The sequence below is a fragment of the Salvelinus namaycush genome, chromosome 3 (assembly GCF_016432855.1).
Source record: "Salvelinus namaycush isolate Seneca chromosome 3, SaNama_1.0, whole genome shotgun sequence".
Taxonomy (NCBI): domain Eukaryota; kingdom Metazoa; phylum Chordata; class Actinopteri; order Salmoniformes; family Salmonidae; genus Salvelinus; species Salvelinus namaycush.
Window position 1 is genome coordinate 78,559,026 of NC_052309.1, and position 242,947 is coordinate 78,801,972.

A 242,947-nucleotide genomic window follows, 5' to 3' on the forward strand; every position below is an offset into this window, starting at 1 on the left:
GAAACCTGACACCTAGTTAAACAATTTGCAAAGAAATAACATTTGTACATTTTAGATGGATATAACTGGAGTTAAGCGGATGGGTGAACATTTTAAATTAATTACATCCTTGAAGTAATTACAGAGTGTTCCGAGAGATTGGACGTAGGAGTGAGTGTGGGATGGAATGAGATTGTTTCTCCTGGCGCTGTTTGTCCAGGGTCACCAGGAGAGGATAAACTGCTGCCGTCCTTCTCTCCCCTCCCCTCTCCTCCCCTCCCCCTCTACCCTCTCCTCCCCTCCCCTCTCCCTCTCCCTCTCCCCTCCTCCTCTGGCAGAATCCTTTTTTTCCATTAACGAGTCCGACGAGCTCGACGTGAATGATATACTGCTTTCCCAGGAACAGGCCCAGATCCCCATCATTTGCGTGAAGAGAAGGCAGAGAAAAAGGGGCCGGAGGACGGGCTGTCTTCGGAGAATTTGTTGGCGATTGAATAAAACCCCCACTTCCTTCCATTCTGATAGAAAATAAAATCGATGACCTATGCGTAAGATTAAACTACCAACGGGACATTCAAAACTGTAATATCTTATGATTCACGGAGTCGTGGCTGAATGACGACATACGACATTATCAACATACTGGTTATATGCTGGCTGGTTATACGCTGTATCGGCAGGACAGAACAGCGGCGTCTGGTAAGACATGGGGCGGCGGACTATGTATTTTGTAAATAACAGCTGGTGCAGAATATCTAAGGAAGTCTCAAGGTTTTGCTCGCCTGAGGTAGAGTATCTCATGATAAGCTGTAGACCACACTATCTACCTAGAGAGTTTTCATCTGTATTTTTCGTAGCTGTCTACATACCACCACAGACTGATGCTGGCACTAAGACTGCAGTGAATGAGCTGTATTCCGCCATAAGCAAACAGGAAAATGCTCCCCCAGAGGCAGCGCTCCTAGTAGCCGGGGACATTAATGCAGGGAAACTTAAATCCGTTTTACCAAATTTCTATCAGCATGTTAAATGTGCAACCAGAGGAGAAAAGAATTCTGGACCAGCTCTACTCCACACACAGAAACGCATACAAAGCTCTCCCTCGCCCTCCACTTGGCAAATCTGACCATAATTCTATCCTCCTGATTCCTGCTTACAAGCAAAAATTAAAGCAGGAAGCACCAGTGACTTGATCAATAAAAAAGTGGTTAGATGAAGCAGATGCTAAGCTACAGGACTGTTTTGCTAGCACAGACTGAAATATGTTCCGGGATTCCTCCATTGGCATTAAGGAGTAGACCACATCCGTCATTGGCTTTATCAATAAGTGCATCTCCACAGTGACCTTACGTACATACCCCAACCAGAAGCCATGGATTACTGGCAACATCCACACTGAGCTAAAAGCTAGAGCTGCCGCTTTCAAGGAGCGGGACTCTAACCCGGAAGCTTATAAGAAATCCCGCTATGCCCTCCGACGAACCATCAAACAGGCAAAGCGTTGATACAGGACTAAGATCGAATCGTACTAAACCGGCTCTGACGCTCGTCGAATGTGGCAGAGCTTGCAAACCATTACAGACTACAAAGGGAAGCACAGCCGAGAGCTGCCCAGTGACCAGATGCCTACCAGATGAGCTAAACTACTTCTATGCTCGCTTCGAAGGCAAATAACACTGAAGCATGCATGAGAGCACCAGATGTTCCGGAAGACTGTGTGATCACGCTCTCCACAGCCGATATAAGTAAGACCTTTAAACAGGTCAACATTCACAAGGCCGCAGGGCCAGACGGATTACCAGGTCGTGTACTGCGAGCATGCGCTGACCAACTGGCAAGTGTCTTCACTGACATTTTCAACCTCTCCCTGTCCGAGTCTGTAATACAAACATGTTTTAAGCAGACAACTATAGTCCCTGTACCCAAGAACACTAAGGCAACCTGCCTAAATGACTACCGACCCGTAGCACTCACATCTGTAGCTATGAAGTGCTTTGAAAGGCTGGTCATGGCTCACATCAACACCATTATCCCAGAAACCCTAGACCCACTCCAATTTGCATACCGCCCACAGATGATATTGCACTCCAAACTGCCCTTTCCCACCTGGACAAAAGGAACACCTATGTGAGAATGCTATTCATTGACAACAGCTCAGCGTTCAACACCATAGTGCCCTCAAATCTCATCAATAAGTTAAAGACCCTGGGACTGAACACCTCCCTCTGCAACTGGATCCTGGACGTCCTGACGGGCCGCCCCCAGGTGGTAAGGGTAGGTAACAAAACATCCGCCACGCTGATTCTCAACACAGGGGCCCCTCAGGGGTGCGTGCTCAGTCCCCTCCTGTACTCCCTATTCACCCACGACTGCACGGCCAGGCACGACTCCAACACCATTATTACGTTTGCCGATGACACAACAGTGGTGCAGTTGAAGTTGGAAGTTTACATACACCTTAGCCAAATACATTTAAACTCAGTTTTTCACTATTCCAGATATTTAATCCTAGTAAGAATTCCCTGTTTTAGGTCAGTTAGGATCACCACTTTATTTTAAGAATGTGAAATGTCAGAATAATAGTAGAGAGAATTATTTACTTCAGCTTTTATTTATTTCTTCACATTCCCAGTAGGTCAGAAGTTTACATACACTCAATTAGTATTTGGTAGCATTGCCTTTAAATTGTTTAACTTAGGTCAAACGTTACGGGTAGCCTTCCACAAGCTTCCCACAATAAGTTGGGTAAATTTTGGCCCATTCCTCCTGACAGAGCTGGTGTAACTGAGTCAGGTTTGTAGGTCTCCTTGCTCGCACACGCTTTTTCAGTTCTGCCCACACATTTTCTATAGGATTGAGGTCAAGGCTTTGTGATGGCCACTCCAATACCTTGACTTTGTTGTCCTTAAGCCATTTTGCCACAGCTTTGGAAGTATGCTTGGGGTCATTGTACATTTGGAAGACCCATTTGCGACCAAGCTTTAACTTCCTGACTGATGTCTTGACATGTTGCTTCAATATATCCACGTAATTTTCCCTTCTCATGATGCCATCTATTTTGTGAAGTGCACCAGTCCCTCCTGCAGCAAAGCACCCCCACAACATGATGCTGCCACCCCCGTGCTTCACGGTTGGGATGGTGTTCTTTGGCTTGCAAGCCTCCCCCTTTTTCGTCCAAACATAACGATGGTCATTATGGCCAAACAGTTCTATTTTTGTTTCATCGGACCAGAGGACATTTCTCCAAAAAGTATGATCTTTGTCCCCATGTGCAGTTGCAAACCCTAGTCTCGCTTGTTTATGGCAGTTTTGGAGCAGTGGCTTCTTCCTTGCTGAGCGGCCTTTCAGGTTATGTTGATTAAGGACTTGTTTTACTGTGGATATAGATACTTTTGTACCTGATTCCTCCAGCATCTTCACAAGGTCCTTTGCTGTTGTTCTGGGATTGATTTGCACATTTCGCACCAAAGTACATTCATCTCTAGGAGACAGAACGCTTCTCCTTCCTTGAGCAGTATGACGGCTCCGTGGTCCTATGGTGTTTATACTTGCGTACTATTGTTTGTACAGATGAACGTGGTACATTCAGGTGTTTGGAAATTGCTCCCAAGGATGAACCAGACTTGTGGAGGTCTACAATTTTTTTTCTGAGGTCTTGGCTGATTTATTTTGATTTTCCCATGATGTCAAGCAAAGAGGCACAGAACTTTTTAGGTAGGCCCTGAAATACATCCACAGGTACACCTCCAATTGACTCAAATTATGTCAATTAGCCTATTAGCCTGTCAATTAGCCTAAAGCCATGACATACTTTTCTGGAATTTTACAAGCTGTTTCAAGGCACAGTCAACTTAGTGTATGTAAACTTCTGACCCACTAGAATTTTGATACAGTGAATTATAAGTGAAATAATCTGTCTGTAAACAATTGTTGGAAAAAGTACTTGTGTCATGCACAAAGCAGATGTCCTAACCGACTTGCCAAAACTATAGTTTGTTTACAAGAAATTTGTGGAGTGGTTGAAAAACTAGTTTTAATGACTCCAACCTAAGTGTATGTAAACCTCCGAACTCAACTGTAGGCCTGATCACCAAAAATGACGAGACAGCCTACAAGGAGGATTTACTCATAAGTAAGCATTTCACCATAAGGTCTACTACACCTGTTGTATTTGGGGCATGTGTCTAATGAAATTTGATTTGATTTAATGAGGGCAGAGGGTGTTTATTTGCCCTGTGCCCCAAGGCTCTCCTCTCCCCTGTCACATCACTGGTTGTCAAGTTAGCCTAGCTACTGCCAACACATCTCTCTCTCTCTCTCTCTCTCTCTCTCTCTCTCTCTCTCTCTCTCTCTCTCTCTCTCTCTCTCTCTCTCTCTCTCTCTCTCTCTCTCTCTCTCTCTCTCTCTCTCTCTCTCTCTCTCTCTCTCTCTCTCTCTCTCTCTCTCTCTCTCTCTCTCTCTCTCTCTCTCTCTCTCTCTCTCTCCCCCTTTTTTCTTCCCTTTTTTGTCTACATGATCGCCCATGGTATGGCACAGTATTTTACATGTTAGTGTAGTTTAGCGTGAGTTTCTTGGCTATTTCATTGAGCTTAATGGTATGGTGTTGCATTAATTAAAAGCTCACATTATGTGTAACATAAGCACTTATATGCTTGTAAAAATAGCTTCAGCGAGCTAGGTGTGTATTCTGAGTAGCACTACAGATACAGTAAGTTTGGGTGAAATGTCAGACGTGGAGGTTGCAGTGCACCAAGAGGTCATATTATAGGCGTTTGTGTGTGTACGTGTGTGTCTGCCTGTTTGTACGTGTGTGTCTGCCTGTTTGTGTGTGTACATGTGTGTCTACCTGTTTGTGTGTGTGTGTGTGTGTGTGTCTACCTGTTTGTGTGTGTACATGTGTGTCTACCTGTTTGTGTGTGTACGTGTGTGTCTACCTGTTTGTGTGTGTGTCTACCTGTTTGTGTGTGTCTACCAGTTTGTGTGTGTACGTGTGTGTCTACCTGTTTGTGTGTGTACGTGTGTGTCTACCTGTTTGTGTGTGTGTGTGTCTACCTGTTTGTGTGTCTGTGTCTACCTGTTTGTGTGTGTGTCTACCTGTTTGTGTGTGTACGTGTGTGTCTGCCTGTTTGTGTGTGTACGTGTGAGTCTACCTGTTTGTGTGTGTACGTGTGTGTCTACCTGTTTGTGTGTGTACGTGTGTGTCTGCCTGTTTGTGTGTGTACGTGTGTGTCAGCATGTTTGTGTGTGTACGTGTGTGTCTGCCTGTTTGTGTGTGTGTACGTGTGTGTCTGCATGTTTGTGTGTGTGTGTACGTACGCGTGTGTCTGCCTGTTTGTGTGTGTACGTGTGTGTATACCTGTTTGTGTGTGTATGTGTAACAGTATAACTTTAGTACGTCCCCTCGCCCCGACACGGGCGCGAACCAGGGACCCTCTGCACACATCAACAACTGACACCCACGAAGCGTCGTTACCCATCGCTCCACAAAAGCCGCGGCCCTTGCAGAGCAAGGGGAAACCCTACTTCAGGTCTCAGAGCAAGTGACGTAACCGATTGAAATGCTATTAGCGCGTACCCGCTAACTAGCTAGCCATTTCACATCCGTTACATATGTGTGTGTCTGCCTGTTTGTGTGTGTACGTGTGTGTCTGCCTGTTTGTGTGTGTATGTGTGTGTCTGCCTGTTTGTGTGTGTGTACGTGTGTGTCTGCCTGTTTGTGTGTGTGTACGTACGCGTGTGTCTGCCTGTTTGTGTGTGTACGTGTGTGTCAGCCTGTTTGTGTGTGTACGTGTGTGTCTGCCTGTTTGTGTGTGTACATGTGTCAGCCTGCTTGTGTGTGTACATGTGTCAGCCTGCTTGTGTGTGTACGTGTGTCAGCCTGCTTGTGTGTGTACGTGTGTGTCTACCTGTTTGTATGTGTACGTGTGTATCTGCCAGTTTGTGTGTGTACGTGTGTGTCAGCCTGTTTGTGTGTGTAAGTGTGTGTCTGCCTGTTTGTGTGTGTGCGTATGTGTCTGCCTGTTTGTGTGTGTCTACCTGTTTGTGTGTGTACGTGTGTCTGCCTGTTTGTGTGTACATGTGTGTCTGCCTGTTTGTGTGTGTACGTGTGTGTCTGCCTTTTTGTCCGTTTTGATATGTTTTGTACTTTGTGTGTTTCTCAATAGGGAATGTGTTTTTTGTTGTTGTTTTTTTACAGAATTTTTATTGGAATTTCACAATTTTCACCCATATTAAGAGATACAACAACAGAGACAAAGCAACAAAAAAAACAGCACTCACTTACACATACCTGCGCATATATATATATATATATATATATATATATATATATATATATATATATATATATATATATATATATATATATATATATATATATATATATACATATACATACACACACATACACACCCATACATACGTACACCATTTTCCTCTCCCCGCTCGGCGCTTCTCTCACCCCATCCCCATCATTGCGTCTCTCAATACATACATTTTAAACAAACTTACAAACAGAAATTAAACAAAAAAGCTCAGTTTAAACTAAGCAGTTAGGTTCCACACATGGGACGTACAGTGTAATTCTGAAATACATAGATCACCACCATTCTAAGAGAATCCTTGCAGCATAATAGCTGATACCTCAGGTTCTAGGTAATTTAGATAGGGTTCCCATACTTTGTAGAACTGATCTGTTTTAGAATGCAATGTACATGTCAGATATTCCAGAGGCACCCATTCAAATAGTATCTTATGCCAATCTTTAATAGAAGGAACCTTATCACTAATCCACAGTAAAATGATGTTTTTCCTTGCTGCAAAGGTAAGGATGTTGTAAAGCCTCCTCTTACCCACAGAAGTAACATGCCTACTAGGGAGACATAACAGTAAAGAAACTGGGTCCAATTCTAGATCAACCCCTAGGATCTTTTCAATTTCTTGCAGAACACCAGACCAGTATCTTTGTATTTTGGTACATGACCATAAACAATGTGTTAGGGTGCCTGTATCAGTTTTACATTTGAGACACTGAGGAGAAGAGGAAGAGGGGCTAAAAGCATGTCTGCGATTTGGGGATATATGCAATCTGTGTATTATTCTTAATTGGATTGCTCTAGTACGATTACATATAGATATTGTTTTTGCATATCTCCAAATGTCCTCTCACATCTCTTCGTCAATAGTAACAGACAATTCTTTCTCCCACACTTGTTTCACCCTCTGTGTGTCGACAGCAGAAAAGGACCTTAAAGCATCATAAAACAGACTTACAGACATTTTCCTTTGTGGGAAAAAAAGCATTCTTTCAATGACAGACATATCAGGGTTACCAATTAATGTGGTGCTCTTCACAATATAATGTCTTACTTGTAGGAAGCGGAAAAAGTCCTGCTTTGGGAGTCAATATTTCTCGACCATCTGCTCAAATGACAAGAAAATCTTATCAGCAAATAAGTCATTTAGTCTGTGTATGCCCTTATTAAGCCAAAAGTTAAAGCCAGCATCCAGCAATCCTGGACCAAAATCTGGGTTGTTAAGAATTGGGGTAAGAGCAGAGGTTAGTTTGGACCTTCCCAGGAAGTGTTGAACTGACCTCCATACTTTGAGTGTGTTAATTGTAATAGGATTATTGCAGTGATCTTCTACAGATCTTCCTGTAAGGGGTATTTTGAAAGAGAAGTCTCAATGTCTAACCAAATAGAGGAGTCATCGTTTGTGATCCAATCAGAAATATAACATAGGTGGGCACACCACTGATAGAACCTGATATTGGGCAGATCCAAGCCACCCATAGAACTTGGCAGCTGCAATATTGCCATCTTAAGTCTTGGCTTGCGTTTACTCCATATAAAGGAACTTAGCCATCCATTTACATCCTTTATTACCTTATTGGAGAGTAATACTGGGATCATTTGGATTGGGTAAAGTAGTCTAGGTAAAATGTTCATTTTCAAGAGGGATATTCTACCCAACCAAGAAATCGTGAGTGAGTTCCAGCACTCCACTCTTATTGTATCAAACAAGGGAACAAAATTGGCTTTGTACATTTTCTGGAATTTAGGAGTTACAAATATACCCAGATATGTAAAACCTGAGGGAGACCATTTAAAAGGGAAGGGGGGAGAAGTATTAGGTACAGAGTGAAGGTTACCAAGTGGCATAGCCTCTGATTTAGTTAAGTTAATCTTGTAGCCTGAGAATTCGCTGAATAATTCAATAATATTAATAAGAGATGCAGTTGAAGTCTCGGGACTAGAGATTAATTATTATTTTATGGTGAACATCACCAATGAGCAGCCCCTGTATAGCAGGCGTTACCCTGATGGCCTCGGCCAGTGGTTCCATAACAAGTGCAAATAGGAGAGGGGACAAAGAACAGCCCTGTCTGGTACGTCTGTATATAGAGAAGCTATTTGACCTTAGCCCATTAGTAAGGACAGCAGTCTGAGGATCATCATATAAAACTTTCACCCATTTTATAAAGTTGTCCCCTAGACCAAATTTATTTAGAGCAAAGAATAGGTAAGACCACCACACGATCAAATGCCTTCTCAGCATCTAAGGAGAGCACAAGACCATCCATAGCACTTTTTTGGTAGGCTTGAATTACATTAAGAAGCCGCCTGACATTGTTGCATGACTTACGGCCCTTAATGAAGCCAGTTTGGTCTCCTTTCACAATTAGTGGCAGTGAGTCCTCTAATCTTGTGGCTAGAATTTTAGAAAGCAATTTTCTATCCACATTCAGAAGGGAAATTGGTCTGTACGAGGAACATGACTCTGGACATTTTCCCTTTTTGAGAATAAGTGATATGTTGGCTTCTCTCAGCGTTTGAGGGAGCTGGTCATTTGAAAATGAGTGGTTAAACATATCACGCAATGGCTCAAGGATCAGGCCATGGAACTCTTTATAGAACTCACTACAAAACCCGTCTGGTCCTGGGGCCTTACCATTTTGCAGATTCTTAATTGCGAACATTATCTCTTCCTCGGTAAGAGGGGCATTAAGGAGAGACCTCTGTTGTTCGGAGATAGTAGGGAGCTCAATCTTAGAAAATAAGTTCTCCATTAATTTGGGTGCATCATTTGGCAGTTCTGAGGCATAAAGATTTGCATAAAATTTCTTAAATGAGTCATTTATCAATTTATTTTCATAAAAATGATTGCCATCAGAATCAGTAATAGTAGCAATTGACTGTGAGTCAGCTCTCTTTATAGCTAGGTACGCCAAGTACTTTCCTGGCTTATCGCCATGTTCATATAGCTTTTGCCTGACAAATCTCATTTTCTTTTCAGCGTCCTGTGTTAGGAGAGAGTCCAACGTTGATCTAAGAACTGATATTTCCTTTAATAGGGCAGGAGTGGGAGTTTTAATATAGTCCTTCTCTTTAGTTCCTAATTCACCCTCTAACGTTTTTTGCTTTTCACGCTTTTTCCACCTCTTAGTGGCTGTGTATGACATAATCAGACCCCTGGGGCGTACGCTTTACAGGTTTCCCAAAGGAGCGAGGGGTTATCTGTTGATTGAGAGTTAATAGAGAAAAATGCTTCAACTTCTTTCAGCTAGGGGGCAGAATTTTTATGTTTGGAAAAATAACGTTCCCAAGGTAAACAGACTATTTCTCAGGTCCAGATGCTAGAATATGCATATAATTGACAGATTAGGATAGAAAACACTTTAACGTTTCCAAAACTGTCAAAATATTGTCTGTGAGTATAACAGAACTGATTTTGCAGGCGAAAACCTGAGGAAATCCAACCCGGAAGTGCCTTTTATTTGGAAAAATCCCTGTTCCGTTGCCTGCCCCTCCTCCATTTAAAGGGGTATCAACCAGATTCCTTTTCCAGTGGCTTCCTCAGGCTGTGACCAGGCTTTAGACATAGTTTCAAGCTTTTATTTTGAAAAATGAGCGAGATTTTTCAAAACGCGTCAGGTGTCCTTTGATTAGTTCCTGCGCGCGAGAGCTGTAGCTCGACATTTTCTTTCTCTGTAGTATTGAATAGGTTACCGTCCGGTTGAAATATTATCAATTATGTATGTTAAAAACAACCTGAGGATTGATAATAAAAAACGTTTGACATGTTTCTACGAACATTACGGATACTTTTTGGAATTTTCGTCTGCCTTTCAGGACCGGAACGAGCCTGTGGTTTTCTGAACATAACGCGCAAACCAAATGGCGGTTTTTGGTTATAAAACTAATCTTTATCGAACAAAAATAACATTTATTGTGTAACTGGGAGTCTCGTGAGTGCAAACATCTGAAGATTATCAAAGGTAAGTGATTAATTTTATTGCTTTTCTGACTTTCGTGACCAAGCTAATTTGAGGCTAGCTGTTCTTACTGTTTTGTCTGGTGATTGATAAACTCACAAACGCTTGGATTGCTTTCGCTGTAAAGCATATTTTCAAAATCTGACACGATGGGTTGATTAACAACAAGCTAAGCTGTGTTTTGGTATATTTCACTTGTGATTTCATGATTATAAATATTTTTAGTATTTTCTTTGAATTTGGCGCTTTGCAATTCAGCGGTTGTTTACAAAAATGATCCCGCTAAAGGGATCCGTGCGGCAAGAAGTTAAATTCTGTAATAAAATATGATGTGAATGTATGGTCTTTAAGGATGGTTGTATTCAACCTCCAATGTCTTGACAGATTGAATGCCCCGTTGAGTTTTATGTCCAGGATCACCTCCGCATGATCAGATATGACTATGCTTCCTATCCCAGCGGATAAAACAGACTGCAAAGACGTCCTGGGCATAGAAAAGTAATCTATTCTAGTCTGACATCCATGAGGTGCAGAGAAAAAAGTGAACTCTCTGTTGGAGGGGTGAAAAGTTCTCCAAACATCAGCATACCCCAGATCATCACAAATAGCTTTAAGTGACTTAGCTCGAGGAGAGAGTGAAGCTATACCGCCGGGAAACTTATCAATAAACAATTAAAATCTCCTCCAACCACTGCAGTGTCTGAGTTTAATTCTGAAAAGTCTAGAAATACCTTAGTGAGGAAATCAGGGGGGTGGGCAGGGGGGAAGTAAATATTCATTATGGAAATGTTCTGCCCTTGTAAAGTACCATTAATTATAACAAAGTAACCAAATTTATCTTTCACACAATTCAAGACCTTAAGTGGTAAGTTCTTTTTCACAAGAATTGCTACACCATGTAAATGATGTGAGAAACACTTGACCAAACCCCCTTGTTGTAATTTCAGATGCTCCTTATCATCCAAATGAGTTTCTTGCAACAGGGCAATATCAATATTTTTTTTTTTCAAAAAAGACAGTACCTTCTTCCTTTTAATGGGGTTATGGCTCCCTCTAATGTTCCATATACATACACGCAGTCTGTTACCTGCCATTGCACTTTGACCATTCAATATCCAGACTGAATCCTACTGTAAAAGTGGGGTGGAACCTTTTTCCATGTGTTGAACTCTCTTCTATCTCACCGAGCATAAACAAACGATATGAAGCCTGAACTCGAACTATACTAAACCCAAAAATTAAACATGTAAAGATCCAAAAGGGGGTTTTCCCACTAGCTAACATGCAGGGGATTTCAACTTCCAATGTAGACTCTTAAGTCTGCATTGCCACTCAATAGCCTCATCCTTTATATATATGGAAATTAAAATCAATAGAAGAAGATTGAGGCTCTTCCACCTAAAACCAAGCCTGGGCACCAATATAGATTCACCCATATCTCAGCCTGAGCTATAGCGGCAGTTACTTTAGCAAGAAAAATAATAAAATATGAATATTACTGAACTGGAGCACGTGAGAACTCACACCACTGTTTCATGATCAGATTCAAATAAGATAATAAAGTTATCCAATGCTGCGGCGGCGCAGCTTAAAGTTATTTACCCGAGAGAGTCAATAAACACAGCAGCCTCTTCAGGTGTGTAGAGTTTCTTAGGTGATCCGTTGACCATAATCTTCAATGTGGCCGGGTACAGCAGTGCGTAGTCCATCTTCATTCTCTTGAGTCGAGCCTTCGCCTCATCAAACCCTTTGCGTCTTCGTACAACCGCTGTGGAATAATCATTGAAGAATAAGACCTTTGGACCTTTACATTGACTACCGTCAGAACCGATGTTTCTAGCCGCATCCATGACGCGCTGCTTGTCGGTGAAGTTGTGGAACTTTATAACCACTGGCCGTGGGCGCTGGTTGGGACCGGGTATCAGTGCTTGAGAGCGATGGGCTCTGTCCAGCTTCACACGACCAGCCTTAGTGTCCATTTGTAGGTAGTCAGGGATCCATTCCTCAAAAAAATGTACTGAACGTGTCCCTTCAGAATTTTCCGGGAGTCCCACAACACGAATATTGCATCTGCTTCCTCGATTATCCAAGTCGTCAATGTGCTCCGCCATTTCGTGTGCCTGTTTCGTGCGCCTGTTGCATTTATCTTAGTGTCCATAGATGTAGTTGAAGTTTCCACTGTAGCAATTCTTCCTTCTGCCTCATCAACACGTTTGACAACCCTCTGTAGTTCAGCTGAATGGCCTGCTATTGCTTCCAAGACCGTTCTTATCTTAACATCGATCACTTTAGTAATGTTATCCGTCATCTTTTGAATCACCAGGTCCATTGTGCCTGGATCCGCAATGGTGTTAGCTTCGCTAACGTTAGCTAGCTCCTCCTGCACATCTACAGGGATGGTGGTTTTGGTCGAGTTCTTAGTAGTTCTGTTGGGCATGTTGTCGGAGATGTTTGAGAAATAGCCGTCAAGACTCATTGTAGGATAACTTATTTAGCCAATTCTACCACTTTTTCAAGCTAGGAGATTAATGAAAAAATATAAATTTACGAATGCCACGGGAGCTCGCTGAAACACAGTGTTCTCTCTACGGCGCCATTTTGTCCCCCGGGAATGTGTTTTTTAGCGAATGCTTTTGGCTGTAACACAATAGGAATGTAATTTCTCCTAGCAACAAGGTGAAGGGAGAGCAAAAGCAAGTCATTGGGAAGAAGAACACATAATCTCTGGAAGGTCATTGTGATACCTTGACCAATCAAAGCATGACTCTGTCTCGTTCAGGTGGGAGGCAGCCAGTCCACCTGGACTTGCATCCCTATGTAAATCACATGAATGAACTTCCCCTGGTTTTCAGTGGTGACTGTGGTTGATCTGAAGACACTAATCAGATGGGAAGAGAGTGTCTGCTCTGCTGTGTGTCAACTAGCAATCTGCATAGAAAGAAAGTGCAACCAGGAAGCATTGGTTGACAATCCAATATGTGTCATCAAATGCTTGTCAAACAAACATAGTGTTATATATTTTTCATTAGATCAGACACTATTACAGAGGCTTTCTGTATATGAAGCTTATTGTGCTATTTGTTGTTTACTACACCAACTTGCTATGATAGTCACACAGCTGCATTTGATTTCCCTACATGCCTATCATTTGATGACACATATTGGATTGTCTGGTTGAGTGGACAGTAAGTGCGAGTCACAGACCATGTTAGGTATATTACAATTACATTTCCTTGAGGTTTGACTCTGTTTAGAGGGATCGTCAGCAAACAGACAGTAGAAATGCATTGGCAGGCAGTAATAAGGAATGAGTGCAGCTCTATTGTGAGGCTTAAGATGATCCATCTCAGTGTCCAGGCAGGCTGTGAGTGTACCTGTTTTCTACTGAAAATAGAGTTCACTTTATCAGTCCCATCCCAAATCAGCATATCAGACCGGTTTTGTCACTTTCATATACTTTCATAGTCAAATGACGTGTCCAGGAAGTGCTATTGCTGAAACAGGTGACTCAGGAGGTGTTCAGAACCACTCAAATCACGGTGCTGTGTTATTGGGTCTGATGGAGTTAAAATCGCTCCGTGTCTGTCCTTCTGTGATTGGACCACAATCTCTTGTGCATTGACTTCCTGGCAACCCCACTTAACTTCATGGGCCTTTTAACTGTACTAACTCATGCAATAAAATAAAATTGCACTTTGAAGGAAGAACTGAAATCTTCTCAGGTTGTCTGGTTATTTGCCCGCAGAGCACTTGATTCAAAACATTTATGGCCTAAATGGCTTGTTTTATATACTTCAGTGTGCACTCCATTCCCAATGAGAGGCACACAGACAGCGGTGAATGAATTACTGTACCCCCCTGGTCTATACAATAACCCAAAATATTACACTACAGTGTTGCTCTTTCCAAAAGCACTCCTCTCTGTTAGCTCAAAAGGATACCACTCTGTCGTCAGTCAGCTTCCTTCCGTTAGTGTTGTCATGGTTATTCCTCATTCAATGTCTCTACTGTGGGGGTCAATGATGTTTAATGAAGTTGAGCCTGGCTCTTTGCACGGTCCTCTAGTGCCCTGTATTCAGCTGCCGGGAGGCCCTAGAGAGCCCTGGGGAGAGGGCCTCATCACTCTCCTCCCCTCTCTCCCTCCCTTCTCCCTATCCCTCCATTACTCCCCTCTCTCTCCATTCCTCTCCTCTCTCTCCATTCCTCCTCTCTCTCTCCCTCCCTTCTCCCTATCCCTCCATTCCTCCCCTCTCTCTCCCTCCCTTCTCACTATCCCTCCATTCCTCCTCTCTCTCCCTTCTCCTTATCCCTCCATTCCTCCTCTCTCTCTCCCTCCCTTCTCCCTATACCTCCATTCCTCCTCTCTCTCACTCCCTTCTCCCTATCCCTCCATTCCTCCTCTCTCTCCCTCCCTTCTCCCTATCCCTCCATTTCTCCCCTCTCTCTCCCTCCCTTCTCCCTATCCCTCCATTCCTCCTCTCTCTCTCCCTTCTCCCTATCCCTCCATTCCTCCTCTTTCTCCCTCCCTTCTCCCTATCCCTCCATTCCTCCTCTCTCTCTCCAGAACCTCTCCAGTGATGTTTCATTTCTTGAGGTCAGGATCCTTGCAGGGGAAGTTAGTCATACGGCGAGCAGCGGCGATGTTTATTTGTTTGCTCCACGGCCGAGGGCCATGCTGTGCGTCATGTTCGCAATGGCAAACAGCAAAGTGCTTCAAATAATGAAGTCAGATACGTGAGCGGTGAATGAATCAGCCACACAGAGAGGGGGCTAGGGAAGGGGACAGAGGGACACAGATACATACAGAGGCAGAGACACACTGGAGTGAGGCGGAGACACACTGGAGTGAGGCAGAGGCACACTGGAGTGAGGCAGAGACACACTGGAGTGAGGCAGAGACACACTGGAGTGAGGCAGAGACACACTGGAGTGAGGCAGAGACTCACTGGAGTGAGGCAGAGACACACAGGTACACTGATGTTTCAAAACCAGACAGACAGATAGACCAGTGGGGAATGAGGGAGACAGACAGGCCAGTACACAGATGGCCAAACTGACAATGAGACAGACAGAGAGTCAGGGAGACAGACAGACAGACAGATACGAAGGTAGTCATTGATGCGTGCAAACAGACAAACAGCTCTAGGGGTTGGGGTTGGTGGATGAGGTGTTGTTGTAGGGGGAAACAGCATATGTGATGCAGGCTTGACAGGCCGTAATGAGGAGCAGTATTGGCCCAGGACCAGGTGCAGCTTCTCTGAGGGTTCCATGTCTGTCTGTGTGGCTTCACGCTTTGTCTGCTCTGCTCTGCTCAGAGCAGCACGCTCACACAGGCCCTCAACACACAGGCCCTCAGCACACAGGCCCTCAGCACACAGGCCCTCAGCACACAGGCCCTAGGCACACAGCAAAGGCAGACTGGGAGAGCACAGGCTCAGAGCGCAGGCTTAGAGCTGTCACATAGCAGCTCAGCACACAAAATACTTACTGTAAAGCATAGAGAAACTTCAGTAAACAACAGTAAGCACAGAGCGTAGCAAGTGAGGACATACTGTTGAGACTCACCTTGAGACTTTCCTTGAGACATTCCTTGAGACATACTTTGAGATATACCGTGAGACATTCCTTGAGACATACTGCACCTTGAGACGTTCCAAAGAGACATGCGGTTCTGAGACCTGCTTCTCTATGGTCCAGACATGGAGAATACAGACTGCAGGCTGACATCTGACAGACACTGACCAGAATACTGTAGAGCTAGTGTTTAGGGGATTGGAGTGGAAAACTGTTTGTACAGTGTCATGACAGGCCTGTGAGGGTCCGAATGGGTCAGATCAGTTTGGCAACGGATGACAGTAACCAGACCCTCTCTCACCCACAGAAGAGGGGAGGAGGGAGCTGGTGGGGGGTTAACAGCGCACACCCTGTCAGAAATTAAAGGAGAGGAGGTCCAGAACATCCCTCTCCAAATTCACTACAGAAATGTTCCTTTGTCTCCAGAGAGTTTCCCGCCGAGACTTTAACACGTTCAAAAGCGAATACTGGAACAATATTTCTGACATAAGAACGTGGGGAAGGGTCAGAGGTGATCTAAAAAATAATGTCATATGGGATTTTATTTTGTGATGTCATTTAAAAGTGTTATAAAGGAAATACTGTAACTTGAAAAGTATATAGACTACATGTACGAAGTCTCCATCCTCTACATTGTATATGAGATATGAACAATTATTAAAGTCTTTTTAAGAAATTAACTTCTCTAGGGTAGGGGGCAGCATTCGGAATTTTGGATGAAATGCATGCCCAAATTAAACTGCCTGCTTCTCGGGCCCAGAAGATATGATATGCATATAACTGGTAGATTTGGATAGAAAACTCTAAAGTTTCCAAAACTGTTAAAATAGTGTCTGTGAGTATAACAGAACTGATTTGGCAGGCGAAAACCTGAGAAAAATTCAAAAAATTGGTTTTGTAGTTTTCTATTCAATGCCATTACAGTATCCATTGACTTAGGACTCAAATTGCAGTTTATATGCCTTCCACTAGATGTCAACAGTCTTTAGAAATTGTTTCAGGCTTGTATTCTGAAAAATTAAGAAGTAAGAGCAGTCTCAATGAGTGTAACGGCAGATTTCCTCCTCTTCGTCTGAAGAGGAGGTATAGCAGGGATCGGACCAAGACACAGCGTAGTTAGTGTTCATCATGTTTAATAACGACAAAACCGTGAACACTACAAAATACAAAATAACAAATGTGGCAAAACCAGAGTGGATAAAAGGATTGGTAAAGAAATTAACATTTAGACTAGAAAGGCGTTGAGCTCTAGCTCATGTCCAAAGTGGTTTGACCCCTGAATACCAACACGAGGTGGAGAAGAAAACTCCCCTCTCAGACAATCACTGGTACGGCTCATTAGCTGTCGTAAGAAACTATCTACAAAAGCTAATTTAAGTGGGACCGTTCTACTACTCTTTAAACCATCCTATTCTACTACTCTTCTCAAATCACCGCATTCTACTACTCTTCTCAAATCACCTCATTCTACTGCTCTCATGACAAATGGGAACTGTCGACACGGCTGGCTAGCCTATCTTCCAAGGAGCATCTTCCAGAGTGAACAACAGTAGAAGATGGGGAAGGGGGACCCCTTTTGTACAACAGAGCCTTACATGCATGCCGCTGAAAGGCCCACACCCCCCCAAAGAAAGCCTGGTTCCAACAGAGATAAATGGCGAACAAAGACATTTACACGTAAATGCATTCATGATTTCTTACTCCAAATGGGCGGCGGTTCATGTGCAAAGTATATGATTACTGTGAGAATAGTTTCTAAAATGTGTCAATGATAAGTGTCTCTTTCTCACTCTCTCTCTCTCTTTCCCTCCATGTCGCTGTGTAAAAAGCCACCATATTGTGTCAGTCCGCTATGGACCTTTTCCTAATGTATATGTATTAAGTGTGCATGTTAACCTGTGTTATCATTTAGTTAGGTAGTAAATAAATAATTCAACCAATTTGTGTAGTACTGAATCATAAGTAAGGCTGGGTTTTTTGCAGATGCAAGGAGGTTACGACTGTTCAGAATGATGATATGAGAAGGTTATGATTAATAAGTTGACTGTTTATAGATGTGATAGGTAAAGACCTTTTTAGAGTTTAATTCAGGAAATGGTAACTCTTTAAAGAACCACTCTCGTGGTGCCCCAAATTCCTAAAGCGGGAATCGGGTAACAATTAAACACAGTTAGTTGATTAGATAAATAACAGTCATAAGATTAATGAAAGTAAAGTCACAACAGCAGTATATAAGTCTATTAGTACAGCTTTGTGCCAAAGAATAATAAGGACCTTGTGAGCTGAATAAAGACATACTCCCTCTATGGCAGGCAGAGGTGACTGGTCTGATGTAGCTCTTCACAGGACTAAGCTCAGATCATTCATAGCAGGCCTGCTGTGCACACAGGACAGACAAAACAGAGAGCACTGTGGCAGTAGAGTCACTCCTCTCCTCCTCAGCTGATACTAAGTGAGACTTTGTGTGTGTGTCAGGCAGGTATTTTTGAAGATTCATTGCAGTTTGTGTGTGTGTGTGTGTGTGTGTGTGTGTGTGTGTGTGTGTGTGTGTGTGTGTGTGTGTGTGTGTGTGTGTGTGTGTGTGTGTGTGTGTGTGTGTGTGTGTGTGTGTGTGTGTGTGTGTGTGTGTGTGTGAGGGAACGTACATGTTCATGCATGGGTGTGTGTGTGTGTGAGAGTTGCTGCAGGCAGGCTGCCTCTCTCCTGTATAGCAGACTGGCAGGCTGGGCCATCTCCCCAGCGCAACACGGACCATTGCTTCCTTCTGCAGAGAGAGCACCACCACCATTAGACCTCTCCCATCTCCCATCAGAGGACACAGGCAAACACTAACACAGTCTACCCTCATTAAACACAGTCACTTAGAATTTAGAGGACAGTGCTCCCTCCTCGTCTCCCTCCGCGCCTGTCTGCATGGCTTCTCTCCTTCTCACCCACCCATAGAATAAGCGCCACAGACAATTGCACCTATCAAAAATTTATTTATTAAAAATTGTTGTACTTTTTACCCCTTTTTCTCCCCAATTTCGTGGTTTCCAATTGGTAGTTACAGTCTTGTCCCATCGCTGCAACTCCCGTACGGACTCGGGAGAGGCGAAGGTTGAGAGCCATGCGTCCTCTGAAACACGATTCGGCCAACCGCACTGCTTCCTGACACACTGCTTCCTGACACACTGCTTCCTGACACACTGTCCGGAAGCCAGTCGCTCCAATGTGTCGGAGGAAACACCGTACACCTGGCGACCGTGTCAGCTTGCATGCGCCCGGCCGCCAGAAGGAGTAGCAGAAACGCGATTGGACATGGACATCCCAGCCGGGCCAAACCCTCCCCTAACCCGGACGACGCTGGGCCGATTGTGCGCCGCCTCATGGGTTTCCCTGTTGCGGCCGGCTGCGACACAGCCTGGAATCGAACCCGGATGTGTAGTGATGCAGTGCCTTAGACTGCTGCACCACTCGGGAGGCCCAGCTAAAATGTATTGAGTTTGAATCTAACAGCTTGCTGTGTGGTGGATATGCAGGTTTTATAACCCATGGACTCTGTGGCTGCTCAAATGAGCTCAGTTTATCTTCACACACTAGGACAAAAAGGAAAATGGAAATGAATAGCATCCAAATCTTCTCTGGGGCTGAGAGAGCATAATGGTGAAGCTAGTGGGGGTGATAGGGACAATGTTATTATAGCCGCCTGAATCTAGCAAAAACAAAAAAGTGCCAGAAAATGTTTGTCGTTAACTCTGTGTGGGATTACAGATGAACTCTATCTACGAGGGGGAGAGAGTCCACCCCTCCACCCTGTCGTAAATCCACAAGGACAAGCGATCAACCTCCACGGCAATTACACATGACCCACATGCATCGTGGTGATATGCAAATGAGCAGGGCTAAAGGCTAACGACTCAGAGGGAAGGGTTGCTGTGGAGCTGCTGATGTTCCTCACCACACCACTATCTCTCCACATTCTACAGTACTGTCTGGGATTCGACAAATTGAAGATGTTTGTTTTTCTAGTATTTTTGCTGTTTTTATTTTTGCTGTTTTTGCTGCTGTTGTGCAGTCTCTCTCTCTCTCGCTCTCCTTCTCTCTCTCTCCATTTTCAACCATATAAATCCCTCACTGAGACCAAAAAACCTGCAGCTAAAATCGATGCTCAAATCCCATCTTCAGGCCTTTTCTCTGTGGATATTGGACTGTGGATATTGCGGCTAACAAACACACACCACTATAGACTGGAATTGATTTTCCTGGACCCGACAGACATCAATTCTGGCCCTGGAGTTTTAGGAATTAGTGGATTTAGGGCAGTTAGTTACAACGTAGTTATATGTGGTAATATTGAGTGTATTGTAATTATGAGGATCAAGGCTGAAGATGAGCCGAGATATGACAAGATGAACGCAGTAGGTGCGTCGCTCTGACCATCGTCAGGACATTAGAATTCATGACGTGTGTATATGACGTGAGACTCCCTCAGGACCTCATAGGAAAAGGGCTGCCAGTGGCAACGGCAATGACAAGCTCATCCTGTTATATTCAGGCTCATAGACAGTCACTTACCTGTCAGCCCAGGACAGTGCAGGACAGGTGAAGATTTTACATTATGATGTGTGTGTACAGTATGTGTGTGTGTACAGTATGTGTGTGTATGACGTCTGTCGGTGTCTAGTCAGTGTGTCAGGTGTGTGAGACTCCCTCAGGAGCCCTTATAGGAAAAGGCTCTGGGCAGCAGAAGACTCATCTTCACATATTCAGTTTGAGACACTCACCTGTCAGCACAGGACAGGACAGGGGAGGTTTGATTACCGTGACCACGGGGGCCATGGTGCCCTCTTCACACCTCAGTCCCAGGGGCCGTGGCTAGAGAGAGATAGTGTTGGTCAGGTCACTGAGACGTGCTTGTCCTTCAGATCAGCCAGTGCTGTGACAGTGGATCACCCCACTGCTGACAGGGCCGACTCCCCCATGGTCAGACCAGAAAGTCATCCTCTTCACACATTAGACAACAGCACTGCTCCCCTCCCACAGGCACACAGCCCATTAACAATGCTCACCGGGGCTACGGCCTAATGCTCACTGGGGCTATGGCCTTGTCTATATTCACTCTGTGTGTGTGTGTGTGCGTGCGTGCGTGCGTGCGTGCGTGCGTGCGTGCGTGCGTGCGTGCGTGCGTGCGTGCGTGCGTGTATACACGTGTACGTACAGTATGTGCATGGTCTTCGCATTTTCAAAAGATCTGTAGTACCTATCTGTGTGTTCCATAACATATTCCTGCAGTCTTAAATAATGAGCTGTGTGAACTATTAAACACGTGAACTACCGTGTGTATTATTGATGATGTGGATGTGAGTAGTTTACATGCTGCTGTATGTCACTGACACGGATGTTGTGAAAGATGCCACAGGGATATACTGTATTTTCCTAACTGTGGAATAGACATAGCAGGCTGAATACATCTGGAGGCCATGCAGGATACTGTCAATATTTAGCAGGATACAGCAGGGAAGCTATACATTAGGAGATAGAGCAGCATAGCCAAGCTGGATACATGCACTAGGATTTGATGTACCAGTAATAATGCTTAAATGCATACTGTTAAGCAGTTGGAGAGTACCGTATTTGCACATTTAATTTGACTCTGGAACGTCTCTCCGTATTGAGATTCCAGTCAGGAAGTTAATCATTGATTCAAAATATTTTATGATGGCCATTGGCCACCACTTGTAGCTGATAAGGCCCTTTGAGTGATAAAATGGATTCCATTTTGTCTTTCATTATGTAGATAATGGCTGGTTCATCTGTGGTGTTGTTCCATTTCATTGTCAGTGATTGAATGGGACAGGAATTATTTCCTAGTTTTATGCACTGACATGAAGTTACATCACGGCAGAGAGTTCTCGATGTGTCTGTGCTTGTGTGTTAGGGGAAGCATTTAAATGGGTTTGCGTCGACACTTAAGTGAGAGAGTTGAAAGGACATCAACCCGTAGGACATCTTGGATATAAGATGGCAAAACCAAAAGAACAGCTTTAACTACTGCCTACTAGTAACCAATTTCCTCACCAGATATTCAAGTTCACTTTCCATATTCTAGATGCAGTATGCATAATCAAAACCCTGCATAATCAATTTGGTTATGCAGATCTCAGAAAGCAGTGCCTTTGAGACATGGTGGCCTCAAAGCGTATTAATTAACATCACCAACTATACAGGGCAGTATGAACTAAAAGAGCTGTGTGGTGGTGGTGCTTCAGAGGAGACAGGATAATGGAGACAGCTGCTCCAATCCCTGTCTTTCAGCAGTCAGCCACAGTAGAGTCATTCTCTCTGGTGTCACTGAGACACACCCTGATGATGTGACCACAAACACAGAGGACAGGGGAAGGGAGGGGAGGGAAGAAGAGACCAGTTCCTCTTAATGAAGAGATGAAAGCAGCTCATACATTAGAGACACAGTGTCATATCATCACTGGGACACTTTGGAACGCAAACCTTCAGTCACTCTGATCCCACTGAGGGGATATAAGTCTTAGAATAGCTTGCCTTCAAGAAATGAGAAGGTGTGTGCGTGGCTGTGTGTGTGTGTGTGGGGGGGGGGGGGGGGGCTCTGTATGTTTGTGTATATATTTATAAAAGGAAAGTATGCCCACACAGGTCTGCTGTATTGATATTGACTCAACACATCTTGGCAAGCGGTGAAGGTGCTGAGACCAATATCCAATAACCCCTCAGGCCTACAGCAGCCAGTTTAAAGCTAGAATCCTCTGTCACCCCGCCTCTGTTTGGGTAAAAAGCTAAGGGATGGGGCTGGAGAAATGTAACCACTCTCAAATTCATAGACAGAGCTATGGATGCAAGGACCATCCATGATATTATTAAAATGATAGTTTTACCAGAGCCATGTATTTAGTGTTATGACATTGAGGTTTCTGCATTATGATACATTTACATGACACTACAACATTCTATGGCAGCCATGTCAGCTCCCCATTAACATTACATGGGGAATATTTCATCAATGCTATGTAACTTCATATCTAGAATTACAACAATATTCACACCTCTAAAAGTTGTCTTAACTCTCTAAATCAGTGGTCACCAACCCTTTCTGAGTCAAGATCACTTTCGGAGTCAAAAAGCAAGCAGAGCTCTACCGCTCAGATGTAGTTTTAAATGTAAGCCTATGCAACATTATGCTAATGAAACGAGGTTTGTGCAGTAGGCCTAAAACATTATCACAGCATATTGGTTATGCTTGGCCTGCCAATTTTGTTCTTCTCAGACAATATTATATTTCAAAACTCGAGCTTTGAAAACAGAATAGATCAGTTGTTGTATCACTTGCGAGGCACAGCTGAGCATAAATGGAAATAAACTGCATCTGATGGTCAGTCTCAGCAGAGGGAGAGAGCTGCAGTCTGCCTCACAGTCCCTGCTCGCTCCTTTCCTCTGGTGAGACTGACAAGCGAAAGGGGAAACCATCTTCCACCTGACTTTTATTTCTGCCTCATGCACAAATTCATGTTGTTCTTATGACCAGAGAAAGTGAAATATTTATAAAATAGACGCGAGCTGCTAATAGTCAAAACGCAGGCCTATCGATACACTTGGCTACTCATTCATTGAGATGCAGCTATAACCATTCATTGAGATGCAGCTATAACCATTCTTTGAGATGCAGCTATAACCATTCATTGAGATGCAGCTATAACCATTCATTGCAGATGTAGCTATAACAATTCATTGCAGATGTAGCTATAACCATTCATTGCAGATGCAGCTATAACCATTCATTGCAGATGTAGCTATAACCATTCATTGCAGATGCAGCTATAACCATTCATTGCAGATGCAGCTATAACCATTCATTGAGATGCAGCTATAACCATTCATTGAGATGCAGCTATAACCATTCATTGAGATGCAGCTATAACCATTCATTGCAGATGTAGCTATAACCATTCATTGCAGATGTAGCTATAACCATTCATTGCAGATGCAGCTATAACCATTCATTGCAGATGTAGCTATAACCATTCATTGCAGATGCAGCTATAACCATTCATTGCAGATGCAGCTATAACCATTCATTGCAGATGTAGCTATAACCATTCATTTCAGATGCAGCTATAACCATTCATTGCAGATGCAGCTATAACCATTCATTGCAGATGTAGCTATAACCATTCATTGCAGATGTAGCTATAACGATTCATTGCAGATGCAGCTATAACCTTTCATTGCAGATGCAGCTATAACCATTCATTGCAGATGTAGCTATAACCATTCATTTCAGATGCAGCTATAACCATTCATTGCAGATGCAGCTATAACCATTCATTGCAGATGTAGCTATAACCATTCATTGCAGATGTAGCTATAACGATTCATTGCAGATGCAGCTATAACCTTTCATTGCAGATGCAGCTATAACCATTCATTGCAGATGCAGCTATAACCATTCATTGCAGATGCAGCTATAACCATTCATTGCAGCTGGTTGTAGCACAAGTGGAAGAAGGGAAAAGCGCATTTTCTCTTTTGTAAAAGTGTTGTATAAAAACAGTGTTGACAGTGCTGAATAACATTTTTAACATGAACTCACCATAAAAGCAGCAGCTTTTTGCTGTATTCTTTGACAGTCTCTCTCTGGTCATGGTTTTAAAAGTTAGGAAATCTCACTTAAGCTAGTATCAAACTTTGCTGTGGGATTGTGGAAGCTGTAGGCACGGTGATTTGAGTTATCCAATTGGCCAGCGCAGTAGGCACACTTGGATTAGCTCTCCAGGTCCGCCGGGTAAGCGGAGGTTGTCCATTCAGACAAATGAAATGGTTTAAAATGGGAACACATTGCCTACACGGCGCACAGGGCTTCTGAATCAAGTGCATCCACCGCCAACCGAATTTAGAAAAAAGTGGGCTTTTTAAATCAGTTTTTTATTTATTGAAAGTTTTATTCCCAACTTGTCTTGTGTTAGGTAGGGATAGCACAAGCCATGTTCGCTGCAGGTAGTGTACTGTACTGTAGTCTCCATACAGTAATGTAGTACTGGGATAATTAACAGAGCTGTATCTGTCTGTGGTGGCCCTGCCATCTGTCGACGCCTCCCTCCCACCAGCCACATGCAGGTGACCATATGTGAGAAGAGTTGTGACAGATCTCAATGCGCTTTTGTTTTTCAGCTCAATATGGCGTCTTTTCACACCAGGCTTCACAATGCATCGTGAAGGGGCCTATCTCTTTTCCCCATAGATCTCTCTCCTTCTCTCTGCTCATCCACTTGTTTAATCATCCTCTCTCCATTTGTTTTTCCCACCTTCACATAGCTACTGCCTTCCACAGAAAATCCCCTCATCAGGCTTTAAATGAAAGAGTGGTAGGGGGACAGTGTCCAACTGCTCCGTGTGTCATAGCTGAGAAGCGGTCCTCAGGGTACAGGATATGGAGTTCTGAGGACATGGAGGGTTTTCTCTGGAACCTCGGAGTCAGGCTGCTTTCTCCAATTACCATATTGGAGTGGACGCTGATCAGATGAGCGTATCAGAGGGCATGGCGTGAGCTCCTTTATCGCTCTCTCTCCTCTCTCTTACTGTTCACCTCCAATTCCATGTTGGACATTCACTGGATCGTTAAGGTCGTAAATATGGGCAAATATTGTCTTTCTCAGCCCCCTTGAAACCTAGAGAGCTAAAACCCTCCTCACACATAGCCACACACACACACCAATTTAATATCCTCAGAGTGTGAAACTGTTTCCCATTTTTCAAATTCTGTAATACTTGTCTTCACCTCTTCATTTAGTTTATTTTATTTGAACAAGGACTCTCCTCTGATGTACCAGGACTCTCCTCTGATGTACCAGCACTCTCCTCTGATGTACCAGGACTCTCCTCTGATGTACCAACTGAGTGCCCCGCCCTCCTTCATTGCCCAACCTTATCAAATTTCACCAATAATTAAACGTCAACTCCTATGTTCACTCGTCTGCCTGCTGTGACCAGATCAAAGCAGCAGGTAGAGGAGAATCAGCAGTTTGTGCACTGCAGGCCAGGCTGTAGAATGAGGACAGCTCGCCTAAACGGCTAATGCATTTCTCCACTTTTAATTTCAAAGGATTGAGCGCAAACACAGAAAAGGCTGTGGCAGCACAGTATGTGTGCCAGGGCAGTGGGTTGTGATATCTCAGGTTCTTTTGGAGCTGGCGCTTTCACCGATGTTGTTGTTGTCACAGTCAGTCACGACCATCTTTCCCAGGGGAGGTTTGCTCTGAAAAACGTTTTCTAAGGGCACTCATCAGACATACACTGAGTATACATAATATTAAGAACACCTGCTCTTTCCACGACATAGACTGACCAGGTGAATCCAGGTAAAAGCTATGATCCCTTAGGGCATGATCCCTTGATGTCACTTGTTAAATCAACTTCAATCAGTGTAGATGAAGGGGAGAGACAGGTTTTAAATAACATTTTTTAAGCCTTGAGACAACTGATACATGGATTGTGTGTGTGCCATTCAGGCTGCAAGAACAAATATTGAAGTGCCTTTGAACGGGGTATGATAGTAGGTGCCAGGCGTAGGGCTGTTGCGGTGACTGTATTCCCGCCACACTGGCAGTCATGAATCATGACCGCAGTAAAATTCCATGTGACCATTGAGCCACGGTAATCTCCTTTTATGTATGCTCTCTGGACATGCTTTGGTAGTACGCAACTTGCTAATGACCATCAGGTCCTAATGGCCTGGTACTCAGGGCTCTATTGTCCCTCTAATCACTCTGACATCACTGCAAATGCAATCAAAACACTTATCATCAAAACAGTATCATGCTTTTAAAACGCACCTCACTGTGATGATCCATTTGAAAACCATGGTCATTGTGGATGTTGTTTCAAAGCCTAACACAACAAAATGGACAGTGCTTTCTAAGGTGGTGACTCACGCAAAACAACCTTACACATATTAGAGCTGATGCATAGGCTTATGAGCCTGAATTCAAATGATTGTGCCGTTATACAATACATACTCTACCGCATATTACGCATGGCAGAAAAACATCAAACAAAACTGATTTAAGATGTCGTTGGTACATAATTGGTCTAGGCTGTACTCCAAAATTAAACACATTGGAGTAATGGCTTTTGAGTGTGGACTGCATTATTATGCATACTGGACTGGTTACCTTCTGCTACACTCCAAACTGTCTATCCAGGAGACTGGGAGAGAACATATAGGCCGAGGCTATTCTGTTGGTTCATTGATTGTGCAATGTTACAAATTCAACACTGGGTAGCTGCAGGAACAGGGCTGGAGAGCTCATGCATACAGAGGTTGTGCGGAATATCATCTGTCAAGCAGCGAGAACATGCTCCTCAAATACTGGTTGATGCATGGAGTGACATAAGTGGGCCATTCTAAATCTAAACTAATGTAGCATATTAGTAAAGATTAAATTGAGAATAGTCTGATGGGTGAAAATATGATGAGAGAACAGCTATGCAGCCTGAGGCAAGGAACAGAGCACAAGCTTTTTTTACCACTTTCTCACGTCATCAATAGCCTCTAGTCGCATCATGCAGACCATATATGTTTTGATTTCTATGACATTCTAAGGTTTGTATCACTCACGACTAACGTTGCCAAATAACTCTAAATCTAGCATATACGACCTGTTTCAAATGATAACTTTTATGCTGCGCAATTTCAATATCAGGAAGGTGTTCCTAATGTTTGGTGTACTCAGTGTATGTAGCTCAGTAGCTGACAACAGTTTCCACTTCAGACCTGTGAAGAGCCACTGGCCCAGTGCAGCCACTCTCAGACCTGTGAAGAGCCACTGGCCCAGTGCAGCCACTCTCAGACCTGTGAAGAGCCACTGGCCCAGTGCAGCCACTCTCAGACCTGTGCCACAGAGACCACAGGGTCAAATCCTGGTCATATGTCCATCGAAATACACTGGAGTATTCTTGTTGCATTTTTACCCTTGGTTTGACGTTCTTGCTCTTTAATGGATAAAGCTATTTTTGTCTCCCTTTAGTCTGCTTTCTACGGCTATGCAAGCTGAGGTCTTTATGATGGGAGCACCTCAGTAGAGCAGTGATTCAACTAGCTTTAATGGTACTTGAACTTCCCAAGCGTTATGGCTACATACTGTAACGAGACACAACTATTCCCTCTGAGCCTCATCTAATTAGTGGAAAGCACAGAATACAGGTCCAGTCACTGTCATTTAGCACGCAGTGACACATTTCATTTAGCACGCAGTGACACATTTCATTTAGCACGCAGTGACACATTTCATTTAGCACGCAGTGACACATTTCATTTAGCACGCAGTGACACATTTCATTTCACATGACATATTCATCTCCAGAGAAAGTTTTCGGTGCAGTTTGTAATGTTGCTACCTCACCTTCAGATCCGTGCGTGGGTATAGTTTTTTGAGGTTACATAGCTCTCTAAAACATACAGAATAACTTAACTTTCTAAACTTTAGAGCTGGAATACTGAATATAAACATTGTAGTCATGGCAACTGCTGTGCAGAAATGATTGCTATTTGTCTATCAGGTAATTAGTATTATTGTGGAACATATAGTGCCGTCAAACTCAACTCTAGACCTCGAAGCCAGTTCCCCTGCGTACTTCCATTCTTCCCCTCTAATCAGGGACTGATTTAGACCCAGAACACCAGGTTTGTGCAATTAATTATCAGGTAGAACAGATATCCACCAGGACCTCGTAGGGTAAGAGTTGAATAGCCCTGATTTAGGGCTTGATGGCTTGATTCACATTTGAGGCCATAATAATCTATTATGGGCAATGCAAATTAAATGGGTGGTTTATGTCATTAAACTCAAAATGTATCACTGACAATGTCATGCTGCCTCGTGGGAAGCATGTCATTCTGAAACTCATTATTTTCATAAGATTGGACCGTAAAGTGAGGTGGCTGATTTAGGCAGGTAGTATATGATGTTGCTTGTTGACATGCCCATGAAAACAATGTTATTTACTTCAAACCTCTGTAGAGCTTAACAGGCTCTCTGCTATCCCCTCACTTCAATCCTTTCTGTCCACCACAGATAATAGTCCACACAGTTTAGAAACAAATGGCTCAAATAACCACTCAGCATTCACAGGGAGCCATGCTGCCTCATCTGCATTCTAGGTATCTAATCTACTCTGTCCTTCACGTCTAATCCAGCATGTTGTCCGCTGTAGCTGAACCAACGACTCTCTTCAAATGATCAATTCAAGGCCTTTGCATAAAGTGTGCTACTTTCCATGGGGCCTAACAGCATGTTGTAGAGCAGGGAGGTTTTGAAAAAAAATGGCCAACCAAAGCTGGTTAATGAGGACCAGTGGAGTGCTGCAGTGGCTTACGGGCCCACAGCCACACGAGTGGGCTGGCTCTTTCATCTAGACGGCCCACATTACAGGAAGGCTCTGCAGTAGACCCTTATCTCCTGATGTGTAGCTGGAGCAGAGGAAAGGGCTAGAAGAGGGTCAAATAGAAGGAAGGAGAAAACCTGATGTGATGTGGATGTCCAAAGAGGGGTCAGGCCAGACAGCTTTCTGTTAATGAAAGAAGATAATGTTGATCGTCTGTTTTTTGTTTGACTTGGAGATATTGTATTTCTCAGAAGAGAGATATTTCAGAGGGTTTTGAGAGCGAGACTTCATGATTTGCATTATAGGAGGAAATGTTCAGAATGGTAATCACTTGCAGTGCAAGATTTGATTCCATAAAATAGTGACTCTATTTGATGACTTTAGGAACAGCTATATTATGTATCAGTGGAAGCACATTGCATATTCACCCACTGTGTCATCTATTACAGTTTTTTGGTCTGTTTGTAAATGTTTAAGTGCTTTAACTGTTGTACTCTCAGTTGAGGGTTTAGTTAGACTTGGAACTCTAGGGTACAGTATGTGCCAAATGATAAACCCGTATCTACATGTCTTCCTGAAACCTCTATGATGTAGTCGCGGCCAGTCAGTTGGAATTGCTCCACCCACTGCCAGAGATTGTATGTAAATGTTTATTTTTATGAGAGAATATGATGCCCTAATTGTAGTTGGAAAACATGAACGACTTGCTCAGGGAGGGAAATTACAATCAGACCCTATAGTAATAGCAGGCCCGGCACTAGGATGACATGCTTGAGGGGACTTTTTAAATCCATGGGAGGAACAACTATTGCTGTTTTAGAGCCTGATAGCACAAAGTAGATTGGTCCTACTTCTGTTCAAATGTTAACAAATTGATCTGAAATGGATCCATACACATCACTTTCTACACTGAACAAAAATATAAATGTAACATGTAAAGTGCTAGTTCAATGTTTCATGAGCTGAAATATAAGATCCCAGAAATGTTCCATATGCACAAAAAGATTATTTATCTTACAGATATTGTACAAATATGTTTACATCCTTGTTGGTGAGCATTTTCCCTTTGCCAAGATAATCAATCCACCTGACAGGTGTGGCATATCGAGAAGCTGATTAAACAGCATGAACATTACACAGGTGCACCTTGTGCTGGAGACAAGGCCACTCTAAAATGTGCAGTTTTGTCACGCAACATAATACCACAGATGTCTCAAGTTTTGAGGGATTGTGAAATTGGCATGCTGACTGCAGGAATGTCCACCAGAGCAGAGAATTTGGCAGTACGTCCAACCGGCCTCACAACCGCAGGCCACGTGTATGGCGTTGTGTGGGCCACCAGTTTGCTGATGTCAACGTTGTGAACAGAGTGCAACGGTGGGGTTATGGTATGGGCAGGCATAAGCTACTGACAATAAACCGATAGCATTTTATCAATGGAAATTTGAATGCACAAAAATTCCATGACGAGATCCCATTGTGAGACCTATTTTTTTATTATCTGTGACCAACAGTTGCATATCTGCATTCCCAGTCGTAAAATCAATAGATTAGGGCCTAATTAATTTATTTCATTTGACTGATTTCCTCAAATGAACTGTAACTAACTAAAATCAATGAAATAGTTGCATGTTGTGTTTATATTTTTGTTCAGTATATAATGAAACAAGAAAGAAATGTGCCACAGTACGACTTGTGTATCTGAAATGCAGCTGTAGCTGTAGTAGGCCTACACATCATTTTGCCTACCAGCACGCCCAGATCAGCTCTACAGAATGAGCACCACTAGGCTATCAAAGATTCTTACAGGCTTCATAGCTTCAACTTCAATCATTACAACTATAGGCTACATTTCTGTCAAATTTGTGACACTACGCAATAAGCGTAACCCAGCCACCACTTCTCCAGGTGAGCAATATTTTCTGTGTGGGAGTTACAGAAAAGCAAACTAAATCAAACTAAGTGCATATTCTATAGTCATAGCTGATGTGAAATGACCTACCTGGCAGTAGCCAATTTGAATCTACCGCGAATAAGAGTAAAAACCTATTCTGAGAGCAGCACACTATAGCAAGAGAACAGGGAGGGGGCAAAAAGTAGGCTATGAGTCGTTTTCATAGTCTTGACACCACTTTTACAGTAGCCTATCACACAACGACTGTGTACTGCAAATGAATGATAACAGAGTGAAAGTTGCCTACTTCTTTTAGTAGGCTACATACAGTGTTGGTCCCATTACCGCGACAAACAACATTTACAAAAATGTAGTCCTATCTGAAATGCAGCCATATACACAACAACTGTTGTGAAGAGAAGCCCTGTGAAGACTGGTATCCCAAGATGTGCTCATTAAAACAGCACACACTGTATCCATCTATTCAGGACCATGGACAGAAGGTTACTTCTATATAGTTAGATGCACTGCCCATTTCAGCACCACCGGAGTGGACAACCGGACAACAGGAGCACTGTACCAGGGCTCACCTCAGATCATAACCAATAGATTGGTAATTAAAAATATATTTCAACTTTATTTAACCAGGTAGGCCATTTGAGAACAAGTTCTCATTTACAACTGCGACCTTACCAAGATCAAGCAAAGCAGTGCGACAAAAAACAACAGAGTTACACATAGGATGAACAAAAGTACAGTCAATAACACAATAGAAAAATCTATATACAGTGTGTGCAAATGGAGTAAGGAGGTAAGGCAATAAATAGGCCATAGTAGCGAAGTAATTACAATTTAGCAAATTAACAATGAAGTGATAGATGTGCAAGTAGAAATACTGGTGTGCAAAAGAGCAAAAAAGTAAATAAAAACAATATGGGGATGAGGTAGGTAGTTGGGTGAGCTATTTAAGGATGGGCTATATACAGCTGCAGCGATCGGTAAGCTGCTCAGATAGCTGATGCTTAAAGTTAGTGAGGGAGATAAGTCTCCAACTTCAGCGATTTTTGAAATTCGTTCCAGTCATTGTCCCTATACCCATCAAATAACAGAAACCTGTATATCTATCAATAGCAATTGGACGCGCAAAAGCAAGCAGTGACATTAAGAATCACAAATACATCTCAAATATTAGTTAGAGTAAAAAGCAAAGACCTAAACTATACATTACATTAAAAAATTAATGAATAATTCATGGCCATAAAGGTCCATAAAGGTTGTAGCTTACCATTTGTAGCCTCCTCCATGCTGTGTTGAACCTCATGAGAAGTTTCTGATTCCATTCTCCTTCCTGGCGAAATGTACTTGTCAGGTCACTCTCAAATGCCAGCTGGACAAGCTCAGCTTTTCATTGATCTGATGTATCATGCAGTCTGTGTTCACTGAATACGTTCTTCAGGGTAGAGAAGGAATTTCTACACATTGCTGTAGAAACATGTTAATCCATGTTTCAGTGCCTAAAGCACAGTCGGCATTGCTGACAAAGACCCGCTGTATTTTTGAGGAATACTGAGTGGGGTCCATTTGTTGTTGCTGGCTGTGGTGGCGATTTCACTTTGCAACAATGTGCGAGACACAATAAACTCAGTTTCCACTGGTTCAGTTTAGGTTAGATCCAACAGGTTGTCAGGTGCTACTGGCTAGGGTAACGGAGGTGCTGGTACTTTTTGTGATGTTACCCTCGTGCTGCTGGTGCTAGGCCCTGGCTCTTCTCCATCTTGTTGGTCAGCAGGAAACGTGGGGGATGGGTGGGTATTACATTTCCTGCCAGGCTCCTCAACCTCGGTGGTCAGGCCAGCAGGCTACACGATGAGCTCGGTATACCTCTCTACATGGTGGTCCTCGGTCCTGTTGCTGTTGGCAGTGCCCAGCCATGTTCAGATATCCATGCTGATCAAAGCTTAGCCAGCTATAATTATTCAGCGTGCTGCTACCAACACTTAACAAAGCTAGTAGCTGCTAGCTAGTCTATTATTAACTGTCTGCAAAAGGGAACAACTTTTTTCACTCTCTGTGAGAAAAAAACGGTCAATTTGAACCCGCCCTGGGTGGCATCCAATGAGCTTCCTTATCAAGGTAATGAAGGTGGCACCTCATGACATTGCATGGCTAGGTGCCCAATCAGAATGCATTTGGGGGATTTTAAATTAGTGCCCCCTCCCTCCCCCTTCCTCAGATCTCGAGCACACACACCTGGCTTATAGCCTTTGTCCTGGTCTTTGCTACTGGTAGGCCCAGCGGCGCTACACTGGAAAAACCGGGCATTGTAATTCATACACCATTTGTTATGTTTATGGGGAAACAACACAAATTCTATCTGGGGGGGCCATGCCAGGCTTTGCCAAGCCGTAGAGCCAGTCCTCCTTCCATGTCAACGTGACCACATTAAGTCTGAATTCTATTACTTAGATTCTTTTTACATTATACAAAGGTCGTTATTGTAATAGCTCCTTATAGTGCTGCCCCTTTCACACTGAGTGTTATTTAAATGTCTGAGTTTCATGACTCATTCACAGTTGGTTCTCAGCACAACGTTTTCTATCATAGACTTCAGCTCTCTAAATACAATGCTTTTTGCTTCAATGACATACATACATCTTGCTGTTATTGTGTGTGTGCCGTGTTAACATCTTCAAGGGCACACATTCACAAGCAGGAGGTAATCCAAGACTTGCCAAAGTGGACGAGAGAAGTGAAACATAATGGAGAATGAACGGCTTTACATTTCAGATGATTGCTCCTCATCACATCTCTCTACATCGTGTGTTCTCTCTCGCAACACACACATAAACACCACTGGCATAAAGAATTCATGGGATGGTAAAAGTAATGAAGAGCTTGCTTTGATCACTGTGGTGTTTGAGCTCTTTGGTTGCCCTTTTTGTGTGCCTGTATGTGATGTTAGTGAGGCCCCTCTGGCCAGATCAAAAATACATCCACACTGGCGGTCTCCATCTCTGCCCACTAACACGGGAGCATGCGTGAGGATGATGAAGAGGCTGGGATTGTGGTGTTAACTCATGCATGCAGCACCATGCTCGGTTAAGCACATTTCTCATTCTGTTTGCCTGGCTTATAAATCACTTCTCTGTAATTAGTTTACTCAGAATTAATGTTTCAAAGCAGTAATTGGATGTGATTCAGACACAATAGGCTACACAGCGGCTCGTTGAATTGTTATTTTGTTCTCAGGAATTATGTTTATAAAGAGGCACCAAAGAGTGGTGTGGAACAATATGTCCCCTTAAGGAAGTCCACACTTTATAGGATATAAATGTTTTCATCTATCTTACTTTGCTGTTGTAAATGTCATGTTTTTGCCAAAGAACCTGTTAGACTGAAGCAGGTGTAAATGGAAGAGCAGCAACTCCAGGAGTCTGTTTGAGCCAACATATTATTACCATCCCACTGTATGGGCTTTTAGCAGATCCGTGAAAGGTCTGTAATAGATAATGTTACTCTAGAGGTTTGACTGGAAGGTCACGAGAGAGGAATGGCTAACAGCAACAGATTTGGCATATTTTTATTTACACCCTCACTTTCTTTCTCTCCTGAGAGATTGAAAACGCTGTGGGACGGTGTTGATCTAATGCAGGTAACCTCTAACAAGCCTCATTACTGCTGAGCCTGGGCCCACGATGTCTCTGACCTTTAGGAAGCTACCTACCCCCTCGAGGAACAGCGCCTCATTCGGGTGAAGAAAAGAGGGGAAAAAATAAGAATGAAAAATGTCCACAAAAGGCTCATGAATATTCCTCACACCACTCCCCCAACCTCACACCTCTCCTATCTCTGGGCAGGCAGATTGCAGGCAGATTGCATGAAGAGATACAGATACATCTGAGAGCATTATGCTGGTTTCCACTAGATTCCACAGCCACAAAGTCAAGATTGGAAATACCGAAAGGGGTTAGGGTTAGGCATAAGGTTAGCAGTGTGGTTCAGGTTTAAAATCAAATTTGAGGAACATACATTTTTGAAATAGGCGGGTTTATGACTTTGTGGCTGTGGAAGCTAGTGACGACCCAGGATGCTGTTTTCATCAGAACCACTTCACTCTCTCTCCGAGAAGATAATGACCAGCATTTACATGGTGGCAGCCGTCCAAAACTCCGGACCTCCTGACAGTGTTTTCACGGTGGGCTCGGAGGATGCATTAACCTCCATCCACCATGGATCTCATGAATATCACTTACCAGGATGTTGACCAGATGGTCACCTGAGTGTTGATGTGGAAAATATTTTGTTTTGCAAGAGAATTAGGTGCCTACACGTTGGCGCCATGGAGCGACTTTGAGTTGCAGCTTTTCCCCAAATGAGCAATTGGATGTTTGAATAGGTAGATTAGATGTTTCATGGGGCAAGGATTGGGCACAGTACATCAAGCTGGTAAGTGTAACCCTCTTAGATCAGTGTTAGTCTGTCTGTCTAATATCTTCTCAGGACTGATATAACAGCTGATAAGTCCATGTGGCAGTAGTGTGTTGTGTTTGGTCCAAACTGAAGAGTGCCACTCCTGATCTAGTCTATATGGATTGCCAAGGTGGTCCTCTACCTCCACTCAGGACCTGGACCAGACCCATGTTAGGAGAACATAATGCTCTATAATGGGATATGGGCTGGACCCAGTGAATGGAGCCTGCTAGTTGGTACAGTTAACTCATATTTGTAGTTAGTATTCAAATGGGCCTCCGTTTTGTTCAAGAGATGGCTTGAATCCTGACCCAAAAATGTGTCAAAAACGTATGGTCCTGCCAATTCCGGATGTGACGGTTATGGGCTTTCAAATAAAATGCAAATTGGAAATCTGTTCCAGTCAGTTCAATCTGGAAGAATAATTTGAGCTCATCTTTAATTCATGGGGTGCTAACAGTACTGCGGTAGGCCAATCATCTCTCTGCACCGTTCTAGGAGCCCATTACAAAAAAGGGTCAACGCTTCCTAGGAGAAACAGCTGGATACAAACCTACCACCAAGTCTCCTCCACTTCAGCCTCCTCTCTTGCCGCTACCCCAGATCTCCCACTGCAGAATCGTCTCACGACAAGACGCATGAAGATTTAATGATGGCCACTATCGCTGCTTCACAGCCCAGAGATAATGACGCAGCAAGTTCAGCAGGTTCATGAGACAGATGTTAAGTGGGATAAATGTTTGTGTCCAATAGGAACGAAGACGAATGGAAGACGGGGGTATTATGCTAATGCAAGCCTGGAGCCTTCAAGCTGGCAGGAGATTTGAAGAGGAAAAAGAGAACTTCCAACTGAGTTTGTTTTCTTTTGTTTCCTAATGATCACGCCAGGATCTTTCTATGGTGTCAGAGTTCAAATATTCTCCCTGGGCCAAGTTGTTGTGTGTTTTTGTATGGCTGTTTTGCACCATGAGAGATTTGAGAGGTTGGAGTAGGTTAGGAATCCTACAAAGCTCGAGTGACAGTGTAAAGCTCACTTCATGAAAGAAATAAAGCATGTATTAATGCGGAATTGGGAGGGTGGGTGTGGAATGTGTTACAATTGCACAACCCGAGTGCAAGCTGTTCACTGTAGAGATTTGAAGCGCTCCAACTATACAGTATGTCTGTCCCTGACGCTTGCCTCTGCCAAAGATAACTAGTCCTCTCCATCTCTCAGCTCCCCTTATCTTTTTGCTCAGATCCTTGCCAACATCATACTTGATATTTCCAGCACTCTCCATGATCATTTTCTGTTGTTTTTTAAAATATACTATTCCCCTTTTCTCTACCATTCCCTTTCTTTCTCTCCCCCTCTCTTCCCTTCTCTCTCCCTCTCTTCCCTTCTCTCTCCCTCTCTTCCCTTCTATCCCCTCTCCTTAAAGACAGACATAGCAACTGGAAGATATCAGTGTCACCTTGTCCATTTCAACTGTGAAGAGACACATACATTTTTATGCATTTTGTATTGTATATTGTATTGTATTCTATTATGTATTGTATTATCTACAGTGCATTCGGAAACAATTCAGACCCCTTGACTTTTTCCAAATGTTGTTACTTTACAGCCTTATTCTAAAATGTATTAAAATAAAATCTACACACAATACCCCATAATGACAAAGCGAAATTAGGTTTTTAGACATTTTTGCAAATTCATAAAAAATGTAAACATAAATACGCCTATTTACGTAAGTATTCAGACCCTTTACTATGATACTTGAAATTGAGCTCAGGTGCATTCTGTTTCCATTGATCATCCTTGAGATGTTTCTACAACTTGATTGGAGTCCACCTGTGGTAAATTCAATTGATTGGACATGATTTGGAAAGGCACACGCCTGTCAATAAGGTCCCACAGTTGACAGTGAATGTCAGAGCTAAAACCAAGCCATGAGGTCAAAGGAATTGTCTGTAGAGCTCCGAGACAGGATTGTGTCAAGGCACAGATCTGGGGAAGGGTACCAAACAATTTCTTCAGTATTGTAGGTCCCCCAGAACACAGTGGTCTCGATCATGCTTAAATGGAAGAAGTTTGGAACTACCAAGACTCTTCCTAGAGCTGGCTGCCCGGCCAAACTGAGCAATCTGTGGAGAAGGGCCTTGGTCAGGGAGGTGACCAAGAACCTAATGGTCACTCTGACAGAGCTCCAGAGTTCCTCTGTGTAGATGGGAGAACCTTCCAGAAAGACAACCATTCTCTGCAGCACTACACCAATCAGGCCTTTATGGTAGAGTGGCCAGACGTAAGCCATGCCTCAGTAAAAGGCACATGACAGCCTGCTTGGAGTTTGCCAAAAGGCCCGTACAGACTCTCAGACCATGAAAAATAAGATTCTCTAGCCTAATGAAACCAAGATTGAACTCTTTGGCCTGAATGCCAAGCGTCAAGTCTGGAGGAAACCTGGCACCATCCCTACGGTGAAGCATGGTGCTGGCAGCATCATGCTGTGGAGATGTTTTTCAGCATCAGGGACTGGGAGACTAGTCAGGATCGAGGGGAAGTTGAACGGAGCAAAGTACAGAGAGATCCTTGATGAAAACCTGCTGCAGAGCGCTCAGGCCCTCAGACTGGGACAAAGGTTTACCTTCTAACAGGACAACGACCCTAAGCACACAGCCAAGACAACGTAGGAGTGGCTTCGGGACAAGTCTCTGAATGTCCTTGAGTGGCCCAGCCTGAGCCCGTACTTGAACCAGATTGAACATCTCTGGAGAGATCTGAAAATAGCTGTCCCGCGACACTCCCCTTCCAACTTGACAGAGCTTGAGAGGATTTGCAGAGAAGAATGGGAGAAACTCCCCAAATACAGGTGTGCCTGTATCAAGAAGACTTGAGGCTGTAATCGCTGCCAAAGGTGCTTCAACAAGTACTAAATAAAGGGTCTGAATACTTATGTAAATGTGATATTTCAGTTTTTTATTTGTATTACATTTGCAACAATTTCTACAAACCTGTTTTTGCTTTGTTAGTATGGGGGTGTTTTGTGTAGATTGATGAGGAAATAAATGGAATCCATTTTAGAATAAGGCTGTAAAGTAACAACATTTGGAAAAAGTCAAGGGGTCTGAATACTTTTCGAATGCACTGTATGTGATACGTGGTTGGGATACGACTGTGATATGTGGTTGTCTTGCCTGGCTATCTTAAGCTGAATGCACTAGCTGTGGGTCGCTCTGGATGGGAGCAGCTGCTGAATAGCTACATTGTAATGTAAATATAGTGCCTTAAAGTATTCACATCCCTTGACTTTTCCACTATTTGTTTTGTTACAGCCTGAATTTATAATGGTTAATTTGAGATTGTTGGTCACTGGCTTACACACAATACTTCATAATGTCAAAGTGGAATTATATTTTTTAGAAATGTTTATAAATTAATCAAAAATGAAAATCTGAAATTGCTTGAGTCAATAAGTATTCAACCCCTTTCTTGTGGCAAGTCTAAATAAGTTTGGGAGTAACAATTTGTGACTCGTTTCAGGAAACTAGGTGTATGTCGCACGTCACTACTTCACAGGAAAGCCAAAATGCGTTTTTTGGCAGAAATGTGTTCTGGAACATGTGAACTTTCATCTGCTTTAATAACAAACTTGTATGTCATCTGTAAATACCAATACAATTCTTAAATTACGAGCCTAGTTGGTTTAGCCACAGAAAAAGTCAGCAACCTTCCCGCTAGCCTTGATTGGCTGAGATAATGAGTGGGATGGACATGCCGAGAGATGTGTTTGGATTGGTCTGCGTAGTCTATTTGAGCTGGTCAGTATGTGTGGGTAATCGTGTCTAACGCGGCTTTTAAAAATATATATAGAGTAGTAACTGCATAAGTATTGCTCTCTACTTTCTGGAGGACTGAGTTTTGAAATCATTGGAATTAGTGTATGATAGCTAAGGAGATAGAGAAAATCTTGCCGTTTGATTGCAAATTTGCAGACGGAGTGGAAAAGAGAACACACAGAAGGCTGTTGTAAAACCTGTCTCCAGATTACATCTTCAAACTAAGGGCAACCATGGCATCTGTGACCGAGAAGGAGAAGCGTCCATCCATGTATACTGGTAAGATAGTCTAGCTAGCTATATTTTCAGATATTACAAGTTTTTAATTTTGTCAGAAAGCTGTTTTCATTTCAAGTTAAAGTGTACTGTTAGCTAGCTAGCTAGCTAACGTTAGTTGGCTGGCTCGCTAACGTTACGTGTATGATCTGTGTAGTGTAGAGCCATTTGCTTTGCTAGGTATAGCCTAACGTTAACTAGCTAACATTAAACTCTGTTGGTTAGCTACCTGCAGATTCATGCAGGGTAGTAATGTCATGAGTTGGGATTATGGTTCATTGTTTAGCTAGCTAGCTACATGTCTTAACAAAATAATCAATTTCAATAGAATGTTCATGATGTCACTGCGACATGACAGCTGTTGATAGACGTAGCTTGTAAATTCGCTCTGGCTATCTACTCCGATTTCAGAGCACTCTCGTCTGAGTGTGCCAGAGTGCAGAATTAGTTACGAATTTACGAATGCTCAATACCCATTGAATATGGCCGGAGTCAGTAAACGATGGCAAAAAGCGTAATTAAATTGTTGCCAGCAGCACAGTTGCAGTCACCAACGCTCTGGATAACAGCCTAACCAGCTCTGCTAGGGTGAGTAAAATGGTCAGAGTGAGCTGTTCTCCGAATCGAGCCGGTCGGCCACATTTGCTTAGCAAGTCACATTATAAGTTGCATGGACTCTATGTGCAATAATAGTGCTTAACATAATTTTTTTATGACTACCTCATCTCTGTACCCCATACTTACAGTTATCTGTAAGGTCCCACAGTCGAGCAGTGAATTTCAAACACATATTCAACCACACAGACCAGAGAGCCAATGGGCTCTATTTTATGGGCTGGCGTTAAGGCAGCGCTAGTGTTAAACACACGTTAGTTTCCAATTTTGTCATGTAAAAACTGGTGCACTGGCATTTGCGTTATATCAGCTCGCTTGCGCCCAGATGGGAGGGGAACATATTTGGGGCGTGTTCTTAAAAACATGATGCAAAGTGCTAATTTCAAGCAGCGCTGATAGGGATATTTAAGACCAACAAAAAAATGGTTTTAGCAGTAACGTAGCTGATAGCAGAAACGTAGCCTATCCAGCTGTGATGTACAGTGCGTATATGCAAATGAAAGAATAGTAGCCTGATGTGCTTTTGGTGCCTGTATACTTTGTATTTAGAAACATAAAAAATAACTGTTATTTTCCCAATTCAGTTAAAAACATTTAAAACCAAGCATAGCCTCCCCTCATCTCAATTAAGGCTTTTTTTTAGGTCTGCCCAATGCAGTCGTGAAGTAGTCAAGACTGTTGATAAAGGGTTTGGCGCTTGAGACAGCTTGGAAATAAATCTTAATCGCCACAACTTTATTAACCTCTAATGAGTCTCCCTCCCGGATCGGGGATCCTCCTCATCAAAAAAGCTGACTAGCATAGCCTAGCCTAACGCGACAGGGAATATCATATAATATAATTTCATGAAATCACAAGTCCAATACAGCAAATGAAAGAAACATCTTGTGAATCCAGCCATCATTTCCGATTTTTTAAATGTTTTACAGCGAAAACACAATATGTATTTATATTAGCTCACCACAATAGCCAAACACACAACGTTTCCACCGCATAGGTAGCTTTCACAAAACGCACAAATAGAGATAAAATTAATCACTAACCTTGAACAACTTCATCAGATGACAGTCTTATAACATCATGTTATACAATACATTTATGTTTTGATCGAAAATGTGCATATTTGAGGTATAAATCGTAGTTTTACATTGCAGCCACCATCACAAATAGCACCAAGCAGCCAGAATAATTACAGAGAGCAATGTGAAATACATAAATACTCATCATAAAACATTTATGAAAAATACATGGTGTACAGCAAATGAAAGATAAACATCTTGTGAATCCAGCCAATATTTCCGATGTTTTAAGTGTTTTACAGCGAAAACACAATATATATTTTTATTAGCTCACCACAATAGCCAAACACACAACGCCATTTATTCACCGCCAACATAGCTTTCACAAAACCCAGAAATAGAGATAAGATGAATCACTAACCTTTGGACAACTTCATCAGATGACAGTCTTATAACATCATGTTATACAATACATTTATGTTTTGTTTGAAAATGTGCATATTTAGAGCTGCAAATCGTGGTTTTACATTGTGAATACGTAGCCACAATACACCAAAATGTCCGGAGATATTTTGGACAGTCACCTAATCTAACCAAAGAACTCATCATAAACTTTACTAAAAAATACATGTTGTACAGCAAATGAAAGATACACTGGTTGTCACGCCCTGGCCTTAGTATTCTTTGTTTTCTTTATTATTTTAGTTAGGTCAGGGTGTGACATGGGGAATGTTTGTGTTTTGTCATTTTGGGTGGTTATATGGTAAAGGGGGTGTTGGGTGTAGTGTATGAGTTTGTGTTGAGTGAATGTTTCTAGGTATGTCTATGGTTGAGTGAATGTGTCTAGGTATGTCTATGGTTGCCTGAGTGGTTCTCAATCAGAGACAGATGTCTTTCATTTGTCTCTGATTGGGAGCCATATTTAAGGCAGCCATGGGCATCATGCATTTGTGGGTAATTGTCTATGTGTAGTGTTTGTGTCAGCACTATTTATATGTATAGCTTCACGGTCGTCAGTTTGTTATTTTGTTCGTTTTTGTATAGTTGTTCGTTTCTTGTTTTTTCTCTCTTCTGAAATAAAAGAAGATGTATTTTAAACACGCTGCATTTTGGTCCTCACTCTCTTCGCAAGACGATCGTGACACTGGTTCTTAATGCAACCGCTGTGTTAGATTTTTTTAAATAACTTTAGTACAACATACAGCATGCAGTATTGTGAGACAGCGCCCTACAATTCTCCGCCTTGTTGGAGCCAACATAAAACACAAAAATACGAAATAACATCATAAATATTCTCTTACCTTTGTTGATCTTCCATCAGAATGTTGTGCAAGGAGTCCTAGTTCCAGAATAAATCGTTGTTTGGTTTTAGAATGTCCATTTCTTTTGTCGAATTAGCAACTTTGGCTAGCATTGTGGCACGAACATGCCCATCAACTCTTGGCGCCTGGAACGAAAAATTCCAAAATTCCCAATAAACGTTGAATAAACTGGTCAAACTCGGTTGAAAATCCTACTTTATGATGTTTTTCTCATATATATCCAATAAAATCAGAGCCGGAGCATTTCGTCGTGTATATGTAACGCATTTCAGAAGACAATGTGGAGTTCCCCTGTGCGCCGTTGAAAACTGACAAAAGAGCGGACCTGTCACTCCAAAAGCTCTCATTCGGCCTCACATCAAGCTAGACACCCCATTCAACTTTCTACTGCCTGTTGACATCTAGTGAAAGGCGTATGAAGTGCATACAGATCCATAAATATAAGCCAGTTGAATAGGCAGGCCCTGACACAGAGCCTCATTTTCAGAATTTTCACTTCCTGTATGGAAGTTTGCTGCCAAATGAGTTCTGTTTTACTCACAGATATAATTCAAACAGTTTTAGAAACTTCAGAGTGTTTTCTATCCAATAGTGATAATAATATGCATATTGTATGATCTAGAACAGAATACGAGGCAGTTTAATTTGGGCACGATTTTTTCCCAAAGTGGAAATGGTGCCCCCTATTAAGAAGAAGTTTTAAAATATCAAGTTTGAGAGGAGTAAAACAGTGAGCTGACATTTCCTTTTTATCTGTGCATTGCAGGCAGCCACACATTATTATAGCCATGCAGGTCCCGTTTTGGACATGCGTAAAACCCTCCATGATGTAGGCTTGGTGCCTATGCGCACCATGAAAGGAGAGATGAGAACCTCAGTCAATAGGGTGAACTTCTTATTTATAATGTATCTATAACCTGTAAAAGCAGCTTGTTTTCCGTTTCATACAGTATGTTCAAAACCCAAGCTGTCCTTTAGGCCTAATATAAAGAAGGCTGATTCAACAGCAATTCCTGTCTTTTTATCCTGGTGATTTTATAATATTATTAGATTTTACATGTATTTATTCTTGTTGTTGTTTTTGGTTACATTTTTATTACCACTAAACTTCTTAGAATGATTCACCTTCTTGGTATTATGGTGACAACGTCCGTGGCGCGCTTGCAATGCAACTTCTGTAGATGTGTGAATGCTATCTGGTCTCTGAAATGGTTCCCATTATGTTAGTAAAACACAGTTCTGTTTGGGAGCAGTATAACGGTGAGTGGACATTCTCCCTTTCAATTTATATAGGATATTTGTCCAGCTACTGTATGTGCGTAAAACCCTCCATAGTCTGCGTTGTTTTAATATTATATGACCACGTGGAGAAATGATGGTGCCTGTAAGTGTGACATAGCCTATTTAAAACAGGTTGTTTAAAACATTTTTATTTTAAGAATTTGATCAGAATTATTCATTCTCTTTTTAGGCCTTATCAACTATGGATGTAATCTTGCTTATTGACAATGTTTGGCATGTCCCTGCTCAGCCATAATGCAATTTACAGTAGGCCTAGCCCCTATATCAGTGTGAATGCTATTGAAGACATGCAATTACTTAGAACAATGTGGACTGCAAATGGTTTCAAGTTAAAGTGGCAATATGTAATTTTTTGGGCAACCCGACCAAATTCACATAGAAATGTGAGTTGTAGATCTATCATTCTACTTGAAAGCTATTTCTATGCCTCCCGTTGAATTTATTTTATTTTTTTGCATCTTTTACTTTCGGTTTTGTACACCAGCTTCAAACAGCTGAAACAACAATATTTTTGGTAATGGAAAATATATTTCACAGCGGTTCAAATGGTACAATAATTCCCTACACTATACTAGCTTATTTTGTCACATAAACTGAAATTAGGCGAACTATTAGAGTTTTAGCTACCAGGAAATGGCGGAGCGATTTCTGCATAGTGCAACTTTAACTATTTAGCAAAGATAGGTCTACATTTTGTTATTCCGTTTCTGTAAGCCATTTAACAAACTATAACGGACTATCATTGGAGTTGATTCCAAGGCAATACATAAGACTGTAAATACACAACATGAAGGAACCACATATTTCACCATGGAGCACGTTCTGATTGGCCAGTAAGGGGCCAAGCATCGACACACCCACAACTTGTTTATTTATCAAAGTCCTTTCGTGCCAAAGCCAGAAAGTGTGCCGATAATTGTAATAGTGAAAATAGCAAAAACAAATCTGACACACCCCTGAACCTATAGCACTACCTCCCAGTGCTTAGATTGACCATTGTGTTAGTTTTGTTAAAATAGAGCCCTTAAACAGTTACAGAGTTTAATGGTTGTGATAGGAGTAAACAACATTGTAGTTACTCCACAATACTAACCTAATTGACAGAGTGAAAAGAAAAAAGTGTACAAAACATGCATCCTTTTTGAAACAAGGCAGTAAAGTATAAATATATAAATACATGTTTTGTCCTGAATACAAAGTGTTATGTTTGTGGCAAATCCAATACAGCACATTACTGAGTACCACTATTCATATTTTCAAGCATAGTGGTGGCTGCATCATGTTATGAGTGTGCTTGTAATCGTTAAGGACTGTGGAGTTTTTCAGGATAATAAATGTACGTAATGGCTCCTGCTTTCCACCAGACAATGGGAGATGAATTCACCTTTCATCAGGACAATAACCTAAAACACAATGCCCAATTTACACTGAAGTTGCTTACCAAGAAGACACTGAATGTTCCTGTGTGGCCATGTTACAGTTTTGATTTAAATCTGCTTGAAAATCTATGGCCAGACTTGAAAATGGTTGTCTAGCAATGTTCAACAACCAATTTTACAGAGCTTGAAGAATTTTATTTTATTTTATACAGGGCAAATATTGTACAATCCAGGTGTGCAGAGCTCTTAGAGACTTACCCACTAAGGCTAACAGCTTGAATAGCTGCCAAAGGTTATTTCTAGCATGTATTGATTCAGGGGTGTGAATAATAATGTAAATTTAATATTTCTGTATTTCAATTTCAATAAATTTGCCAACATTTCTAAAAACATGTTTTTACTTTGCCATTATGGGCTATCATGTGTAACGTTAGATGGGTGAGAAAAACATGCTTAATTCATTTTGAATTCAGGATATAACACAACAAAATGTGGAATAAGTCAAAGGGTATGAAAACATTCTGAAGGCACTGTTAGTACACTACCGTTCAAAGTTTGGGGTCACTTAGAAATGTCCTTGTTTTTGAAAGAAAAGCAAAAAAGAAAGTCCATTAAAATAACATCAAATTGATCAGAAATACAGTGTAGACATTGTTAATGTTGTAAATGACTATTGTAGCTGGAAACGGCTGATTTTTAATGGAATATCTACATAGGTGTACAGAGGCCCATTATCAGCAACCATCACTCCTGTGTTCCAATGGCACGTTGTGTTAGCTAATCCATGTTTATAATTTTAAAAGGCTAATTGATCATTAAAAAAAACTTTTGCAATTATGTTAGCATAGCTGAAAACTGTTGTCCTGATTGAAGAAGCAATAAAACTAGCCTTCTTTAGACTAGTTGAGTATCTGGAGCATCAGCATTGGTAGGTTCTATTACAGGCTCAAAATGGCCAGAAGCAAAGAACTTTCTTCTGAAACTCATCAGTCTGTTCTTGTTCTGAGGAATGAAGGCTATTCTATGCGAGAAATTGCCAAGAAACTGAAGAACTCGTACAAAACTGTGTACTACTCCCTTCACAGAACAGCGCAAACTGGCTCTAACCAGAATAGAAAGAGGAGTGGGAGGCCCCGGTGCACAACTGAGCAATAGGACAAGTACATTAGAGTGTCTAGTTTGAGAAAAAGACGCCTCACAAGTCCTCAACTGACAGCTTCATTAAATAGTACCCACAAAAGACCAGTCTCAACGTCAACAGTGAAGTGGCGACTCCGGGATGCTGGCCTTCTAAAAAAAAAAAAAGTGGTTTTGAACTGTAGTGTATATTTATGTATGTTAAGTATTTGTTGTTTGTTGTGTTGCCTTGGCAGCAACTCATTGGGGGTTCTAATAAATACTAAATACTAAGCTGTGCATCAAGGTTCAGGTCAAACAAATTATATATATTTATGGAAAGCTGCTCTCTCTGCCTAACTGTGACCATTTTCCATCAACAGTTTTCAAAGCTCTATGTGACTGTTTGGTTTTCTGATAGTTGATGTACTGTCTGTTGATATTCCTGTGGTGTTAAGAGGATACTCACAGGTAGGTACGCTTGTTTATGGGTTAGTCAGCCTATTCCTGTGTCCTGTTGACAATGTACAGTATCTGCCTCTTTGTGGCTTAGTGTGATCATGAAGTGAAGACATACTCATGCACACACATGCACATATTTCCATTGTGTTTTTCAATATTGTTGTTTTGTATTTTTGTTTCATCACATCTAACTCATACCTTACTATAGGAACAGGTGGCCATGTTTGGAACACACATGTGCATCCAGTAATTGACTGTGCTACAGAGTTCTGCATAGAGCCCTCTGACTAATGGTCCAACGCTCTACACAAGTTAACGCTAATCACTTCTCTGATGAATTGTCCCCCGCTATAGCACTAATAGCATCATTAGAGCTGTTGTGGCGGTCTCAGCTCCTTGCCTTTCTATTCCCACAAGGAAGTTTTCTTTGGGTTTGCAGAGCAGGATCGGACAGGTTCACTTTCCACATCTAATTGGTTTTGATTCGGTGGGTAAAGCCAAATCTTCGCAACAGCTCAGTCTTAAAGAAAAGGTTCCCTCTTGCTAACGGCCCTGCTCACACCTGGCCTACAGCTGGGTTGGACAGCTGGTGTTCCTGTTACCAGGGCAACCTTATGAAAAGGTAGAGGGAATGAGAAAAGGAAAGTTTATGATAATGATGAGGAGCGTTTCGAGTGGCTCGTGTCACCATGTACCCTCGTAATCAAAAGATTAAGCAACAAAAGAATGGAGAATGTTTGTAATGAGAATTGCCATTTGACAAGTCTAAGCAAGTTGTTATTTCAGGCGTCAAATCCATTACTGCCAACGGACTGAGCCAGTGCTCAGATAATATGCTCAGTCCACCAGCCAGGTTTCAACCCTGTTACTTCACTGGCTGAAGGACAAAGCGCCTATAAAAAAAGAGACTTGCGATGACTGTTCACTATGATTGTTCTAGTCTATTTGTCACCAGATGTCTGGAGATTTCCAAACCTCAGGCGCCATTAACGCCACCTCAGTGTCACTGAAGCTCAGACAATAACTAACATTTAACATTACTCTTGACCACACTATCACTAACCACAAGAAAAATGTAGCATGTCTCGACGACTTGATATGAATTGTTATGTTATCTAGGCTGAGTGTGTAATGTCAGAGGTAGTGATACCTTCTTAGTAGTGACTCTTCCTTGACCTCCTTAAAGCTGGAATCTGCATTAGGAGACGCAGCATCACTGTTCGCTCCAACACGTGTTATTGTTTTTGTTTTGTTTATGAAATCAGAGAAGAGGGACATCCAGCATCATGGTATAAAAACATTGCAGTACATACTCTGCTGTTCTATCGCGAGTGCAATGATGTTCAGTGATGTGCAATGATCCGTTTCACCATTACTGATTCCAGCTTGTACTGGGTCTGCGGACATACACCCCTCATTACCATAGATAAGATTAATGTCAGCAATGATCAACATCTTAATCAATACCCTTCTGACCCCTGCGATTATATTAACGCCTGGCACTATTTATATATACGATTACCCCTCTGACCCCTGCGATTATATTAACGCCTGGCACTATTTATATATACGATTACCCCTCTGACCCCTGCGATTATATTAATGCCCTTGTACACATTTAACCTCTGGTTTAAGAGGGAAAACTGAAAAGCTACAGAGTTGTGATTTTTCTCATTGGCTTCATGATGGTCATATTAACCACCACAGTCGTTTATACAGTATTATAGTTTGAATAATGGATATTGAAGCAAGGGGAATACCCCTGCCAGGGATAACAAATGCATGGTTTGTTAACAGATGCAGTGTGGCCCTCTGGGAACTGTAGTTCCAGCCTCAATTCCACTTGAACTCAGCGTGATTGGTCACGGCTGAGTGTGTCAGGGAGAATACAAAGGTGTCTCTCTGAGATTCAGGTCACGTCAGCTCCTGCATCGCTTGACACAGTATGGTGGCCTTGCCAGGCATGTCACCACAGCTACAATCTGATGAATAGATCACTCCCTGGGCATCTCATCACAAGGGGGTGATAAATAGTGATCCATTCACTCTCTAATCCAGTAAAGTGATGATGATATACACAGACAATATACAGACGAAGAAGCATGCATGTACAAACAACATACAAGCTAGGCCTATACGCACCTACACACACAGCACACTAGCAGTTTGAGGAAGTTCAGTATAGTCCTGTACCATCCTTACCTACAGTAGGTAAAGTGATGCCTCAACCCAACTGTGTAATGATGGACTTGGAGCCAACCAATTAAAATTGGATTGGCAGGAAAATCCATTGTTGAAATGCTGTGGTTTTTGCTCTCTCCCCTCTCCCTTCTCCCCTCTCCCCTGTCCCTTTAACACCTTTTTTTCCATTTTTTATTTAACCTTTATTTAACTAGGCAAGTCCCTCTAAAACCTAGTGAAGCCCTGGGTATGCTGGACTGGTTTTGAAAGGCCGATGTCGGTGGAGTGCATAGACTGGAATGTGCTTAGACTTTTCAAACTGGGTAGAGGGCTACATGGTACTGGAAGGGGAAGTGGGTAGAGAGCTACAGGGTACTTGAAGGAGCAGGGGGAGTAGGTAGAGAGCTACAGGGTAATGGAAGAGGGAGTAGGTAGAGAGCTACAGGGTAATGGAAGGGGGAGTAGGTAGAGGGATACAGGCTACTGGAAGGGGGAGTAGGTAGAGGGCTACAGGGTAATGGAAGGGGGAGTAGGTAGAGGCCTACAGGGTACTGGAAGGGGGAGTAGGTAGAGGGCTACAGGGTAATGGAAGGGGGAGTAGGTAGAGGGATACAGGCTACTGGAAGGAGGAGTAGGTAGAGGGCTACAGGGTACTGGAAGGGGGAGTAGGTAGAGAGCTACAGGGTAATGGAAGGGGGAGTAGGTAGAGAGCTACAGGGTAATGGAAGGGGGAGTAGGTAGAGGGATACAGGCTACTGGAAGGGGGAGTAGGTAGAGGCCTACAGGGTACTGGAAGGGGGAGTAGGTAGAGAGCTACAGGGTAATGGAAGGGGGAGTAGGTAGAGAGCTACAGGGTACTGGAAGGGGGAGTAGGTAGAGGGATACAGGCTACTGGAAGGGGGAGTAGGTAGAGAGCTACAGGCTACTGGAAGGGGGAGTAGGTAGAGAGCTACAAGGTAATGGAAGGGGGAGTAGGTAGAGAGCTACAGGGTACTGGAAGGGGGAGTAGGTAGAGGGATACAGGCTACTGGAAGGGGGAGTAGGTAGAGGGCTACAGGGTACTGGAAGGGGGAGTAGGTAGAGGGCTACAGGGTACTGGAAGGGGGAGTAGGTAGAGGGCTACAGGGTACTGGAAGGGGGAGTAGGTAGAGAGCTACAGGGTACTGGAAGGGGGAGTAGGTAGAGGGCTACAGGGTACTGGAAGGGGGAGTAGGTAGAGGGCTACAGGGTACTGGAAGGGGGAGTAGGTAGAGAGCTACAGGCTACTGGAAGGGGGAGTAGGTAGAGGGCTACAGGGTACTGGAAGGGGGAGTAGGTAGAGGGATACAGGCTACTGGAAGGGGGAGTAGGTAGAGAGCTACAGGCTACTGGAAGGGGGAGTAGGTAGAGAGCTACAGGGTACTGGAAGGGGGAGTAGGTAGAGGGATACAGGCTACTGGTAGGGGGAGTAGGTAGAGGGCTACAGGGTACTGGAAGGGGGAGTAGGTAGAGGGCTACAGGGTAATGGAAGGGGGAGTAGGTAGAGAGCTACAGGCTACTGGAAGGGGGAGTAGGTAGAGAGCTACAGGCTACTGGAAGGGGGAGTAGGTAGAGAGCTACAGGGTACTGGAAGGGGGAGTAGGTAGAGAGCTACAAGGTAATGGAAGGGGGAGTAGGTAGAGAGCTACAGGGTACTGGAAGGGGGAGTAGGTAGAGGGATACAGGCTACTGGAAGGGGGAGTAGGTAGAGGGCTACAGGGTACTGGAAGGGGGAGTAGGTAGAGATCTACAGGGTACTGGAAGTGGGAGAAGGTAGAGAGCTACAGGGTACTGGAAGGGGGAGTAGGTAGAGGGATACAGGCTACTGGAAGGGGGAGTAGGTAGAGGGCTACAGGGTACTGGAAGGGGGAGTAGGTAGAGATCTACAGGGTACTGGAAGTGGGAGAAGGTAGAGAGCTACAGGGTACTGGAAGGGGGAGTAGGTAGAGGGCTACAGGGTACTGGAAGGGAGAGTAGGTAGAGAGCTACAGGGTACTGGAAGGGGGAGAAGGTAGAGAGCTACAGGGTACTGGAAGGGGGAGTAGGTAGAGGGCTACAGGGTGCTGGAAGGGGGAGAAGGTAGAGAGCTACAGGGTACTGGAAGGGGGAGTAGGTAGAGGGCTACAGGGTACTGGAAGGGGGGGTAGGTAGAGGGCTACAGGGTACTGGAAGGGGGAGTAGGTAGAGGGCTACAGGGTACTGGAAGGGGGAGTAGGTAGAGGGCTACAGGGTACTGGAAGGGGGGGTAGGTAGAGGGCTACAGGGTACTGGAAGGGGCAGGGGTGTAGGTAGAGGGCTACAGGGTACTGGAAGGGGGAGTAGGTAGAGGGCTATAGGGTACTGGAAGGGGGAATAGGTAGAGGGCTACAGGGTACTGGAAGGGGCAGGGGTGTAGGTAGAGGGCTACAGGGTACTGGAAGGGGGAGAAGGTAGAGGGCTACAGGGTACTGGAAGGGGGAGAAGGTAGAGGGCTACAGGGTACTGGAAGGGGGAGAAGGTAGAGGGCTACAGGGTACTGGAAGGGGGAGAAGGTAGAGGGCTACAGGGTACTGGAAGGGGGAGTAGGTAGAGGGCTACAGGGTACTGGAAGGGGGAGTAGGTAGAGGGCTACAGGGTACTGGAAGGGGGAGTAGGTAGAGGGCTACAGGGTACTGGAAGGGGGAGTAGGTAGAGGGCTACAGGGTACTGGAAGGGGGAGTAGGTAGAGAGCTACAGGGTACTGGAAGGGGGAGTAGGTAGAGGGCTACAGGGTACTGGAAGGGGGAGAAGGTAGAGGGCTACAGGGTACTGGAAGGGGGTGTAGGTAGAGGGCTACAGGGTACTGGAAGGGGGAGTAGGTAGAGGGCTACAGGGTACTGGAAGGGGGAGTAGGTAGAGGGCTACAGGGTACTGGAAGGGGGGGTAGGTAGAGGGCTACAGGGTACTGGAAGGGGGAGAAGGTAGAGATCTACAGGGTACTGGAAGGGGGAGTAGGTAGAGGGCTACAGGGTACTGGAAGGGGGAGAAGGTAGAGAGCTACAGGGTACTGGAAGGGGGAGTAGGTAGAGGGCTACAGGGTACTGGAAGGGGGAGTAGGTAGAGGGCTACAGGGTACTGGAAGGGGGAGAAGGTTGAGATCTACAGGGTACTGGAAGGGGGAGTAGGTAGAGGGCTACAGGGTACTGGAAGGGGGAGTAGGTAGAGGGCTACAGGGTACTGGAAGGGGGGGTAGGTAGAGGGCTACAGGGTACTGGAAGGGGCAGGGGTGTAGGTAGAGGGCTACAGGGTACTGGAAGGGGGAGTAGGTAGAGGGCTACAGGGTACTGGAAGGGGGAGTAGGTAGAGGGCTACAGGGTACTGGAAGGGGGGGTAGGTAGAGGGCTACAGGGTACTGGAAGGGGGAGAAGGTAGAGATCTACAGGGTACTGGAAGGGGGAGTAGGTAGAGGGCTACAGGGTACTGGAAGGGGGAGAAGGTAGAGAGCTACAGGGTACTGGAAGGGGGAGTAGGTAGAGGGCTACAGGGTACTGGAAGTGGGAGAAGGTAGAGAGCTACAGGGTACTGGAAGTGGGAGAAGGTAGAGAGCTACAGGGTACTGGAAGGGGGAGAAGGTAGAGAGCTACAGGGTACTGGAAGGGGGAGTAGGTAGAGGGCTACAGGGTACTGGAAGGGGGGGTAGGTAGAGGGCTACAGGGTACTGGAAGGGGGAGAAGGTAGAGGGCTACAGGGTACTGGAAGGGGGAGTAGGTAGAGGGCTACAGGGTACTGGAAGGGGGAGTAGGTAGAGAGCTACAAGGTAATGGAAGGGGGAGTAGGTAGAGAGCTACAGGGTACTGGAAGGGGGAGTAGGTAGAGGGATACAGGCTACTGGAAGGGGGAGTAGGTAGAGGGCTACAGGGTACTGGAAGGGGGAGTAGGTAGAGATCTACAGGGTACTGGAAGTGGGAGAAGGTAGAGAGCTACAGGGTACTGGAAGGGGGAGTAGGTAGAGGGATACAGGCTACTGGAAGGGGGAGTAGGTAGAGGGCTACAGGGTACTGGAAGGGGGAGTAGGTAGAGATCTACAGGGTACTGGAAGTGGGAGAAGGTAGAGAGCTACAGGGTACTGGAAGGGGGAGTAGGTAGAGGGCTACAGGGTACTGGAAGGGAGAGTAGGTAGAGAGCTACAGGGTACTGGAAGGGGGAGAAGGTAGAGAGCTACAGGGTACTGGAAGGGGGAGTAGGTAGAGGGCTACAGGGTGCTGGAAGGGGGAGAAGGTAGAGAGCTACAGGGTACTGGAAGGGGGAGTAGGTAGAGGGCTACAGGGTACTGGAAGGGGGGGTAGGTAGAGGGCTACAGGGTACTGGAAGGGGGAGTAGGTAGAGGGCTACAGGGTACTGGAAGGGGGAGTAGGTAGAGGGCTACAGGGTACTGGAAGGGGGGGTAGGTAGAGGGCTACAGGGTACTGGAAGGGGCAGGGGTGTAGGTAGAGGGCTACAGGGTACTGGAAGGGGGAGTAGGTAGAGGGCTATAGGGTACTGGAAGGGGGAATAGGTAGAGGGCTACAGGGTACTGGAAGGGGCAGGGGTGTAGGTAGAGGGCTACAGGGTACTGGAAGGGGGAGAAGGTAGAGGGCTACAGGGTACTGGAAGGGGGAGAAGGTAGAGGGCTACAGGGTACTGGAAGGGGGAGAAGGTAGAGGGCTACAGGGTACTGGAAGGGGGAGAAGGTAGAGGGCTACAGGGTACTGGAAGGGGGAGTAGGTAGAGGGCTACAGGGTACTGGAAGGGGGAGTAGGTAGAGGGCTACAGGGTACTGGAAGGGGGAGTAGGTAGAGGGCTACAGGGTACTGGAAGGGGGAGTAGGTAGAGGGCTACAGGGTACTGGAAGGGGGAGTAGGTAGAGAGCTACAGGGTACTGGAAGGGGGAGTAGGTAGAGGGCTACAGGGTACTGGAAGGGGGAGAAGGTAGAGGGCTACAGGGTACTGGAAGGGGGTGTAGGTAGAGGGCTACAGGGTACTGGAAGGGGGAGTAGGTAGAGGGCTACAGGGTACTGGAAGGGGGAGTAGGTAGAGGGCTACAGGGTACTGGAAGGGGGGGTAGGTAGAGGGCTACAGGGTACTGGAAGGGGGAGAAGGTAGAGATCTACAGGGTACTGGAAGGGGGAGTAGGTAGAGGGCTACAGGGTACTGGAAGGGGGAGAAGGTAGAGAGCTACAGGGTACTGGAAGGGGGAGTAGGTAGAGGGCTACAGGGTACTGGAAGGGGGAGTAGGTAGAGGGCTACAGGGTACTGGAAGGGGGAGAAGGTTGAGATCTACAGGGTACTGGAAGGGGGAGTAGGTAGAGGGCTACAGGGTACTGGAAGGGGGAGTAGGTAGAGGGCTACAGGGTACTGGAAGGGGGGGTAGGTAGAGGGCTACAGGGTACTGGAAGGGGCAGGGGTGTAGGTAGAGGGCTACAGGGTACTGGAAGGGGGAGTAGGTAGAGGGCTACAGGGTACTGGAAGGGGGAGTAGGTAGAGGGCTACAGGGTACTGGAAGGGGGGGTAGGTAGAGGGCTACAGGGTACTGGAAGGGGGAGAAGGTAGAGATCTACAGGGTACTGGAAGGGGGAGTAGGTAGAGGGCTACAGGGTACTGGAAGGGGGAGAAGGTAGAGAGCTACAGGGTACTGGAAGGGGGAGTAGGTAGAGGGCTACAGGGTACTGGAAGTGGGAGAAGGTAGAGAGCTACAGGGTACTGGAAGTGGGAGAAGGTAGAGAGCTACAGGGTACTGGAAGGGGGAGAAGGTAGAGAGCTACAGGGTACTGGAAGGGGGAGTAGGTAGAGGGCTACAGGGTACTGGAAGGGGGGGTAGGTAGAGGGCTACAGGGTACTGGAAGGGGGAGAAGGTAGAGGGCTACAGGGTACTGGAAGGGGGAGTAGGTAGAGGGCTACAGGGTACTGGAAGGGGGAGTAGGTAGAGGGCTACAGGGTACTGGAAGGGGGAGTAGGTAGAGAGCTACAGGGTACTGGAAGGGGGAGAAGGTAGAGAGCTACAGGGTACTGGAAGGGGGAGTAGGTAGAGGGCTACAGGGTACTGGAAGGGGGGGTAGGTAGAGGGCTACAGGGTACTGGAAGGGGCAGGGGTGTAGGTAGAGGGCTACAGGCTACTGGAAGGGGGAGTAGGTAGAGGCCTACAGGGTACTGGAAGGGGGAGTAGGTAGAGAGCTACATGGTAATGGAAGGGGGAGTAGGTAGAGAGCTACAGGGTACTGGAAGGGGGAGTAGGTAGAGGGATACAGGCTACTGGAAGGGGGAGTAGGTAGAGAGCTACAGGGTACTGGAAGGGGGAGTAGGTAGAGGGCTACAGGGTACTGGAAGGGGGAGTAGGTAGAGGGCTACAGGGTACTGGAAGGGGGAGAAGGTTGAGATCTACAGGGTACTGGAAGGGGGAGTAGGTAGAGGGCTACAGGGTACTGGAAGGGGGAGTAGGTAGAGGGCTACAGGGTACTGGAAGGGGGGGTAGGTAGAGGGCTACAGGGTACTGGAAGGGGCAGGGGTGTAGGTAGAGGGCTACAGGGTACTGGAAGGGGGAGTAGGTAGAGGGCTACAGGGTACTGGAAGGGGGAGTAGGTAGAGGGCTACAGGGTACTGGAAGGGGGGGTAGGTAGAGGGCTACAGGGTACTGGAAGGGGGAGAAGGTAGAGATCTACAGGGTACTGGAAGGGGGAGTAGGTAGAGGGCTACAGGGTACTGGAAGGGGGAGAAGGTAGAGAGCTACAGGGTACTGGAAGGGGGAGTAGGTAGAGGGCTACAGGGTACTGGAAGTGGGAGAAGGTAGAGAGCTACAGGGTACTGGAAGTGGGAGAAGGTAGAGAGCTACAGGGTACTGGAAGGGGGAGAAGGTAGAGAGCTACAGGGTACTGGAAGGGGGAGTAGGTAGAGGGCTACAGGGTACTGGAAGGGGGGGTAGGTAGAGGGCTACAGGGTACTGGAAGGGGGAGAAGGTAGAGGGCTACAGGGTACTGGAAGGGGGAGTAGGTAGAGGGCTACAGGGTACTGGAAGGGGGAGTAGGTAGAGGGCTACAGGGTACTGGAAGGGGGAGTAGGTAGAGAGCTACAGGGTACTGGAAGGGGGAGAAGGTAGAGAGCTACAGGGTACTGGAAGGGGGAGTAGGTAGAGGGCTACAGGGTACTGGAAGGGGGGGTAGGTAGAGGGCTACAGGGTACTGGAAGGGGCAGGGGTGTAGGTAGAGGGCTACAGGCTACTGGAAGGGGGAGTAGGTAGAGGCCTACAGGGTACTGGAAGGGGGAGTAGGTAGAGAGCTACATGGTAATGGAAGGGGGAGTAGGTAGAGAGCTACAGGGTACTGGAAGGGGGAGTAGGTAGAGGGATACAGGCTACTGGAAGGGGGAGTAGGTAGAGAGCTACAGGCTACTGGAAGGGGGAGTAGGTAGAGAGCTACAAGGTAATGGAAGGGGGAGTAGGTAGAGAGCTACAGGGTACTGGAAGGGGGAGTAGGTAGAGGGATACAGGCTACTGGAAGGGGGAGTAGGTAGAGGGCTACAGGGTACTGGAAGGGGGAGTAGGTAGAGGGCTAAAGGGTACTGGAAGGGGGAGTAGGTAGAGAGCTACAGGGTACTGGAAGGGGGAGTAGGTAGAGGGCTACAGGGTACTGGAAGGGGGAGTAGGTAGAGGGCTACAGGGTACTGGAAGGGGGAGTAGGTAGAGAGCTACAGGCTACTGGAAGGGGGAGTAGGTAGAGGGCTACAGGGTACTGGAAGGGGGAGTAGGTAGAGGGATACAGGCTACTGGAAGGGGGAGTAGGTAGAGAGCTACAGGCTACTGGAAGGGGGAGTAGGTAGAGAGCTACAGGGTACTGGAAGGGGGAGTAGGTAGAGGGATACAGGCTACTGGTAGGGGGAGTAGGTAGAGGGCTACAGGGTACTGGAAGGGGGAGTAGGTAGAGGGCTACAGGGTAATGGAAGGGGGAGTAGGTAGAGAGCTACAGGCTACTGGAAGGGGGAGTAGGTAGAGAGCTACAGGCTACTGGAAGGGGGAGTAGGTAGAGAGCTACAGGGTACTGGAAGGGGGAGTAGGTAGAGAGCTACAAGGTAATGGAAGGGGGAGTAGGTAGAGAGCTACAGGGTACTGGAAGGGGGAGTAGGTAGAGGGATACAGGCTACTGGAAGGGGGAGTAGGTAGAGGGCTACAGGGTACTGGAAGGGGGAGTAGGTAGAGATCTACAGGGTACTGGAAGTGGGAGAAGGTAGAGAGCTACAGGGTACTGGAAGGGGGAGTAGGTAGAGGGCTACAGGGTACTGGAAGGGGGAGTAGGTAGAGAGCTACAGGGTACTGGAAGGGGGAGAAGGTAGAGAGCTACAGGGTACTGGAAGGGGGAGTAGGTAGAGGGCTACAGGGTACTGGAAGGGGGGGGGTAGGTAGAGGGCTACAGGGTACTGGAAGGGGGAGTAGGTAGAGGGCTACAGGGTACTGGAAGGGGGAGTAGGTAGAGGGCTACAGGGTACTGGAAGGGGGAGTAGGTAGAGAGCTACAGGGTACTGGAAGGGGGAGAAGGTAGAGAGCTACAGGGTACTGGAAGGGGGAGTAGGTAGAGGGCTACAGGGTACTGGAAGGGGGGGTAGGTAGAGGGCTACAGGGTACTGGAAGGGGGAGTAGGTAGAGGGCTACAGGGTACTGGAAGGGGGAGTAGGTAGAGGGCTACAGGGTACTGGAAGGGGGGGTAGGTAGAGGGCTACAGGGTACTGGAAGGGGCAGGGGTGTAGGTAGAGGGCTACAGGGTACTGGAAGGGGGAGAAGGTAGAGGGCTACAGGGTACTGGAAGGGGGAGAAGGTAGAGGGCTACAGGGTACTGGAAGGGGGAGAAGGTAGAGGGCTACAGGGTACTGGAAGGGGGAGAAGGTAGAGGGCTACAGGGTACTGGAAGGGGGAGTAGGTAGAGGGCTACAGGGTACTGGAAGGGGGAGTAGGTAGAGGGCTACAGGGTACTGGAAGGGGGAGTAGGTAGAGGGCTACAGGGTACTGGAAGGGGGAGTAGGTAGAGGGCTACAGGGTACTGGAAGGGGGTGTAGGTAGAGGGCTACAGGGTACTGGAAGGGGGAGTAGGTAGAGAGCTACAGGGTACTGGAAGGGGGAGTAGGTAGAGGGCTACAGGGTACTGGAAGGGGGAGAAGGTAGAGGGCTACAGGGTACTGGAAGGGGGTGTAGGTAGAGGGCTACAGGGTACTGGAAGGGGGAGTAGGTAGAGGGCTACAGGGTACTGGAAGGGGGAGTAGGTAGAGGGCTACAGGGTACTGGAAGGGGGGGTAGGTAGAGGGCTACAGGGTACTGGAAGGGGGAGAAGGTAGAGATCTACAGGGTACTGGAAGGGGGAGTAGGTAGAGGGCTACAGGGTACTGGAAGGGGGAGAAGGTAGAGAGCTACAGGGTACTGGAAGGGGGAGTAGGTAGAGGGCTACAGGGTACTGGAAGGGGGAGTAGGTAGAGGGCTACAGGGTACTGGAAGGGGGAGAAGGTAGAGATCTACAGGGTACTGGAAGGGGGAGAAGGTAGAGATCTACAGGGTACTGGAAGGGGGAGTAGGTAGAGGGCTACAGGGTACTGGAAGGGGGAGAAGGTAGAGATCTACAGGGTACTGGAAGGGGGAGTAGGTAGAGGGCTACAGGGTACTGGAAGGGGGAGTAGGTAGAGGGCTACAGGGTACTGGAAGGAGGGGTTGGTAGAGGGCTACAGGGTACTGGAAGGGGCAGGGGTGTAGGTAGAGGGCTACAGGGTACTGGAAGGGGGAGTAGGTAGAGGGCTACAGGGTACTGGAAGGGGGAGTAGGTAGAGGGCTACAGGGTACTGGAAGGGGGGGTAGGTAGAGGGCTACAGGGTACTGGAAGGGGGAGAAGGTAGAGATCTACAGGGTACTGGAAGGGGGAGTAGGTAGAGGGCTACAGGGTACTGGAAGGGGGAGAAGGTAGAGAGCTACAGGGTACTGGAAGGGGGAGTAGGTAGAGGGCTACAGGGTACTGGAAGGGGGAGTAGGTAGAGGGCTACAGGGTACTGGAAGTGGGAGAAGGTAGAGAGCTACAGGGTACTGGAAGTGGGAGAAGGTAGAGAGCTACAGGGTACTGGAAGGGGGAGAAGGTAGAGAGCTACAGGGTACTGGAAGGGGGAGTAGGTAGAGGGCTACAGGGTACTGGAAGGGGGGGTAGGTAGAGGGCTACAGGGTACTGGAAGGGGGAGAAGGTAGAGGGCTACAGGGTACTGGAAGGGGGAGTAGGTTGAGGGCTACAGGGTACTGGAAGGGGGAGTAGGTAGAGGGCTACAGGGTACTGGAAGGGGGAGTAGGTAGAGAGCTACAGGGTACTGGAAGGGGGAGAAGGTAGAGAGCTACAGGGTACTGGAAGGGGGAGTAGGTAGAGGGCTACAGGGTACTGGAAGGGGGGGTAGGTAGAGGGCTACAGGGTACTGGAAGGGGCAGGGGTGTAGGTAGAGGGCTACAGGGTACTGGAAGGGGGAGTAGGTAGAGGGCTACAGGGTACTGGAAGGGGGAGAAGGTAGAGGGCTACAGGGTACTGGAAGGGGGAGTATGTAGAGGGCTACAGGGTACTGGAAGGGGGTGTAGGTAGAGGGCTACAGTGTACTGGAAGGGGGAGAAGGTAGAGGGCTACAGGGTACTGGAAGGGGGTGTAGGTAGAGGGCTACAGGGTACTGGAAGGGGGAGTAGGTAGAGGGCTACAGGGTACTGGAAGGGGGAGTAGGTAGAGGGCTACAGGGTACTGGAAGGGGGTGTAGGTAGAGGGCTAAAGGGTACTGGAAGGGGGAGTAGGTAGAGAGCTACAGGGTACTGGAAGGGGGAGTAGGTAGAGGGCTACAGGGTACTGGAAGGGGGAGAAGGTAGAGGGCTACAGGGTACTGGAAGGGGGTATAGGTAGAGGGCTACAGGGTACTGGAAGGGGGAGTAGGTAGAGGGCTACAGGGTACTGGAAGGGGGAGTAGGTAGAGGGTTACAGGGTACTGGAAGGGGGGGTAGGTAGAGGGCTACAGGGTACTGGAAGGGGGAGTAGGTAGATGCCTACAGGGTACTGGAAGGGGGAGTAGGTAGAGGGCTACAGGGTACTGGAAGGGGGAGTAGGTAGAGGGCTACAGGGTACTGGAAGGGGGAGTAGGTAGAGGGCTACAGGCTACTGGAAGGGGGAGTAGGTAGAGGCCTACAGGGTACTGGAAGGGGGAGTAGGTAGAGGGCTACAGGCTACTGGAAGGGGGAGTAGGTAGAGGCCTACAGGGTACTGGAAGGGGGAGTAGGTAGAGGGCTACAGGGTACTGGAAGGGGGAGTAGGTAGAGGGCTACAGGGTACTGGAAGGGGGAGTAGGTAGAGAGCTACAGGGTACTGGAAGGGGGAGTAGGTAGAGGGCTACAGGGTACTGGAAGGGGGGGTAGGTAGAGGGCTACAGGGTACTGGAAGGGGGAGAAGGTAGAGGGCTACAGGGTACTGGAAGGGGGAGTAGGTAGAGGGCTACAGGGTACTGGAAGGGGGAGTAGGTAGAGGGCTACAGGGTACTGGAAGGGGGGGTAGGTAGAGGGCTACAGGGTACTGGAAGGGGCAGGGGTGTAGGTAGAGGGCTACAGGGTACTGGAAGGGGGAGTAGGTAGAGGGCTACAGGGTACTGGAAGGGGGAGTAGGTAGAGGGCTACAGGGTACTGGAAGGGGGGTAGGTAGAGGGCTACAGGGTACTGGAAGGGGCAGGGGTGTAGGTAGAGGGCTACAGGGTACTGGAAGGGGGAGTAGGTAGAGGGCTACAGGGTACTGGAAGGGGGAGTAGGTAGAGAGCTACAGGGTACTGGAAGGGGGAGAAGGTAGAGGGCTACAGGGTACTGGAAGGGGGAGTAGGTAGAGGGCTACAGGGTACTGGAAGGGGGAGTAGGTAGAGGGCTACAGGGTACTGGAAGGGGGTGTAGGTAGAGGGCTACAGGGTACTGGAAGGGGGAGTAGGTAGAGAGCTACAGGGTACTGGAAGGGGGGGTAGGTAGAGGGCTACAGGGTACTGGAAGGGGGTGTAGGTAGAGGGCTACAGGGTACTGGAAGGGGGAGTAGGTAGAGAGCTACAGGGTACTGGAAGGGGGAGTAGGTAGAGGGCTACAGGGTACTGGAAGGGGGTGTAGGTAGAGGGCTACAGGGTACTGGAAGGGGGAGTAGGTAGAGAGCTACAGGGTACTGGAAGGGGGGGTAGGTAGAGGGCTACAGGGTACTGGAAGGGGGAGTAGGTAGAGGGCTACAGGGTACTGGAAGGGGGAGTAGGTAGAGGGCTACAGGGTACTGGAAGGGGGTGTAGGTAGAGGGCTACAGGGTACTGGAAGGGGGAGTAGGTAGAGAGCTACAGGGTACTGGAAGGGGGAGTAGGTAGAGGGCTACAGGGTACTGGAAGGGGGAGAAGGTAGAGGGCTACAGGGTACTGGAAGGGGGAGTAGGTAGAGGGCTACAGGGTACTGGAAGGGGGAGTAGGTAGAGGGCTACAGGGTACTGGAAGGGGGAGTAGGTAGAGGGCTACAGGGTACTGGAAGGGGGTGTAGGTAGAGGGCTACAGGGTACTGGAAGGGGGAGTAGGTAGAGGGCTACAGGGTACTGGAAGGGGAGTAGGTAGAGGGCTACAGGGTACTGGAAGGGGGGGTAGGTAGAGGGCTACAGGGTACTGGAAGGGGGAGAAGGTAGAGATCTACAGGGTACTGGAAGGGGGAGAAGGTAGAGGGCTACAGGGTACTGGAAGGGGGAGAAGGTAGAGGGCTACAGGGTACTGGAAGGGGGAGTAGGTAGAGGGCTACAGGGTACTGGAAGGGGGAGTAGGTAGAGGGCTACAAGGTACTGGAAGGGGGAGTAGGTAGAGGGCTACAGGGTACTGGAAGGGGGGGTAGGTAGAGGGCTACAGGGTACTGGAAGGGGCAGGGGTGTAGGTAGAGGGCTACAGGGTACTGGAAGGGGGAGTAGGTAGAGGGCTACAGGGTACTGGAAGGGGGAGTAGGTAGAGGGCTACAGGGTACTGGAAGGGGGAGTAGGTAGAGGGCTACAGGGTACTGGAAGGGGGGTAGGTAGAGGGCTACAGGGTACTGGAAGGGGCAGGGGTGTAGGTAGAAGGCTACAGGGTACTGGAAGTGGGAGAAGGTAGAGGGCTACAGGGTACTGGAAGTGGGATTAGGTAGAGATCTACAGGGTACTGGAAGGGACAGGGGTGTAGGTAGAGGGCTACAGGGTACTGGAAGTGGGAGAAGGTAGAGGGCTACAGGGTACTGGAAGAGGCAGGGGAAGTGGGTAGAGGGGTACAGGGCACTGGAAGGGGAAGCAGGTAGTGGGCTACAGGGTACTGGAAGAGGGAGAGGGAGCAGGTAGAGGGTGACTGAGGTTGGTTGGGATGCAGCCAAACCATGGCAGTGAGTTATTATTTATTTAACCAGCACTGAGGTTGTTGTGGAAGATCTGGTAGCTCCAAAAGAGGTCCTTCAACTGAGAAGGAGCACCTTTCTAGCCACCCATTATACCTACTACACCCCTCATACGTACATACAGTTCATACATACACTACCGTTCTAAGGTTTGGGATCACTTAGAATTTTTTTTTTTTTTTTGTCCATTAGGCCAGCATCCCAGAGTCGTGTCTTCACTGTTGACGTTGAGACTGGTGTTTTGCGGGTACTATTTAATGAAGCTGCCATTTGAGGACTTGTGCGGCATCTGTTTCTCAAACTAGACACTCTAATGTACTTGTCCTCTTGCTCAGTTGTGCACCGGGGCCTCCCATTCATCTTTCTATTCTGGTTAGAGCCAGTTAGCGCTGTTCTGTGAAGAGAGGTTTACACAGCGCTGTACGAGATCTTCAGTTTCTTCGCAATTCCTCGCATGGAATAGCCTTCATTTCTCAGAACAAGAATAGACTGACGAGTTTCAGAAGAAAGTTCTTTGTTTCTGGCCATTTTGAGCCTGCAATCGAACCCACAAATGCGGATGCTCCAGATGCTCAACTAGTCTAAAGAAGGCAAGTTTTATTGCTTCTTTAATCAGAACAACAGTTTTCAGCTATGCTAACGTAATTGCAAAAGGGTTTTCTATTGATCAATTAGCCTTTTAAAATGATAAACTTGGATTAGCTAACACAACATGCCATTGGATCACAGGAGTGATGGTTGCTGATAATGGGCCTCTGTACTCCTATGTAGATATTCCATAAAAATCCATCAGCCGTTTCCAGCTACAATAGACATTTACAACATTAACAATGTCTACACTATATTTCTGATCGATTTGATGTTATTTTGATGGACAAAAAAATGTGCTTTTCTTTCAAAAACAAGGACATTTCTAAGTGACCCCAAACTTTTGAACGGTAGTGTATATACAGACACACACACACACACACACACCACATGCACTCTGAAATCAGTGGAGTGTTGTCTCTGTCCATTCCGCTCCTCTGTTGGGTGGACTATCTCTCTGCCAGGGGACCGGGATGATTCTCTAGATTAGAGTACTGTGACAGAGAGGGTTGTAGTGACCACTATCCACAACACCCTGAGGCCTAGCTAATGCACTGTCAGCAGGGTTGGGACGTAACTGATTACATGTAATCTGATTGAAAAATAACTGTAACTGTAATCAGTTACAACACCAGAAAAAAATACATTGATACCTTTCTGACATTCAATGCAGCGTTAAAAAAAGGAGCACATTTAAGTTTGTTCCAGCTGAGCGAGTCTGACCACAAGTCAGAGACTACTATAATAACACACCAAATGTGTTTGATGGATCCTTTTTGACTTCTTCTAATGCCTCTTAAGGGGAAAGTCATCCACAAGTAATGGAAAGTAATCAGATTATGTTACTGAGTTTGGGTAATCCAAAAGGTATTTTACTGATTACTGGACTGTTAACTAGTAACTGTAACAGATGACATTAAGAAAGTAACCTACCCAACCCTGACTGTCAGGACTGGCCCAACAGGTGAAATCCTCTCACAGGCAGGTGGGAAACACACTCCTCAAACCTGTAGAGATTCATCTTAAACAAACAGTTACAACATGACCACTCTATTCACAGAGAGCAGATTACTACGTTGGCCATGGGCTCCTGTTTGGTTTCTGTCTGCAACCGTTTCACCATGAAAGACTGAGTCCAGAGAGGGAACAATATGCTAGCTTTTATCAGAGGGAGACAGCAGTCCCCCACACAGGGACAGCTCTCTTCTCTCAGTATCAGGGCTGTGTGATGCAGGCAGCCATCCACACTCTCCTCTCCTTTAGCCTGTTGCCGTGTTCTTCAGCTGCAGTATCCTGAGCAGCAGGCACAGCAGCACAGAGCTACTGTCTACCATACCCCTCTACCTGCTCTGTCTATTTCCCTCCCTGATGAATTCACCTCCTTACTCCCCACGCAGCCCTGATGACGGACTCAGGATGACAGAGACAGGAATTGAAAAGGGGAATTAAGGGACTCAGGAGAGAGCATGGGGTTGATGTTGTCATACCCCCTATCACTCTAAATTATAGCACCCCTGAGCATGTATATCACAGCACCAGTGTACATACAGTACTCCTGTTTGTGAGACGGGTTTACGACCTCTTTCTAGTTCATTTCAGTGCACCTTAATCAGAGAGATGGCATCTCTGCATTGATAGGATCCCAATCAGACAATATGTGCAGTCATGTACCTGTTTGTGGGTGGAGACATGACAGGCACTGATGATGAAAGCACCATACAACAGGAATGACTTTTTCTTCACACAAACCTTGAGATACAAAGGCATTGAGCTGTGTTAAATGTTGGCCATTGCTTTGCCAAATGTATAGTAGTCACCGATAGTCCTGGATGCCTTCCTATTGGTCCTATTGATTCCTCAATAAATTGCACTGAACAAAAATATAAACGCAACATGTAACAATTTCAAATATTTTACTGAGTTACAGTTCATATACGGAAATCAGACAAATGAAATAAATGAATTAGGCCCGAATCTATAGATTTCACATAACTGGGAATATATATATGCATCTGTTGGATATGCATCAGATATGCATCTGTTGGTAACAGAAAGCTTAAAAGAAAATTAGGGTCGTGGATCAGAAAACCCGTCAGTATCTGGTGTGACCACCATTTGCCTCATGCAGCGCGACACATCTGCTTCACATAGAGTTGATCAGGCTGTTGATTGTGGAATGTTGTCCCACTCCTCTTCAATGGCTGTGTGAAGTTGCTGGATATTGGGGAGATATGTATAGCACTGTCTTACACGTCGATCCATAGCATCCCAAACATGCTCAATGGGTGACATGTCTGGTGAGTATGCAGGCCATGGAAGAACTGGTACATTTTCAGCTTCCAGGAATTGTGTACAGACATGGGGCCGTCCATTATCATGCTGAAACATGGTGGTGATGGTGGCTGATGACTGACACGACAATGGGCCTCAGGATCTCATCACAGTATCTCTGTGCATTCAAATTGCCATCGATAAAATGCCATTGTGTTCATAGCTTATGCCTGCCCATGTCAAAACCCCACTACCACCATAGGGCACCCTGCTCACAACATTGACAGCAGCAAACCGCTCGACCACACAACTTTATGGAGCTGTTGCCCCATACAGTTGAAACCGAGATTCATCTGTGAAGAGCACACTTCACAGATGAACATTTGCCAACTGAAGTCGGTTACGACGCCAAACTGCAGTCAGGTCAAGACCCTGGTGAGGACGACGTGCAGGCAGATGAGCTTCCCTGACAGTTTGTGCAGAAATGATTTGGTTGTGCAAACCCGTAGTTTCCTCAGCTGTCCAGGTGACTGGTCTCAGATGATCCCACAGGTGAAAACCGGATGTGGAGGTCCTGGGCTGGAGTGGTTACACGTGGTCTGCGGTTGTGAGGCTGGTCAGACGTACTGCCAAATTCTCTAAAATTACTTTGGAGGTGGTTTATTGTAGAGACATTAACATTACATTATCTGTTAACAGCTCTGGTGGACATTCCTGCAGTCAGCATGCCAATTGCACGCTCCCTCAAAACTTGAGACATCTGTGGCATTGTGTTGTGTCACAAAACTGCACATTTTAGAGTGGCCTTTTATTGTACCTAGCACAAGGTGCACCTGTGTAATGATCATGCTGTTTAATCAGCGTATTGATATGCCACACCTGTCAGGTGGATGGATTATCTTGGCAGGAGAAATGCTCACTAACAGGGATGTACAAATTTGTGAACAAAATTTGAAATAAATTATATTTTCGTGTGTATGGAGCATTTCTGGGGTACTTTAATTTAGCTCATGAAACATGTGACCAACACTTTACATGTTGTGTTTATATTTTTGTTCAGTGTATTTTGAATAACTGTAGCTGAACTCTCAGGGAGACCCTTCATCACCGTCACACCCTGTACAGTATGCATGACCAAAGATACTGGTAACTAACCCAAGATCATTGGCGTCGTTTCCAATGGGAGCAAATGAAACATAGTGTGCAGAACAAGCACGGAGGTGGGCAGAGCCAAGCACGAGCTAGCAAGATCCTACTGGTGTGTTCTAACATATATTTGCATATTTCCATTAGGGAACGCCTACTCTGTGAAGTGTGCGTGTGAAGTAACTCAAGTCGTCCTTGCGCTCCTTCTAAACAATGCAATGTTTAGAAACGTTTTTAAAGGGTCAAGTCTAGAAAACTTAGTGTGCTCTGTTCATAACAGATTGTAGTTTTGGGAAACAGAAAACTGTATTGAGATCGAATGTTTCATCAATGAGAAAATTAGCGGAATGTCGGCCAAGTTTCATCTAGCTCCATCTTGTCCCACTTCCCACCACTGGACTTATTTGGTGGTGAGAAGAAGTTGTAAACGGATGCTTCAGATTTATACATCACATCCTGTGAAGTATCTGCTCCTACTTCTTTCTGTGGTATGGCAGTCTTTCCCTGGTGTACTGGAGGACCAGGAGTCATTTATCTCATCCTCTAGAGCCAGATTAGCTATAACACCAGCATGGATCAAGCTTCATAAGAGGCTTCGTCTTCCACTGCAGACAATCTAAACGGGCTAAAGCCTGTTTCACATGCTGTCTCTCTACAAACCAACAGTAGCTGTTGGTCTTTGCACTATAACTAAGGCGCTGTAATGGCATCGATCTATCTGAAAGATCAATATCTTGCACAGTAAGAAATAAGAAGTGAATATATATTTATATATAAATAACACAGTGACCTGACGAAGATCCTTGCAGGATGGAAACGTAGTTTGTTTATAAATAAAGGTATGTGGTGGGGCTTATGAGTGCCAGCTCTATTTCTATTGGCCCTGCACCCCGCTAAGGAATGTTTGATCACACTTGACTATATAATTAACATAGCAACAACATGAAGTGTGTCTACACCAGACCAGATCACAGTAGACAAACAAACACCTGAATGATCCTGAGGCATCCCATCCATTTGGAGAGGTTGAGTGTGGTCGATACCAGATTGCACAGCTATTACTGTCCTCGCTCTCTGGTGTTGGTGATGATGATGGCTGTCGTACAACATCTAATCAGAGACTACACACTACAGAGCAGCAGGGTTATGATTGGGATACAACAAACAGACCCAATCCCCCTATCTCCTCTCATTTCATCAAGCCAACTGATGATTATTCCATGCCATGACAACAACTAATAGCCATAATGACTGCAGTGAGCTCTAAGAACTCACCCACAAAGGGAACGTTCAATCTATTACCACCCTACAGCTCAGCAGCAGCAGCCCTCCCTTTCATTTAGAGAGGAGGCGGTGTTTGAAGCCAGGGGAGGCCCTGCTACACCTACTTATTTTTATTTTTATTTCACCTTTATTTAACCAGGTAGGCTAGTTGAGAACAAGTTCTCATTTGCAACTGCGACCTGGCCAAGATAAAGCATAGCAGTGTGAACAGACAACAACACAGAGTTACACATGGAGTAAACAATAAACAAGTCAATAACATGGTAGAAAAAAAAGAGAATCTATATACAATGTGTGCAAAAGGCATGAGGAGGTAGGCAATAAATCGAATAATTACAATTTAGCAGATTAACACTGGAGTGATAAATCATCAGATGATCATGTGCAAGTAGAGATACTGGTGTGCAAAAGAGCAGAAAAGTAAATAAATAAAAGCAGTATGGGGGTGAGGTAGGTAAATTGGGTGGGCTATATACCGATGGACTATGTACAGCTGCAGCGATCGGTTAGCTGCTCGGATAGCAGATAGATGTTTAAAGTTGTTGAGGGAGATAAAAGTCTCCAACTTCAGAGATTTTTGCAATTCGTTCCAGTCGCAGGCAGCAGAGAACTGGAAGGAAAGGCGTCCAAATGAGGTTTTGACTTTAGGGATGATCAGTGAGATACACCTGCTGGAGCGCGTGCTACGGGTGGGTGTAGCCATCGTGACCAGTGAACTGAGATAAGGCGGCACTTTACCTAGCATAGCCTTGTAGATGACCTGGAGCCAGTGGGTCTGACGACGAACATGTAGCGAGGGCCAGCCGACTAGGGCATACAGGTCGCAGTGGTGGGTCGTATAAGGTGCTTTAGTAACAAAACGGATGGCACTGTGATAAACTGCATCCAGTTTGCTGAGTAGAGTATTGGAAGCTATTTTGTAGATGACATCGCCGAAGTCGAGGATCGGTAGGATAGTCAGTTTTACTAGGGTAAGTTTGGCGGCGTGAGTGAAGGAGGCTTTGTTGCGAAATAGAAAGCCGACTCTAGATTTGATTTTGGATTGGAGATGTTTGATATGAGTCTGGAAGGAGAGTTTGCAGTCTAGCCAGACACCTAGGTACTTATAGATGTCCACATATTCTAGGTCGGAACCGTCCAGGGTGGTGATGCTAGTCAGGCGTGCGGGTGCAGGCAGCGAACGGTTGAAAAGCATGCATTTGGTTTTACTAGCGTTTAAGAGCAGTTGGAGGCCACGGAAGGAGTGTTGTATGGCATTGAAGCTCGTTTGGAGGTTAGATAGCACAATGTCCAAGGAAGGGCCAGAAGTATACAGAATGGTGTCGTCTGCGTAGAGGTGGATCAGGGAATCGCCCGCAGCAAGAGCAACATCATTGATATATACAGAGAAAAGAGTCGGCCCGAGAATTGAACCCTGAGGTACCCCCATAGAGACTGCCAGAGGACCGGACAGCATGCCCTCCGATTTGACACACTGAGCTCTGTCTGCAAAGTAGTTGGTGAACCAGGCAAGGCAGTCATTAGAAAAACCGAGGCTACTGAGTCTGCCGATAAGAATATGGTGATTGACAGAGTCGAAAGCCTTGGCCAGGTCGATGAAGACGGCTGCACAGTACTGTCTTTTATCGATGGCGGTTATGATATCGTTTAGTACCTTGAGCGTGGCTGAGGTGCACCCGTGACCGGCTCGGAAACCGGATTGCACAGCGGAAAAGGTACGGTGGGATTCGAGATGGTCAGTGATCTGTTTGTTGACTTGGCTTTCGAAGACCTTAGATAGGCAGGGCAGGATGGATATAGGTCTGTAACAGTTTGGGTCCAGGGTGTCTCCCCCTTTGAAGAGGGGGATGACCGCGGCAGCTTTCCAATCCTTGGGGATCTCAGATGATACGAAGGAGAGGTTGAACAGGCTGGTAATAGGGGGTGCGACAATGGCGGCGGACAGTTTCAGAAATAGGGGGTCCAGATTGTCAAGCCCAGCTGATTTGTATGGGTCCAGGTTTTGCAGCTCTTTCAGAACATCTGCTATCTGGATTTGGGTAAAGGAGAAGCTGGGGAGGCTTGGGCAAGTAGCAGCGGGGGGGGCGGGGCTGTTGGCCAAGGTTGGAGTCGCCAGGAGGAAGGCATGGCCAGCCGTTGAGAAATGCTTGTTGAAGTTTTCGATTATCACGGATTTATCGGTGGTGACCGTGTTACCTAGCCTCAGTGCAGTGGGCAGCTGGGAGGAGGTGCTCTTGTTCTCCATGGACTTTACAGTATCCCAGAACTTTTTGGAGTTAGAGCTACAGGATGCAAATTTCTGCTTGAAAAAGCTGGCCTTTGCTTTCCTGACTGACTGCGTGTATTGGTTCCTGACTTCCCTGAACAGTTGCATATCGCGGGGGCTCTTCGATGCTATTGCAGTTCGCCACAGGATGTTTTTGTGCTGGTCGAGGGCAGTCAGGTCTGGAGTGAACCAAGGGCTATATCTGTTCTTAGTTCTGCATTTTTTGAACGGAGCATGCTTGTCTAATATGGTGAGGAAGTAACTTTTAAAGAATGACCAGCCATCCTCAACTGACGGGATGAGGTCAATATCCTTCCAGGGTACCCGGGCCAGGTCGATTAGAAAGGCCTGCTCGCAGAAGTGTTTTAGGGAGCGTTTGACAGTGATGAGGGGTGGTCGTCTGACCGCGGACCCGTAGCGGATACAGGCAATGAGGCAGTGATCGCTGAGATCTTGATTGAAGACAGCAGAGGTGTATTTGGAGGGCAAGTTGGTCAGGATAATGTCTATTAGGGTGCCCATGTTTACGGATTTAGGGTTGTACCTGGTGGGTTCCTTGATGATTTGTGTGAGATTGAGGGCATCTAGCTTAGATTGTAGGACTGCCGGGGTGTTAAGCATATCCCAGTTTAGGTCACCTAACAGAACAAACTCTGAAGCTAGATGGGGAGCGATCAGTTCACAGATGGTGTCCAGGGCACAGCTGGGAGCTGAGGGGGGTCGGTAGCAGGCGGCAACAGTGAGAGACTTATTTCTGGAGAGATTAATTTTTAAAATTAGAAGTTCGAACTGTTTGGGCATAGACCTGGAAAGTATGACAGAACTTTGCAGGCTATCTCTGCAGTAGATTGCAACCCCTCCCCCTTTGGCAGTTCTATCTTGACGGAAAGTGTTATAGTTGGGTATGGAAATCTCAGAATTTTTGGTGGCCTTCCTAAGCCAGGATTCAGACACGGCAAGGACATCAGGGTTGGCAGAGTGTGCTAAAGCGGTGAGTAAGACAAACTTAGGGAGGAGGCTTCTGATGTTGACATGCATGAGGCCAAGGCTTTTTCGATCACAGAAGTCAACAAATGAGGGTGCCTGGGGACATGCAAGGCCTGGGTTTACCTCCACATCACCCGAGGAACAGAGGAGTAGTAGGATGAGGGTGCGGCTAAAGGCTATCAAAACTGGTCGCCTAGAGCGTTGGGGACAAGGAATAAAAGGAGCAGATTTATGGGCGTGGTAGAATAGATTCTGGGCATAATGTGCAGACAGGGGTATGGTGGGGCACGGGTACAGCGGAGGCAAGCCCAGGCACTGGGTGATGATAAGAGAGGTTGTATCTCTGGACATGCTGGTCTCAATGGGTGAGGTCACCGCATGTGTGGGAGGTGGGACAAAGGAGGTATCAGAGGTACGGAGAGTGGAACTACGGGGTCCATTGCAGACCAAAACAATGATAACTAGCCTGAACAACAGTATACAAGGGATATTGATATTTGAGAGAGACATACAGTAAGGCATAAAGTGATTGCAGGTCTTGATTGGGAGAGCTAGCTAAAACAACAGGTGAGATAACAGCAGCTAGTCAGCTAACACAGCAACAGCAGGTAAAAATGGCGACGACTAGGCAGAGAGGGTCGGATTAACTACACACAGAGCCTGAGTTAAAACACAGACCCGACAAATAAAACACAAATAAACAGAATGGAGTACCGTGAATTAATGGACAGTCCGGCAGGCATCAGCTATGTAGCCAAGTGATCATAGTGTCCAGGGGGCAGCCGTAGATGGAGCAGGGAAGCCGCCACTACGCTAGCACGCGGCGTTTAAAGTTAGTAGCCCGGGGGGTGGTTTGCTCAGACGGAGGGGGTCTGCTCAGACGGAGGCCGGTTGAGGGCACAGCGGATGGGGTATTCGTCTGCAGACCAGACGTGGTCGTGTCGACAGAGAATCCAAGCCGGATGGCGATGGCGAAAGAGGTATTGTAGAATTGTGTTTGCTAACTGGTGCTAGCTTCGTGGCAGTGGTGCTAGCTGCAAGCTAGCTGTGAGGATCAGAAGTAGTGGCTCAGGGATTACGGCAGGAATCCGGCGTTGTTGTGGAGAGACAGTCTGATGCTGGTAAATTGGAGAGTAATATCCAGGCTAATAACAGGGCTGGTGTCTGTGCAGAAGGTAAAAGCTGCTAGCAGCGGCTAAAAATGACTAAATAGCTTGTAGCTGATTAGCTGGTTAGCTACTGGGGGTTCTTGAATGTGTTCCAAAGTTAAAAAATAATAGCGATTCCGTATCACATTGGGTGAGGTAGGTTACCGGAAGGTATAATCGAGATAAAAATCGAAAAGAGATAGAGAAAAATTTTTAAAATATATACAAGAAATACAAAAAATACAAACGTACACGAGAGGATGAAACAAAACACGTCTACACTGCTACGCCATCTTGGATTTGTGTGGAAAAGCCAGACAAGTGTGACTACGCTCGATTAAAAAACTCCTAAAATACTGAAAAGCCATTGATCGCCTGTTATTGGTGTCATCTTAATGCATGCTGTGGATTTGATGGATGGCAGCGCTGCACAAAATACACTGTCTTCTCATCCTGCTCATCTTTCATCTGCTCCCCATGTCACTGCTTCCCTCCCTCAGAAGGGGTAAAGCGTTAGCGACCCTCAAGCCATCTTTTTGTGATTCAAATCATTTAGCAACATGTAGAAAATGCTTGTATGAGGGAATCTGTGATGTGTGTGTTGATTTTCTGTCTGCCTCGCCGTCCTGAGAGAAGAGATGCATTTAATCTATGGATATCATAATAGCGTTTATACCTTTTCCGCACATCATTTTTTCATGATTATTGTAGTATTGTCCAGTCTTTGAATCCTGGACAGTGTTTGTTGATGAAGGACAGGGGGTATTACACAGTAGATGCACACATCATTGTGGACAGAAGAATGCGTGTAATTGAATCAGGTGGTTCAGTGATATATCTCTGATTAATGGAGGCTGGTTATTATCTCTGTTTTGGAGGCTGGTTATTTGGATATTTATGTTGAACCTTTGAGCTGTTCTCCTCTATACTGACGCTAGCTGGGCTACCCTGAATAACACTCCTTATCTAATTATGCTGCTGCTGGATGGATTCAGACTGTCTAAAGGACTGGCTCTGCAGTCCTTTAGGCTGCATGGCGGTGCATTAGAAGAAACGGGTGCATGTTCATGATATGTGTGTGTTCCTATGGGTTAGATATGCATTATACATTATTTTACATCTTCTATGTGTTTACAGTTTTCCTTTTACATGATTGTCATTTGTGGTTTTGAAAGTGAGTGTGTGTGTGTGTGTGTGTGTGTGTGTGTGTGTGTGTGTGTGTGTGTGTGTGTGTGTGTGTGTGTGTGTGTGTGTGTGTGTGTGTGTGTGTGTGTGTGTGTGTTTGTGCGCGTGATCCTCTATGTGAAGGGTTTCTCTAGGCGTGTGTGTGTGTGCGCGCGTGTGTGTGCGTTTGTGTGTGCGTGTGTGTGTGTGCGTGGTCCTCTATGTGAAGTGTTTCTCTAGCCGTGTGTGTGGGCTGGATGTGTGTGTGCGTGGTCCTCTATGTGAAGGGTTTCTCTAGGCGTGTGTGTGGGCTGGGTGTGTATATGACCCCTCAGTGTAGAAGCTTTTTTATCACGTCTCCTGTGATCATATCACATGGAGCTGTCAGAAAGCATTGCGTTACAGCACGTACAAGTCACACAACTGCAAGTCGGCCGTGGTGTGCCAAGCCAACGCAAGGAATTATAATGCTGCACATTAGACATTTTCTCTTTCTCTGTTGCTGTTTGTGTTTCCATAGCAGCTACACAATTCACTTAGCCCCAGTGAGTCATACAAGATAAGCACAGATACCTGTTGTTATTCAGCTTGATAATGACGTAGTCATAGGGGCCACACAGAGGGCAGATTCTACTGTACTTATAGGGTTTATCCCAAATGGCACCCTATTCTCTATAAAGTGCACTACTTTTGACCAGGGCCCATAGAAAATATGGTGCCATTTGAGACACAGTCTCTGCTGTTTTTCTGAGCTGGGCTCCTATTCAACTCTCTCCTTTCTGTTAGCTGAGAACAGCTAGGAGCGACTCAAGTTAAAAAGGTGAAAAATAGTCCTCTCACATGGAGGGAGAAAAACCTTGACTTTGCCATTAGCAGAGGAAGACTGGTGGATGCTCTGTCAAAAGCATTTCGGAGAATTCTTCCTCATCTTAAATGCAAATGAAGCAATTTTACAAACCGAGATATTCAAATATTAATGTGTCTGAGAATATAGTTTCATTAGGGATTTTATGTGTTCCAACAAGAGATATGTGTAACCATAAACTGTTCCTCCTAAATAATCAATATCGTTATTGTATATATTATCTACATATATTATTATATATATTTTTCAAAAGTTAAGAGGTACTAAGTGACTGCATTGTTATGATGACGTTATAACAGCTACAGGCCAACTGGACAGTGCTGAGTGGACTGTAGCTGGAGCTGTCTGAGGTGCCCAGTCAAATCACTGACTGGGTCAGACATGCAGGTGCAGCACTTTCTGTTGACCTATTATGATGATACTTCCTCTTTTGTACTACACTCATGTCTCACTGTCTCATGCATTGTTTATTTGCTGGACTTTATTCGGAATTGTGCTTCCAGTACTATTTCCCCTGCAGTTCTCTAACACTCCAACACTCTCCATGCTTATCAGAAGGGATGTAGTATCTACACTACTGCTCATTTCGTTGTATTGCACACAGTACATGTGTGTGGCGTCTTTGTGAATAAAAACGTCCACTATATGAACGTGTGCGGATGTAAATGGGATGTAAATGTTAGGGGAAGGATAGTGGTCCCCCATGCGATTTCACTGGAGAGCACAGCTGAGCCAAAGCTGTTAGGAGACATGACAAGTCAAAGTTGTCATGAGAGTGAGTTGGAGACGACAAGCCATATGTACAGTGTTGGCTGCAAACCAAGCGTGAAGCTCTGCTAGCTAAGACGACCACAGAGCTTTGAATGTTGTACTTAGGTGTTACTCTTGTTTGTCTTGTCATCTTTAATTCAATCACATCCTTCCCTCCATCTGCCTAATGTCTTGCTATTTTCTTGATTTTGTCTACCCCCAATGTTGACATAATTCAAGATAATTTATGTTTCACAAACAGGCCGGAAATTAAACTAAAAACCCAGTCCTTTTCCCACATTCTGTAGGGCTGTTTTGTGTTTATTTGACACAGGGAGACAGAGAATACAGAGAGAGAGAGAGAGAGAGAGAGAGGACTAGGTTGAAAGAGGGTAAAGCAGCCAAAGCAATAATTCAGTATGATGCTGTTTGTCTCAGTCTCCCTCTCTGAGTGCACACACACTCTCCTGCTCTCCCATTCTGCTCCTGTTGTGTAAGTCGTGGCAGCAGCCGACAAACAGAGGGGGAGGAGAGAGAGAGGGAGAGAGAGAGAGAGAGAGAGAGAGACAGAGACAGAGAGAGAGAGACAGAGACAGAGAGAGAGAGAGAGCGTGCTGGCATTCTCAGACAGACACTCATCGCTCGCTCTCTCACTGGCTGGGTGGACAGAGCTGTGGCGCAGGAGGAGAGGAGCACAGAGAGGACACGCTGCCCGATGAGAGAGAGCGGACCAGAGGAACAGCCTGTCTGCACAGGAGGAAGAGAATACAGAAAATAACAGGGCAATATCCAAAGGAGGGGAAGTGAGAGTGAGTGAGAGAGAGAGAGAGAGAGAGAGAGAGAGAGAGAGAGAGAGAGAGAGAGAGAGAGAGAGAGAGAGAGAGAGAGAGAGAGAGAGCACACACATCTACTTCATGGGAGGAGGAGGAGCCCGGTTGGGGGTGGAGCTGAGAAGGATTGACGGACATCGACACAAGAGGGGGAGGAGCGTGAGGGCAAGTTGATGAATTTGATTTGGAGAGAGAAGTATTTTTAGAAAAGGAAGAAAACAAGAGGAGCGTTACGATTGGAAATGCCACAGTTCTGAGGGAGAGAAACAGAGTGAAAGAAAACTGGAGCGAGAGAACGAGGGAGAGAGAGATACCAGGATCTGAGCGTGACTAAACAGATTTTCCATCGACTCTGGTTAGGTCTCCCACAGGGAAACGCAGTGTGTGTGCATGTGCTCCTCTCTCAGTGTGAATGAGTGTTTGCGTGCGTCTGGGACTAAGAAGCGTGTCTGCTCCTCGCACAAGACGGGCTGGCCGTACATCATCACCCGCAGAACACAACACCCGCTCCTCCAGTCAAGAGAGGAGGAGAAGAGAAAGGAGAACGGAGAGGGGAATAGGGAGGGAGTGAAAGAGTGACAGATGGGAAGAGGGGAAGGCTGGAAATGAAGAAGATAAAAGTGAGCTCACAAAAAAAGCCGGAGAAGAAATTAGCGAGGTAGACTCACAAAGGCTATTAGTGATGCGCGGCTGCTCGCTTTAGCAGTGTCATGTAAACAAGTCCAGCCTCTGGCCGTGGTGGTATTGGAGGGTGAGCAGGTTGAACGAGGCTGAGCATCACTGATCGAAGTGGAGCGACGGCAAAGTCCCAACAGACAGCAGCCTCGGTCGGCAGAGAGAGGAGCGCCGACAGAGCAGAGCAGAGGGAACCGGCAGGACGAGCCTTTCTCTGACAGACGGCACCAGATAGAACCACAACAGACTCACTGCTCTCTTCTTTTACCTTCCGTTCTTTCATTTTGTCTGTGCTTCTCAGCTCATCTTGCCTCTCTCTCCTCTAGCACTCACTCCACCCCCTCTCTTCTCCCTCCCTATCCTTTTCCCTCTCCCTCCCTCTCGCTCTCTAACTCTCTCTCTCTCTCTCTCTCTCTGTCTCTTCCTCTCTCGCTCTGTGTTACACTAACTGGTGCGGATGCTGGAGTCGCTCATGTAGAAGCTGCATCACTTGGTGCATATTTGCATGGCTGAATGTATTTCTTACTGCTGAGTTGGATGAGTGGAGTACTTTCAGGTCAAGGGAACCAGATGGACTGAGAGGGAGAAGCCCAACAAGTAGCTAAAGAGTAAAACAGGACACCAACAACAACAAACAGAAGACACTGTGACAGAGAGAGAGAGTTAGTATGTGTGTGTGTGAGTGAGGTTGTGTGTGAGGAGCTTGTACAGATTGTGTGTAACAGCAGAGTCAGATAAGCACAAATCCAGGTGTGGGTTACATCGGTGGGGATATCGGTGCCCTGGAGCTCCATGTGGGGCCCAGCCCCTGAGGCCTGGCTGGGAGATGAAGCCTTTCTCTCGGCACTAGGAGCGGTGTGGGCAGCCATGGCTCTGGAGGGGCGATGTCTCCAGCGGGGATCCCCAGCCGTGGTGAGGAGAGGCCGCCGGCGCCTCCCTGCAAGGCCAGGCCTGTCCTCAATCACCTCCACCCTGCTGGCTGGGACACGTCTGCACGGCCTCAGGCATGTGTGTGTGTCCGGTGGCTCCATAGGCCGTCGGGCCTTCTGGCTGCTGGCCCTGTGCACCTCATTGGGCCTGCTCCTGTCCTGGTCCTCCAACCGCCTGCTCCACTGGCTCTCCTTCCCCACCTACACACGGATCCACACAGAGTGGACCAAGGAGATGGCCTTCCCCACAGTCACAATCTGCAACAACAACCCAATCCGCCTCTACAAGCTCACCAAAAGTGACCTGTACTTTGCTGGCCACTGGCTGGGCCTACTGCTGGCCAACCGGACGGTGAGACCCATGGTGCTGGATTTGCTGCAGGAGGACAGCCAGGCCTGGTTCAGCAAACTGTCTGACTTCAGGCTGTTCCTGCCCCCCAGAAACTTTGAGGGCAGCAACCTGGAGTTTATGGACCGGCTGAGCCACCAGCTGGAGGAAATGCTTCTCTCCTGCAAGTACCGAGGAGAACCGTGCGGTCCCCAGAACTTCACCTCTGTAAGTCTCAGCGTAGCTCCCTCTTAAATCACTTCTTCATTGACAGTTTAGCTCTGTGTGGTGGTTGAACCTCCCAGACTGTTCATCTGATTTCACCTGTTGTCTCTCCTCTTTTCATGGAGTTTCATCTCTTTCCTTGAAGTTCACAGTAGTTAACAGCAGGGTTTGGAACCCCAAAAAATGTCCAATCGTTTTGTTCTGAACAGAACCATTATTAGTTTTGTTTTGTTCCACTGTTCCGACCTGCAAAAGTTCTGATCAGTTTGGAAACAAAAAAAAGTACCAGTTTATATCGTTCCTCTCTGTTCCTTTTTAAATGTCTGAAGTAAGTGTTTTTTATTACACTAGCTCAGCATTACATTTCTTTACCAATCAGTGAGGATACGGTAGCTTGCAATGGAGCGGGCGAGCTATATTTGTTTTAGCCTAGGCAGCCAATGGTAGAGTTCTCATTGGGGCTGAACATTTTAGCCCAGTCCGACCCAAGCCCGATGAGCTGAAGCCCGAGCCCAGGCCTAGTCCGAAAGCCCATAAATGTAATGAGCCCGAAACCGAAACGATGCCTGATTTCTAGAAAACGGACGCACCTTTCCCTAGACCATATTGCTCTTTTGTTCAAGTTAACGAGTAGACTATTCATTTACACTGGTTTTTACAACAACGTGGCAGAGATGGAAGCGAGCAGAGTGAGGAGAGAGTGAAAAGCACTTGCCGTGTCTAAGAGAAGTGATGAGAGGGGAAAACCCAACTTGAATATAATCAACAACTGTTGTATGTGGATCTCAGGGTTTATACAGTAAGACATCCATACTGTTGTATGTGGATCTCAGGGTTTATACAGTAAGACATCCATACTGTTGTATGTGGATCTCAGGGTTTATACAGTAAGACATCCATATATATATATACATATATATAAGATATATATATATACATATATATAAGATATATATATAAGATATAAATATATATCTTAAGAAATTAGACAAATGCTTCTTCTGTTGCCTGTTTTGAAGTGTGTTTGGTTCCTTGAGCTAACTGTTTTCGTTAGAACAGAATATCTGTGATTTCTTATCATTTATTCAGAATTGTTTACACTGTTCCAAACGGTCAGAAAACAAATATTTGAATAATAGCCTAGGTTTACACACACGGGTCACACAGCGCTCAATCCTCTCCTCCTTCTTGATCTCTTTCTTCTTTTTGTTGTTGTTATTATTATCATAATTAGAAAAGTAACTAAGCTAATATCATCAATAGTAGGCTTAGTTTTAAAATGAATAACAAAGGCAGCCTTGAATAATTAAACAAATAAACCGCAACATGTTAGCAACTGTCGGAATGCAACTGTGTTTAATCTTTGTAGGCAAAAACATTCATTTCTTCCTTAGAACAGACTCGAGGATTTCTTATTTGTTAGGTGTTGTTTACACTGTTCCAGTGTAAACAACACCTCATTTCAATATTCAAGACTCCATGTCTGACACCTGTTTGGCAGAGGCACACAGCGCTCGGCTTACCCACCTTCTTCGGTTTCTTCTTAGGATTATTATTATTATGCAGTAATATAGTAGCCCATATAAGTACGAGTCAGTCAGTCATGACTTTAAATACAATCAAGCTTTTTATTTCGAAAACAAAATAACACATGAAATGTTCTGCCTAATTAGGCCATGGCCTAAGCATTAAGGAAACAGAACAGAATACAGCAAAATAACACATCAATTAAACAACATTGGAGCCATGGAGTCTTGAATATTAAAATAATAAATAAATGTTCTGGATATTATTAGCTGTACGCCAGCCTATGTCCTAACGGGTGCATGCATGTGTCACCTGAACAGAGCATGGCAGGGAAGGCACATTTAGCAAATAGGGAATATTTTTGCGTTCTCAACAAATTAGGTAACATAACTTTTCAGTCACAGAAACAACAAGTAAGAAACTAGTGAATTACTGTAGTTAGATTGCAGCTTCAGCACCTCGGACAGCGCAATACACATGGCAGCCTGTGGCTGCTCCTGCAGCTGACAGGGAGGAGAGAGAGACAAGGGTTCAGGCTGAAATTGAGATCTCTAGTGCATGGGCGCTATCAGCTGACTACGATATAGTTGTTTACATGTGCCATGGACAGACAAGTGTAGGGTGCGAGATGCGACTGAAATTTTGTAGGTGGGGGGAGAGAGAGAGGGTGGAGGAAGTGGCTTGGCTTGAAGCACTGGGCACAGTTATGACATTATCTGAATTAGGCCCACAGAATTATACCTACGGAGGAGCGGCTTCTATGGAGGAACTTTGAATGTCTTTGAACTTCCGAGAGTTGTCTTAATGTTGAACCAGAGCTAGCTAGCTAACTAACAAGCTTGTGTGTATAGAGCCACACCAGAATAAAAAAAAAACACTTCTTAGCTTTTTGTAGTTATTTAATCCAATGTGAAACGTGATAACTATAGTATCCGTAACTAGCATTGAAAAAGTGAATCCATTCTTCTCTAATTAAATATCTCTCCCTAATTTCTGAACGCTTGTAGCGTCAGTAGGGTACAGCAGCCTAAGCTTTGAAGGGGGAAGGGCATGTTGCCTACACACATACACTGGGAAAGATTTTCAGCTGGCAGGCAGACACTGGAATATACGTTTCTGAGTGACAGAGTGAGGGCTTTGCATAGGCGCCTTTCTGCCCGGAACATAAAACAATGTTATTTTTTTATTTTTTTTATTTCACCTTTATTTAACCAGGTAGGCTAGTTGAGAACAAGTTCTCATTTACAACTGCGACCTGGCCAAGATAAAGCAAAGCAGTGTGTCACGTTCTGACCTTAGTTCCTTTGTTTTGTCTTTTGTTTTAGTATGGTCAACGACGTGAGTTGGGTGGGTTGTCTATGTTAGTTTTTCTATGATTTTCTATTTCTGTGTTTGGCCTGATATGGTTCTCAATCAGAGGCAGCTGTCAATCGTTGTCCCTGATTGGGAACCATATTTAGGTAGCCTGTTTTCTGTTGGGTTTTGTGGGTGGTTATTTTCAGTCTTTGTGTGTCTGCACCAGATAGAACTGTTTCGGTTGTTTCTTTGTTGTTTTGTTATTCAGTGTTCAGTTTTGATTATTATTAAATATCATGAACACTTACCACGCTGCACCTTGGTTCTCACCTTCTTCCACCGACGACAGCCGTTATACAGTGCGACACATACAACAACACAGAGTTACACATGGAATAAACAAACATACAGTCAATAATACAATAGAAAAAGTCTATATACAGTGTGTGAAAATTAGGTAGGATAAGGGAGGTAAGGCAATGAATAGGCCATAGTGGCTAAATAATTACAATATAGCAATTAAACACTGAAGTGATAAATGTGCAGAAGATGAGTGTGCAAGTAGAGATACTGGGGTGCAAAGGAGCAAAATAAATCAAATAAATAACAATATGGGGATGAGGTAGTTGGATGGGCTATTTACAGATGGGCTATGTACAGGTGCAGTTATCTGTGAGCTGCTCTGACAGCTGGTGCTTAAAGATAGTGAGGGAGATATGAGTCTCCAGCTTCAGTGATTTTTGCAGTTCATTCCAGTCATTGGCAGCAGAGAACTGAAAGGAACGGCGGCCAAAAGAGAAATTGGCTTTGGGGGTGACCAGTGAAATTTACCTGCTGGACCGCGTGCTACGGGTGGGTGCTGCTATAGTGACCAGTGAGCCGAGATAAGGTGGTGTTTTACTTATCAAAGACTTATTGATGAACAGGAGCCAGTGGGTTTGACGACGAATATGAAGCGAGGGCCAGCCAACGAGAGCATCAGGTCGCAGTGGTGGGTAGTATATGGGGCTTTGGTGACAAAACGGATGGCACTGTGATAGACTGCATCCAATTTGCTGAGTAGAGTGTTGGAGGCTATTTTGTAAATGACATCGCCGAAGTCAAGGATCGGTAGGATAGTCAGTTTTACGAGGGTATGTTTGGCAGCATGAGTGAAGGATGCTTTGTTGCAAAATAGGAAGCCGATTCTAGATTTAATTTTGGATTGGAGATGCTTAATGTGATGTAATGTAATTAATGTAATTAACCGGTTCCCATGCTTTTAAAATAACTGTAACGCTTGTCGTGGTTGGAAGAAGAGGAGGACCAATGCGCAGCGTGGTAAGTGTCCATATTGTTTTAATACGAATAAATGAACACTGAACAAAAACAATTAAACGACAAACGAACACTCCTGTACGGTGAAACAAAACACAGAACAGAAAATATAATCACCCACCACACACAATGACAAACAGGCTACCTAAATATGGCTGACAACGACTGACACCTGCCTCTGATTGAGAACCATACTAGGCCCAACACATAGAAATCTACCAACAGAACAAAACATAGAAAAAACAACATAGAATGCCCACCCCAACTCACGCCCTGACCAAACTAAAATAAAGACATAACAAAGGAACTAAGGTCAGAACGTGACAATAACGCTTCTGTTCCGGAACAGTATAGATCACTTCTTTCCCGGTTCTGATTCTGTTCCTCAATTTTTTTTAAATTAAAATATTATAATAATCTGGTTTTAGGTTCAGGGAGCTTTTCGGTTCTATTCCCTGAACCGGTTCCAACTCCTGGTTCACAGTCACACCCTTTTACCTGTTTTTTGTCCTTAAACGCTGTCATGGAACTCTAGAACCAAGGTAGGCTATTATTATTATATTTATCTACATATTTTTTCATCCCTATGTTTTGAGCTGTTGGATTTATCCATCTTGACTAGTACTTAGTATTTGCTTTGTATAGTATTTACTAACTGTTGAGGAAAAACTCATTCCAATGATCAGGCAGAGCTCATTTTCTGGTTTATAAGAGTTTTATTCAAGCAATTGCCAGGAAGTTCCTTCTCAGGATAAAAGCCAGAGTGTAACTTGATTATTTTCAAATCACAGTTGTTACACACTTTATCTACACAAAGAGCTGTTTACCCCTCCTAGAGGGAGGTAAGCTTACAAAAGAGATAAGGGTTAATTATCTCTACTCCCTTGAAGCATTAAAACAAATAAAAGCAGGTTCTAACCAGTTCTCACAGACTATGTGTCAAAGACAGGGGAGTGATAAGATCTTTAGAACCGACAAAGACAGAACAAGAATCAGACTAGTTAGGCATTTAGGGCCCCAGTGTAACGGTGTTCCTCCTCCTCTTCATACGAAGAGGAGGAGTAGTGATTCGACCAAGGCGCAGCGTTGTGATATGACATGATATTTATTTAAACAAGACGAAAACAAACTATACTTGACTAACTAACAAAACAATAAACGATGTAGACTGACCTGAACGTAAGAACTTACATGTAACACGAACGCACGAACCGGGAAAACAGACTACACAAAAACCGAACGAACAAACATACCGAAAACAGTCCCGTGTGGCGCAACATACACAGACACGGAAGACAATCACCCACAAACTAACAGTGTAAAACAGCCTACCTATATATGATTCTCAATCAGAGGAAATGAATAACACCTGTCCCTGATTGAGAACCATATAAGGCTAATTAACCAACACACTCCCACATAGAACAAACAACAGACTGCCCATCCCAACTCACGCCCTGACCAACTAAACACATACAAAACAAGAGAAAACAGGTCAGGAACGTGACATAACCCCCCCCTTAAGGTGCGAACTCCGGGCGCACCAGCACAAAGTCTAGGGGAGGGTCTGGGTGGGCATCTGACCACGGTGGTGGCTCAGGCTCTGGGCGAGGTCCCCACCCCACCATAGTCAATCCCAGCTTCCGTATTCCCCTCTGAATGACCACCCTCCTATTCCACCCACTTAATTTAAAGGGTACCGTTGAGATAAGGGGCAGCACCGGGATAAGGTAGCTCAGGACAGAGAGATAGCTCAGGACAGAGAGGTAGGTCAGGATAGAGGGGCAACTCCGGACTGAAGGGCAGCTCCGGACAGAGAGACAGCTCTGGACTGAGGGGCAGTTCAGGATTAATGGCAGCTCTGGGCTGAGGGTTAGCTCATGGCTGGCTGACGGCTCTGGACGCTCATGGCTGGCTGACGGCTCTGGACGCTCATGGCTGGCTGACGGCTTTGGACGCTCATGGCTGGCTGACGGCTCTGGACGCTCATGGCTGGCTGGCGGCTCTGGCAGATCCTGTCTGGTTGGCGGCTCTGGCAGATCCTGTCTGGTTGGCGGCTCTGGCAGATCCTGTCTGGTTGGCGGCTCTGGCAGATCCTGTCTGGTTGGCGGCTCTGGCAGATCCTGACTGGTTGGCGGCTCTGGCAGATCCTGACTGACGAATGGCTCTAGCGGCTCCTGACTGACTAACGGCTCTGACGGCTCGGGACAGACGGGCGGCTCTAATGGCTCGGGACAGACGGATGGCTCAGACGGCGCTGGGGAGACGGATGGCTCAGACGGCGCTGGGGAGACGGATGGCTCAGACGGCGCTGGGGAGACGGATGGCTCAGACGGCGCTGCGGAGACGGATGGCTCAGATGGCGCTGCGGAGACGGATGGCTCTGGCTGATCCTGTCTGGCGGAAGGCTTTGGCTGCTCCTGTCTGGCGGAAGGCTCTAGCGGCTCCTGTCTGGCGGAAGGCTCTAGCGGCTCCTGTCTGGCGGAAGGCTCTGTAGGCTCATGGCAGACGGGCGGCTTTGCAGGCTCATGGCAGACGGGCGGCTTTGAAGGCTCAATACAGACGGGCAGTTCATGCGGCGCTTGGCAGACGGACAGTTCAGGCGCCGTTGGGCAGACGGCAGACTCTGGCCGGCTGAGACGCACTGTAGGCCTGGTACGTGGTGCCGGAACTGGAGGCACCAGACTAAGGACACGCACCTTCAGGCTAGTGCGGGGAGCAGGGACAGGGCACACTGGATTCTCAAAACGCACTATGGACATGGTGCGTGGTACCGGCACTGGTGGTACCGGGCTAAGGGCACGCACCTCAGGGCGAGTGCGGGGAGAAGGAACAGTGCGTACAGGGCTCTGGAGACGCACAGGTGGCTTAGTGCGTGGTGCCGGAACTGGAGGCACTGGGCTGGAGACACGCACCATAGGGAGAGTGCGTGGAGTAGGCACTGGTGGTACTGGGCTGGGGCGGGGAGGTGGCGCCGGAAATACCGGACCGTGCAGGCGTACTGGCTCCCTTGAGCATTGAGCCTGCCCAACCTTACCTGGTTGAATGCTCCCCGTTGCCCGACCAGTGCGGGGAGGTGGAATAACCCGCACCGGGCTATGTAGGCGAACCGGGGACACCATGCCTAAGGCAGGTGCCATGTAAGCCGGCCCGAGGAGACGTACTGGAGGCCAGATATGTTGAGCCGGCTTCATGGCACTTGGCTCAATGCTCACTCTAGCCCTACCAGTGCGGGGAGGTGGAATAACCCGCACCGGGCTATGAACCCGTACAGGAGACACCGTGTGCTCTACTGCGTAACACGGTGTCTGCCCGTACTCCCGCTCTCCACGGTTAGCCTGGGAAGTGGGCGCAGGTCTCCTACCTGCCCTCGGCCCACTACCTCTTAGCCCCCCCCCAAGAAATTTTTGGGTAGTACTCACGGGCTTTTCGGGCTTCCGTGCTAGACGCGTCCCCTCATAACGCCGGTTCCTCTCTCCGGTTTCCTCCGCTCTCCGAGCTGCCTCCAGCTGTTCCCATGGGAGGCGATCCTTACCAGCCAGAATCTCCTCCCATGTGTAGCAACCCTTTCCGTCCAAAATATCCTCCCATGTCCATTCCTCCTTCTTGCGCTGTCCCTTACTCCCGTTACACCGCTGCTTGATCTTTTGTTGGTGGGTGATTCTGTAACGGTGTTCCTCCTCCTCTTCATACGAAGAGGAGGAGTAGTGATTCGACCAAGGCGCAGCGTTGTGATATGACATGATATTTATTTAAACAAGACGAAAACAAACTATACTTGACTAACTAACAAAACAATAAACGATGTAGACTGACCTGAACGTAAGAACTTACATGTAACACGAAGAACGCACGAACCGGGAAAACAGACTACACAAAAACCGAATGAACAAACATACCGAAAACAGTCCCGTGTGGCGCAACATACACAGACACGGAAGACAATCACCCACAAACTAACAGTGTAAAACAGCCTACCTATATATGATTCTCAATCAGAGGAAATGAATAACACCTGTCCCTGATTGAGAACCATATAAGGCTAATTAACCAACACACTCCCACATAGAACAAACAACACAGACTGCCCATCCCAACTCACGCCCTGACCAACTAAACACATACAAAACAAGAGAAAACAGGTCAGGAACGTGACACCCAGAGATAAGGGCCAATAACAAATCCCTCCTTTGTGGGGTGTATGAAGAGGTTATTGGACAGCAGGGACAATTCCCAGTGAAAAACACTATTCAGCTCAAGCATTTTCATAGAATTTAGACTGCAACAAAACCATTTTGCCCCCACATAACTGTTACCCAGTATTCGCTTTGTACAATATTTACTTATCCTGAGCAAAAATATAAATGCAACATGCAACAATTTCAACGATTTTACTGAGTTACTCAGCATGTCAATTGCACACTCCCTCAAAACTTGAGACATATGTGGCATTGTGTTGTGTGACAAAACTGCACATCTTAGAGTGGCCTTTTATTGTCCCTGGCACAAGGTGCACCTGTGTAATGATCATGCTGTTTAGTCAGCTTCTTGATATGATACACCTGTCAGGAGAAATGATCACTAACAGGGATGTCAACAAATTTATGCACAGCATTTGAGAGATTTTTTATATTTTTTACATATGGAACATTTCTAGGATATTTTATTTCCACTCATGAAACATGGGACCAACACTTTACATGTTGCGTTTATATTTTTGTTCAGTATAGTATTTGCTCTGTTAATTGTAGTTTCTTCCATGCTCATTAGGGCCTGTTCATGGTTCTGTTGATTAGATTTGGGCATTACTTGTTGAACCATGTGGTGGCCTTGGCCTGGGAGCCATTTCATATCACAGGGAACAGTCTCTATTGCCAGCCCCATGAGAACTGTACTGCCTGATCTCTCTCTCTCTCTCTCTCTCTCTCTCTCTCTCTCTCTGTTTGTGCTTCTCATGGTGCTGTGACAGTGACAGATGTTTTCTCTGAGGTGACACAAATGCTCAAACACTCTTTGAAATGTTATTTTTGCATTTCATTTTTCTCTTCTTATCTCCCTCCATTGGCCCTAGAGCCTGTAAAACTCACTGGAGAACAGAAAGGGAGTGTCAAATGAAGGTGATGCGTGCAGTACTGTGTTTGTGAAGACAGAGTGTATGTGTCCATGTGTTTATGTGGGACTACTGCTACAGTCCTCACTGATGTGTCAATCATTATAGCACAAGTTGTAGGCTCTCAGCCACTCTCACTTCACTTTACATGTTGAGCAGCAGTGCATTAAAACCAACTAACAGAGCAATATTAACCTCCACCCCTTCAATAAATACAGTTGAACGAGTGCAAAGCAGTGGTCTCACTCTTCATACTCCTTCATGGCCCCATTGAGATGGTCAGCCTTGTGTCCATGGCTGCATAGAGATGGATGACTTTCATTAAGTTTAAACACAGCGTCCGATTAGCGCTAGCGCTGTAATGATCCTGCTGTCAGTCCTCTGTATCGGCGGCCTCCCTGTCCGGAACAGGACGAGGAGCAGAGCAGCACGCCGTCAAACAATGTGGTACTTAATCAGAAACATGCCCTCAGGCCAAGACCCTGTAAAAATGTTTCAAACCAATCTCAGTCATCTGGAGTGAGGTGCTCATCCTGATTGCAACACAGACATAAATTTATTTAGGATTCTCACCACGGTGGCTCCTGAAGTTCTGTGGCTGAGTAATCTATACAGGGTATAGACAGGGTGGCGTACAGGATGCGGACAGGGTGCAGACAGGGTGCCCACAGGGTATAGACAGCATATACAGACAGGGTGCAGACAGGGTATAGACAGCATATACAGACAGGGTATAGACAGGGTATAGACAGCATATACAGACAGGGTATAGACAGGGTGCAGACAGGGTATAGACAGCATATACAGACAGGGTATAGACAGGGTATAGACAGGGTGCAGACAGGGTGCAGACAGGGTATAGACAGCATATACAGACAGGGTATAGACAGGGTGCAGACAGGGTATAGACAGCATATACAGACAGGGTATATACAGGGTATAGACAGCATATACAGGGTGCAGACAGGGTATAGACAGCATATACAGACAGGGTATAGACAGGGTGCAGACAGGGTATAGACAGGGTGCAGACAGGGTGTAGACAGGGCAGACTGTCACGCCCTGGCCTTAGTTATCTTTGTTTTCTGTAATATTTTGGTTAGGTCAGGGTGTGACAGGGGGGATGTTTGTGTATAGTTGTCTCGTCTGGGGTGGTTGTATGGTATAGGGGGTTTTGGTAGAGTGTATGGGTTTGTGTTGAGTGTAGGTGTCTAGGTAAGTCTATGGTTGCCTGAATGGTTCTCAATCAGAGACAGCTGTCATTCATTGTCTCTGATTGGGAGCCATATTTAAGGCAGCCATAGGCAGTAGGCTTTTGTGGGTAATTGTCTATGTTTAACGTTTGTAGCTTGTGTATGCACTTACGTTTGTAGCTTCACGGTCGTTTGTTGTTTTGTTTTGTAAAAGTGTTCGTTTTTCGTGTTTCATCTTCAAAAATAAAATAAGATGTATTTCTCTCACGCTGCGCCTTGGTCCACTCTTCCTCAAAGTTACGACGATCGTGACACAGACAGGGTATAGACAGAGTATAGACAGCATATACAGACAGGGTATAGACAGAGTATAGACAGCATATACAGACAGGGTGTAGACAGGGTGTTTTTTATTAATTAATTTTATTTAACCTTTATTTAACTAGGCAAGTCAGTTACCCCGGTCAACCCTAACCCGGACAACGCTGGACCAATTGTGCGCCGCCATATGGGACTCCCAATCACGGCCGGTTGTGATACAGCCTGGAATTGAACCAGGGTCTGTAGTGACGCCTCTAGCACTGAGATGCAGTGCCTTAGACCGCAACGCCACTCGGGAGCACTGCTGTAGAGAGGGTGTAGACATGGTATATAGACAGGGTATAGACAGGGTGTAGACATGGTATATAGACAGGGTATAGACAGGGTGTAGACATGGTATATAGACAGGGTATAGACAGGGTGTAAACATGGTATATAGACAGGGTATAGGCAGGGTGTAGACATGGTATATAGACAGGTATATAGACAGGGTATAGACAGGGTGTAGACATGGTATATAGACAGGGTATATAGACAGGGTATAGACAGGGTGTAGACATGGTATATAGACAGGGTATATAGACAGGGTATATAGACAGGGTGTAGACATGGTATATAGACAAGGTATAGACAGGGTGTAGACATGGTATATAGACAGGGTATAGACAGGGTGTAAACATGGTATATAGACAGGGTATAGACAGGGTGTAGACATGGTATATAGACAGGGTATATAGACAGGGTGTAGACATGGTATATAGACAGGGTATAGACAGGGTGTAGACATGGTATATAGACAAGGTACAGACAGGGTGTAGACATGGTATATAGACAGGGTATAGACAGGGTGTAGACATGGTATATAGACAGGGTATATAGACAGGGTATAGACAGGGTGTAGACATGGTATATAGACAAGGTATAGACAGGGTATAGACAGGGTATAGACAGGGTGTAGACATGGTATATAGACAGGGTATAGACAGGGTGTAGACATGGTATATAGACAAGGTACAGACAGGGTGTAGACATGGTATATAGACAGGGTATAGACAGGGTGTAGACATGGTATATAGACAGGGTATATAGACAGGGTATAGACAGGGTGTAGACATGGTATATAGACAAGGTATAGACAGGGTATAGACAGGGTGTAGACATGGTATATAGACAGGGTATAGACAGGGTGTAGACATGGTATATAGACAGGGTGTAGACATGGTATATAGACAGGGTATAGACAGGGTGTAGACACGGAATATAGACAGGGTATAGACAGGGTATATAGACAGGGTATATAGACAGGGTGTATATACAGGGTATAGACATGGTATATAGACAGGGAATAGATGACTTCAAGCCAGTTCTCTCAGGATGTAAGTGGCTGTGTTTGATTTTGAGTGCAATGTGTGCAATGTCCGTTACAGTCAGACTGTGTGAAGATGTCCGTTACAGTCACACTGTGTGAAGATGTCCGTTACAGTCAGACTGTGTGAAGATGTCCGTTACAGTGAGACTGTGTGAAGATGTCCGTTACAGTGAGACTGTGTGAAGATGTCCGTTACAGTCACACTGTGTGAAGATGTCCGTTACAGTGAGACTGTGTGAAGATGTCCGTTACAGTCAGACTGTGTGAAGATGTCCGTTACAGTCAGACTGTGTGAAGATGTCCGTTACAGTGAGACTGTGTGAAGATGTCCGTTACAGTCAGACTGTGTGAAGATGTCCGTTACAGTCAGACTGTGTGAAGATGTCCGTTACAGTCAGACTGTGTGAAGATGTCCGTTACAGTCAGACTGTGTGAAGATGTCCGTTACATTGAGACTGTGTGAAGATGTCCGTTACAGTGAGACTGTGTGAAGATGTCCGTTACAGTCAGACTGTGTGAAGATGTCCGTTACAGTCAGACTGTGTGAAGATGTCCGTTACATTGAGACTGTGTGAAGATGTCCGTTACAGTCAGACTGTGTGAAGATGTCCGTTACAGTCACACTGTGTGAAGATGTCCGTTACAGTCACACTGTGTGAAGATGTCCGTTACAGTCAGACTGTGTGAAGATGTCCGTTACAGTGAGACTGTGTGAAGATGTCCGTTACAGTGAGACTGTGTGAAGATGTCCGTTACAGTCACACTGTGTGAAGATGTCCGTTACAGTGAGACTGTGTGAAGATGTCCGTTACAGTCAGACTGTGTGAAGATGTCCGTTACAGTCAGACTGTGTGAAGATGTCCGTTACAGTGAGACTGTGTGAAGATGTCCGTTACAGTCAGACTGTGTGAAGATGTCCGTTACAGTCAGACTGTGTGAAGATGTCCGTTACAGTCAGACTGTGTGAAGATGTCCGTTACAGTCAGACTGTGTGAAGATGTCCGTTACATTGAGACTGTGTGAAGATGTCCGTTACAGTGAGACTGTGTGAAGATGTCCGTTACAGTCAGACTGTGTGAAGATGTCCGTTACAGTCAGACTGTGTGAAGATGTCCGTTACATTGAGACTGTGTGAAGATGTCCGTTACAGTCAGACTGTGTGAAGATGTCCGTTACAGTGAGACTGTGTGAAGATGTCCGTTACAGTCAGACTGTGTGAAGATGTCCGTTACAGTCAGACTGTGTGAAGATGTCCGTTACAGTCAGACTGTGTGAAGATGTCCGTTACATTGAGACTGTGTGAAGATGTCCGTTACAGTCAGACTGTGTGAAGATGTCCGTTACAGTCAGACTGTGTGAAGATGTCCGTTACAGTGAGACTGTGTGAAGATGTCCGTTACAGTCAGACTGTGTGAAGATGTCCGTTACAGTCAGACTGTGTGAAGATGTCCGTTACAGTCAGACTGTGTGAAGATGTCCGTTACAGTGAGACTGTGTGAAGATGTCCGTTACAGTCAGACTGTGTGAAGATGTCCGTTACAGTCAGACTGTGTGAAGATGTCCGTTACAGTGAGACTGTGTGAAGATGTCCGTTACAGTCAGACTGTGTGAAGATGTCCGTTACAGTCAGACTGGTTTTTCATTGAGCCGTGGTTGAGCCGTGGTTGAGTTGTATTGTGATGGTGGTGTGGGTGTCGTTCTTTGTATGCACAGTATGTAGCATTGAGCCGTGGTTGAGTTGTATTGTAATTGTGGCGGGTGTGTTTCTCAGCTGGCTGTGTGTTTAAAACCTTTTCTCAATAGGGGGGGCGCTGTTTTCACTTTGTAAAAAATCGTTCCCAAATTAAACTGCCTCGTACTCAATTCTTGCTCGTACAACATGCATATTATTATTACTATTGGATAGAAAACACTCTCTAGTTTCTAAAACCGTTTGAATTATATCTGTGAGTAAAACAGAACTCATTTTGCAGCAAACTTCCTGTCAGGAAGTGAGAAATCTGAAATCGGGGGCTCTGTTCCAGGGTCAGCCTATTAATTTGCATGGAATCTATGGGTCTACATGCACTGCATACGCCTTCCACTAGATGTCAGTAGGCAGTGAGAGTTGGAATGGGGTGTATAGCTCAATCTGAGGCCGAACAAGACCTCTTGGAACGGTGGGTCTAGTCTTTTCACCATTCAGCTTGGCGCGAGAGGGAGCTCAGGATTGCGTTCTGAAAAGCTTTCGTTATAGGCGTTAGATATATCCGGCTCTGATTTTATTTGATATATGTGTTAAAAACATCATCAACTAGTTATATTAAACCGACTTATATCAGTTTATATCAGTTTATTCCGATTTTCGGTATTTTCTTTGTTATGCGTTATGGTGAGTTGGACACTTCTGTGCCGCATGGCTAGCATTGGCTAGCGTTCTACAGATGAAGAGGGCATTCTACAACCAAACAACAATTATTCTGGACAAAGGACCCCTTGTACAAGATTCTGATGGAAGATCATCAAAAGTAGGAACCATTTATGATGTTATTTCGTATTTCTGTCGAAAATGTGTCGTCGTATTTTGGGCGCTGATTTTGGACGCTGTCTCGCTATAACGTAAGCTGTATGTTGTACTTAGGTTATTTAAAAAAATCTAACACAGCGGTTGCATTAAGAACTAGTGTATCTTTCATTTGCTGTCCAACCTGTATTTTTTTGTAAAGTTATTATTAGTTATTTGATTAGATTAGGTGCCTCTCCAAGATTTCTCCGGACAATATTTCTGCATTTTCACTACGTATTCACATTGTAAAACCACGAATTGTGCCGCTAAATATGCACATTTTCGAACAAACCATATATGTATTGTGTAATATGATGTTATAGGACTGTCATCTGATGAAGTTTGAGAAGGTTAGTGAAAAAATTAATATCTTTTGCTGGTTTATTCGCTATCGCTAACGTGCCTTGAATGAATGCGGTTGTGTGGTAGGCTATTGTAGTAAGCTAATATAATGCTATATTGTGTTTTCGCTGTAAAACACTTAAAAAATCTGAAATATTGGCTGGATTCACAAGATGTTTGTCTTTCATTTGCTGTACACCGTGTATTTTTCATAAATGTTTTATGATGAGTATTTAGGTATTTCACGTTGGTTTCTGTAGTTATTCTAGCTGCTTTGGTGAGACTTGTGATGGTGGCTGCAATGTAAAACTATGATTTATACCTGAAATATGCACATTTTTCGAACAAAACATATGCTATACAATAAATCTGTTATAAGACTGTCATCTGATGAAGTTGTTTCTTGGTTAGTGACTATTTATATCTTTATTTGGTCGAATTTGTGATAGCTACCTATGCAGTAAAAAAATTGTGAAAATATGCGGTTGGGTCTTTTGCTATCGTGGTTAGCTAATAGAAATACATATTGTGTTTTCGCTGTAAAACATTTTTAAAATCGGAAATGATGGCTGGATTCACAAGATGTGTATCTTTCATCTGGTGTCTTGGACTTGTGATTTCATGATATTTAGATGCTAGTATTTACTTGTGGCGCTATGCTAGGCTATGCTAGTCAGCTTTTTTACTGATTAGGGTGCTCCCGGATCCGGGATGAGTACCAAGTAGAAGTTAAGCCTACTGTACAGTAGTGATTGATCTCAGTCTACTGAGCCAGTGGGATTCCAGTGAGGCCTTCCTCTCGCCTCTCCATCCACTGTTATAACACAGGAGGAAGTCTGATGTGATGTCTGTAACTGGCCCCCTCAGTGTCAGTGTGCACATCTCATTAGACCATCAGTGCATCACAGAAGAAGGCTTCCCTCAGGCCAAATCATTACCACTGCATTTAGAATACTGCCACTGGAAGAGTGACATGAAGTGTCAATGATAATGAGATGTGTGTGTGTGTGTGTGTGTGTGTGTGTGTGTGTGTGTGTGTGTGTGTGTGTGGTTGCCTGGTTATGAAAGGCTTAACAGTGCAGAGAATCCTTTGAACTGCACAGCAGAGAGAGTGAGAACACACATATAGAGAGAGAGAGAGAGAGAGAGAGAGGGAGAGATAGAACACATAGAGAGAGAGAGAGAGAGAGGGAGAGAGAGAGAGATGGTAGCAATATGGTAGTGAATTTAAATGAGGGGGACCATAATTCTGCCCAAACTCCTGTGGTAGACTCCCTTGTGCCAAATCTATCACAGTGAACAGGAAGTAGGGGACAGCTCCCTGATCAATAAATCCATTATATGTTTGCTATAGTTTATGGAGGTCCATTTCCCTCTCCCCCTCAGCCTTACGTCACAGATAGAAATCTACACTGAACCAAACTATTCCCCACTTCATTGTCAAGGATTACTGAGCAAAAAACGCTAAAGCGGCCCGCTCAGTGATTTTTCAATGGCAGAAAAATCACTGAGCGGGCCGCTTTAGCGTTTTTTTGTGCCGCCTATGTCCAAACAGTGGCTAAAAAAGTGAATGTCAAGCCCTGCACATTGACTGATACTGTATGTGTGGAAGGAAGCTCATTGTCATTCACTCCCAGGGCTCTATTTTCGTCTGGCATTAAGTCAGCGCAATTGTCAAACGCACACTCGCAATATCTGACGTGGGAGCCTCTAAAGTTCAGCCACGCCCATTGCCACGCCACCCTGCCACGCCCACCCACCTAAGCCCCTTTTTGATCAAGAAGAAACGCTGGTGATCACAGACCCATAACCCAATAAACTCACAGATGGCCTTAGCTTCCCCCAAATGATGATGTGTATCATACCTGATCAAAGCTGTGCAGATGTAGTAGATAATCCATTCTCTACTGTATATCACATATACAGATCTATACCCTACCTAACCAAGCCCCTGTGTGAAACAGATGTGGCACCTCAGATGATACATTCAAACAATGCTCAGAGATGGAGATTACTAGTCAATCAAGCACTCTCGACAGGACATGTAACACTTCTGCCTTGCCTAACCACTATAATCTATCAGTTATATCCCTGGAGAAATCTTAGAACGACGTTAACTTATTAACAGCGTTGCTGCTAGGTGTGCTGCTGCACTGTGTGTGTGTGTGTGTGTGTGTGTGTGTGTGTGTGTGTGTGTGTGTGTGTGTGTGTGTGTGTGTGTGTGTGTGTGTGTGTGTGTGTGTGTGTGTGTGTGTGTGTGTGTGTGTGTGTGTGTGGCAAAGGCCTATATGATTGAGTTAGTTATCGGTGTAGACGTGAATCGATTTTTCCTCATTGCAAGCCATTTTTCCATAATATTTCTTACTGGTGTAATGTTAGGCTTTGTGGATAATACATTTTATAGAGACAGGGTAAACTCACAGTGCCTCAGAGTGATCTATGTTCTAGATGGAGAAATGAAAGCACACATTCACTGAGTGGATTGCCATGAAGTCACAAAGTTACCTCAGTCACAAATAATCTGCTTTTTCTCTTCCAGTACCTTGAATAAGCTCTTGCTTTGCACTGCACCCTAAGTCTAACCTCAAACAATATCATGTTTTCAAACTTTTTTGTGTGCAAATGTCAGCTTGGTGTTTCACATCTCTTATGTAGCCTACTGTTGCCACTGTTTCTTTGTATAGCAGAAAGCTTCCTCCACCTGTTGTTTCCCAGACCAAGTCAATCACCTCCCTGTTTGGACATGAAGGCAGTGTAAGGTGATTGACATGGCCCTGTTTGAACATGAAGGCAGTATGAGGTGATTGACTTGGCCCTGTTTGAACATGAAGGCAGTGTGAGGTGATTGACATGGCCCTGTTTGGACATGAAGAATGTGTGAGATGATTGACATGACCCTGTTTGAACATGAAGGCAGTGTGAGGTGATTGACATGGCCCTGTTTGAACATGAAGGCGGTGTGAGGTGATTGACATGACGCTGTTTGAACATGAAGGCAGTGTGAGGTGATTGACATGGCCCTGTTTGAACATGAAGGCGGTGTGAGGTGATTGACATGGCACTGTTTGAACATGAAGGCTGTGTGAGGTGATTGACATTGTCCTGTTTGGACATGAAGGCAGTCTGAGGTGATTGACTTGGCAGTGTGAGGTGATTGACTTGGCAGTGTGAGGTGATTGACATGGCCCTGTTTGGACATGAAGTCAGTGTGAGGTGATTGACATGACCCTGTTTGGACATGAAGGCAGTGTGAGGTGATTGACTTGGCCCTGTTTGGACAAAGCTAGTCCAGTTACCATGGGGCCTGTGAGAGCAAGCGATGGTTTTAAAAACACCTGGTTAAGAAAGCCAAGCTCTCCTTGACCTTTCAGTGGGGCGCTGTACAACACACCATAAACTATTGATCTTGCCTAGAGTAAACAATGCTGCCAGTCAGGGGGAGCTGTAGCTCCAGCAGCCCCCGTCCACAGCAATCTCATTAACACAGCAAGCCCTCTGTCCGCCATGCCCAGCACCCAATCCAATTTTCATCTGGAAAATAGAGACACAGAAGTGCTCTGAGATCACCAGGTCCAGCTGCCTGCCGTCTAGCTAATAGTAAAATCTATACCATTGACATGTGTTACGGCCGGCGTGATGCTCAGGCTGCTGGTCATTTATATGCCAGTAGGAGTGATGCTCAGGCTGCTGGTCATTTATATGCCAGTAGGAGTGATACTCAGGCTGCTGGTCATGTATATGCTAGTAGGAGTGATACTCAGGCTGCTGGTCATGTATATGCTAGTAGGAGTGATACTCAGGCTGCTGGTCATGTATATGCTAGTAGGAGTGATGCTCAGGCTGCTGGTCATTTATATGCTAGTAGGAGTGATACTCAGGCTGCTGGTCATTTATATGCTAGTAGGAGTTATACTCAGGCTGCTGGTAATTTATATGCTAGTAGGAGTGATACTCATGCTGCTGGTAATTTATATGCTAGTAGGAGTGATACTCAGGCTGCTGGTCATTTATATGCTAGTAGGAGTGATGCTCAGGCTGCTGGTCATTTATATGCTAGTAGGAGTTATACTCAGGCTGCTGGTCATTTACAGTTGAAGTCATTAACTTCTTCAGGCTGCAAGCCCGACGTCGGTACACTTATGACAACAGCCAGCTCAAGTGCAGGGCGCGAAATTCAAAATATATATATTTTTTTTAATATTTAACTTTCACACATTAACAAGTCCAATACAGCATATGAAAGGTACACGCTTGTGAATCAAGCCAACATGTCCGATTTTTAAAATGTTTTACAGGGAAGACACAATATGTAAATCTATTAGCTAACCACGTTAGCAAAAGACACCACTTTTTTTACTCCATCAGTTTTTTACTCCATCAGTAGCTATCACAAATTCGACCAAATAAAGATATAAATAGCCACTAACCAAGAAACAACTTCATCAGATGACAGTCTGATAACATATTTATTGTATAGCATATGTTTTGTTAGAAAAATTTGCATATTTCAGGTATAAATCATAGTTTACATTGCAGCTACAGTCAGAAATTGCACCGAAAGCAGACAGAAAAATTACAGACACCAACGCCAAATAACTAAATACTCATCATAAAACATTTCTGAAAAATACATAGTGTACAGCAATTGAAAGACAGGCATCTTGTGATTCCAGACAATATTTCCGATTTATCAAGTGTTTTACAGCGAAAACACAATATAGCGTTATATTAGCTTAGCACAATAGCAAACATAACAACAGCATTGATTCAAGGCAAAAATAGCGATAACGTAGAAACCACCAAAATATATAAATTTTTTCACTAACCTTCTCAGAATTCTTCAGATGACAGTCCTGTGTCACGACTTCCGCCGAAGTCGGCCCTTCTCCTTGTTCGGGTGGTGTTCGGCGGTCGACGTCACCGGCTTTCTAGTCACCATCGATCCATTTTTCAGTTTCGTTTTGTTTTGTCTGTATTATACACACCTGGTTTCAATTCCCCCATCATGTTCCCTATTTAACCCTCTGGCTTTCATTTCTGTTTTGTCCGTGATTGTTTGTGCGTTAGGTGTTGTAGTTGATACGTGTATGTATCTGTTTATTTCCATTTGTGGAATTGTGCATTAATTTTGAGTAAAACACTGTGGTTTCGCTCAACACCTGTGTCCTGCGTTTGACTCCGAATATTCTCCGCACACAACCCTGACAGAATCACGGACCAAACTTCAAATGGAGTCAGCAGGCGCAGCCAGCCCTTCTCTCCCAGTAGAGGAGCAGGTTCAACAGCACGCGACCATGTTGCATAGTTTAGGGACAGCCATGGATCGCGTGCTGCAAACTATGGACAGATGGGAGAGAGGAGGTCTCCCGGTAAATCATAACCCAGCAACAACACCCGCACTTCAACCTACACCACCATCCATCCCTCCACCGGTCGGAACCAGTGGAATTCGGCTCTCGCTCCCAGGAGCGTATGACGGAACAGCAGCCGGGTGTCAGGGTTTCCTCCTACAGCTGGAGCTATACCTGGCATCTGTTCATCCGTCCCCTTCGGGACACGAGAAGGTGGGCGCTCTCATCTCCTGTCTGACTGGTAAAGCCCTGGAGTGGGCCAACGCCATCTGGGGAAGAGAGGGATCTACCCTGGATAACTATGATGACTTCTCTCGCCGCTTCCGGGCAGTCTTTGACCATCCACCTGAAGGGAGAGCGGCGGGAGAGCGATTGTTCCATCTAAGGCAGGGGATGAGGAGCGCTCAAGATTTCGCCTTGGACTTCCGTACTCTGGCCGCTGGTGCGGGATGGAATGAGCGGGCCCTGATCGACCACTACAGGTGTAGTCTACGTGAGGACGTTCGTAGGGAGCTAGCCTGCAGGGACACCACTCTCAACCTGGACCAGCTGGTGGATTTATCTATCCGGCTGGATAACCTGTTGGCCTAGATCGGGGTCCGCCCATTCCATTACCCAGCTCCTTGGATCCAACCCCTATGGAGTTGGGAGGGGCTGCTAGGAGGGAGACCGGAGGGGGAACCACTCCATGTACCAACTGTGGACGCAGAGGGCACACTGCTGTCCGGTGCTGGGGTGTTTCTCCTGGGAGTCGAGGTAGCAGGCGGAGCACTGGTGGGTCGTCTCAGGTGAGTAGGCACATAACTCACCCAGAGCCTTCTGTTGCACTCATGTGGTTATCTATAGAATTTCCTGGGTTTTCCCCACATTCCCAGCATAAGGCGCTAGTAGATTCAGGCGCAGCTGGGAACTTTATTGACCGCTCTTTGGCTCATAGCTTAGGGATCCCTATTATTCCGGTTGATGTTCCCTTCCCTGTACATGCCTTAGATAGTCGTCCTTTGGGGTCGGGGCTGGTTGGGGAGGTCACAGCGCCCATCGCTATGAGAACGCGGGGGGATCACGAGGAGAGAATTAGTCTCTTCCTGATCGACTCTCCTGCGTTTCCTGTTGTGTTGGGTCTTCCCTGGTTGGCCTCTCATGATCCGATTATTTCGTGGCAACAGAGGGCTCTTAAGGGATGGTCCTGTCAGTGTTCAGGGAGGTGTGTAGGTGTTCTCCGCACACAACCCTGACATCCTGTAACATCATATTACACAATGCATATAGAGTTTGTTCGAAAATGTGCATATTTAGTGGCACAAATCGTGCTTATACAATGAAAATAGTGTCCAAATACTCAAGCAATCTGTCCAGCGCCATCTTGGAAAGGCACCTATTCTTATCGAAAACTATTCATAAACTTGACTAAAAAAATACAGGTTGGACATCAATTGAAAGACAAATTAGTTCTTAATGCAATCGCTGAATTACATTTTTAAAATTAACGTTACTGCGCAATGCAGGGTGCGATAAAGCAAGGCTACACTGCAAGTAATGGCGTCTTATGCATTTTACTTTTTCCAACAGAATAATGAATTATCAGCATAAATAGTTCTTACTTTTTGATGAACTCCCATCAGAATCTTGGGAAAGGTGTCCTTTGTCCAAAAGAATCGTTGCTAGGTTGGAGAACGTCGTCTTCAACGTTGCAATTAGCAGTAAACAATAGCCATGTGGGCCAGAGATACCCAACTTCCTACAACGTCACGAAAATAAATACCCGAAAATCGCAATATACTGACATAAACTGATATAATTCGGTTTAAAATAACAACATTACGATGTCTTTAACACCTATATCGAATAAAAACAGAGCCGGATATATCTAGGAGCTAAAACAGGAGCTTCTAACATGACATGCCAAGACCCTCCCTGCGTCAGAGCGAAGAGTGGAAAGATGGGACACTTCGATTCCAAGCAATTTATAACCTTTGGGAACTACGTAGAAACTCCATTTCAAGTCTCCCTATTCGCTGACACCCAGGGGAAGGCGTATGCAGTGCATCTCAACCAATAGAGGACAGGCAAATTAATACACAGGTCTCAGAACAGCCAGCAAAATTCTGCATTCTGACATACACATAGGAAAATTGCTCTAAGTCCAGTTCTGTTTCACCCACAGATATAATTCAAACGGTTTTAGAAACTAGAGAGTGTTTTCTATCCAATAGTAATAATAATATGCATATTGTACGAGCAAGAATTGAGTACGAGGCCTTTTTGAAATGGGCACCTTTTATCTGGCTACTCAATACTGCCCCTTGAGCCCAAACAGGTTAAAACTCGTTTTTCAACCACTCCACAAATTTCTTGTCAACAAGCTATAATTTTGGCAAGTCGGTTAGGACATCTACTTTGTGCATGACACAAGTAATTTTTCCAACAATTGTTTACAGACTGATTATTTCACTTATAATTCACTGTATCACAATTCCAGTGAGTCAGAAGTTTACATACACTAAGTTGACTGTGCCTTTAAATAGCTTGGAAAATTCCAGAAAATCATGTCATGGCTTTAGAAGCTTCTGATAGGCTAATTGACATAATTTGAGTCAATTGGAGGTATATCTGTGGATGTATTTCAAGGCCTACCTTCAAACTCAGTGCCTCTTTGCTTGACATCATGGGAATATCAAAAGAAATCAGCCAAGACCTAAATTGTAGACCTCCACAAGTCTGGTTCATCCTTGGGAGCAATTTCCAATCGCCTGAAGTTACCACGTTCATCTGTACAAACAATAATACGCAAGTATAAACACCATGGGACCACGCAGCCGTCATACCGCTCAGGAAGGAGATGCGTTCTGTCTTCTAGAGATGAACGTACTTTGGTGCGAAATGTGCAAATCAATCCCAGAACAACATTAAAGGACCTTGTGAAGATGCTGGAGGAAACAGGTACAAAAGTATCTATATCCACAGTAAAACGAGTCCTATATCGACATAACCTGAAAGGCCGCTCAGCAAGGAAGAAGCCACTGCTCCAAAACCGCCACAAAAAAAGTCAGACTACTTTTTGCAACTGCACATGGGGACAAAGATCGTACTTTTTGGAGAAATGTCCTCTGGTCTGATGAAACAAAAATAGAACTGTTTGGCCATAATAACCATCGTTATGTTTGGAGGAAAAAGGGGGAGGCTTGCAAGCCGAAGAACACCATCCCAACCGTGAAGCACGGGGGTGGCAGCATCATGTTGTTGGGGTGCTTTGCTGCATGAGGGACTGGTGCACTTCACAAAATAGATGGAATCATGAACAAGTAAAATTATGTGGATATATTGAAGCAACATCTCAAGACATCAGTCAGGAAGTTAAAGCTTGGTCGCAAATGGGTCTTCCAAATGTACAATGACCCCAAGCATACTTCCAAAGTTGTGGCAAAATGGCTTAAGGACAACAAAGTCAAGGTATTGGAGTGGCCATCACAAAGCCCTGACCTCAATCCTATAGAAAATGTGTGGGCAGAACTGAAAAAGCGTGTGCGAGCAAGGAGGCCTAGAAACCTGACTCAGTTACACCAGCTCTATCAGGAGGAATGGGCCAAAATTCACCCAGCTTATTGTGGGAAGCTTGTAGAAGGCTACACAAAACATTTGATCCAAGTTAAACAATTTAAAGGCAATGCTACCAAATACTAATTGAGTGTATGTAAACTTCTGACCCACAGGGAATGTGATGAAAGAAATAAAAGCTGAAATAAATCATTCTCTCCACTATTATTCTGACATTTTACATTCTTAAAATAACGTGGCGATCCTAACTGACCTAAGACAGGGAATTTTTACTAGAATTAAATGTCAGGAATTGTGAAAAACTGAGTTTAAATGTATTTGGCTAAGGTGTATGTAGACTTCCGACTTCAACTGTATATGCTAGTAGGAGTGCAGACTGCTATAGTAAACCAGCCCTACCACCACAGGCTGTCTGTCTGACAACACCCCCAGCCCTTTGATAACTATCACCTTAATCTCCTCATATGGAAAACGATTTGAATTCAAATGGAAAAATTAAACATTGTTGGTATTCATAAGGTCATGTCTATGCAAAGCCCCCAGTACTCCTAAACGGTTAGTGTTTGGAATGGAAGACTAATGGACAGTGTTCTCCTCTATGAATATCATTCGCTGTCTTCATTCGCTGTCTTCATCTCAGCTACACCCAGCCGGAGTCATGCTTGACCTGCTTCACATGTTCATGCACACTATCTGAACAGTGACGCGCTCCAGCGTTGAGTCCAGGTTGAGCTTTCGAGAAAGAGAGATCGAGGTTACTGTTAAGTGAAAAACATGGAGAAGATCCAAGGTCTCTTCTCTCCCACACCGCCTCCCCCGTCCCCAGCCTACACCTCCCCTGCATAAATAAAGCAGCCACACACACACACACACTCGTAAAAACACAACACACACACTCTCAGAGGCTTTATTAACATCCATACCAACAAGCAGCACAAACACCCACTCATACTCACCCAGCATCCATCCACGGCATCCATCTAGCCATATGAGAGACGTGTGGCCAGTGACGACCACAGCCAGCCAGCCAACCACAGCCAGAGCAGAGGGCAGTCCACACACCCAGAGACAGAGACATAATGAGGCCTTACAGCTGTCACACCTACTGTATGAATCACCATACTCTCTGTCCTCAGGTAGACAATTATTCCCCAGTCTAGAACCTATAGCCCTCAGGTCCCAACGGGACGTTAAAGGGGATTCATTTAAGAAATGTGCCTGTGTCCACATCTGCCCAAGCACTGGTTTAGAACATTTCAGATCAGCATAGTATCTGTCTAGAACATTATTCCTCAACTCTCTTGTCATCGTCTACACCCTAGCATTCAGGATCTGTCAGCTGTATAAAGCATGTGTAACGGTTCTCCTCTTCCTCTTCATCCGAAGAGGAGGAGCATGGATTGAACCAAGACGCAGCGTGATACTTAGACATGATATTTATTTAGACACGACAAAACAACGAAGACAAAAAAACGAACTATACTTGAATTAACTAACAAAATAACAAAACGAATGTAGACAAACCTGGACGTAAGAACTTACATGTAACACGAAGAACGCACGAACAGGGAAATGACTACATAAAAACCGAACGAACAAAATGAACAAACAAACCGAAACAGTCCCGTATGGTGCAACATAGACAGACACTAACACAGGAGACAACCACCCACGACAAACAAAGTGAAAACACCTACCTTAATATGATTCTCAATCAGAGGAGATGAAAACCACCTGCCTCTAATTGAGAACCATATCAGGTACCCAAAACCAACATAGAAACAGAAAACATAGACTGCCCACCCAAACTCACGTCCTGACCAACTAACACATACAAAAACTAACAGAAAACAGGTCAGGAATGTGACAGCATGTGTTTAGTATGGTAGGGTAGTAGTGTGTGTTGGCCATTTACGGTCCTGAGAGATTGGCCTGCCGGCTGTGAACGTAGTGGAAGATTAGGTCAGATAGCAGGGCTGCTCAGCATCAGAATATGTTACAGCCTGCTGCCTGAGCCTTGAGATGAAACACAAACGCATTAATCCCATGGATATTATCTCACCTTGCTGCATCTTCCATAACTCACCGCTCTGTAACATGAATCCCTGACATGCATAACATCTCCCCCAGACGGGATCAAATACTACTAGATCATTATGGTGCTGTTGTCAGCCACCACAGCCCAAAACGCAGTCAAATGAACCCAGCGTTTCTTTATTTCACATTTCTGCTTGTGATACGCATGTTTTGTTATCTCAGGAATATGCTTACTGGCAGCATTTTGTGATTTCCCGAGTTATCTGTCTAAAGCAACTTAAAGCAGCTTGAAGCTGCTTTATGCACCAGAAGGTCTCTGTTCCAAACCATGGAGTTGGAGCTCCCTTTGCCACAGCAGAGAGGCAGTGACTTGAAAGGCATAGCAGGTGTTTCTACCCAGCTCATTATTTGGCGACGGTACTGTGAGGGAGAATGAACACAACCTGACAGAGGGTGGATGCACTCCTGACAACTTTCTACCTGAATCTTTCCATTGATTCCATATCTGACACACGCACACACACGCGCGTGCGCACACGCAGCGGCTTTACAGCTTCCTGTCTCAGGTAAAAAGGAAGTCCAAGGACCTTTCCTCTGACCTTTCTGGACTTATTGGTAAGCCCAGGTATCTGGACTGGATGATCCCCTCCATAATCCATATTTTATTACCTTTCCATGTATCCATCTATCAATATGAGGAAATGCAGCAAGGCAACATATTTAGATACATAGAAGGCCGTGGTTGATGTATACATGTCCATCTCCCTTCTATTAACCCATAGTGTACAGTCTGGGGTTGGACATGTGCATCAAGCCTGTAGAGGACTGTTGTCTCTGTTTTATTACCCTACCTTATACACAGCTGATCCTTTAATACACTGCCAATAAAAGGAGAAGGGAGAGAGAGAGAGTGAGAGAAAGAGAGTGAGAGCAAGAGAGAGAGAGCTAGAGAGGGAGCGAGAGAGAGCGAGTGCAAGGGTGCGAGAGTGAGAGCGAGAGAGCAAGCGCGAGAGAGCGAGAGAGAGCGAGCGAGAGTGAGAGAGTGAGAGAGCGAGAGAGAGAGAGAGGATATAAAGAAAGAGGGGGGAGAAGGGCATTATGAAGGAAATGGAAAGACATAGTGTATAGAGGGAAGTGGGTGGGAGAAATAGAATAAAAACAAAGAACAGACAGGACTCAGGAGGATCAAGCTGAACAATATGAAAGAGAAATTCCTCACTGAGATTTGGAGTGCCCGTCAATAATTGAACATGCAGAATGTCTCAGTGTTGTGTTCTTCCCATGGATATCTTCATGAATTATGGAAATACAGGAGCATTTTCACAGCAAGACTCCTCCTGTCTTAGTTTTTCCGCTAAATCTAGTGAATAGTATACAGTACATCACCAATTAAAATCCATAGACAAAAGAGGTCATGTTTGAAGTTGACCCTCACAGTGCATTACTTATGAGCTCAACTGTAATGTTGGAAATAATGAGGATGATTATTCAAAGTTTCTACGCCAAAACATGCATATTCCTTTTGGAAAATTTTTACTTTACAATTGTAATTCCCCTTCGATGTCAAGTGCAAGTTAACATTTTCTCTCTGTGAGCAAATTTGTCCCCATCAGTGACTTCAACCTGGGATTAGGGTTCTATTATTTGGCAAGAGCCACCACAGAGTAACTTTAGCATACCCCAAAACAATGGGGTTAAATAGTGATAATAATAATAATAGGCTGGAGGATGTCTTTAAATAGCTCCCACTTAAAGCACTGTCTGAAGTGCATGATTAAATCTACCCAAAGTAGCTTCAGATCCAGACAGGGTGCTCAGCTGGTGGCTGGGATTTGATTTAGACAGGTTGAGGTAGAATAGGCCCTGCAGCCGGACCCAGGATCAGACCATGGGAGGAGCAGAGAGGAACACAATCCAACGTTAGTATAGTAAACTAAAACTAAAATAAAAGCAAACATTTGAAAAACTATTTAGTGAACTGAAAAAAAAATAAACTAAAACTAAACTGACTGCAAAACAAACTAAAACAAACTAAAACAAAATAAAACACTTATAAAGGATGTTTAGTTATAGTTGTTTTCTTCTAAATCCAATTTGGGTTTTCAAGCTTTTTTTGAAGGGGTTTTTATGAATTTATGAATTTGGTGGGTAAATGCTGCCTGTATATGCCGATGTTTCAAATAGGTCTAGCTTGTGGATCACTATCACTAACTAACCGGGAAGAAATCCGAGGGCGAGCACGGAGCGTGGCTGGGCCAAGCTAGAGCAGCATGTGAAGTTGCTGGAGCCATTCACAATCCACACAGACCTTCAAACTGATGTGCCTTCTCAACCTTGGGGCAGTCAACTACTGTTGCAAAACAGTTGGCACAGGTCCACCTGAAGTCACTGTGTGAGCACTTCCCATGCATACTGAATCCTCTTGCAGCCAACTTTGATCTAACCCCTGCAGCAGCTTGCCTGATGGACCAAAGTGTGTCTCTGGCACTTCGCTCAACAGAGATGGCACTGATGAGGGAAGCAGTCTTTTTTACGTCAGCAAATCAGAGAGTACAGCTATGGAGCAGCAGGACCCCAGCATGAGGCCAGTACGTTGAATCCAGCAAGCATCTTGACCACAGTTCTTCAGAAATATATGTTGCTTCCTCGCATCAAAGATTGTGTCTCTGTCCAGCCGGAGGGTCAACCAGGCAGGGCATTAAGTGCCCCGTGTGAGCTGCGGAAATACCTGAAAGAGGTAAAGGGGGACATGTTTATAGAGTCACCTTTCCAGTATTGGCAGGCAAGGATGGTTGTTTATCCAAAGCTGTGCCCTGTGGCACTGAATCTGGTTTCTGCACCTGCATCCCAAGCGTTCGTGGAGAGAATATTCAGCCTGTCATCAGGCTTGAGAAACCGAGCGACCACCCCTCTGGAGCCTTGAAGATAAACCAGAACATCTTGTTTGGTTGAACAGAAACACACACAGACAAGCTGGCAGGTTGTGAACTGATAGATTTGTGAAGAAGTGTTGTGTTGTTTATGCTGTTTTTATCAACCCTACTTGAAGGGTTAGTCAGTGATACATGTTTCATATTACATTTCATATCAGGTCAAATGTGCCATAAATGTATTTGTTGTTTTTTCCTCTTCTGTCAGATAAATGTAAAAGTACTTGATTATTCTTACATCTACTACTAAAGTTTAAAAAGCATTGGATTGGTTTAAACACGGGGAAGAGAGTTTCCTTCCACCATATTTCTTACATTCCTTAAAATCCAAGTCACATTAGGATAGTTTTATAATTTAAACTTAACCCAACCTATGTCCTGGCAATGGCCAGTTGTATGGAGTTATCTAGTGGCGGAAACCCTGTGTTAGCATGGGCAGCGCCATTGAGGACGTCTGCCGTTTTGATTTAGTCAACTGTGCGGGACTTTCTACTTCATTGGCTGATCCCTCCTGATGACCCGGTTAGAATGACTGATGACCCGTTTGGAGGGTGCCATCAGGAGGGATCAGCCGATGAATTTTAATATGAAGAAAATATACTATTTCAAGCTGGAGATGGCCTCAATGGCGTTGCCCATGCTCTCACAGACGCCATCATGACACAGATACAGAGATGTTATGTCTATCTGAGTCTATGGTCCTGGTCCATCACCGTATGTATTACTGCCCCCCAGTAGCAAGAAGTGACATCCCCAAAAAACAAACTATAGGCCTACAACCGTAGAGGAAGAGAGAGGCCCAACTCAGCAGAAAATCTGTCTCCCTCCAGAGAGGGAGGGAGTTTCGTTGTTTCGCCCACCAAGCAAGGTGTTTTTGCATGAAGGTCAATTGAGAGAGTGTTGAATTTGGTTTAAAAAAATTATGAATGGCTTATTTGCTACGTTTTATTTAATCAAATATACATTTCATAATGCTTAAGTTGTTACGAGTGGACTGATGGAAACGTGACATCCCGGCAACTTTGAGAAAAAAGCAATTTATATTAGAGTTGTCTCGAAATGGCTATGCATATTCATGACATGAGGCTAGTAGCATAGCATTTCTCCCCATTGAATACATGCGGTTGACGTCCACAACCCTCATCGAAAATGTAAAAAAGGATTCCAATAATGAGATGTATCCACCAATCTAAAGAAAGGATATAGGCGGGAGCTAGACAGCCCGCCGTGCCGCTTTGTGGACAACGACTCCCGTTGTTGGAGCAGAGAGACGCGTATCTTGTCAGCATACCCATAATTTTGCTAAAAAACATTAATGTCTCCTAGCCTCCCACGCATAGGCTACTTTGTCCCTAATACTAAATCTCAAACTAAATAATATAAAAATGAAATATAAATATTTTTATCAAACTGAAACTAAATAAAACCTAGTAAATCAAGCCTGAAAAAAAACTGAAACTAAACAGAATTTCAAATAAAAATCTAAAACCTAATAGAAAAAAATATATATAAAATCACAAATCCATAATTATAATGATGGGGCGATGAGTCGGAAGCAGGTGCAGGTGAAACGTTTTAATAAAACAAAACCAAGAACACAACACTAACATAAGACAGTACGCCGAGACACAAGAACAATACCAACTGGTGAGTGAACCTGGGAGAGTGACATATAAAGGGGAGGAAATGATGAAGATAATGGAGTCCAGGTGTGAATCATAGTGATTCACAGGTGCGCGCAATGATGAGTACCAGGTGTGCGTAATGATGAATCCCAGGACCGGTGGTTAGTATTCTGGCGACGTCGTACGCCGGAGGGGAGGAGCACGAGCAGACGTGACAATAATAGCCTTAGCACAGTCTATTTGATTAACTTAAGACTGATCAGGGATCAGCCGAGTTTCAAATCAATGGGACTTCAGCTCCTTAAATATGGGGATATGGGGGATGCATATTCATGTAGGCTTTTTGTTTGTCAAGGCAGCTTTATCATCGACTGCTTTGACTAGGTGTGGCTGTGTGTGCGTGTGTGTGTGCGTGTGCGTGTGTGTGGTTGTGCCTTTACATCACTGTCGGTGTGTGTATGGTTGTGTTTATTAAAACTGCTAGTCGCAGCACGGTCTCCAAAGCTAATTGATGCATCCCTCAGTGTAGTAATTACACATTTCTAAATGTTTGGGAATAGAGAGTTACATAGGCACGGTCCAGCAAGGGGAAAACCTCACAGCGGGGGGAGGGAGACAGAGGGGGGGAACAGCGGAACAGACATGGGTCCTCAGACACTAGTCTCAACAATGGCCCATGTCCCCTAGCATGGCGGGCACAGGTGGCACCGCCCTATTACCCAACCCCCCGCGGACCATCATCCATGAACGACAAGACTATAAACCTATTAGTACTGCTACTGCTGCGCTCTGCAGTATTTACTGTGTGTGTGTGTGTGTATCATCTCCATGTCAGCCATCTCCATGTTCATCTTCTCTAGATGTTCTTTTCAGACCAGAATATACAACAGCTCTCACTCATTAGAAAAACAACCGAGATTGATGATAATAAAAACTCTAAAGAGTAAACATACTAGTGGAGTCTCTATGTTCCTTTGTATGAGAATAATACTGGTTACTGTTAATATAGTGGGAGAAAGAAAGAGAGAAAAAAAAAAAGAGAGAGAGAAAGAGGCCAGCAGGAAAATAGGGCAAGAGATAAATTCACAAAGATAGAAGTGCAGAGATAGAGAGGTTTATACTGAATCCATACTAGACTAGGCAGAATGGAAGAGTACTGGGACTCTGTTATAACACACACATTCATATACACTGTACATACATGCAATGCCGACACAAGCACAAGCATCTTCAATCTGGCCCAGCTATGAATGATTCATAGACATAGCAGAGGGAGGGTGTTATTGGCATTCATGTCTTCGGTCCTCCCTGTTGTCAGTTGGTAATCATGCTCTCCTCCACCTGTACCACTGACTAGCAGCCCCATAAGTCAGCATTAAGACTGGAATGGAACACTGCCAGGGCTAAAACACTCCTTTCCTAACTCAGGCTCCCCGCCCAGTACCAGACTATGTCTATGTCTCAAATGGCACTCTATTCCCTTTTTAGTACACTGCTTTTTAACCAGGGTCCATAAGGCTCTGCTCAAAAGTAGTGCACTATATAGGGAATACGGGGTCATTTGGGATGCAGGCTACATCTCTGCTCCAGCCTGTTTCACTCCTGGCCAGATGGGTCTATTTCATGGGTTCAGACGCTGGGTAATCACTGTAAAATCAAATCAGAACTATCCTAGTGGTGCTTCCCTTCCTCGTTCTGTAATGGTGTGTTTGGTGTCTTGGTTGGATCCAGTGGCTGACTCCTCTCACCCAGGGAAGCTCACTTGCTGAAATGTTCCATTTTGAATAACTATCTTAGGCCCCTGTTTTGAACGGGCAGGGGTGGAGAGCCAGGGGAAGGGTGGAGAGCCAGGGGAAGGGTGGAGAGCCAGGGGAGGGGTGGAGAGCCAGGGGAGGGGTGGAGAGCCAGGGGAGTGGTGGAGAGCCAGGGGAGGGTACGGGGCCTCTGGAGCACTGCCTGATGGAGATGATGGGGATGGTTACTGCCTGGGTGAGCAGGGGAAATTGAGAGAGAGAGAGAGAGAGAGAGAGAACATCTAATCAACAGTAGCTAGAGGGGAAAGAGTTCTGTTTTTCGAAACCTAGTAGCCAAATGAAAGCTTCCCATCCTTTATGTCCACCCTCTTACCCTGTAGAACCTTGAGATTGCCTGTGGGGGTCCAAGTATCTGTCCCTCAGTCATACCGGCCTGTCTGTGGCTCCTAGTGCTCCTGTTCCTGTCTGAGTGACTGCACTTCTCCTCCCCACAGCCATCCTCTTCCTGGTGGCTTATCAATCTGTGTTGAAAACTAAATGACTGAAGGGAATCACCACGTTAACTGACGACAAAGAAGGATGATTCATCATAAACTACAAGGGAAAGAGGTTCTGAAGTTGGACTAAAGCAGAGGTCATTTAAATACACTTTCTCTCTCTCTCTAACTCTCTCTTTTTCTTTCTACATTGCTCTTCATCCTCCCTCTCTCCTGCCACCTATCTCCACGCCTGCCTCTCCAGCTTTGCAATCTCTACCTCTCGGTTGGCCACCTGTGTACATGCTAACCCTGAGGTGATAAAACACTGGTGGACAGACAGCAGAGAGAGAGGCTGGCTTTCACGGCTCACAACCACCGGGGGGAGGGAGACGGCTTCTTCTGACAGTACTGACAGTCCCTCATCTGTATCACATTAAAACCTGCAGCGGCTTTTAATGCAGATTACACCTCTGTCACTAGCCAAGGGGATAATAGTACACTGTATCGTGATCATAAGAGTGATTTCACTAAAAGCCACACATGTTGGAATCTTCGTTTGAACAGATTTTTTAAAGAACATTTTCAGAGTTTATCATGGTTTTATAACATAAGGGAGAGAGGGTGATGCAGAGAGGAGCTTTGGGGGATTTTTCTGTACATTTAATACGTTTTCCTTTGCTTTCCTTTCCTTCACTGTTGGAGCAGTATAGCGAGACAGACTGGCTGATATTGTTTATTTAAGGCTGCCAATCTCATCTATGGCTATTTGGTTGGAGCGATGTAGCTTCAGCTTTAAACTGTTATTCATTATTTGAACCCTTCCATCTGAGATGGTGAAGATTCCTCATGTAAGGAAAATATGATCTTATGTTTACTTTCCACTGGGCTGTAGAGAGATATACAGTATGGCTAGCTGGGGCAACACAGAGAGGAACACAGTAATGAAAGCTAGATGCCACCATGATAAAAGACAGGAGAATAACATAGAAATGACAAGGAAAGATGGTGGTTTGGATGCTGTTATTGACTGTCTTCTCTTCACTGTGTTTTGAAAATGATTTGACTCTTGATTTATGATCGTGTTTACCACCGTAGTTAGAATTCTATTCTTAACCTTTACTTAATACCCATCCCGGATCCGGTATCCTCCTCATCAAAAAAGCTGACTAGCATAGCCTAACGGGACAGGGATATCATATAATATAATTTTCATGAAATCACAAGTCCAATACAGCAAATGAAAGAAACATCTTGTGAATCCAGCCATCATTTCCGATTTTTAAAATGTTTTACAGCGAAAACACAATATGTATTTCTATTAGCTAACCACAATAACCAAAGACTCAACCGCATATTTTCACCATGTTTCTACCGCATAGGTAGCTATCACAAAACCGACCAAATAGAGATATAATTAGTCACTAACCAAGAAACAACTTCATCAGATGACAGTCTTATAACATGTTATACAATACATTTATGTTTTGTTCGAAAATGTGCATATTTGAGGTATAAATCATAGTTTTACATTGCAGCTACCATCAAAAATATCACCAAAGCAGCCAGAATAATTACAGAGAGCAACGTGAAATACCTAAATACTCATCATAAAACATTTATGAAAAATACATGGTGTACAGCAAATGAAAGATAAACATCTTGTGAATCCAGCCAATATTTCCGATTTTTTAAGTGTTTTACAGCGAAAACACAATATAGCATTATATTAGCTTACCACAATAGACAAAACACACAAACGTATTTATTCACCGCATAGATAGCATTCGCAAAAACCAGCAAAAGATATAAAATGAATCACTAACCTTGAACAACTTCATCAGATGACAGTCTTATAACATCAGGTTATACAATACACTTATGTTTTGTTAGAAAATGTGCATATTTAGAGCTGCAAACCGTGGTTATACATTGTGAAAATGTAGCAACATTTCCCCAGAATGTCAGGAGCTATTTTGGACACTCACCTAATCTGACCAAAGAACTCTGTCACGGTTTTCTTCCATAGGTGAAGGAGAGGACCAAAATGCAGCGCGGCTAGTGTTCAACATGTTTAATTAGACGAATAAACGGTAACACTAATACAAATAACAAAATAACAAATGTGAAAACCGAGACAGTCCTATCTGGTGCAGACAAAACACAGAGACAGGAAACAATCATCCACAAAATCCCAACACAAAACAAGCCTCCTATATATGATTCTCAATCAGGGACAACGATTGACAGCTGCCTCTGATTGAGAACCATATTAGGCTGGACACAGAAACAGACAAACTAGACACACAACATAGAATTCCCACCCAGCTCACATCCTGACCAACACTAAACAAGCAAAACACATAAGAACTCTGGTCAGGACGTTACAAACTCATCATAAACTTTACTAAAAAATACATGTTGTACAGCAAATGAAAGATACACTGGTTCTTAATGCAACCGCCGTGTTAGATTTTTAAAAATAACTTTACCATAACAAACAGCTTGCGTTATTGCGAGACAGCGCCCGCCAAAACGGCGGAGAATAGAAATAACATTTTCCACAGAAATACGAAATAACATCATAAATTGTTCTTACTTTTGCTGAGCTTCCATCAGAATCTTGTACAAGGAGTCCTTGGTCCAGAATAAATCGTTGTTTGGTTTTAGAATGTCCTTTTCTCCTGTCGAATTCGCGCCACAATGCTAGCCAATGTTGATGACGTTCCCATTTTCTCTCGACGCAAAGAACGGAATGCTCCAAAAGTCCCAATAAACGTTGAATAATCTGATAAAACTCGGTTGAAAAAACATACTTTACGATGTTATTATCACATGTATCAAATAAAATCAGAGCCGGAGATATTAGCCGTGTATACCGAACGCTTATCAGAAGACAGTATGGAGGTGCTTCGCGCGCCTTGATAGAGAAAGGAAATTCCTGACCTGCTACTCCAAAAGCTCTTGTTCGACCTCAGATCAAGCTAGACACCCCATTCCACCTTCCACTGCCTGTTGACATCTAGTGGAAGGCGTATGAAGTGCATGTATATCAATAAATATAAGCCAGTTGAATAGGCAGGCCCTGGAACAGAGCCTCGTTTTCAGATTTTTCACTTCCTGTATGGAAGTTTGCTGCCGAATGAGTTCTGTTTTACTCACAGATATAATTCAAACAGTTTTAGAAACTTGAGAGTGTTTTCTATCCAATAGTAATAATAATATGCATATTGTATGATCTAGAATAGAGTACGAGGCCGTTTAAATTGGGCACGATTTTTTCCAAAGTGAAAATAGCGCCCCCCTATTGACAATAAGTTTTAAAGAAGAAAACTCATCTAACATTAAGTTATAAAACCTGAACTTGTCATTTATTGTGTGGTGCTGCATGATGAACATTGGGTGATGAGAGACAATCCAATCAGTGCAGGGTGCAGCAGCCTGATTCTAACTGAGACACTGGAACTCCCATCTCAACTATTTAAAGGTGCTTCAACATTTAACTGATTGATTGGATGAAGAGTTTAGAAGACAATTGCAGAAGTCTACACTAATTAAATTGAAATTAATCACAAATGACATTTTAGATTTAAAAATAAGAAAAACTAACCTGATTGTAAAAAATGTCTTCATTATTGACTTATTTTTGATCTGAATGTATAGTTTGTAGAAATGTGTTTTGACTCTTGGCCTTTCAATATTGGATAGCAGATGCAATTAAAACAAATAGAGACATTTTACTAGTTCAAATTAAGTCTAATCAACTAGTGCTGACTGACACTTGTACATTAGTTAGAGTGCTTTGTTTATTTCCATGTTTTTCTCAAAGCACAAAATGTTTCATTGTGCAGTGGCTGAAGAAATGTATTAAGTCTATTTTCAAGTGAGGCTAGTGTAATTTCACATTTTTTTCAGGTTGGTATTTTATAATTAGTAGGAAATGTATATTATTTTACACCTACATTAGGCAGACGTGGAAGAGCTAGTGTAACTTGTTGAAAGTTTGCCAGCAGGTCACAAAACATCCATAAGAATTTATCCTCTCTCTGTGAACAAAAGTAAATGACTCTATTTAAGGTGTAAATTATCAACTGTCACTCTGTCAGCCATTTTGAAACTTCAAAGCTGCCACCTGTGAAAAGCATTAGTAGACACCTGCTGTAACCAGGGAGACCACAGCAGCATGCAGTGCGCTCTACAGTCCTTTAAAGCTTTTCCCCGCTCTCACTTCCTACCTCTCCCCACCCCCAGCCCCCCGCTCGCTCTCTCTCTCTCTCGCTCTCGCTCTCTCTCTCTCGCTCTCTCTCTCTCTCTCTCTCTGTCTCTCTCTGTCTCTCTCTCTCTCGCTCTCTCGCTCTCTCGCTCTCTCGCTCTCTCGCTCTCTCTCTCTCTCTCTCTCTCGCTCTCTCTCTCTCTCTCACACACACACACACACACACACACACACACACACACACACACACACACACACACACACACACACACACACACACACACACACACACACACACACACACACACACAGAAGGACTTAGTATCACAGACAGTCAGTATGTTTTCTCCCCAGTGCGTTGTGTTTGATCACACACTCAGGGTGTGTAAGAGGGAATGACAGGCGCCCCCTTTGGTGTGCCATTTTTTTGAAGTCATGTCCAAACGCTGAGGCATCCCTCCTCCATGTTCCTCCTTCATTCAAACAAAGTCAGAGAATTATTTTAGATTCAGGCCATTTTAATTCATTTTAATATACAGAATTTCTAGGGCTCTGGTCAAAAGGAGTGCACTATATAGAGAATAGGGTGCCATTCTGGACTCATACATTGAGTGAACTTATCAGGGAGTGTGGAAGGGAGTAATTGGGTTAACAGTATTTAGCTAAGTCACTGGTCTGATTGACTTGGTGATAAGAACATGCAGGGAGGGACACAATCTGTCCCCTCAGACATTATTAATTAATTGATCAATCATATTAAAGAGTTGAATCAGATTTCCATAACTGCCAATCACCCACCTCTGCATATGTAAGAATAAAAGAGTGTAACCATTAGCCTAGCTGCCAGGTGGCATGTTATGGATTTATTTTGGATGATGAGTGGATGAGGAGTGTTGCATGTTACACAAATGAACTCATGTAAATTCATGTGAATGAATCAGTTGGACGGTTTTATTAACTGCCAAACAAGGAGTTTGCGATTGGTTTCATGGTTTTTAAACTAAATGTGCCGTGAAGAGGAAAATGGACATGAAATAGGTTTATAGGTTGTGTAAACAGTTTATAGACTGGAGTTTTCAACATGATGTCTGCCTGCATGCTGATTCACTCAGAAAATAACTCAATTAGTGTTGTGAGTTCAAGGTGGTAAAATATTCAAGCATAAAAAATAAATGTCCAGTTAACCCTCTTGGTGTGTTATGTATACCCAGCTCTCCCTCTGTCTCGCCCTTCTTCATCCTCTCCCTTCATCCTCTCCCTCCATCCTCTCCCTCCATCCTCTCCCTTCATCCTCTCCCTTCATTCTCTCCCTTCATCCTCTCCCTTCATCCTCTCCCTCCATCCTCTCCCTCCATCCTCTCCCTTCATCCTCTCCCGCCATCCTCTCCCTCCATCCTCTCCCTTCATCCTCTCCCGCCATCCTCTCCCTTCATCCTCTCCCTTCATCCTCTCCCTCCATCCTCTCCCTCCATCCTCTCCCTTCATCCTCTCCCTTCATCCTCTCCCTCCATCCTCTCCCTCCATCCTCTCCCTTCATCCTCTCCCTCCATCCTCTCCCTTCATCCTCTCCCTTCATCCTCTCCCTTCATCCTCTCCCTCCATCCTCTCCCTCCATCCTCTCCCTCCATCCTCTCCCTCCATCCTCTCCACGTGTTATTTTCCATATGAACATGCAGTTCAACTCATAGGACGTAGCTGACTCTATATCCCCCATGACTTCCTTGTTGAGTGGGTGGGCTGCTAACTCTCTTTACCTTCTTTTATCTGACTTACTCTCTCCTCGTTCTGTCATCCCTCTATTCCTGATCTAGCCTCTTCCTGATCTAACTTCAACATATGCTAGGTGGTTGTGACAACCTTGTAAAAGCTTGATAAAGCTAAACGTCTGGTCTGTTGGTAGGGCTACACAGTCAGCTCAATGAGAATCAAAGCCTCCCAGCTTAGTACCTTCAGCTGCTGCATGGTGTGTCACCCTAGGAGGTAGGATTTATGCTGCACACCCACACCCCACCCCACCCCTCCACACACCCCACCCCTCCACACACACACACCCCTCCACACACACAATTAGGTAGGTTGTTAGGATGGGCTTTAATACAGCGGGGGAGATGATGGCTGTTTAAGAGCTAATAAATCAGATAGATCAATCTCATTAGAGATTAATTAGCTTCTTAATCGCCGAGCACAGCACTTCTTCACCAGCAGGCTCTTGTAGGCTTTTATGAGCATCATCTATTTTCTGCTGCACAATATCCTTCACTGCTTTTCATAATGGGCCTGTCAACCCACTGGAGACCATTGCTGGAAACATAGAAAGGGATTGATTTGGCATTTGGGGGCCGTCATATTTGTAAGGTTAATACCCCAGCGGTTTGCTGGAAACTTTTAACATGCTTTAGAAAGTCATTTGGAAAAAGTGTGATGCCTTTCAGCCTCTTCTGCCCTCTGTTTTTCATTGTACCAAGAGACATGTTTTAAGTCTAAGTGCACATTGCTGTCTTTACTCTCTTAAACTTGTTATTTATTCTTTATTAAGAATAAATACGCTTTTAACATGTCCCCTTAGGATTGCCTTAAATGTAATATTTTGAACCAACTTACCAAGAAGCGGAACTTTCAAAGTTGTCCAAGTGTGCCGGTCTGGTGAAGTGTAACATATCATCAGTGAAGCAGACCTACTCCTTTATAAGCCCTCTGTCCTGGTTAACTGGTCTCACAGGTGTGTGAGAGGTGGATATTAGCCCTTGGCCTCTCTAAGTAGCCTACATGAAGTGGGGAGATTACTCTCCAGGATCAGGTGGAACTCTCCCCTCCCTCTGCCGCTGTGCCAGTGTGGCTTTTCCGTCCAACGATCCCCCGCCCGCCCCCCTGCTGCTGTGAAGAGAGACTAGAGCCTGCCATGTGAGAGACCTGCCTATCGATGGGAAGAATTGAATTTCTGTGCCCTTTAAAAAGGATAAAAGCATGTCAGGTCCAGAAACGCAGTAACAACTCACCTTCCCAAGGTCAATGTCCTCAGAACGTGGTCTGAATTCATATGTCAATCTCCACTCACACACAAACACATACAAATTAATTTGTACTTTAAAATTATATTAGTTCTGCTTCGGAGTCAGCTGCATCAAAGTCAGTTGACATTTTTCTCTTATTGGGTAATTGCTTATTAATAGATTCAAATCTCTGCCGGGCAAGCCGGGCCAATTGACATGTTCACTACGATTACAAAGAGAAGCTCAGAAAGAGAACGAGGAGAAGAGAGAGAGAGAGAAAAAGGAGATCAAGGTAAGAGTAATTAAAAGAGAGAAGATGGAGATAGAGCCATAGCGAGGTAAAGTGTAATTCTGAGAAATGGAGAGAGGGAGACAGACAGATAGAGAGATATATATATAGAGAGAGAGCCTTGTATGCAGGTCACGTCCTCCCTGTATATCTTGGCCAGTGGTAGCATGGTTCTGGGCCCAAGGCACTGGATGAGACTTAAATTGCTCCCGAGTATTACAGTTCAGAACTCTCGCAGCAAGCTGGAGCAAAATCCCCTGAAGTTATTTCCCCTGAGGCAAAATATATCCCCCATCCTCCTGGGAGACATGAATCAATGGGAGCTTATGCCCACTTTAAATGTTCTTTACTCTCTCTCTCTCTCTCTCTCTCTCTCTCTCTCTCTCTCTCTCTCTCTCTCTCTCTCTCTCTCTCTCTCTCTACTCTACTCTACTCTACTCTACTCTACTCTTACTAAGCCATATGACTCAGACAGACAATTCATTTCAACCACTTCAGTAAGACTTATGCTTTTCCATTTCCTTATATCTCATAGTTTTCTATGTTCTTGGATTGTCTGTGCGGTTTGGGATCAGCTGTAGTATCCCATTAGTCTCTGAGTAATATTTATACATTCTTGTGGTAGACAGTCCTCAGCTCTCGGCAGCCCAGCATCTTGAGATGTCAGTTGGCTCTACCAGCCAGTCCATAGTCCATCACAGTAATGTGTCTGCGTCAGCAGCCCCACTGTGACAGGGTCTCTTGCGGGTTCACACAGGGCTGGCTACTTAACTCAAACACAGTGACTCAGACCCACACCCCCCTCTCCCTGTCTGTGGCATTACATAACACACCTCAGAGACGGGCCCTTACCTACACATCCCAAAGAGGAAAGAAGGGAGAGATTGAAGGAAGGAGGAAGAGAGAACGTCCTTATAGCGTAGATATTAAAATGCTAAGATTCAGATACGCCTACACCAACACCCATGCCATACCCTCCCAGATGGAAGGAAGGGAAACTCTAAAGGGTTGGATGTGTGTTAGCAGCAAGACAGACCCCCTCCCAGCAGTTTATACACAAACACCTCCACACACAGTAGCTTACCCCTACCTCATCACTCAGTCCCCCAGCCTCCAACCATCCACGCCATCACTCAGTCCCTCAGCCTCCCACCAGTCCCCCAGCAGTCCCCCAGGCCCCTCACCAGTCCCCCAGCAGCCCCCCAGCAGTCCCCCAGCCCCCTACCAGTCCCAGCAGTTCCCCAACCCCACAGCAGTCCCCCAGCCCCCTACCAGTCCCAGCAGTCCCCCAGCCCCCCACCAGTCCCCCTGTGTGAAGATTGAATTACCTGATGGGAATAGAAGCCTCTGTCAATAAGAGCAGCCTGTGATGAGTTTATTACTGGTGCAGCCATATTGGTGATTTATCAGAGTGTAACACCGCTGCCAGGTATGGATGCAGACCAGCAGAGCAGTGCTTTATAGGACTTTCATTATGTCCCCGCTGGCTGTATTTCTACATACACTACGAGGTGGCTTTCCTCATGTGACATTGTAATCAGATGCATTTGTCTTGATGCAGTTTTCACCCCAACCTGCCCCCATACCTGCATTGTCTAATATTCTGCCAGTGACTGGTGTGTGTGTGTGTGTGTGTGTGTGTGTGTGTGTGTGTGTGTGTGTGTGTGTGTGTGTGTGTGTGTGTGTGTGTGTGTGTGTGTGTGTGTGTGTGTGTGTGTGTGTGTGTGTGTGTGTGTGTGTGTGTGTGTGTGTGTGTGTTAAGATTAGACAACTTCACTTAATCTCCATGGTAATATGCCCTCTATATATATATACAACAGCCTCTGCTGAATCACATTTGACAGTTATTACATTTGGATGTGGCTCATAAAAACAGAGCGATATTGCTGTGGTTATCACTTTATAGCTCAATGAGAAAGCTACATGCCCAGGGAGGAACACAGAAAGGCATCCTATTAGAACAATGAGTCTGGGTACTGGACTGGACTGGAGTGGTGAGCCCATGAAGCTGCTGGTCTGTGCCTGGTAATTATCTCTGCTGGGGCAGCTGGGAAACTCACTCAGGTGTTTACATGAAACAGTAATTGCTTAAAAGTATAATAACGGGATGCAGACGATTTCCTGAGTGTAATGCAAATTGATGTGTGTGTGTGTGTGTGTGTGTGTGTGTGTGTGTGTGTGTGTGTGTGTGTGTGTGTGTGTGTGTGTGTGTGTGTGTGTGTGTGTGTGTGTGTGTGTGTGCATGCTTACGCGCCTACATCCATGTGCCTGAGTGTGCTATTATAGACCTGACATTTTTTGGGGGGTATGAAGCTCACACTGTTTGCTGCTTGTACTCTCTGTGGGCCCTGTGGGGGTCATTGGCTATGACCTGACAGGTAGGGTGAAGTTGGATGCCAACCCAACTCAAGGTCACTGTTCATTACCTGTCCTACACAGAGACACAGAGAGCACCCAGGGGCAAAGAGCATCCACCCATCTGAAACTACAGCCTTATTGTCCTGACTGCTCCCAATAACATGTAGTTGTGTTACTGCTTTGTCATCCACTGAGGAGGTCCGGAAGCATACAACTAAGTCACTGTGTTTCTATGTCTGGGTAATAGCATGCACAGCCTGGGGCTCGCCAGCTAACACAAACACATATTCTGCCCCAGGTCTGTGCGAAGTTGATGGTGTTTTGAGACAACACACTTGCTACATCAAATATTGGATTTATCAAATGTGGGCTTGTGGGGACCAGTAGAGTACATTACATTACATTTTAGTCATTTAGCAGACGCTCTTATCCAGAGCGACTTACAGTAGAGTGCATACATTTTATTACATTTTTACATACTGAGACAAGGATATCCCTACCGGCCAAACCCTCCCTAACCCGGACGACGCTATGCCAATTGTGCGTCGCCCCACGGACCTCCCGGTTGCGGCCGGCTGTGACAGAGCCTGGGCGTGAGCCCAGAGACTCTGGTGGCACAGCTAGCACTGCGATGCAGTGCCCTAGACCACTGCGCCACCCGGGAGTAGGAGAGGAAAAACTCTCCCTGAGTGTGAATTCATCTATTTAGAAGTGTTTGTTGTTCTGTGCCGTAGTTTGTCACTCCCAGTCAGCCATTGGCTGAGCTCGCCTCACACCTCCTTGGTGGGGCGCCCCCGGTTGATGGACCCCCTGTGGGGCCTCTGTGATTGGTGGAGGTGGTGAGAGACTGTCGGGTGTCTGAGGATAACGCCTGCCCAGGGCCAGGACCCTCAGGATACAGGGAGAGCAGGTCCAGGGGGCCAGAATCAGAACACATCAGAGAGAAGAATGTTGACTGACTCTGTGCCATCATGTTTCTCTTTCTCAATCTCTCCTTCCCTACCCCTCCGTTCTCTCTCTCTCTCTCTCTCTCTCTCTCTCTCTCTCTCTCTCTCTCTCTCTCTCTCTCTCTCTCTCTCTCTCTCTCTATCTCTTTCTCTCTCTTTCCCTCTGTTTCTCATCCTCCATCTCTCACTCCATCTCTTTCTCTTTCTCTGTTTCTCACCCTCCATCTCTCTCTCTCCCTCTCCATCTCTTTCTCTCTCTCTGTTTCTCACCCTCCATCTCTCTCTCCATCTCCCTCTCGTTCTCTCTCTCTCTGTTTCTCACAACCCCCCTCTCTCTATCTCCCTCTTTTTGTAAGCATTTCACTGTAAGGTCTACCTACACCTGTTGTATTTGGCGCATGTGACAAATAAACTTTGATTTCCCTCTCTCTCTCTCCCTCTGTTTCTCACCATCCATCTCTCTCGCTCTCTCTCCCTCCATCTCTTTCTCTGTTTCTCACCCTCCATCTCTCTCTCCCTCTCCGTCTCTTTCTCTCTCTCTCTCTCTGTCTCTCACCCCCCTATCTCCGTCTTTCTCTCTCTCTTTCTGTTTCTCACCCTCCATCTCTCTCTCCATCTCTTTCTCTCTCTCTCTGTTTCTCACCGCCCCTCTCTATCTCCCTCTTTCTCTCGCTCTCTCTCTTTGTTTCTCACCCTCAATCTCTCCCTCTCTATCTCACTCTCTCCCTCTCTATCTTTTTCATGTAGTTGTTCATATTCTTAGTGTGACCTCTCAGTAGAATGGTTTGTGCTCTCTGGTTATGATTATTCAAGTGGATCCAATGAGCAGGTGTTTACTGAAATTATCATTCTCCTGTAAGAAAATAGGCAGAATATTGTCCCTGCACTGTTTACCAGTGTATGTGTGATGAAGGACACAGATGTGGTGTCATTTCTAATATACAGTAATAATATATAAATATACTGTATATATATGTGTATTATTTTTTTATCCCCTTTATCTCCCCAGTTTGGATCTTGTCTCATCGTTGCAACTCCCCAACAGCTCAGGAGGCGAAGGTGGAGTCATGCGTCCTCTGAAACATGACCCACCAAACCGCGCTTCTTAACACTCGCCCGCTTAACCTGGAAGCCAGCCGCACCAATGTGCGCCGCCCTATGGGCCTCCCGATCACGGCCGGTTGTGATACAGCCCGGGATCGAACCCGGTTCTGTAGTGACACCTCTAGCACTGTGATGCAGTGCCTTAGACCGCTGCACCACTCAGGAGGCCTTATTATTCAATATTTCTATCACTGATAGTGCTCGCTTATCAATCAAGTTTATTTTATATAGCCCTTCGTACATCAGCTAATATCTCGAAGTGCTGTACAGAAACCCAGCCTAAAACCCCAAACAGCAAGCAATGCAGGTGTAGAAGCACGGTGGCTAGGAAAAACTCCCTAGAAAGGCCAAAACCTAGGAAGAAACCTAGAGAGGAACCAGGCTATGAGGGGTGGCCAGTCCTCTTCTGGCTGTGCCGGGTGGAGATTATAACAGAACTATGCCAAGATGTTCAAAAATGTTCATAAGTGACAAGCATGGTCAAATAATAATCATGAATAATTTTCAGTTGGCTTTTCATAGCCGATCATTAAGAGTTGAAAAACAACAGGTCTGGGACAGGTGGCGGTTCCATAACCGCAGGCAGAACAGTTGAAACTGGAATAGCAGCAAGGCCAGGCGGACTGGGGACAGCAAGGAGTCATCATGCCCGGTAGTCCTGACGTATGGTCCTAGGGCTCAGGTCCTCCGAGAGAAAGAAAGAGAGAAGGAGAAAATTAGAGAGAGCCAAGATTTTCAAAATGTTCATAAATGACAAGCATGGTCAAATAATAATCAGGAATAAATGTCAGTTGGCTTTTCATAGCCGATCATTAAGAGTTGAAAACAGCAGGTCTGGGACAGGTAGGGGTTCCGTAACCGCAGGCAGAACAGTTGAAACTGGAATAGCAGCAAGGCCAGGCGGACTGGGGACAGCAAGGAGTCATCATGCCCGGTAGTCCTGACGTATGGTCCTAGGGCTCAGGTTCTCAGAGAGAGAGAAAGAAAGAGAGAACGAGAGAATTAGAGAGAGCATACTTAAATTCACACAGGACACTGGATAAGACAGGAGAAGTACTCCAGGTATAACCAACTGACCCTAGCCCCCCGACACATAAACTACTGCAGCATAAATACTGGAGGCTGAGACAGGAGCGGTCAGGAGACACTGTGGCCCCATCCGAAGATACCCCCGGACAGGGCCAAACAGGAAGGATATAACCCCACCCACTTTGCCAAAGCACAGCCCCCGCACCACTAGAGGGATATCTTCAACCACCAACTTACAATCCTGAGACAAGGCCGAGTATAGCCCACAAAGATCTCCACCACAGCACAAACCAAGGGGGGGCGCCAACCCAGACAGGAAGATCACGTCAGTAATTCAACCCACTCAAGTGACGCACCCCTCCTAAGGACGGCATGAAAGAGCACCAGTAAGCCAGTGACTCAGCCCCTGTAATAGGGTTAGAGGCAGAGAATCCCAGTGGAGAGAGGGGAACCGGCCAGGCAGAGACAGCAAGGGCGGTTCGTTGCTCCAGAGCCTTTCCGTTCACCTTCACACTCCTGGGCCAGACTACACTCAATCATATGACCTACTGAAGAGATAAGTCTTCAGTAAAGACTTAAAGGTTGAGACCGAGTCTGCGTCTCTCACATGGGTAGGCAGACTGTTCCATAAAAATGGAGATCTATAGGAGAAAACCCTGCCTCCCGCTGTTTGCTTAGAAATTCTAGGGACAATTAGGAGGCCTGCGTCTTGTGACCGTAGCGTACGTATAGGTATGTACAGCAGGACCAACTCGGAAAGATAGGTAGGAGCAAGCCCATGTAACGCTTTATAGGTTAACAGTAAAACCTTGAAATCAGCCCTTGCCTTAACAGGAAGCCAGTGTAGGGAAGCTAGCACTGGAGTAATATGATCAAATTTCTTGGTTCTAGTCAGGATTCTAGCAGCCGTATTTAGCACTAACTGAAGTTTATTTAGTGCTTTATCCGGGTAGCCGGAAAGTAGAGCATTGCAGTAGTCTAACCTAGAAGTAACAAATGCATGGATTAATTTTTCTGCATCATTTTTGGACAGAAAATTTCTGATTTTTGCAATGTTACGTAGATGGAAAAAAGCTGTCCTTGAAACAGTCTTGATATGTTCGTCAAAAGAGAGATCAGGGTCAAGAGTAACGCCGAGGTCCTTCACAGTTTTATTTGAGACGACTTTACAACCATCAAGATGAATTGTCAGATTTAACAGAAGATCTCTTTGTTTCTTGGGACCTAGAACAAGCATCTCTGTTTTGTCCGAGTTTAAAAGTAGAAAGTTTTCAGCCATCCACTTCCTTATGTCTGAAACACAGGCTTCTAGCGAGGGCAATTTTGGGGCTTCACCATGTTTCATTGAAATGTACAGCTGTGTGTCATCCGCATAGCAGTGAAAGTTAACATTATGTTTTCGAATAACATCCCCAAGAGGTAAAATATATAGTGAAAACAATAGTGGTCCTAAAACGGAACCTTGAGGAACACCGAAATGTACAGTTGATTTGTCAGAGGACAAACCATTCACAGAGACAAACTGATATCTTTCCGACAGGTAAGATCGAAACCAGGCCAGGAGCTTATCTCCTGTTTATGTGTGTGTAGGCATACACACATACCGGTAAACACACACACAAAGACACACACACACACACTTCCTTTTGTCTTCTGAAATGCATTTTCCGGCACATTTCATCATGAGTAGCATTGTCTGAGGGAGAAAGACTGATTTTGTTGCTGCTATTTTGACTTCAGACAGAACATGTTGTCAAACTGAACGAGGAGGGAAGGAAGGTTGAGGGAGATAGAGGGGGCATGCCATGCATGAGAGATGAAGATTGCTTTAATTGAAGGAGCTGTGGATCATCAGAACCTGAGTTGCCTTGACACTGCTTGTCATCCCATCCACAGCTTTTGATGTCAAGAAAACATCCAAATAGAAAACAGAACTCCTGTCTAGACGCTGACGTCCAGGCTCTGGCTTATCCAAACGGATGCATGATTTTGTGTTTGTGTTTGCATGATTTGAGTGTGTGTGCATGATTGTGTGTTTGTGTGTGCATTATTGTGTGTTTGTGTGTGCATTATTTGAGTGTGTGTACATGATTGTGTGTTTGTGTGTGCATGATTTGAGTGTGTGTGTGCATGATTGTGATTTTGTGTGTGTATGATTGTGTGTTTGTGTGTGCATGAATTGAGTGTGTCCATGATTGTGTGTTTGTGTGTGCATGATTTGAGTGTGTGTGCATGATTGTGTGTTTGTGTGTGCATGATTTGAGTGTGTGTGTGCATGGGTGTGTTCGAGGGAATCCTGTCATCCTCCCACTGTTATTACAATCTAGATAACACACACCCCCCTCTTTTAATCCCAACTCGACCCCTCGTTTGTCAGAGCAATGACAGAGCACAGAGGTCATACAGTACATGTCATTCAGGAGGTCATACAAAACAAGGACGTCATTTCCCAGCAGCTACAATGACACACATTTGCGTGTGTCTGTGTGCTTAGTCTGTGTCCGTGTCGTCATGGGCATTATGTAGCCTACTTGTGCACAATCAATAAAACACACATGCATCTGTGGATGTATTCTCATTGTTCACCACTCGTACACCCCACTATATCAGTATGCATATGTCAGGTTCTGTGTGTGTTTGTGTCTGTGTCAGAGAGATAGAGCGAGCGGGTGGAGGGGGACCTAGAGACAGAGGAAATATGGCTGTGTATTAACAGGCCTGTCTGTCCATGTCATTTGGCTGATCTGTTTCCTCCAAACACCCCTGTATCTTTCTCTCCATGTCACCAGCAGCTGATTTCTCTCTTTCCTCATTCGGCCGCACGGTTTTGAAGGAAGACATTTCTCTGGGGTTACTGAACGCCAACTGATAAGAGAAACAAAAAGCACATCTGCAGTTTTCTGCTCTCTAGTCTCCCAGTGTCTCGACCCAGGCTCTCAGATGGGAGGAAGACCGTCTGGGACAAGTGACATGCTCAGAGAGGGCCAATGACCTTTGAAACCCAGTGTCACACATCCAGCACATAATGCTCAGTGAAACAGAGAGGCCTGGAGGGGACATGGTATGGAAACAGGCACACTTAACCCCTTCCAGGCTGACACCACTGTGAAACAGGGGGGGACAGGCTGACACCGCCCTGAGACAGGGGAAGACAGACTGACACCGCCCTGAGACAGGGGAGACAGACTGACACCGCCCTGAGACAGGGGAGGACAGGCTGACAACGCCCTGAGACAGGTGAGGACAGGCTGACACCGCCCTGAGACAGGTGAGGACAGGCTGATACCACCCTGAGACAGGGGAAGACAGGCTGATACCACCCTGAGACAGGTGAGGACAGGCTGATACCACCCTGAGACAGGTGAGGACAGGCTGATACCACCCTGAAAAAGGGGAGGACAGGCTGATACCACCCTGAGACAGGGGAGGACAGGCTGATACCACCCTGAGACAGGTGAGGACAGGCTGATCAGAGGAGATGTGAAGGTAATACTCAGACCTTAGATTTACTGGTCATTTTTCAGAAAGTGTATCTGAATGTGTGTGTGTGTGCATGAAAATATGACTCTTAGAAAGTTTGTATTGACTGTGTGTGTGTGTGTGTGTGTGTGTGTGTGTGTGTGTGTGTGTGTGTGTGTGTGTGTGTGTGTGTGTGTGTGTGTAAGTGTGTAAGTGTGTGAATGTGTGAATGTGTGAATGTGTGTATTTGCACTGTGTATCAGCCTGTCTGGCAGTGTCCCAGTAGGTACCCGGAGACTCAGTAAACCTGTTTACTTTCTCTTCTCTGTGTGTTTGCTCAGCATTGTGTTTGACAGCAGAGGTCAGAGGATACAGCGCTTGGACTGGACACAGGCTTTCAAACTGCAAAGACAACAGAGAGAGAATTAGAGAGAGTCCCAATGGCCCTCTATTCTTTGTTTATGGAAGAGAGAGCAGGGACACAGAGGGAGAAAGAGAGGGAGCAGTTTTATTTTTATAGGAGAGAGAGAGGATTTGTGTGCTTTGTGATTTGGCAGAATGTTGACTTGAAAACGTATTTTGTATGCTTCAAAGTTCCCATTTGGCCTCCATTTAAGAGCAGAGTTGTGTTTGTGTCGGCAGAACAGAAGTGACACCAAAGGGAGAGGAAGTTGATAAACCGAGGCATCCTCGCTCTCGCTCTGACCAATCAGCAGTCTGAGAGCAGAACAGCCAGACCAATCTGCCTCTTCAAAGGGACTTTAGGTCCTTGAAAAGTGCTATATAACTACCATTTATTATTATTATTATTATTCTCTCTTTAACGATGCTCTTTGGCTCGTCGTTTTGTTGTTGTTGTTTCCCCCCTCTCTCTTTTTTATTGTCTGTTTGTGCAGAGCCTTCCCAGCCTGACTGTAAAGCCATTATCGCTCCTTTTATCAATATCAGGCTTTTATGTTGAATCCAGAGTAGAGACCGGCCCAGTCCCCAGAGAGGGAGGAGCTGCTGACTGTTGACTAGCTGCCAGGGGCCCAGACAGACACACAGGCCAAAACCTTATCATCCTCACCTTGCTGGGAGGGATTATGCAAATAACAAGGGATCTGTAGTTTGGAGTAAAGCTCTGTATTTCCCATAGGCTTCTCTTGACTGACTCTAGCAGTGTGAAATGCAGGGTAGATTACCATGAGATGAGGATCATCAACCTGTACAAGCATGTCATGTTGGTGAATGTTAGAGCTAATTGGACTACCTCATTGACACAGTGAATATGGTGAAACCATGAAACCCCAATCCCCCCACATTGGCCTTGTTATGGCATTCAATCAAGTGCCAGGAGACTGATTTATGCCCAGTCTGGCAATAATGTTAAGCAATGAATGCAAATGATGTTAGCCATGATTTTTTACAATTTATGCATTGAAAATGGTCTTGTTTGTTGGGTTTTAGAATGAAACCAATGAGCTCTACATTTCCCTCAGTTTTATATGTAGTAAATATCATATAAGAAAATATATATATATATATGTCATATAAGAGGTGCTCTGTCTGTCTCTCCAAGCGTGTGCGTATTGTTCATAGTGAAGCTCAGTGAGGGGCACATTGTTGTATTTCGGTGGGGCAAAGCTTTTATGTCCTGTTGGTAACATCCCATGCCTCAGAAATGTAATTATGTCTTGTATATGGTTCTGGACAAAGCTCTTAAAACCCACTGCAGCAACAGCATTCTCCCCGTGTCCTCTCTGATCCTTGACTAAACTTTTTAAAGTGTGCTTAAAAAGTTTAAGGCAAAGCGTTCCCTCGCCTTCCTAACCATTTCCATTATTTTCGCCATCTCTTTAAAATGTTCCTCTTTAATCTCCTCTAAGAGGGAGAGACAATCCCTCCAAATCAAGACTTTGTGAATTTCACACGGCCTCATCCGTGTCAGGAGATTCTCCTCAGCTCCTCCTCTCCCACTTCTGCTCTTCCCAACCTTCAACCCATGGCAGGATCCTGGCTAAATATAGCCACTCTGTCTCTTTCCACTCTTCTCAACCTTCAACCCATGGCAGGCTCCTGGCTAAATATAGCCACTCTGTCTCTTTCCACTCTTCCCAACCTTCAACCCATGGCAGGCTCCTGGCTAAATATAGCCACTCTGTCTCTTTCCACTCTTCTCAACCTTCAACTCATGGCAGGCTCCTGGCTAAATATAGCCACTCTGTCTCTTTCCACTCTTCTCAACCTTCAACCCATGGCAGGATCCTGGCTAAATATAGCCACTCTGTCTCTTTCCACTCTTCCCAACCTTCAACTCATGGCAGGCTCCTGGCTAAATATAGCCACTCTGTCTCTTTCCACTCTTCTCAACCTTCAACCCATGGCAGGCTCCTGGCTAAATATAGCCACTCTGTCTCTTTCCACTCTTCCCAACCTTCAACCCATGGCAGGCTCCTGGCTAAATATAGCCACTCTGTCTCTTTCCACTCTTCCCAACCTTCAACCCATGGCAGGCTCCTGGCTAAATATAGCCACTCTGTCTCTTTCCACTCTTCCCAACCTTAAACCCATTTAATCTTCTCATCCCAGCATATGAATGATAATTCCTTCGGAAGAGTTGTTCTCTCCCCTGGTTTTCTGGCTCTGTTTCTCCCACCATTTCAACATAGAAATCACTAGGTTCATTAACCACAGCTACACCATGGAGTCATAATAATGGAAGGCTTAGTTTGCTAATTACTACATTTACTGAAACCAACGTTTCAAATGTGTGATTTTTAAATCTCTTCTTCATACCTAGTTTTTTTTAACCTATTGTCCTTGCCATTCTGTTTGGTTGCCAGGCAACACATAGCTGGCTTGTGTTACCTTTTAGCACACACTAAGCCTATGTCTTACTAACATATATACGGTATATATACTCAGCAAAAAAAGAAACGTCCCTTTTTCAGGACCCTGTCTTTCAAAGATAATTCGTAAAAATCCAAATAACTTCACAGATCTTCATTGTAAAGGGTTTTAACACTGTTTCCCATGCTTGTTCAATGAACCATAAACAATTAATGAACATGCACCTGTGGAACGATCGTTAAGACACTAACAGCTGACAGACGGTAGGCAATTAAGGTCACAATTATGAAAACATAGGACACTAAAGAGGCCTTTCTACTGACTCTGAAAAACACCAAAAGAAAGATGCCCAGGGTCCCTGCTCACCTGCGTGAACGTGCCTTAGGCATGCTGCGAGGAGGCATGAGGACTGTAGATGTGGCCAGGGCAATAAATTGCAATGTCCATACTGTGAGACGCCTAAGACAGCGCTACAGGGAGACAGGACGGACAGCTGATCATCCTCGCAGTGGCAGACCACGTGTAACAACACCTGCACAGGATCGGTACATCCGAACATCATACCTGCGGAACAGGTACAGGATGGCAACAACAACTGCCCGTTACTCCAGGAACGCACAATCCCTCCATCAGTGCTCAGACTATCCGCAATAGGCTGAGAGAGGCTGGACTAAGGGCTTGTAGGCCTGTTGTAAGGCAGGTCCTCACCAGACATCACCTGCAACAACGTCGCCTATGGGCACAAACCCACCGTCGCTGGACCAGACAGGACTGGCAAAAAGTGCTCTTCACTGACGAGTCGCGGTTTTGTATCACCAGGGGTGATGGTCGGATTCACGTTTATCGTCGAAGGAATGAGCGTTACACCGAGGCCTGTACTCTGGAGCAGGATCGATTTGGAGGTGGAGGGTTCGTCATGGTCTGGGGAGGTGTGTCACAGCATCATCGGACTGAGCTTGTTATCATTGCAGGCAATCTCAATGCTGTGTGTTACAGGGAAGACATCCTCCTCCCTCATGTGGTACCCTTCCTGCAGGCTCATCCTGACATGACCCTCCAGCATGACAATGCCACCAGCCATACTGCTCGTTCTGTGCGTGATTTCCTGCAAGACAGGAATGTCAATGTTCTGCCATGGCCAGCGAAGAGCCCGGATCTCAATCCCATTGAGCACGTCTGGGACCTGTTGGATCGGAGGGTGAGGGCTATGGCCATTCCCTGCAGAAATGTCCGGGAACTTGCAAGTGCCTTGGTGGAAGAGGGGGGTAACATCTCACAGCAAGAACTGGCAAATCTGTTGCAGTCCATGAGGAGGAGATGCATGGCAGTACTTAATGCAGCTGGTGGCCACACCAGATAGTGATTGTTACTTTTGATTTTGACCCCCCCTTTGTTCAGGGACACATTATTCCATTTCTGTTAGTCACATGTCTGTGGAACTTGTTCAGTTTATGTCTCAGTTGTTGAATCTTGTTATGTTCATACAAATATTTACACATGTTAAGTTTGCTGAAAATAAACGCAGTTGTCAGTGAGAGGACATTTCTTTTTTCTTTTTCTGTCCCACCCATGCAGTCAATTCAACACAATATGTTCTATACTGCCTGACACTTACACCACCACTTGTAGAGTGTGTATGTGTGTCTGTGTGTTTGTCTGTGTTTGGGTGTCTGTGATTTGTTTCAGTGTTGCTGTCTAGCAGTAAGTGCTGGTGTTTGGCAGCAACACTTTAGTCATTGTGAGCTGTGTAAGGTGCCGTTGGATGTTTAAAGTGGATTGGGATGGATGCCACGTCTGGTAATGGCACCTGTTTGAGAGTGTGTGTTGGTGTGTCGCCTTAATAAAGCAATAAACCACAGTGTATTCTAAGTATGTTTTTTCTCTCCATTAAGGCTTAAAGGCTCATTGCAGCCATTTTTATCTCAATATCAAATAATTTCTGGGTAACTAAGTAAGTACCTTACTGTGATAGTTTATTTAAAAGAGGTGAAATCAGAGGTGATTTTGTAGATTTGAAATTTTGCAGTAGGCATTACTTAACTCAAATTCAAAGGAGCACTTAAAGAGATTTAATGGGTTCTTAAGTACTTACAAATTCGTAACATATTCTACAAATTGGATGACATTGTACACAATTGTGCACAATTTTCAGGGACCCGTTTTGGTTTGTGAGAGCTACTTTCAAAACTACTGGCTGAGATGATACAAAACCTCTGTAGCATCACTTCAACAGTCAAATCCTCTGCTCTCATGATGGCGCCGACTCGAGATGGTCGCCTCGCTTCACATCCTTAGGAAACTATGCAGTATTTTGTTTTTTTATGTATTATTTCTTACATTGTTAGCCCAGAAAATCTTAAGTGTTATTACATACAGCCGGGAAGAACTATTGGATATAAGAGTGACGTCAACTTACCAACATTACGACCAGGAATACGACTTTCCCGAAGCGGATCCTTTTTCGGACCTCCACCCAAGACATTGGATCTAATCCCAGAGGCCGAACCAAAACAATGTCGTCGCCGCAGGAGAGGCAGACGGAGCGGCCTCCTGGTCAGACAGAATGCGACCACACCATTCACTGCTTCCGAGCATATTACTTGCTAATATCCAGTCTCTAGACAACAAGGTGAACAAAATTTGGGCATGATTTGCCTTCCAGAGAGACATCAGAGATTGTAACATTCTCTGTTTCACGGAAACATGGCTCACTCAGGATACGTTGTTAGAGTCGGTACAGCCACCGGGTTTCTTCATGCGTCGCGCCGACAGAAACAAACATCTCCCTGGTAAAAAGAAGGGCGGGGGTGTATGCCTCATGATTAACGACTCATGGTGTAATCATAACAACATACAGGAACTCAAGTCCTTTTGTTCACCTGACCTAGAATTCCTTACAATCAAATGCCGACCGCATTATCTCCCGAGAGAATTCTCTTCGATTATAGTCACAGCTGTGTATATCCCCCCAAGCAGATACCTCGACGGCCGTGAAAGAACTTCACTGGACTCTATGTAAACTGGAAACCATATATCCTGATGCTGCATTTATGTAGCTGGGGATTTTAACAAAGCTAATTTGAGAACAAGGCTAACTAAATTCTACCAGCACATTGATTGTTGTACCTGCTCGAGCAAAACATTGGACCACTGCTACTCTATCTTCCGTGATGCATACAAGGCCCTCCCCCGCCCTCCCTTTGGCAAATCTGACCATGACTCAATCTTGTTGCTCCCCTCCTATAGGCAGAAACTAAAACAAGACGTGCCCGTGCTTAGGTCTATCCAACGCTGGTCTGACCAATGGGATTCCACGCATCAAGATTGCTTCAATCACGTGGACTGGGATATGTTCCGGGTAGCCTCAGACAATAACATCGACGTATATGCTGACTCGGTGAGTGAGTTTATTAGGAAGTGCATTGGAGATGTGCCCACTGTGACTATTAAAACCTTCCCTAACCAGAAACCGTGGCTTGATGGCAGCATTTGCGCAAAACTGAAAGCGCGAACCAGTGCATTTAATCATGGCAAGGCGACTGGAAACATGACCGAATACAAACAGTGTAGCTACAACAGTGTAGCTACAAGCAATAGAGACAAAGTATAGAGACAAAGTAGAGTCAAAATTCAACGGCTCAAACACGAGATGTATGTGGCAAGGTCTACAGACAATCACGGACTACAAAAAGAAAACCAGCCCCGTCGCAGACATCGATGTCTTGCTCCCAGACAAATTAAACAACTTCTTTGCACGCTTTGAGGACATTACAGTGCCACCGACATGGCCTGCTACCAAAGACATTTAAACATTAAAACATTTAAACATGTTAACCCTCGCAAGGCTGCCGACCCAGACGACATCCCTAGCTGCGTCCTCAGAGCATGCGCAGACCAGCTGGCTGGTGTGTTTACAGACATATTCAATCAATCCCTATCCCAGTCTGCTGTCCCCACATGCTTCAAGATGGCCACCATTGTTCCTGTTCCCAAGAAAGCTAAGGTAACTGAACTAAATGACTACTGCCCCGTAGCACTCACTTCTGTCATCATGAAGTGCTTTGAGAGACTAGTCAAGGATCATATCACCTCCACCCTACCTGATACCCTAGACCCACTCCAGTTTGCTTACTGCCCCAATAGGTCCACAGACGATGCAATCACCATCACACTGCACACTGCCCTATCACATTTCGACAAGAGGAATGCCTATGTAAGAATGCTATTCATTGACTACAGCTCAGCATTCAACACCATAGTACCCTCCAAACTCATCATTAAGCTTGAGACCCTGGGTCTCGACCCCGCCCTGTGCAACTGGGTCCTGGAATTTCTGACGGGCCGCCCCCAGGTGGTGAAGGTAGGAAACAACATCTCCACCCCGCTGATCCTCAACATTGGGGCCCCACAAGGGTGCATTCTCAGCCCTCTCCTGTACTCCCTGTTCACCCATGACTGCGTAGCCATGTACACCTCCAACTCAATCATCAAGTTTGCAGACGACACTACAGTGGTAGGCTTGATTACCAACAATGACGAGACGGCCTACAGGGAGGAGGTGAGGGCCCTCGGAGTGTGGTGTCAGGAAAATAACCACTCACTCAGCGTCAACAAAACAAAGGAGATGATCGTGGACTTCAGGAAACAGTAGACGGAGCACCCCCTATCCACATCGACGGAACAGTAGTGGAGAAGGTGGAAAGTTTTAAGTTCCTCTGCACACACATCCCAAACAAACTGAAATGGTCCACCCACACAGACAACGTGATGAAGAAGGCGCAAAAGCACCTCTTTAACCTCAGGAGGCAGAAGAAATTTGTCTTGTCACCTAAAGCCTCACAAACTTCTACAGATGCACAATCGAGAGCATCCTGTCGGGCTGTATCACCGCCTGGTACGGCATCTGCACCGCCCTCAACCGCAAGGCTCTCCAGAGGGTGGTGCGGTCTGCATAACGCATCACCGGGGGCAAACTACCTGCCCTCCAGGACACCCTCAGCACCCGATGTCACAGGAAGGCCAAAAAGATCATCAAGGACAACAACCACCCGAGCCACTGCCTGTTCACCATGCTATCATCCAGAAGGCGAGGTCAGTACAGGTGCATCAAAGCTGGGACCGAGAGACTGAAAAACAGCTTCTATCTCAAGGCCGTCAGACTGTTAAACAGCCATCACTAACATAGAGAGGCTGCTGCCAACATACAGACTCAAATCACTGGCCACTTTAATACATAGACTTAATAATAGTATAACTAGTCACTTTAAATAATGCCACTTTAATAATGTTTACATATCCTACATTACTCATCTCATATGTATATACTGTATTTTATACCATCTATTGCATCTTGCCTATGCCACACGGCCATCGCGCATCCATATATTTATATGTACATATTATTCCATCCCCTTATATTGTGTGTATAAGGTAGTCATTGTGAATTTGTTAGATTACTTGTTAGATATTACTGCACTGTCGGAACTAGAAGCACAAGCATTTCGCTACACTCGCATTAACATCTGCTAACCATGTGTATGTGACAAATAAAATGTGATTTGATTTGATTTAGCATCACTTTAACGGTCAAAACCTCTGTAGCATCACTTTAACAGTTAAAACCTCTGTAGAATCACTTTGACACAGTATTGCGGCTGTTGTTAAACATAAAAGTCTAATCATCGTCCAGCCACTTCTGTAGTAATAAAAAAAATGTCTACAAATCCAGTTGTTAAAACCCATCTACATACATAACTCCAGCACATTTCACTGACACCTTACAGTTCAGGGGTGTTATCTTGGAATGAGGGTTCTCAAGCTGAAGTAATGACCACCACATTCCTCCTGGCCTGAGGGCTCAAGAGACAGGTGGTAAGAGGAGATGTCAAGTCAGCAGTATTTCCCCTTGTTTTTCCCTGCAGAGAGAGTAAGTAGAGGTGCTAAAGTCTGAGAAGACAGAGGACAATGAGTAACCTGTTTGGGCAGTGTTCCCTGAGGTTACAACTGGGCAGCACTGTCAGGACGATTACCTTCCTCCCTTCTGTTCATTAAAGCTGCAGTGGGTACAAGCATAAAACATTCCCCTTCTGAAATGTCACTGGGTATTTTAATTTAATGTGTGACAAGTGACATCATTACTTCGCAGTCCTTGTGCTTCACCTCTGCCGATGCCTACACTTCCTCCTCCGACTGGAACACGACAACATACCTAGTTCCTCAGCTACTGCTATGTTTGGCTGGGGATGGCTGCAAATTGCTTCTCTCCTCTATGGCAGTGTACACCCCTCTCTTCTGACAGCAGCTCTGATTCTGATTCTCCTCTGATTCTCTCTCTCTCTCTCTCTCTCTCTCTCTCTCTCTGTGTGTGTGTGTGCTGCCGGATGTGGACTGTGAATAGGGTACTGTTGGCCACGGCAATTTGTAGTGGCACTCTAGGCCCCTCCTTTGAAGAGGGATCTGAGGGTGCTGGCTGCTGGGTGTCAGATGCTAATCCAGCCAGGCTAATAGCTCTCTCCAGGGTTAGCTGGTGCCTGCTGCTGGTGCTGTTTGTAACTGGTCTCAGCCTCACCATCTTTCCTTCAAGCTGGCTCCTCATCACTGCTTGGCTGGCTCAACCACACATATAAAGTATCAGTGGTCATCTAAATGAACGTGTTTTCATGCATAAAATAAGGTATTCACTGAAAAGAAGGAAGTGACTGATTGAATACAGCAGCCTTGACCTAAAACGGAGCTTTCTTCATGAAACAATGTTGCTTCCACACAGACATACAGCATTGGGATAAGTGATTGTTGAACTCCTGATTGTTGACCTCCTGAGGTGTTAATTTGCACATTGGCTGTAGGCGTCCACAATAATGTGACTGAAAAGCAAGTTAACCACATCTAATTCTGCCTATTTAGACAGTGCTATGTTACCCCAGGGACTGTCCATATTAGAACTCTTCTGTGGGAGAATGTGAAAGCAGGGCTTTCATTGGAGCACACATGGCTGTAATGTTGACTGGGCCTGGGCTGACGCAGTGGAATGGATGTCCTGATTAATTAGCAAGCTAAAAGCGAAGGCACCCACTTCCTCATTATGACCTGAGAGACATGAGACCTCCGCCCCAGGTGTCACGCCCTGATCTGTTTCACCTGTCTTTGTGCTTGTCTCCACCCCCCTCCAGGTGTCGCCCATCTTCCCCATTATCCCCTGTGTATTTTACCTGTGTTCTCTGTTTGTCTGTTGCCAGTTCGTTTTGTTTCGTCAAGCCTATCAGTGTTTTTCCCTCTGTTCCTGTCTCTTGATTGTTACTTTCCAAGTGTTGACCGTTCTGCCTGCCCTGACCCTGAGCCTGCCTGCCGTCCTGTACCTTTGCCCCACCTAGCTCGTTAGGGCTAGGCTATCTCCAGCCGAAAGCGTACGCAAACTTAACACCCAAAGTTGTCTGCATTGCGGTATTGCCGGTCACACATTTATTCAAATTAGTTTTTTCCCTGCCAAGAAGTTTCCTTTCCTTTGAAAGTTTCTTAATTCCTTTGTTGTTGTTGTAATTAATTTCCCCCATCATTTTAAAAACCTTGCCTGTCATGAAGCATGATGGTCATCGTAATCATATAAGCCAGATAGGCCTATCACGTAAACTCAGCAAAAAATGAAACATCCTCTCACTGTCAACTGTTTATTTGTCAACTGCAAACTTAACATAAATATTTGTATGAATATAACAAGATTCAACAACTGAGACATAAACTGAACAAGTTCTACAGACATGTGACTAACATAGATTTTATAATGTGTCCCTGAACAAAGAGGAGGTCAAAATCAAAAGTAACAGTCAGTATCTGGTGTGGCCACCAGCTGCATTAAGTACTGCAGTGCACCTCCTCCTCATGGACTGCACCAGATTTGCCAGTTCTTGCTGTGAGATGTTACCTCACTCTTCCACCAAGGCACCTACCTGCAAGTTCCCGGACATTTCTGGGGGGAATGGCCCTAGCCCTCACCCTCCGATCCAACAGGTCCCAGACGTGCTCAATGGAATTGAGATCGGGGCTCTTCGCTGGAAATCACGCACAGAACGAGCAGTATGGCTGGTGGCATTGTCATGCTGGAGGGTCATGTCAGGATGAGCCTGCAGGAAGGGTACCACATGAGTGAGGAGGATGTCTTCCCTGTAACGCGCAGCGTTGAGATAGCCTGCAATGACAACAAGCTCAGTCCGATGATGCAGTGACACACCACCCCAGACCATGACGAACCCTCCACCTCCAAATCGATCCCGCTCCAGAGTACAGGCCTCGGTGTAACGCTCATTCCTTCGACAATAAACGCGAATCCGACCATCACCCCTGGTGAGATAAATCCGCGACTCGTCAGTGAAGAGCACTTTTTGCCAGTCCTGTCTGGTCCAGCGACGGTGGGTTTGTGCCCATAGGCGACGTTGTTGCAGGTGATGTCTGGTGAGGACCTACCTTACAACAGGCCTACAAGCCCTCAGTCCAGCCTCTCTCATCCCAGTCATCAGTAAGACAACATTGGGGTAGGTGCATGTCTGGCATCAATTTGTGCGCAATGATGAATTTCAGAAAATTGATGCCACATTTCCAACAACTCAGTTCGTCAAATTTCTGCCCTACTAGAGCTGCCCCGGTCAACTGGAAATGCTGATATTGTGAAGTGTAAATGTCTATGAGCAACAACGGCTCAGCCTTGAAGTGGTAGACCATACAAGCTCACAGAATGGGACCACCGAGTGCTGAAGTGCATATCGCATAAAAATCGCCTTTCCTCGGTTGCAACACTCACTACCGTGTTCCAAACTGCCTCTGGAAGCAACGTCAGCACAAGAACGCTACCTGCCTGGATGCATAGTGACAACTGTAAAGTTTGATGGAGGAGGAATAATGGTCTGGGGCTGTTTTTCATGGTTCGGGCTAGGCCCCTTAGTTCCAGTTCCAGTTCAAGGGAAATCTTAATGATACAGTGACATTATAGACGATTCTGTGCTTCAACTTTGTGGCTACAGTTTGGGGAAACCCTTTCCTGTTTCTGCAGGACAATGCCCCCGTGCACAAAGCGAGGTCCATACAGAAATGGTTTGTCGAGATAGGTGTGGAAGAACTTGACTGACTTAAAACTTCTTATGGCTGCAATCCCGGTAACGGGATGATATGACAACAGCCAGTAAAAGTGCAGGGTGCCAAATTCAAAACAACAGAAATCTCATAATTAAAATTCCTCAGACATAAATGTGTCTTATACCATTTTAAAGGTAATCTTGTTGTTAATCCCACCAAAGTGTTCGATTTCAAATATGCTTTTCAGCGAAAGCACTACAAACGATTATGTTAGGTCACACCAAACCACAATAAGCACAGCCATTTTTCCAGCGAAAGATAGCAGTCACAAAAAGCAGAAGAATAGCTCAAATGAATCACTAACCTTGGATGGTCTTCATCATCAGACACTCATAGGACTTCATGTTACACAATACATGCATGTTTTGTTTGATAAAGTTCATATTTATATTTTAAAAAATCTGAGTTTACATTGTCGCGTTACATTCACTAGTTCCAAAAACATCCAGTGATAGTGCATAGCCACATCGTTTCAACAGAAATACTCATCATAAATGTAGATGATAATACAAGTTATACTGTAACGCTCGTCTTCCTCCTCGTCTGAGGAGGAGCAAGGATCGGACCAAAGCGCAGCGTGGTTTGAATACATATTTTAATTATAGCAACGAAGACGAAAAAACACTTGACAAAAATACAAAACAATAAACGACGTGAACAAACGAACGAAAACAGTACCGTGTGGCGAACAAACACAGACACGGCAACAATCACCCACAAACAAACAGTGAAAACAGCCTACCTTAATATGGTTCCCATTCAGAGACAATGACAAACACCTGCCTCTGATTGAGAACCATATTAGGCCAAACGAACAAACCTAAACATAGAAACAAATAACATAGACTGCCCACCCCAACTCACGCCCTGACCATACTAAATAAAGACAAAACAAGGGAAATAAGGTCAGGAACGTGACATATACACATGGAATTATAGATATACCTCTCCTTAATGCAACCGCTGTGTCAGATTTTTTTTTTTTAAATACGGAAAAAGCAAACCATGCAATAATCTGAGACGGAGCTCAGAACAAGAGTCAAATTAGCCGCCACGTTGGAGTCAACAGAAACCAGAAATTACATGATAAATATTCCCTTACCTTTGATGATATTCATCACAATGCACTCCCAGGAATCCCAGGTCCACAATAAATGCTTGATTTGTTCGATAATGTCCGTTATTTATGTCCAATTAGCTACTTTGGTTAGCGCGTTTGGAAAACAATTCCAAAGTCACAAAGCACATTCACTAAAACGTGACGAAATGTCCAAAAGTTCCGTAACAGTCAGTAGAAACATGTCAAACGATGTATTGAATCAATCTTTAGAATGTTGTTAACATACATCTTGAATAACGTTCCAACCGGAGAATTACATTGACTTCAGTTGAGCGATGGAACGGAGCTGCCTCTCACGTGAACGCGCGTGGTCAAAGCGTGGTCACCTCATGGCAGTGATTACTCATTCCTGTCTCCTTCGGCCCCCCTTCACAACAGAGTCATCAGACAAAGTTCTATTGACTGTTGACATCTAGTGGAAGCCGTAGGAAGTGAAAACTCATCCATATCTCGCTGTAATTTCAATGGGAGCTTGGTTGAAAAACTACCAGCCTCAGAAAAAATCCAAATAGGAAGTGGAACTTCTCAGGTTTTTGCCTGCCATATGAGTTCTGTTATACTCACAGACATCATTCAAACAGTTTTAGAAACTTCAGAGTGTTTTCTATCCAATACTAATAATAATATGCATATATTAGCAACTATGACTGAGGAGCAGGCCGTTTACTCTGGGCACCTCTGTGCACCTTTCATCCAAGCTACTCAATACTGCCCCTGCAGCCATAAGAAGTTAAACAAAGCCCTGACCTCAACCCCATCAAACACCTTTGGGATTAATTGGAATACTGCTCTTGTGGCTGAATGGAAGCAAGTCCCCACAGCAATGAAAACCTTCCCTGGAGAGTGGAGGCTGTTATAGCAGTAAAGGGGGGAAAACACCCATTATTTTGAAATTAGATGTTCGACAGGTAGGTTTCCACATACTTTTGGTCATGTAGTACATTTATTAAAATTTATTTTACCTTTATTTAACTAGGCAAGTCAGTTAAGAACAAATTCTTATTTTCAATGACGGCCTAGGAACAGTGGGTTAACTGCCTTGTTCAGAACGACAGATTTGTACCTTGTCAGCTCGGGGATTCGGACTTGCAACCTTTCTGTTACTAGCCCAACGCTCTAGGCTACCCTGCCGCCCCGATATCTCAACAGGTTTCAATATATGTGTCATGACAGTGTTATGACCATATTGTGACATGTATGGCAAGATGTCAGCTATTATGACATATTATGACATGGTTATGACTGTGTCATAATGTGTTATGACACTGGGTGTCAAGTAAAGTGTTACCACCCCGTTCACATATGTGCGTTAATGACCTCCCTTCATTCTCAGGCATTCTATCTCCCCTCTCTCACCCTCCCTCCCTCTTTCATATTATTTCCTTCCACTGGAATATTAGAGGATGAGAAAGAACACTATGCTCTTCACTGCAGTGTAGTGTGGCATATGATCCCGTAATTATTCATTACTCAAATAACACGCCTCGGGCATTGGCAAATTTGCACAAAACCTTGTCTCTCTGTCGTCTCTCTCGAGGTGGGACTGAACCATGATGAGAACAACACAGAGATAAAGCCAGTGTGGTGGGTCATTGACTCACGATAAGCTGGGCTACAGAGGGTTAGACAGGCATTTGGGGTGTGTTCTGAGCTTCACTGTGGAGATCTAGCATTTTTGTAGTGTCTTTGCTCTGGCCTCTATACTGTGGCTCCTCCGTTATGGGGCTGATGTCTATAGCCAGGGAACAGAGATGCACCATGGAGAATTGATCTGCGTCGGACAGGAGATGAAAGCAGAAAGGTAAGAGACACGTACAGAAGGAGCACAAGAGAAAGAATTCTAATTGAACAGATAAAGAGAGGACGAGAGGGAGGGAGAGAGAAGGAAAGCAAGCGGCAGAGCGAGCTGGTTGGAGTGTTTCTATTCGCAATAGCAATGATTGTAGTGAGAGGTAAAGAGAGAGAGCGAGGCAGAGAGAGGAAAAGAGGGAGCAATAGAGGCTTTGATATTGAACATGTGTGTCTCCAGTACAGAGAATGAGCGGGGGACCCTAGAAAACCATTAAAAACGAAATATTTAAATATTTAACTTATTCTCTTTTTCTGTCACTCTGAACCACCATATCTCCTTTTCTCTATTTTCTGCCCTGTCACCTGTGGATGAGAGGATCGATGAGAGGGGAAGGAGTTTGGTGATCACTACACACCTTTAGTTTGTACAGTCACACCGCAGGGCTGCTGGGGCAATAAACACACACACACTTTGCAGCTCGGGATTTTAACAAAGCAAATTTGAGGAAAACGCTACTGAAGTTCTCTCAACACATTGACTGTAGTATTCACGCTGGGAAAACACCTGACCAATGTATTTCTCTCTTCCAGGATGCCTACAAGGCCCTCCCCCGCCCTCCCTTCCGCAAATCAGATCATGACTCCATTTTGCTCCTCCCTTCCTATAGGCACAAACTCAAACAGGAAGTACCCATGCTAAGGTCTATTCAACACTGGTCTGACCAATCAGAATCCATGCTTCAAGATTGTTTTGATCATGCGGACTGGGATATGTTCTGGGTAGCCTCGGATAATAACATTGACGTATACACGGACACGGTGACTGAGTTCATCAGGACATGTATAGGGTATGTTGTTCCCACTGTGACTATTAAAACCTGCCCAAACCAGAAACCGTGGATAGATAGCAGCATCCGTGCTAAACTGAAAGCGCGAACCATCGCGTTTAACCATGGCAAGGTGGCTGGGAATATGGTTGAATAGTTGTTTCCTCCGTAAGGCAATCAAACAGGCAAAACATCAGTACAGAGACAAAGTGAATGGCTCAGATATGAGACGTATGTGGCAGGGTCTACAGACAATCACGGATTACAAAGGGAATACCAGCGGACGCCGACGCCTTGCTACCAGAAGAGCTAAACACCTTCTTCGCCCGCTTTGAGGATAACACAGTGCCATCGACGCGGCCCGCTCCCATGGACGGTGGGCTCTCCTTTTCCGTGGCCGACCTGAGTAAGACCTTTAAGCGTGTTAACCCTCGCATGACTGCCGGCCCAGACGGCATCCCTAGCCGCGTCCTCAGAGCATGCGCAGACCAGCCGGCTGGAGTGTTTGCGGACATATTCAATCTCTCCCTATCCCAGTCGGCTGTCCCCACATGCTTCAAGATGTCCACCATTGTTCCTGTACCCAAGAAAGCAAAGGTAACTGAACTAAATGACTATCTCCCCGTAGCACTCACTTCTGTCATCATGAAAGTGCTTTGAGAGGCTAGTTAAGGATCATATCACTCTACCTTACCTCAAGGGACTGATTGGTGTCACAGTTTTGCCCCAGCTAACACACCTGACTCAAATAATCACCTAATCATGATCTTCAGTTTAGAATGCAATCTGATTAATCAGATGTGTTTGCTAGGGATGGAGAAAAAGTGTGACACCAAGCCCCCGAGGACTAGAGTTGACCCACTTCAATTTGCTTCTTGCCCCAATTCCTCCACAGACGATGCAATTGCCATCGCACTGCACACTGCCCTGTCCCACCTGGACAAGAGGAATACCTATGTAAGAATGCTGTTCATTGACTAGAGCTCAGCCTTCAACACCATAGTACCCTCCAAGCTCCTCATCAAGCTTGGGGCCCTGGGTCCTGGACTTCCTGACGGCCGTCCCCAGGTGGTGAAAGTAGGAAACAACACCTCCACTTCACTGATCCACAACACAGGGGCTCCACAAGGGTGCGTACTCAGCCCCCTTCTATACTCCCTGATCACTCCCTGCCACACGCCTCCAACTCAATCATCAAGTTTGCAGACGACACAACCATAGTAGGCCTGATTACCAACAATGACGAGACAGCCTACAGGGAGGAGGTGAGGGACCTTACGGAATGGTGCCAGGAAAATAACCTCTCCCTCAACATCAACAAAACAAAGGAGCTGATCTTGGACTTCAGGAAAAGCTTCAAGTTCCTCGGTGTACACATCACTGACAATCGGAAATGGTCCACCCACACAGACAGTGTGGTGAAGAAGGCTTGGCCACTAAGACCCTCACAAACTTTTACAGATGCACAATTGAGAGCATCCTGACGGGCTATATCACCGCATGGTACGGCAACTGCACCGCCCTCAACCGCAGGGCTCTCCAGAGGGTGGGTGAGCACACAGTCCAGTGAGCACACAGCAGATAGACTCCACAGCCTTTATATTTAAGCCACAGACAGATTACTGGGATTAAGGTGGTTCTCTGTTGTAATTGAATGGGTCACCCCATGGCTTTGTGTTTGAAATCAAATCTATTAGAACGGGGCTGAATAGCCACAACACTTTTTCACTCTTAAGAGCAATCATTTTCTGTGTGTACTTTCTCTCCAATTGTCTATTACCCCTCTCATTCACTCTTTCTCTTTCTTGCTATATCTCTCCTCTCTCTTTCGCTCATTGTCACACACAAACTCACTCTTTCTATCTCTCGCTCTCTTCACTCCCTATCTCTTTCTCCTCCCTCACTATCTTCCACTCTCCTTTCTCTCTCTCCTCTTTTTCTTCTAAATATAGTTCCACTCCTCAATCTCCCTGCCAGGGCCCTTCTTAATTACCTCTCAATAAAAGCATTAGAATGACATGTCTGTCAGTGATCAGTCTCAGGAGCTCTGTGTGTATCAGCAGGGAGGGTGACAGATCATTACTGACACGTCACTCTCAGTCCCACATAGACAAGATACACCTGTATCAGACCTATCCACAATCAATCCTAGACTTTGAGCAGAGAGTTTTTGTCCTAAAGAGAAAGTTATGATAAGTCATGACCTGTGGATGGAGTTCAGTAAAGGCCAAGCTCAGAGAGAGGGAAAGGGAGAGCGGGGGAGAAGGAGAGGGAGAGGGCGAGAGGGAAAGAGAGGGAGAGCTGGGGAGAGGGAAAATGGGGGAGAGGATGAGAAGGTAGACAGGGGCCCACTGGGGGCAAGAGACAATCGACAGCGGCTCCAAGCAGGTAGGTATCAAAGCAGAATGTTAGTCAGTGAGGGGATTGAACCGACTGATTCTGACACACCTGTCCCAGTTCTCTGTCTGCCCCTGGGTTAAGGCTAGCTGTCTCTGACTGAAACACAGATCTCTGCTTACCGTGGAGAGCTCCGCTGGTCAAGCTGCTAACAAGTACCCTTGAATAGCACAGTGTGTCATGACAAGTCAGTAGTTGCTAGCTAACCTGACATGTGATACAATGACTGCTAATGATATGTCATATCAATGACATGAGAGTGCAGATGGCTCCATAATAAAGAAGTATCAATGAGTTCCTAGGAGCTCTCCACTGTACCAAATACAGTAATAAGAGATAGGACATCATCCTTTTGAGGGGATTTTGATCATTTTTCAACATGTTCAGTTCATAAAGGGCTCGAGACTTGTTCTCTCTTTTTATCCCCCTTGTTTTTAGTGCATTAGTAGAGGAGTTTAGAGTGGGTATGAAAAAGCATGTGGCATCGGTCCCTGAATGGGAGGCCATTTCAATGATTTAATGGCGCCTTTTAGTATTAATTTCACTGTGTTGAGGAAAAACTTGTTCCAAGGATCAGGCAGAGCTCAGAACAATTTTTTCCTTAACAACTGTGAGCCGCAGCTCCTATCTGTGCTGCACACGGCTGCCATTTTAAAGTTGGCAGCCAATCAGACACAGTAAAGGAAGGTCACAGATCTACCACCTCATACCTCGCACCTACCCACATCTCCTCCAAGAGAGATAAGCACTTAACTCCATCTCTCTTCCTCTTCCCTGCTGCCCCTCCCACTTGTCTTCCTCTCTGCCTGTTCTTACCCGCTTAGAAGAAAACTGAGGAGAGCAGGTGTTAGGAGCCATGCTAGCCACTTAGGTCGTTGAGCCCAGCGCTGCCTCTGTGCTGGCTATGGAGAGAGTGGCTCATTCTGATCCCCCTGCCCTCCTGGGGTTCTGTTCTGTGAGTGAACAGAGGGAGACAGTGACAGACAAAGACAGAGAGATTAGTGATGCAGGAAAGTGCAGTGTCTCTGTGCTGCAGTGCTCTGTTTACTGAGTGTCCTCCATACTGATGGTGACAAAGGGCACAGTGATGTCTCTTCACAGAGAGCACCTCTCTCACACTCACACACACATACGGACACAAACACTGACTTCCCATGATGGAATAATCACAGACATGTAGAGACAGACACCACTTGACGACCAACAGATGCTGCCGATATATAGAGAATAGTGAGGGAAACATAGGCCTACTATAGTAGATTCAAGCATTCATGGTCATCTAAGAAACAAGACATTAGAAAGTGATTTGACCTTTGATCTAATAGGAGGCTGAAGTACAGTACATTACATTGAGATAACATTGAATATATTGAATGTATGGTAATATGCTGTTCCACATTAGCAATTCTAACTATCCTCTCCACTCTGTGTCATTGAGCGTGTCTGGTACACAATGATCCCACTCATCCCAGTGTCCTGCAATCAGTAGAGGAGATGGCTTGATTTCTCCCTCCTCACCGTCCCGTCTGACACTCTAATGGAGTGCTAGTTGAGTCATCAAGGCTGACCTGGCATCATCAATCACCGGGCGGGGAGGTTTTCATCCCTACCAGAGTTAAATGTCAATAGTGACGTGGGGCTGAAGGTGAACACTCGAAACGTGATGGAGCAAAACCACCAGCCCATTGACATTCACCACAGGGGGAGGTCCTTATCAAAATGACACTGAACAAAAATATAAATACAACATGTAAAGTGTTGGTCCCATGTTTCATGAGCTGAAATAAAAGATCCCAGAAATGTTCCATATGAACAAAAAGCCTATTTCTCTCAAATATTGTGCACTAATTTGTTTACATCCCTTCTCATTTGCCAAGATAATCCCTTCAACTGACAGGTGTGGCATATAAAGAAGCTGATTAAACAGCTTGATCTTTACACAGGTGCACCTTGTGCTGGGGACAATAAAAGGCCACTCTAAAATGTGCAGTCTTGTCACAAAACACAATACCTCATATGTCTCAAGTTTTGAGGGAGCGTGCAATTAACATACTGACTGCAGGAATGTTCACCAGAGCTGTTAAGAGACAATTTAATGTTCATTTCTATACCATAAGCCGCCTCTAACGTAATTTTAGAGAATTTGGCAGTACGTCCAACCGGTCTCACAACCGCAGACCACATGTAACCATGACAGCCCAGGACCTCCACGTCCGACATCTTCACCTGCAGATTGTCTAAGACCAGCCACCCGGACAGCTGACTAAACTGTGGGTTTGCACAGCTGGATTTCTGCACAAACTGTCAGAAAATGTCTCAGGGAAGTTAATCTACGTCGTAAACGACTTTAGTGGACAAACACTCACCTTCGATGGCCACTGGCACGCTGGAGAAATGTGCTCTTCATGGATGAATCTCGGTTTCAACTGTACCGGGCAGTTGGCAGCGTGTATGACATTGTGTGGGCGAGCGGTTTGCTGATGTAAACGTTGTGAACTAAGTTCCCCATGGCGGCGGTGGGGTTATGGTATGGGCAGGCATAAGCTACAGACAACGAACACAATTGTATTTTATCGCTGGCAATTTGAATGCACAAAATTCCGTGATGAGATTCTGAGGCCCATTGTCGTGCCATTCATCCGCCACCATCAACTCATGTTTCAGCATGATAATACACAGCCCCATGTCGCAAGGATCTGTACACAATTCCTGGAAACTGAAAATGTCCCAGTTCTCCATGGGTGGCATACTCACTAGACATGTCACCCATTGAGCAGGTTTGGGATGCCCTGGGTTGATGTGTACAGCAGTAAATTCCAGTTCCCGCCAATATCCAGCAACTTTGCACAGCCATTGAAGAGGAGTGGGACAACATTCCACAATCAACAGCCTGATCAACTCTATGTGAAGGAGATGTGTCACGCTGCATGAGGCAACTGGTGGTCACACCAGATACTGACTGATTTTCTGATCTACGCCCCTCCCTTTTTTTAAGGTATCGGTGTCCAACAGATGCATATCTGTATTCCCAGTCATGTGAAATCCATAGATTAGGGCCTAATTTATTTATTTAAATTGACTGATTTTCTTACATGAACTGTACCTCAGTAAAATCTTCGAAATTGTTGTATGTTGCGTTTATATTTTTGTTTTATATATAAATCTTTTCTACTCCATCCACATAGAAATACAACACAACACTACATGACAAAAAGTATGTGAACACCTGCTTGTCAAACATCTCATTCCAAAATCATGTGCATTCATATGGAGTTGATCCCCCCTTTGCTGCTATAACAGCCTCCACTCTTCTGGTAAGGCTTTTCACTAGAATTTGGAACATTGCTGCAGGGACTTGCTTCCATTCAGCCACAAGAGCATTAGTGAGGTTGTGCACTGATGTTGGCCAATTAAGACTGGCTTGCAGTTGGCGTTCCAATTCATCCCAAATATCAGAACTCAGAATAAGACCCAGATGCAGATAGCTTGAGTCACAACCAGGGTGCAGGCAAAAGACAGGTCAAAGGCAGGCAGAGGTCCGTAATCCAGGGCAGAGTTAATAAGGTACAGAACAACAGGCTCGGGGTCAGGACAGGCAGAGGTTTGTAAACGGGTCAGAGTCAGGCAGGTACATAACGGAGATACTAGGAAACAGAACTTGAGAAAGCAGGGAGATGGGAAAACACACTGGTAAGACCTGACAAGACAAGACGAACTATCAACAAACAAACAGAGAACACAGGTATAAATACACTGGGGATAATGAGGAAGATGGGCGACACCTGGAGGGAGGTGGAGACAAGCACAAAGACAGGTGAAACAGATCAGGGTGTGAAACCAAAGTTGTTTGATAGGGTTGGGGTCAGGGTTTGAAAAACAGCCCCAGACTATTATTCCTCCTCCACCAAACTTTACAGTTGGCACTATGCGTTCGGGCAGGTAACTTTCTCATGGCCTCCGCCAAACCCAGATTTGTCTGTTAGACTGCCAGATGATGAAGCATGATTCATCACTCCAGAAAACACATTTCCACTGCTCCAGAGTCCAATGGTGGCGAGCTTTACACCACTCCAGCCGATGCTTGGCATTACTTATGGGGATCTTAGATTTATGTGCAGCTGCTCGGCCATGGAAACCCATTTAATGAAGCTCCCAACGAACAGTTATTGTGCTGACGTTACTTCCAGAGGCAGTTTGGAACTCGGTAGTGAGTGTTGCAACCGAGGAAAGACGATTTTTACGCGCTACGCGCTTCAGCACTCGGCAGTCCCCTTCTGTGAGCTTGTGTGGCCTACCACTTCACGGCTGAGCTGTTGTTGTCCTAGAAATTTCCACTTCACAATAACAATACTTACAGTTGACCGGGGCAGCTCTAGCAGGGCAGAAATCTGACAAAACTGACTTGTTGGACAGGTGGCATCCTATGACGGTGCCACCTTGAAAGTCACTGAACTCTTCAGTAAGGACATTCTACTGCCATTGTTTGTCTATGTTTATTGCATGGCTGTGTGTTCGATTTTATACACCTGTCAGCAACGAGTGTGGCTGAACTAGATGAAACCATTCACTTGAAGGGGTGTCAACATACTTTTGTATATATAGTGTATAACAGTGTATGTGAACAAGCGGAATTCATCAGACACACTGGGCTACAAAACCCACATTCACAACTCCTCACAGCTCCCACCTACCTCTGCTTTAGTTTTACACCTCCCCTGTATTTTCCCTTGAATAAATCCAATTTCGTGACTGAAATGTTTCATAGAGCTCTGGTTTCTATGAAACCAGTGCTGCTGTTCTTCACAGCATTTGATTTAACCTCAGATGAATCTCTCACCCTCCCTCTCCAATTCCCTCCCTCTCCTCTCTTTCTCCCCCTCCTCTCTTCTTCACTCCCTCACTCTTATCACACATTTTCTTTGTCTAGACTCACTTGTTCTGTCTATCCATCCTCCCCTCTCACTCCATTTCTCTCTGCCTCATGGGTTGTGGTTGTGTGAGCCACAGTCTGTAATAGTGGAACTAGAGTCTGTAATCAGAGAGATGTCTGTCTGTCTGTCTGTCTGTCTGTCTGTCTGTCTGTCTGTCTGTCTGTCTGTCTGTCTGTCTGTCTGTCTGTCTGTCTGTCTGTCTGTCTGTCTGTCTGTCTGTCTGTCTGTCTGTCTGTCTGTCTGTCTGTCTGTCTGTCTGTCTGTCTGTCTGTCTGTCTGTCTGTCTGTCTGTCTGTCTGTCTGTCTGTCTGTCTGTCTGTCTGTCTGTCTGTCTGTCTGTGTGTGTGTGTGTGTGTGTGTGTGTGTGTGTGTGTGTGTGTGTGTGTGTGTGTGTGTGTGTGTGTGTGTGTGTGTGTGTGTGTGTTGGGTAATGATTACCTAGGTGGGGTGTTACAGAGGGGGCTGATCTGAGCCTTCATATAGGAACATCAGAGGCCTGCTGCTGATCACTAAATCTCCCCAGTTGGGTGGTGGTTGAGAGAGTGTGTGGGCAGAGAGCAGAGAGCTCTCACAGGAAAAGCCCTCATACAGAGGACGCCTTGTGCGGTTGGACAGATCGGCGTGATCAAAAAAGCACAGCCCTGCAGTGTAGGTGATATCTCTCTCTTATCTGATTCTCTAATCCTGACTGCTTATTCATGTTATTTTTCATTTTCACAGTACTGGTATTTATATTCCCCCGCAGACCAGTCTTTAACTACATGTATACCCAGCAGCCCCTCTCGGAGTCCCACACTGATATCACTAACATATCCTTTGAACAGGATCTCTCTCCCCCCCCCCCCCCCCTCCCTCCACTCATGTTCTCTATAGTTTCCAGACACACATCACACATGGCTACCTACGGTAGATTCATCACCCGGTGGAGTGGATGAATGCAGTGTGTATTGTGAAGGACAGACGGGATGCTGACTGTTGGAATCAACCCAGCACAATGCAGTCTGGTATTGGGTAAACCTACCAAACAACTGAAGGCTGAGTAAAGTGGACATACAGTATCAGTGCTGAGCTGGCTGGCCCGCTACAAAAACTGTGGAAATGCTACAGACTAGTATTCCAGTGAAGGAGATGCTACAGGTTAGAGTTGTTAGTGTTCCAGTGAAGGAGATGCTACAGGTTAGAGTTGTTAGTGTTCCAGTGAAGGAGATGCTACAGGTTAGAGTTGTTAGTGTTACAGTGAAGGAGATGCTACAGGTTAGAGTTGTTAGTGTTCCAGTGAAGGAGATGCTACAGGTTAGAGTTGTTAGTGTTACAGTGAAGGAGATGCTACAGGTTAGAGTTGTTAGTGTTCCAGTGAAGGAATAGGTCAGAGTTGTTAGTGTTCCAGTGAAGGAGATGCTACAGGTTAGAGTTGTTAGTGTTCCAGTGAAGGAGATGCTACAGGTTAGAGTTGTTAGTGTTCCAGTGAAGGAGATGCTACAGGTTAGAGTTGTTAGTGTTCCAGTGAAGGAGATGCTACAGGTTAGAGTTGTTAGTGTTCCAGTGAAGGAGATGCTACAGGTCAGAGTTGTTAGTGTTCCAGTGAAGGAGATGCTACAGGTTAGAGTTGTTAGTATTCCAGTGAAGGAGATGCTACAGGTTAGAGTTGTTAGTGTTCCAGTGAAGGAGATGCTACAGGTTAGAGTTGTTAGTGTTCCAGTGAAGGAGATGCTACAGGTTAGAGTTGTTAGTATTCCAGTGAAGGAGATGCTACAGGTTAGAGTTGTTAGTATTCCAGTGAAGGAGATGCTACAGGTTAGAGTTGTTAGTATTCCAGTGAAGGAGATGCTACAGGTTAGAGTTGTTAGTATTCCAGTGAAGGAGATGCTACAGGTTAGAGTTGTTAGTGTTCCAGTGAAGGAGATGCTACAGGTTAGAGTTGTTAGTATTCCAGTGAAGGAGATGCTACAGGTTAGAGTTGTTAGTATTCCAGTGAAGGAGATGCTACAGGTTAGAGTTGTTAGTATTCCAGTGAAGGAGATGCTACAGGTTAAAGTTGTTAGTGTTCCAGTGAAGGAGATGCTACAGGTTAGAGTTGTTAGTGTTACAGTGAAGGAGATGCTACAGGTTAGAGGTGTTAGTGTTCCAGTGAAGGAGATGCTACAGGTTAGAGTTGTTAATGTTCCAGTGAAGGAGATGCTACAGGTTAGAGTTGTTAGTGTTCCAGTGAAGGAGATGCTACAGGTTAGAGTTGTTAGTATTATAGTGAAGGAGATGCTACAGGTTAGAGTTGTTAGTGTTCCAGTGAAGGAGATGCTACAGGTTAGAGTTGTTAGTGTTCCAGTGAAGGAATACGTTCGAGTTGGTTGCCTCATCCAGACACCCGTGAAGGACAGGTAGCGGTTGCCTTTGATTAGCTAGTCTGTGTTAGCTCTGCTGCAACAATAATAGAAGCATTTGGTATGAACACACACATACACCATGAGGAGAGATCAGATGCTAATTAAGAGTCAATTAGCCTGCAGCTTGGTGGGTGATTGACCTCTTTAACGTGGGGATAGGGACCGCTCCCCCAGCTCATTTATTTACAGTCCCACTGACTCTCCTTCCTCTGTTTACCACACACTCAGTCTCTGACTGGATCCCTCTGTCAGAAACTGTACTCCCTCATGCAGACCACACACACACACACTGCCACGGACCACTGGGGATGAAAAACAAAAACATGTCTTTGTGCCCACTTACCGTCATCATGGTTTGACTTTGAACACACTACTGATAAGTACAAGACAATGTTCTCTCCAACCAGGTCTGAAGAAAGCAATATATACACTCATCCAACCTTTGGACTTTGCACTTCATGTGCCATTTAAATAGAAGGGTCCATCCTCCCCAAGTTGTGTGTAGCCTTACGAAAAGTGTACTTGAAAGCAGCCACACTGTTTGTATTGTTTCTAATAAACCATTGCAGGTCTGTGTTACAGAGGGTAGTGTGTACGGCCCAGTACATCACTGGTGCCAAGCTTTCTGCCATTCAGGACCTTTATACCAGGCGGTGTCAACGGAAGGCCCTAAAAATTGCAGAAGACTCCAGCCACTATAGACTATTCATAGACTATACTATACTATATATACCGCACAACAAGCGGTACCGGAGCTCCAAGTCTAGGTCCAAAAGGCTTCTTACTAGATTCTACACCCAAGCCATAAGACTCCTGAACAGCTAATCAAATGCTTTTTTTAAATATTTTTTTTTACTTCAGTTTATTTTAGTAAATGCTTTCTTAACACTTATTTTTCTTAAAACTGCATTGTTGGTTAAGGGCTTGTAAGTTTGCATTTCACTGTAAGGTCTACACCTGTTGTATTCGGCGCATGTGATTTGAGGTGGAGATTGTTCTGCTCTGGGGGAAAAATCAATGATGGTTCTCTACCTCCTGGCTCAAAATTCCCTGTGTGGACCTGTGTTGTTCTAGTTGGGTCGATGTGGTAGTTTGAATATAGAACACACTCTCTTTATTTAACCTTTATTCTCTCTCTTTCTCTCTGTCTCTCTCCTCGCTTAGTCTTTTCTCTCTTTCTCTATTTCGCTCTCTCCTCTCTCCCTGTATGTCATCGATGCCCACTGCTGTCCAGGAAGTGGAGGCATTTGGCATTAGGCCAAAATGCCTTTATAAGTCAGATCAGTCCTGTTCCTGCAGTAGGTTACCTTGCCTAGGAGTCTCACCTGCCCCAGACAGTGAACCAGTGGAGGCTCCTCAGAGGAGGAAGGGGAGGACCATCCTCCTCAGCGAAGTTCCTAAAAATAGTGAAACATTAAAAAAGTTTTCATTTTTAGATGAAACTATACTATACTGAACAAGCTGTCGTACACGTCAATCGAAAACATCCCAAACATGCTCAATGGGTGACATGTCTGGTGAGTATGCAGGCCAAGAAAGAACTGGGACATTGACATCTTCCAGGAATTGTGTAGAGAATTGTGCGACATGGGACTGTGCATTATCATGCTGAAACATGAGGTGATGGCGGCGGATGAATGGCACAACAATGGGCCTCAGGATCTCGTCACGGTATCTCTGTGCATTCAAATTGCCAGCGATAAAATGCAATTGTGTTCGTTGTCTTAGCTTATGTCTGCCCATACCATAACCCCACCGCCACCATGGGGAACTTAGTTCACAACGTTGACATCAGCAAACCGCTTGCGGTTGTGAGGCCGGTTAAACATACTGACAAATTCTCTAAAACAACATTGGAGTGGTAGAGAAATGAACATAAAATTATCTGGCAACAGCTCTGGTGGACATTCCTGCGGTCAGTATGTCAATTGCACGCTCCCTCAAACCATGAGGGAAATCTTTTATTTCAATCCATGAAACATGGGGCCAACACTTTACATTTTGCGTTTATATTTTTATTCAGTGTAAATATATTCCTATCTCGCCTCCCGGGTGGCGCAGTGGTCTAGGGCACTGCATCGCAGTGCTAGCTGCGCCACCAGAGTCTCTGGGTTTGCGCCCAGGCTCTGTCGCAGCCGGCCGCGACCGGGAGGTCCGTGGGGCGACCGACAATTGGCATAGCGTCGTCCGGGTTAGGGAGGGTTTGGCCGGTAGGGATATCCTTGTCTCATCGCGCTCCAGCGACTCCTGTGGCGGGCCGGGCGCAGTGCGCGCTAACCAAGGGGGCCAGGTACACGGTGTTTCCTCCGACACATTGGTGCGGCTGGCTTCCGGGTTGGAGGCGCGCTGTGTTAAAGAAGCAATGCGGCTTGGTTGGGTTGTGCTTCAGAGGACGCATGGCTTTCGACCTTCGTCTCTCCCGAGCCCGTACGGGAGTTGTAGCGATGAGACAAGATAGTAATTACTAGCGATTGGATACCACGAAAATTGGGGAGAAAATGGGATTTAAAAAAAAGAAAAAAAGAAAAAAAGAATATATTCCCATCTCACCAAATAGTTGATGAAAAGACACTGTTTTGCAATGAAGGTCTACAGTAACCTCAACAGAACTCTGTAGAGTAGCACCATGATGTAGCCAGAGGTCAGCTAGTTTCCTTCCTGCTCTAGGTACATTGACTTCAATACAAAACCTAGGAGGCTTGTGGAGGACGTCCTCCAAACTATCAGAGCTCTTGCAGCATTAACTGACATGTTTACCACACAATCAAAGGATCACAGAATTAATTTAGTGCTGAAAGCATAAGCTACAGCTAGCTAGCACTGCAGTGCATAAAATATGGTGAGTAGTTGACTCAAAGAGAGAGAAAGACAATAGTTGAACAGTTTTGAACAAATTAATTTCTTCAAAAATGGAGAAGTGAGAGAGCTAGCTATATATTTTGTTGGATTTTTTTTTCACTTACTTAGCTAGCGAATGCAGCTAGCTAGTTTATACTACTCAAACACCCGGCTCAAAGAGAGACGGTGCTATGTTAGCTAGCTGGCTATGGCTATCCAACACTGGAACTCTTCCAAGTGAAGGTAAGCTGTTGGTTTGATTAATTTATTGCCACCAGGGCCTGCCGGTGTAACTGTTAAACTGCTTGCTGCTAACTGTACAATGTACTCCATGATTGTAGCGGGTTTACTAACCCGTTAGTTCTAGTAGCTATGTTGACTATGACGTTAATATGGTGACAACGATGTAAGTTGTGTGTAGCGGATAGGGGTTATGATATGAAGGTTTGGCTTGGAAAGATGTTTTTGCCTGGTCACAGACAGCTGATGTGTTGTGCACTGCAAAGTCCACAAGCGAAGGGAGAAGGTGACAGGAGAGCGCGTAGGAGAACACTGTCCAATTTACGGTAGCTATTACAGTGAAAGAATACCAAGCTATTGTTTGAGGAGAGTGTACAATTATGAAAAAATGTATTAATATTAACTCAAAAATGTATTAATATATCAATTAGGCACATTTGGGCAGTCTTGATACAACATTTTGAAAATATATGCAATGGTTCATTTTATCAATCTAAAACTTTGCACATACACTGCTGCTATCTAGTGACCAAAATCTAAATTCCGCCTGGGCTGGAAAAATACATTATGGCCTTTCTCTTGTATTTCAAAGATGATGGTACATGATATTCTCCTACATTAATTTCACATTTCCACAAACTTCTTGGCGCACAGATCCCGATTACGGGATCATTTTCCTAAACAACCGCTGAATTGCAGAGCGCCAAATTCAAAAATAATACTAAAAATATTTATAATCATGCAATCATAAGTGAAATATACCAAAACAGATTCTGAAAATATGCTTTACAGCGAAAGCAATCCAAGCGTTTGTGAGTGTATCAATCAATGCTAGAACAGCTAGCCTTAAATTAGCTTGGTCACGAAAGTCAGAAAAGCAATAAAATTAATCGCTTACCTTTGATAATCTTCGGATGTTTGTACTCACGAGACTCCCAGTTACACAATAAATGTTATTTTTGTTCGATAAATATTACTTTTATAACAAAAAAACGTCATTTGGGTTGCGCGTTATGTTCAGAAAACCACAGCCTCGTTCCGTTCCTGAAAGGCAGACGAAAATTCCAAAAGTATCCGTAATGTTCGTAGAAACATGTCAAACGTTTTTTATAATCAACCCTCAGGTTGTTTTTAACATACATAATCGATAACATTTCAACCGGACGGTAACCTATTCAATAAAAGAGAGAAAGAAAATGTCGAGCTACAGCTCTCGCGCGCAGGAACTAATCAAAGGACACCTGACTCGTTTTGAAAAATCTAGCTCATTTTTCAAAATAAAAGCCTGAAACTATGGCTAAAGCCTGTTCACAGCCTGAGGAAGCCATTGGAAAATGAATCTGGTCGATACCCCTTTAAATGGAAGAGGGGCAGGCAATGAAACAGGGATAAAAAAAATAAAAAATTCACTTCCGGGTTGGATTTCCTCAGTTTTTCGCCTGCAGAATCAGTTTTGTTATACTCACAGACAATATTTTGACAGTTTTGGGGAAACTTTGGAGTGTTTTCTATCCTAATCTGTAAATTATATGCATATTCTACGATCTGGGCCTGAGAAATAGTCTGTTTACCTTGGGAACGTTATTTAAAAAATAAAAACAATTCTGGCCCCTAGCGTCAAAGTGTTTCCTTTCAAAGGGTATCAAGAATATGCATATCCTTGCTTCAATGCCTGAGCTACAAGCAGTTAGATTTGGGTATGTCATTTTAGGCGAAAAAAAAATACAAAACAGTCTGATCCTTATTAACAGTTGGATGGAGAATTTTATTTTTATTATTTTTTATTTTTTTATTTCACCTTTATTTAACCAGGTAGGCCAGTTGAGAACAAGTTCTCATTTACAACTGTGACCTGGCCAAGATAAAGCAAAGTAGTGTGACACAAACAACAACACAGAGTTACACATGGAATAAACAAACGTACAGTCAATAACACAATAGAAAAGTCTATATACAGTGTGTGCAAATTAAGTAAGTTTAGGGAGGTTAGGCAATAAATAGGCCATAGTGGCGAAATAATTACAATTTAGCAATTAAACACTGGAGTGATAGATGTGCAGAAGATGAATGTGCAAGTAGAGATACTGGGGTGCAAAAGAGCAACAAAAAAATAATAATAACAATATGGGGATGAGGTAGTTGGGTGGGCTATTTACAGATGGGCTATGTGCAGGTGCAATGATCTGTAAGCTGCTCTGACAGCTGATGCTTAAATTTAGTGAGGGCGATATGAGTCTCCAGCTTCAGTGATTTTTGCAATTCTTTCTAGTCATTGGTAGCAGAGTACTGGAAGGAAAGGCGGCCAAATGAGAAATTGGCTTTGGGGGTGACCAGTGAAATATACCTGCTGGAGCGTGTGCTATGGGTGGGTGCTGCCATGGTGACCAGTGAGCTGAGATAAGGCGGGGCTTTACCTAGCAAAGACTTATAGATGACATAATCCCAGTGGGTTTGGCGACGAATATGTGGTGGGTAGTATATGGGGCTTTGGTGACAAAACGGATGGCACTGTGATAGACTGCATCCAATTTGCTGAGTAGAGTGTTGGAGGCTATTTTGTAAATGACATCACTGAAGTCAAGGATTGGTAGGATAGTCAGTTTTATGAGGGTATGTTTGGCAGCATGAGTGAAGGATGCTTTGTTGCGAAATAGGAAGCCGATTCTAGATTTCATTTTGGATTGGAGATGCTTAATGGGAGTCTGGAAGGAGGGTTTACAGTCTAACCTAGGTATTTGTAGTTGTCCACATATTCTAAGTCAGAACCGTCCAGAGTAGTGATGCTAGATGGGCGGGCGGGTGCGGGCAGCGATCGGTTGAAGAGCATGCATTTAGTTTTACTTGCATTTTGAGGCCACAGAATGAGAGTTGTATGGCATTGAAGCTCGTCTGGAGGTTAGTTAACACAGTGTCCAAAGAAAGGCCAGAAGTATACATAATGGTGTTGTCTGCGCAGAGGTGGATCAGAGAATCACCAGCAGCAAGAGCGACATCATTGATGTATACAGAGAAAAGAGTCGGCCCGAGAATTGAACCCTGTGGCACCCCCATAGAGACTGCCAGAGGTGCGGACAATAGGCCCTCCGATTTGACACGCTGAACTCTGAGAAGTAGTTGGTGAACCAGGCGAGGCAGACATTTGAGAAACCAAGGCTGTTGAGTCTGCCGATAAGAATGCGGTGATTGACAGAGTCGAAAGCCTTGGTCGATGAATGGAGCTGCACAGTATTGTCTTTTATTGATGGTGGTTATGATATTGTTTAGGACCTTGAGTGTGGCTGGGGTGCACCCATGACCATCTTGGAAACCAGATTGTAAAGTGGAGAAGGTACGGTGGGATTCGAAATGGTCGGTGATCTGTTTGTTAACTTGGCTTTCGAAGACCTTAGAAAGGCAGGGTAGGATAGATATAGGTCTGTAACAGTTTGGGTCTAGAGTGTCTCCCCCTTTGAAGAGGGGGATGACCGCGGCAGATTTCCAATCTTTGGGGATCTCAGACGATACGAAAGAGAGGTTGAACAGGCTAGTAATACGGGTTGCAACATTTGCAGCGGATAATTTTAGAAAGAGAGGGTCCAGATTGTCTAGCCCAGGTGATTCGTAGGGGTCAAGATTTTGCAGCTCTTTCAAATCATCAGCTATCTGGATTTTGGTGAAGGAGAGATGGGGGAGGTTTGGGCAAGTTGCTGTGGGGGTGCAGAGCTGTTTACCGGGGTAGAAAGCATGGCCAGCCGTAGAAAAATTCTTATTGAAATTATCGTGGATTTATCAGTGGTGACATTGTTTCCTAGCCTCAGTGCAGTGGGCAGCTGGGAGGAGATGCTCTTATTCTCAATGGACTTTACAGTATCCCAGAACTTTTTGGAGTTTGTGCTACAGGATGCAAATTTCTGTTTGAAAAAGCTAGCCTTTGCTTTCCTAACTGCCTGAGTATATTGGTTCCTAACTTTCCTGAAAAGTTGCATATCGCTGGGGCTACTCGATGCTAATGCAGTACACCACAGGATGTTTGGATCCATTTTCAGATAAGGCTGCAAAGCAAGGGTCATTATAATGAGTGCATCTCAGGACAGGCTGTTATGCAGGCTCCCTCAACCAACCACAGCTGGATAGACTATACATTTTCTTTTGTTGAAAATGTTCAGTTTTACAGTTTGTTTTCAAGATGCAAGCCACAATCATATTGTATGGTCAGTCTCCACCTGGAGTTGATTAGAGGAAAGATGGAGGTTCTTTATGAAAGCATGACTCACCTGGTTTTCCTCCTTTAACTAAACTCAATGAACTGACAGTGTGGAGCTCTTTGCCTTATTATGTGAGGTCTGAAGTTAGAGCAAAAAGGCTTTTCTGCCTTTTACCACCCATGTAACAGAGCCAGTGAAAAGCCTGCTAATATGCTTTTAAAGTTATATTCATATGACTATGTATCTATGGGTGTTGCTGGTCTTCTCTGTAGGGAATTGCAGCAGATGGTGTGAGAGAGTGGCTGATATAGAGTGGACTGTCTGAATCTCAGGGCCCGGCCTGTGTGTTGATTAAGACCAAGCCAGTGGTTATGGCATTGTCCTCATTCAGTCCAGTTAAGTGTCGATTTAGAGGAGAAGGGGGAAAGCTAAGCAAATGTTAGCTCTCGTTTTCCTGCTCTTCAGACGATCTTTGTTATTTCAGCATCTTGTCTGTTCTTTTCTCTTCTCCCCTCTCTCTCTCCATCTTTATCTTGTTCTGTCTTTGCTGGCTGTGGTCAGTGTGGTTCCTCTGAATTTGTTCATCCTCTTTCCTCTCTCAATGTGTTTTTCTTTTTTGTGTCTTTAGATTTCCGCTTTGATTTAAGCTCTAGATGCTCAGCACATAATCACCTGGTTGGTGTGTGTGCTCCTTTGCTTTGTGTTTTAATCTTTGCCCTCAGCTGTAGCTGCTTCACTCACAGATGGCATGAAAGACGTAGATAGCAACGAGAGCCCTTTTGATGAGGAGGACTGACACACACACACACACACACACACACACACACACACACACACACACACACACACACACACACACACACACACACACACACACACACACACACACACACACACACACACACACACACACACACACACATCAAAGGTATACTCAGCGTTTTGACGTTGCCACAAGCAGCACCACCTACTGTATATTGTGATGAGCGTGATACAAGACTTCGCTCTCACACAGTCACACAGAGTATCTGCGCATGTTGACGGGTTCGCTGCACACTGCTTCAACACGGTAGCTATGGAACTAAAACAGCTTCAACGCTCTTAGTTGTTGCGGAAATTGACCCACTACTGCTGTTTACTGTGTGCAGAGAGATAAATAAACCAAGCATGTTATGTTATAAGATGTTAGCTAAACATCATTAACAGACTCCAGCAGCATCTATACAGTATTAGCCTAGTCTTTTGATATGGTCAGGACATGAAACACAGCTGATATTGAGGCACTACCAAGTGCTGCTGTGTTCCTTAGCATTAGGATGATATTGAGGCACTACCAAGTGCTGCTGTGTTCCCTAGCATTAGAATGAGAGTGAGGCACTATCAAGTGCAGCTGTGTTCCCTAGCATTAGGATGAGAGTGAGACACTATCAAGTGCTTCTGTGTTCCCTAGCATTAGGATGAGAGTGAGACACTATCAAGTGCTGCTGTGTTCCTTAGCATTAGGATGAGAGTGAGACACTATCAAGTGCTTCTGTGTTCCTTAGCATTAGGATGAGAGTGAGACACTATCAAGTGCTGCTGTGTTCCTTAGCATTAGGATGAGAGTGAGACACTATCAAGTGCTGCTGTGTTCCTTAGCATTAGGATGAGAGTGAGACACTATCAAGTGCTGCTGTGTTCCTTAGCATTAGGATGAGAGTGAGACACTATCAAGTGCTGCTGTGTTCCTTAGCATTAGGATGATATTGAGGCACTATCATGTGCTACTGTGTTCCCTAGCATTAGAATGAGAGTGAGACACTATCAAGTGCAGCTGTGTTCCCTAGCATTAGAATGAGAGTGAGACACTATCAAGTGCTGCTGTGTTCCCTAGCATTAGGATGAGAGTGAGACACTATCAAGTGCAGCTGTGTTCCCTAGCATTAGAATGAGAGTGAGACACTATCAAGTGCTGCTGCTGTGTTCCCTAGCATTAGGATGAGAGTGAGACACTATCAAGTGCTGCTGTGTTCCCTAGCATTAGGATGAGAGTGAGACACTATCAAGTGCTGCTGTGTTCCCTAGCATTAGGATGAGAGTGAGACACTATCAAGTGCTGCTGTGTTCCTTAGCATTAGGATGAGAGTGAGACACTATCAAGTGCTGCTGTGTTCCCTAGCATTAGGATGAGAGTGAGACACTATCAAGTGCAGCTGTGTTCCTTAGCATTAGGATGAGAGTGAGACACTATCAAGTGCTTCTGTGTTCCTTAGCATTAGGATGAGAGTGAGACACTATCAAGTGCTGCTGTGTTCCTTAGCATTAGGATGATATTGAGGCACTATCATGTGCTACTGTGTTCCCTAGCATTAGAATGAGAGTGAGGCACTACCCAGGCATGCTCTGCTACTTTGTTCCCTAGCATTAGGACGAGAGTGAGACACTATCAAGTAGAGGTCGACCGATTAAAAAATTGTAGAGTGGATTTATGGAAATATGTTGACAAACGTTACCTTATCCTAGTGAGATTTACACGGGTATCAAAACGTTGAGGCGGTTTAAGCCTGCACGAAACACAGACCTTATTTGAAGTAGATCAAGACATTCTCTATGGAAGACATGAACGGTAAAATAACGAAGGAACCCCTTTCAAATTCAGCCGCAAGTTATTACAGGAATTATAACGCGTCGACTATTTCTCTCTAAACCATATACCTTTGTCTAATCCGGAAACTATCACCTCGAAAACAAAACGTTTATTCCGTTCCGTATTTTATCTAACGGGTGGCATCCATGAGTCTAAATATTCCTGTTACATTGCACAACCTTCAATGTTGTCATAATTACGTAAAGTTCTGGCAAATTAGTTCGCAAAGAGCCAGGCGGCCCAAACTGTTGCATATACCCAGACTCTGCGTGCAATGAACGCAAGAGAAATGACACAATTTCACCTGGTTAATATTGCCTGCTAACCTGGATTTCTTTTAGCTAAATATGCAGGTTTAAAAATATATACTTGTGTATTGATTTTAAGAAATGCATTGATGTTTATGGTTAAGTACACATTGGAGCAATGACAGTCATTGATTGATAGTTTTTTTATAAGATAAGTTTAATGCTAGCTAGCAACTTACCTTAGCTTACTGCATTCGCTAACAGGCAGGCTCCCCACGTGGAGTGCATTGTAATCAATGCAAGATTGGATCCCCCGAGCTGACAAGGTTAAAAATCTGTCGTTCTGCCTCGTTTCCTAGGCCGTCATTGAAAATAAGAATGTGTTCTTAACTGACTTGCCTAGTTAAATAAAGATTAATAAAGGTGAATTTAAAAAATAAAAAAAATCGGCAAATCGGCGCCCAAAAATACCGATTTCCGATTGTTATGAAAACTTGAAATCGGCCCCGATTAATCGGCCATTCCGATTAATCGGTCGACCTCTACTGTCAAGTGCTGCTGTGTTCCTAAGCATTAGGATGAGAGTGAGGCACTACCCAGGCATGCTCTGCTACTCTGTTCCCTAGCATTAGGATGAGAGTGAGGCACTACCCAGGCAGGCTCTGCTACTCTGTTCCCTAGCATTAGGATGAGAGTAAGGCACTACCCAGGCATGCTCTGCTACTCTGTTCCCTAGCATTAGGATGAGAGTGAGGCACTACCCAGGCAGGCTCTGCTCCTCTGTTCCCTAGCATTAGGATGAGAGTGAGGCACTACCCAGGCAGGCTCTGCTACTCTGTTCCCTAGCATTAGGATGAGAGTGAGGCACTACCCAGGCATGCTCTGCTACTCTGTTCCCTAGCATTAGGATGAGAGTGAGGCACTACCCAGGCATGCTCTGCTACTCTGTTCCCTAGCATTAGGATGAGAGTGAGACACTACCCAGGCAGGCTCTGCTACTCTGTTCCCTAGCATTAGGATGAGAGTGAGGCACTACCCAGGCATGCTCTGCTACTCTGTTCCCTAGCATTAGGATGAGAGTGAGGCACTACCCAGGCATGCTCTGCTACTCTGTTCCCTAGCATTAGGATGAGAGTGAGGCACTACCCAGGCAGGCTCTGCCACTCTGTTCCCTAGCATTAGGATGAGAGTGAGGCACTACCCAGGCATGCTCTGCCACTCTGTTCCCTAGCATTAGGATGAGAGTGAGGCACTACCCAGGCATGCTCTGCTACTCTGTTCCCTAGCATTAGGATGAGAGTGAGGCACTACCCAGGCAGGCTCTGCTACTCTGTTCCCTAGCATTAGGATGAGAGTGAGGCACTACCCAGGCATGCTCTGCTACTCTGTTCCCTAGCATTAGGATGAGAGTGAGACACTACCCAGGCAGGCTCTGCTACTCTGTTCCCTAGCATTAGGATGAGAGTGAGGCACTACCCAGGCAGGCTCTGCCACTCTGTTCCCTAGCATTAGGATGAGAGTGAGGCACTACCCAGGCAGGCTCTGCCACTCTGTTCCCTAGCATTAGAATGAGAGTGAGGCACTTCCCAGGCATGCTCTGCCACTCTAATCCATTGCAATAGGATGCTAGTTTGCCAAGGCCGTTTTCAGGGATAGGAAAGTTGTTGAAATATGAATGAGGGAATGTACTTAGATCTTTTTCGCCCCAAATCAGTTTCTCTTCCCTGTTAATATTTCACACTCTAATAAATCAAGGCCCAGTCAAATACACACATGATACACACACATCTAGTGCAAACCCTAAAGAAACCACACACAGATATACTCACACACAAGCAAACACACTCGTCCCTGCACACACACACACACATACAGTACTTGCACACTCACACACCCTCATACAGTACATTCCTACACAGAAGGCCACAACCTCCCGCCATGTCTTTCTGCTTGGAGTATCATTAATCATCCTCTATTTTAATAAAGAATTATCATTCATTAAACTCTCAGCATTTGCCTCTCCCACATACACTGGGGCCAGAAACACAATCCCAGCCCAGTTAGTCTCTCTCTTTCTTTCCACATTCATCCCTCCTCACTCTGTTGAAATGCATCACATTAAGCGCCCAGGGCAGCCCCGATATTTCTTTATGAAATAACGTTGGGAGGTTTTATTACTATGCTTCACTGCTTAATGACTTGCCTTGGGTTGGAACATAATGTTCATTTTTTGTTTGTTTAGTTTGTTCACTTAGCCTACAACAAAGTATAACTTTGTTTATTACTTCATAAAGCTGTTTCCATGTAATTACAGTCGCTCCATTGTATACATTACCTAAATAGTTTTCTGCTTTGTTTTGGTTGTAGGCTACAGTATGTTGTTTGTTATTATGGTTCCATTAGAATTTAGAAAGTGATTGTGTGTGAGTGTGACTGACAGTGGTGATTGATTACGGCCTTTGAGATGAGTTCATTATTTTCAGTCATACCAATTTCTTGTTATTTCCCCCGGAGAGAGGAATCATCACAGTCATTTACTCCTCACTCCTTCTGACTTGTTGAAACACAGCCATGGTTAAGACTCAACAGAACCCTTGGCCGTGACACTGCTAAGCATATGGCTGTTTCTCCTGTGAAATACAGGTAGCCATAGATTTCTACCCTCACTTAGTCACACTCATTAGGCTAAATCACGGTGAAGAATTAGCCTGTACAGTACCTTATTGTGTGCTGCCCACTAAACAGATTGACTATTAGAGAAATTACAGAAAGAGAGGATGATGGGGATGGAGGGCATAGTGGAGGGAGGGATGGAATTGAGGAACAGATGGATATGTTTGTATCTATTACTCTCCCTCTGTGTCCAATCAGATCCCGTTATTGAGAACTTCATGATGACTGCTTATGATATAGAGGAATAACCCATGTCAGCTGGTGCAGAGAGGAGAACGAGAAGATTGGGGCCCGTGTGTAACGGTCGTCTTTTGTTGAGAGAGTGGACCAAGACGCAGCGGGTGCTGAATACATAATGATTTATTTAAAGACGAAGACGAACACGAAAAACACTTGGAAAATTACAAAACAACAAAACGACGTAGACAGACCTGAACATGTGAACTTACATAAACACGAAGAACGCACGAACAGGAACAGACTACATACACGAACGAAAACAAAACAGTCCCGTGTGGTGCGACATACACAGACACGGAAGACAATCACCCACAAACAAACAGTGAGAACAGCCTACCTTAATATGGTTCTCAATCAGAGGAAACGTCAAACACCTGCCTCTAATTGAGAACCGTATCAGGCAACACATTAAACCCAACATAGAAACACAATACATAGAATGCCCACCCCAACTCACGCCCTGACCAACTAAACACATACAAAAACAAGAAAACAGGTCAGGAACGTGACACCGTGCCACTGAAGTGTGTGTGTGTGTGTGTGTGTGAGTGTGTGTGTGTGTGTGTGTGTGTGTGTGTGTGTGTGTGTGTGTGTGTGTGTGTGTGTGTGTGTGTGTGTGTGTGTGTGTGTGTGTGTGTGTGTGTGTGTGTGTGTGTGTGTGTGTGTGAGAGAGAGAGTACACACTGGGATTGCAAATATTCACAGTTTGTGAACCTGTGCAGATGTCCTTGAGTTAGCCTTCGGGGAAACTGTGCAGTGTTTGTGTGGAGGTCGTAATGGCTGTTTGCCTCTCCTGCTTTGCATATTTAATTGGGTAAAGTGAACAAGGTGATCTGGCACAGCCTTTGAGAACACATTCCCTCATATTCTGTGTCTGATTCTTGTTTTCTTCAGTAGCGGCTGGCATCGCCTCACCAGCATGTGGTAGCCACTTCTGTCTGGTTTGTAAAGGCCACACTGACTGGTGATGGAAGGCCTGACATTCTGGCAGTTCTCTCTCTGTAGAGTGAACCACCCTGGAGAACAGCCTCCCTGTTGCTGACATTTGCTGGATCTAATAAGAGGGAATTGAAATTGACCCCAACAACAATACACAGGTGCTTAAACCAGCATACAGAATGCCATTTAAGAACAAATGTTACATTACAATGACCGCCTATGGGGGAAGAGTGGGTCAACTGCCTTGTTCAGGGGCAGAACGACATATTTTTACCTTGTCAGCTTGGGGATTCGATCCAGCTACCTTTCAGTTACTGTCCCAACACTCTAACCACTAGGCTACCTGTCGACTGCTGTTGTGCTGTTTTGTAACGTCAGTGTAGCTGGTCCTGAATGGGACTGCAGTGAGCAGGTGTGGAGTCAGGACACCAGCTGATCCAGATGTTGCTGCTTCACATTTCTAGTGCTCTAACATTAGTCCCAGACATCTTTTTGCATATTGTTGTTCTGGCCTCTGTAATTCTGATTTGCGTGGCAGCTATAAGTTCAGCCAACGGCCTCAAAACCAATTCCACAGCAGCCTCTGGATCCCCGTTAGGGGAGGGAGGGAGATCAGAACACAACTCGAGTGAGATAAAAATAGCATACTATGACTTTGGGAGTACAGTTTATGGCCAGATGAAACTAGTCTTGGGCCCTGGGAGAGAACATTTAGTCGTTTTTACACATTTTGTCATGCGGCAGAGATATATTTTATTTTTGCAGCTTTAAAGCTAAAATCCTGCAATTCTACACATTTTGCCGTGAGACACAGAGACAACCTTGCTGTTTTAAAGCTTAAATTACAGGGCATTTAAGTTGTTGTTTTTTATGTTTGAGAATGGATACTGTTGATACCAATATCCCTGTGAGCCTCCCAGGCCCATGTTGCCCGGGGTTAAGAACGTACATTGTAGATGAATGATATTACGTTGTATTGTATAACACCCTCTAAACTTATTCCACAGACCCTTTGACCAAAATCAGTTTAATCTGTTGTTGTTAGTAATATTCATAATAAAAATGTAATGTAAAAAATATATATGTATATATATATATCCAGTTGAAGTCGGAAGTTTACATACACTTAGGTTGGAGTCATTAAAACTTGTTTTTCAACCACTCCACAAATTTCTTGTTAACAAACTATAGTTTTGGCAAGTCGGTTAGGACATCTACTTTGTGCAGGACACAAGTAATTTTTCCAACAATTGTTTACAGACAGATTATTTCACTTATAATTCACTTTATCACAATTTCAGTGGGTCAGAAGTTTACATAACTAAGTTGACTGTGCCTTGAAACAGCTTGGAAAATTCCAGAAAATTATGCCATGGCTTTAGAAGCTTCTGGTAGGCTAATTGACATAATTGGAGTAAATTGGAGGTGTACCTATGGATGTATTTCAGGGCCTACCTTCGAACTCAGTGCCTCTTTGCTTGACATCATGGGAAAATCAAAAGAAATCAGCCAAGACCTCAGAAAAAACATTGTAGACCCCCACAAGTCTGGTTTATCCTTGGGAGCAATTTCCAAACACCTGAAGGTACTACGTTCATCTGTACAAACAATAGTACGCAAGTATAAACACCATGGGACCACGCAGCCGTCATACCGCTCAGGAAGGAGACGCGTTCTGTCTCCTAGAGATTAACGTACTTTGGTGCGAAAAGTGCAGATCAATCCCAGAACAACAGCAAAGGACATTGTGAAGATTTTGGAGGAAACAGGTACAAAAGTATCTATATCCACAGTAAAATAAGTCCTATATCGACATAACCTGAAAGGCCGCTCAGCAAGGAAGATGCCACTGCTCCAAAACCGTCATATAAAAGCCAGACTACGGTTTGCAACTGCACATGGGGACAAAGATTGTACTTTTTGGAGAAACGTCCTCTGGTCTGATGAAACAAAAATAGAACGGTTTGGCCATAATGAACATCGTTATGTTTGGAGGAAAAAGGGGGAGGCTTGCAAGCTGAAGAACACCATCCCAACCATGAAGCACGTGGGTTGCAGCATCATGTTGTGTGGGTGCTTTGCTGCAGGAGGGACTGGTGCACTTCACAAAATAGATGGCATCATGAGGAGGAAAATTATGTGTATATATTGAAGCAACATCTCAGACGTCAGTCAGGAAGTTAAAGCTTGGATGCAAATGGGTCTTCCAAATGGACAATGACCCCAAGCATACTTCCAAAGTTGTGGCAAAATGGCTTAAGCACACCAAAGTCAAGGTATTGGAGTGGCCATCACAAAGCCCTGACCTCAATCCTATAAAACATTTGTAGGCAGAACTGAAAAATCGTGTGCGAGCAAAGAGGCCTAGAAACCTGACTCAGTTACACCAGCTCTGTCAGGAGGAATGGGCCAAAATTCACCCAACTTATTGTGGGAAGCTTGTGGAATAGCCTAAACGTTTGGCCCAAGTTAAACAATTTAAAGGCAATGCTACCAAATACCTATTGAGTGTATGTAAACTTCTGACCCACTGGGAATGTAATGAAAGAAATAAAAGGACCCCCTGCAGTTCCTTACCCCACTTGACCCCTGCCTCCTACCCTATATAGTGCACTACATTAGAACCAATCCTGGGCTCTGGTGAAAAGTAGTGCACTATATAGGGAATAGGGTGCTGTTTGGGACGCAGTCCAGAGAGTGCGCTATAGGATCTAAATGCTCCAAAGGCTCCTGCCGCTCCTCCATTTGTCACTCTTAACAAGATCAATCTTCATCCAGTCATTGGGTGCCTTTGGAGGCGTTTGAGGGGTCACTGCCAACCCACAAACACACACACACACACACACACACACACACACACACACACACACACACACACACACACACACACACACACACACACACACACACACACACACACACACACACACACACACACAGGCAGAGCTGATAATCTGTTGATAGGATGATTTTGGGTCATTTAAAGCCATTACTGCCGGTCCATTACTTTCAGACTCCTCCACTCCCCAGCTGACTCCTGTTGGCCTAGCTGGCCCTACCGTAGCAGAGCCACAAACTCACACACGCTTGGCGCTAAGTTAATCACATTTAACATCAGTCCTTCCACCGAGCGCCCACTCCCTCTGTCCCTGTGTGTGTTTGTGTGTATGTGTGACTATGGAGGCTCCTGAGGGGAGAACGGCTCATAATAATGTCTGGAACGGAGCTAACAGAATGGCATCAAACCGCGTGTTTGATGTATTTGATACCATTCCACCGATTCCGCTCCAGCCACTACCACGAGCCCTTCCTCCCCAATTAAGGTGCCACCAACCACCTGTGGTGTGTGAGTACGATCTGGCTGAGGGAGATGTCTTTTAATCTATTTCTGCATTTGTTCCCAGTTATTCCTCACTCAGCCCTTTCTGTTCACCTATTTATTCACTTGATCCAATCAAATTTTTCTGAATTCAGTGAAAGCGGACATTACCCATCGTATTCAGCTCCCAGCCCAGTATCCATTGGGAGACATTTGGGTTTTATCATCAGGCCTCCTCCATGATGGATTGCACTAATCTGGCAGAAAAAGGCACTGTTTTGTCATATTGGAGATGTGGGATCAGCTATTCGTATTTTCTGCAGATGGATCCCCAATTACGCTGTGGCTGTCTGTGTCCTCTGTCATTCTGTTGCTATACTGACATATTGTCTCTACGGGACAGGCTGACACGTTGCTATATTCTTTTCTCTCACCGTTAGATGGTAATGGACATTCAGCACTATTTGGAATGACAGTAGGTGACATAGCCACCACACACTCTACACACACTCTTAGCAGTATAGAGGATAGAGCACCTAACCACAGAGACTGTTAGCAGTATAGAGGATAGAGCACCTAACCACAGATACTCTTAGCAGTATAGAGGATAGAGCGCCTAACCACAGAGACTGTTAGCAGTATAGAGGATAAAGCACCTAACCACAGAGACTGTTAGCAGTATAGAGGATAGAGCACCTAACTACAGAGACTATTAGCAGTAGAGAGGATAAAGCACCTAACCACAGAGACTGTTAGCAGTATAGAGGATAAAGCACCTAACCACAGAGACTGTTAGCAGTATAGAGGATAAAGCAACAAACCACAGAGACTGTTAGCAGTATAGAAGATAGAGCACCTAACTACAGAGACTATTAGCAGTATAGAGAATAGAGCACCTAACCACAGAGACTGTTAGCAGTATAGAAGATAGAGCACCTAACTACAGAGACTATTAGCAGTATAGAGAATAGAGCACCTAACTACAGAGACTGTTAGCAGTATAGAGGATAGAACACCTAACCACAGAGACTGTTAGCAGTATAGAGGACAGAGAGACACTGTTAGCAGTATAGAAGATAGAGCACCTAACTACAGAGACTATTAGCAGTATAGAGAATAGAGCACCTAACTACAGAGACTATTAGCAGTATAGAGGATAGAGCACCTAACTACAGAGACTGTTAGCAGTATAGAGAATAGAGCACCTAACTACAGAGACTATTAGCAGTATAGAGAATAGAGCACCTAACTACAGAGACTGTTAGCAGTATAGAGGATAAAGCAACAAACCACAGAGACTGTTAGCAGTATAGAGGATAGAGCACCTAACTAGAGACTGTTAGCAGTATAGATGATAGAGCACCTAACCACAGAGACTGTTAGTATTATAGAGGATAGAGCACCTAACTACAGAGACTGTTAGCAATATAGAGGATAGAGCACCTAACTACAGAGACTATTAGCAGTATAGAGGATAGAGCACCTAACTACAGAGACTGTTAGCAGTATAGAGGATAGAGCACCTAACCACAGAGACTGTTAGCAGTATAGAAGATAGAGCACCGAACTACAGAGACTGTTAGCAGTAGAGAGGATAAAGCACCTAACCACAGAGACGCTTAGCAGTAAAGAGGATAGAGCACCTAACCACAGAGACTATTAGCAGTATAGAGGATAGAGAGAGACTGTTAGCAGTATAGAGGATAGAGCACCTAACCACAGAGACTGTTAGCAGTAGAGAGGATAGAGAGAGACTATTAGCAGTAGAGAGGATAAAGCACCTAACCACAGAGACTGTTAGCAGTATAGAGGATAAAGCACCTAACCACAGAGACTGTTAGCAGTATAGAGGATAGAGAGAGACTGTTAGCAGTATAGAGGATAGAGCACCTAACCACAGAGACTGTTAGCAGTATAGAGGATAGAGCACCTAACTACAGAGACTATTAGCAGTAGAGAGGATAAAGCACCTAACTACAGAGACTCTTAGCAGTAAAGAGGATAGAGCACCTAACTACAGAGACTGTTAGCAGTATAGAGGATAGAGCACCTAACCACAGAGACTGTTAGCAGTATAGAAGATAGAGCATCTAACCACAGAGACTGTTAGTATTATAGAGGATAGAGCACCTAACTACAGAGACTGTTAGCAGTATAGAGGATAGAACACCTAACCACAGAGACTGTTAGCAGTATAGAGGATAGAGAGAGACTGTTAGCAGTATAGAAGATAGAGCACCTAACTACAGAGACTATTAGCAGTATAGAGAATAGAGCACCTAACTACAGAGACTGTTAGCAGTATAGAGAATAGAGCACCTAACTACAGAGACTGTTAGCAGTATAGAGGATAGAGCACCTAACTACAGAGACTGTTAGCAGTATAGAGGATAGAGCACCTAACTACAGAGACTGTTAGCAGTATAGAGGATAGAGCACCTAACCACAGAGACTGTTAGCAGTATAGAGGATAGAGAGAGACTGTTAGCAGTATAGAGGATAGAGCACCTAACTACAGAGACTATTAGCAGTATAGAGAATAGAGCACCTATCCACAGAGACTGTTAGCAGTATAGAGGATAGAGCACCTAACCACAGAGACTATTAGCAGTATAGAGGATAGAGAGAGACTGTTAGCAGTATAGAGGATAGAGCACCTAACCACAGAGACTGTTAGCAGTATAGAGGATAGAGCACCTAACTACAGAGACTATTAGCAGTATAGAGGATAGAGCACCTAACCACAGAGACTGTTAGCAGTATAGAGGATAGAGCACCTAACTACAGAGACTATTAGCAGTAGAGAGGATAAAGCACCTAACCACAGAGACGCTTAGCAGTAAAGAGGATAGAGCACCTAACCACAGAGACTGTTAGCAGTATAGAGGATAGAGCACCTAACCACAGAGACTGTTAGCAGTATAGAGGATAGAGCACCTAACCACAGAGACTGTTAGCAGTATAGAGGATAGAGCACCTAACCACAGAGACTGTTAGCAGTATAGAGGATAGAGCACCTAACCACAGAGACTGTTAGCAGTATAGAGGATAGAGCACCTAACCACAGAGACTGGGGGCTTGAATTCATATGTGTCCTGTCCTTTGAACTGCCAGATGGATATGAAATGTCTCTCTCTATCTGTCCTGGATAAGGACGTTTCAGACTTCTTCAGATAAATAATGCAGATAAATAAGTTATTAAATGATTATATTTTTACAGAGCTGTAAAACCAACACCATCATCCACTAAAGGATCCACTTAATTATAACTATTCCTGTTCCAATCAAATGTTTGTACACCGTAGGTTCCCGCTGTTGCTATGTGGGTAGCAGCGAACTGAAGTGTGAACATCCACTGAGCTGAGGAAGGAAAGAACATGTTGATTGACTGGGAGGCTTGGAGATGCCAGGCTGAGGCTGTACAACCCAGAGGGAGTTTGGCAGTGGTATCCATGGTTCTATAAAAACGATCATGTGGATTTGGAGAAAATCTCTTCCTCAGGGTGTGTGCTCAGGGAGTTGATATGTGCTGCTAGGTATATCTCTTCTACTGTCTATATGTATTAAAGCTGAGATACATAGGCCCTGCCCTGATACACCCTGCCATAAAAAGACAGAAACATACAGAGACTTTGATGGACGGCTGAATCACATTAACTTAATGAAATGTGCTGTGTAAAAGACTGGACAATACCTACAGGTATAAGTCAAGAGCATAGAAGTGAAGAACACAGACATGCATTATCATGGAGACAATATGTTGTAAATATGTGCAACATTGTACTATGCATGCATACAGTAGATTTCAATGGCTACATGAACAGAAGAGCTGGATATAGCATCTAGCCACATATACTGTATGTTATCATAGCCGTAGGTAGCAGGACTGCTGAGGGTGCTGCAGCACCCCCTGACAAAGCTGAATACAAAATTATAATTCATTAACAAAAGTAGAGTACTGGGCCTTTACTAGTTCTGTAATAGCGGACCGATATAGCCGTCTGCAGCGAGGAAAATACATGTTTTCATGCTCAGCCCCACCCCCAATCATATTTTTCTGTGTTTATGTATGTAGTGGTCATTCATGAGTTGTGATGATCTGGTAGTACTAGGAAGACACTTCAACACAGTATGAGATGGAGCTTGGATGTTCAGAATCCCACTTTGAATCTTTTCAATCGCCCAGAAAATCTTGTGTCAGTGACGACGATAGAGTCATTAGCATGTCAATCCACATCTATAGGAAACAGGCTCAGCTATGGAGGAGGACTTTACCACCAGTTTATGTTTATTTATACATAATTGATTAATTACAGCAGGGATGGGAAACTTTGATGGGGGTGGCGGCCACCAACAATCTGAACTCATCATGAGGGGTCCACATTGCTAGATGATTTTAGCAGCCCCCCTCTTGAAAGTGGAGAGAATTTTTTTTTTAATGATTTCGTGCAGTTCTACACATTTTACCATGGGGGATAGAGTACATTTTCCAGTTTTAAAGCAAGTTTGCTGCAATTCTACACATTTTCTCATGGGGCAGAGAGGAGAATTTGATGTTTTACAGCTAATTTCCTGTATTTCTACAAATTTTGCCATAGGGTGAAGAGAAATGTTTGCCGTTTTTAATATGATATCTGAGTGAGACTGACTAATAAAATCAATGGAGGCCCCCTGGGCTCTAGTTCGACCTTGATTACTACAAGTTTAGATAGCTGGCCGCTCTACCAATCTACATCTTTTAGCTGCGATTAGCGAAGTTGCACCTTGTGTATTCTACTATTCTAACTTCCAAAAGTAAGTGTAACGATCGTCGTAATCCTCCTCCTCGGACGAGGAGGAGAGGCGAGAAGGATCAGACCAATATGCAGAGTGGTTAGTGTTCATATTTAATGAAAATAGACAGAACACTTAACATACAAAACAACAAACGTGACAAACCGCAAACAGTCCCGTGTGGTACATACACAGACACGCGATACAACCACCCACAAAAACCACGTGAATCACCGGCTGCCTAAGTATGATTCTCAATCAGGGACAACGATTGACAGCTGTCTCTGATTGAGAATCATACCCGGCCGAACACAAACAACCCAACAAGAAAATAACACCTCGACAACCCACCCCAACTCACGCCCTGACCAACTAAATAAACACAAGAAAAAACAGGTCAGGAACGTGACATAACCCCCCCCTTAAGGTGCGAACTCCGGGCGCACCAGCATAAAGTCTAGGGGAGGGTCTGGGTGGGCGTCTGTCCACGGTGGCGGCTCTGGCGCTGGTCGTGGTCCCCACCCCACCATAGTCAAACCCCGCTTCCTTGGCCTCCTCCCAATGGCCACCCTCCATGTCAATCCCACTCTACCAAAGGGCAGCACCGGACTGAGGGGCAGCACCGGACTGAGGGGCAGCACCGGACTGAGGGGCAGCACCGGAATGAGGGGCCACACCGGAATGAGGGGCCACACCGGAATGAGGGGCGGATCCTGGCTGGCTGGCTCTGGCGGATCCTGGCTGGCTGGCTCTGGCGGATCCTGGCTGGCTGGCTCTGGCGGATCCTGGCTGGCTGGCTCCGGCAGCTCCTGGCTGGCTGGCTCCGGCAGCTCCTGGCTGGACGGCTCCGGCAGCTCCTGGCTGGACGGCTCCGGCAGCTCCTGGCTGGCCAGCTCCGGCAGCTCCTGGCTGGCCGGCTCCGGCAGCTCCTGGCTGGACGGCTCCGGCTGGTCCTGGCTGGACGGCTCCGGCTGGTCCTGGCTGGACGGCTCCGGCTGGTCCTGGCTGGACGGCTCCGGCTGGTCCTGGCTGGCCGGCTCCGGCAGCTCCTGGCTGGACGGCTCCGGCTGGTCCTGGCTGGACGGCTCCGGCTGGTCCTGGCTGGACGGCTCATAACAGACGGACAGCTCTGACGGCTCGGGACAGACGAACAGCTCTAACGGTGCTGTGCAGGCAGACAGTTCATACAGCGCTGGGCAGGCAGACAGCTCAGACACTGGCTACGCTGGAGAGGAGGAAGGCTCTGACAGCGCTGGACAGGTGGGAGCAGCTGGAGAGAGAACCCGGAGAGACAGCCTGGTGCGGGGGGCTGCCACCGGTGGACTGGTACATGGAGGTGGCACCGGGTATACTGGACCGTGAAGGAGGACACGCGCTCTTGAGCACCGAGCCTGCCCAACCTTACCAGGTTGAATGGTCCCCGTAGCCCTGCCAGTGCGGCGAGGTGGAATAGCCCGCACTGGGCTATGCTGGCGAACCGGGGGCACCATTCGTAAGGCTGGTGCCATGTATGCCGGCCCGAGGAGACGCACTGGAGGCCAGATGCGTTGGGCCGGCTTCATGACATCCGGCTCGATGCCCAACCTAGCCCTACCAGTGCGGCGAGGTGGAATAGCCCGCACTGGACTAAGCACGCGTACTGGGGACACTGCGCTTCACCGCATAACACGGTGTCTGACCAGTACGACGCCCTCTCACTCCACGGTAAGCACGGGGAGTTGGCTCAGGTATCCTACCCGGCTTTGCCACACTCCTCGTGTGCCCCCCCCCAAGAAATTTTTGGGTCTGACTCTCGGGCTCCCAACCGCGTCGCCGCGCTGCCTCCTCATACCAGCGCCTCTCTGCCTTCGCTGCCTCCAGCTCCGCCTTGGGACGGCGATATTCCCCTGGCTGAGCCCAGGGTCCTTTGCCGTCCAGGATCTCCTCCCAAGTCCAGGAGTCCTGGGTTTTTTCCCACTGCTGTCGCCTCCCTTCTCCACTCCGCTTGGTCCTAGATTGGTGGGTGGTTCTGTAACGATCGTCGTAATCCTCCTCCTCGGACGAGGAGGAGAGGCGAGAAGGATCAGACCAATATGCAGAGTGGTTAGTGTTCATATTTAATGAAAATAGACAGAACACTTAACATACAAAACAACAAACGTGACAAACCGCAAACAGTCCCGTGTGGTACATACACAGACACGCGATACAACCACCCACAAAAACCAAGTGAATCACCGGCTGCCTAAGTATGATTCTCAATCAGGGACAACGATTGACAGCTGTCTCTGATTGAGAATCATACCCGGCCGAACACAAACAACCCAACAAGAAAATAACACCTCGACAACCCACCCCAACTCACGCCCTGACCAACTAAATAAACACAAGAAAAAGGAAAAAACAGGTCAGGAACGTGACAGTAAGTTGAGACCCCAACTGAGTTTCAAAAAAATATATACACTACCGTTCAAAAGTTTGGGGTCACTTAGAAATGTCCTTGTTTTTGGAAGAAATGCATGTTTTTTTGTCCATTAAAATAACATCAAATTGATCAGAAATACAGCGTAGACATTGTTCATGTTGTAAATTACTATTGTAGCTGGAAACGGCTTACATAGTCGTACAGAGGCCCATTATCAGCAACCATCACTCCTGTGTTCCAATGGCACGTTGTGTTAGCTAATCCAAGTTCATCATTTTAAAAGGCTAATTGATCATTAGAAAACCCTTTTGCAATTATGTTAGCACAGCTTAAAACTGTTGTGCTGATTAAAGAAGCAATAAAACTGGCCTTCTTTAGACTAGTTGAGTATCTGGAGCATCAGCATTTGTGGGTTTGATTACAGGCTCAAAATGACCAGAAACAAAGAACTTTCTTCTGAAACTCGTCAGTCTATTCTTGTTCTGAGAAATTAAGTCTATTCCATGCGAGAAATTGCCAAGAAACTGAAGATCTCGTACAGCGCCTGGTACTACTCCCTTCACAGAACAACTGGCTCTAACCAGAACAGAAAGAGGAATGGGAGGCCCCCACAACTGAGCAAGAGGACAAGTACATTAGAGTGTCTAGTTTGAGAAACAGACGCCTCACAAGTCCTCAACTGGCAGCTTCATTAAATAGTACCCGCAAAACACCAGTCTCAACGTCAACAGTGAAGAGGTGACTCCGAGATGCTGGCCTTCTAGGCAGAGTTCCTCTGTCCAGTGTCTGTATTCTTTTGCCCATCTTAATTTAATTTTTTTATTGGCCAGTCCGAGATATGTATTTTTCTTTGCAACTCTGCCTAGAAGGCCAGCTGGGATCAGAGTCTTTCAAAAACAAGGACATTTCTAAGTGACCCCAAACCTTTGAACGGTAGTGTATATATATATTTTTTTATTTGGATGAAATTGATCCGAGGGCATATGGTCCGCGGGCCGCCAGTTGCCCATCCCTGAATTACAGCTATAATAGCTAGGCATTAAATGTGTGATCCGTCTCACTCCAGGGAATACTCCCTCCCTCCCTCCCTCCCAGTGTTTAGATCACTCTTTAATTCTCATTTGCCTCCTCATTTTGATTATTTACTATGTGAGGGCTTTGGCTGCGGCACAAAGCCTCTGAGTGAAGTCATTGGAGTATAGTAGCTTAAATTGACTCTGTTTTCTCTTTTCCCAGTAGATGAGTCCCCTTGTTTTTTGTCCCGTACTCATTACCAACATGCCTCTGCGCTGCAGATTATACTCTGGCAGATTAATGCTGGCAATAAACAAAGCAAAACTCAAGCGCAAAGGGCATACCAGCAGACGACCTTTTAACAATGTAACTCCCAAAGTTGTTAGCTATCTGCGTGATCAACAGTTATTTCATTTCTTAGGTGTTATTTCATGGCCCGGTGCGCACGCTGCCTAGTAGATATAAAATGTAGTTATTGCGACCATTCTGTCAGGTCTGTATTTCTCTGTGTTATTATCTTAGGGCTACACTCTTGTAACCAGGCCAACAATCAAATCATTCCTGGTGCTGAGTGGTCAATAGTTTGTTATTAATCCTAGCATGAATCACTGACTCACAACAGACAGATCTTCACAGCTGAATACACCAAGTGATCAGGCTTTATACAGTTGAAGTCGGAAGTTTACATACACTTAGGTTGGAGTCATTAAATCTAATTTTTCAACCACTCCACACATTTCTTGTTAACAAACTATAGTTTTGGCAATTTGGTTAGGACATCTACTTTGTGCAAGACACAAGTAATTTTTCCAACAATTGTTTACAGACATATTATTTCACTTATAATTCAATGTATCACAATTCCAGTGGGTCAGCAGTTTACATACACTAAGTTCACTGTGTCTTTAAACAGCTTGGAAAATTCCAGAAGATGATGGCATGGCTTTAGAAGCTTCTGATAGGCTAATTGACATAATTTGAGTCAATTGGAGGTGTACCTGTGGATGTATTTCAAGGCCTACCTTCGAACTCAGTGCCTCTTTGCTTGACATCATCGGAAAATCAAAAGAAATCAGCCAAGACCTCAGAAAAACAAATGTAGACCTACAAGTCTGGTTCGTCCTTGGGAGCAATTTCCAAACGCCTGGTACCACGTTCATCTGTACAAGCAATAGTACGCAAATATAAACACCATTGGACCACACAGCCATCATACTGCTCAGGAAGGAGATGCATTCTGTCTCCTAGAGATTAATGTACTTTGGTGTAAAGGTGCAAATCAATCCCAGAACAACATAAAAAGACCTTATGAAGAAGCTGGAGGAAACGGGTACAAAAGTATCTGTAGCCACAGTTAAACGAGTCCTATATTGACATAACCGGAAAGGCCGCTCAGCAAGGAAGAAGCCACTGCTCCAAAACCGCCATATAAAAGCCAGACTACGGTTTGCAAAGATCGTAGTTTTTTGGAGAAATGTCCTCTGGTCTGATGAAACAAAAATAGAACTGCTTGGCCATAATGAACATCGTTATGTTTGGAGGAACTTATTGTGGGACGCTTGTGGAAGGCTACCTGAGAAGTTTGACCAAAGTTAAACAATTTAAAGGCAATGCTACCAAATACTAATTGAGTGTATGTAAACTTCTGACCCACTGGGAATGCGATGAAAGAAATAAAAGCTGAAATAAATCATTCTCTCTACTATTATTCTGACATTTCACATTTGTAAAAAAGAAAATGGTGATCCTAACTGACCTAAAACAGGAAATGTTTATAGGATTAAATGTCAGGAATTGTGAAAAAATGAGTTTAAATGTATTTGGCTAAGGTGTATGTAAACTTCCGACTTCAAATGTATAAAGCTGTGGCCGTTTAATTATGGCTGTCTCTATGATGGTCTCTCATTTAATTCACAAACATTGCTCCTTTTGTTCGGCATTTCACACCCAGTTCAAGCTACTTGTGAAAAGGCACAGGGCCTTGCTCCCGGCAATGGATTAAACGGGGCATTTGTTGCAGGAAACCTTGCTCTTTAAACTCAGTAGGGAGGGCTCTGTCTGTCTGTCTGGAGCCCTTCAGTAGAGAACACTGACAGGGTTGGACCAAAGCATAGGGGAATGTCAATATCAGTGTAGCAGGAGAGAGTACAGACCAGGCCTGACCAGGTCCATACAGTACATACACTGTCCATGTCAACCATCATACCTGACATTCATGGTCATTATACATTTACATGTATATTTATTTTACTAGACATCATAGTCCAGATCACATCTATGTTCACTCTTTCATCCAGACAGGCTAGAGAGGTTAGATGGAGGACTGTCTGGTCAGGTGTGTGGGGGACCTAACTGGGAAAGATGGGGCCTTTATGGGGGGGAGGAGGTGGGCAAGCACATGACCACAATCCCAGAAAGGCAACTGACACAGCAAATGGTAGTAGCCTTTAAGTTAATAGGCTGCTAGTTAATGGAATTAATTATTTGCTAGTTAATCAAGAGAATGGTATGTTAGTTCATTTTGTTAATTGGCTGTGAGACATGTACCTCTTTATCTTCCCCTTGGAACATGAAATATTCAGTGGTAACAGAATGGGCTGACACACATCATTACTGTGTCTCAGGAAGCTCCTCCATGTAGCCTAACCTATGGCTATACTCAGCCAAAATAAGCACTGTGTTTAGGTTGAAAGGTCACAGGAACCAGGGGTACGGCTGGGAGTTATAGCACCACTCAGATGATTTATTTTCAGAACTTCTCCAAACTCCTTCAAGGTCAATGCTGCTCCCCCATGGAGAGATAGAGGGACTGATTGATAATGGTCCTTATCACCATGGTGATGTAGCCTACACAACTCTAAACAGCTTTATCAGAGCTCAGACATCACCTCCGACAGCGTACACACAGCTGATGGACTGTGTGAGTGAGACTTGCCTGTTCCTACCTGTCCGGTTCTTCCTGTCTGTGATAAGGACCTGCCACATATCCTCCACCCCTCACCCATTACTCACCTCCCATTAGCCCTGCAAAGACCATGACAGGTGAGGCGGGCCCCGGAGGAGCCGCCTTGGAGCCAGAGTTATAAAAAATAATGAGTGTGAATGTGTGACCAGATGTGATTGATGAGCCTGGGGCAGCAGGCAGTGGATTTGGTCGTTCCCCTCACATGCCCACTCCCCTCCACTCAGAGCAACAGCAGGAACAGAAATGTACCTGAGATAGACAGACTGCAACCGAGGGATGGCTAGACGCCACATTCTACATTCTGGGGGTAAAAGAGAGAGAGAGGGAATGCAATTAAATCAGTATTCAGTGAGAACATGACCTGAAGGCAACTTCCTCTTTTATTTGACGTCTCTCAGACATGCAGGCTGCTCTTTGTGACCCCACTGAGTACCGCCTTCAGGGGAGGAAAGAGAACTAACACTTTAGCAGGCAGTGTACCACTGTAGAAATGATCTAAACTAAAAGACACATCTCTATGTGCTGCACTGTACAGATAACAAAACACATTGTAAAGTATGTAAGTAGGATAAAGTTGTGTCAGGGCTGTGGGGTAGGCTGGACTGGGCTGTTCTGTTCTGGGCTGAGTCGGGCTGTTCTGGGCTGTGAGGAGCCATTGGTGCTGAGTTCTGGTCATGCTGCCAAGCTCCAGTTTAAGATGATGTATCACTCCTGGCTGCTCATTTACCTTTATATTTCAGCAGAGTCAGGAGGAGGACTGCTCCCCACCACATCCACATGCTCTTCTATTTGGCTAGCATTACCCATGACCTACAGCAATATACTTTCAGGTAAAATACAACAAATATATAGACTAATACAGTTGCAGGGAGGACATGGAAGAAATAATGCACGCTCTAGTATGCCCTTCATGCTGTTCAAAAACAAGTATTCAACAATGCCATGGTATAAAGCAAGTTTGTTTCATAGGGGATTCAAATAGGTAAGATAAAAGAGTTTGTGGCTGCAGTCCATCTACAGGCAGCATGTTAATGGATGAGCTCATTCAGCAGAGGTGAGGGCAGTGCTCTGCATGGCCTCCCCCGTGTAAAGTCAATTAAGCCTGGGGATGGAACGCTGCTCTCAGGTTATGGGTCACCAGGGATCTGGCACCAATCACAGCCTGGATTTAATTCCCATCCGGCCGGGATCATTTCCACTCAGGGGAGGGATCTTCTTTATAAGTCTCTCTCTAGAGGGGGGGAACGTGCACACCTGTCACGATCGTCATAATGAGGCAGAGTGGACCAAGGCGCAGCGTGATAGAAAGACATCTTCTTTATTATGAAGACGAAACAAACGAACAAAAACAACAAACAGACGACCGTGAAGCTATTCAAACAAATAGTGCTGACACTAAACACTACACATAGACAATTACCCACAAAAGTCTACTGCCTATGGCTGCCTTAAATATGGCTCCCAATCAGAGACAATGAATGACAGCTGTCTCTGATTGAGAACCATTCAGGCAACCATAGACTTACCTAGACACCTACACTCAACACAAACCCATACACTCTACCAAAACCCCCTATACCATACAACCACCCCAGACGAGACAACTATACACAAACATCCCCCCTGTCACACCCTGACCTAACCAAAATATTACAGAAAACAAAGATAACTAAGGCCAGGGCGTGACAACACCTTGCAACTCAAAGGCCTTTTTCACACACTTTAATCCTTCCTCTCTGTAACCCTCTCCCTCTCCTCTCTCTCTCTCTCTCTCTCTCTCTCTCTCTCTCGTGCTGCTTTGGTTTACCATGAAAATCCTTCTAAATTCACCCATAATGGAAATCGATTTGGCGAACAATAACAGCACATCACAATAGACTGCTTATGGAAGTGGAATTTAAGCTTTAAGCCTGGTGCCCCTCGCTGAGTGAGAAGAACTGATAAAACCAGTTGGCTGGCTCTTAAAGCTTCACATTTTAATTTAGTCCATCACTTTCCACTTTTTCCCCTGCCTGCCAGCAAAATAAATGGGATGAGCCAGATAGGTGTCTTATTACCTGCTTATTCTATCAAAGAGAAATAGAGGAGAATCCAGTCATGTGTAGTACTGTACCGTAAGTAAGAATGAATACAGGCTTTTTCTCCTCTGGTTGTGTGAATAGGATTGCTGGAGCGCTACACTGTGTGAATATATACGACAGGGTAGTCAATAGAAATACATGAGCATACATTATTATTGTATGCTCATTGTCAATAACTTGTCAATAATCAACTGACTGGCTTTCTTGATGTCTATAGTATTCTCTCTGGTATGCAATCTGTTTTCCGCTCAGGTTATGGATGTGTCACTGCAAACTTAAAGGTCCTCATTGATGTCACCATAGCCCTTATTAATTCTAAGCAATATTGTGCTGCTATTTTTATTGACTTGGCCAAAGCTTTTGATACGGTAGACCATTCCATTTTTGTGGGCTGGCTAAGGAGTATTGATGTCTCTGAGGTTTCTTTGGCCTGGTTTGCTAACTACCTCTCTCAAAGAGTGCAGTGTATAAAGTCACAACATCTGCTGTCTCAGCTACTGCCTGTCAACAAGGGTGTACACCAAGGCTCGATCCAAGGCCCAGTGCTCTTCTCAATTTACATCAAAACATAGTTCAGGCAGTAGGAAGCTCTCTCATCCATGTATATGCAGATGATACAGTCTTACACTGAGCTGGCCCCTCCCCGGATGTTGTGTTAAATGCTCTACAACAAAGCTTTCTTAGTGTCCAACAAGCTTTCTCTACCCTTAACCTTGTTCTGAACACCCCCCAAAAATAGGTAATGTGGTTTGGTAAGAAGAATGCCCCTCTTCCCACAGGTGTGATTACTACCTCCGAGGGTTTAGAGCTTGAGGTAGTCACCTCATACAAGTACTTGGGAGTATGGCTAGACGGTGCACTGTCCTTTTCTCAGCACATATCAAAGCTGCAGGCTAAAGTTAAATCTAGACTTGGTTTCCTCTATCGTAATCACTCCTCTTTCACCCCAGCTGCCATACTAACCCTGATTCAGATGACCATCCTACCCAAGCTAGATTACTGAGATGTAATTTATAGATCGGCAGGTTAGGGTGCTCTCGAGCAGCTAGATGTTCTTTACCATTCGGCCATCAGATTTGCCAACAATGCTTCTCATAGGACACATCACTGCACTCTATACTCCTCTGTAAACTGGTCATCTCTGTATACCCGTCGCAAGATCCACTGGTTGATGCTTATTTATAAAACCCTCTGAGGCCTCACTCCAGCTTATCTGAGAAATCTACTGCAGCCCTCATTCTCCACATACAACACCCGTTCTGCCAGTCACATTCTGTTAAAGGTCCCCAAAGCACACACATCCCTGGGTCGCTTGTCTTTTCAGTTCGCCGCGGCTAGCGACTGGAACGAGCTGCAACAAACACTCAAACTGGACAGTTTTATCTCAATCTCTTCATTCAAAGTCTCAATCATGGACACTCTTACTGACAGTTGTAGCTGCTTTGTGTGATGTATTGTTGTCTCTACCTTCTTGACCTTTGTGCTGTTGTCTGTGCCCAATAATGTTTGTACCCTGTGCTGCGTTGTGTTGCTACCATGCTGTGTTGTCATGTCTTGCTGCCTTGCTATGTTTTTGTCTTAGGTCTCTCTTTATGTAGTGTTGTGGTGTCTCTCTTGTCGTGATGTGTGTTTTGTCCTATAGTTTTATTTAATTTATTTTTATTTTTAATCCCACCCCCTTGTCCCTGCAGGAGGCCTTTTTGCCTTTTGGTAGGCCGTCATTGTAAATAAGAATTTGTTCTTAACTGACTGGCCTAGTTAAATAAAGGTTAAATAAAAAGTAAAACAATTGAATGAGTTGGGGTCAGCGTGTCACAAGACTGCCTTGACCTTTGCTTTCTTAGCATTGAACGCTCGTTGTGTCCTGGTTATTTATTTTTCACAAACAGAAACCATTCTGCTCTTATCAAAGTGAATCGATTGAAATAGTGTAAAACATGCAGCATTTTAACAGAGGTAAACATAACGGTAGAAATGGCAGACAGACAACATGGCGTGGCGTTGGCTGGCCATCAGCAGATATGGATTTGCGGTGTCAGTCTTGCTGAGGTGAGAAAGGGAAGTGAATGGGAAAGGAGAGGGGGCGTAGAGCGTGACTGGACTTCCTCTTCCTGAGTCATGTTTCCTGTCGTCTCCACGGTGACCCCATCAGCTGAACTAAGAATTTCACTGTACCCTGCGATTACATCTGCGCCCCTGACTAATAAACTCTAAACAATCTAAACTAATTGAGAGGTCATATAGATACGCCCTGCACTTCAGAGGCCTGTGGTGGCACAGACAGGAACAGGAGGAGATAAACAGTAGAGCGAGGGGGAAGAAACGACAGAATAAAGAAAAGATAGTGTCCGTCTGAGAGAGATAATCCATCAGTGTGTTGGCATAACGAAATTGGATGAAGTTTAGTTAAATTCTTATTTGTATTTTCTGTGTGTGTGTGTGTGTGTGTGTGTGTGTGTGTGTGTGTGTGTGTGTGTGTGTGTGTGTGTGTGTGTGTGTGTAGATGGGCAGTTTTATGTTACATTTATGTTAAATACGTATTTAATTACTTCTGAACTACAATCCATTGTAATTTGTAACAAGATACTTCGAGACTTTGTATTTTCAAAATACAAAATACTTTTCTACACCATTTTTTTTTTAGCTGTTCACAGTTTTGTGGCCCCCTTTCACCCTGCATTGGTATCAGAAGTCTGATGACAATATGGTGTGATAAGACTGTCTTATAAATGTAAATGTCAAAATATATTATTTTGAGCTCCGTCCCCCAAAACAAGGCCAATTAATAATGCCCAGTGTGCTTTGCAAGTGTTTATTTTTACATTTACATTTTGGTCATTTAGCAGACACTCGTATCCAGAGCGACTGAATTCAACTAAGGTAGATAAACAATGACATATCAAAGTCATAGCAAGTACAATGTTTTTATAACCGTTACTGAGAATGTTGTTTTAGTGAAGCCGTATATTTGAAAATGTATTTTGTATTTAGAAAATTTGGGAAAATACTAATTAGCATCTTGTATTTCATTTTGATAAATTTTCTTCAGAGTATTTTGTAATGGTAACAAGATAGTATATTATCCCATCTCTGTGTGTGTGTGTGTGTGTGCGCGCGCGTGTGTGTGTAACAAATGAGGAAAGGGACTTCAGAGCCCTTAAAATAATAGTTGAAGAAACAAAGCGTAGGCATATTTATCATAAAGCTGTTCAAAATAATGACAACTGAACACATGAAGTCATTAACCATTCTCGCTATTGTACCCATCACAGCCACTGCACACTGCAGGCATAATGACTTGTCTCTTTGTAAAGCTTTATTTTCAGATGTCTAACTGTTGTCTTCGGCATTAGCCAGGGACAGGCAACTCTTCAAACACAGTGGGAAGGTGTCTGTCGTCTGTCTGGCGCTAACTAACAACAACTGACCTTTCATCACAGTGGAAGGTGGCTCTCTAATGGCCGTGTCATCTTTGACTTCACCCTGGGAGAGGCTGGTCGACATGCAGGCTGGGTCACAGCAGGCCTTAGGGCGATGTCTTGCTCCCAGACATTCACACTGTTTCTTGTGAATGCTAATAAGTTATGTTGGGTGGACGAGACGAAGGCAAGCGTCTAATTGGCAGCTCATCTCTGTTCTCCTGCTTCGTGCCCTGACTGCCCTGTGGACGGTGTCAGCTAACGTTATGTTAACATGGCAGGGTTTGACTCTTGTGACATTTCAAGACCCGGGTTCAATCAACGCCTTAGCGATTCATTTAAAATAAAGTAATGGAGAAAGAGCAGCAACAGCATTTCATCACCAAAGACAACTTTGATGTTTAGTGGCTTGAAGCGTGCAATGTCAACAAGACCATTCTAGCCAAACTGATCAGAATAGACGGACGGGGGTGTATGAACACCTGACAACAGTCAATGTTTTTAGTTCTGTATTGGCTTGTGCATATCTTTATTTTATTTATTTTTATTTCACCTTTATTTAACCAGGTAGTCCAGTTGAGAACAAGTTCTCATTTACAACTGCGACCTGGTCAAGATAAAGCAAAGCAGTTCGACACATACAGCACAGAGTTACACATAAACAAACGTAGAGTCAATAACACAATAGTAAAGCCTATTTAAAGTGTGTGCAAATGAAGTAAGATTAGGGAGGTAAGGTAATAAATAGGCCATAGTGGTCTGACATATCGACTCAAACACTACTGAGTATGAAGCAATCATGCATAACCACATCGGGTATTATAAGCAACATTGTCATTTACACTGCTTGAAATAGGTGCCGATACTCATTTTGGGTGCCGGTCCTTTTTATATTTAGGTGCTAATATTCTATAAGAGGAACAGGAGCTCAAGCAGTAGAACATTTGAGGTGCCGGTACTCAGTTCGGTGAGCTCCTGCCCAAGTCAAGCACTGGTCATTTATTAATAGCAGACAGGGTGGAGCTATTTTGAGAATGCTGATACTCATGGTCCATATTCTAACATCCTGTTTTTCAGAAAAGTAATGGCCTCAGTGCATGAGAACTCTGAGAAGTGTCTCTTTACTTTAGTTTGCTACTTTACAGGTATTGCCTGTAACCGCCCCTTGGCCAGGTACCAAAGTTATTGGATATTTCTGTGGTGGTGTGAGGAGTCATTACTCTCCTCCCTCTGACAGAATGACTCGAGGCAAGCAGAGATGGATATAATAACTGAGTGGGAGGGAACAAGATGAAGGAGAAACAGTAGGGTCAGACAACTGTTTGAGGGGTACCAAAATGACAGAACCACCCTGGCAACTTTTGGTTGACACTTCCACCGTGGCGTGGCTGATGAGGTGTGGTAAGGTGCTAATAGGATGTTGACCTGGTCCTAGCCATCCCTGTCACTCATACAGTACATCATTACTGTTTCTAGAGACAGAGACAGAGAGGGTCTGACAAAAAGCTCCAGAGAGAGGATGATGATGATGATGGTGGTCCCTAATAGACAACCAACAACTTCAGAGGAGGAGAGTTCAGAGCACCATTACTACAGTACATCTGTCGGGGAGCAGTGTTGGGCAGTGCAGATATGCGTTATCTGTGTTATACACACACTCACAGAAACTCACAGACATATCATGAAAGTTTAAATGACCGCTGGGTAATTAAACATGATGTTACCTTCCCAGTTAGCTGGCGAGGGTTCAAAGGGAGCACTTGAGTGTGTGAATGGTTTGGGCTGATGTTGATTAACTCTAATGTAAGCTCTAATTAGCAGACAGAGATACTTTAGTCAAATGAACCAAGGTCATGCTGACGACCAAAACAACTTGTTTACTGGGATGCTAGTGCATGTTGAATCCCATTCAATCTGCTTTTTGGTCTGTTAGGTTTGGACCAATGTGTTTTGACATTGACAGATTACTGTCTATGCTGGGACATGCTGCGATGTTGATATTCTCCATTCATGCAGGCTGGGTCCATATTGGTCTCTATACACTCGGGTATTTCTGTCACTATGCTATCAACCGGAGCCATCCCTGGTACAGTTAAGCCCAGTCCCAGTCAGAGACAGACACCGAGACACGGGTACCTGCAAACAAAGAGTGATTTCTCTATGAATATGTATCCCCCGTCTCTGCACTGTGGCTCTGGCAGCTCTTAGCCCCTGAAGGATCATTTAGACAGATTGATATCTGTGGAAGGAGGGAGCTGCTCTACTGAGGAGAAGGGGGTGTCTCATACTCCCTTTCTACCCACATCCTTCTAGGACCATAACACTGTCCACCTGGACAATTACTCATGTCCATAGAAGCACTCATACACTGGTCATCAGGGTTGGGGAGAAACGGATTACATGTAAGGGATTACCTAAAACCGATAACTGTAATCCATTACGTTACCAGTAAAAAATATTGTAATCAGATTACAGATACTTTTGAAAAACTAGATGATGATTTAGAGGATTACTTTTAAATTCAGAAAGGATGTTTGCGTAAAAAAATCTTTGACACTTTTCTTTTCTCAATGACATTCAAATCAGCATTGAAAAAAGGCGCAAGTTTAAGTTTGGTTCCACCTGAGCGAGTCTGACCACAAGTCAGAGACCACTGTGATGACACACCAAATGTGTTTGATGGATCACAGGAAAAGAGTAGGAATAGGCTTTTGTAGGTTACAGTATATGTCTTCTATGTCTTCCAATGGTGCGATTGCTGTCGGCATCCAAAGATGATCAAATTTTAATAAATGCAAAGAGATAAGGATGACAGCAGTGGTGTAGTCTACAACGATACGGATATAGCTTATTATTGTTATATACATAGCTCATTGATGTAAATCACGCTGCTGCTCTCTCATTTAGCTATTTGTGCCTTACGGATTGTGGTTGTTGTGGATGGCTGTTCACAATTCTAAATGTGTATTTGAACCCAATAATGGTTGATTTCAAGATCTTTAAGCTTCCTATCAATCATTGTTTTTGAAACCAGTGGACAGCCAATGAAAAATGCTCTCTTGTAAAAGCTGCATAGTGAGGATCCCAGCCTATGGAATAAAAGTGGGGCTTTTATTGCTCAATCTAATTCATGCTGATAAAAAAATATGGACACATGCTACTGTCACACCCTGATCTGGTTCACCTGTCCTTGTGATTGTCTCCACCCCCTCCAGGTGTCGCTTATTATCCCCGGTGTAAATATCCCTGTGTTTGCTGTCTCTCTGTGCCAGTTCGTCTTGTTTGCCAAGCCAACCAGCGGTTTTCCTTGCTCCTATTTTTCCCAATCTCTGTTTGTTTCTAGTCCTCCTGGTTTTGACACTTGCCTGTCCTGACTCCGAACCCGCCTGCCTGACCACTCTGCCTGTTCTGACTACCAGCCTGCCTATCCCCTTGTACTGTTTTGGACTCGGATCTGGTTTCTGACCCCTGCCTGTCCTGACCTTGAGACTGTCTATCGTCTGGTACTGTTTGGACTCTGACCTGGTTTATGAACCACTTGTCCCCGACCTGCCTTTGGCTACACCCTTTGTTATAACACATTTCGGAGCTCTACCATCTGCCTCCTCTGTCTGCATTTGGGTCTCGCCTTGTGCCCTTATAGCTGTGCCCTTGTAGCTGGAAACAGCAGATTTAAAATGGAATGTCTACATAGGCATAGAGAGGCCAATTTCAGCAACCATCACTCCTGTGTTCCAATGGCACGTTAGCTAATCCAAGTTTATAATTTTAAAAGGCTAATTGATCATTTAAAAAACCCTTTTGCAATTATATAGAACTTCTCACTAGTGCTCAAAGCATGCCATTCTGTGAGCGCATCATTTTTTTTCAACTTGAGTCAATGAGCCTAATCAGTCCTCATGACAACAAAATCATAAACAACAGAGTAGGAATGGCTAATAATTCCTTAGTTTTGTGGTTACAATTTGGCTAATCTCTACTACTATATTTCCAAGTCCTATTCTTGAAGATCAAGGGGTATAACGTTTATTGGAATGACTGGAATTCTGATAGACTTTGGTTTTTAATGTAAAGATATATTTTAATCGTATTATTCAATGCAGTAGAAAGCGATGGGTTAGAAGAAGCCTGCATAACCAACCCATAAAGTAACATTTAACATCCGTATATGGCCAGCTATGTAAACTATAACATTAATTTATCCTGCAATAGATGTCGTTCAATTGGTAACATATATTTTTGTCTTCTTCTAATGCCTCTTAAGGGGAAAGTAATCTAAAAGTAACTGAATGTAATCAGATTATTGAGTTTGGGTAATCCAAAAGTTACGTTACTGATTACAATTTGACAGGTAAATAGCAACTGTAATGGATGACATTTAGAAAGTAACCTACCCAACCCTGCTGGTCATGGAAAAGCCCTCTATTAAGAAGACTTACAGTGCCTTCAGAAAGCATTCATACCCCTTGACTTATTCCACATTTTGTTGTGGTACAGCCTGAATTCAAAATGGATTCAATATTTTTTTTAATCTCACCCATCTGCACACAATACCCCATAATGACAAAATGAAAACATGTTTTTAGAAATGTTTGCAAATGTATTAAAAATGAAATACAGAAATATCTTATTTACATAAGTTTTCCTCTAGGATTTTACCTGTGCTTAGTGCTCTTCCTATTACTATTATTAATTTTTTTCTTCCCAAATTTGTCATATCCAATTGCGATCCAATGACAATCTTGTCTCATTGCTGCAACTCCCCAACGGGCTCAGAAGAGGCGAAGATCGAGTCATTCCTCCTCCGAAACATGACCAGCCAAAACCGCGCTTCTTAACACCCGCCCGCTTAACCCGGAAGCCAGCCGCACCAATGTATCGTAGAAACACCGTTCAGCTGACAACCGAAGTCAGCCTGTAGGCGGCCAGACAACCACAAGGAGTCGCTAGAGCGCGATGAGCCAAGTAAAGCTCCCCTGGCCAAACTCTCCCCTAACCCGGACAACGCTGAGCCAATTGTGCGCCGCCCTATGGGACTCCCGATCACGGCCGGTTATGACACAGCCTGGGATCGAACCCCAGGCTGCAGTGATGCCGCAGACCGCTGCACCACTCGGGAGGCCCCTATTCTATTTACTTTTATCTTTAAAAACTCCCTAGTCGTTGCCGATGACAAGGATTAAATGATGCAGCCACCACCATGGTCGAGTGGTACTCAGTGATGTGTTGTTTTGGATTTGCCCCAAACACAACACTTTGTATTCAGGACATAAAGTTAATTTCTTTGACAAATGTTTTGCAATTTTACTTGTATGCCTTATTACAAACAGGATGCATGTTTTGGAATATTTTAATTCTGTACAGGCTTCCTTCTGTTCACTGATATTTAGGTTAGTATTGTGGAGTAACTACAATGTTGTTGATCCATCCTCAGTTTTCTCCTATCACAGCCATTAAACTCTGTAACTGTTGGCCTCATGGTGAAATCCTTGAGCGGTTTCCTTCTTCACGGCAACTGAGTTAGGAAGGACACCTGTATATTTGTAGTGACTGGGTGTATTGATACACCATCCAAAGTGTAATACATAACTTCACCATGCTCAAACAGATATTCAATGTCTGCTTTTTTTTACCCATCTACTAATAGGTGCCCTTCTTTGTGAGGCATTGGACAACCTCCCTGGTCTTTGCGGTTTAATCTGTGTTTGAAATTCACTGCTCAACTGAGGGACCTTACGGACAATTGTATGTGAGGGGTACAGAGATGAGGTAGTCATTCAAAAATCATATTAAACACTATTATTGCACACAGAGTGAGTACAACTTATCATGTGACTTGTTAACTTGTTAAGCAAATTTGTACTTCTGAACTTATTTAGGATTGCCATAACAAAGGGGTTGAATACTTATTGACATTTCAGCTTTTCATTTTTAATTACTTAGTAAACATTTTTAATTACTTAGTAAACATTTTTAATTACTTAGTAAACATTACTTAGTAAACATTCCACTAAGACATTATGTGGTATTGTGTGTTGGCCAGTGAAACAAAATCTTAATGAATCCATTTTAAATTCAGGCTGTAACACAACAAAATGAGGAAAAAGTCAAAGGGTGTGAATACCTTCTGAAGGCTCTGTATCCGTAACCATTCTGAGCTCACAGAACCACACTGATCCCAGACCAGACCATAGAAGAGCAGGTAGGCCTCCACTGCTTCTATCCAATAAGAAGGCTTGGAGTGTGTGACCTTGTTGATGATGTTCAAACAACATTCTATTCCTCAGTCCTCTGATTGGTGAGGGAAAGGAAGGTGGGCTGAGGGTTGTTATGGTGATTATTATCCATGAGCAGGGACCTCCCAACACCCATCTAATTGACATGTTTGCATCTTTTACACACCTAAATAAGCTGCACTGATTCTGCATTTTACACCAGTCTATTATTCATATTAACCTCAAAGTCGTTATCTAGCACAGTGGTGTGACATATAACTGTGCCGATTTGTTTGATTGAATGGGGGGTAAAAGTTCAGTTATAACCTAGAAAAATCTGAGCTTTCCCTATGCATTCCTTCTCATAATGGCATCTCAACAGTTTTCCTTGAACTGTTAACAATGTACTGAAAATGGGGATGGCGAATGCAGGTTTTTCCTCCCATGAACTCCATGCCACTAATGGCAGAGTCAGCACCGCTTTTAAGTGAATACAGGGTAAAGTGCCCATGCTTTTTTCAAATCTCTGCCACTACTTTCCTTTAAGGCCTAATCTGGCCCTACTTTACCCAATATAGGAGCTGAAAAGTGCTTTCTCCACCTGACCGGAGCAGAGTGGAGCTGCAGAAAGCCTGTTATTAGCTGTCCTTCAGAGAGCGAGGGCTCCACAGCCTTTAATGCTTCTGCTCATCCAGCCACTTGAAGGGAGGGGGAACAACAGCCACATGCTCCATTACACTGAAATTTGTCTCCAATGTGGCCCATTGCCGTGCCGTAAAGTGTATGCTCGTAAACAAAATTTTTTAAAGCACAAGGTGCCTCTTCCAATTTTGGGTAATCATAGGAGAATGTGTTAGAAGGTTGTTGTGTGCCATTGGGATTGATCATGGATTTCTATCAAGGGCAACCAAGGGACAAATCAACATTTTGTGTTCCTAGTCTCCACATGAATCCTTAATACTTAACTTTTGTTCCAGGCCCTGTTGTCATTTGAATTTGCCTGTAGGGTGCTACAATCATTATCATATCTAGTTCAGCTTGCTGATTTCTTAATGCATTTAGAAGGCTATAAGGACAGTTCTTCCCTAAACCGCCTCAGGGAATGTAATGGTACCAGTTTATGATTAGTTAATGTATCGGTCCACCTCCTGATGTCCACGAGCCTGTGTACATAACAGGGTCAGTACTAACTTCTGCTCTCTCTCTCTCTCTCTCTCGCTCTCTGCAGGTGTTCACCAGGTATGGGAAGTGTTACATGTTCAACGCAGCGGAGGAGGGGAAGACGCTGCGGACCACCATGAAGGGAGGGACGGGGAACGGCCTGGAGATTATGCTGGACATCCAGCAGGACGAGTACCTACCCGTGTGGGGCGAGACAGGTAGGCCCAACTACACCATACCTGACCCTCTCCATCCAAATCACAATGTATCCATGTGGAGGGTGTTCAATCTGACTATGTGGAGTTGACAACTGGTGTCCCCCAAGGTTATATTCTATGTCCTGTGCTTTTCACCATTTATATAAATTCTTCCCAAAATGTATTGACTTGCTGTCAAATAACAGCTCAAGCCAGGATGTGCTTTTCCTTTCAGATTTGGAAGCGATGCCATTCCTTTATCAGTTTCCTCACGATTTGTTGTTCATAGTGGAAGAAGCCCTGTTAGTTGTTCAGATAGTCTTGTGTAGGAGGGAGTTTGCTGCCTGACCTGTTAGCTGCACAATGAGCCTCATTGAAAGCCTTGCTCACGTCTCAACCTGCGTGGAAGTGAAGACAGGGGAGTTGTTGAAGCACAGCATCAAGCCAAGTCATGGGCCCTCTAGCAGATAGACTATATTTACTCTCCTTATATAGAACATGTATCATGCAGAGAGCCTGTTTATTTCCCCCGATCAATTATCCACATGTTATTCTCAGATTAGCAGTGGGACATATAGGCTTGTCCTCAGCTGTCCCTTCCCATCACTGGTGTGTTTAAGTCTGTTGTGATAAGGCAGAGGCTAAGTCGCTATACAGAGGGGCATCTAGCAGCACAGTGAGAGTGTAGAGCTCTTTGTCGAGTCTCCTAGTGGGATGGAGGGCCCTGGATGGTGCCCTTGTTTATCCCTCTGTGTGTCTGTATGGATTAATTAGCACACAACCAGCTGGCTCAGTCCTGTCAGCAGATAACAGGGGCTCAGAACTTCCTACTCAGAGCTTCCTCCTTGCAGCTTCCTCCTCACAGCTTCCTCCTCACAGCTTCCACCTCACAGAGAAGCAGGGCCTCAGTGCCTTTAGAGACTTAAATCAAGACCATTGGCTCCTAAGCAGAGGCACCGGACACACTGGACACACCGGCCACACTAGACAAACCGGACACACTGGACATACCGGACATATTAGACACACTGGACACACGGAACAGGGCTCCTACCTCAGCCTTTCTATTCTTTTTCTCCCTCCCTATTTCTCTCCACCCCTTCTCTCACCCTCTCCTCTCTCTCCACCCCTCCTCTCACCCTCTCCTCTCTCTCCACCCCTCCTCTCACCCTCTCCTCTCTCTCCACCCCTCCTCTCACCCTCTCCTCTCTCTCCACCCCTCCTCTCACCCTCTCCTCTCTGTCTGCCTGGCAAAGGCCTGCAGTCAATCAGAGCTGCATCGTCTCCATGGTCAGGTTTGTGGCTAACTGCATCCTGGGAGCTTTAGAGGGTAGAGAGGCAGCTTGTTTTGCTGCCATACTGTCATGTCTGGACTCACAGGAGTTAGTTTGTAGTACAGAGGAAGTGGACAGTATCAGGATAGAACCATGGAGGAAGAGGGGGTGTTGACATTTGGCATGGGATGTTTATTGATCTGAAGAAGGGAACTCTTGTATTTTTGGTTCCTGGGTATTTTACTGTCAGCTGGGGGTAGTCAAAATACACAGTTTCCTGGGCCCAGTTTTTAAAAAGTATCTATCTAGATTTTTCCTATTGGATAGGATTAAATGCATAGAAATGGAATGAATAGAATGGTCCCCATTCAAGTCAATGATTTGTCTGTTCAATTAATTATATTTCTATGCGTTTAATCCTATCCGATAGGTAAAAAAAAAAAAAAAAAACTGGGCCGTGTTCTTCATCTGGATTGGATGAGCATCAACAGGAGCACAGTACAGATGTAGGATCTTAATTTGAGCCAGTTTTCTACAGCAGGAAAATTATCTTGCTGCAACAGAATATGCGAAGTATTATGTGGATTAGAATTAATTTACTTTTTTGTAGGGGTTGATACATTTTTTGTAAGAGCAAATCAAGTCTGACATTTTAAAGTGGAAATTACAAACTTTAGAAGCCTTTTTAAACATTGAATATACTACAAGTTTACATACTGTGCAACAAAAGAGTGATCAAATGAAGATCCTACATCTGTAGTGTAAAGTTATTCTTGTCTTTTTCATTTATATTAATTAGTCTAGATTGATTTTTTTAAATTATGACAACAATCACTTTATTAGTCATTAACGTACACAACCCAACCCGTTTGCTATTACACTTAACTACAGATGTGCTATCTTAATTTGATCACCAGCGTAGGTGTGTGCGGTGTTTTAGAAATAGATATGCAATTGCCTAGATACACTGCAACTCACATTGGCATCAGGATTGCTCGGTGGAAGAAATAATGAGAGCTTTAGATTATCTCTCTCATTTCCTCTCATACAGTAGCTGTCTTCGAGGGGCTGATCTCTCAAGTGCATCTTAAATATTTGCAGGGTCGTCAAGTGGAATTCAATGACGACTTGTCAAGTGATTAGGACCTCATCGAAGTCATTTTCTCCAACCATTTACTTTTACAAACATTTGAATATCTTTCATGTGAATTTAAAGAGAGATTTGCTGCAGGCGGAGTGCTAACCTCCAGCTCCACTTCTCCACTGTGTGTCTGATGAAACTCATTGGCTTCACCCCAATGGCACCCTATTCCCTGTACAGTGCACTACTTTGGGCCCTGCTCAAAAGTAGTGCACGATAAAGGGAATCGCGTGCCATTTGGGACTCAGCCATTGCACTTGACCTCTGGCTTCTCCAATACCACACACTATTGTTCATTGTCCTCAGACAGAAACACATAACATATGGAAAGTATGCACATAGCTGCTATTGATTTCGACCTAAGGTTTTGCCCAGGGTGCATAATACAGTATCAACACTTACTACAACCACCTTTCACAGTATCAACAGGCTTCCTCTGTTGTTTCCAATCAATGTATTCCTTTTTTCGCTGTACTTTCTTAAGTCCTTATCGAACACAACGCGATCTTGGCCGTGTTTGTGTGGGATGTTGTATGGATTGTCCCTGTCTGCAAGAGAGGTCAACTGAAGTTCAGATTAGAAAGTGGAAGAGCCAGGCGAGTTTTCTCACTCTTCTCTTGATCTGAAGACTTGTTATCTCATTCTGCCGTTGGGTTAACTACTGAATTTTTACAGGAGTGGGGAGTTAAACACTTAGCATTTCACAGCAGACTGTGAGGTTATTACACTGCACTGAACAAAAATATAAATGCAACATTTAAAGTGATTTTTTACCTTTATTTAACTAGGCAAGTCAGTTAAGAACAAATTCTTATTTACAATGATGGCCTACCTCCTGCGGGGATGGGGGCTGGGATTTAAAATATAAAATAAAAATATAGGACAAAACACACATCACAACACTATTTTTTATTTTTTATTTAACTAGGCAAGTCAGTTAAGAACAAATTCTTATTTACAATGACGGCCTACCCAGGCCAAACCCAGACAGCGCTGGGCCAATTGTGCGCCAACCTACGGGACTCCCAATCATGGCCAGTTGTGATACAGCCTGGATTCAAACCAGGGTGTCTGTAGTGATGCCTCGAGCACTGCACTTCAGTGCCTTAGACCTCTGCGCCACTCGGGAGCCACTACATAAAGAGAGACCTAAGACATTTTCATGTTGTGTTGCTACAGCATGGTAGCAACACAACATGAAAACAACATGGTAGCAACACAACATGGTACAAACATTATTGGGCACAGACAACAGCACAAAGGGCAAGAAGGTAGAGACAACAATACATCATGCAAAGCAGCCACAACTGTCAGTAAGAGTATCCATGATTGAGTCTTTGAATGAAGAGATGGAGATAAAACGGTCCAGTTTGAGTGTTTGTTGCAGCTCGTTCCAGTCGCTAGCTGCAGGGAACTGAAAAGACGAGTGACCCATGGATGTGTGTGCTTTGGGGACCTTTAACAGAATGTGACTGGCAGAACGGGTGTTGTATGTAGAGGATTTATTTGCATCCCTGTTAGTGGGCATTTCTCCTTTGCCAAGATAATCCATCCTCCTGACAGGTGTGGCATATCAAGAAGCTGATTAAACAGCATGATCATTACACAGGTGCACCTTGTACAGGGGACAATAAAAGGCCACTCTAAAATGTGCAGTTTTGTCACACAACACAATACCACTGATGTCCAACCGGCCTCACAACTGCAGACCCTGTGTAACCATGCCCAGGACCTCCACATCCGGCTTCTTCACCAGCGGGATCACCTGAGACCAGCCACCCAGACTGCTGATGAAACTGTGGGTTTGCACAACTGAAGACATTCTGCAAAAACTGTGAGAAACTGTCTCAGGGAAGCTCATCTGCCTGCTTGTCATCCTCACCAGGGTCTTGACCTGACTGCAGTTCGGCATCGTAACTGACTTCAGATCCTGAGGCCCATTGTCATGCCATTCATCCGCCGCCATCACCTCATGTTTCAGCATGATAATGCACAGCCCTATGCCGCAAGGATCTGTACACAATTCCTGGAAGCTGAAAATGCCCCAGTTATTCCATGGAATGTATACACACCAGACATGTCACCCACTGAGCATGTTTGGGATGCCCTGGATTGACGTGTACGACAGCGTCTCCATATCCCCCCAATATCCAGCAACTTTGCACAGCCATTGAAGAGCAGTGGGACAGCATTCCACAGGCCACAATAAACAGCCTGATCAACTCTATGTGAAGGAGATGTGTCGCGCTGCATGAGGCAAATGGTGGTCACACCAGATAGTGACTGGTTTTCTGATCCACTTCCCTAACCTTTTTTTTAAGGTATCTGTGACCAACAGATGCATATCTGTATTCCCAGTCATGTGAAATCCATAGATTAGAGCCTAATTTATTTATTTCAACTGACAGATTTTCTTATATGAACTGTAACTCAGTAAAATCTTTGAAATTGTCGCAGATGAACGTACTTTGGTGCAAAAAGTGCAAATCAATCCCAGAACAACAGCAAAGGACCTTGTGAAGAGGCTGGAGGAAACAGGTACAAAAGTATCTATATCCACAGTAAAACGAGCCCTATATCGACATAACCTGAAAGGCCACTCAGCAAGGAAGAAGCCACTGCTCCAAAACCGCCATAAAAAAGCCAGACTACGGTGTGCAACTGCACATGGGGACAAAGATCGTACTTTTTGGAGAAACGTCCTCTGGTCTGATGAAACAAAAATAGAACGGTTTGGCCATAATGAACATCGTTATGTTTGGAGGAAAAAGGGGGAGGCTTGCAAGCTGAAGAACACCATCCCAACCATGAAGCACGTGGGTTGCAGCATCATGTTGTGTGGGTGCTTTGCTGCAGGAGGGACTGGTGCACTTCACAAAATAGATGGCTTCATGAGGAGGAAAATGATGTGTATATATTGAAGCAACATCTCAAGACGTCAGTCAGGAAGTTAAAGCTTGGATGCAAATGGGTCTTCCAAATGGACAATGACCCCAAGCATACTTCCAAAGTTGTGGCAAAATGGCTTAAGGACAACAAAGTCAAGGTATTGGAGTGGCCATTACAAAGCCCTGACCTATATCCTATAGAAAATATGTGGGCAGAACTGAAAAAGTGTTTGCGAGCAAGGAGGCCTAGAAACCTGACTCAGTTACACCAGCTCTGTCAGGAGGAATGGGCCAAAATTCACCCAATTTATTGTGGGAAGCTTGTGGAAGGCTACCTGAGACGTTTGACCCAAGTTAAACAATTTAAAGGCAATGCTACCAAATACTAATTGAGTGTATGTAAACTTCAGACCCACTGGGAATGTGATGAAATAAATAAAAGCTGAAATAAATCATTCTCTCTACTATTATTCTGACAGTTCACATTCTTAAAATAAAGTGGTGATCCTAACTGACCTAAAATGGAATTTTTACTCGGATTAAACGTCAGGAATTGTGAAAAACTGAGTTTAAATGTATTTGGCTAAGGTGTATGTAAACTTCCAACTTCAACTGTACCAGGAGTCATGTAGAGCTATCTAAGCATCAAAGCATTAAGATGGGTTGTTTATATGTACTAAACAAAGGGAAACACTAGCCTTTGTAATTCATAATGTGCTATGAAAGTAGCCAGGTAGATCTTAGGTGAAGGTTTTGCTTATATAACAGGATTAAGTTGAAATTGTTCTGAGGGATATTATAGAATATCCCCAGGCAGCTCATTATCTCACCTTTAAAACGATGAAAGTGAATGTTCACTTCCTCCCTGTCACCTACTTCAATTGGCTCAGCTATTTCCAGCATCCCACCACTACCAAATCTGTTCCAAAGTATTCCCACGCAGAGTGTACAAAAATTGCTCTTTCCATGACATAGATTGACCAGGTGAATCCAGGTGAAAGATATGATCCCTTATTGAAGTCACCTGTTAAATCCACTTCAATCAGTGTAGATGAAGGGGAGGAGACCGGTTAAAGAATGATTTTTAAGACTTGAGACAATTGAGATATGGATTGTGTATGTGGACCTTTCAGAGGGTGAATGGTCAAGACAAAATATTTAAGTGCCTTAGAACGGGGTACGGTAGTAGGTGCCAGGCGCACCGGTTTGAGTGTGTCAAGAAATACAGCGCTGCTGGGTTTTTCATGCTCAACAGTTTCCTGTGTGTATCAAGAATGGTCCACCACCCAAAGGACATCCGGCCAACTTGACACAACTGTGGGAAGCATTGGAGTCAACGTGGGCCAGCATCCCTGTGGAACGCTTTTGACACCTTGTGGAGTCCATGCCCTGACAAATTGAGGCTGTTCTGAGGGCAAAAGTGGGTGCAACTCAATATTAGGAAGGTGTTCCTAATGCTCTGTACACTCAGTGTATGTGATCGTATACAGCCTCATAGTGATTGAGTTAACATTGATACACACTCTCATGACTCCATCCTGACTCCCATCTGAAGCGTTGGATACTGTAGGAGAGTATAGATTAGCCACGGCCTTCATTTGGAACCATGAAAGAGAAGTCCTTGACTTTGATTTCTCTCTCATCTTTTCACAGACGAGCCAGGACAAATTTCTTTCTCGCTCCATGTTCTTTCTCCCCGTTCTCTCATGCTGCTATATCTTTCTCCTTCTGTTCTCCCTCTGTTTTCCCTTTCTCTCTCTGTCTCTTCGATTTGATTCTGATTCTCCATTGAGTTGTTTACATTCTGATTCCTCATTGAGTTGTTTAGATTCTGATTCCCTATTGAGTTGTTTAGATTCTGATTCTCCATTGAGTTGTTTAGATTCTGATTCCCCATTGATTTGTTTAGATTCTGATTCTCCATTGAGTTATTTAGATTTTCCCTTCAGAATGCCGCCAAACTTCATTGGATTCACAGCTAATGAACGTGAATCATTACCTTTGGTGTTCAGAGGATCCTCGGGAGTAATACCCCTCTCCCCGCTCTCTTTCTCTCTCTCTCTGTATCCTCTCTCCCTCTTACAACCTGCCATCATCATCTCAGATATCCGCCATGTTAGAAAAAAGAGGAGAGTGGAACTTCAAACAGAACCTAACACATGTTGTAGTTCTAAGGGCCCTTCTCTCTCTGCTCTGTCTTATTAATTCAGCACTCTCAGGCTTCTCAACTGCTGTGAGGCCTCCCGAACACAACATGAGGTTGTTTATTCAACAACAGGTCAGACAGGTCAGCAACAGGTCAGTGTGGATCCAGGTGATCCACACTGGAGTGGAAAATACTCCTCCGATGCCTTTTTAGTGTTTCTTGGTGATAATACACATTGACTTGTGCGTGCGTGTGTGTGGAAACTTGACCATGAAACACCCCTGTTTACATGAATGTCCAAATGATCAATGTTACTCATCAAATGCAACATGGAACAGCAGGCATATTTCTAGAAGGAGGACAGTGTAGTGTCAAACTTGCTGCCTGATCAAACACAAGTGGCTGGATCAGATAGGCTACAGAATGGCAGATTGGCTGGGTAGTGGGGGTGGGGGTCCGGAGCTGTGGTGTATGGCAATTGGCAAACCCTCTGGCTGTGTGGGAGGTGTGTGAGAGGTGGCGGGAGGGATGTGTGTGAGGTGTGGAGGGAGGGAGGTGTGTGAGGGGTGGCGGGAGGGAGGTGTGTGAGGGGTAGAGGGAGGTGTGTGGAGGGAGGGAGGTGTGTGAGGGGTGGAGGGAGGGAGGTGTGTGAGGGGTGGCGGGAGGGAGGTGTGTGAGGGGTGGCGGGAGGGAGGTGTGTGAGGGGTAGAGGGAGGTGTGGAGGGAGGGAGGTGTGTGAGGGGTGGCGGGAGGGAGGTGTGTGAGGGGTAGAGGGAGGTGTGTGAGGGGTGGAGGGAGAGAGGGAATGTAATGTCTGTGATGGAATAGCAGGAACAAGGTTGACCCCGGGCTATGTGGGAGACGTGAACCCCTGGCAGCAGCGGCCCACACAAGATTAGATGTGACTGTTCTTATTTGATTTCATACACACATTCGTGGACACACACACATACACACTCTCTCTCTCTTTCTCTCTCTCTCTAGCTCTCGCTCGCTCGCTCACACACACATACATACAAACTATCTCTGTCTTGCTCTCTCTCTCTGTCTCTCTCTCACACACTCTCAGCCCGTTTTCTTCCTCTGCAACAACTGATTCTCTTATTCCCCTCTACTCCGTGATTTCTCATTTCAGCCGGAGATGGAATCACAGCTGAGAGGAAGGCAAATGAAATACCACAGTCATTTTTTCGGAAGTCCCACCCAAATACATTACCTGTGGAAACGATGGTGATAGGAATGATGGCGGTACTGATGATGATTATTTCAATCTAACCTTCAGGGGTCATCACACTTTCTATATGTCCATCTCATTCAGATCAAATCTGGTGATGGGGATTTGTTGTGTTCGTGATGGACTGTACAGTAAACTGACATAGCAGTGTGTGTTGATGCTCACATAACCCCTGCCCTCCGTTCTCTCCTGTCTAAATTAGTATTTCAAAAAGAATATACATTTTCCTCATAATGTACATGACACCACCATGATTACCCATCCATCCAACATGCCCCCATCTATATCTACGGGGCCGCAGTGGAGAGGGTCAAAAGCTTCAAGTTCCTCAGCGTGCACATCACTGAGGACCTGAAATAGTCCTTCCACAGCGACAGTGTGGTGAAGAAGGCGCAACAGCACCTCTTCAATCTCAGGAGGCTAAAGAAACTCAACTTGGCCCCTAAGACCCTTACAGACTTCTACAGATGCACCATCGAGAGTATTCTGTTGGACTGTATCACCTCCTGGTACGGCAACTGCACCACCCACAACCACAGGGCTCTCCAGAGGGTTGTGCGGTCACACTGTCTGACCTCCAGGACATCTACAACACCCGGTGTCACAGGAAGGCCAAGAAGATCATCAAGGACCTCAGCCCCCCGAACCATGGCCTGTTCACTCCGCTACCGTCTAGAAGGCAGAGGCAGTACAGGTGCATCAAAGTTGGCACAAGAGACTGAAAAACAGCTTCTATCGCCAGGCCATCAGACTGTTAAACAGTCATCACTAGCCAACCTCCACCCAGTACCCTGCCCTGAACCTTAGATACAGTCACTAGTCCGCTACCACCCGGCACTCTGCCCTGCACCTCAGAGAATGCTCCCCAATGTACATAGTCATTGAACATTGGTCACTTTAATAATGTTTACATACTGTTTTACCCAATTCATATGTATATACTGTATTCTAGTCAAGGCTCATCCTATATTACACCTTTTCTATTCATATACTGTCCATACTGTCTATACACACCATTTATAAATATATATACGACCCCTGCTTATATATTTATATAGACAGTATGGATATTCATTTTATTTAATTGTATTAACTTTTTGGATTATGTGTGTATTGTTATTGTATTGCTAGATATTACTGTACTGTTGGAGCTAGAAACAGAAGTATTTCGCTGCACCTGCAAATCTGTCTACGCAACCAATAAACCATCATATGTCTCCACCCAGAACAGACACAAGACATGCTGTTTTGGTGATTCAGTACTGGGACTTGCTTCCCGTCCTACAAGGCAGCCACACACACACACAGCACCTGTTTGATTTCCTGTTCCATACGTTACCCCGTCCCCATCCCAGACGTCACGGTGCGTTTCCTTTCTGAGTGCAGGTAGCTGTGTGATGGATGGCTGCTGGGTGATGCCGTGGTGGGCTTTGTGTTCTCTGTCACAGCCGTCCCTTTAAAGAAGCTGGCAAACCCTGGGTGCCGTGCTCCCTATGCTCAGTCTTCCACTGCTTTCACTGTTCCAGTCCAGCAGCCTGATTGAAGCTGCTGCCTGTCAAACATGGAGGAGGATGGGCGGCTTGATTGAATGCACAGCAACATGGCTGCCGGATGAGAAGACTGCGGAGAGAAAGTTATTGATTTGAATAAAGCCTATTTTCCTACAAACTCTCGGTGTGTGTGTGTGTGTGTGTGTGTGTGTGTGTGTGTGTGTGTGTGTGTGTGTGTGTGTGTGTGTGTGTGTGTGTGTGTGTGTGTGTGTGTGTGTGTGTGTGTGTGTGTGTGTGTGCGTGCGTGCCCGTGCATGTGTGAGTGTGTTAGCACGTCTGCCTGTGGGGAATTTGTGTGTCTGGATGATGTTTGTCTGGAAGAGGGTCTCTATGCTTTGGAGAATGTCTGCCTGCCTGTGTCCTTGTAAGTGTCACTGTGTCTGGTGATGAAGCATCAGCTGCAGTTGGTGCCTGTAGAGCTGTCCATGGTGCTGACTCACCTTGACCTCGCTAGCCCTCTGGAGCTGCTCCTGCCTTTGTAGCTCCCTGATGGCGCCCGGGTTGCCACAGTGTGTGTGTGCGCTTGTGCATGTGTGTGACTGGCTGGGTAACAGCTCTGTCATATGTATAGTTAAGAGACAGCCAGTGGAATTTCTACTCCTGCTCCTCTATTTGATGTTGAGCCGAGGCAAATGGGCTGTCTTTCCACTGAACGCATGTTATCCATATAGAGGAAGAAGGCAGGCAGGGAAGCATATGGCTCTCATTCACAGGCTCACCATTCATCTACTAAAGGTGATTCATAAAGGAATTTCACTGTCTTTTACTTTGTTCAAGTAATTGTGTGTATATTAGGTACTTTTAAGTGTGTGTGTGTGTGTGTGTGTGTGTGTGTGTGTGTGTGTGTGTGTGTGTGTGTGTGTGTGTGTGTGTGTGTGTGTGTAACTGTTAATCTCCCTGTGTGTGTCTATGTTTTCCCCCACAGAGGAGACAGCGTTCGAGGCGGGAGTGCGGGTGCAGATCCACAGCCAGGCAGAGCCCCCGTTCGTCCACGAGCTGGGCTTTGGCGTTGCCCCGGGCTTTCAGACCTTTGTTGCCACTCAGGAGCAGAGGGTAGGTGCCCTTTGACCTAAGTTATTACTGTACACACTGAATAGGTCTGCTGCAATCTTCCTGACACTTTTCACTTTTAGATTTCAATTTCAACCTCCTCCTGACTGGAGCTTACCTCTCCGAGATGAAAAATGTGCACTTCTGATAAAGAACATTCTATTCAGGTGTGTGGGGGGGGGGTGTGTGTGCGCATATACAGTTGAGGCAGGAAGATTACAATACATGGATGCCAGTTGTGATACAAACCTTATCAAAACATAAAGGCCTATGGGCTAGGCTACACGAGGTGTGCGACTAGGATTAAAAAAGTAGCTAAAAAAAGGCATTTTCTCTTCCCTTACACTGGGCATCATTCACAAGTGATATTATATCATTCACAAGTGATAGGCTAACCCTTGAATGAGTAGGTATTCTTAAACTTGCCAAGAGTGTGCAAATCTGTCAGCAAGGCAAAGGGTGGCTATTTGAAGAATCTCAAATCCCAAATATATTTTGATTTGCTTAACACTTTTTTGGTTACAACATGATTCCAAATGTGTTATTTCATAGTGTTGATGTCTTCAATATTATTCTACAATAAAAAAAATTGTACAAATAAAGAAAAACCCTTGAATGAGTAGGTGTTGTAAAACGTTTGACCGGTAGTGTGTATGTGTGAAATTTGTTTTGATTTAGAATGGACCAATATCATTCCCTTCTCTCTCTCGAAACTGTGGTTCATTTTCATGCCAGCCAGGTAGGCTATACTCCTGTTGTAAAGATAAGCAATGTGCTTAATATTAGGAAAGTTGAGAAGTAAATATAGTAGGCTTAGCTTATAGATCCTCCTCTTTTTAATCGAGGCCATCACCCTGTTTTCTCGTGGAATTGCGTAGCCTATAGAAATGTTGAGCAACATGAACTCACGGGCTCTCATGAAGTGTTTGATTAGATTTTCGATAACATTTGCATTGATGTCAGAGTGATTAGAGGGACAATAGAGTGCTGAGTACCAGGCAGTTAGTAAGTTTTGTAGGCTACTAATGACCATCAGCAGCATCAGAGCTTGGAGAAACCTAATTACCGTGGAATTTGACTGCCTTCATGACTCGTGACCAACGGTGTGGCACTAATACGGTCACCACAACAGCCCTAGGTCTGACCTCTTATCTCTGTCCACTCCCTGACTGGGAGTATCTCTCTTTATCACTCTGTCTTTCTCTCTGTCTCTCTCTCTCTCTCTGTCTCTCTCTCTCCCGTCTTCTCTCCCACTCTCCTTCTCTGACCCTGGAGATGTTTTTATCTAAGTTGCCACAGGGAGTTGGCTGGATTTCCCTTGTCTTAGCTGACAGATTCCTGTCACTATTCATCTATTTTTCCTCATACTTCAAATCGCTTATGTCTCCAGCATATACATGAGATGCCTGTTCTGCAATTAAAATCAAATCAAATCAAAATCACATTTTATTTGTCACATGCGCCGAATACAACCGGTGTAGACCTTACAGTGAAATGCTTACCTACAAGCCCTTAATCAACATAGCAGTTTTAAGAAAATACCTACAAAAAAGTAAGAGATAACAATAACAAATAATTAAAGAGCAGCAGTAAATTACCGGGGTACCGGTACAGAGTCAATGTGCGGGGGCACCGGTGTCGAGGTAATTGAGGTAATATGTACATGTTGGTAGTGTTATTAAAGTGACTATGCACAGATAATAACAGAGAGTAGCAGCGATGTAAAAGAGGGGGGCAATGCAAATAGTCTGGGTAGCCATTTGAGTAGATGTTCAGGAGTCTTATGGCTTGGGGGTAGAAGCTGTTTAGAAGCCTCTTGGTCCTAGAGTTGGCGCTCCGGTACCACTTGTGAGTGCGGTAGCAGAGAGAACAGTCTATGACTAAGGTGGCTGGAGTCTTTGACAACTTTTAGGGCCTTCCTCTAACACTGCCTGGTATAGAGGTCCTGGATGGCAGGAAGCTTGGCCCCGGTGATGTACTGAGCCGTACGCACTACCCTCTGTAGTGCTTTGCGGTCGGAGGCCGAGCAGTTGCCATACCAGGCAGTGATGCAACCCGTCAGGATGCTCTCGATGGTGCAGCTGTAAAACCTTTTGAAGATCTGAGGACCCATGCCAAATCTTTTCAATCTCCTGAGGGGGAATAGGTTTTGTCGTACCCTCTTCACGACTGTCTTGGTGTGCTTGGACCATGTTAGTTTGTTGGTGATGTGGATGCCAAGGAACTTGAAGCTCTCACCCTGCTCTACTACAGCCCCGTCGATGAGAATGGAGGCGTGCTCGGTCCTCCTTTTCCTGTAGTCCACAACCATGGACTGATAAAGCAGAAAACCTATACAGTACCTTTAGAAAGTATTCCCATCCCTTGACTTTTTCCACATTTTGTTGTGTTACAGCCTGAATTTAAAATGGATTCATATTGAGATTTTTGGTCACTGGCCAACACACAATACCTCATAATTTCAAAGTGGAATTATGTTTTTTGAAATTTGTACAAATTAATTGAAAATGAAAAGCTGAAATGTCGAGTCAATAAGTATTCAACCCCTTTGTTATGGTATGCCTAAATGATCTCAGGAGTTTTACAGTTGTGACTTAAATCTGCTTGAAAATCTATGGAAACACCTGAAAATAGTTGTCTATATGATCAACAACCAAAATGACAGAGCTTGGAGAATTTGGAAAAGAATAGTGGAGAAATGTTGCACAATTGAGGTGTGGAAAGCTCTTATAGACTTACCCAGAAAGACTCACAGCTGTAATCGCTGCCAAAGGTGCTTCTACAAAGTATTGACTCAGGGGTGTGAATACTTATGTAAATTGATATTTATGCATCCCATTTTCAATACATTTGCAAAAATGTAAAAAAAAAACGTTTTCATTTTGTCACTATGGGGTATTGTGTGTAGATGAGTGAGAGAGAAAAATCTATTGAATCAATTTTGAATTCAGGCTGTAACACAACAAAATCTGAAATAAGTCAACGGGTATGAATACTTTCTGAAGGCACTGTACATATAAAGAAGAAACTGTACAATAAACGTATAATAAACTGTATACTCCCATCATTTAAAAAAGGGAATGAAGAAGGAAGATTCAAAACATGTTCAGTCATTTCCAGAAATTTGAAAAACAACACACATCCTGAAGAAGATGAGAGGAGGAAAAAGAAAGAACAAGTCTGCCAGCGATAAGCATACAGAGAAGGTCTACTGTACAGCGGCAGGCAGGCAGGCAGGCAGGCAGGCAGGCAGGCAGGCAGGCAGGCAGGCAGGCAGGCAGGCAGGCAGGCAGGCAGGCAGGCGACTCTGGAGGCCTCCAATCATGGTGTGGCCAGGCAGGCCCCCTGGGCCGTAGAGCTCCCAGCAGTCTCAGCTCCAGCTCAGCTCTGTCTGTGTGACTGGCTCTGTGTGACTGACTGGCACAACATCATCATCCTTCATCCTCCCCATTGCACCAGCACAGTGGGAAACGCAGTAGATTTAGACACCAGCTAATTAACTCCACTTTGCACTTTGAATTCAAAGATTCCCCCGACTTCCTACTGTGGCTTGGCCCTTGTTGTGTTCCTGCAGCGTGGCACAACTTTAGTTCCTGACAGAGTCAACCCGAGGACATCTTGTGAGACGCCATGTGATGACCATGCTTATAATCAGGCTGAATATAGCCGATATGTCTTAATGATTAGCAGTACTGTGGGGACTTTGTAAAAGTACAATGGCTGCCTGTGGTCATTGGTGTACGATTGTAATCAGATCCAACCAGACAGCTCAATAGTGAGGCGGAGCTGAAGTCATGCACTCAAATGAACTCGTATTATTACTTCCAGATAAAAGCCACTTCATCAAAAAAATAAGTGCACAGAAGCCAAAGAACACAGCCACTATAGGCACTTAATAATGCATGAACACAGACACACAGACACACACACACACACTAGATTGCCTGTGTTCTTTGATAACCCTCTGTATTTTCTCATTATTTTAAGTATAGGGGAGTTTCAAATATTAAAGTGTTCTTTGCTATGCTTTCCACAGAAGTCACAAGGGCATTCCCGTGTCTGTAAATTACAGTTCCATTAAAGACCCTGAGCCTCTCTTCTGGATGGGTCTCAGTAATGTATTTTTGGTCTTGGCAACCTAGTGTCCATGGGAGAGGGATGAACTGATATACTATACTGTACTGGTTCGTTAATAAAACTCCAAACTCACAGCTCCGATTTTCAACAAAATCCCCAAAGTTAGCAAATCCATGTAGAGCTCCCAAAGCCTAATTCCAAATCTTGAGTCGACAACTTTAATTATGCCCCTTGTTGATTCAACTGTTGCATTTTAGTTTTGATCAGTTTCTAATATGCTTTCTAATTGCTGACGTGCATCCCAATGGCAGAGTGTGTGGTCATTGATGAATAATGTGTGGGGAGGGGCAGAAAGGGTCCTGGCCGTCATTGGAGTGTATTTAATCAGGTCATCAGATCACCCCATAGTGGGCGCAGACATCTATCTACTCTGATGATTAGATATTTGATTACAGCAGGATAATAGTGCTATACATCAGCCAGAGCCCACTCCAATTAGGACAAGAGGAAAGATTAGCAGAGGTATGAAGGTGATGGGAAAGGTGATGGACTGACTGCCGCTGAGGAGCACCTGCCTCTCATCTTAATGAAATCGACAGTGCTGGGAAAGTCTATCTTCCTTGAAGTGATGAACAGCTGGCCTTTAGGGACTTTTTAATTGTGACTGGAGACCTATAGGAGCGTGGCCAGACCTACAGTATATGAGTGAGGCCAGACCTACAGTATATGAGTGAGGCCAGGGCTAGTTTGAAATGTTTTGATTTGTTGGCTTCAATAGTCGTATTTCAATCGAGCTGTAGTGGAGTAGGTTGAGAGCTTCAAGTTCCTCGGTGTCCACATCAACAACAAACTAGAATAGTCCAAACACACCAAGACAGTCGTGGGTCCTGAGATCCTCAAAAGGTTTTACAGCTTCAACATCGAGAGCATCCTGACTGGTTGCATCACTGCCTGGTATGGCAACTGCTCGGCCTCTGACCGCAAGGCACTACAGAGGGTAGTGCGTACGGCCCAGTACATCACTGGGGCTAAGGTGTCTGCCATCCAGGACCTCTTCACCAGGCGGTGTCAGAGGAAGGCCCTAAAAGTTGTCAAAGACCCCAGCCACCCCAGTCATAGACTGTTCTCTCTACTACCGCATGGCAAGCGGTACCGGAGTGCCAAGTCTAGGACAAAAAGGCTTCTCAACAGTTTTACCCCCAACCCATAAGACTCCTGAACAGGTAATCAAATGGCTACCCGGACTATTTGCATTGTGTGCCCCCCCAACCCCTCTTTTTACGCTGCTGCTCCTCTCTGTTTATCATATATGCATAGTCACTTTAACTATACATTCATGTACATATTACCTCAATTGACCCGACCAACCAGTGCTCACGCACGTTGGCTAACCGAGCTATCTGCATTGTGTCCCACCACCCACCATCCGCCAACCTCTCTTTTACGCTACTACTACTCTCTGTTCATCATATATACATAGTCACTTTAACCATATCTACATGTACATACTACCTCAATCAGCCTGACTAACCCGTGTCTGTATGTAGCCTCGCTACTTTTACAGCCTCGCTACTGTATATAGCCTGTCTTTTTACTGTTGTTTTATTTTTTTACTTACCTATTGTTCACCTAACACCTTTTTTGCACTATTGGTTAGAGCCTGTAAGTAAGCATTTCACTGTAAGGTCTACACCTGTTGTATTCGGCGCACGTGACAAATAAACTTTGATTTGATTTGAAAATCAACTTCTCGCTTGCTGATATCGAGGGAATTCTGTGTTCGAGTTAACAACAGCAAACTAATCTGGATGCATGGATACAGTATCAGTCTCTGATTGGAGGGATTCTTCTCCAATGTTATCTGTGCTAACAGACATTCCACAGCCAAATCTGACCTGGCAGGATGAGGATTATTTTGATCCAAGAACTGGTATTTGGCTGAGGAAACTGCATCTCCCACAATGCAGGGGGCGCTGGGTGATGGATGCTGAACGGAGAGTAGCGGAGCGGCTGGAGAGGGCTGCCTGCGTGCAGGGCAGATGGGCGCTCACACAGCTCCTACTGGTGTCCCTCTCGCCTAGTCTGCTGTTCCCGTCTCCAGAGCCATGGGGATGGGGTGAGGCCGAAAGGGGGGAACATTTGGAGCTTTTGTGTTCTTGGAACCTGTTTTCACAGCGAGAGACTGTATTTGTGAATGTGTCCCACTCAGACCAGTCTGTTGGCCAGACCTTCCATTTGTTCCTCTGTCATCTAGCCTGCTGTGTTCTAGAGGGCCTTTTGGAACCTCTCTCTGATGGCTCTAAATCACAATAACACCATGACATCTCCTATGTGTCTATGGGAGTTTTAGACTTCAGCTGAGTGTTTTTCCCTGTCACTCTCTCTCTCTCTCTCTGTCTCTCTGCTCAATCCCCACACTGTGTCTCTCCTGTGTTGTAGCTGACCTACCTGCCTCCTCCGTGGGGAGAGTGTGAGTCCAAGGCCCTAGACTCTGGCTTCTTCCAGGTCTATAGTGTGACAGCTTGCAGGATCGACTGTGAGACACGCTACATCGTGGAAAACTGTAATTGCAGGATGGTGCACATGCCCGGTAAGAGCACACACTTTCTTTCCCCTTTTCACACTAAACAAAACATGTGGATAGAGTCTGTAATATAGCATTGTCTGAGCCATGGGCAAAAGAAAAACAATTGTTTGGGCTATGGGCCATGTTTTTTCATCAAGGACTATTTGAAGACATAGAACAAGGTGAGGAAAGTTTGATAAAGGAGTTACAGTAGTTGTTGTGGTTGATAAAGTCATCTAAAGTCTGTGGTGGGTTTGAAAAGGTCAAAGAGCTGTAAGGTGTAAGGTCAAGATTTGTGTTGGTGTATTTAAAGCTTTCTGCTCCAAGGCTTGTCTATCACCTTGCTCCACACAAAGCTCTATTTCTCTCTCACACTCTCTTTAGGTGTGGTAGATGTTTGCATGTTGCGAGTCTCCTTGACTGCTTCCACAGTAGGGTTGCAAAGGGAGGGTATATTACTGGAAACGTTCACAGTTTACCATTAAACTATCAGAATGTTGGTGTCTTTCAAGGATTTTGTGTAATCTGTCATAAAACATCTATTGTCCCCTGTGGGTACTCTAGATGATCCCAGGTGTTGTCTATTGCCCTCTGTGTGGCCGTTTCACATGCAGAATACATCACATCTTTAAATAAGATGATTTTAAAATATCAACAAAAACAAAATAAATATGACAAAGTTGTAAAACAATATCATAAATATAAACCATCAACTTAGGGAATACCATTGGTGTTTAATATGAGAGTTTCATCATAATATCCTTTATCATTTTTTTACACACTTTAATTTATTTGACTATGTCAATATGTATTTGTTGCCAATGTTTTGGTGTCAAGTTGGTGGCAGTTGTGAAGAAAAGTCAATAGTTGGAAGAGTTGCAGAGTTAATTGAAAATAATGCTTAGATGTTTAGATGCTTTTTTCATTAATTAGGCTATTTTCTCTTGACCCATATGGTCTAGCTACTAGAAACTCATGAACAATATGAACACAGATGTATGTTATTCAAGTATAAATTACCAAAGTTCCGATAGATTGCCATAGATTTTCTGTTAAGTACTCCAAATTACTGAAGATTCCGGTAACTTTATTAAATCACTGATAGCTTTGTAACCATATTCCACAGAATCTGAGCTGTTTACAGTTTGTTTTTCTCAAACTCATAAGTCATTCAGAGGTACTACATTTCATAAATATATCTAGCAGAAAAGCTGAATCTGAACTTTCCTCCCCTTCCTTCTGTGCTCCTTCTGTCCTTCTAGGTGATTCTCCATTCTGTACCCCTGAACAGTACAAAGACTGTGCCGAGCCTGCCCTTGGTAAGTCCACAATATGAATGCACACAAACGCACACACTTACATGTCTTTTTGTCAAGGTACTATGCAGCGCACAGACCCCCTCGCGCATTCAACATCGTCAAGTTTCTTTGTAGGCCTATTTGTCAGGAAAGCTGTGAAGCCAGCTGTATCGCCTATTGCCTGTTTCTGTTTCTGAGTCTTAAATTATATAATGTGAAAAAAAATTGTGTCTGTTTGCTGCTTTTCATTAAATCATGCATAGCTGTTCTTTATATGGCCTAAAATAAAATTTATTCATATGGGCAGAAAATGATCTATAGGCTATAGCAGTGATCACCAACCGGTTGATCGCGATCAACTGGTCGACCTCCAAGGCATTCCTAGTCGATCACCAAACATTTCGGTAAAAAACCCAACAATAAAGCTTTCCGTTCCTATTTTTTTTATTTGTTTCGTACTGTTGATGGTAGATGCAGTTGATTCAGCAGCCCTAGCTCCGGGAAGGCAAAGTGTCCCCATTTTTAATCATTTCATGATTCTGAAGGTAGAACTCCACCTACCCAGCAGGCCCAGAGAGCAAATCAAGTGCACCTATAAGCCTGTTTTTATGAGTAAGTACATTACATGTTTAAGTTGTTATCCAGCACTGTCAACACTTTGTTCAACATTTTTATGAGCCATAAAATGTACGTTCTCCCTACTTCCACTCACGCTATAACCAGCACTGCATCTGCAATAGATGAGCATAGCAAAGTGTTCCGATAAGCTTGCCTTGTTATTATTAGCGGCTTGTCTTATTTAATATCTGGGAATATTTCACTTTCTCTGGTCATAGGAGTAACAACATGAATTGGTGCATGAGGCATAAATAATGCAGTGTGAATTGAGTTTTTCCATCAGCTAAGGGAGGGAGAGTGGAGGGACGGTATTGTTGAGTCGAATATATAATATATATTATACTCGCTCAGCTGTGCCTCAAAAGTAATACAACAATTGATCCTGTACCAGTGTGATCATATACCATTTATAAATATATATAATTTCAAAATTGGCAGGGCAATTCAAGCATAGCATAGTGATAATGTATTGGGCCTATAGCCTACAGCACAAACCGAATTTCTACAGAACAGTTTTAATTGGTTAATGTTGCATAGGCTTAAGTTTTTTAAGTCATGTTTAAAAAATACATCTGCAGTAGATCTCGGCTTGCATTATAGTGCAGTAGGCTATACATTGCACAAGAAGAGTATAAGCTATTTTAAGAGATTTAAGAGAATGAATGCAAATGTATGCTGCTAATGAATAATAACTAGGCCTTATTGATTACCTTTGAAACTCTCCTCTTTGAACTGCCGGATCTGAATAAATGTGTTGGATGGATGGCTTCGATAGTCCAGCAATCGAATTGCATGTCTTTCATATGCTAATAATCCAAATATTGTGCTTAAAAAGATCTTGCACCGCTACCCTCCTCATTCCTTATTCTTAGAGGAGGTCAGAGAAAGCTACAGTGGAACCCGAGTTTATCCTCTGGGTGTGTGGAAAAAATATCCTGCTGCATGAAGGCTACCCCTACAGACAGGAACGACAGACAGCAAATAAGTCCTTCTGGAAGTGCACCGAATATCACACTGTTGAAATGCCGACGTCACATAACCCTGAATGATGAGGTTACAGTGTCTGGATACCTGGTTCTTTCAGTGCCCGGAACATCAACTGGAGGACCCCCTCACATACTTTCAGTCAACATGGGTTGGGGAGAAAGTCGGACTCATTGGAAGAAAGCCAATGTTTCCCATATGTATGGCTTGTTTAACATAATAATGGCTTTATTATTATTTTTCTTACTATTGATGACATCATGCCCAAAGGCCAATAAAATTGTTGCTAATATGCTTCTACCTATTTATTTATTTTCTGAATTTTGGTGCTGCTACGATGCTGTACTGCAAGACTTGGCAAAGACCAACAATGGAGTTGAGAGCTGGCATTGAACTTTTTTGTTGAATCTTGGCGCTACCCACCCCACCATTTGGAAGTTCGTCGAGGCATTGCAACAACAGCAGCAAGGAGGTGAAACGAGAAGGGAGCAGCAACTTGCTGGCATTCCACCGCCATGGCAAAGACCCTGCTACCATAAGCAACAGAAGGATCTGAAGTCGCTGGTCTAGAAGTAGCCTACACCACGACTCAACGGATGGAGTCTTCCCCGAACAGTGTTGCCTACACTTTCAAGTAGCAGTTGTGAATACTCCAAAATCCATCTGAGAGAAATGAGCACCTAGTCTACTTGGACACTTCTTCAAGTTCAACCCTTTCAATGACTCCAAAATCCTTATGAGACCAGATGTAACGGTTGTCGTCGGTGGAAGGAGAGGACCAAAGCGCAGCGTGGTTAGTGTTCATCTTATTTAATAATAATCCAAAACTGAACACTTCAAATTACAAAACAACAAAGTGAAAACCGAAACAGTTCTGTCTGGTGCAGACACACAAAGACTGAAAACAACCACCCACAAAACCCAACAGAAAACAGGCTACCTAAATATGGTTTCCAATCAGGGACAACGATTGACAGCTGCCTCTGATTGAGAACCATCAGGCCAAACAGAAATAGAAAATCATAGAAAAACTAACATAGACAACCCACCCAACTCACGCCCTGACCATACTAAAACAAAAGACAAAACAAAGGAACTAAGGTCAGAACGTGACACCAGAACACTAAGCACATTCTTGGATGATTTGTTTGTGAACTTGTTTTTATGGCGCTTCATTGTCATGTAGCCTACTCTTGTATTTTTTGGGGTTATTTAAAAAAAATATTTTAGGCCTACTTATTTTTGCCACGTCAATTTTTGTATTTTGCTAAGCTTTTTTGTTGATAAATAAATGTTTTGTAGTAAATGGTTGGTGTTAGTGGATGGTGTAAAAACTAGAGAGAACCAAAAGCCATGATTTAAAATGAAAATAGATTGTAGAAACTAGATATAGGTCTAGATATAGTATAGGCTGTTTTTAGCCTTCAGCCTTTATATAACCATATGAATGAATTGATATCCACTCAGTGGTCAGTTTATTAGGTACATCCATCTAGTACTGGGTCGGACCCACCTTTGCCTCCAGAACAACCTGAATTCTTCGGGGAGTGGAACCGTTGCTCAATTGGTATCAAGGGACCTAACGTGTGCCAGGAAAACATTCCCCATACCTTTACACCAACGCCACCAGCCAGTACCCTTGACACCACGTGACTCACTGTCTGTAGGAGTGAACCAATTTTGTGAACGGGATGGTGTACCTAACAAACAATATTCTACCCATATGAACACATTTATTTTAGGCTATAACTGAACCAATTTCTGTAGGCAATATTGCCTATACAACACGACCATCAACTAGATTCAGCCGCAGGCTGATCTTTTTCTTGAGCGGATGGTTTGGGGGCCGGAACATAATTACAAATCATTTGTAGATTGCAAATTGACCGCAAGAAGCCCAAACAAATATGTTTGACTAAAACATTTCAAACTTTGCTTACGCTTGAATACGATGTGTCTCTCTTTTACGCATGGGAATACTTTGGAAAAGATTTCTTAAATTAAAATCTCTTGGAGCTGATTTCCTGGTGTTTTTACAGTCTTTGATGTCAACAATGAAATAAAATGAAAAAATTGGGGGGGCAAATTTGGCCCATGGGCCGCCAGTTGGGGAACCCTGCTATACAATATTCTGCCAATATGAACAAATACAATAGCCATACATGATTTAATGAAAAGCAGTAAACATACATATTTAATAACAGACTCATGAACAGAACCAGGCAATAGTTAACATACACAACATGGTTTCACATTCTTTAATACAGACTCATAAACACAATCACACAACAGGCTAGAGTGCAGGCTGTACAGCGCACTTCACAGCTTCCCCAGTGCTTCACAACTTCCCCAGGAAACTCGTAGTCTCAAGTGGACAAAAGAGTAGTGTTCGTGGTAAAATATTATGCGTTGCTGCAGTGCTTCGTATTAATAGAATACTTACCGGGAGTGCAACACCTCCCTCCTCCTCTCTCTCACGCCTCCTCTTGTTTTTGCTGTTTGGTTTGATTCGGCAGAAATCATTTGACATCATAGCATTCCTGTTTCTCCATGGGCTAGGGGACATAAAGATAGCATGAAGGAAAGGCATAGGTACATTGAGTCAACACAAGTGTCTTACCAATTCCCAAAAGATTTGACACATTCCGTATTAGTTAGCTACACATGTATTATTGATCATTCATAGAGAATACAGAAGTTCTCTCGTTGTGCTGGTTGGCCCTGGTATCTAGGATTAGTATTTACTCAGCTGTTTTTTTTCCTCTAGAAAAGCCAGGTCTAGAAGCTTCCCTCGGTTCATTTTACTTTCATACTGTACTGTATATATTACAAATAAGGAATCTGTGTATATCTGTATGTGTTGAGAGGAGGGGGAGCTGTATGCATTCACATACAGTAGAATCATTCACATACAGTAGAATCATTCACATACAGTAGAATCATTCACATACAGTAGGATCACTCACATACAGTCGGATCACTCACATACAGTAGAATCATTCACATACAGTAGGATCATTCACATACAGTAGGATCACTCACATACAGTAGAATCATTCACATACAGTAGGACCATTCACATACAGTAGGATCACTCACATACAGTCGGATCACTCACATACAGTAGGATCATTCACATACAGTCAGATCACTCACATACAGTCGGATCACTCACATACAGTAGGATCATTCACATACAGTAGAATCATTCACATACAGTAGGATCATTCACATACAGTAGGATCACTCACATACAGTAGGATCATTCACATACAGTAGAATCATTCACATACAGTAGAATCATTCACATACAGTAGGATCATTCACATACAGTAGGATCATTCACATACAGTAGGATCTCATTTTGTGCTAAAGCCCATCTATATTGAACTGTTATTTTCTGTAAAACTGGGATATTGACTTTTTATTCTCACTTTCTCCTTCGTCTAATTTTTTATTAGGCTGTTTTTATATATTAATTTATACCTTTACCACAGACTAATACTTTACTGAAGGGATAAATGAAAATCAGATGAGACATGACCTTGTTTATTCCTCTAAATTAAATTGATTGAAAAGTGTTTATGTGTTTTGTGTAGTAGAGGTGTCTAACTTACCTACCATGCAACAGACACACACAAACACTGGCAATTATTACGCTTTGACCCTGGCTCGTCCACTGTAGGCAATGTGTCTCAAATAAAGAGGATGTGAAGCCAAGGTATGTATACTGGGACTGTGGAGAGCTAGAGTACCCTCTTGTGCTTGGTCCAGCCTGGCCAGCTCCCTCTCGCTCCCTCTCGCTCCTCCTGAATTGGTTTAATTTGAAATGGCTGTGCTTATTCCATCCAAGACACAGACCCAATAATTCTATGCAAATCAGTTCCTAGTTAGACTGTGAACCAATTTGATATACCCACCGCACCGTTTTCACTTAGTAAAGTTTGAAGTTGTTCTTTTTTTATACCAATGTGTCAGTCAGGAAGTTTGGGAGACAGAAACAGTGTGGCTGCTGTTTTAATGTAAGACAGCTGCATCTGTTCTCACTGAAGGGTCCTGTGACTAGATTACAGAGGAACACAGAAATCTTCTCTGTGCCTAATTATACACACAGAGGAAAACACAGACATTTGTTGTCCTGTGAAATGTCGACTTGGATAGCATTGCCCACAGTAACGTGATCATACAATCACATTACTAGCGTAATCGTTTTAGAAATGCGGTTTCATTGCAGGATGAATGACAGAAGATCCTCTCATCTCACATAATGGTTTTAAACCAAACCTACAATAAAAGGATTAGCTTGTCTCAGGCTTGAACAACTGCTAGCTTAAATATAACATTCTGTTCACAGCCAAAGACAGCGTAATGGAGAGTGTTAAGTCATTAAAAACACTATTTCTTAATAAGCTTGGAAATATGAAATAAAGCAGATGATTTGGTTAGAATAATTGTTTTTGACAGAGATGAGACGGTGGATAGAGAGAGAGAAATAGAGAGAGAAAGACAGAGCGATAGAGGGAGAGAGAGCGAAGGAAATAGAGAGAGAGGTAGGGAAGAAGAGGAAAGAGAGTAAGATTGTGATGTGGGGAGAGAGAGAAATAGAAAGAGGGAGAGAGTGTGTAAATCAGGGTTATGATTGCACACTGCTACCCGGATCCAATAACCCCTTATTTAAATGAGAATGAAAAGCGACTGAGGTGCCATATTGAATTTCCTGTTGCAATTATGTGACCACTTGGCCCTGAAGGCTATTAGTAATCCAAGGGAGACTCCGCCCTGCCCAGGGCGAGCTGGGGAGACTGCCATATTATTGTCACAGTGAGAGATTAGGGTTGGGAGATCAGATTTGATATTTTTATGCATTAAGGGAACCCAGCAGCAGGCTAGAATGTGTTGAGAATGTGAGTGAGACTGGTTATTGTCAGAGGAAATTGATTTGGATAGGACCAGACAGATTAGACTAGTATTTATATTCTTCCAGGAATGGATAGAAATGTCTGGAAAATTCATAAAACATTCCTGTGTATTTCATGAGGGCATTTACAGTGTCCACAGTTGTTGAGGGTAATAGTTCATTTACAATCGGTAGAAACTATGAGAATAGAAAGGTTCAGAACTTTTGTGAAGCATCACAGCACAGTGGAAAATAAATGGCAAATGGAAATCCAATATAGATGGTGTGAAGAGATAGATGGGAGGGGTTGAATGGAGCTGAAGGCTGGGACTAATAACAACAAGATAACAAATGTAAAATATGCTGTGTCTGTAAAATGTATATAGGTTCAGAACTTTTGTGAAACAGCACAGTTAAAAATATATGGCAAATAGAACATTAGAAATAGATCAAATCAAATTTGTATTAGTCACATGCGCCGAATACAACAACAGTGAAATGCTTACTTACGAGCCACAACTAACAATGCAGTTAATTATTTGTATTTTTTTAGATATATAAAAAATATAAAAAATGTATGTTTTTTAAATAAAAAATATGAATAAGAGTAAGAAATAAAAGTAACAAGTAATTAAAGAGCAGCAGTAAAATAACAATAGTGAGAATATACCAGTTAGTCGAGGTAATATGTACATGTAGGTAGAGTTATTAAAGTGACTTTGCATAGACGATAACAACAGAGAGTAGCAACGGTGTAAATAGTCTGGGTAGCCATTTGATTAGATGTTCAGGAGTCTTATGGCTTGGGGGTAGAAGCTGTTTAGAAGCCTCTTGGACCTAGACTTGGTGCTCCGGTACCGATTGCCGTGAGGTAGCAGAGAAAACAGTCTATGACTAGGGTGGCTGGAGTCTTCTTCTGACACCGCCTGGTATAGAGGTCCTGGATGGCTGGACCCTACGCACTACCCTCTGTAGTTCCTTGCGGTCGGAGGCCGGGCAGTTGCCATACCAGGCAGTGATGCAACCAGTCAAGATGATCTCGATGGTGCAGCTGTAGAACCTTTTAAGGATCTGAGGGCCCATGCCAAATCTTTTCAATCTCCAGAGGTTTTGTCGTGCCCTCTTCACAACTGTCTTGGTGTGCTTGGACCATGTTAGTTTATTGGTGATGTGGACACCAAGGAACTTGAAGCTTTCAACCTGCTCCACTACAGCCCCGTCAATGAGAATGGTGGCGTGCTTGGTCCTCTTTTTCCTGTAGTCCACAATTATCTCCTTTGTCTTGATCACGTTGAGGGAGAGGTTATTGTCCTGGCCCCACACGGCCAGGTCTCTGACCTCCTCCCTATAGGCTGTCTCGTCGTTGTCGGTGATCAGGCCTACAACTGTTGTGTCATCTGAAAACTTAATGATGGTGTTGGAGTCGTGCCTGGCCGTGCAGTCATGAGTGATCAGGGAGTACAGGAGGGGGCTGAGCACACAGTCCTGAGGGGCCCCTGTGTTGAGGATCAGCATGGCAGATGTGTTGTTACCTACCCTTACTACCTGGGGGCGGCCCGTCAGAAAGTCCAGGATCCAGTTGCAGAGGGAGGTGTTTAGTCCCAGGGTCCTTAGCTTAGTGATGATCTTTGAGGGCACTATGGTGTTGAACCCTGAGCTATAGTCAATGAATAGCATTCTCACATAGGTGTTCCTTTTGTCCAGGTGGGAACGGGCAGTTTGGAGTGCAATAGAGATTGCATCATCTGTGGATCTGTTAGGGCAGTATACAAATTGGAGTGGGTCTAGGGTTTCTGGGATAATGGTGTTGATGTGAGCCATGACCAGCCTTTCAAAGCACTTCATGGCTACAGACGTGAGTGCTACGGGTTGGTAGTCATTTAAGCAGGTTACCTTAGTGTTCTTGTGCACAGGGACTATGGAGGTCTGCTTGAAACATGTTGGTATTACAGACTCGGTCAGGGAGAGGTTGAAAATGTCAGTGAAGACTCTTGCCAGTTGGTCAGCGCATGCTCGCAATACACGTCCTGGTAATCCGTCTGGCCCTGCAGCCTTGTGAATGTTGACTTTTTTAAAGGTCTTACTCACATTGGCTGCGGAGAAGTCTTCCAGAACAGCTGGTGCTCTCATGCATGTTTCAGTGTCATTTGCCTCGAAGCAAGCATAGAAGTAGTTTAGCTCGTCTGGTAGGCTTGTGTCACTGGGCAGCTCTCGGCTGTGCTTCCCTTGGAGAGGTTGAGGGTAGAGGAAGGACAGGACTAAAAACAAACAATATAACTATTGTAAAATTGATTGTGTCCGTAAAAGTGTGTATAAGCCGGAAGTAAAATCCTAAGTGTTGTTGTTCGTTAGTTTACTCCAATTAGGGGAAGGATGGTAGGGTTAGCGGAAAATAATAAAGGAAATATATTTTTAAAGGTATATGTATGTATTTATGTGTGTGTGTGTGTGTGTGTGTGTGTGTATGTACAGTACCAGTTAAAAGTTTGGACACACCTACTCAATCAAGTTTTTTTCTTTATTGTTAATATTTTCTACATTATAGATTAATAGTGAAGACATCAAAACTATGAAATAACACATATGGAATCATGTAGTAACCAAAAAAGTGTTTAACAAATCAAAATATATTTTATATTTGAGATTCTTCAAAGTAGCCACCCTTTGCCTTGATGACAGCTTTGCACACTCTTGGCATTCTCTCAACCACCTTCACCTGGAATACTTTTCCATTTGCTCTTAGTGGGACTATCATTTGTTTTCAACAGGACAATGACCCCAAACACACCTCCAGGCTGTGTAAGGGCAATTTGACCCTTATAAGGACACTCTCCTTATTAGGGTAAAATTGCCCTCACACAGCCTGGAGGTGTGTTTGGGGTCATTGTCCCGTTGAAAACAAATGATAGTGCTACATCAGAGGACCTGGCCTCCACAATCACCTGACCTCAACCCAATTGAGATGGTTTGGGATGAGTTGGACCGCAGAGTGAAGGAAAAGCTTCCAACAAGTGCTCAGAATATGTGGGAACTCCTTCAAGACTGTTGGAAAAGCATTCCTCATGAAGCTGGTTGAGAGAATGCCAAGAGTGTGCAAAGCTGTCATCAAGGCAAAGGGTGGCTACTTTGAAGAATCTAATATATAAAATCATATTTTCATTTATTTAACACTTTTTTGGTTTATACATGATTCCATATGTGTTATTTCATAGTTTTGCTGTCTTCACTATTATTCTACAATGTAAAAAATAAAGAAAAACCCTTGAATGTGTAGGTGTGTCCAAACTTTTGACTGGTACTGTACACATTTACAAAAAAAATATATGGGCGATTGGAAATGATACAAAATAAAATGATATTGATAGAAGCCACAATCTATCTGCAATATTAAATCTACCCCATAACAAAATATCAGTAGCAATTAGACTAACCCCCTTCAGTATGTACAAATAGATCATCCTGGAAGCAGAAGGATCAACATTTATTTTCTCCCATCATTATGTCTTTAGTACACTGTCCCAGGTAAAACATGTATACTGTTAAATACTGTTAGTATATACTGTAGGGAATGCTGTTGAGATGGGTGTGTGTTTGTGTTTGTACCCTCAGTTGCCCTCAAACTAAGGTCAACTCTCCCTCTCCTCTCTCTCCCCATCCCCATCCATTACCCCTCTTCCCTCCCTCTCCCCCATCCTCACCCATTACCCCTCTTCCATCCCTCCCTTCATCCTCTCCTTCATGTCTCCCTGTCTTCTCTACTGTAGCCAAGTTGTCAATGCTGGAGAGTAGTAACTGCATCTGTAGGACACCATGCAACATGACACGCTACAACAAGGAGCTGTCCATGGTCAAGATCCCCAGTAAGACCTCAGCACGCTACCTGGAAAAGAAGTTCAACCGCTCTGAGAAATACATCACGTAAGTACCTGCCTATAGGAGGCTCCAGAGGAACAGATGAATGCATTAGAAGGAAAAATCTAATATACATCAGCCTACAGTATCACATATATTATATGTAGTAATAGTAAGGAGTGTGTGGGTGGAAAGTGAAGATATTACACTGAGATGTCTTTGACGCTCAGACTAATGGGAAAGAGAACTGGAAGCCTGGTATTGAAGAGATCCGTCATGTTATCATATAATGTGGTTTTGATGATAATAACAATAGGCATTCTCTAGTGGATGCAGTCATCAGTTGAGATGCTACTCTACTAATGACATTGTATGGGACATATGGTTCAGTGTAGGAGAATAAGTACCCTTACTTATGGCAATTGATAATACAACTATTGATATAGTAGGTATAGTATGCCCTGTATGTCTATTTCCCCATTGACAGAAAGATTAACAAACTTTGAAAAGACTGATGGTTAATAAAACTTTCAAAAAATACAATTAAAAAAACTGATGGATTTAGACTGACGGTGTGAAGAATGACTGATGACTTACCAGTGCATTGATTGATAGTTAAATAGGATGACAATATCAAGATAAATGTATTGTCTTCTCTTTAACATGATTGAAGTGTTATCTGATCTTATCGATGTCTCTTTTAGGGATAACATCCTAGTCCTGGATGTGTTCTTTGAGGCCTTGAACTATGAGACCATTGAGCAGAAGAAAGCCTACGAAGTGGCAGGCTTACTGGGTATAGTCAACTATCTAGCTATTACCTTCCTATCTTCTTCCCCTCTCTCTCTCTCGCTCTGGCTCTCGCTCTCCATCTCCTCTCTCTCTCTCCATCTCCACTCTCTCTCTCTCTCTAAAATTCACATTAAGATACATTTAATTAAATAAAAATAAGATTATAAAAAGAAAAAGAAAGAATGGCTAATAAATAAAGAACAACATGTACATGGATGATGGTTACACTATATATTACTGTCAGTTATATTCAATGTAAATACTTCAGGGAATTAATGGTTATGGGAAGTCAGGCTATGACAATCATATACATACTGTATCTGGCAGTAATATGTGCGGTTTCTCCCTCCCCCATAATAATGTCATTAGTAAATGCACAGAAGTTGGGAATTGATTGAGATATTTTCTTGAAAAATTATTATCTTTTTTGGGAGTATTTCACAGGAAAAAGTGCATCTCTGTCTCTACCTCCCCTGTAATGCAGTGACCACATAGATGCTCTTCTTTGGGTAGCCATGTCTTTTTGTGTCTCCCTTTTCTATAGTCAGTTGGTGTTCCCTGAGCCTGTATTTGGTCAGGATCTGTCTCTGTTTTGTGTCTCTGACAGAGTAGAGATATTCTGCATTTTTGAATTCTGTTTTGAGGGCCAAATAGCAATTTAGTTTATTCAGTATTTTTGTTTCATTTTCCCAATTAGGAGGATTTCATTTCTGTAACAATTTGATTGATTTCCCTGTGTGTTTGGATAATATAGTTGTTTAGTGTTTTCAATAGCTGGCATAGGGGATTCTTTTCAGGGTTCAGCTCTTGGGTTTCCAGTGCTTGCTAGCTCTCTCTCTCGCGTGCACGCTCTCTCTCTCCTCTCTCTAACTGTGTATTGTTGATCTTCCAGGTGATATAGGTGGTCAGATGGGTCTGTTCATCGGGGCCAGTATCCTTACCATCCTGGAGCTATTTGACTACGCCTATGAGGTCAGACATGGAACACACGCCATGTAGAAACTTCCAAACACACACATTCTCACAAACGCATTATCAAACACTCTCACAGACAGTTATGTTTGGCGGAAGAAATAATAACTAAAACATGAATAACAATTCATATCAGAGACACCAGTTTAATCGGTTACGCACACATTTCTCTACAGACTCAAGGCCAATCACACACACACACATATTCACATTCACATTTAAATTGTTGAGACGAAAGAGCCTTGCCATATATCTGTCTGGGCTGAGTGATTGAGGTGCGTGATCAGTCTTTTCATTAAGTCAGCTCAGACGTTGGTCTCTCTCTCCTACTGCTTTGGTCTGCTTGGAGCTCTGCCAAGGACAAACCAGTCATTCTGGGCCCTCTGGGCTTTAGAAATACACATGAGAAGTATTTATTTTCAAACCTTTCTCATGTTTTAATGGGGAGCCTGTGCGGGGTGTTTTGTCGCAGACAGAGAGAGCTGCTGCTCTGGCTGTGGTTTTAAAGACCGCCACTAAAATAACAGCCTCGGTGACGTTTGGCCTTGAGTCAAGATATAATTACATATGCTGATGCCTAGTCACTTTACCATGCCTTCATGTACATATCTACCTCAAATACCTGGTACCCCTGCACAGTGATCCGGTTCTGGTACTCCCTGTACATAGCTCCATGCTTGTGTATTTTATTCCTCTTATATTCCTAGTTTTCTTTTTATTATTATTTTTTAACTCTGCATCGTTGGGAAGAGCTCGTAAGCAAGCATTTCATGGTAAAGTCTACACCTACTGTATTATTTATGGTGCCAATTATAACAGTTAAAATTCACCTTAAACTAAATTGGTCATAAGTTACCACAGCATGTAAAAACCACACTTCATGAATCATTCTGTGATACTGTGTATGTCCTTATGACCCTGATAATGTGTGTTACATATATATGTTGTCAGGTGGTGAAGGACAAGTTGCTGGACCTACTGAGCCGAGACGACGAGGAGGAGAGCCACGGAGAGGACGTGGTAAGGTCATCAGGTTAATCAGATGACAAACTGGACTGTCACACTGTTTGGAAAATGTTTTATATTGTATTTATGGCTTAGCATCCAGCTAAACCTCAATATGATTTATGTTATTCTGTGCCAGACAGCTATCCCAATCTAATTCTCAGTTATTGACAAGAAAGGAGATGAGATCTCTCCTACTGAATCGTGTCAAAATGTCACTCAGTGTATTTTAATTTTAATTAACCAGGTGAGTTGAATGAGAACACATTCTCACATACAGCAACAACCTGGGGAATAGTTAAAGGGGAGAGGATGGATGAGCCAATTGGATGATTAGGTGTACATGATGGCATGAGGGCCAGATTGGGTATGTAGCCAGTACACCAGGGTTAACACCCCTACTCTTACGATAAGTGCCATAAGATTGTTAGTGACCACAGAGAGTCAGGACACCCTTTTAACATCGCATCTTAAAGATGGCACTCTGCACAGGGTAATGTCCCCAATCACTGCCCTGGGACATTGGGATCTTTTTTCAGACCAGAGGAAAGAGTGCCTCCTATTGGCCCTCCAACACCACTTCCAGCAGCATCTGGTCTCCCATCCATGACAAACCCTGCTTAGCTTCAGTGGCAAGCCAGCAGTGGGGTGCAGTGTAGACGTGTGCATGTGTATAAGTGTACTACACGCATATGTGTGTGTCACCCTACCTCAGAGTTCCTGTGACCCGGTGGCGAACCACTCGGAGGCCATCAGCCACACGGTGAGCGTCCCCCTACAGACCACCCTGGGCACGCTGGAGGAGATCGCTTGCTGAGCCCCCAGCCCAGCTCCACACACACACCAGGCAAGGCCACTGTGAGCCACCACCACACGGGGAGCCAGTGAGCAGCAGCCTCTTCCACAGGCTACCAGGACAGAATGATAGTGACTTTGGTGGGGAGGATGCGTGGCTGGTCAGAGGAAAGGGTGGCTGGGTTGGGCTAGACTGGGCTGGGCCTCCCCTCCACACTGTCACTGTAGCACTAATGGGGATTAAGGAGCTGTCACCTGGACTTACTGGTGCTCTCTGTTACTGGAACTGTTACTGTACTGCTGGAGGAGGACAGCCGCCTCCCCTCCCCCTCACGTGCTCATCTACCTGACTCATAGGTCTTCTCCAGTTCACAGACAGACAGACTACACTGTAAACCTAACGGGAAGGGACTCATCTCTGTCCTAGACATGTGTATTCTCTAGTCACCCATCGGTCAGTACTGCCAGACATTGTACCATAACAGTTGCTGTGAACTGTCCAAGTTGCATGCGCTGCTTCCTCTCGGAGACGGTTTCTCTCTTTGGTGATGCTGATTGGCTGACACTGGATTGCCGTGTTGCTTTACTGTACATTTGCCCTGTCTCTCTCTCTCTCTCTCTCTGTCTCTCTCCGTGCCTATGAGATGAGGCCAGCTATAGAAATAGAATGTATAGATTGAACATGGTTCACTATAACATATTTCATATGACACATCCATCTAAGGCAGTTCCATTTTGTTGATGCACTGTTTTCTTAGGTGGCAAGTTGTATATCTACGGGAAGGGGTGTTGGGACTGTATTTGCATTCATATTGGGAAAACATGAGCATTCTAAAGAATCAATTCCAAAATGACTGTTTTGCGTTCGGTTATTTATTTTGTTGTTTAATGCATCCGTTCTATTGATTCCACTCCTATCAATTTACCACAAGGTTAGTACGCCGAGGGAAGGCAAGGTACTGAGCTGCTTCTTAACAACATATTAAACAGGTGCCATATTCCTATGTGTAAACTCATGTAAATTATTAAACGCTTGCCTCTTGGCGGCCCCACCTCAGTGGGGTAAAAGCACTCATTGATGACTGAGGCTGAGCCAAAACCAGAGAGGTGGAGTATGACATTGTTTACCTGGCAGAATACAAGCAGAGTACAAATGTCGCTCATAAATGAACATGCTGAGGGGGTTTAGTTTCATTTCAGCTGCATGATGTGGGTGTGTTGTCTGGTGAGAACTGATGGACTCCCAACTCATCATATTTTACATAATGGTCTTGGCCCTTACATGGAGATAGCCCAGCTAGAAATTGAATTGAATTGAAAATTTAATTTCCATGATAATCACGGTTCTATTAATGGAAATAATGTTTGGATGATAAAAATTGCACCGATGTAGATTCAGATGAGGGGAAATGATCTTCTGATTCATTTGAGGATACAGGGTGTGTTGTATTGTGATGTTAATGTTGGTGTTGTGGCAAACCAAAATGGATACGAGACAGTGTTCTGTCCTGTCTACAGTGGACATGTTATTGAAGAAGGACTTACATGAACCGACTTATGACTGGTTGACATTTTCATTTGAAGCAAATACAAATTTGCTAACAGAGCAGGGTAATACTAACACAACGGGTTCAAATAATCAAGCCCAACATGTAAAACCTGTCGTTTGCAGAAACGGTAGCCTGCAGACTTTGCCGGGACTATTGTCCATCTCTGACTGAAAGACACAAGCTTTGTCAAATTGCCCAATATTTTTTTAATAGACAATAGCCCCAACCAAACACATTTAATAACCAGTTAAAATCAAAATCACCAAACCATGGGTGGTGTGAAAACCACAGGTGTTTTTCTGTTCTCAAAAGTGACAAAGGACTATCCAAAGCCCTGACATGAAACACTGACTGGTCTGAGTCCATCTCAAAAAGGATTTGGTTCACACTTCATGTTTCTTTAACACCCCTCCCATCTAGTGCCATCACACTAAAAGGGGCCATATTGCATCACTATGATATGACGAGTACATCCATCCAGAGTAGCATATCAATTAGCCATGATTATTCAGACAGGCGGCAGGTAGCCTAGCAGTTAGCGTGTTGGGCCATTAACCGAAAGGTCGCTGGTTTGAATACCCAAGCCGACAAGGTGAAAAATCTGTCGATGTGCCCTTGAGTCAGGCAGCTAAACCTAATTTGCTCCAGGGGCGCCGTACTACTATGGCTGACCCTGTAAAACAACACATTTGACTGCACCTATCCGGTGTATGTGACAAAACTTCTACTATGTCATCGTTATAATGTACAGTACAGGTGGGAATGAACTCCAAGTGCTTTGTGAACTATGATTTCCTGTATGTTGTTGACCTGCTGTGTGTAATCTAATCTCTCATGTATGGCTTATCATGTCTCCTTTAGCAGTGACCTCAGCCATCTCCAGGGGCGGACTTGCCATCTGGCATTTGCCCGAAATTTGCAAAATTATCATTATTTGACCTTGAGGAAAAATATGGACCGGTGTGAGGGCCTCAAGGGAAAAAATGGGCCGGTATATTACAAATGCGAGAGCCAATTTCTGGTCCCAGTACTCCCCTGCTTCTCACCTACTGTATAGATCTGTCCATGGAGAGAGGTGAACTACTATGGGACACATACTGAGTCTCAGTGAAAATGCCACTGGTTGTTACTTCTCTTCTGGTTTCTATTGTTATTGCAGGACTGCTTTTTCATTTTGTGATGCAGCGTACAGTATGTGTTTTTAATGTGAAACGATTAAACAAAAGTTTTTGCTGCGGGGTCCTGTCGTGTTTGCCTTCTTGTGTAGACGTATCACTCATTTCTTCATAGCTTTGTAAGAGGATCCATCGTGCAGACCACAAGCATAATACTCTGTCATACAGTGCTTGTGGTTTGTGGGGAGGGGTTGGAGCTTGGGAAAAGGCATCAGCGCCTAGTGTGTTGTGGTGTTAGAAATGTAAAGAGGTGATCCTATTTCACTCTGACATCTCTACTACACAGACTTAATGTGCACTGAAATGTCCTCCTCTCAGCTCCCAGTGATAACAGCAGTCAGGACACCAGAGGACTCCTCCAAGCAGAGCAGTACTAGTAGACAGACTGAGGGAGAAAATTCACTTGAAAGCCATTTTGTGCTGCTGGTCAGGTTCTATTTTGCATCAGCACTCTCCAGGAACTCCTGCCAGCTATTTGCACTGTCTGTATCAAGAGCTGTGTCTGCGTCTTCCCTCTGGGTGCCCTGTTGTTCCATTAATACAAGTGTCTTATAATATTAGAGTTCAACCCCAGGATCTACAAATCATATTATTTATGGATGACAACGTCCTACAAAACACAAATGTTATGCAGTTCATTTAGCTCATGCTGCTGATACAGTGAATTGTGTGTGCACTTGATTTACTTGTAGAGTATTGCCAGAAAAAGCAATCTGCCAGTAGACGGTGACCTGAGAATATTTACACATTGATTAGGTTGATGGATGTGTAATTAAGGAACTTTGTTACCTGTATAGATTTTTCTCACTTAGGTTATTGCATAGGCAGTGTTAAAATGGGTTAGCAAAAGATCTTGGTGAGAATGCACCAACACACATGGGCAAAGATGTCAGTCGAGCATACAATTTAGATTAATGGAGAAATAGATTATACATTTTGAAACCGTTTTGTGGATGTTTTGTTCAAACCAGGGTTAAACAGAGAAAACCTGTGTGTGTTCATGACTTTGTGATGAATTAATCTAGAAACAATATGACAACCATTTTTGCCCAGGAGGAACAGTATCAACACATGAGCCAGTGTCTATGCTGCAGTGCCCTCAGAGACAGAGACAGGCCTGGGTTCATCCGGAGTTCACTGGGCATCTTTTCGGCTTTAGACAGACATTGCCGGAGGTCCTGCGGTGGAGACTGTTTTCATGCAAGGCAGGGTGGAAATGTAGAGACAATTTTCCACTGCTTAGAAAACTTGACACAGTGGCCTATAGATTTGTACAAAGCGAATGCATATTCTGAGGCAGCAATTCTAGATCATCTTGAAAGACCTAATTAGGGCTTAGATCATGGGACTGCTGTTGTTATCATTTTTGTTTACCATGGTGCTTGATATTTCTTTTGTTGCATAGAAATTGATTTAAAATAATCTGTTGGTAATGTTGAATATCAATATTTTGCAAGCAGCATATGAGAATTTATTTTGAATCTATCACATGCAACACATCTACTCAGGCTCTATTCAAGCTCTGACAAACAAAAGGTGTGATGGGTTCGCACTCAAAATTATGTCGCATAAAGGAAGCTTACTTATCTACCAAGAGAATTCTCTTCGATTATAATCACAGCCGCATATATTCCCCCCCAAGCAGACACATCGATGGCCCTGAACAAACTTTATCTGACTCTATGTAAACTGGAAACCACATATCCTGAGGCTGCATTTATTGTAGCTGGGGATTTTAACAAGGCTAATCTGAAAACAAGACTCCCTAAATTCTATAAGCATATCGATTGTGCTACCAGGGCTGGTAAAATCCTGGACCATTGTTATTCTAACTTCCGCAATGCATATAAGGCCCTCCCCCGCCCTCCTTTCAGAAAAGCTGACCACAACTCCATTTTGTTGCTCCCAGCCTATAGACAGAGACTAAAATAGGAAGCTCCCACGCTCAGGTCTGTTCATCGCTGGTCTGACCAATCTGATTCCACGCTTCAATCACGTGGATTGGGATATGTTCCGCATTATATCAAACATCAACATTGACGAATACGCTCTTTCGGTGAGCGAGTTTATTAGCAAGTGCATCGGCGATGTCGTATTCACAGCAACTATTAAAACATTCCCAAACCAGAAACTGTGGATTGATGGCAGCATTCGCGCGAAACTGAAAGCGCGAACCACTGCTTTTAACTAGGCAAGGTGACCGGAAACATGACCGAATACAAACAGTGTAGCTATTCCCTCCGCAAGGCAATCAAACAAGCTAAGTCCCAGTATAGAGACAAAGTAGAGTCGCAATTCAACGGCTCAGACACAAGAGGTATGTGGCAGGGTCTACAATCAATCACGGATTACAAAAAGAAAACCAGCCCCGTCGCGGACCAGGATGTCTTGCTCCCAGACAGACTAAACAACTTCTTTGCTCGCTTTGAGGACAAATTGAGGACACTGACACGGCCCGCTAACAAAACCTGCAGACTCTCCTTCACTGCAGCCAACGTGAGTAAAACATTTAAACGTGTTAACCCTCGCAAGGCTGCAGGCCCAGACGGCATCCCCAGCCGCGTCCTCAGAGCATGCACAGACCAGCTGGCTGGTGTGTTTACGGACATATTCAATCAATCCTTATCCCAGTCTGCTGTTCCCACATGCTTCAAGAGGGCCACCATTGTTCCTGTTCCCGAGAAAGCTAAGGTAACTGAGCTAAACGACTACCGCCCCGTAGCACTCACTTCCGTCATCATGAAGTGCTTTGAAAGACTAGTCAAGGACCATATCACCTCCACCCTACCTGACACCCTAGACCCACTCCAATTTGCTTACCGCCCCAATAGGTCCACAGACGACGCAATCGCAACCACACTGCACACTGCCGTAACCCATCTGGACAAGAGGAATACCTAAGTGAGAATGCTGTTCATCGACTACAGCTCAGCATTTAACACCATAGTACCCTCCAAACTCGTCATCAAGCTCGAGACCCTGGGTCTCGACCCCGCCCTGTGCAACTGGGTACTGGACTTCCTGACGGGCCGCCCCCCAGGTGGTGAGGGTAGGTAACAACATCTCCACCCCGCTGATCCTCAACACTGGGGCCCCACAAGGGTGCGTTCTGAGCCCTCTCCTGTACTCCCTGTTCACCCACGACTGCGTGGCCATGCACGCCTCCAACTCAAAAATCAAGTTTGCAGACAACACTACAGCGGTAGGCTTGATTACCAACCGCGACGAGACGGCCTACAGGGAGGAGGTGAGGGCCCTTGGAGTGTGGTGTCAGGAAAATAACCTCACACTCAACGTCAACAAAACAAAGGAGATGATCGTGGACTTCAGGAAACAGCAGAGGGAGCACCCCCCTATCCACATCGACGGGACAGTAGTGGAGAGGGTAGAAAGTATATACTGTACTCTATACCATCTACTGCATCTTGCCTATGCCGTTCTGTACCATCACTCATTCATATATTTTTATGTACATATTCTTCATCCCTTTACACTTGTGTGTATACGGTAGTTGTTGTGAAATTGTTAGGTTAGATTACTCGTTGGTTATTACTGCATTGTCGGAACTAGAAGCACAAGCATTTCACTAGACTCGCATTACCATCTGCTAACCATGTGTATGTGACAAATAAAATCTGATTTGATTACTTCATTTTTTGATTTATTTTTATTTTTCACTGAGAGCGCGATAGTCCCCTTTTGATTATCTATTCAAGCTCTGCTCAGAGTTAATTACACTTTCCCCATGGATAGAGATACTATCAATCAGACGGGAAGCAGGAGGCAGAGGGGTGGGGAGTTACAGAGGAGGGAGATACGGTGAGTGGGGAACATGCACATATGTTAGATATGGGGTTTAAGATAGAAAGACATGGGGAGAAAAAGAATAGTCAAGCTGAACAAAGCCACTAGTACAGGTCAGGCCATGCAGTTATCATAGTTTGCTAAGTAAAAATAGGCAGGAGGAATATTTCAACATTTCAAATTCAAACTCCTGTGTTGTGCCAGTCAGTCCACAAACTGCCAGAGTGAGAAGTAATGAACCTGAGATGCACCACAGTATTTGGGTTTTCAAATACACTACTTGACCAAAAGTATGTGGGCACATGCTTGTCGAACATCTCATTCCAAAATCATGGGCATTAATATGGAGTTGGTACCCCCTTTGCTGCTATAACAGCCTCCACTCTTCTGGGAAGGCTTTCCACTAGATGTTGGAACATTGCTGCAGGTTCTTGCTTCCATTCAACCACGAGCATTAGTGAGGTTGTGCACTGATGTTGGACGATTAGGCCTGGCTCGTAGTCGGCGTTCCAATTGTTCCCAAAGGTGTTCGATTGAGTTGAGGTCAGGGCTCTGTGCAGGCCAGTCAAGTTTTCCCACATCGAACTCGACAACCATTTCTGTCTGGGCCTTGCTTTGTGCACGGGGACATTGCCATGCTGAAACAGGAAATGGCCTTCCCCAAACTGTTGCCACAAAGTTGGAAGCACAGAATCGTCTAGAATGTCATTGTATGATGTAGCGTTAAGATTTCCCTTCACTGGAACTAACGGGCCTAGCCCGAACCTCGAAAAACAGCCAAAAGACCATTATTCCTCCTCCGCCAAAGTTTACATTTGGCACTATGGACTGGGGCAGATAGCATTCACCTGGCATCCGCCAAACCTAGATGCGTCGGTCGGACGGCCAGATGGTGAAGTGTGATTCATCGTGCTCCAGTCCAATGGTGGCGCGGTTTACACCACTCCAGCTGACGCTTGGCATTGCGCATGGTGATCTTAGGCTTGTGTGTGGCTACTCGGCCATGAAAACCCATTTCATGAAGCTTCCGACGAACAGTTCTTGTGCTGGCGTTGCTTCCAGAGGCAGTTTGGAACTCTGTAGTGTGTGTTGCAACCGAGGACAGACAATTTTTATGCACTACGCATTTCAATACCTGATGTTCCCGTTCTGTGAGCTTGAGTGGCCTACCACTTCGCCACTGAGCCTTTGTTGCTCCTAGACATTTCCACTTCACAATAACAGCACTTACAGTTGACTGGGGCAGCTCTAGCAGGGCAGCAGACATTTTATGAACTGACTTGTTGGAAAGGTGGCATCCTATGACGGTGCCACGTTGAGAGTCAGTAAGGCCATTCTACTGTCAATGTTTATCTATGGAGATTGCATAGCTGTGTGCTAAATTGTATCAGTTGTCAGCAACGGGTGTGGCTTTTATAGCCGAATCCACTCATTTGAAGTGGTGTCACATACTTTTGTATATATATACTTACTCGCACAACTGATATTGGTACCATAATACATTTCCTGTTTATCAGAATGTTTGCCATTTGCTGCCAGCTTGGGATCGAAGTAAAAGTTCCAACTTGAGTCATACAACTCGAAATCATCTGTTATTTACATCTACACTATTTCAATTTCTACCTGTTTGTGACTCACCTTGGCAGCAGTTCATCCTTCATGCCTGAAACCAAAATAATTCCTTTATTCAACGTAACTCACTTGTGGTTTGTCAGAATGAATGAAGGATTTGTTCACCTCATCAGGCCATGACAAATAACTCCACTATAGATAGGAACTTACCTGCCACAGACATCATTTCAATGTCTAGTTTTGGTTTAAATTTGGTTGAGTTGTAAACTAACAAGAATTTAACTTGAAATCAACAAAACATTTCACCATGTCATTGGATTTAGGTGGATTTTTTTTTTAAATTCCCTGACGTTGCTGACTTTTTGCAAATCCAATCAGTTCCCACGGTGATTCAACGTCATCGCATTACTTTTGTTTGTTAAAACGAGGAAACAACGTTGATGCAACCAGTTTTTCCCAGTGGGCAGCCACATACTGCTCAATGTCCGTGCCTTTACAAACACCTCTGAGACAGTGAGGACTAGTTAGATAGCAGGTGCCTGGGAGACTGCTGTTGAATAGGGTGACTTTCTCTCAGCCATGACCGCGTCACTAACCAGCCTGTGCTTACAGCCGCCCAGTGGTAATCAGCCTATCCCTTATTCCACCCAGCAGCTTGTTGTCTCTGACCAGAGGTTAAGTCATATTAAATCACTTGTCACTCCTGTTTATGGCTTTGAAGAGCTGATCGCAAATGTAATCACAACCATAGACTTAATGGGCATCTTTATAACTTTAATCTTAATGAGGCCCAGGGAAATCAATGGCATTTGGTACAGGCATCTAGCTGGGCTAATGAAGCACTCTGCTAATGAAGGACAGGGGCACCCACTTGACCAACCCCCTAGCATAGAAGGATTGTCAGTCACTTTGCCTCAGTGACCATTTCTGCTAATGCCAACATTAGGACGGCAATATACAAACCAACTTCGACAAAAATTCACCAATACTGGATTTTTAGGTAGACTAGCTCAGTTTTTACCTGATGCACGTTGTGAGCCCCACAAGCAGCAGTGAAGGGTTCAGGGCCTGATGACCTGGTTAGCAGAGCTCTTTGGTATTCAATATTAAGATAATGACACAAATACAAACTATCCAGTCAAACATTTTTAGTTGTTTGGTACTTCTGCCATCTAGTGGCCATCAGTCATAATGTAAGACATACATTTATGAGCCTGCTAACTGAAAGCCTCATTAAATGTGCAGCCACAACAATGGGAGAGCATGAGAAATGTAATGGTTTTACTTACATATTGCTGTCCTTTTCACCAATATTCACATTTAGTGTGCATCCCTCATTTCAACCAGTTTGCTGTAATATTCCCTCATGACATCATGGGTCTCAACCCAGCTCTTGGTGGAATCCTCAACAGATCTGTAAAACTCCTCCAGAGACTTGGTAGAGGCAACAACAACATCAGCTTCACTCTCATCGCCACCAATAGTGAAGATTACATGCTCAATCTATCCAATGGTGTGGTAACCATAAGCTCCAAAATGCTCCAAGGTAATTAGTGGACGTCATAACCTTGGGAGGGGCCCTTACCAGGTACTGACAGTAGGGCCAACTGAGCCTGGGACTGGCGTAGGGCAGGGACGTCGCTCCCTTAAATTCGTAACACTCACAAACTACCCGCTATCCAAAGAAAAAGCAACAAAGAAAGCCTTAGCAATAATGATTTATATGCAATTATATTAATAACAACAATAAAAACGTAATGTTACTTGCGTAACCCAGGTTCTCTGATATTATGAATGAGATATCACAAATGGGATTCACCCGAATCTCAGAAGCTCGAAGAACCAATTACATACAACTGTTGGAAACAAACAGGTCAAGTGCCGAATGAGGTGAGCCCCTCCCCTCATTATAAGGAGCCAATTGCCCGCCTCCGATCATTCTCAACCATGCTGAACTTCCTCACACTCTTGCGAGTAAGGGTATGCAGTGAGATATCTCACTCATATCAGATAACCTAGGTTACGCAAGTAACCTTGAGTTATTTTTCAATTATTTGTTTCGATATCTAGCATGTGGGAGATATCCAACTCCCGTATCACAAACATGCTTTCTGAAGCCAGGTAGTCTCAACATATCAACCCTCAGAGGCCCCGACACTGAAGACAGTATGCGCCAAAGAAGGCGCAGTGATGTCAAGCCAGTAGAACCTCATAAATGTATGAGGCGATGCCACAGGAGGTTGGTGGCACCTTAATTGGGGAAGATGGGCTCATAGTAATGGCTGGAATGGAAAGGGTTTGATACCACTCCATTCCAGCCACTTATGTGCCGTCCTCCCCTCAGCAGCCTCCTGTGGGGGATGCCAAACAAGCTGCATCGCAAATATCCTGTAAGGAGATACCCTTGAATAGTGCCCAAGAGGTACTGTAGCCATACCCCTGGTGGAGTGAGCCCTCAGGCCCTCCAGAGTCTGTAACTCCTTGCTATTATAGACCAATATAATAATTCCACAATCCAATTGATGAGAGAGAGGTCTCACCCTAGCAGGGAGGTGCCCAGGACACAAAGAGTTGTTGCTCTTGTTCAAAGCTCTCGCTCAATCCAGGTATATGCGTAATGCATGTACTGGACACAAACGGTGGAGATGCTCTTCTTCCATAGAAGGGAAGGGCGGCGGATGGAAGCCACAAGCTCCAAGGTGAAACAAATGTAATTGCCTCTGACTTTAAACATAAATGCGAGGTTGGGCTACAAGGAAACCTTGGAAAAATACAGGGGAAACTGTAGGCACGATTGGTGAACTGACATGTGCATGCAGCTGACTCACTAGCTTTGCGGACCTAATGGCGACCAGTAAAGTGGTCGTAAAGGAGAGAAAGTCAATAGACATGTTGCTGATAGATAGTCCATCTTTATATGATCTACACAACCTAACCAAATAAAGTGTTACCCATTTAAAAAAATACACAGATAATTTCAGAAGGCATTACATTTTGTTTGCATAGTTTTAAAATTCCATTCAACATGCTTACGTACATCTTGGAACAAAATCCTTAATATAGAAACTCTTATCTTACTTACATCTTTAACAAACTCCTTCAAATGCACTATTTTTAGGTGTCACTCTGGATACTTTGTAGAGGACCAAGGCCTAGATTTAATCACATCAAGCATTAACCGGTGATAGCTGACGCTCGTATAGCTGGGGGTTTGGCAGTGTCAGATGTTGACTTCAACATTAATCTGAAGACTGTTATTTATTAATTAACTAGCCATGTTTAATTGTTACCCAATTAACTTAATCATGTAGCAATTAACTCATTAGGATCTGGGGCACCACGAGAGTGATTCTTTAAAGAGTTACCATGTCCCGAATTAAACTCTCACATCTATAAACAGTCAACTTATTAATCATACCCTTGTATCATATCATCATTCTGAACAGTCATAACCTCCTTGCATCTGCAAAACCCCGAGCCTTACTTATGATTCATTACCACACAAAATTGGTTTAATTATTTATTTACTAGCTAATTAAATGGGAACACAGGATAAACATACACACTCTGCACCGGTTATTGACTGGAGACGTAATACGCTGAAAACAGGTCCCTAGCGGAATGACAACAACACTGATGCTTGTTAAAGAAGAGATGGAGAGGGAGAGAGAGGGACACTTCACATTAGTACATTCCGAAATTACTCTCACCAACAGTAACCATATAAACTCAGCAAAAAAAGAAACGTCCCTTTTTCAGGACCCTGTCTTTCAAAGATAATTTGTAAAAATCCAAATAACTTCACAGATCTTCCTTGTAAAGGGTTTAAACACTGTTTCCCATGCTTGTTCAATGAACCATAAACAATTAATGAACATGCACCTGTGGAACGGTCGTTAACTTCTTTGGTATAGGGGGCAGCATTTTCACTTTTGGATGAATTTCGTGCCCATAGTGAACTGCCTCCTACTCTGTCCCACATGCTAATATATGCATATTATTATTAGTATTGGATAGAAAACACTCTGAAGTTTCTAAAACGGTTTGAATGATGTCTGTGAGTATAACAGAACTCATATGGCAGGCAAAAACCTGAGACAAAATCCAAACAGGAAGTGAAAATTCTGAGAGTGGTCGTTGTTAAAGTCATCGCCTATTCAATTCCCTGTAATATATGGATCTGTTTGCACTTCATACGCCTTCCACTAGATTTCAACAGTCAGTAGAACGTGGAATGAAGCTTATGCTGTGTTGTGGGACCAGATGGAAGAGGAATGAGTCAGTGGTCTGGCAGATTGCCAGTTCTTGGTCACACGCTTTCCTCATTATATCGTCTTGCGTTCCATTACTTATAGAGACTGAAAAGAATTCTCCAGTTGGAACCTTATTGGATATAAATGATAACATCCTGAAGATTGATTCTCTACTAAGTTTGACCAGTTTATTCGACCTGGAATATAACTTTTTGAAGTTTTCGTCCGACGTTTGCCTGCACCTGCGCGAGCCTTTGGACACGTGTACTACACATGCTAGCAAAATTAGCTAATTGGACATAAGTAATGGACATTATCGAACAAAACAACGATTTATTGTGGAACTAGGATTCCTGGCACTGCATTCTGATGAAGATAATCAAAGGTAAGGGAATATTTATGATGTAATTTCGTATTTCTGTTGACTCCAACATGGCGGAGAAATGTTGTTACATCTGAGCGCCGTCTCAGATTATTGCATGGTGTGCTTTTTACGTAAAGTTTTTTTTAAATCTAACACAGCGGTTGCATTAGGAACAAGTGTATCTTTAATTATATGTAAAACATGTATCTTTCATCAAAGTTTATGATGAGTATTTCTGTTATTTGACGTGGCTCTCTGTAATTACTCCGGATATTTTGGAGGCATTTCTGAACATGGCGCCAATGTAAACCGAGATTTGTGGATATAAATATGCACATTATCGAACAAAACATAAATGTATTGTGTAACATGATGTCATATGAGTGTCATCTGATGAAGATGTTCAAAGGTTAGTGATTCATTTTATCTTTATTTCTGTTTTTTGTTACTACTATCTTTTGCTGGGAAAATGGCTGTGTTTTTCTGTGGCTATGTACTGAGCTAACATAATTGTTTGGTGTGCTTTCCCCGTAAATCCTTTTTGAAATCAGACATGTTGGCTGGATTCACAACATGTGTAGCTTTAATTTGGTGTCTTTCATGTGTGATTTCATGAAAGAATGATCTCTGAATTCCAGCATGAAAATGCCACCAGCCATACTGCTTGTTCTGTGCGTGATTTTCTGCAAGACAGGAATGTCAGTGTTCTGCCATGGCCACCGAAGAGCCCAGATCTCAATCCCATCGAGCACATCTGGGACCTGTTGGATTGGAGGGTGAGGGCTAGCACCACTCCCCCCCAGAAATGTCCGGGAACTTGCAGGTGCCTTGGTGGAAGAGTGGGGTAACATCTCACAGCAAGAACTGGCAAATCTGATGCAGTCCATGAGGAAGACATGCACTGCAGTACTTAATGCAGCTGGTGGCCACACCAGATACTGACTGTTACTTTTGATTTTGACCCCCCCTTTGTTCAGGGACACATTATTCAATTTCTGTTAGTCACATGTCTGTGGAACTTGTTCAGTTTATGTCTCAGTTGTTGAATCTTGTTATGTTCATACAAATATTTACACATGCTAAGTTTGCTAAAAATAAACGCAGTTGACAGTAAGAGGATGTTTCTTTTTTTGCTGAGTTTACTTAGGGTTCGCCGGGGTCTCTCGGTGAACAGGGCAGCCTTAGAAAGGGGATTGGGCCTTTGAGGCATGCTTGTAAGGCTCTGATTGTCCGAAATGGTTCCAACAACTCCTTCTTCGTAGTTGACCGGTATCCAGTGACTTGTCATGTAGTCCTGAAAACAACTACAGAGTTGACTTTTCTTCCATTCACTCTTGAAGAGGCTTCTTTGAAGATCGGCTAGCCAGCCATATCGATGGTTTGAGCAGAGTAACAGGATGGTCCTACTTAAATTCACTTTTGAAGATACTTTACTTAGGACAGTTAATCAGCCGTACCAGTGATTGTCTCCACCTCCTGTTGAGATTCAAAGTTCAAACCACTTTAAACCCACAGCAGCAGCTTCACACTTTTCTGGTCCCATGTGGTTTTTTCTTAACCCATAATTTATAGATTGTGCTGGAAAGGGGCGGTTCCGGCAGGCTGGCACACTCCCTGACCTCACTCCGGGGCGGTGACTACTCACTGTGCAAAGTTATGGAAAACAATTATCTCTTATAGCTTCTCAAATCACATCCCTCTCTTAACAAAAACACTTTCATCATGTATCATATTACATGCACAACTCATAGTATGGAAACTTCATATATGTAGTGGGTATACTTTCCAAGTTACAGTATTTCCTTTATAACATTTTTAATGACATCGCAAAATAACATAAAAAATGACATTAGTGTTCTATAGATTGCCTCTGACCATTCCCCACGTTCTACGTTAGAAATATTGTTCCAGTAGCGGGAAAAAGTCTGTTGAGAAAAGGCACATTCCTTTGGTGAATCTTGAGGGCGCAGGCCTGAATCTTCTCCCTTGATTTACAACAGGGCGTGAGTTGTTAATCCCCACTAATTCTTTCCTTCCCCCTCTATGGGTGAGAGGGGGTATGATTGAAGTTATTCATTGCAAACCTGATCTGACCTATTTTTGATTCTCGTGGACAGTCATCACACAGAAGTGTAGCTGCGTAAAAGCCTGTCATCAAGCATGTTGCATGTTTCCCAGTTGAAACTGTTTGCGCATATATTCTGACAAAATTGTGTGATGTTTTTGTTCGTTTTGGTGTTCGGCAGTTTTTTTTCCCGTGAGGCAAGTCGAAGTTCGATAGCCAAAGTCTACACCCTTTTATCTGTAAATGGTGGGAACTATGGACGGGAATCTTCAATTAAGTGTTTGTTGTCATTCAACAAGAGAAGACTAGTTTTCATGCATTTTTTTTCACTTGAGAAATACTGCACCAAACATCTTAGTTCAATGTAAAATTGCGCCACTAAGACCTTGGCAAAATAAGTCCAAATGAACTGATTTATATTCGATTAATTCGGACTATTATGAGGACGTGTATACTGGCTATTTGTTACTATTGCGTCTCAAGAGGGACAAACTGTAATATTGCTGCTTTCAAAATTTTCAAGCAAAGGTCTTAAGGGAGTATGCGAGGCACAGACATTCACTTCTCCAAGCCGAGTTCTGCTAGGAGCAAACCAAACCTATGTTTGCAGCCTCCTTAATGCCACACTTCTGCCTATGATAGGTATAGCACCAAAACTAGAACAGCGTCATTGCGTGCGTGTTGCAAAATACATTTACACATACAGTACCAGTCAAAAGTTTAAAACTATGAAATAACACATATGGAATCATGTAGTATCAAATATCAAATTATATTTTATATTTGAGATTCTTCAAAGTAGCCACACTTTGCCTTGATAACACTTTGCTTCTGGGTGACAGGTAGCCTAGAGGTTAGAGCGTTGGGCCAGTAATCGAAAGGTTGCTGGATCGATTCGCCGATCTGACAAGGTAAAAATGTGTCGTTCTGCCCCTGAACAAGGCAGTTAATCCACTGTTCCCCGGTAGGCCGTCATTGTAAATAAGAATTTGTTCCTTGTTAATACGTTTTAGCCAATG

The 242,947-nt window shown here is 44.5% G+C and overlaps 1 protein-coding gene across 1 annotated transcript; it reads left to right on the forward strand.

Annotated features, from left to right (window-relative positions):
- Positions 1-77,316: 77,316 nt before the first annotated feature.
- LOC120044633 (acid-sensing ion channel 2-like) lies at positions 77,317-227,167 on the forward strand. The gene is made up of 10 exons (XM_038989306.1): positions 77,317-77,934; positions 193,877-194,027; positions 205,165-205,292; positions 211,806-211,956; positions 213,195-213,251; positions 223,494-223,647; positions 224,286-224,377; positions 225,266-225,345; positions 226,297-226,365; positions 227,066-227,167. The coding sequence occupies exons 1-10, from the start codon at positions 77,317-77,319 to the stop codon at positions 227,165-227,167; spliced, it is 1,602 nt and encodes a 533-aa protein (XP_038845234.1).
- Positions 227,168-242,947: the final 15,780 nt, after the last annotated feature.

Bases quoted from the DNA above. Each gene is read 5' to 3' on its own strand.
- LOC120044633 (XM_038989306.1), top strand. From the start codon at position 77,317: ATGGCTCTGGAGGGGCGATGTCTCCAGCGGGGATCCCCAGCCGTGGTG. The intron at 213,252-223,493 runs GTAAGTCCACAA...TCTCTACTGTAG, and splicing joins CTGTGCCGAGCCTGCCCTTG to CCAAGTTGTCAATGCTGGAG. The intron at 224,378-225,265 runs GTATAGTCAACT...TTGATCTTCCAG, and splicing joins CGAAGTGGCAGGCTTACTGG to GTGATATAGGTGGTCAGATG.